General features: G+C 50.4%; 11 protein-coding genes, 1 long non-coding RNA gene and 1 pseudogene across 62 annotated transcripts; 6 read left to right on the forward strand and 7 right to left on the reverse strand.

Annotated features, from left to right (window-relative positions):
- Positions 1 to 3374: 3374 nt before the first annotated feature.
- Positions 3375 to 23429, reverse strand: Sec22c (SEC22 homolog C, vesicle trafficking protein). Of its 7 annotated transcripts, none has more exons than XM_005006821.4 (8): positions 22610 to 22764; positions 22302 to 22419; positions 15036 to 15244; positions 12692 to 12855; positions 11076 to 11255; positions 9320 to 9438; positions 8473 to 8538; positions 3375 to 7456 (listed from the first exon to the last, which is right to left on the reverse strand). In XM_005006821.4, exons 3-8 carry the CDS (start codon positions 15215 to 15217, stop codon positions 7256 to 7258), a joined length of 912 nt encoding a protein of 303 aa, XP_005006878.1. In that variant the 5' UTR covers positions 15218 to 15244; positions 22302 to 22419; positions 22610 to 22764; the 3' UTR covers positions 3375 to 7255. The 7 variants fall into 7 exon arrangements, with proteins under 7 accessions (XP_005006878.1, XP_005006879.1, XP_023416063.1 ...); XM_005006822.4 differs by having other exon boundaries at positions 22297 to 22419; XM_023560295.2 differs by having other exon boundaries at positions 21885 to 22419.
- A 5873-nt stretch (positions 23430 to 29302) lies between these two features.
- On the forward strand, positions 29303 to 31646 carry Ss18l2 (SS18 like 2). The gene is made up of 3 exons (XM_003476865.5): positions 29303 to 29461; positions 29654 to 29730; positions 31358 to 31646. The coding sequence occupies exons 1-3, from the start codon at positions 29393 to 29395 to the stop codon at positions 31443 to 31445; spliced, it is 234 nt and encodes a 77-aa protein (XP_003476913.1). The 5' UTR covers positions 29303 to 29392; the 3' UTR covers positions 31446 to 31646.
- An 11748-nt stretch (positions 31647 to 43394) lies between these two features.
- Positions 43395 to 79533, forward strand: Nktr (natural killer cell triggering receptor). Of its 6 annotated transcripts, none has more exons than XM_013160189.3 (17): positions 43395 to 43523; positions 43627 to 43707; positions 53859 to 53933; positions 54462 to 54569; positions 55046 to 55090; positions 56781 to 56868; positions 65671 to 65700; positions 66147 to 66292; positions 67148 to 67370; positions 67854 to 68009; positions 69548 to 69635; positions 70147 to 70292; positions 71551 to 74433; positions 76469 to 76558; positions 77037 to 77093; positions 77503 to 77607; positions 79375 to 79533. In XM_013160189.3, exons 2-17 carry the CDS (start codon positions 43650 to 43652, stop codon positions 79460 to 79462), a joined length of 4386 nt encoding a protein of 1461 aa, XP_013015643.1. In that variant the 5' UTR covers positions 43395 to 43523; positions 43627 to 43649; the 3' UTR covers positions 79463 to 79533. The 6 variants fall into 6 exon arrangements, with proteins under 6 accessions (XP_013015643.1, XP_003477052.1, XP_013015644.1 ...); XM_003477004.5 differs by having other exon boundaries at positions 77506 to 77607; XM_013160190.3 differs by having other exon boundaries at positions 43465 to 43544.
- A 5573-nt stretch (positions 79534 to 85106) lies between these two features.
- Zbtb47 (zinc finger and BTB domain containing 47) lies at positions 85107 to 104732 on the forward strand. Of its 3 annotated transcripts, none has more exons than XM_013160257.3 (8): positions 85107 to 85256; positions 87827 to 89362; positions 90309 to 90456; positions 91140 to 91255; positions 91721 to 91865; positions 91956 to 92125; positions 96920 to 97033; positions 103617 to 104732. In XM_013160257.3, the coding sequence occupies exons 1-8, from the start codon at positions 85254 to 85256 to the stop codon at positions 103692 to 103694; spliced, it is 2310 nt and encodes a 769-aa protein (XP_013015711.1). In that variant the 5' UTR covers positions 85107 to 85253; the 3' UTR covers positions 103695 to 104732. The 3 variants fall into 3 exon arrangements, with proteins under 3 accessions (XP_013015711.1, XP_003476914.3, XP_063117046.1); XM_063260976.1 differs by having other exon boundaries at positions 85116 to 85256; positions 88052 to 89362; XM_003476866.5 differs by lacking the exon at positions 103617 to 104732 and having other exon boundaries at positions 85108 to 85256; positions 96805 to 96990.
- A 1849-nt stretch (positions 104733 to 106581) lies between these two features.
- On the forward strand, positions 106582 to 113262 carry Klhl40 (kelch like family member 40). Its single transcript, XM_003477005.5, has 6 exons — positions 106582 to 107860; positions 108587 to 108747; positions 108866 to 108973; positions 109042 to 109227; positions 110129 to 110275; positions 110922 to 113262. The coding sequence occupies exons 1-6, from the start codon at positions 106700 to 106702 to the stop codon at positions 111031 to 111033; spliced, it is 1875 nt and encodes a 624-aa protein (XP_003477053.1). The 5' UTR covers positions 106582 to 106699; the 3' UTR covers positions 111034 to 113262.
- On the reverse strand, positions 111439 to 118047 carry Hhatl (hedgehog acyltransferase like). 4 transcript variants are annotated; one of them, XM_003477006.5, is made up of 12 exons: positions 117851 to 118044; positions 116525 to 116643; positions 116278 to 116345; positions 115861 to 115974; positions 115579 to 115773; positions 115168 to 115377; positions 114746 to 114917; positions 114306 to 114450; positions 114194 to 114229; positions 112209 to 112410; positions 111693 to 111834; positions 111439 to 111587 (listed from the first exon to the last, which is right to left on the reverse strand). In XM_003477006.5, exons 2-12 carry the CDS (start codon positions 116628 to 116630, stop codon positions 111463 to 111465), a joined length of 1515 nt encoding a protein of 504 aa, XP_003477054.1. In that variant the 5' UTR covers positions 116631 to 116643; positions 117851 to 118044; the 3' UTR covers positions 111439 to 111462. The 4 variants fall into 4 exon arrangements, with proteins under 4 accessions (XP_003477054.1, XP_013015698.1, XP_023416154.1 ...); XM_013160244.3 differs by having other exon boundaries at positions 111439 to 111834; positions 117851 to 118045; XM_023560386.2 differs by lacking the exon at positions 117851 to 118044 and adding an exon at positions 117177 to 117313 and having other exon boundaries at positions 111439 to 111834.
- A 42-nt stretch (positions 118048 to 118089) lies between these two features.
- On the forward strand, positions 118090 to 144820 carry LOC106029206 (uncharacterized). 10 transcript variants are annotated; one of them, XR_010051564.1, is made up of 15 exons: positions 118090 to 118357; positions 121755 to 121857; positions 122329 to 125518; positions 125635 to 125711; positions 126506 to 128068; positions 130598 to 130864; positions 131228 to 132154; positions 132273 to 132397; positions 132849 to 132914; positions 133845 to 133965; positions 135558 to 138571; positions 139759 to 139803; positions 140165 to 140375; positions 140536 to 140612; positions 141766 to 142521. It is a non-coding gene; the product is annotated as an uncharacterized LOC106029206 (long non-coding RNA). The 10 variants fall into 10 exon arrangements; XR_010051566.1 differs by having other exon boundaries at positions 118091 to 118357; positions 131992 to 132154; XR_002788383.2 differs by having other exon boundaries at positions 118092 to 118357; positions 130598 to 132154; positions 135558 to 137909; positions 138397 to 138571.
- On the reverse strand, positions 120793 to 163702 carry Ccdc13 (coiled-coil domain containing 13). Of its 5 annotated transcripts, XM_063260979.1 has the most exons (17): positions 155627 to 156632; positions 154707 to 154856; positions 148511 to 148740; positions 146157 to 146305; positions 142518 to 142660; positions 141265 to 141354; positions 138506 to 138622; positions 137527 to 137631; positions 135528 to 135689; positions 133797 to 133973; positions 132684 to 132890; positions 132018 to 132157; positions 131649 to 131732; positions 130174 to 130296; positions 122348 to 122484; positions 121553 to 121658; positions 120793 to 121212 (listed from the first exon to the last, which is right to left on the reverse strand). In XM_063260979.1, exons 3-17 carry the CDS (start codon positions 148729 to 148731, stop codon positions 121053 to 121055), a joined length of 2121 nt encoding a protein of 706 aa, XP_063117049.1. In that variant the 5' UTR covers positions 148732 to 148740; positions 154707 to 154856; positions 155627 to 156632; the 3' UTR covers positions 120793 to 121052. The 5 variants fall into 5 exon arrangements, with proteins under 5 accessions (XP_063117049.1, XP_013015697.1, XP_063117047.1 ...); XM_013160243.3 differs by lacking the exons at positions 154707 to 154856; positions 155627 to 156632 and adding an exon at positions 163594 to 163702; XM_063260977.1 differs by having other exon boundaries at positions 154707 to 156632.
- A 6906-nt stretch (positions 163703 to 170608) lies between these two features.
- Positions 170609 to 180992, reverse strand: Higd1a (HIG1 hypoxia inducible domain family member 1A). 2 transcript variants are annotated; one of them, XM_003476868.5, is made up of 4 exons: positions 180857 to 180992; positions 175190 to 175308; positions 172330 to 172464; positions 170609 to 171645 (listed from the first exon to the last, which is right to left on the reverse strand). In XM_003476868.5, exons 2-4 carry the CDS (start codon positions 175284 to 175286, stop codon positions 171596 to 171598), a joined length of 282 nt encoding a protein of 93 aa, XP_003476916.2. In that variant the 5' UTR covers positions 175287 to 175308; positions 180857 to 180992; the 3' UTR covers positions 170609 to 171595. The 2 variants fall into 2 exon arrangements, with proteins under 2 accessions (XP_003476916.2, XP_005006882.1); XM_005006825.4 differs by having other exon boundaries at positions 180720 to 180886.
- A 46-nt stretch (positions 180993 to 181038) lies between these two features.
- Positions 181039 to 261132, forward strand: Ackr2 (atypical chemokine receptor 2). Of its 21 annotated transcripts, none has more exons than XR_010051553.1 (5): positions 181166 to 181485; positions 196024 to 196127; positions 207067 to 207143; positions 207564 to 207929; positions 209107 to 214575. XR_010051553.1 is itself a non-coding variant. In XM_063260983.1 (3 exons), the coding sequence occupies exons 2-3, from the start codon at positions 196054 to 196056 to the stop codon at positions 253000 to 253002; spliced, it is 1254 nt and encodes a 417-aa protein (XP_063117053.1). In that variant the 5' UTR covers positions 181039 to 181137; positions 196024 to 196053; the 3' UTR covers positions 253003 to 261132. The 21 variants fall into 21 exon arrangements, 5 of the variants coding, with proteins under 5 accessions (XP_063117053.1, XP_063117054.1, XP_063117052.1 ...); XR_010051557.1 differs by having other exon boundaries at positions 207678 to 207929; XR_010051550.1 differs by lacking the exon at positions 181166 to 181485 and adding an exon at positions 181098 to 181137 and having other exon boundaries at positions 207067 to 207929.
- LOC134470364 (heterogeneous nuclear ribonucleoprotein A1-like) lies at positions 245233 to 246276 on the reverse strand (annotated as a pseudogene).
- On the reverse strand, positions 257156 to 259358 carry LOC100734566 (7-alpha-hydroxycholest-4-en-3-one 12-alpha-hydroxylase-like). Its single transcript, XM_003477008.5, has one exon. It carries the CDS (start codon positions 259356 to 259358, stop codon positions 257682 to 257684), a length of 1677 nt encoding a protein of 558 aa, XP_003477056.2. The 3' UTR covers positions 257156 to 257681.
- Positions 261133 to 264073: 2941 nt separating the features above from the next.
- LOC100734845 (7-alpha-hydroxycholest-4-en-3-one 12-alpha-hydroxylase-like) lies at positions 264074 to 269894 on the reverse strand. Its single transcript, XM_005006826.4, has one exon. The coding sequence runs from the start codon at positions 266993 to 266995 to the stop codon at positions 265490 to 265492; it is 1506 nt and encodes a 501-aa protein (XP_005006883.1). The 5' UTR covers positions 266996 to 269894; the 3' UTR covers positions 264074 to 265489.
- Between the last annotated feature and the right edge of the window lie 8912 nt (positions 269895 to 278806).

Raw genomic sequence — 278806 nt, forward strand, 5'->3', positions numbered from 1 at the left:
GTGGCTGGCAGGAAAGAGGGTTTCTGTGTGGGGAAAGATAACCTCTCCAGGCAGGCCCTGCCCTCTGCACGTGCCTGGGGCAGATTAGGCTATTTACCTACACCTCAGGCTCCAGGGAGGAGGCCGATCTGCAGAGGAGGAAGGAAGCCCTCAGGCTCACAGGCTGCAATCTTTGGGTTCCCTCTCCAGAGGCTGCCAGTGTGCCCTGGCCAGTGTGGGGATAGTGTCGGCCTGGGCAAGCATGGAGGGCCCACCGCAACCATCGCAGAAAGTGGCAACCAATGTCCCAGGTGCAGGTCCATTAAGCTAGTGACATGAACGTGGGGACAGTGTCCACCCGCTGCCCACTCAGGAAGAATTGCCTCCCTGTCCCCAAGCCTCCTGACCCCTGCTGTGCCTCCCCCGGCTCTGCCAGGTCGAGGGCTACCGGGAGTGGCCAGTGCAGGGGGGCATCAGGGCCAGAGCCCCAGCACAGTGACAGGCCTAGTGTCACACAGGAGCTGAGTCCTTTTGACTCTGGGAGTTGAGGGGTGGGGGGACCTCCCCCAAGCCTTGTCATTAAGTCTGGGGCTCCCCTACTGTCACCCAGAAGGGACAACTCTGTCACACAGGCCTTACCTTCCTCCCCTCCTGCATCTGCTCCAGCCTTGGCAGTTGGTCCTGGGCCTTCCCCCAGCAGACAAAGGGGCTGAAGGGGCTAGGACCAGGGTTGTGGGGTGAGGGTTACAGTGCGCCAGTGTTTCCAGTGTCACCCCACACATGCGCCCTGCAAATCATTCCTGAGCCCCTAGGAGAGGCGAGAGCACGTGAGTGGAGATGGCAGGATGAGGGAAGTCATCGAGGAGCTACTCAAGGCAGGGGCGGCCCTGTCAGAGGGCTGGAACTGGCCATGCTGGGGACCAGAGGGCCTGAGGCCTGACATCAGTACTGCATCCAGGCCAAAGCACCCTGTGCCCTTCCTCTGTGGACCCAGCCTGGACAGTTCTGGTGACAGCACAGGGGACAACAGGGTGGTACAGGGTCAGCACAGTATGAGCCCCTGGGCGGGGCAAGGCCAAGCAAGGCCCAGCATGCAGGGCCCGTTCCTCCAACAACCTAGCCACAGGCTCTGTTTGGGCGTGGGGACCCAAGGGCCCTCCCAGCTCAGTATCCTCTGTGCCAAGTGACAGAGAACAGGCAGCTCCCAAAGAGACTAATATTTACTCTTCCAACGGGAGCTGGCACGGGCTGCTTCCTGTGGCTGGCGCTGGCCGGCCCGGGATGGAGATAGGGAAACATCCCCTCAGACGCCAGCGTCAAGATGCGATGGGGCCTGCAGGACGGGGACAGCATGTTCCAAGACCCCTCTGGCTGGCCAGCCAGGCTCTGACACCTCTGTGGGGAGGGCGCACTGCCTCCCAGGCCCCTCTGGACAGCTCCGTGAGAAAGTGTACCCTGGCAATGACCCTGCATCCGCTGCCCTCCGCCCTTGCTTGCCTCCCTGGGGGCCACAACAGTCCCCAGGGCAGCAGTGGTCCCGGCCACCTCTCCTGGGGTCAGCACAGGCTATTTCTGGGCTAGGACTTGTATGAGGGGTACCCCTGCCTCCTGCAGCTGTGTCTTTTGTCCCCAAAGAGCCCTTCCTTGGAGGCCTCCTGTGGGAAAGTCTAAGGCAGGAACTCTTGGCAGACAGCGAGTCTGGAGAGGACAGTCTCCTGCCCACAGCCACCCCTCTCCATCCCGTCCCCCACAGTGGAGATGCAAACCCTCTGGCAGTGAGGGGAGGAGCCCCAGAGCTTGTCCACTGGGGCTGGGCACAGCAGGACAGGACTGCCCAGTGGCACAGGCCACCGAGCTCCACCAGGGCATTCAGACTGGTGCTTGGTCACCCACATCCAATTCCCACGCTCCTGCCCCACCCGGGGCAACATTCATGTGGCTCTCACACGTCCTCCCTTTGTCCATTCCAACAAAGCCTTCCACCATTGTGGCGCATGTACGGGCACTTTCCACTCAGTTACTTTCCACTCAGCCATGGTATATCTAAGTCAGGGTATTCCAGGGTAGCTCCGTGACAGGTGACACGCACTGTTCACTATCACAGATCACGTCCTGCTCCCACATTTGTCTTTACCTCAGGTGCCTAAGGGTCTGTGTTTTCCTGGACAGAGAACCCAGACTCAGATTTCCATATGGCAAGGTGTGGGCGCATTCAACCTGGCTATGGTGGTGAGCAAGGAACGCTGCACGGCTCAGGTATCAGCTTAGGTATTGGCGTGAGATCCTGCCGCGGTGCATCTTCCCATCCATCTGGCCTTTCCCATGTCCGAATCTCTCCTACTTCTCTTTCACTTTTTGTTTTGTTTCTGTTTTTTTGTCTTTTTCCTTTTTATCGGTACTGGGGATCGAACTCACGACTGCCTGCTTGCAGGGCAGGCGCATATGCCGCTGAGCTAAATCTCCAGCCCATCACTTTTTGTTTTTTGAGTCAGGGTCTTGGTATGTAGCCCACCCAGGCTGGGCTCAAATTCATTATGTAGTCCAGGCTGCCTTCAGACCCACAGTGGTCCTCCTGTCACAGCCTCCCACGTGCTGGCATTACAGGCATGCAGCACCATGCCCGGCTCTAGTCATAAAATCCAGATCATAAAAGGACTCATGGTCATGTCCTCATTTTACCTTAACTTCCATCTGTTCCCACATGCCTGTCTGCCAGTTTCAGGGTGACATCGAGCAGTACAGCTCTGTGTGCGTGCATGTGTGTCTCTCCCACTGTGGGTGGTGCAGTGGGGTCCCCTACCCTTTGTGGCCTCTGGTCCAGGACTCGACTGCTACTCGAGTCCTGAACTCACTGATTTGTATGAATTCCTTTACACCACTCTTGATGGGTTCTGAGCATTGTAAGGGTATTCTGTTCTTTTAACTTTGACCATGACACTTTATTTGTAATCAAATTTATCAATTTGCTTTTGAGGTTTTGTCAGTAACACTGGTAAGAAGTACCTTTCTCTCCCTTTGTACTGTTTTTTACTTTTTGCTTTTTCTACCTGGGCGTGGAGCCGTCCAGCCCGCACAGGCCTCCCTGGGGTATGGAGGACACCCACACCCCCACTCCCCATTGGCCTCCTCTGGGAATTCTGTCAGCTGCGACAGGAGCAGAGCCTGAGGCTGGGAATGGGAGGCTGTGGCAGGCAGCTGCGCCCCCTGGTGGTCATCGGAAACAGCCTGGTCCTGAGAGATGCTGCAAACAACATGGCCTTGGCTACTGTACGACTCCCTGGGGCACCTATCTAGATATCACTGGAACCAGACAAGAGCCACAGTGTCACCACTCTCCACGCCACCCACAAGAAAGGACACACAAGTCAGAACTGCTCGCAAAAACAGACACACAGTAGAGAACAACTCAGCTTTATTCTACTCTGGGCCTGCGGCCATCTGCTTGGCTCTGCACAGCACATAAACACCACACAACCTGTGTCCATCCGCCCAGCGACACAGCGTAGGCTTCACGGTGAGGTGGTGACGATGCTCTATCTCATACTCAAGATGGACCTCGGTGCATGTGTGAAAACAGAAAGCAGCTGTAGCACACCGGAACGCGGGCCGTGAGCGAAGACGTTTTCCTTGGCCCAGGTCAGCCCAAGCATGCTACACTGCGCGGGTAGAGATGTCCATTACACAGCCCAAGCCCAAAGCCACAGCCTGTGAATGGCCTGTGCAAGGGTCTGTCAGGAGCACAGCCAGGGAGGTAGAGGGCCAGAGTTCAAGGGTGTCAAGTGCAGATTAGGGATAAGCTTATAGCTTTTGGGTTAGGGTTAGGGTTAGGGTTAGGGTTAGGGTTAGGGTTAGCTCCAGCCCTGCCCTCAGCACCTGGGGCAAATTCTGCTTCTCTAGCTGGTCCAGGTTTAATGACAAGCCTGTCCCATGGTCCATGAGTGAGGTTTCCCCGGCAGCAGATGTCTGCCCTCCCGGGCTCTGTGCCTCAGAGCAGGGCACAGGAACAGAACTGCATATGCCCTTGGTGAGGGCAGGCAGATGCAGCCAAGCTGGTACCTAGCAGGCACGGAGCTGTGGGGCCAAGTGAACTTGAAGCCCCAGGTCCACCCTGGTACCCTCCATTATCACAGAGCACACCAGGATGGCAGGGGATGTTAGCACCATTTCCAGGGCAGGAGACTGAGGCCACATGCAGCCCTTTGCACTGCAACTCCCAACTGGCTGGAAGTTGTCTCCCAGCCCCTGGGGAGCTGCCCGGAATGCCCACCTCCCCATCTCACCAGGACACATCCTGCTAACCCCCACCTACTGCACCCACAGTGCACAGGCAGGGCCTCCCTGACATGGACAGGGCTTAGGGCAGGACCACACCCATACAACAGCCACCCCTGCCTATCCACACCTGCACTGCCCTGTGCACACAGGAAGTGGGTTCTCTGAGAGCCCGAAAGAACAGGCCCGGTGGACCTGGACAAAGGCTAAGCCCCAAGCCCAAGGGCGGCTGCTCCCTGCCTCAGTCCTTGTCCCTGGGCCTCAATAGCAGCCCCGTGGCTATCGTTTGTGGGCAGTGCTGGGCACCCTTTCCACCATGAAGAAAGCGCCTCCCTCAGATGCCAGGCTCCCCATATCCCCAGGGCTGAGGGCACAGAGTGGGAAAGAGGCGGCATGGGAGTGGGAAAAGTGGTGCACAGGAAACAGGAGGGGACAGTCAGCCGCACCTCTGCAGTGCCCTCCAGCACCCTTTCCTAGCCCTAGAGGACTTCAGCTGCGGGCTCACAATGTACATCACAGGCTTCTCATAAGGGGGCAGGAGCCCAAGAAGCAAGCCCAGGAGCCATGCCGCAGGCCTCTGGTCCCAAAAGGGACTATCATCCCAATGGGCCCTGCTGGCCTGGTCCTCATCACATATAGCTGGGCCCTGGGAGAGTGCACTGTCCTGGCCAGGAAGGGGACTGCACGCTGGGGGGTGTGAGAGACCCCTAAAGGCACCTGTGAGGTTCTGTTGTCAACCGTTTCCTGGGCCAGATCCAGCCCTAAGGGGATGGGAGGCAGCATCTGATCTCAGGAGAACAAAGGCCTGGTCAGTGGCGAGCCTAGGGCAGGTAGAGCCAGCTGAGGGTGCAGAGCCGGCTTCTGGCATCGGATCACATAGGGCATTGCAACCTCCACGCCTGAACCAAGTCCACCAAGCCTGGGACTCCCTGGGAGAGAATCGCAGAACTGCCTGCCTGTCACCAGCCTCCTCGGTAAGTGGGCCTCCTTCAGCCAGGCTCCAGCTATGCAGAGCTGCTGCACCTATGGTACTGTTTGCATTTGCAACAGTGAATCTCACACCATTGAGATGCTGGCCAACTGCACGTGGCTAAGGGCAGGATGCCTCCACCAGTGTCTCCATGGGCCAGCAAGGGCTACCTTCGGGGGCCATTTCTAACCTGCCGGCTGTGCAAGGGTCACAGCTCAGATAGCACAGCACACAGGGGACTGGGCCATATGACAATACCATGTCATGCGAGCTTCCAAATATGTACATTTCTGGGCTGCTTTTACCAAGCTTTTTTGTGCTGCTCATTTAAAAAGCCTTTTCTCCCCTTTGTGGCCTCATGTCCTACTGAAGACCCTTTAAGTTACCTCCCAGGAAGACTGAACATTCACCTGCTAAGTGTAGGGAGAAAACAACCTCAGTGGTTACACCTGACCATACTCTCTAGCTAGTCCTCACATCCAGGTCTGTGTTAGCGTAAAATAGAAAATTCTAGTACGAGAGAATAAAGCTGCTGTGGCAACATTTTCGCAATCCAGTTCTAAGCCACAGAAATCTGTTTTTCCTAAAATGACCCGAAGGTAACTCGATGATGGTAAATGCCAGCGACAACCAAACATAGCTGGATTCTCCCAAGCCACAAGTTCCCCTTCTCTGCCCTCCTAACAAGCCCTGCAGCTGGTCAGGCCACACGACCAACCCCAGGTGCTCCAGGCAGCCGTGGTGGACTCCTCCAATTCCAGGCTTCTCAGACAATCCAAAGGGGGTCTCCCAAAGAGGCTGCAGCAGTGACACTGCTGGAGATCTAAGGGGCCTTGCTTAGAGCTGTATTTTGGGAAATGATAATCAATTTTTAAATAATGTGTGAGTTATTCCTTTATAAAGCTTTGGAAAGTTAACATCTACTTTTGTTGTTTATTTTGTGGTACTGGGTCCAGAATTCGGAGCTGTCACACTGAGCTACATCCCCAGCCTTATTTTAATTTGTTTATTTATTTTTTTGAGATAGGGTGTTGCTAAATTGCCCGGGCAGAACTCAAATTTGCAATCCTCCTGCCTCAGGCTCTCAGGCTGCTGGGACTACAGGTGTGCCCACCACACCCAGCTACATCCTGGCTTTTGTTCATTAAAAATGAGGCCTGGATCTAATCAAGATTCTTGGAAAAGGTACTGAGGAGTAATTAATTTGAGCGGTCCTCAGGGAAGAGGTGCACAGGGCCATGTATTCATACAGCGAAATGACATGCAAGTGACAGGGTGACAAAACCTTTCCTGACTGACGGGGTCCCCTTCCCTGGTCTCCACCGTGCGGCCCGCGTCAGGCACCCTGAGTCTTGCTCCTGCTCAGACGTCCAAGCTGCCGATCCACTAGTGCCAGTCAACCAGTTTAAAAAATACTCAGATGTGGCCTGCAGGTAAATACAAAACATTTCTCCACCCTCGGTCTCTCCCTCTTAAAATTAAATAAACTCAAAATTTCTTCACCACTTTCTCAGTTTACATTTGTTCTCGCCCTACTGAAATTCAATTTATATCCAAAATATAAATATTCCAAAGGTACAGCAAATCTAAATTTTCCAAACTGTAAACAAAATTTACCTAGCTTGTACTTATGAACCACACTTAAGTTTTCAATTCACCGTGTTCTGACCCTCTTTTCAAAAGTAAAAAAAAAGTCTCGTTTAAACTGCAGAGCATTCAGATTTTGGAGCAAGCGGTTCCTTGGAGACCACCATGCGGACAGATGGATGGATGGACAGACGGAGTGCTGGGTGCCTGCCTCGATAAAAACTCCCACGCTCCCTCCCTGAGCAAGCCTGCAGCTGCCCGCCACGCAGGCGCCTTGTCCTCAGCATGAGGGGGAGAGGACTGGACCCCACCTGGCTGCCCGGTCCTGCCGGGACCTTCACTCCGGCTCTGAACCTGCACTGCCGGAAGGAGCATCACAGACGCGGGTGGTGGAGTCCGAGCAGGAGGGAGGCAGGGACCCACGGGGAAAGCCCACCTCCAGTGGCCTCATACTCCGCAGCCCGACTGCCGCTCCCGCAGCTGCCGCGTGAGGGTCTGGTGGGAGGACAGGGAGGCCACCCCGACGTGGAAGAGGATCTGCCACAGGCTGCGCAGCCCATGCAGTTTGGCATTGCTCAGGCAGATGAAGAGCAGCAGCAGCAGCACCTTTGCCGTGCGGCCTGGGCTGTAGAACAGGTACAGGTAGCACTGCGAGAGACCACAGGGGCGACCAGCCGTTAGGGCCTTGGGTCCTGTGGCTGCCACCAGGCCTGGCACCCGCCTGCCTGTGCGGGCTTGGGGACTGAATGAAGCCACCACCGTGCGCTCAGGTGGCTATGCCCACCCTGCTGACTCTGCTGCAAGCAGCCACGCAGGAGAGGACAGAGAGGCAGGTGTGACAGACCAGCCAGGGCTGCACGTCTGCAGACCCAGGAAGGTACGGGCAGGCAGGAGCCAGGCCTGGAGACCCCAGCGCGCCTCCCCCCAAGGAGCACAGGCAGAGGAGGCCGTGCTCTCACTGGCCCAGTGCCCTGCCTCTCTCTTCCTGCTGCCCTGCATCTTCAGGGCATCTCGGGGTCAGGGATGCTTTGCCAGCAGGCAGTGTGGCTGCGATCTCCTGCCAGGCCACCCCGCAGAAGGGGCTGTGGCCACTCTGCAGATGCTGGGAACAGCACTCTAGTTCACTAGTTCTTAAAAAGAGCACATTCTCAGAACACAAAGCAATTCCATGCTTGGTCCGGCTATGGAGGGAGGCAGTGACCATGGAACATGAATTTCAAGTGTGCACAGCTGCACGTGGCCAAAGCCCTTGGTTAGTGATCTGATTTTCGTTTCACTCCCTAAAGGACAGATTTATAGACGGTATCACTATTTAAAACAATTTTGGCCTCGTCACAGGTTTATAAACCACATCTTTACTGCCACCTCCCTGCAAGCCACTTAGGCGCTGGACTGTCAGGGGCACTACTAGATCTGCAGCTCTCAGTGGCCCTGTGGCCGTGGGCAAGCGGCTTTTCCTTCCTGTGCCCGAAGTTCTTCCACCACAAAACAAAGGGTTCAGCAGCACGGGGCAAGGTTCCTCCACGAAGGGTTGAGGGGTCCCAGATTTGAACCAGGACAGTGGTGGAACAAAACCGGGATGGGAAACTTGCTGATGGTTGTCACAAAAGGACAAAAAAAGCACAAGTTTAACCCACTCCCCCAAACACTAGCGCTTCACCCACCTGGAAAATGCAGGCTACAAAAGGAATGAGAAAAGCCAAGATGTTCCCAATTTCCTCCTGGGCCACCTAAAAATCAGAAGAACACGGAGAGGGTATGGAGGTGAAAAGAGGCAACCGACTCCCGCACTGCCCTCACAGTCCTGTGCCTCACCAGTACCCCAGCCCTGTCACCTTCCCCTCCCTCTGACAGCCACGGCCCCAGTACCACCCAACAACCCCTGGCTGCCCACATTCTGCTCTGTGCCTGAGGCCTGCAAGGCAGGGACCACGCCCCAGCATATCGATGGCCAGGGCCACTTCTAGAGCTTCCAGACCATTAGCAATGAGAAAGAAAGCCTCATCCACTGGGATGAGGGGAGGTGGTGAGAGGTGCCTGCCACTCCAGATGGCCTGTCTTCCTCAGCCTGCCGAGATCCAGCACCCACTGCACCCCAGGCGCTGGCCATGAGAGGCGAGCATTACAGTTCTGCTCTGAAGATTCCTATGCTAACTATGGTTCCATTCCTTTTCCAAGTATTTGAAATACTTCAAAATTTACAACTATTATCAAACAGGGTTGAGCCAGGCATGATGGTGCATATCTACAAACCCAGCACTCATGAAGCTGAGGCAAGAGGATCACTATGAGTTCAAGGCCAGCCTGGGCTACACAGTAAGTTCAAGGCCAGCCTGAACTAAGTAGGGAGACCCTGTCTCACAGCTGAAAAGAGGGCTGGGGGTGTTGCTCAGTGTGAAGGGCCTGGCATCAAGCCCCAGGTCCACACAAAACAGGAACAGTGAACGTAGTACAAAGAAGCTTTGCAGATGTCCCCCCACCCCCATAGCAGGCGTGGAAAGCCCGGGCCACCTGTAGGGAGTGCTCTGCGAGGTGGACTCCGCGGACTAGGTTCAGAGCGGCACACATGATGTTGAGGACGAGGGACAGGACACCCAGGGTGGTCACAGGCTCCATGCGGAAAGTGGGTGCTGACAAGGAGAAACACAGGTGCCAGATGAGAACCGAGGCTGCTGAGGGCAGGGCCACAGGCACCGCTGCCCCTGCGTGAGGACCGATCCTGGGACAGACGCACTGACTCCAAAGCAGGGACAGGTAGTCTGCTCCAGAAACAGCCCTGCACAGGCACACACAGCTCTGCCAGGCCTTCACTTCCTTCCCGCTCACAGCAGGGGCTGGCGCCTGGGTGGGCTGCACCCAGGGCACGCATGGCAAGGCTTGCTGAGCTCCAACAGCTTCCTGTGCTGCCAGGGCAGCTGCAGCTCCACTGCTAAACTGGTTGTCAGACTCACGGCACTCCAATGACACACACAGCACTCACCCTGCAAAACGCTCCACTCTTTTACTGATAAAGATAATGTTCAAGAGCAACTCATGGCGACTCCTAACTCTATAACAGCTGGGAAGAGGAGGCAAACGCTGCTGACCTATGCTAAAGCTGCTCTGAGACAATTGTGAGAACAAGCGTCCCTTCTCTCCTTAGAAACAACTGCTGGACCGGACTCTGGTTCACACAGTCAGATGCTGCCCACCCACCCACTCTCTTGCTGTGGTCTTCTTTGTTTTTTTTTTTTTTTTTTTTTTTTTTGGTCTTTTTGAGACAAGGTCTCGCTGTGCAGTTCAGATTGGCTTTGAGCTCACTTTGTAGCCTAGGCTGGTCTCGAACTCTCAAGGATACTCCTGTCTCAGCCTCCCGAGTCCTGGGATTATAGGCATGAGCCCGGTTCATCTTGCTGTGATCTTTTTTTTTTTTTAAATTTTTTTTTTTTTATCGGTACCGGGGATTGAACTCACGACCACCTGCTTTCAAGGCAGGTGCTTATGCCTCTGAGCTAAATCCGCAGCCCCTGCTGTGATCTTTTAAATTTAAATCAGCTGTTCTCATCTTGCACTTCTGATGCACACACACCCAGCCCGTGCCTGTTCCTGCCAGGCGCCACTGAGCAGTCACACTGCTGTTAGGACACAGAGCACTTCGCTCCCCGTGAAGAGTGGCACCTTGGGACAGACAAAGACCAGCAAAATGTCCCACGCTGGCAGACAAGCTCATGCTTCTGGGTTTGCTCCTCTTGTCTGAGAGTTTAAAAAACAAAACAACACTACAAACTACTCTGTTCAGGAAGGGCCTGGGGTTCCGCTACCCACTCTTCTTCCTATAAAAGTGAGTGCTCTCCCAATGTACATTAGAACAGTTTACTGACTGGCATGACAGCCTATCCAGGAACTTATCCTTTAAAACAGACTATACCAGAACACAGTGAAGCCAAAACCATGAACATTTTAATACATCACTTTCAAAATCCAAGCAGTGAGTTTAGTATTAAAAGTTAAAATAATCAGACTGCTATAGAATGGAGAGCTCTATCAGATAACGATCCACTCAGACACTAAGACAGGATTCTGAGGCTGTAAATATCCACTTTAGTTAATGATTAGTTTAATTTTATGTAATTGTAATAAAATAAATGCAAATTAATTGCTTTATTGAGTGCCGAACACCCAGCATTAACCACCTGGCAGTGGGTCAGTCAGAATTACCCCAGCCCCAAATACACACTAGAAGCAAAGAGAAATCAATGCCCATCTGCAGACAGAGAAGGCCACTCACCAGACTCCAAGAGTGTGGGCACATGCCCATTTGCCAGCCCACTGGCCACATCCATGTCCTCCAGGGACAGGACCACCGGCGGTCGGAAGTCCAGCTCCTCCTGCACTTTCTCCAGGCTGCTCCGCATCTGAGAGATGCTCAAGTGGTTAAAATGCCACTTCATTTTCTGAATAGTGCTGTCTGCAGAGAGAGCAGCCCATGTCAGGCATGTGCCCCAGGTGATGCACAGGAGAGACAGGGAGCCCAAAATCAAGTTCACATCCCCAGGAAAGCATGGGAGTCCACGGGTCTGGTGGCGAATTACACATCCAGGTCACGACTGTCTGGGGGGGCCCTGTGACTGGCAGTGAAGATGTCACAGACAAAGCCCAGGACCTCAGTGACTAGACGCTGACTCGCCACACTGATGGGGTGGCCCCAGGCACAGCTCGCACAGCTCTGAGCTGGAAAGCAGCAGTTATCCTGACTCAATTATCTCAATAAAAGGCTTCTTTGGAAAAATTATGAATAGGAATGTGTTCTGCAAACTAGCTTTTATGTTGGAAAGACTGGTTTGAATTCTTCCACTTATGTTAATATTAATCCACTACGAAACCCTAAAGAGTTTAAAATGAAGTGTCACATACACTGGCACTGTGGACTGTGCCCCTCGCTGCTCTGGCTTCCGGAGGGGCTTTCGCCATCCTGTCCCTGCGCATCGCCTGGAGGAAGGCAGCGCAGAGGTGGGAGAAGTGCGGGGGTGTGAGGCGCTGCACTGCGGCCCATCTGGGACCTACAGGAAGAGGGGCTAAGGGCAGCAGTGAGACTGGAGGTTTGTGAAGACCCCAAGGCAGGGCTCTCAGTCTACTGAGGGGTCTGCAGCACCTTAAGGGGATAGCAACAGAGGGTGCTGGTGCCACTGTCGAAGGGCCAGCCAGGGGCCACATGAGACTGGGCGGGCGATGGCACAGGAGCAGAACACACAGGTGGCAACATTTCCAGGTGCTGCTCCTGCACTGGCCTAGACCAAGGCCGGTCAGCTGCTTGTTCAAGGACATCACAGAGACACAGAACCCACACAGCGTCCCCAACTCCTGCCTCTACTCTCATCCGCCACCAACTCAAAGGAGACCCAGGCTGACATCAATCAGCACAGAGCATGTTAGTGTTAGTGCATGGTTCCCAAGCACCAGGCCTCTCTGCCGAGCCAGGAAGAGGAGCCCCATACAGCAGCGCTTCTTAGGCTCCGCAGCAAGGACCAGGTTTTTCCGACCCACTGTGCACTGATTCTGTGCGATCTGTGATTTGAAGCTCCCAGGGAATTACCAGCCAGCCAGCCCACACAGCTCCCCCCTCTCCCTACACATTACAGAAACAAGCAGCCACGGCACCCTGGGCAGCGTTGGAAGCCTGTCACAAGACTCCCAGGCCTCTCCCTCCCTCCCTTACTCAGCTCTGCGTCTGAAACGCCAGACGCCGGACTTGCAGGCTCCCTGGTCCTGGCCCACTGATGCTGCTTCCCATCACGTGGTTGTGCCACCCCCGTGTTTCCCCGAGGGTCAGAGCACCCCCATGATGAGCTCTGCACATGCCATGCTACAGGACAGGTGCGGAAATTCGAAAGCCAAGGTACGAACCGAACTCAAGGAAGGCGTAGGGCCTAGAGGCGAGGCCTATGCGGGTGGTGTCAAAGGACGATGTGAACTCCCACCACAAGGTCTCCAGGAAGCAGAAGGCCATGGCTGCTGGGCACTGGCGGGAGCAGATGGCCATGCAGGCCACATCCCCTGCAGAAGAGAAGCTGAAACAGAGGGAAAGCCTGTGTCACCAGAGCCGGGGCCGGGACCCGCATGCGCCCAGTGGGACCCCCCTAAGTCTGTGCCCATCGGCCTGCGACAGCCTGCTGCTGCTTGCCTCGAACATCAACCTTCACCTGGTTGGTTTCCACACCAGCCCAGCTGTGTAACCTACTTCACTTCTCCGCTTTAACCTCCACCAGTTCACGTCCCAAAGTCAAGCGTCTTGGCCATGTGGCTGCAGGCCACTTACAGTGGCAGCTCCATCCACCCTTTCCCATCCAGGGGAAACCAGACTGGCCTGCAACCTTCCTTTGGTGCTGTCCCTGTCTACTGTGGCTCTGAGTCATTTTGCTTTCTCAGAGCAATTGCAGGCCTTTCTGGCTTTTCAGCTCCTCTGCAGGCTGCCTCCTGCCTTGTCATCAGGGGTCTGCCGGCCTGGGTGAAAAACTCGGGTGATACCTGTACCTGCTCCTGTCCCACCACCTCCCACTGAAGCTCCCCACCAGGGCATCTCCTCCCCAGAACCCCAGCACAAGCCACAGCACAGGCTGTTCCCCAGGGTGTCAAGGGTCCAGACCAACACTGATGGAGGGACCCCAGGGGACAGAACTCCTCCTCCAACCCCCAGGGGTCCAGGCACAGAGGTCCCAACTGCCAAGTGCAACTGTGTTTACACCACATCCAAGGCCCAGGAGAGACGAGCATCCCCTTGCCCAGCATCCCGTTAGTGTGACTGCTGCCCTGCCACTGCGTTTTCCATGCAGGGGTCTCATCCTGACCCCGGCCCACAAGAGCCCCATGGCCTCATCCCTGTGCAGTCCTGAAGGCAAAGCCCCAAGCTTCCTGGACTGGTCAGCGGAGCCTCCTTCACCACACACACACACACACACACACACACACACACTCACCCAAGCATCTGCACACCAACGTACCACCAGGATCCTGGCCCCCTTCACTACAGGAAACCTGGGGCTTCTTTGACACACATCAGGTGATTTTTTTACATCCATCGGCCCACATCGCTGGCCATTTCCAGCAGGACGCTTTGGGCTTTCATGTTCTACATCTTGTTAACAGTTAGAACTCCCCGCAAAAACCCTTTCTCGTGGAGCCAGGGACATAGCCCAGCAGCATAGTGCCTGCCTAGCAAGCTCAATGTTGTGAGTTTGATTCCTGTTACTAAAAAAAAATCCTTTCTCAGGTTGAAGGACAGGATGGCTCCCAGGACAGGAGTCTTTTGGAGGGCCTCGCCCCTTCAGGACAAATGTGTCCCCAAAAGACAGCTGCAGCCCCTCCTCCTAGGACTCTGGAGGGGGTTTCATCTGTAAGCTGAGTTAGCAAGATGAAATGAGGTCATCTGGATTAGGCAGGGCCCTCTTCTAATGACCACTACTTTTCCAAAATAGAGAAATCCAGACACATGAGACAAGAACAGCCAAAGGACCGCCAGTTCAGGCTACCAGGCAAGGAAGCATGGCTGCCACCAGGGGGCAGTGCAGGCACCAACAATTCCTCACAGCCCACAGAGGGCGCAACTGCCACACCTGGAGCTCAGACTTAAGGCCCTCAGGACAGAGAAAGCATGCCTGCAAGGGCACCCCTGGGAGACAACCCCGGCACAGTGAAGCGCGGTGGTACTGCGCATCCATAAGAAAAGAAAGGCCCAGCTTCCTCTTTGGGAAGAATAGTGAGAGTCAGGTGTGATGGCACACACCTGTAATTCCAGCACTCAGGAGGCTGAGACAGGAAGATCACCACAAGTTTGAGGCCAGCTTGAAATACACAGTGAGACCCTGTCTCTATTACTACCACCAATAATAATAATACTGAACATTTAATTCGCAACGTAACTAAGGCAGGTATTGTCCCAGGGGCTCAGGAGGCTGAGGAAGGAGGATCACAAGTTTGAAGCCAGCCTGGGCAACTTAGTAAGACTCTCAAAATAAAAGTCTGGGGATATAGCTCAGTGCAAAGGTCCTGGATTCAAACCCCTGTATCCCACACCAAATAAAGTAAAACGTGTTACATTCTATATCCCCTTCTCAGAAAACTAGGTGCCCCAGATTTCACTGGGTGGTCATAGACTCCTTTCCCTCTGAGCAGACTGGCCTCATAAGACAGGCATCAAATCACGGCGGCAATGGGGCCCACTGAGGAGGGGTCTCAGCCACACGGCACTTACTGTATCTGGAAGTCCTGGCTCTCCGCGGAGCCCCGGCCTGGGTGCTGGGCCAGCTGCATGGCCAAGGCCTTGAGGTGCCGCCTGCTCTCCAGGAAGCCCGGGGCGTGGTAGAAGTCAGTGGAGGCCGACAGGGGCAGTCCGTCCCTCACCCGTACCACGCTAGTGAAGACGATCAAGGACATGGTCCGCGGGAGGAGGCATGGGGACACCTATGGGCCAAGTGGACACCAGGGAACCTGGTTAGTGAGGTGCTAGAGCACCCACCCCACTGCAGACAGCATCCTCTCTCTGTGCCACCCAGCTTTTCCCTGTGGGAACCTCTGTGCTTCTCGTGACTCCTCCCTTCCAGGTTCAGCCCATGAGAATGAGGAGAGTAGGAGCCACTGGACACCCTGGGGGACAGGAAGAGCCCCACACGAGCAGCGGGCATGGGAGCACCCCTCGAGGAGAAGGTTTTAGGCAGCTCAGGGCCACATCCCACCAGTGCAGAGTCGGAGGAAGGTGAGGAGACAGTGCCTGACCTAACCTAACACTGCTGAACCCCTGCAGACGTCTGACACCAACCTTGTCTTCAGAAGAATGCACAGCAAAAGGAAGTCACCAAGCAAACTGCACTATGGCAAGGTGCTAAATGTTTAGCCAGGACACATAAGTGCACCAAGAAACAAAAGGTGACAGATCTGAGCCCTCACGGTGCCTCTAGCAAATTCCAAAAGGCATCTCCGGGGTCAGAAAACAGCCCTGCCCGGGTCAAGGGTAGAGCTGGGCTTGCACTGGGCTACCTGTAGGGTCTCAGAGGCGGCAAGGACAGCTCTCATGGGTCCTCCACCTGTCCACCCTCCAAGTCACAGATCTGTAGGCCAGGGCCTCTACTCGACAGGGACTGAGAGGTAACATAGGAGACCTGCCTTCGGGGACACTCTCCAGGTGCCAATTTCCCCACCTACAGCCTTCATCCCTCCAAAGTAGCAGCCCCACAAGGCACTGCTCCGTCCAGTCACTGCCCGCTCACCCAAACCTGCAGATCATGCCTCTAGTATCCCATTGCTTCTGGGATGCCTCCCCAGGCTGGCCCAGCTGGATAAACTCTCTCCCTCTATTAGGTACCTGGAGAGCCTGCTGCTCTGTTCTTTACCTGACTGATTCAACATTTCCACTACCAAAGAGTGCAGCTCTCTGCAATGCTTGAATGAACAATCACTCCCATTGTTCCCATGCGGAAACAGCAGAGACACACACCTCCACCTGTCCATCTCCCCACACCTCCCCATGGAAGCTGAAAAGCTCCAGGAAATGTATAACCCCACTCCAGCTACCATGTTCCCAGAAGTGCTGGCAAGGCCAGGCCCCCTGCCAGGGACACCATGGGATGGACACCTGCCTCAAGGGCAACACTGAGTCCTCTCAAACCAGAAATCAGGGGAGGGAAGTGGTAGGGGACAGGAGATCCTGTCTGCGACATGCTCGGAAATGCTGGAATATTAATTCTAAAAAAGAGACATAGGGCACGGAGTCTTGACAGTGATAGGAAAATACAAGATCAATTTTAGACTGGGGCTTAGGGTCTAAATATCTCCACAAACACTCTTTGTAGAATTACTTAGACCCTAAGTTACATAAAGACATTGGAAGAAAGAAAAGACAATGTGCCAAAGAACCACCAAGGATGGGGACAGGATCCAAAATGTCAAAGCGAAACAAGACAGGTATCCTGCGTCTGCACCTCTACAGGAAAGCAGGTGTCACCCCCAGACCCCTCTCCAGTGTGATCTGCTTAGCGGAGTGTCTTCTACAAGCCAGGTAACGTGTTTAACTGTAAGCAGGGACAGGGTGGCCCCGGCTTTCCTGCTCTCTAAAGTGCACTCCCGGCTCTTCTCCTCTCTGGTGACCAAGCCTGCTTTGCTTCAATCCCTACCACTGCAGAGATACAAAAACTTTGTCAGTTCTACCAAGTTACTAGGACTGCAAACCAGTGAGGCCCTCATCTGCTAAGTCTTTGTGACATTTCAGTAAAGGTGACACTGTGGTGAGCCACAGTGAGCAGTGATGGCACACAGCAGCTGCTGTAGGGTGGAAATATGGAAGAAGGGGGTGAAAACCTCAGCCCTCTCTCCCTTTATGAAAATACACTCTGCACTCCAAAAGGTGGAAACTGTCTTAATGCAGAGGTGGAGGGGCTCGCGTGCTGGGGATATGATGTTTATGAATTCAGGTTAGGAGCTCTGACAGACAGCTGAGGAGGTGGATAAGAGATCCGATTACACTCATTTAGAAAGGAATCAGAGATGAGAGGAGCGCTCCTTGCCCTCCTCCTCCTCCTGATAAACACAACTGGAAACCGGGTCAGCAGGACTCCAGGAGCACAAGTTTGCCGCCTCACCCTTTGCGTCATAAATCCTGGACTTGGAGCTGGAGAAACCAGCAACACAGACACACTGATGAGCAGAGATCCCCAAAAGCTGCCACCACCTCAACTCTGTAGTCAAGGAACTGGAAAAGGCACAGTTTAGCAAAGCAGGAGCTCATCGGTAAAACCACTCTACCCTCTATGAACACACCAGAAAAAAGTCTGCAGCCACCCCACCCTACCCCACCTATGCAGGTGGAGAGCTCTGCCCGAGGGGTGGGGCACAGGCAGCAAGGAGCTGCCCTCCCTGTGACAGCAGGCAATGAACCACCATCCATCCCAGGAAAACTGAGCAGCTCACGGCCCCAGGGCCGGCACGAAGGCAGGTGGGAAGCTAGACTCTTACTCCCTCAGGCAGAAAGGAATCGCAGCCCAGGTCCCTGCAGGAGCGGGGTCAACAAAGCCCAGTGGAAGCAGATGGTTTCTTGATGAGTATCTTAACTACTGACACTCGAACTGTGCACACAGTAGTTCGCTGTGGCATTTATCAGCATGTGTGCACTATGTGCACTGACCACCACCATCCACCTGCCCACTCTCTCCCCTCCTCACTCCATACCAGACCCTAGCAGTGACTCTGCTATTGTCAGGTCATCTTGCTTCTCTTAAGTTTCCGCGTGTGAAGGGAAGGGTGCAATGCTGGTCCTCCCATGTCTGACTTACGAAATCCTCCACTAGATTCAATTTTGTGTGAATGACAGGATCTTGCTCTTTTCCGATCGGGCATACACACCACATTTTCCTTGTTCTGTCATCTGCTGACAGTGCCCAGGTTGATCCCGTGCCTCGGCAGTTGTGAGCAGTGCCACAAAATGTGGCCATGCAGGGACCTCCCTGGGATGCTGTGTTGGTTTCCTTTGGATGGATAATCAGGAAGGGGTTAGACAGCTGGAACACACGGTGCTCCTGAGCTCACTTTTTTCTATATTGTTATCCACAGAGGCTGGCTCACTTCCATGCCCAACACCGGTGTATAAGGATTTCTTTCTCTGCACATCCTCCTGGACTTTGTTTTGTGGCTTGAGGATAGCCATTAGCACGGGGTTTCAGTCTGTAGTCCCAAGGGCCCCAAACTCCAAACACCTTTTCATGTATTTACTGGCCAATTGCATTTCTTCTTTTGAGAACATCCATTCACGACTTGCCCATACTTTTTCACTAACTACTTACTTTTTGTTGCCCTTTATATAGTCCAGCTATAATTCACAGTCCGATGACCAGCTGTTCAAGGTTTCCTCTGCTCTGCAGGCTCCCTGCACTTTGGGGATATCTCCTCCATTGTGCAAAACCTTTTCTGCTTTTATATGACCCTGTCTTTCAATTCTTGCTTTTGTTTCTGGTGCTTTTGAAGTCCTACCAGGAAAATCACTGCTCGTGTCAATATACTCCAATGTCTCTCCTGGGTTTTTTCAGTAACTGCAAAGCCTTTGATCCAATGTGAGTTGATTCTTATACGGGGAGAGGGGTGGGGTCTGATTTCTGTCCTCTACCTGTGCAGATCCAGTCTCCCCAGACCATCTGTTGAAAAGGCTGCCTTCCTCCAATGTGTATTTTTGGCACTTTTGCTCAAAATCAGTTGGCCAAGGACACAAGGATTTACTTCTGGGTCCTCGCTTTGGTCCTAGTGGTCTGTGAGTCTGCTTTTATGCCAAAACTACAGCAGAAACACTATGTCACCATGGCTCTATGGGACATCTTGAAATCAGGTTCTGTCAGGCCACCAGCTTGTTTCCTTTTTTCTCAGGATTGTTTTGCCTTTGGGGGGAGGGGTCTTTCATGCTTTCACATGAATTAGAGGATTTCTTTCCAGTTCTGTGAAGAACATAATTTGTATTTCGATGGGGATTTCACGGGATGGTCCACCATCTGGGGGAGTATGGCCATGCTAATAACATGAATTCTCCAAATCCATGAACATGGAGGTCTTCCTGCCTTTGTGTGTTACAATAAGATCCACATGTTATAACACAGTACCTGAAAACATCTAAGTTTCATCAAAAAAATCACTGGCTATCCTAAGAACCAGGGAAATGGCTCAGCAGCACAAGCACCTGCCAGGCAAGCATGAGGTTGTGAGTTCCATTCCCAGTACCACACACACATACACAAAAGGCTTTTAAGCATAAGATGAAAAGGTACAATTTAAGTGATACATAAGTACTGTTAACTCTCTATTTAAAGTTTAATTATTAAAATAAGTATTCCCATGGCTTGAGCCTGAATGGTTCCCCTACCCCACCCAAATACGGTTGTGAGGGGTGGGTTCTTCAGAAGTGGCTGAATCTAGTTTGTGATTGGTTCATTGTCTAGTGCTGGCACTGGCAGTGTGACTGCTGGATCTGCCCTGGGGATGGTGGCCTGCATTCCGTATTATAAGGGAGGGAAAGAGGCTTGCTTCTCCGTTTTGCCCCTTTTGCTCTTGTTGCTTTTGCTTTGCTGTCTTCTGCTGCCATGAACTGTTGCCCCTCTGCCATGCCACCCTGGCCTCAGAGCCAGCTTATTACAGATTGAAACCTCCACAAACTGTAAGCTAAATAAACCTTTTCTCCTTTACCTGTGGGTGTTAGGTATTTTGTCTCAGCAAGGAGAGAAAAGTAAGACAAGCAGAGTCACAGAAACTTACAAGGACAGGACAGGGAGGTCCCATGTGTCCTTTACTAGTTTCCCCCAAGGATATCATGTAACTTAGTGCAATACCAACTCCAAGAAATTGACATTGGTTTAAAGTGTGTGTATCCCAGTATGCCTTTTAGCATGTGCTCATTCCCACAGCTACCACCTCGACCCACAAACAAAATCACTCCTTCATAAACAGGGGCACACACCAGATTCCCAGCACTCTGGGAGGCTGAGGCAGAAACACAGCCACAGGACATTTTCAAACAGAAAGATGCTGTAACCTCAGGATTCACTAAAATAAAGCCACTCAGAGATAACTAGTATTCTGCTTACAATAGGAAAGCTGTGGTATGAATCTGGATAATGATGCTATAGCCACAGACAAAATATCAATTCCATGAAGAGAAATTCAGCTTCAGAGTCCTGACACAGAGACACTGGCTCTCATTCAGGTCCTACCAAACCTCCTATGGGACACTGGCCCTGGCTAGAATCAGGAAACGCTCAACCAAAACTGCTAAGCAAGCAAATGAATGAACAAATAGCTGTCATATTTTGGTTCACTGAAACAAGAAATGCAGGTCTGCATACTCTTTGCTTTACTTCTGAACCATGTTTTGAATACTCACAATTAATCTCTACTTGAAAGAAAATAAGGAAGATTTAGTCTATATAGAAGGAATTTTAAGTAGACACACAAGGCAATAATAAACACACCACATCCACATTCCTAGGTTTTAAAAGTATTTTAATGTGCCTCCGTCACTTGCTAAATCCTGACTCAACCTCCTGTGTACAAACTGCAGGCTGTAGATTGGCCCTACTTCCCCCAAAGGCTGTGCACTACTCCAGAAGTTGCTTTTGCTCCTGTCTTTGTCCCTTTTCCCCGTGGCCTCAAATCTCTACCACATACAGATGATCAGGTCTTGTAAAACAGGAGTTTTAAGAAGCTAATGAGGATTAATGCCCACTACTCCACTACTAGATTCACCATTGGCCACAGGACCAGAGAAAGTCACCTAATCTGTAGATCTTGGACACTCCAAGTGGCTTGGGGTGTGTGTGTGTATGTGTGTGTGAGAGATAAAGGTCAATGTAAGTCTTCTGTGAAGAGCTGAAAAGAGCAGACAACTGAACACAACAGAACTAACATTACCTTCCTCCCTTCGTATCCATGGGTTCCACACCAGTGGAGCCAACCAACTTCAATGCACAATATTTGAAAAAACTCTTGTCACTACTGCCCTGGGTACCCAAGCAATCTCAAGATGACTGAAAGTATACAGGGAGATGTACATGGGTTATATGCAAATACTATGCCATTTATATGAGACTTGAGACATGACAGCCCAAGGACATGGAGGGGTGACTGTCTATGCCAGACCCGTGCTAGAAGCTTTCCCATTGATGACAATGCTAAATGCTCATGTCTATGATGTAAGCATGATCTTCCATGGACAGGTGTGAACCCTGCAGCTCTACAGCTTAAGGGGATTAGGTAGAATTCAAACCTGGCACTGTGGCATGTGTCCATAATCCCAGCACTCAAGCGGCTGAGGCAGGACAATCTCATAAGTTTGAGACAATGACATCCTGTCTAAAAAAACCGAACAAGAAAAAGGTGTAACAGATTCAAACTCAAATTTGCTTGAAATATTGAAACTCCTATAACCTTTCTACCACATCCCACTTCTCTAAATCCAACTTTTGGAATTATAGCTACTCTATTTCTCTAATTCCTTCTCCTATAGTACTAATGCCAAAACTAATCACAGATTAGTGGGTAGGGAAGGAGCTTAGTGCTACTACTGCTCCTCACTCACTGAATTGCTTTGAAGACCATCGTCCTCTCTGATCATCATCTTTTGGGTACAAGTGATATCCAAATTCCTCTAAGAATAAAACACAGTGACCGAAGGTGTTCTCTATGTTGCAAATGCAAACATTTAAATCAGAGCCATAGAGCTAGTCCTGATGGTGCATGCCTGTAATCCAGAGACTCCATAGGCCAAGACTTTAGGAGGATCACAAGTTCAAAGACAGCCTGGGCAGTTTGGGGAGCCACTGTCTCAAAAACTAAATAGGAGCCATAACATCGTTGTAAGTATCCTTCAGAGGAAATTCTAGCATGCCAATTCATGTTTCTTTCCATTTCCATTTCATTAAAATTGTCCTTCCGGGATTCACCCTCCTCATCGGTCGGGACGTCATTCTTTTCCTGCTCTCCTCACAAACCTCACCACTGCTCTCAGCCCCGGACTGCTCCTCCGCCGACGCTGGTGTTCGAGCGCCTAGTTCCCGGGCGCTTCCTTCTCCGCTTCCCGAACCCCTGGCCCTTGGCTCAGTCCCCGCAGGAGTCTGGGGAGCAGGGAGATTTGTGTCACAGCGGCGCAAACCCCTTGGGTGAGGGTCCCGCGCGTCCCCGTCCTGGCGGGAAGCGACACCGGCCCCCGACGCCGGTAGGTGGGCCGCGTCGAGTGCACCCTGGCCAGCCCCGCCCCGCACGCGGCCCGGTCCGGCCCCCGACCAACGCGCCCGCCGCTCTCACCTCGCCCCGACGGCGGCTTCCGCGAGTCCCCGCCCGCAGCCGTAGCCGCCTCCTCCGCGACGTCAGCCCACCCGCGGCCCAAAGCAGCTCGACCGCAGCCGGTATCAGATGGGCGGTAGTGCGCCTGCGCCTCCTCGAGCCCTCCTATTCGCTGCTACTAAGCAACGCCTGCACCCAAACTGACCAATGCCGGCCCTCCTGCCCCTCTGTCCCACCGAGTCGCCAGTCAAATCCTTCTTACATGGCGGCGCCACTACTTAACGGGGCGCGGCAGAGGCGACGCTTCCCTCACCTCTACCCCGCCCCGGCAGGCCCAAAGTCCAGACTGCAGGGTGCATAGCTGGAGTGCGGTATGTGTGCTGGGTTCCTTCCCGGGCTAAGGACAGAGCTGTCGTCCTGAGGCTGGGAGGCCCTAGGACTGCAGTTTGCTCCGGGCGTGGGATCCGCGGCCGCTGCCAGCGTGGACGCAAGTAAAGTTCACGAAAGCGACACGCCCGCAAGAACGCTGCGTCACGAGAGCAGGGCAGGGTGACAGCTCCACACCACTAACAGGTGTATAAATGCACACTACCCGTCCGGGTGGGGCAGGGACGGCTAGCTTTGTGATCTGCAGGACTAGAGATTGAACCCTGGGAGCACTGAGCCACATCCCAGTCCTTATGTATTTACTTACTCAGAGTCTCACTAAGTTGTCCAGGCTGGCCTCAATCTTGCGATCCTTCTGCCTCAGCCTCTAGAGTAGCCGCCAAGTTCTGCAGGAGCAGGTGTTTCAGAGAGTTTACAACTTGGGACGTGGGCGTCAGAGGAGGCTTCACTGAATAGCCGCTGAATGGGCAGAGGAAAGAGAAGCATGTCTCAGACCGACAAATCTGCGAGTATAAAGAACTCTTGTGTGCAAGGATGCAAGGCTCCTCTGAGGGATGAAAGGAAAACCCCAGAGAGGCGGGATGTTTTAAAGGGCACAGAATTTTAGTTGGGGAGGATTTAAAAACCCTGAGAAGGGGTGCTGGTGACAGCTGCACAACAGTGTAAGTATACTAAGTGCTGCAGAACTATACCCTTAAAATGGTTAACATAATACAGTTTGTTGTATACGTTTTACCACCTGAAAAGAAGAAAGTTTAGAGAATAAAAGAGTGGGGTAGGAAGCCTTAGAGAGAAAAGAGGCCATTGTGGAAGGCTTAGGACAGCAGGAAATGGGTCAAGCATTTTGTAAAAATCACTTCGGCTGCTAAAGCTAAGATCAAAGTGGAGCTGTCTCAGGGAAGCTGACATGGAACTGCCCAAGAGGCCACTGCGAGAGAAGATGAAGCTAGAGTGTGGATGGGGTGATCAGGAAGGGAAGACTGCCAGCGCATCTGACTTGGAAGAGAAGAGATCCCAGCTTCTCTCTCTGTCTCCCTCTCTCTCTACCTCCCTCCCTCCCTGTAATTTTTATTTTAAAGAGAATAAATCAAAACAAAACAGATATCTTTTTCAAAAAAAGATATAGGGAATCAAAATGGCTATCACAATTCCTCTTGTCATCAGAATAGCTCTCCATACCTTCAGACACAGTAAAATCAAACAAAACAGAACACAATAGAACTAATAAAAACAAGACAATGAACACAATGCAGGACTTCAAATGAGATAATAGTAAATCCAAAATGGCTACCATAATATACCTTGCTATTCTCAAAACAGCTGCCTCTGCCCTCAGACATAATAACATCAAACAAGACAAAACAGAAAATAATCCAACCTACCAAAACAATGAAAATGATACAGGACCCCAAAACAAGATAATAGGAAATCAACAATGTCCAATGGCCACCACCTGCAGAAGGAGATCCCCCATAGATACTATATTGCATATCTTTATCCTCTAAATAGATGATCAGACTACCAGCTTTAGGTCTGAAAAGTCAAATGAAACCCTAAACACTACAAGCTTAAGGTATACTTTACTTCAATAGCTTTTATCTCAACCTGTGTTCCAGCTGGTTGCTTATAGGGGTTGGGAGTACCTTAGCTCTTCTTGTCTCCCAGCCTAAGTGTCAGAAGGGGCAGATATCTGGCTCTCCTCCCCGTGACCCACACATGGTGCCCACTCATGAAAAGGGCTTAGATTCTTGTTGGCTTCTTATTCTCCCCGTGGCCCGCAAATGACATCTATTCACAGGAAGGGGCAAGCATCTGGTTCTCCTCCTTGCAGCCTGTGCCCACAGTTCTTAAACAAGTCAAACTTGAGGCACCTTTGAGACTTCTGTTCAGGATGCTGTGATGGTTGGTTTTAGGTGTCACCTTGACTGGCTTAAGGGACACCCTGATAGGTGCTAAAGCATCATTTATGAGTGTGTCTGCGAGAAGGTTTCCACAAGAGCTGGATATGTGAACCCGTGGGCTGAGGAGGGACAATGTGCCCTCACTCCAAAGGATGAGCACCATCTAGCCAGCAGAGGGCCTGCATAGAACGCAAAGGCAAGGGCAGAGGCACCCGCTCTTCTTTAGAGCGAGGACACTATTCTCCTACGCTTGGCAGCATTTTGACTCTCAGCCTTGCCCCAGAACCTCCTGCCCCCGGGTTCTTAGGACTCAGCCATGGGCTAAGAGCTGCATCACCCATTTCTTTGGTTCTGCAGCTAGGTTCCATTGGGATGGGCTTGTACCAAACCACACTGCTAGCTCCCATCATTATCCAGCTTGTAGGTGACCTACCATGGATGTCTCAGCCTCCATAATTGTGTGAGCCAATTCCTCTAAGTCCCCCTCATACAGACATAGAGCTCCTATTCATTCTGTCTCTGTAGAGTCCAGGTTAATCCAGATGTCACCATAACAGTGGAAATATACAGGTTTTGGTTCAGTTTAGAGGCCTCAGCTGGGCTTGTGAAGGTCATCGCCACACGGGCAGACACATAGCTCACAAAACCTGATAGAAATTACAAAATGAAAGCAGGAGAGTTGTGATGAAGTCCAAGAGACCCCACTATCTCTTGGTGTTCAGGTCCTTACACATGGTCCCCTCCCACACTGGGCCAGGGCTGGCCTGGTGACAGGTGATAAGGAGGCTAAGCCAGAACAGACACGAAGGAGAAAACCCAGCAGGTTCTGGGCTAGTAGAGGAGGTTGAACTCCAGGCAGTTTATGTGTTAGGATGAGAAATGGGAAGAAAATTTGGTACTTTCAAATGTGGAGCCCAGGGCTTTCAGAACCTGTGGTGGGGGGCTTTAGGAAAGGGCCTTACTTCTGACAGGCTCAGCTGAGTGGCGCTGGAACCAGAGTAGACTGGTGGAAGGGGTGGTAGGATGTAGTGCGTGTAGTCCTAGCCCTTGTCCTCAGTCAAGGTCACTTTCTCTCAGTGCCACTGCCATCTCCCAAGAGTTTCAGATCTCACTTGCAGGACCTCTGCACCACTGCAGAAAAGCTCCACCTAATTATTTATAACCTCAGACACCTGTTCTCTGACCTGCCCTTTGGCTGTTCTCTAAGCCCCTCCCACTGTTCTCTGGTCTGCAGAAACTTCCCTGCAGTCAGCTGTTTCTTTACTTTTCTCTATTAAGGAACTTCTTTCAGTTTTCACCTCCTTCCCAACAGCTGAAAGTCTGGCCCATCACTCCTATGAAATGGTTCCCTAAATACTGACATCCCTGCTACAGTTACTTCTGTCACACCTGCCTGGAAACCCTGGGAGAATCCAACCTTCTGTCTTCCTTAAACTTGTTTCTGGGCCATAAGTCCAGCTGGACAAAATCTCTCAGCCATGTCCATTATTGCTGCATGCAACGCTAATCCCTCCACGCCACGTCCTACATGCAGTACCAGTCCCAACCAGCTCATTAATGCCGTCCAGCAGCCCTAAGTTGGCCAAGCCAGTTCTCTCTCCGGTTTTACCAACACTGAATTTTGAATCTTTTGTGAGCCTCTCAGACATTCCACTCTTCAACCCTCTCTGCTCTTCCAGGTGCACCCTTCACCCAAGAAAGAGAAACCATCAAAGGAATGTCTGTAAGCTCCTGACGGCTCCTCCTTCCTCCAGACATGGCCTTTTGTCTGTGTCTTTTTACAGCCAAATCTCTAGAGCAAGTGGTCCATTTGAATGCTCCACTGCTTCCCTTTCCGCAGCTTTTAAATCCTCTCAAACTGACTTCTGCCTCATGGCTGCCCCTACCTTCATCGAGGACCTCAAAGATCTAGTCTTTCTGTTACTTGGTCTTTCAATATATCACTGCTGTCTTAGCTTTCCTTTTCAGTTGCTATCTTTCATTTAATTCTCAGACCCCGCACACCTCTGGTTTTGGTCTCTTTCCCCCCTCAGTCTCTTTTGCAGCCTCTTTTCCTCTACCATGAAGGAAACCAGCACATTCTCTAGCTGTCTCACCTGCTGTGTGGTTCAAATCAGCATCCACAAGTGATGTTGCCCAGAGCTGTATCTTCAGCCCCACCTTCACTTCTGAGTTTCAGCCACAAGTAGCCAGCCATGACTTCAACATCTCAGTGAGACATCACATCCAAGGGTACATTTCCATTGCAGCATAAGTGTCACTCTCCATTCTAGTCCCTCTTCTACCTCCATGGGTAGCATGGCTGCTCTTTCAGTTGCCCAAGACAGAACCCCAGAAAGATCCCTGACTCCCGTTTCTCCTCCCCCATCAATCAGCGAGGTCCAACAAGTCTCCTCTTGTGTGATTTAAATGCACACCTTAGTCGCTGTGCTCACTCTGAACAGCAGACTAGTAGCAGCCTTCTCACTGCTCTTTGTGTTTCTCATTACAATGCCCCACCTACCTTTCTCCATCCTACAGCCAGGAAAACTCTGAGAGACACTGCTGTCTTCACTCTTCCACCTAAAACCATTCATGGCCCACCTAGGCGAGGGCCCAGGCGCTGGAGCCCTGCACAAACTCTGCTTCTTCCTGTTGCAACATCTCTTTCCTGTGTGCAGGACCAGCTTCCCACCTGCACCTGCACCCCCAACATCATCTTATGTTGTCATCACCCCTTGCTCATCTAAACAGCAATGGGGCTGTGGAAGGCTGGATGGGAACTTGCCCTGCTCCTGTGGTTCCTCTCTGTCCACTCCATTTTCTGTAGGAACAAGTTGTCTGGGGAAGGAACCTGATGTGGGGCTAACAGTGCAGGTTTGGAACAAGAAAGTCCTTAGTGCTTCCCCAGCTCAGGCATGTTTCCCGACTTCTCTCACTGGTTTCACTATAGGCATGGTAGAGGAGCAGAAAAATTGACAAGCCTGCTCTGGATGCCAGCACTCAGGATAGGGCAGCACTAGGACTTGCCCCTTTGAGGAGTACAGACTTCCAAGATCTGCCTTCTGAATGAGGTGGTCTCTGCACACTCAGTGCTTTAGGGAAAACCAGCCCCGTTAACACATCCACCAGGTCGGACTACCAAACCACAACCACTTCTTCAGCGTTTCCGTGGTCCCTAGGAGCAGCTGTGGCCTAGGAGGGTGAGCACTATTTCCTCCTTGTGTCTTGCAGCAATACACCTTTGCAGAACCGAGACCGCGAGGCTACCTTGAAGGGGCAAATGAACACACCAAGAAATTGGGAAGTTAAAAACAAGGACTGGTCTTCAAGGCTGTGACACCGAGGGGGCACAGCTGAGACAGCAGGATGTCAGCACTACCGTCAAAGACTATGTAGGTGGCAGATACCAGGAAGCAAGAAAACCAAAATCATTTAAATCAAACCCACAGAGGTAGGGGTGGGCTTTCACATGGTAAGAGACACGTGTATTATTGCCACAATAAACCATGCCTTTATTTTATTAGTGTAGTAATAAATCACACCCAGTGGTAAAGATTGAAGATGGTGATGAGACATGTCATATGGTGTGGTATAACAAACAGTGCTGGCACAAATAAACTCCACCTCTATGCATGGTGGCATCAAGAGACTGGGTCCCTCCTTACCCCATAGATGCCATAAAAGCAGTACTGTACTCCTTTGTCTTTTGTCTAAGTCAGCCTGGGGTTCCTATCCACCCATCACTTTCCCCCTTGTAAAAGTGAGTAAAAGCCTGCTCTAGGTTAAGGTTCTTCTGACAGCACAAAAACCAGCCAGAGGCACGTTTGTAAACCCAGTACTATGGGAGGGTGAACAAGGAGGGTCGAAAATTGCAGCTCAACTGGAGCAATTTAGCAAGAATCTGTTTTAAAGAAAACAAACAAAGCCGGGGGGGGGGGGTGTAGTTCAATGCGGAGGCCCTGGACTCAATCCTCAGCGCTACCAAAGGAACTCAGAGGAGTCAGTAGCAGGACCTTCGCCACCAGTCAGGGCAGTGGGCAGGGCTTCCAATCCGACTTGACCCTTAGCAGCCACGGGACAACGGGCAGGTCTGCTCAGCCGCAAACATTACAAGCATCTTTATCGTCCAGAGGAAGCCCACAGCCGACACCTGTGTGGTCTAGACCTGCAGAGCTCAGGAGTCATTAAGGCCAAAAGGTCAATGAGGTTGGAGCCATAGCTGTGATATCCAACCATCAGTCCACAGCACAGCACGTCCGGCGCGCAGTTCCACAGACCACGCCCGGCCCATGCGCAGCCTAAAATTCAACAGAATTAGTTTTACATATTGCGCAAGCGTACACCGCCCCGGTGCCCTCGGGGAGGGGCTCCAGGAATCATCTCTTCGCGCGCCCAATCACGAGTAACTTCCTTGTTGCCGTCCTTAGGCGGGAGGACCAATCAGCTTCGAGAGCGTACCGGCGCACATCGTGCTGCGTCATTCGTAGACGCGGTGGCGAGGCTCCGCTAGTGGGCTTCAGGGCAGCTCCTCGAGATGTCTGTGGCTTTCGTACCTTACTGGATGAGAGGCAAGGCAGTGGTTGATCAAGAGACGATCCAGCGAGTGAGTCGTCATGGGCAGACGGAGGCCGAGGGCCCTGGGGGGCGCGGGGAGTTAGCGGAGCGACTGTTTCCAGTGGAGATTTCGGGCCTGGGAAGTGTGCGGCCCTGCGGGTGTGGAGCGGACGAGGGCGGAGGCTGCAGAAAAGCGGCTATCCTCGCGTCGCTCGCGCTGAGCCTTTCTCTGGTCCTGCAGCTCCTGGAAGAGAATGACCAGCTGATCCGCTGTATTGTGGAGTATCAGAACAAGGGCTGCGCTAACGAGTGCGTTCAGTAAGTGCCCCTTCCAGCCCAGGTCCTCTATTGGAGCCAGCAGGAGGATGCAGCAGCTGTCCCGAACTAGGGGTGTTAGTGACGGATCGCAGATGAGTCTCGCTTTACAGGCAAGGAAAGGGAAGTCCAAACCACACAGCCAGTTCTTTGGAACCTGGATTTAGATGTGGCTTCCTCTTTAGAAATGGATTATTCTCACTGCAACGCCACCTGCATGTACAGCTTTGCTAGCGGATGACAGCAGGGATGGAGAGGGGCGCACACAGAAGCTAAATTCCGGAAAATGGAACGGTGGCCCCTCTGAATCTCAGCTTCATCCCCTGTTAAGAGAGACCATCTGGCGGCCAAGCTCGCAGGCTTTTCTAACTCATATTTAATCTGTGAGCGACACACAAATATCAACAAAGGATTTCCAAGCTAACCCGAAGGTAAATTCTGCATAACTTATTGCGCTTTTCTAGCCAGGTATCAAAATGAGAGGAAATAGAATTTGAATATTTTTTCCAAATGTGGGCCATGAATTATGCCCCATTTCTTACACAGAATAACTATTTTATTCCTTCTGAAGAAATGTTTAAGAACGTCATGCTTTACCTTTCCCCTAAAGTCACCCATAGTGGTACAGTAAGTCTTGATGTATGACTCAGTAATTTTAACTTTTATAGTTACAATCAATATTTTTCTTGGTTGCAGAACATTTGGCTTTGTGCTGTGATTTTTAATGCAGGGTAGGAAAGTTACTGGAGTCCTTCCACAGTGCTTTTCTGCATTACACAGGCTATGCTTCTGAGCCCTAGTCTGACGGGCCTTGTGAATGGAGAGCTCTACTCCTTGACTGAACATCAAGTTAGTAAGCTCACATTGGTAATGGAAATGTCTCATTCCTTTTTGAAGTTTGTTCAAGAGTACTAAAGTGTACTGGCCAGTGTCAGTACTAAGAAATATACTAGCTCTACTTTCATAGAGCTGATATTCTAGACTCCAGGATCTAAAAGAAGGAAATCTGTAACTAGGTACATAGTAGTAACTATTTTAGGTGACAATAGAACAGGGAAGTAGAGCACTAGTACTTAGGAAAAGTGCTGGCATGCATGAGGCCTTTGGTTTAATCCCTAACACTGTACAATATATAAAGTAGGGCAAGTGGGGACGAGAGTGCTATTTTATACAGTCCTCTAATAAGGTGACATTAAAGTAGAGATGAGAGAGTGAGCTATGCAACTGGAAGTCTTCATCGTATAGAGCTTTGTAGGATACAAGAAAAACTCAGCTTACCTCTGAATGAGATGGGTGCCTTTGAAGGATTTTAAACAGTCATGCCGTGATCTTGACTTAAATGATCACTGAGACTACTGTTTGAGAATAAAACAGCTGCAAATGTAGATCTAGGAGACCACTACCATGGTTCAGGCAACAGGTAAGAATGGCTTGGTCTAGAGAAGTAGCTCAGAAACCAGTGAGAATAGCTGAGATTCTGGATGTATTTTTCTTATGTTCAACAAGAAGGTCAGTAACACTGAATCAAGACAGTAGGTGAGCCATTCCACTGGATTCAGTAAATTTTCCAGGATTTGTTCACAGTCAGTAAAAGCAAGCTTTTACTAATTTTTGCTGTTTTTACCCATAGGTATCAGCAAGTGTTACACAGAAATCTCATTTACTTAGCTACCATTGCAGATGCCAGCCCAGCCAGTACGTCAGAAGCAGCGGAGTAATTTTCTAGTTGAGTGTTGTAAGGAGTGAGGGAATATAATCCAGCTCCTATGAAATGGAGACAGACCATTTCAATTGCCTAGAATGTGAATGAAACTTCTGTGCTGCTTTTTCAAATGTGAAAATGTGAACAAGCCTACTAATTTAACTGTATTCTCAATGTAAATATGTATTTTAATAATAAATCAGATCCCCTCTTTGAATTGACTCCAGGCATCTTTCCTTGAGTGTAATGTGTTTTTGGGCATCTTTAAGGTTACATCTTAGTTTCAACCTAAGGAGGAAAGTGAGTAGGTCCTGGGCAACAAGGAAGAATTGGAGGGGCTTGGGATGTAGGTCAGCAATAGAGCACTTGGCTAGTGTGCTTGAGGTTCTGGGTTCAACTCCAAGTACCCCCAAAAAGGTACATTATGTACATGTCCCCACTCTCCATGATGAGTGTACTAATAACAATTTAAAAATGAACTTCAGAAAAAGAAGTTGTTGAGGCTCCAAATAAATATCTGTCTGCTTCTCACCAGCAAGTGTGTTCCCCCAGCTGTCTTCTCGGGTTCTTTTAAAATACACTTTGAGGACTGGCAGCCTGTACCTGGGTAGGGGTTGCAGTGGTACTGCTTGCTGACCTGGCCTTGCACTGTGTCTGGACAGCAGCTGTACATGTTCTTGGCTGCAGGCTGCCCTATTCCTGGGAGCCGTGCTTGTGCTGTGGTGCACCTCTGCTCCCCTGAACTTTGCTACATCTACAGGAGTTGAGCATGGCAACCACTGGGTCCCAGTCAGCATTTCTTAGAGCTCCTTGGCATCATCTATGTCACCTTACATTTGTTTCTGAGTTGGAAATCTTCCCATTTGAGAGAATCTCAGGAAATGCAAGAAAAATTCTTACTGCTTTTAAATTAAACTGGAAAAATGTGAGAATCTAGGGCTGGTTGAAGAAAGCAGTTATAGAATGGTGAAGAAGTATAGGAATAAAGGAGAATTGGAGCCATGAAGTTTTTTAGAATGTTACAAAATGGTTAAAAAATTTCTACATGAGAAAGCACATAAGAATTTGGTGACTGTTGGAAGTAACATAAAAACCAAAAAAGATGGCACCTGGTTTTTGAATGTGTTGATTGTATACCATGACGAAGTGAGAGTCATCCCAGGAAGGCAGGAATGGTTCAATATATACAGATAATAAACATAATACACCATATCAATAGAGCCAAAGACAAGAGTCACATGATCATTTTAATAGCTGCAGAAAAAGCTTTTGATGAAGTCTAGCACTCATGATAACCTTACAGAAAATCGGAACAAATGGTCTTTACCTCAAACTGATAAAAGCCATCTATGATAAACCAACAGCCAGCATCATATTAAATGGTCAAAAACTAAAAGCTTTCACTCTAAAATCAGAAACAGGACAAGGGTGTCCATTATCACCACTCTTATTCAGTATAGTGCTGCAAACAACAATCAGAAGAGAAAAAGGAATAAGGATAGGAAAAGAAGTTAAATTATTGTTTGCAGATGACATGATACTCTGCATAGAAATAAGAGAAGCCACACCCTTCACAATCGCATCCCCCAAAAATGAAATACTTAGGAATCAATCTAACAAAGGAAGTAAAAGATCTAGCCAATGAAAATTACAGTACTGTGAAAAAAGACACAAAAGGATCTCAGAAAATGGAAAGACATTACTTGTTCATGAATAGGAAGAACAAACATTGTGAAGATGGCCATTCTCCCAAAATTGTTATACAGATTAATGCAATTGATCAAAATGCCATTAACATACCTCACAGAAGTCATTCCTAAAATTCATCTGGAGCCAGAAAAGACCTAGAATAGCAAAGGCAATTCTGGGCAACAGATTCGAGGCAAGAGGCATCACAATCCCTGACTTGAGTTTATACTACAAAGCTACTGTGGTAAAATCAGCATGGTACTAGAACGAAAACAGACCTGAAAATCAATGGAATAGATTAGAAGATGGGACCCCAATGTATTCATACTCAGGCACCTTATCTTTGACCAAGGGGCCAAACATGTTCACTGGAAGAAAGATAGCCTCTTTAATAAGTGGTGCTGGAAAAACTGGCTGTCCATATACTGAAAATTAAAACTAGACCTATGCCTATCACCATGCACTAAACTAAAGTCAAAGTGGATCCAAGAGCTAAATATTAAAATAGAAACACTAAAATGTGCTGGCAAGACAAATTAGGTAGAAATCTTGAAAACATAGGAGTAGATGATTCATGAACAAAAATCAAACTGCATGGGAAATCTTTGCCAGAATCAACAACTGGGATCTTATCTTACTAAAAAGTTTTTGCGTGTTAAAAAAATCTCCGACAGAGTGAAGAGAAAACCTGCAAATTGAGAAAAAACCTTAACTGTCCCTCAGACAAGGGATTTCTATATAAAATGGCTGAACAGAAGGAAAAAAAGGGACTTCTATGTAGAACATATAAACAATTTTTAAAAATCAGAGGTGGGGATTTAACTCAGTGGAATAAGCACCAGTCTGGCAAACACAAGGTCGTGAGTTTGATACCCAGTACCTCCCACCAAAAAAAAAAAAAAAAAAAAGAATTTAAAAAAAACCAGACCCCTGCAATTCAAAGACTCAGTCCAAAATGGACTGAAGAACCTCAGCTGAAGAAATACAAATGACAAATACATGAAAAAATGTTCACCATCGTTGGTCATTAGAGAAATGCAAACTAAAACAATACTGAAATTCCATCTCACTCCAGAAAGAATGGCCAGGATCAAGAAAACCAACAACAAATGCTAGAGAGGCTGTGGGAAAAAAGGAACTCCTCTGCACTGTTGGTAGAAGTGTAGACTGGTGCAATCACTGTGGAAATTAGTCTGGAGATCCCTCAGAAATCTGGGATTGGAAGTCCCCTTTGACCCAACTATTTCACTTCCGGGCATATTCCCAGAAGCTTTGAAAATATCGTACCACAGTGATATGTGTGCACCCATGTTTGTAGCAGCACAATTTGTAATAACCAGATCTTGGAAACAACCCAAATGCCCATCAACTGAGGAGTGGGTTAAAAAGATGTGGTACTTTTATACAATGGAGTACTACTCAGCTATAAAGAATGATCACATTGAGGCTTTTATAGGTAAATGGATGCGACTTGAGAGCGTACTCAAGTGAAATAAACTCACATGTGTAAATACCACATTGTCTCCCTAGTGTAAGAAACCAAAAGAGTAAATAAGATACAAAATCTTCAACAAATATTGTGAAAGGGTAAGAAACTGCTCAAAGGGGAAAAATAACTCAAGAAAAAGGAGAAAAAAAGGAAGGGAAAAGAAAAAGGATGTAAATTTGTATATATACCCTTAAGATGATTGTACTGCTAATTTTATTAGTTCATGGGACAAAACAGCTAACATTTATAGAATTAGATCAATTTTGCAAGTTATATCTGGTAATCTGAGTAACTCTTCTGTAGATAACTATGCAAAATAACAACCCTGATTATGTTTCTACCACCTTGTTTTGAAAGCCTATTTTGCTATTGTTTGGGGTTCTTCTTTACTGTTATTTGTTTCGTTTCTTGTTTTTCTTTTGTTTTGTTTTTTCCTCTAATACAGAAAGAATAGATGTGCATACACAGACTTATGTATGCCTGGAACTTGTCCTACAGAGTTTGCAAGAATTGATTTTATTATGTGAGATAGTATGAGCAGCTACTTTGAAGAAAACAAGGCATTATGGTAGCCATTGCTGATTTTCTATCATCTTGTTTTGAAGCCTAATAATGCTTTTGTTCTTTGTTTTGATTGGTTTTACTTTGGTTTGTATTATTTAATTTCAATACATGGGAAGATATGGACAGCTGTTTTGAAAAGAACAAGAGATCTTGTTAACCATTGTTGATTTTCCTATTGTCTAGTTTTGGAGGCCTGTAATGCTTTTGCTCTTTGTTTTTTTTTTTTTTTGTTTTGTTTTTTTTTGTTTGTTTGTTTTTTTGTCTTTTTGAGACAGGGTCTCTATGCAGTTCGGGCAGGCCTTGAGCTCACTTTGTAGCCGAGGCTGGTCTCAAACTAGCAAAGATCCTCCTGCCTCAGCCTCCCGAGTGCTGGGATTACAGGTGTGAGCCACCACACCCGGCTTTGTTCTTTGGTTTTGATTAGTTTTATACTATTCTGTTTGATATACATTCATTATGTGTGAAGATATGGACAACTATTTTGAAGAAAACAAGAGACATGTGGTAGCCAGTGATGATCTCCTGTTGTCTTGTTTTGAAATCCTGTGTTTCTTGCATTGTTTTGTTCTGATCTGCTTTGTTCTGTTTTGTTTTGTCTTGTTTTATTCTCTTTAAAATAAAAAAAAGAATAGCTGTATGGTTTTTGTTACCTGAATGCATGTGCTGTTTGTAGGTTGTGCATTTAGTGTAGCCAAGATTAAAAGTGAGTAAAAGGGGAATGAAATGCTGTAAAGTCATGTTAATTCATGCATTGAACATAATAATAATAAAGCTTTGCTTTTCCATGAAAGGATGTTGTGGAGAGAAGTTTCTGTGTGGTAAATGTTCCATTAAATTTGCTCAGGAACTGTATGGACTAATAACCATAAGGTATTTTTAGTAATCATAAGATGTGTGATAATTATAACATTATTGTTGCCAGCCATTAAATAGGGATTCTTAATTAGTATCTAATAGCATCTGATAATAATTGTGCCATATTCTTCAGTTAAAATGTTTTCCTCTAAGTTACAATCTAAACAATACCAACACATTGCATTTTGTTGATGTTACTTTAGAAGGATTTGACAGTTCCACCTCTTTTTTTCTTTGTCATGTTGAAAAAACTAGGTCACCTGCCTTTGAATTGCTCAGGCCTTGGTGAGTGGAGTGCTTAAATGTGTTCCTGTAAACTGCTAGGTCCTGAGGCTCATAGAAACCAAGGCTGGAACTCAGGTTGGGTTGCTATTTTAGGCAAGAACACAGCACAGGAGGTGGTAAAGGCTTGCTGAGCATCACGTTAGGAAGTGGCCAGCACTCAGATGCAATCCTCCCTGTTTTGTTCTTTAATTCATTAGTGATTGTGTAATGATGATTTTCTAATTTTGACATTCTTTCTGCCTTTGTTAGCTATGTTCTATAAAAAAAAATCTTCCTTTTATAGACTCACCTCTAAGAGGAGCTGAAGAGATTTCTGTTCATTGAATCTAAAATTAGCCTGGCTCCCTGTTCCTTTTGTTGGAGGCTAGGGTTGTAACTGTGGGTGGCTATCATATGTAAATAATGGAGAGAACTCATTTTGAATTCTAGCTTTGTCTTGTAACCTTTGAGACCTCTGTTTCTTCACTTCTAAAAGATAAATCTCAGGTGTGGTGCTGTGTATTTATAATCCCAGCACTCAGAAGGCTGAGGCAGGAGGAGTGCTGCAAGTTTGAGGCCAGCCTGGGCTACAGAGTGAGATGGCCAGCCTGGACTATATAGGAAAATTTTGATTCCCAGTACCAATAAGTAAATAGATAAATAAATAAAATGACAGCAGTGTCTGCCTCCTGGGCTTGAGAGACTGAGATGACGTAGTAGTTATTCCCATGCTCTGGTGGGTTAGGAGAGGGCGCTGGCCCGTCCCAGGTGTGTCTGGGGGCAAGCCTGTTCCTCTGCTCTGCTTTGTCTTCCTGGTGCCTACTCTGTACCAGCTGGCACACGTGGGCCCCTCTTGCTCCTGATTCAGTCAGCAGATGTGGTGGGTCTGCTTTTAGTTTCAAATCAGTCACTAACATGTGCAAATAAGATTTGCTACAGAGGTCTGGCTGGATTCCCAGCAGTGCTGCGCTTCAGACCCACAGGGCAACTGCCAGCTGGTGTGGGATGGCAGCTTGACTCGCACATACAACCTGGCCCCAGAGACTCGGGTGGGGCTGTCAGAGCAGCTCCAGTGGGAGTGGCAGCAGCCAGTGTTGGCACCTGAGCCTCCCTTGACCTTGAATCCAGGCCTTGGATGAGACCTTTGGAGCTGGGTGATCTGGGAGGTGATCTCGGGAAGCAGGGGTAGAGTGGAAGGAAAGTGAGGTGGAAGGAGGAAAACCATTAACAGGGCCGGGAACTAGGTCACTGCTGCAGACATCAGGGGTCCACACCGAATGTCCCGCAGCTGACCATCTTGAGAGGCACCTGGGGGCTGTCCCCAGTGACAAGCAGCCTTAAAGGGGTCCCTAAGCCTCAAAAGAGAAAAGCGAGAAGCCACAGGAAGCCCCTGACTTCCAACACGGGTGAGGCTGCTGCATGATCAGGTGCATGGGGTCTGTGACAGCACCTGAGGCTCCTCCTGCAGGGACCATGGCTCTGAGCAGCCTCAGAGCCTCAGCAGCAAGTACAGCGTCAGTTTTGGGCAGCGGTGGGGCCTGCAGACAAAGTCCAGGCACTGGGGAAAGCAGGTTGTGACAGCTGTGTTCTCCTCCCTGGTCTCTTGGCAGGATGTTCTGTTCACAGGCAGAGAGCAAACTGGCAAATCGGAAGGCGAGGAGCACAGCTGGAGCTGCTGTCATCACAGGTTGCCCCCTGGACAGCCCTTTCCCGAGAGACCTGGAGGGCCTGGTGCAGGCCCAGGCCTCTGTCATCCAGCCACTGGGCCACACTGATGCAAGCCTCTGCCTTTCTCCAGCCCAGCTGATCTCCAATCCCTTGGGCCTGGATTTCCACATTTTCACACCTATTACAGTTAACTCTGATAACAGGCTGCTCCTACTGTTCTTTTGCTTGTTTTTTTCACCTGCCAATACATAGTAGACATACTCAGTAACGCTGAGCGTTTGGGCATTACCACAGGCACAACTTACTTTTTAAATTAAACTACTTGTAGATATTTAAGTTTTTTCTGATCCTTTTTTTTTTTTTTTTTAATTTTTATTTGGCCACTTTTGATATACATAAAGATCACATTCATCATAGGGAAATTGTACCTGTACATAATATATTTTGTTTCTTCTTGTTTTTCCTCATCCCCCCCTTCAACCCTTCTTCTCCTCTTATTTACAAAAGCTTTGTTTTCATTTTTCATCTATTTGTCTCTCTTTTTCTGTCTCTCTCTCTCTCTCTCTGTGTATGTGTGTGTGTGTGTGTGTGTGTGTGTGTGTGTGTGTCTCTTCCTGTCCTCCTTACATTCCTGGGATAAGGATGTGGCAGCTTGGGCAAACAAGACAGATAATGTGAGGTCAGGTATTCTACAAAATATTCCCTTTTCCCACCATGGAGTCACCTCTGGGAACTCCCAATAATGACAGGACTTGCAAGATGATATTTGGTACCACCTGCTGTGCCCCAGAGCCCAACTTGCAGTACTGAAGACTGTCTGAGTCTATTTCTTAAACTGGCTACGTAATATCTTAATTCTAGTGCGACTCTACCTCAATGTTTTTAAGTTATTCCAATAAAAGCAATTTTCTGAGGTTAATCTAGGGGCGGCAGTCAGGCCTGGAGTGTGGTGGCAGAGAGCAAGGCTCGGTGTCCCTAAGACTCCTGCCCCTTGGCTCACCCGACCAACTGTCCCCAGGGGTGTGAGCCAGAGTGCCAAGGGTCCCCTGGGTGACGTGATTGCTAGGGAGGTGGCAGGCACTTCCTCTGTGAAGGCCATCAGACAGAAGAATGGCCATGTGAAAAGCAACAGAGACTTGTCCCCAGGTGACCTGAAGAGATGAGGCAACTGGGACCCCTGGCGCTGAGGCCAAAGGGGAGTCCCCCAAGGAGAGCTCCAAGAAGAAGAAATTCTTTCAAGAAGCCTCTCAAATTCAGTGGCCTTCAAAGTGGGAAGGAAGGTGGGAGCGATTCCTCGGCCTCCTCACCCAGAGGAAGAAAAAAAGGAGGGGAGATGGGTGCCTGCAGTGAGGCAGGCCCTGCCCAGGAAGGGAAGGCTGCCGCCGCCCCGAAAGCCAGGCACCTCAGGCCACAGGAGCAGATCCTAGTGCTGCGGCCAGGGGAGAGACTGAAGGGGAGACGGGGCTCAGGCCACAAAGACATCTCCCTCGGGGCAGATGCCTCGGCCTATGCTGAGCAGAATGAGATGCTGGGTGGGGGCAGATGGGTGACCTCTGAGCTGCAAAAACTGTGCTGTCCTTGTGAGGTCACTGCTGGACCTGGTGCCCTGGCTGCCTTCCTGTGCCCAGGAAGCAAGAGGCTTGCTGCCCCTCCCAGCCACATCCCTCTTCCCCTCCCCCTCCCAGGGATCCTCCCATCAGCCATCTGGTCCCCCTCTAGGCTGGTTGCAGACAGCCCCTTGCAGTTTCCCAGGTTAGGTTGGTGATGAGAGACTGCTGTCCTCTGCCCTCCCTCCTTCCCTGTCCATCCCCTACAATTACTGCTTTCTCCCTCAGTTCTTTTCCAGTTAGGTTTGTTTACCTGACTCCCCAGATTCCTAAACCAGCAGTGAGGTGCTTAGACTCCCAAGCCCTGGGAGTCCAGCTTTTTCCTTGCTGAGTTTTCAGTCTGTGGTGCTGTGCTGAGTGACACTTGGGCTGGATTTTTACAAATGTCTTAAGTTCAACTGCCAGGGTGTGAATCAACTGTGTTTCTTTTTTGAGTTGATAAGCAAGGATTGGGCTGTGGGTGGGAGGGAGGTCTGTAATGTGAAACAACTTGACTTTTTTTCTCACTTTGTTGTAAATAACTGTTAACCGCCAAACCCCAGATTGATACTGTTTTATTCTAATTACTCTTCCATCCGGTTTTACTGTAACATTTGGAAAAGGAATAAATGTCATCCCTTAAAAAAACAAAGTAATCTATTACCTATGTTCTGAAGGTCCCCCCAGAATCTAGGGGTTCTCTGGAGTTGCTAGAACCTCCTTCCTAAATACATTCAAGGGGAGGTTGTTTTCGCTATTATACTTAATCAATTAAAAATGTTTATTGATCAAGCAGTAGCTGCTGAGTAGACTAGTGAGGAAGCCAATATTCTTGCTCATCAAACCTTGGGAGTGAGAGACAGTGAGGGCAGCATCACGTGGTAACCACACTCTTCAGAGGATTGCAGCAGGGTGATGTGCTGAGGCATGTCTGGGTAGCTACTTTAAGGGTAGAGTCAGAGACGACCTGCAGAGATAACATTGCAGCTGAGCCATGACACTAGGGACCTGACACATGACCATCAAGGAAACTAGCTGCGAGGGTAGAGGCCAGAGTTAAAGATCCCGCGCCGCGCCCCAATGATATTTTTCCTCTCAAGTCATTGATTCAGTCACAGTGTGAGCCCTTATTTGGCCAGACTTGTGCTAAGGAACACAGAAGTGGAGGGGAATGGGTCCTGTCTTAAGGGAGCCCTAGAGTCTGGTGAGATGGATGAGACCCACACCCTGGTATGGACCAGGGACCATGCTGGCTCAGAGATACCTGAGAAACCGCCTACAGGTTGAGTTGCAAGGACTCTGAAAATTACTGGGTACTTTCATATGTCATAGAAAAAGTCTAAGCTTTTCAACTCCTAAGGACTCCTTAATCAGCAAACAAAAAACTGACTTGTCACTTGTAGCTGAGGCAGTCAACATCTGTCTTAGTCACCTTCTTATTGCTGAGACATAATTCCCAATACCCAGCCCTTAAAGGAGGAGAGGTTTATCTGGTTCAGGATTTCAGACCAAGGTTGGCAGCTCCAAGGTAGGGTGGGAGGGACTGGTGGGCAGGCAAGCATAGAGAGAAGGGAGGAGCCTGGGAGGAAGAGGGACCCTTTCAGCGGAGGAACCTGCCTCTAAGGAGGCTCCTACAGAAGGTCAGCTTATAGCCCCCTCCTACCGGAGGAACCTGCCTCTAAGGAGGCTCCTTCAGAAGGTCGGTTATGGCTCCCATAATCCAGTCACCTTCCAGATTCCAAACTCTGAACCCATGAGGCTCTGGGGGACATATAGCAGCAAAACCTAATAGCACCCCACTCTTATTTTTTTTTTTTCCCACTCTTATTCTTGAGCTTTCCTCCAATGTCACTGGACACTATTCCTTCTCCTGGGCTCCAGCTGGCTCCCAACCATCTATGCCTCTGTTTCTAAGACTGTGTCCTAAGCCTGAAGTCTGCCTTTGCCTTTGCCTTTGCCCAAGCACGGGAGCTAAAACCTGGAGATCACCACTAGGAGCAGCTCTCAGCCAAGGACCCTCAGGAGAGGGCACAGGAGGATCCAGCCCCTCCCTACTTCTCAGGGACTACTTTCAGGTGCTCCTTCTGTGCAGCTTCCTGGCAGGATGAAGCTCCAGGCACATACCATGCACTTCATTAGTCAGTTCTTGTTTGACTTCCTTGTTCCCTGAATGCAGTTTCTTAGGATAGTCCTTTAGTCCCTTAGAGTTCTCGTAACAAAATGCCATAACCATACAGTGAATATGTAACAGAAATTTATTTCTCTAGCTGGATATGGTGGTGCATGTTTGTAATCCCAGCACTTGGGAGGCTGAGCCAGGAGGATCACCATCTTTCTCTCAAAAAAAAAAAATTATTTCTCATGGTCTTGGAGACTAAAAACTTCAAGTTCAAGGACTTACCCTAGGCATAGGGATGCACTTGTAATCTCTGCTACTTGGAGGCTAAGGCAACGAAGATCATGAGTTTGAGGCTAACGTGGGCAAAAGACCTCATTGAAAAAAAAATAGATAAGTAAAAGATCAAGGCCCCAATGAATTGGATACTGGTGAAAGCCCATGTTCTGGCCCACAGATATGCCTTTTCCACCATAACCTCACATGGACAAAGGGTCTCATTTGGGCCTGTTTTATTTTTTGTACTAGGGATTGTTGTACTGACCTCCATCCTTATCCTCCTCCCCTCTCAGTTTTTACTTTGAGACACTCCTGGTAAGTCACCCAGGGTGGGTTTGTACATGCAGTCCTCCTGCTTCCGCCTCCCAGAGTGGTGGGATTACACGCCTGCACCATTGTGCCCAACTTCAGACCTCTCTTATAGGGACTTATAGGGGTCAGTTCTCATAATCTAATCCCCTCCTAAAGACCCACCTCTTAATACCAGCGCTACAAGGGACAGGGTTTCAATACACACTTTTGGTGGACCCAAATATTCAGACCATAGCACTTTCTAAATAAACAACTTCTACTCAAATCAGCTTCTTCGAGTCTGCTTCTAAAGAGAAAAAGAAATGAAGACAGCAACTGTCTTATGCTTGATTCCTTGCAGGTTGGGTACAGTTTACAACAGTGCTAAAGTACTCGAAAAGTTTGCACCCAAATCTAATCTACTTGCAAAGGCTAGTGTCCAGAAAAAGGGTCAGAGCTGAGGACTCCAAGAGACACTGAGAGCAAGGAACCAGTAAACAGTTACAGTCCGCGTGCAGTGAGGACCCGATCTGACCTGCAGAGTTGGTCGCAGAGGGCTATCCCTTTAATTTGATGGGATTCAGGATCCTTCCTGTAGCGGATGTGCCAGCAGATTTCTGTGACAATAAAGCTATGCTTTATGGCACATTAGTGGCACACGGGCTAAAGGGTGGGTGTAATATTAATAATTGAGGCGCTTCTCAGATCCAGCCATTGCCTTGGCCGCCAAATTCCCTGCCTGGATCCTGGTCCCCGCTTCACCCTAAGCTAATCCATCACAGCAGCCCCTGGGCACCAGGACTGGCCGAAAGGTGGGTGTGGGGACCTCATCGGACCAGCCGAATCTTTCCCAAAGTACTCTGGCAGGAAAAGTCCTTTCCCCTGCGACTGCCAGACTAGAAAGATCCATGCAAGAAGCCACTGGCTCCAGTCCCTACTCTCCACGGAGAAAGCCCATCTTAAAATAAATAACGTTTCTCCCCCTTTGGGGCTCCAACGCAGGGGGGAAGCCCCAGGGAATTGGGAAGGCGAAAGCCGCTTCGCGGCAGGTAAGGCGACAGAGGCGGGGCCGAGAAGAACCACGCAGGGCAGGAGCGCCCGCCACGTCCTCCGCCCCGCCTTGCAGGGTTGTGTTATCGTGATATTTGCTCTCAGTCTCGCGGAGTTTGGCGTGGCACTGCGCGCCCGCCCGCGGGAGGAGGCGGTGTTCCGTTGGTGGCGTTGGCCTGTGGCGCCAGTGGCGGCGCTTTCTCCTTAGCCGACGGGGAGCCGGTCCGCCCGGAGGCTAGCCAGGTGCGTGCGCACCGGGGGCAGGTGAGCGGGAGGGGCGTCCCCGCGTCGGTGCGCGGCGCCAGCGCGGACTCTGCCCGCTTGACCGCGTCCCTCTCTCCCGCAGCTCTCCCCGCCGCCGCGGCCGCGATGGGGGCGCAGGACCGGCCACAGTGTCACTTCGACATCGAGATCAACCGGGAGCCGGGTGAGGAGCGGACGGCAAGGCAGGGCGGGCCGGTGCGGCTGCAGCGTCCCCGGGCGGGGCGCGGCCGGGCCGGACGGGCCTCCTCCCTTCTCCACGACCCCGGGCCCGCACCTCCCGGCCGTGCGCTGCGGACGCGGGCCACTGGGCTCCGAGGTTGTCCCTCGCGATGGCCCCTGTCTGATTCAGGGTGGTCTACTTGGTACTGGCCAGCTCGGACTCGTGTGTTCCAGTCGCCGTATACGTTAGCCCGGGTTCTGTCTCCCCCCTCCCCCCCAAGAATCTTTAGCTGGATTTCTTGTTTCCTGGGAAAATGCCTTAGGGGAACATGTTGGGTGATGGGGTAAAGCAGAACTTTCTGTTCTCGCAGAGTGCAACATGTGTCCATCTGACACTGTTTCTCTTTTGAGGAATCCAGCCCTTCATTAGTATGTGTGTGTTTGGGAGAATAAGATGCTATCTGTCAAGGGTAGTGGTTCCACTCTCAGCAGGAGAGTGGGCACCCTTTCAGATCTCTTTCTTAGCTCTTTGATACAGCTGACCCATTTTAATCGCAGGCATACATGTTCCGCATCTGCGTGCAGCATCCCGCCCTGCACCTTCTTAGGGGAGCCTTTCACTGTTCTGGGCCCTGGAGCTAATGAATAAAGCAAGGCCTTGTTCACCGTTTATAACATGTGGGGAGAGGATAGGTTAAATAGGAAAACAGAGCGATGTGTGGCAGGAGCGCTTGGAGTAAGTTGGCGAGACAAGGCCACATTGAAGCAGTGGGCGCGTGTGTAATGTAGGAAGAGTATTCAGAGTATTGTTAGTAGAGAAAAATAGCACAGCCTGAGCCACAGAGAATTTGTATTTTTGTTTTTGTTTTTGGAGTGGCCAGCAGCCAGATGTGGCTGGAGTTAGAGAAGGGAAGAGAATTGGTAGCAAAAGGCCTGTAGGACTTGGGCTAAGTGGGATGGGACACTATTTAAAGGTTTTGAGCGAGTGAGCGTGGAAAGTTTGCTGCCTCTTTCTTTTTTCCCATATGTTGAAAATTGAAACCAGGACCTCGCTGCAGACTAGGCAAGCATTCTACCCCTGAGCCACACCCCCCAGGCCCACCTTCTTTTCTTTTTAATATTTTGAATCTTGCTGGATTCTAATCCTTATTCATTTTCTTAAAGAAATAGTCAAATGCCAGAGGCTTCTGAAACACAGAGGTAAAACAAAGATTTATAGCAGTGTTAAGTATTCCATTTATAGTATATATTCACATCCTAGATTTGCAAATAACCTGTGAAAAATCTCCAAAATGTGTTTGGTAAATGTGGAGTGAGCTTCAGCCCTCAACATCTGGAATAATTTTTGTAGACGTATCTAGCACTTTTGACTGCTGAATCATGTATGAAGCAGAATGCTGCCATTGTTTAGGTTGGGTCAGGTGATAATTGTCCAATTCATATTTAATCTTATTTAGCACTTCTCAGTATATTTCAACCAGTACTCAATTTTTACCAACTTTAAGGATCTCTGCAATTGTAAGAAGTGAAATGTTCTGCTTTGTAGGATTTAACCATTTTTCAAGTAATATTCTTGATTTCTTGGATACTTAATGTAAATTCGAGTAATATCTTTGTTTTACTTTGATAAGCAAAGGTCATTTGAGTGGTTGTATTGCTGACATTAATGAGAGCTGAAGTACTGATAAACGTAGAGTTGAGCACAGTGTATATGTAGTCTCTCCCATTAGCAGCAACTTGAGCATGTACATCTTATGACCTACAGGTTAGCTTTGGAATTATAAAGCCACTGAATGAATGCAAGTCCTTACTAACAGAGGAGAAAGTCTTTACATTGTGTGTTATTTTTGAATCTGGTAAGATGTTTCTCTTTTAAATAATTCCAGGGCTGTTCATTTATGAACTTCTTGGTTTTTAGATTTTTATTTCTTTTTTTTTTTTTCATTTTTATCGGTACCAGGGATCGAACTCACGACTGCCTGCTTGCAAGGCAGGTGCTTATGCCGCTGAGCTAAATCCCCAGCCCCAGATTTTTATTTCTTTAATAGATAAAGGGGTATTGAACAGTAAAGCAGTATTGAAGTCTCTGGCCCTAATTATAAATTTATCTTTCAGTTCCACAAGTTTTTGCTTCATTTGTTTTGAAGCTGTTTGTTGAGCATATACATGATTAGGATTGTTGTCTTAGTAAACTGGTCCTTTATCATTATATAATAACCCTTGTATTCCTGCTAATTTTCTTGGAGTTTAGTTTGATGTGAATGTAGGTAGTCCAGCTTCCTTTCATCCTGGTACTAAGCCTGTTCGGCATGGTTTCCGAGATCACATGAGCGCAGCCTCACTCTACCTGTCAGCATTGCCATGTCTTGTAATTTTTAGTCCGTTCACTTTCAACCTGCTTACGTCGTTTGAAGGAGTTTCTTATACATGGCAGGTGTAGATGGGTTTTATTTTTCTCTCTTGTGACGATCTCTTTTAGTTGGTGTCTTTTTAAAAATTATTTACATTTAATAAAATTTTTGTTGTGTTTGGATTAGCCTACTTTGTTATTTTGGGGTTTTTTGTTTATTTTGTTTTGTCTTTTGAGATGAGATCCCACTATATTGCCCAGGCTGGCTGACCAATCTCTTCTGCACACATAATTTTTGAAACATTTGAGGATAAGTTACTTGCATTGTGATGCTCTGACTCAGAATACTTCATTCAGTGTGTAGTTTTTATGAATGTGGGTATTGTCTTACATAACTACAATGCAGTTACCAGTTTTGTGAATTTACATTGATACAGTATGATTTATATTTTTGGCAGTTTACCTAAAAAGTCATTTAAAACATTCTTTCCCCTTGGATACAAAAGCCAGTGTAGCCTCAGGTGTTGTGTTTAGCTGTCATGACCTCTGTTTCTTTAGTGCTTTCTTCAGTGTGTTTGGTCTTGATGATGTTGACATTTAAAACTTTTTTTCACCTTTTTATTGGTTATTCACATTAATGGGTTTCGCGTTAGCACATTGTAGTTGCGATTTTTTTACACCACTGCTACCCTCACTACCTTGCTCCACCTTCATCCCTAGTTTTACTCTTTTGGAGGAGAGATTTCTTTTTTTTGCATGGGTTGAACTCACAACCTCACACTTGCCAGGCAGGCGCTTATGCCACTTAAATCCCTGGCCCCTGGAGGAGAAATTTCAATGTGCTTATATCCACCTCCCCGTTACATACCCTATTCTCCCCCTTGTACTCCCATCTTGTCTAATCACAGTCTCCCCTCTGCTTAGTCATCCTTTTTAGATTGCACATACTAGGGAGAACATGCAATATTTGTCTGTCTTTCTTTCTTTCTTTCTTTCTTTCTTTCTATCTGTCTTTCTTTCTTTCTCTCTTTCTCTCTCTCTCTGTCTCTGTCTCTCTTTCTCTCTTTCTCTTTCTCTCTTTCTCTCTTTCTCTCTTTCTCTCTTTCTCTCTTTCTCTCTTTCTTTCTTTCTTTCTTTCTTTCTTTCTTTCTTTCTTTCTTTCTTTCTTTCTTTCTTTCTTTCTTGTACTGAGGATTGGACTCACAGCCTTGTGCTTCCCAGGCAAGTAATTGTGTCACTGAGCTAAAGCCCCGGCCCAATATTTGTCTTTCTGAGTTTGGTTTATTTCATTCAGCATGATAATCTCCAGATCCGTCTATTGTCTTGCAAATTACCATCTCCTCCTTCCCCACTCGTGGCAGGGTATTGCTCCACTGTGTCTGCACACATGCCTAGTTAATCACCTGCCTCTTGATGAGGCCAAGGCTGGTTCTATATCTGGCTCTTGTGAACGGTACTGCATAAACACAGGGATGCAGGTGACCCTGTAGCATGGTCTCTCTCTGCTTCAGGTATGTGCTTAGGGGCGCATGGGTGGGTCATGTGATTTACATTCCCCCCAGTAGTCTTCCTCGCACCCCCTGCATCCTTGCCAGCATTTGTTTTTTTGTGTTCTTGGTGACAGATATTTTGCCTGGGGCCTGGAGTAAGATGGAATTTCAGTGTAGTCTTGTGATTTGTTTTGAGACAGGATTTTGCTGTGTAGCTCAGCCTGGCCTTGAACTCAAGCAATCCTCTTGCCTCAGCCTCCTGAGTGCTAGCATTACAGGCATGTGCCACCACGTCCTGCCCAGTGTAGTTTTGACTTGCATTTCTCTATTGGCTAAAGATGTTGAACATTTTTTACATATTTATGGGTCACTTGTATTTCCTTTGAAAAGTGCCTATTCAGTTTATTTGCCCATTTATTGATTGAGCTGTTTGATTTTTAAGTGCTTTATATAGTCTACATATAGTGGCAAGGATTTCTCCCCATTCTGTAAGATGTTTCTTTACTCTGTTACCTGTTTCCCTTGCTGTGTAGAGGATCTGTTTGAGCTAGGTGTTGGAGGTGCACACTGGGAGCACCACCAGCACTGGGGAGGCTGAGCCCGCAAAGTCTCTGTGAGTTCAGAGCCAGCCTGAGATGCATAGTGAGCTTAGGGCCAGCCTGGAATAATAGTGAGACCCCGTTTCAAATAAAGAAAGAGAGAAAGAAAGAGTAAAGAAGAAAAGAACAGAATCTTTTTAGTTGATGCAATTCCATTTATTGATTTTTTTTTTTTTTCTGTTATTCCTAATGTTATTGGAAACCTGTTCAGGAAATCTTTACCTGTGCCTGTGCTGCCAAGTATTTTCTCTATGGGTTTTTTTTTAAAGCAGTTTTAAGCATCAGAGGGGTGTGTGTGTGTGTGTGTGTGCGTGTGTCTGATTATTGTTCTTTTTGTTTTTTGAGACAAGGTCTCCCTGTGTAGTCCAGGCTGGCCTTGAACTCACTGTGTAGACCAGTCTTCCCTTGAACTCAAGGTAGTCCTCCTGCCCCAGCCTTGTGGGTGCTAGATGTGTGCCACCATACCTGCCCAGAGTTTCAGGTCTTCCAGCTAGGTCTTTGATCTGTGTTAAATTGATTTTTGTAAAAAGAGTGAGAAGGATCTAGTTTTAACCTTCTACAAATGGATCTCCAGTTTTCCAGCACATTTGTTGCAGACTCTTCATCATGTGTCTTGACTTCATTGTCTGGAGTCAGATAGTTGTGGTTGTCTCTTGTCTTCTGTTCCATTTGTCTGTGTGTCTTATTTCTGTACTGGCACAGTACCATGTTTTGTTTTTGTGGTTTGTAGTACAATTTAAAGTCAGGTATGATGATGCCTCTAGTCTTGTTCTTGTGGTTTAGGGTGGCTTTGGTAATGCTGGGTCTTGTGTTTCTATAATGAATTTTAGGATTGTTTCTGTAGTTCTGAGAAGAATGTTACTGCTATGTCAGTGGGGATTCCATTGTAGTGGTGTTTGGTAATATGACCATTTTAACAATGTTCTGCTAATATGTGAATCGGAGAGGTCTGTCTTGTATTTTCTTCAATTTCTGTCTTCAGTGTTACGGAGTGTTCATTGTAGAAGTCTCATCTCCTTGGTTAGATTATCTCTAGTGTTTTATTTTATTTGAAGCTATTGTGAATGAGTTGTTTTCCTGATTTCTCTCTCAGCTAGTTCATTATTGGTGTATGGTAAAGCTGTTGATTTTTTTTTTTTAACTTTTTTTTTTTTTTTTTTTTTTTTGTCTTTTTCCTTTTTATTGGTACCAGGGATCGAACTCACGACTGCCTGCTTGCAAGTCAGGCGCTTATGCCGCTGAGCTAAATCCCCAGCCCCAAGCTGTTGATTTTTAATGGTGATTTTGTATCCTGCTACAGTTCTGAATTCATTTATTAGCTTTAAAAGTCTTACAGTAGTGTCTTCAGGATTTTTGATATTCATATTTGGAGTATATTTTCCTTTTAAATTGAAAATTATGCAGTTTGTAATTGTACTTAACCTTGGTTTTTAAAAGTGAGCAGAGTGGTTTCTTTAGAGGATTTTATTGACTTAATATACATGGTATGTTAAAGGATGAATGTTGGATTTTATCAAATGCTCTTGTGCTTTCTATTACGGAGTTTAATCTGGCTTTTCTTTCATTTCAATTATCTTAATAGATTTCCTAATATTGAGTGGTATCTCTTAAAATGAAGTTGATATATTGAGCTTTTAAGTTTTGTTTTATATTGTCTTTCTGACAATCTTTTTATATTGTCTGTCTTTCTGGGTTTCAGCTTTATTATTGCTCTGTAAGACGTGTTAACCTTTTCAGTTTGCTGTGCTCTGAAACAGTGATCCGTCAGTGTCTCGTGAAGATGAGAGATGGTTCTCTGATGGCTGAAGTGTTAGCAGCATCCTTTTGGTAGTTACTAAGTGGCATTTTAGTCTGTACCACACAGAATTATCATCTCTGCTGTCTTACAAGTCTTTCCTCAAGTGTTGGCATTCCTTTTTTATTCCCTTGAGTTGAGTGATTGATTTCTCCATGTCTTAGTCACTATGGGAAATACTTAGAGTTTTGTGCACTGACTGGGGCAAAGATATGAGGATCAGCGTTCACCTGAGACTTGGTCCCTCTGATGTCTGCTCGCATTCTGGACTTCTTGTGTCTTTGATCCTCTTAACTGTTCCCATACCCGTGAATGCTAACTATAGAAGCCAATACTTTTGTACTATCTGTAGACACTTTTAAGTGGCTACTGATTGACATCATAAAAACACTATGCGACTAACTGTACAGCTGTTTTGGTCTTGTCTTTATTTTTATTTTTATTTATTTTTTGGCTTTTTTTGGCAGGCTCTCCCCAGGCAATCCAGGCTGACCTCGAATTTGGCGATTCTCCTGCGTCAGCCTTCTAAGCTTCTCAGCTGGGATTATAGGCATGTGCCACTACACCCAGCCCTGGTCTTCTCTTGCCTATCCAGTCTCATTTAGGTTTTCTTGTTATTTCATTTGTTGTCTGTATTTTACCATAGGTTGCTTCCCCTGCTACCACAGAAACTGGAAACGTATATAATTTAGTTCTGTGGGTAATTACACGTTTTAAGTGTCCCTATGCCCTACCACCCGTATCTACTTCAGCAAAGGCTTCAATTTGATTGTCACTGGGAAGTGGGGAGATAAGTAGTGTCTGTCACCAAAGTAGCCTCCTCTGTTTTTACTGATCCTGTAATTCCTCACTCCCATCTTCCCATTTACATTACTGCATTGAAGGCATGACAGGCTCTTCGTGATGGATTAGTAAGTAAATGACAGGGCTCAGTGCAGAATGCTGTCTTTAAAACGGGGTGGAGGGCAGCAGTGTGAGAAGAAACTGGAGAAACAGGGGAAATTAGTGAAACTGAGTATCTGTCCTTTGGAACTGGAATAGGATCTTCATCCTGTACCCTCTCCCCTGTTTGATTTTTTCAATCATTAGAGTAGTTTAGGCATGTAAACATAGCAGAGAATTTTTACTATTATATAAATTTGTTTCCTAGTACTTACATTTACTTTTTATTTACAGCCATAGTTACCATAGTTATCTAGGTTTAATCTGGTGTTGTAATGGATTCAGTCTCCAGTGTTTCCTATAGTTCCTTTAGGGTAAAAGCTAATTAGTGTGTTTCCTTTGCTAGGCATAAAATTTGTGGTTCATAGCATATTATAGACAGTGTTCTGTTGTCTTGAGTTTCTAATATAAGGTCTCTGATACTGGTCTTTGTAGGGATCTGCATGTTCATATTTTGGGGTTAGATAGAAACCAGTTCCACATGGTATCATTTTTATCTTTAGTTACATATTTTTTTTTTCCACTAAAAGCACAGTGATAATGCTTGCAGGAATTAGTTTCAGATTTACCATTATCGAACCATATATTTATTAGAGCAGCAAGTAATCCTGAGGAAGAAATAGAATATTATCAATAGTGTTAACTGATTCTAAGGAATTACTGAATGTCACCAAATTATAAGTAATGTTTATTTAGTAACAAATTTTCCTTAGATCTTATTCATTCTTCTTCTTTTTTTTTTTTTGGTACTGGGGATTGAATGCATGACCTCATGCTTGCCAGGCAGGCACTTGTGCCGCTGAGCTAAATCCCAAACCCCTTAGATTTTATTCATTGAAAAAAGCTACTAAAGCCAGATAGATGTACTGGTGCATGCCTGTAATTCCAGCATTTGGGAGGCTGAGGCAGGAGGATTGCTGCAAGTTTGAGGCCATCCTGGGCTTGAACCTCAGTGAGTTTAAGGCCATCCTGAATTACAGAGCAAGACTCTGTTTCAAAAAAACAAGCCAGCAAACTAACCAATCAGCCATTAGTTTGCAAAGAGACATTAGCAGGAGTTTTTAGCTCCTTCTGGGGAATGGAAATCTCTAATATTTACTATTGAGGGTCAAGTTACTGTCCCCCTAGCTTTGTCGCTAGCTTCTCTTCTGCGCATTCAGTCAAGTCTTTGCCTTATTGTAACTACCTACAGGTTTTCTCTTTTCAATATGTTCCATAACCAGAATTTATGTCTCATATCACTGAAATTAACTAGACTACTACTGACTGATTTTTCTCTTCAAGGAATACCTTCAGTATATCTTCTATTTTGAGTTTCAAAAGTAGAAATATCAAAATTAGTCTTCTTTCTGTCCTCCTTTCTTTCTTCTAAGTCTTCCTCTGTAGCTCAGGCGGGCCATGAGCTGGAGGCTGTCCTCCTGCCTCGGCCTTGTGAATGCTGGGATTACAGGCATGTGCCACCGTATCCTACACAAGAGGACCAGGCTCTGTTTTCTTTAAAATAATGCAATTTATTTAAAATGTTGAAAATCTACTGTGTGCTTTACTTTTGAATTGTTTTAAGCCTATATTTGATGATAAATATCCTGTAGTATTCAGTTTCAGTGTTGGATTTACTTTGGGAGAATTAACATGAGGCTATCATTTCATAAATAGAAGTTATAATATTTCTGTTTCTTTTCGGATAAACTTTGACCTTTTTGTTTTTATTTTCATTTATTAATTATTGTAGACATCCCTCATTTAATGGCCATGTTGCAATGTGCAAGCAGTCATTAGCTGAATTGGTCCCTAAATGAGGGGTTGTGCTTAGTGTGTACATAACAATGTTCAGAACAAAGAAGTGGGCAAAGGAACCCCGCTTGGTGACTTAGCTTGTGTTCGCATACCTCTTACGTGCTGTAATGTGTTGTGTAACAACATTGAGACAGTCCTGGAGCCATGCAGTTGGAGTGCCGGACTACAGGTGTGCACCACAGATCCTGCCTTTTGTTTTTAAATATTTGTGTATTTAAAAAGAAGGGCTGAGGATGTATCAGTAACAGAGGACGTGCTCGCATGAGGTTCTGGTTCAATTCCTAGCGTTGCCAGAACAAACAGACAAATTAAGAAGGCAGTCTTTTTGTGAGACAGAGTCTTACTGTGTATTCCAGGCTGGGTGTGAATACACTGTGTAGCCCAGGATGACCTCAAACTCAACAGTAATCATCCTGCGTCAGCCTTCCAAATGCTGGCATTGCAAGGGTGCCCCACCGTGTCCAGACAGAAAGCATTCTGAACCAGTGCCTGAATATTTGTAGATTAGCCTTTGGGCCTCACAGGGTTCATCTGTCCTCTCCAAGGTTGTATTATTTTTTTTTTTTTGTTGCTGGTTGTGGCAGTGTTTTTTACCTTGCATCCTGGAATTGAGGACAAACAAATTTAGCTTTATTTTTATGTGTTTTTTTGTTTTGATCTTAATTCAGTGTCACAGAAGAGAGAAAACCTCTGCCATAAGCCTTACCTCATCAGAGAAATATCGCCCCCAAATTAGAGGTGTGTTACTGAGCCACATCCCCCGTCCCAGAGATAGGGACTTACTAAGCGCTGACTTTGTTCTCAACCCTAGGCCTGGGGCCACAGCCACTGGAGGCGTTGGGGTGGAGGTTGCGATGAGCCGGCCAGACTGTTGCCTTCTTTCTGCCCTCTGAGGGCGCAGCAGAGTGTTAAGTGTGGGCTGTGACTTAGAAAGTGGCGCCAGACCCCTCGGGGTGGTGTGGTATGCAGGGGAAGAAGGCTGTGGGGGGAGCACCGCAGAGCGTGTGTCTTTTTCCTAGGACTGTGCGGAGCAAACTGGCTTAGGGTGTGGTGTACAGGTGTTTCTGGGGGAGGTGAAGCGTCCCACGTCTTCCAGTTCATTCTCCTGGTGTCTTTCTCATGCAGGACGCGTGCTGTATTACCTCACCTTGCTCACACTTCCCCCCATGTGTTTTATTTCAGTTGGTCGCATTATGTTTCAGCTCTTCTCAGACATATGTCCAAAAACATGTAAAAACTTCCTTTGCCTATGCTCAGGTAAGTGAATTTTAAAATTACTTCCAACAAAAAGTTATGGCTTACAGTTTTACCTTGTTTTAACAGAGAAGCTATTTTCCTTATTTTTTAAAAAAAAAAAAGGTTGGTGAACTGTTTTGTATCAAGAAATATTTTTTTACCCTACTATTTGAAATTAAGTAATCATCTCTAGGAGGGAAAAAATGGTCTTAAAAATGAAAAAAAGTAAGACTGCTTCATGTAATTGTCTCTACATCATATATAAAATAATAATTTCATTCAAAATTGGTCTTGGTAGAATTTTACCAGATATGGCATCTGCATATGGCACAGGAAGTTCAGGCTTAGAAGGTGGAGAGGCAAAACAAAACGAGGTTGTTCGTTATGTGTTACTGGTTTTATGTTCTAAATAAGCAGAAAATGTGGAGATAGGTTTAGTTTAAAATCAGAAATAGCAGACTAATAGTTAAAGGCCAACACTTGAACATTCTTCTATAAAAGGATGAGTTTGTAGCCATATTTGTCTTTGTTTTTGTTTTCTTTCCCCAGGGGAGAAAGGCCTTGGGAAAACAACTGGAAAGAAGTTGTGCTATAAAGGTTCTACGTTCCATCGTGTGGTTAAAAACTTTATGATTCAGGGTGGGGACTTCAGTGAAGGTAGAGCTGAAAGTTTATGTTCCTAGTAATGCTCTGACAGTGTCTTCTTACTGTTAACTGTAAATGTTACATCACAGTGATATAAATATGTGGTCAATGCATAGTTTTTTGATGAACAAATGTTTTATATCCAGAATACATGAAAAAATAAAATACTGTGACATTTTATTTTGCTTTTATGTAATTTAGTATCGGATTATTGTATAATTCCTCGATGAATTTCCTAACAGTGAATGCAGTTTATTCTAGAATTTTGTTGATGTGGTATTGCTTCGAATAAGTGGGCTAGGGAGATAATTTTTTGTATTTATTATAGTATTTTAAAAATGGAGTTAATTGGGGACTCAGATTATGATCCTCCGTTGTAGTTGGAAGGTTCAAGGTTTCCTTTAGCAAATTAAAATATCAAAATAATTTGTATGTGTTAATTACTATATTTTTCATTTTCACTATGACTTAATGTAACTCACTTTCAGGTAATGGAAAAGGTGGAGAATCCATTTATGGTGGATATTTTAAAGGTAAGGCCTAGTATTTTATGGTTTTTTCTTTCAGTTCTCTTATTAAAGCAAGTTTGGTCATATACTTTTAATGACAAGAAGATTACTTATAGTTCACTTTTTGCATGAAACTAATGCTTGCATGAAAATACTTTATTTGCATGAATTTGGGAATAAATTATATGTTATGTGTAACTTTAAATTGACAAGATTAATTAAGGCTAACTTTATGGTTAAACATGACTTTCAGCATGGAGGTTAGGCAACTTTATACATGAAAACTCCTATCTTCCTGCCTAAAACTGTCAACATATTCTTTTGTTTATAGAGAATGTGGTCTTTTGCAAAATGAAAAGGTAAGAGAACAAAGCTCAGTAACACGAACTCCAATTCTGTTTCCTTGCACCCTTCCTAATGAATTTATGGACAGTCTGAGTCAGGTTATGTCTGGATTTTTAGATTGCTTGAAGACTTGGAAATTCTTTGTTATTTCATACATGCATCTGTATCTTTTTTCTTTTCCCAATGGGTTGTTAGTTCTACATGAGGGAAAAGAATCTAGTTGTGTTTTTCCCCCTAAACCACACAATTTCTTTGAATAAAAGTTGGTATTTTCTCCTTTCTCAAAGGTTTGTATGTTTTCTTTTGTGAACTGGAACTATATGATTGTGTTTTATTCCTACAGTAGTAGCATTTGCATAAATCTAACTATTGCACTTGCCCCAAAAAGCCTTAGAAAAGTCAGTTGTAGAAATTTATACTGGGATCCAATAATACTAGGTTCTAATACTTACAAAGCTTCAGTGTTATAATAGTCTTTTATATTTCCTTTGGGAGAAAATGGATTACTACTGTTTTTCAGAAGGCTGTTCCCAAGGTAAACATTTTTTTAAAGTTTTCTATATTTCTGTTCATTTTAAAGGAAGATTTGCTCATGTGAAAATTAACAGGAAATTTAAGTTAATTTTAATGATACTTCTGCTGGAATTAAAATCTAAGTGATCTTTATGAGAGTTTTTCCTTAAACTAATAGGAAGCAGCTGTTTAGCTGTTTATATTAGTGTGTAGCAGTTTGAACTTAATGTTACAGCCCACCTTAATGAGTTGTTCCCTGTGATACTTTTGTACCTTAAAATTGTATTTTGTTCTTTAAATTTTATTTTTATAAAATTTTCTTCCTTGTTATCCCCCATATACTTAATTTAGACATATCTCTAAAACCTGATATGTTTCTGCTTTTATAGTCTAGTTTCAATTCAGTTGAGTAATAAACTTACCAAATAAGAAAGAAGCACACAGATGAGTATCGAAGTCCGCACATGTGTAGTGCATTCATCAGACTGACTGAAAAATTTGGAGGAAATAAGCTTTACTCTAGGGATTTTTCTAAAAATTCTTTCTAGTTTTCCCTAAAAATTGGTAGTTTATGTATATTTAACCAAAGAATGTTAATACTAAAAGTGACTATTCTAAGGCTGTTTGTATAAAGTATCAAATGAATATATGTTCTTCAAAGCTTTAATTAGTTAGTATCTTTTGGTCTTTTTATGCTCTTATTATTTGATTAGTTAAAATTTTTTTCTAAATATTGTCAAGTATCTGTACTCACCAGAAGAGAAATTTCATCCTTTGCTTTCTATTTACTACTTAAACGTTACTTTAGAAATGGCTTATAATTGGAAACTGACAAATTTGCGTTTTCTTCAAACAGACGAAAACTTTATTCTCAAACATGACAGAGCGTTCCTTTTGTCAATGGCAAATCGAGGGAAACATACCAATGGTTCCCAGTTTTTCATGTGAGTAGGCATAATTCAGAGTTAAGTTTTTCCTAAACAGAGAAGCGCTGTTCATGAGAAAGATGGTATAGTTAAACCAACTTTAATGCTAAAATTGTGTCAACTTGGGTTTTATTCTTCTAATGTTACAGGGTAACTAGTAATCTCCAACATTAACATTGAACATATATCCTGGATTCAAAGAATGGACTAAAAAAGAACTTGAAGATACACTTTATTTTCAAAATATGCTTTCATTGTGAAAAGAGAAATTGGCTTCAGCCCCTGCTGAATTTGGGGGATCAGTCTGTGTAAACCTAGATTAACCATAAACTATTGAAGAACACTTAAAAATTGTTCATAGTGTAGAACCAGATGTACCCTTGGCATGAAAGCAGTTGGTTTGAGTAAACCACTGTGTGCTTTTAACCCCATTTTTCTCTTTTTATAAATGTTGCTCTTTGAGCCAATTTTGAGAAAGGTGTTATTTTGTGCTGTTGTGTTGAAATAGGTGGTATTGAGCTAGCACTTCAAAAAACTCAAAATTTTGTGAAGTTTTTCTACATAATTGAATTAACCTAACATTCCTGTCATTTCTGCTAAAATTTGTAATGAGATTATCACTTAGGGAATTAAATTTGCTAAGTTTGCTTTGAAAAATACAAATACTTACGTGGTTGTACCTGCAGGCACAACTAAAAACTTCTCATGTGAAAATTCTAAAGAAGACCTTTGACATACTTTTAGTTATATTTTTATCTTTTGGGTTTTGTTTGTTTGTTTTGGTTTTTGAGACAGGGTCTTGCTGTGCAGTTCAGAATGACCTTGAACTCACTCTGAAGCCCAGGGTGGCCTCAATCTCAGGGTCCTGCCGCACCTGCCCCTGGGATTGCAACACCACCACAGCTGGCTATCTATGTTTATGCCAAATACATTTGTGTTACGATCCCATTGTATGAAATAAGAAATGTGATTGTCTAGCAGCAAGCGTAATGCTTTTGATCAGAAGTAAATCTCGGTTATACTGCATATGTTGGAGAAACATTTTATTCATGATATGCCAGAAAAAGTTTGCTTTGACATCTTTCTAAATGAGTAATCATGAATGGCGCTTCCCTGTCTTTAAAAGAGTAAATTATCCATGTTTTATATTTGTTTTAAAAACTCCCATTTTAAATTTATCTGAAAAGTAGATTTCCAACATGATAAAGTTCAGATAAGGGACGTTCTGTTTGTTAGAACGTCCTAAAAATGGAAAGTTGTAAGGGATGATTGTGTTGGAGCTACACAGAAAAAAGCCCAAGACAGTGGTTCTTGTCCCTTGATTTCATACATTATTAGTTATCAGACCTTTTGGCTAAAGTAGTTTTTTACTCCTAACCTTAAAGGGCCGGTAAAAAGTAGAGAGAAATATTTCCAAAACTTTTCATGGTGACTTTATGTAGTAACCGTTTACTCTGAGGTTTCCCATTTCCATTTTTAAGCTTATCTGAACTCTGAAACTAATGATCAGGAAGCTACTATGAGGGCTCTAAAGTTTCTTTTTGATTTCCTTTTTTATGTCATTACATTTAAATTTGATGTATCAGGTAGCAACAACTTCTTACCATTATTATATCCAGATTAGTTTGTTTGTAAAATGCTAGAGTTAAAACTGGACATTTACATACATTAATTAGAGTCTAGTGTGGAGGTGCATCAAGAAATGGATGTCTTCTTGTTTTTATGCTACTTGGTATTGAAATCTCTTCTAGGAATGTTTAGTAAAGGCCATCATCGTTTAGTGCACGGCCTCATTTTACATTAGACTATTTGTTTTCTTTTGGTTTTTAGTTTTTTTGAGTTAAAATCTGAGTTGCCCAGTCTGGCCTCAAACTGGTGCTCTTCCTGCCTTAGCCTGAGTGCCTGCATGTGCCATTGGTTTACTGAAGAAGAAGGTTAAATGAAAGTCTACAATCAATAAGTTAGGGTTTAAAATGTGAAACTTATGTTAATAATTAACTAGATAGCACTATATTAGTTTGTGATTAAAAATTTCTTTCTACTTTCAGTTTGGTCAAAAGTTAGTTTGAAATTTACTGCTAGAAACAAATTTGCAGTTAAAAAAGCAGTCTTGGTTAAATGTAGGTAATTGGTTTTACACACACACACACACATATACATACACAGACGCTTCTCATCTTACTCTTTTTTCAAAGAAATTTGCGTGTCTATGTTTGTGCTGTCTGAAAATACCAATTTTCATGCATTGAATGATAAAATCAAACTAATACATTTACTGAACAAAACATATCCTTCCTTTCATTGAAAGAATGGTTTTAAGTATGGCGATGTGGCCCATACTAGGAGACTCTCTCGAAGTCCCTTGTAAGCCCAAACACTTTTGGAGCTGAAACAATGCACTGTCCTTAGGTGGGGCCTCTGTTGACGATAGTAGTTGTAACTGTCACAGAGCTTCCTGGTCTCCCCAGGGTTAACGCTGGCCTTTATCCTGGTCCCTCAGGTGCACTGTGAGCACCAGTTCTGAAAAAGATAGGGCTAAGAACAGATGGTAAGATAAAAAGAACTGGTTCTGCAGTTCCTGTTTGATAGATATATTAGGACTTCTGATATATTTTTTTGGCAATATTGCACTTGTAGTTTATGTTATAAATCTGTTACTGTACAGTTCTCAAGGACCAAAATTTGGTGATGTAGTGTGGGCTTTCTGATGAAGGGTTCATGTGCTTTGTGTATTGTTTCATTACTTGTTCATTTGACAGCTGCCTTCGTAAGGTGTCTGTCATTTATATTAAGTATAGTTTTTTGCATTGTTAGTCTGGTTGGTTGGAACAGCTGTATGCATGATGGAAATCAAATTTTCTTTTATAAAGCTGTTTGTGATTTTTACAGTAACTACTTACATCTACCACTGCATTCGTCACAATGATTTTGTTTTGGGGGCTTCTGTTGAAGAAAATTGATGTGTTTTTGGAATGGTACCTGCCCAAGAAATGTAAAAGAGGGCCAAGGATTTAGCTCAGCAGCATAAGTGCCTGCCTGGCAAGCACGAGGTCATGAGTTCCATCTCTGGTACCAAAAAAAAAAAGAGTTGTAAAAGAATTGAGAGATGGTGCTGTCCTCATGAGTCACTGAGGAAATACTTGTTTATACTGAAGCATTTTTGAAGGCATTCTATGTTTTGAGACCAAAGTTACCAAGTTAACTCAGTGTTTACTCATTCAGTTCTTTTTAGTATCACTTATTTTTTTAGGTTAAAGATTGAGAAAAAACCATAATAAAAGCTATAGGGAAGGAGATATACCTCAGTGGTATGGTGCTTGCCTAGTGTGCACAAGGTCCTGGATTTGATCCCCACCACGGCAAAAATAAAAACACTATAGAAGAGTATTTTTATTAGAGTGGAGAGAGATTTAGCGATCACATCAGACATGCTTTTAGTTCTATAGATGATATTAAAAAAGAAAAACAGTGTGAAGACCAAGCTGTAGAAACTTTGCTGATAATCTGGGAGAAAGTACTGGCTAGGAAGAGAACACCATACACTGAAATGAATAATTAACCACTGCACTCACTGACTTTGTTATGTATTAGAAGTAGCAAGCATTTTGTTAGAAATTATCATTTGGGAAAACCTTTTTTGTCTTTATGCCATTAGTAGCAATAATTTTAGTTCTAATTTTCATTGTTTATATATTCATTAAAAAGGTAAAGCTACTATGTAAAATAGTAATTAGGAAGATTAGGTAGTTGATTTTGTAATTAATAGCTCTTCTGGAGTAGTACACTGAATTAACTTTCAAGAACCCATGATTTTAATTTTATTTCCTTGGTACCTTGGGTTACTTCTGTCTTTCCTTGTTTATAGAGTCTCTTTGCTTTCTTGTAAAGATAAACTAAATGGTTTGCTGTGGAACTGTGGCCACAAAGGAAGGAGTGATTCCTATGTGGATATTGTCTTGCCTGATTGTTACCATGTGAGAGCTTGTGGTGGAGGGCAGCTGGTCTAAGAATGGGCTGAGCAACCTCAGGCACAGCTGTGGAGCTTTGGAGGCCTCCTCGGGCTGGCTGCCTGCGTGCTCACAGTAACACGTGTGCCTAGCTGTAGGTCCGCACTCAGGAGACTGAAGCAGGAGGACCACAGGTCCTTGGCCAGCCTAGGTTATATAGAAGGGCCCTGTCACAGAGAGACATGTTTTGATGGGGCGTGGTGCTGAGGAGTAAGCCCAGGGCTTAGTGCAGGCTGAGCCTGTGCTGGTGCCGTGCTGCACCCTAGGCCCGTCAGGTTCTGGCTGTCCTAACCGGGGCAGAGGCGGCTGCAGAGTAGGACGGTACAGGACTGTCTCACCTCACAGAGGGATTGGACTTGCAAGTGGCTGGCAGATGCATTCTCACTGGGGCTGCTGTGAAGAGATCCGTGCAGCTGCCTTGATGGCTGAGACAGTGATAGTAGCTGTCTGCTCCACCCACATGCATACATCTGTGTGAGCAGGATTTCTCAGCCCTCCCATTTTTGGAAGGCGTGGTAAAAACTTTCATCGGTTAATTTCAGAGTTTTTTATGAGCAGACATGTTTGTGACCCTTAGCCATTAGCAGCCTCTCGCAGTGTCCTGTCCTCTGTAACACCGCGCTCCATGTCACATAGTGCTTATGTGACAGGGCACGTGTGAGCTTGTGGAAGGGCATTTGCCTCCCGTGGCAGTTGGCTCTTCTGTGTTGGTGGATTCGCAAGCAGGGCACGTGCCTGCCGGCGAGTTTCCAGCTGCCCTAACATGAGCTGTGTGGTGTGGGGAGTGCGGAGCCCTTTCCTTGACAGTATGAGATTTTACAGTTCAGCAAAAGAACTGCGTATCAAAGACTGAGGTACACACAAGTAGGTTATCTTTGGTTCTTTGTTCTGTGCTGTTTTATACTCAAGTACTTTTTTACATTTATTGAAAACTGTACATTTTTTCAAACATACTTCTCTTTTGCCATGTATCATTGCCTTTACAAGAAGTTAATGCTTATTTTTTACTTTTTTTTTTTGTCTTTTTCATTTTTATCAGTACTGAGGATCGAACTCACCACCGCCTGCTTGCAAGGCAGGTACTTATGCCTCTGAGCTAAATCCCCAGCCCCTATTTTTTACTATTTTAAGATTTAGTATGTCTTAACACCTCTATCAAGCATTTTGTCCGTGCTGTAGTAGGGCTTCTTCTAAGTAATATTATATCTGTTTCAGATTTAATCAGTTAAAACCGATCAGACAAAATTTTATGGTGGGGAAAATCAGACAGGAAAAGAAAATACGGTGGTCAATTTTGATAACACTCCTATTTTCATTTCTTTTGCCTTTTTATCGTCTGAGAAAATCCTTAAAATTCCAGCTGTGCTACTTTATTATTCCTTTATTATTACATTTATTGGCTTGCAAACTTCAAAGTGTATATTACAGGTATGAACAGTAACTATAGTGCCAACATTTACTCATTAACTCCTGAAAAAGGTCTGTTTTGATGTGTGCCTAGAGAAAAGGTTTCAAATGTAGAAGTGTGGAAGGTTCTTTAACTGTGTGAAGGGAATTAGTGAAAAGCTCCCTGAAATTGTGTTTTGAATTATTTTAACTCAGTTTTTTTCCACTGAAGGTTTTACTTTTGACTAGTAGAACTGTAACTGCTTTTGGATGTTGAGATATTCATGTTAGTCTTCCTAGCGAGCTTCTGGGATTTGTGAAAGGCAGTCTACTGTTTCATTACACACTGTTACTGGCGTCCTGTGTTAGGGTATTAAACATCTGAGCAGATTCCTACTTCAGCTGCAACAAGGCTTTGCTTCAGCATGTTTCATCTCTACATAAGTATCTTTTGTGAAAGAAAATTTAGAGCCCTCCATTTTAAAAAGCTTTCTTGCTTTGCATAAAACTCTAAAATATTTAATTTCAGTTATGTTGATATTAAAACATAGATTCAGTCTTGTCTTAAAAGTGTATTACAATTTATTTCTTGCCATTTTTGTGTAAAATTTACAGAAAGAGTGTTACATCGTGCGCTCCAAAGGTAATGTCTCATTACTCTAAGGCTCTTTTTTTCTTTACCTTTATCTTGTTAATTCTGTCGTTATTATGCATTGAAGCGTTTTAAGAAAAACAGCTTTCTGCTTGTTTTGTATAGCAGCAATACGTGTGCAGCAAGTGTGTTTTATTGTTGTGGTTAATCCTGCAAAGTGTACCTTAATTTCAGTGACTTGTTTGTACTAAATTTCTTTTTATAATCTTCTGTTGGGAGAGTGGGTTTAATATTTTATATTATGGTTTTAGATCTTATTACAGTGTGATCTAGTAATTTTTGCATAAAGCCAAGAATGTTTCTACTAATGATACAGAAAACTTAGATTGTTTTTAGAATAACACAAACACTTTTAGTTTCTAGGATTTAGAAGATTTAAGTGAACCCTTGCTCATATATTTTTAAAGTAGATTCAGGGGTGGGGAAAAGTAGGGAATCAGTATCTCTCAGTGACAGGAGAAGATAGAAGTGTGTAACTATTGAAAGAGCATAAAACGTTCTTTCGTTGCTGCTCCCTTAGGTGTTTGTAAATAACCGTGTAGCAGTGCACACATTTTTGGTAGTTGCTGGCCTTCCAGAAGCCTTGTTTCCCAAGTGTCTGTCCCTGCTGCATGTGTGTTAAAGAGCTGCATGGTTCTGAAAGGTGAATGCACCCAGGAGTACTGTGGGCTGTCTTTGCCCATTTTAGTCATGAGGCTGACCACATTCTTGCCTCTGCCCTTGGGTTACCCTCGTTTTGTAATTTTGCTAATCTTCGTTTGTCCATGTAGATGTCAGCCCAGTACTAGTAAGCCTGCTTTTCCTTGGGATTTCTACTCCCACGGGGCTTCTCAAATGTTTTCAGTATTCTTAATATGTACTCTAACTCAGTGGAAACACTAATTTATATTTCTGCATCCTAAATTGCAGGTACAAGTGAGTTGTAAACATCCATTTAATTAGTCTGGGCAGGTGAAAAGAAAGAGTTGATTCTTCCTTCATTTTCTTTATTCCTACAGTAAAGGATCAAGTCTATTTTCCTCAAGTTTTCATTTGAATTTAAACTAAACTTGCAGCTGGAGTGTAGCCCCATGGGGTTAGTGTTAGGGTTCCTGGTGCCAGGCCCCATGGAGTTGAGCGAGGAGGCTGAGAGCCGAGTGGCCTGGGAGGCACCACTCCCTGTGTCCATGCTCATGTATAACCCTGAGCCTGTGCACAGTGGGAAGCTCCTGCCTTTTCAGATGTGCTCTTTCCCTGCTTGGTGCACTGGAATCTGTCTAGCTCATGTGTTGGTTTCTTGCTGTTTTCACCGTGCTTTGGTAAAGTTTTAGGACTATGGGAAGCACATTTCTGTTTTGAGGTTATTGTTCATGGTGATTTCTGGATGCTAGTGTAATGGTTCAGTGTTGGTGGTTACAAATTTGCTAGATTTTATTTTTTCTTTTTCTTTCTTTTTGCTGTCTGTTTTACTTCTCAAGCTTCCAAGGAATATGTAAGACTTACAGTTTTAAAACTCAAAATTTTCTTTACATTTCTGAATTACTTGACATTTTAAAATTTTAAATTAAATACTATAGTTGTTTTACAGAACTGAATATTCTTGATGTAAGTATAAGCATTATAATTTTTGTATAGTAAAGATTTTTAGCATTTTTATGAAGGTTAAAATTATGCTTTGTTGATGTGCATATCTTAGAATTCCCTTTCAGTGAACTTAGAGATGTGTATGGGGGCCTCTGGTACAGTTTACTGCCCGAACTTGCCCTAATATCTGGTGACTTTTTCTCTCTCTCAAAGTTACTTTTCATTCATTTTTTTTTTTTTTTGGTACCAGGGATCGAACTCATGACTGCATGCTTGCAAGGCAGGGGCTTATGCCACTGAGCTAAATCCCCAGCCCCACTTTTCATTCTTATAAACTGAGATGTTTGTGTTGTACAGTTCTAATTGTCTGCTTTTGGATTTTTATACTCCCATTCACATAGTGTGAAGATCTGTGAAAGTGCTCTGGGAGAACCAGCTAGGGTTGAAAGGCTGTTAATCAGATGTGCCTCCATAGACTTCCCAAGAATGGCTCTCTGACCCCAGGGATTGTAGAAGAAACTAGCTGAGCGTTTTCTGCGTCATGGGATGCCTGTGACATTATCCACATCCCTTTGCTGTCAGGAGGACTGGCAGAGGGGTTGCAGGGAAGCCCTCATCCTATTTTCAGAGTTGGAGTTAGTGGCAGAATGTCACTTCGGGTGTAGGGAGTGGTGGGAAAGTGTGGAACAGGCTTGCCGAGGCCTCGCTTCATCCGCTTGCCTGAGAGCTGCAGGTGGACTGGTGTGCAAAGTGGCCGTTAGGAGAGCTCACTCAGTGTGTGGGCAGGTACCCAGCGTGTTCCCTTCCCGAAGGGCAAGTAACAGGTGGCTTTCCCTGTTATGCTGTTAAGTTCTAAGTTCTTCTATATGTGGTTTTTGTTGTTACTTTAGATTTGAAAGTAACGTTTAGTGCGTATTTAATGCGTATTTGTTACATAGCTATAGTTATAACTGAGATAAAACCTATTTTATATATTCTTTATGTATATTGTCTAATAGAAATGATTTTATAATTCATTATTGACTTTTTAATCAGTAAAATGGTTGCTATTGCTGTTGGGGTCTTTTATGTTAGATGCATATTGTGTTTAACTTTTTCTCCTTTTTTCTTTACTTCTTTGTCCTCCACATTCCGTGTATAAACAAACCCTTGCACTCTTTACCTGCACACGACGTGTTTGACCTTATCTTCATACTGATGTTTATCACACAGTACCACAAAACCTGCTCCACACCTGGATGGGTAAGAGATCTGTTCTTCTCAACTAAGGGAGTTGCCTTAGCCTTGCACTTTCTGCAAGACTTTGAGTGCGGTGACTTTGAGATCCCGGGGCTCTGATGTTGCTGAAAGGGTCTCTGTCTGTGGCCATGGATGGCTTCCCAGCTGCATGGTCCTGATTGTAGCTATAAAGGCAGTTTCTCGCTTCCAAGTACAGCCTGTGTTGAGACTCCTAACTATGGAACAGTTGAACATTTCTAGAAAGACAAAAACAGCTGAAGCTTGGTTTGCTGGGGGCCCAAATGTATGTTTGTGTGAAGCAGATTTCAGTTTTTGTTTCCTTCTGATTGCTTCATACATCAGATACTTTGGCTTTATTTTTAGGGCTGTGGACATGTCATTTATAATGGTTGTCTTGGACACTGTTTACAGCTCAGTGGCCAATTCTCCCTGAATTTATGTTGTGACAGGGTGCACGTTGTCTTTGGACTGGTTATCTCTGGTTTTGAAGTGATTGAGCAAATAGAAAATCTGAAAACTGATGCTGCAAGCAGACCTTATGCAGACGTGCGAGTCATTGATTGTGGGGTGCTTGCCACGAAGTCAACGAAAGATGGTAAGACCCTGTCCAGGGAGCGACTGGGGTGCAGGGAAAGCACTGTTGGAGATGTGGAGTTACCTCCTGGGTTGCCGGGGTAGAGTGCAGGTCTGTGGGATATAAAGATAGCCAATCAGTCTGTGACCTCTGCAGCCTTTCCTCTTACTACTTCCCTACCTGCCAGCCTGAGCTGCCTCCCCAGTGTCCTGGGCCTGGATTGTGCAGTAACCTCATGACTGCTCACCCTGCCTCAGGCTCCCTGCTCTTCTCTCATTGTTCTTAGGAGCATTGTTTCCCCTGATCTCCTTGCTTATCTGGGGACCCCTGTGGTTGTGCTGCTACAGTAACCAGGTGATCCTGGTTGGTGCCCTTCTTACACAGAAGAAAACTCCCTTCTTAGCCAGGGCTGAAGTTTTTATGGTGGTCTGGAAGGCCCTGGATAGTCTAGCTCTCCAACCTCTTCTCGTCCTCCTCTGCTTCCCAGCATGGTGACCTTGGGGCACTCTTCTGTTCCTCTAGAACCCTTGTTATTAAACCTCTGCACAAACCCTTCCTCCTGCAGGGCTCCAGCAGATGTGCTGCTAAATGACCGCACTCTCCCTACTCGCGCTGCATGGCTCTTAGGACTTACTTTTCTCTCCGAGCACATGTCATCTCAGTCATTTAATACTTAGTTATTTTCCTGTATCTGACCAAGTTAGAATACAGGCTGCTGCTCAGTCTTGCAAGCACTAGTTTTTTCAACTTCCAAAAAGAGTTTATTTAAGCTTCATATTTAGTTTGCCTGTTTTATGATACTGTCATCACATTGTTTAGTGAGAAGTGCAAGCACTGGAATCTAGTACTAATATTTTTGTTAATGTTTATTAAAAGTTCTTGAGAAAAAAAGGAAGAAACCAATACATTCAGAAGACTCGGATTCCTCTTCCAGTTCCTCTTCCTCTTCAGAATCATCTTCAGAAAGTGAAATTGAACATGAGAGAAGCAAGAGAAGGAAACATAAGAGGAGACCAAAAGCTAAACATTCTAAAAGGAGACGAAAGGAAGTAAGCAGTTCAGAAGAACCAAGGAATAAACGTGTCATGAGCCCGAAAGTGTAAGTGCAGAGCCCTGAGGCCGTCTGCCCTAACACAACATGAACACACACACTCACGCACGCATGCATGCATGTTCGCACGCACACATCCTCAGATGGGAGAAGTGTGTATGACTACAGAGACTCTGTTTTATTGTCTATGGGGACAAAGCTAGCATTTTTGGTCCTTATCCTAACTCAAATTTGGCAAATCTGGAGTAGCATAGATATTTTATATCAAAGATTTGTGTGTTTTTAGGTGAAAAGAATCTCTGCAATTTTAAGAGAAGAAGTTAAGATCATTTGACAGTTTTCGTAACAACATTTTAGTACTCTGGGCTGATTGTTGCGTTCTCTATGAGAAATTATGAAATTCTTTTGAGTGAGACTTGTAAGATACCAGTTGTTTTGCTGTTATTTATTGTCAAGTTTTATATGCTTTTTATTAGTGTGAAACACAGCAGCAGCATGCATCTTAGTTACTGCCTTGGTTCCTGCTTTCAGTCACTCTGAGAGAAGTGATACCAATGCAGAAAGACCCGTGGACTCCAGTGCTAAAAGGGAAAAGCCTGTCGTCCGCCCAGAAGAGATCCCTCCAGTGCCTGAGAACCGTTTTTTACTGAGAAGAGATACGCCTGCAGTCCCGGTGGAGCCCGAGCCGTAAGTGGAGGACAAGTCCCGTGCTTTCATTCTCTTAATAGAAACTCCTGTCGGTTCATTCTAGTTTCATACTCATGTATTCGACAGGGCCCATGTCCAGAGCACTCTGGAAGGCTCCGTAGGAGATGCCAGATTAATGCCTAGCGGGTTCATTGCCCTTTAAAATGTGAATTTGACTACAGCAGTAAGGAAAGGAGGTTGAGCAAAGTGGTCAGGAGCGAGAGTCTTCTGAAGATCTGGAGGAGGTTTCTTTATTGACCTTCCTACACAGGCCTTTTGCTGAAGCACTGAGCTTTTGGTTATGAGAATAGAAGGCTAGTTAGAACATTTGAAGGGCTGGGGATTTAGCTCAGTGGTGTAAGCGCCTACCTGGCAAGTGGGAGGTCATGAGTTGGATCTCCAGACCCCTCCCCGCCAAATTAGCACACACTAGAACATTGGAGGGAGACCCCTCCCCGCCAAATTAGCACACACTAGAACATTGGAGGGATAAAACAGTAGCAACACCTATAACACTAAATACCTCCTATCAACATGCAATTCATTATGTACTATCAAAACTAGAATATCTGTTTTATCCCTCAAATTGATTCCACAAGTGCAGTAGCCTTCTATTCTGAGATGCTGTTTTAAAAAAATTTAAACAGGGCGGGGGGATATACAAAGGCTCCCCCCCCCACCCCCCGCCATTATCTTGAGAGAGGGTGTTGCTGAATAGTTGCCCAGCTTGGCACTGAAGCACTAAAGTTATGATCCTCTTGCCCCAGGCTTTGGTAGCTGGGATTACAGGCATGCACCACTCTAACCAGCCAAATACTACTTTTTGAGACCAAATCTAAAGCCAGACACTAGCTTTTACAAAGCAGAGGAGTTTCACTGAGCAGGAAGTTAACAATGGCAACATTTACAGTACTAAATACCTCCAATTACCATGCAGTTAATTGTCTACTATCCAAACTGGAATCTCTGAGTTGTTCTCGACCTGGGTTTGAACTGAAATACACCCCAGTCCTCCACAAGTTTTTATCAACCAGATGTGAAGTATAGTAAAAATTGTCATCATCTTAATGTAGATCTACTAGTAAGAATGGAATTGCATTTAATTTTGTCTAAGAGTTAAGAGTGTGTGTTCTCTCCTAAAATACCACGTTGATGCTCTCCATCTGATAATGCTGCCCCCCATGTGATTCCACATATTTCACATCTGAAGGTTTACTCCTGTGTAGATGAGTGAGACGATTGGGCTGGATGCCGGCAGGTGGTGACCACACTGCTGTGATTCCTGGTGCTCCAGCAATGGGAGGGAGGCAGGGGATTGCCATGTGCAGACAGCCCAAGACGTGCGTGCGCAGATGGAGGTGGCTGTGTGTCTATAGAATTGGACGTGCAGCAGTCAAAACGTGAACTGCAAGTAGTCTTCATGTCGCGAAATATTTTGAAGCTGGTTTTGCATAGTAGAAACTTAAATTTTGCATTTAAACATTGGGAAAATTACCTGATACTTGCTGATTTTTAATTTTCACCCCAACTTTTTCTAGGAAGATTCCAGAAGTCGCACCCACTATAAGCGATCAGAAACCATCTGTGTCAAAGTCCGGACGGAAGATTAAAGGAAGGGGTACCATTGTATGTGTGTTAAGACCTTCCCTTTTGTAAATTACTTAAGAGTGACTTTTTAAGAAAACCTACTAGTAAAATCTTAGATTTGATTTTAGGTAATACAGAAAATCTTTGCAAGAAATTAGTTGTGCATTTTTTCATAGTTATGGGAAAGTATTGCTATTGGGTCAGAGTTTACAGCTGTGTTTAAATGGGTTTAATTAAGTATGAAATGGACATACTGTAAAATAATGACATTGAGAATTTACAGTATGTTGAATAATTGAGTATAATGAAGGTAGCTGTCAAGATTTTGAAGAGGAAAATTTTGTAAGGGATTATAGGGGTAGGAGCTTTTCCCAGTAGCAGCCACTCAGCCTCTCTGAATGCTCTGTGTTTGAAGTAACTTTGTTCCTTCCTTTTGGTACTTAACTCCTGCCTCTGGAAGTAAAGGAGCTCGGGTCTTGCGCTTGACCTTGTCCAATAGCAGCCTGTGATTGAGAGGTTTTCAAAGTAACTGTTTCCTTTGTGTGTACAGCGTTATCACACACCTCCACGGTCCCGATCCTGCTCAGAGTCTGAGAACGACGACAGCAGTGAAACCCCTCCTCACTGGAAGGAGGAGATGCAGAGGCTGAGAGCGTACCGGCCGCCAAGTGGGGAGAAGTGGAGCAAAGGAGACAAGTGAGCGCCAGAGAGAGGCCTGGGCTTTGGGGACTATAGCCTCACCGTGCGCTCTTCACTCAGGGTTTGCAGTCGGAACTAGATTTGTGACCAGAGGAATACACTGGGGCTACTTGGTGGAAGTGGTGGTTGTAAGCAGGGAAGACAAATGGCTTTGGGGACTTGCAGAATTGTTTTCCCTCTACTGAATGTTTTAAAGAACTTGTATTCAGTTTTAAAAGTAATCAAGACTTTAAAATCGTTCATTGCAGTGGATTCGCTCCTATTCAGGGGTCATCACTGATAGATGAATAGGCAGATAGGAAACCTGTCCTCGCTGTGTGTCCACAGATTGTTGCTTCTCCAGAAGGGCACCTGTCTCTAGCCTCCATGATAGCTGACAGTGTCTATTCTAGAATGGGGTTGTCCATAGGGTAGCCAGTGGGAAATATGCCCGAGGGGCCATGTGCCATGCTTCATAGAAGAATTGTCATTTGCTCTGTAGGCATCTCACAGAGTGACTGGTTGTGGGGAGAGAGGGAAGAAAGCTGTGTCTGCTGGGGGAGGCAGCTGGGGCATAGCAGTGCTAAAGAGTCGTGATTTGAGTCCTGGCATTGCCACTAAGATTAGAAACCCTAGGGCTGGAGATTTAGCTCAGCTTGGCAAGCACTGGGTTGTGAGATTGATCCCCAGTTCGAAAAAAAAAAAAAAAGGATTGGAAATTCTCCATCAGTTTTCATGTCATTTTCCCTCAATTTCTGTTTTAAGTAGTTTAGAGACAAGTCTTGATTACCTCTGTAAGGAGGATGGAAAACAAGTCATGATAGCTTCTTCAGAACAAGAGGTTGATGTTCACAGCTCAGGGAATAGTTGAATACACATTGGCTTAGCATTTGTGGGGCTCTCAGTGTGATCTCTAACAACATGAAAGATACAACAGAACTGTTGGGGAACTTGCTTTGATTCTACCTCAGAAGAAAAGGGTCATGTGCAGATTCCAGCCCAGAACCCAGCATGTGAGCAGTGCTCTTGTGATGAGTTGATTTGGTTTTCATGCTTTCCTATCAAATTGGAAATTCCTTTCTTAGCTTAAAAAACAAAAACTGAATCTGCTAGTAGTTGTTTTTGTTTGTCTCTGAAAGCATAAGGTCAAGACCAGGTCCGTGGCTCTTTTAATTCATGCTTAGCTGTGCTTCAGCTATTGTGTTTTCAGCAGAAACTATTTCAAGGCATAGAAAGCATGCTTCCCAGTGACTTCATATTATGTCCTTGTCTGTAGGTTAAGTGACCCCTCTTCAAGCCGATGGGATGAGAGAAGCTTGTCACAGAGATCTAGGTCGTGGTCCTACAGTGGGTATTACTCAGACATCAGTACAGCAAGACACTCTGATGGTCACCGTAAAAAACACAGAAAAGAAAAAAAGGTTAAGCATAAAAAGAAAGCCAAAAAGCAGAAACACTACAGAAGACACAAACAGCCTAAGAAGAGAAGAGTCATTGTACCGTCTGACATGGAATCTTCAAAATCTTCCACTCGACAGATGAAGTCCTCTTGTGATAGAGAGAGGAGGTCCCACTCCTCCTCCTTATCATCCCACCACTCATCAAAGAGGGACTGGTCCAAATCTGACAAGGATGAGCAGAGCTCTTCGACACATTCCAGCAGGGACTCCTACAGATCCAAGTCTCCCTCTCGGTCCTATTCTAGAGGGAGCTCTAGATCAAGGGCTGCATCAAAATCCTCATCACATTCTCAGAGTAGATCCAAGTCCAGATCTAGTTCTAAGTCAGGGCACCGAAGAGCAGCATCAAAATCACCAAGAGGAACAGCTTCTCAGTTAAGTGAAAATAAACCAATTAAAACAGAGTCTTTAAGAACAGCAGTGCCACAAAATGAAACTGTAGTAGTACAGGCAGTGGTAACAGAAAGTATTCCGGTAATACCACTGAGTGATAGTCCCCCACCTTCAAGGTGGAAGCCTGGACAGAAACCTTGGAAGCCCTCCTATGAGCGAATTCAGGAGATGAAAGCTAGAACAACTCATCTGCTGCCCATGCAAAGTACTTACAGTTTAGCAAATATCAAAGAGACTGGTAGTTCATCATCCTACCACAAAAGAGGGAAACACTCAGAGAGTGATCGCAGTGCATACTCAAAGTGCAGTGGCAGGAGCTCTGAAAGCTCCCCGGGGTCAGGGAGCAGGTCTTCCAGGAGCAGGTCATACTCTCGGTCCTACACCAGGTCACGCAGTCGAGCTAGTTCACGGTCAAGATCCGGGTCTCTATCCTCTCGGTCACGTTCCCGAGGGAAGTGCAGCCGTCGCTCTCGGGGCAGTAGGTCATCTTCGTACACTTCTGTGAGCAGTGCCGAGGAAAGATGGTCCAGAAGAACCCTCCGAGCCCGGGGGCGAAGAGGCAACGCTTCTCATAAAAGACACAGCAGCAGCTCTGAAAAGACACCGCGCAGCACACACACCAAAGGCAGAGGCCGCTCCACACGTCAGATACGGCGGCACAGCCAGAGCAGGTCCTCTGTGGGTTCTTCTTCAGAGGACGAGCCGGCGGGTGCCCAGGCCACACGTTCAGCCCAGGACAGAGGGAAGCAGAGCAGAGCAGAAACAGGGAGTACTGATCAGGAGAAAGGCAGAGCTGTGGAGAAGTCTAAGCCTGAACAGGAATGCTCCCATTCAAACAAGAGCCGTTCCAGAGAGAGCCTTGCTGACCATGTCAGGACCAGCAGTAAGCCCAAAAGGAGGAATTATGCTGGGAGCAAGTGGGACTCCGGGTCAAATTCAGAACGAGACGGAGCTAAAGCCAGTAAAAAGGGCTCCCGGAGGTCTTCTGATAAGGAGGAAGGGGAGGCCACGTCAGATTCTGAATCTGAGGTCAGTGCAGTTCATGTCAAAGCCAAACCCAAGACAAAATCGGCGAATGCCTTGCTGCCCGATGGTGGGACCTGGAAGCCCTGCAGACAGCGGCCCTCTACTTCCGGTTCAGAGGGGTTGGACTCAAACTCTGAAAATGATAGAGGGAAGCCCCGTAAGCACAAACATTCAACAAAGGAGAGTCTTAAAAGGGACCACACCAAGAAAGTGAAGGAGAAAGGGAAAGGGAAAAAAGACAAAAAGCACAAGCCTCCGAAACGAAAGCAGGCATTCCACTGGCAGCCTCCGCTAGAGTTTGGGGAGGAGGAGGAAGAAGAGGAGGAGCTTCATGAAAAGCAAATCACTCAAGAGTCAAAAGAAAAAAAAGAACTTTCTGAGAACAGTGAAACCACAAAAATTGATTCTCCCCACCCTGAGAAAGCCTGTGGCGAGGGCAGGCTCTTAGGTCAGCATGACACAGTGACTGCGTCGTCAGCCCCAGGTCAGCTTCCTGGAGGTGACAGCAAGCCCAGTGCTTGTCCCTCAGCATTAGATCCTGAGGCCGAGGGTGCCAGTATGCCCCAAAACACCCAGGATGAGGAAGGCACCCCAAGCGAAGTGCAGGATGTGCTTCAGACAGATGACAACATGGAGATCTGCACCCCTGAGAGGAGCTCCCCAGCCAAGGGAGAGGGCACGTCCTCCCCAGCCAGTGCGAGGCTAAGCGCCCCACAGGTGAGTGTGGCTCCGCAGCAGGATCTGCACATGGAAGCTCCTGAAGTCGATGCAGTACAACAGGAAAGCAGCATGTCTGAAAACAAGACCGTGGGAGAAGAGACGCCGGCCAGCAGCACGGCCAGCACCAACGAGGGTGCCGGGAAGAAGGTGGCAGCTGGGAAGAGCCAGGGCAGCCTCTCCAGCAACAAGTGGAAGCCCTTGCAGGGTGTGGGGAACCTGTGGGCCCCAGCTGGTTCCACATCCAGTGCTACGGAGGCAAAGGCCCTGACTGCTGTACCTGAGATGAAGCCTCAAGGCTTGAGGATAGAAATCAAAAGCAAAAACAGAGTTCGGCCCGGCTCGCTCTTTGATGAAGTAAGGAAGACAGCACGCCTGAACCGGAGACCAAGAAATCAGGAGAGTTCAAGTGACGAGCAGACACCCAGTCGGGATGGCGACAGTCAGTCCAGGAGTCCAAGTAGGTCTCGCAGTAAGTCTGAGACCACATCCCGACACAGAACCAGATCTGTCTCCTATAGCCGCTCCAGAAGTCGTTCAAGGACTTCCACATCGTCATACAGGTGAGCAGTCTTCTCTTTCCTTTTGTTTCCCCATGGAGCATCCGTTCCTCTTCAGCTTGGGAGAGTGACAGAGTTAGGGACAAGAGTGGCACCTTCAGATACCTACGGTGGGACAGGGCGTAGGCAGTGGGGTTTCAGGAGAGATTGGGGCTTGATTTAAGAAATTCCTGCTGTCAATAGGAAGTGCTGCCTCGTAGCTGGTAAGCTCTGTACCTGTGACGGTATAAAGCTGCCTTCTTGTCCTGGCCGAGGCGTTTGGCAGGAATTCTGAACAGGCAGAATTTGTAGGCCGTGGCGATGGGTCACTTGCCTGGCACACATCCGAAAGGTCAGTGTCAGTGAGGTGGTTACCTGACAGGATGGTGCTGAAGACCTTTACCTGGAGGAAGGTGGAAATCATCTTTAGACTTTTCTGCTGTTCAGGTCGCATCTAATTTTCACGGTGATGTGTGGGTAGAGACTGGATAGTGCAGAGTATAACAGCTAGATACTAAAAAGAAAAATGGTCACAGAGATAGTTTGTAAGTAGCTGTGTTGTTTTTTTTTTTTTTTTTTTTTCCTTATGAAATGCTTCATGGTTTTACCTCTGTGTTCATTACTCAAACCTCCTATTTGATTGGGCTTACTTTTCATCATTTGAACTTAAACTACAGACTCCCCTTGACCATTCTTCCCTTTCTTCCTCTCACCCATCTCTCTTCCTGTACTTCTTCAACTAGACTTGGAGAGGAGCTGCCCTGGCATCCCCAGCAGCGGTCTCTCCCTGCCCCCCATCTGCAAGCTTGCCAGCTTCCTTGAACCGACAGGTTTCAGGCAATCCTGCAAGGCCACGCCCAGGCCTTTTCAGCCCCTCCTCCCAGAAGTCCTCTGCTTCCTCTTCCCATCATTCCTTGCTCCCACCCTGTCCCCAGTGGGCTCAAGAGAGCTGGGAGCCTGGGTTTTTCTCCCAGGGTTCCTTGTTCACCTAGCACAGGTAGCAGTTGAGCTCCTCTGGCTTCCTGGCTGCTCCCTGCAGCTCTCCCCTCACCTGTTCCCTTTCACTGCCTCTGGAGAAGGTGATGTTTCATTCTAGGAAAGGAGTGATGGGACAGGAAGTTGCTCTAGGAAGTTGCCATGCATCCCAAGGACAGTAGCCTGAGATAGCCATGTCTGGGCACTGCCCTCTCTGCCTTCTGGGGTCTTGGCTCAGCCTGACTCCCCCCCCCCCCCACACACACAGTGTGCACCTCATCCCCGGTCACTGTGTCACAGGATCTGGCTATAGCATTGGCCAGTGAATACCTAGAGTCTCCTCAGAACATACCCTGTTTGTACTCCTGCAGGTACACTGAGCAGGGACCCTTGCATGGGAGCTGCTGCTGCTTTTTATTTTTTGGTACCGGGGATCCCATCCCTGGCCCTGCATGGGAGCTTCTGCACAGAGGTGCCTGCCACTCCTGAGCCCCAGGCCAGGCCAGGCCAACCTGAGGGTTGTGTTGATTAAATATGAAACTAACAACTGATAAATGATTTAAATAAAAAGTAATGCAGTGGATCTTTTGTATTTATCATCTGGCTTAAAAAGTAGAACTCGGATGTAGTAGTATCACCCTACTTTCTTGCTGCCCCTAGAATTAACCATTATTGGAAACACATGTTATAATTTTGCTGTCTTTCCATTTAGAAGCCTCCCTTGTCTGTAGGTGGTCTTAGTTTTGCACTTCTGTGACCTTTTATAAATGAAAGCCTGTGTGCACGAAGATGCTGTCTGCTGCCTTGCTTGCTCAGGATTGTGCCTGGACCTGGGCTTCACTGCTATAGTTGGATCTTTCCTCTTTCTGGAGCTGGGGCTATGGGGCCACTGCTGTGCCAGTGTGGGTGGCTTTTCTTTATCCTGTCCTGTGAACTTTGAACTGCCCTTGCTTCTGGATTGCCGAGTTTACAGCGCCAGTGCCACAGCCGCTGGGAGTGGCTGAGAGTCTTTCCCTTGACTGTGTCCTTTCTGGACAGTGTGCAAGGTGAATGACCTGCTGGTGCTTTCATGTGCTCTTTGCAGATCGAGAAGCTACTCCAGAAGCCGGAGCCGAGGATGGCAGAGCCGAGGCCGCAGCCGCAGCCGCTCCTATCGAAGCTATGACAGTCACAGGTGGGTTTGCAAGGCTCTGGTGACTCCACTCCTTGGTGGCATCTCTCAGAGTGGGCGGAGACACCAGGCACCTTTAATCAGGGCCCACTGGTCACCCTGGCCTGGAGTAGAAAGCAGCAGCAGGAAGACCACAGGAAACCAGGGGAAGGGGCGCTTGTACTCTGTTCCCTGCTTTTCCTGCCCAGGACTCAGAGTGTCCCCGAGGCTGTGGCTTCACTGTACTTGCTGCTGTCCTGTGTATGGGCCCAGACCCCACTGGCCTGGGTCAGAGCCTCCCCAGGGACTGTCTTCTCCCTGGCTTGTGAAGGTGGCACAGGCTTTCTTCTTTCTTGTGAGATCGGTGGAGTTTTAAGGCATCAGGTGGACTTTTGATAGGAAAATAGAGTTCAAGGTGCCACTGGATGGCTGCGAGCTAGTCTAGACTCTGATGAGTCTGGTCACCTGTGCCCAGGCTGATGTCCTCCTTGTGGTCCCACAGGACGTCCAGCAGGAGCAGGTCCAGGAGCAGCTCCTACGACCCCCACAGCCGCTCCAGGTAAGACAGTGTGAGTCCCACCCGCCCGTCTGGAGCAGCATGCGGAGCCCCTTCCTGGGGTGGCTCGGGGCCACTAGCCCTGTCTGAGTTTTCATCTTTCGAGTCATTTCATTCTGGTGGGAAATGACAGTGGCAGATTGTGCCAGCACATGTTTGTTAAATACAATTGCCTACTACGATCACTCAGAGTCTGTCAGACTTAGTATTAATTGTGTTACTTTTCCACATAGAAAAAAATGATTTTTCTCTTCAGCATGGTAAGTCTGATTCAGGGCACGGTGTTCTTGGTACTCGTTATGTACCTGAGTCCTCAGGTACATAAGTTGCTAGCTGCCCGTGTGGCAAGCTAAGAAGTTGTGGGAATCGTAGTTTTTGAATGGGAAAATTGAATGTGTTCTTGCTGTGAAAGCAGGTCCTACACTTACGACAGCTACTACAGCAGGAGTCGGAGCCGGAGTCGGAGCCAAAGGAGTGACAGTTACCACCGAGGCAGAAGTTACAACCGGTGGTCCAGGTAGACCCTTCTGTCATTCCCATTTTATGGGGTGAGGAGCCTGGTTTTTGTGTTGGGGTCTTGCTGTGTATTCCTGGCTGGCCTCCTCGTGATGGTCCCCCCATCTCCTGGGGTTACTGATGTGTCTGTCATGCCCTGCTGAGGATGCCTTACTTTGCATCATCCTAGTTACTCTGGGCTGTAGTGCACCAGGCACTGGCTGCTAGTGGGGAGAAAGCTTAGTCTTCCAAGGGCAGGAATCCTCTCTTCCTGTACTTTAGTGACTACAGGCAGCTGCTGGAAATGGCATTGGTATAGTATGAGTTGCCAGGTAATCTTTACTGGATTTTACGTTAAATCTCAGATGCGTTTGAGTCACGGAACATAGGCTTCTTTAGGAAAGATGAAAGAGAGAAGGCCACTACTTCTCAGTTTCTCGCTAGCAATAGCCAAGTTGCCAGCTTTTAAATAAGAAAAATGTTATTCAAGACATGTCACAGCCACTGGCTTCATGGCAAGATTAAGGTTTCTCTTTTGTCAATTTAGTAAAATAATTTTTTTGTATTCTGTGTACTGTTTTGGGTAGTAATTTGACTACTGCAGCTTTCTTAAGTTTTCAGCTACCTCTTTCGGGTGGCTCCTGGCCTTCCTTCGTGCCCCAATCCCTGTGTCTGCAGTGTTCCTCTGCAGTGCTGGTGTGACCATGGCAGGTCCAGGTCCTTGGTGTTGCCTGCAGGGGCCATCTCTCATCCCCTCTAGCTCCAGTTCAGACCCTTTCCTCCTGCCTAGAGACACAGCTGCCCTTTCCCTGTCTCCTGTTTGCTTCCTGAAATGACCAGTTACACTGACCCTGAGGTCTCTGCTGCAGCCCACTGCCCTGGAAACCTCCCTGCCTGCCAGTCCTGAAATGGTCTCCCTCTCAAGTGCTGTGGAGGCAGCTTCTATGTCCTTGCGGTCCTTGTTGCCCCAGCTTCCTTTCTTTCCAGTTGTCCCATATACAGTGACCCTTACAGTCTATGTGTTTGGTTGCTACCACAGCTGGCTGTTTTGTTTCCTTTTTTGAGATAGGGTCTCACTATGCAGTTCAAGCTGGTCTTGAACACTCCATGGAACCCAGGCTGGCCTCAAACTCTTGGTGATTTTCCTGCCTCAGCCTCCTGAGTGCTGGGATTATAGACATGCACCACCACGCCTGCCCGGCCTGTGGCTTGCTCTTGAGTTTTTTCTAAGCTAACTGAAAAGCAGTAATAACCAGGTCCTCTTGGCTCAGCGTTCCAGCAGTCTCTTCTGTGTGCAGACATACTTCTGTGTGCTGGGCTCCATCTGAGTTCTTACATCAGGAAGACTGTGTGTACATCTCCCTTGTACTTCCTCAGGCAGTCTGATCAAATGGAGGGCCTCATTTTGGGTACCAGGGAAAATTATTCTGCTCATATGCATGGATGGATGTCAAGTAAAATTTCCCAAGATGTGAGATTTCTTTATTGTATGACTGATAACTGTCACCAGCTGTCCTTTACCCTTGCAAAGTGAATGGATCCCCAGGTGTGGCATTGAGGCCTGTGATCCCAGCACCTGGGAAGCTGAGGCCAGCCTAGGCTACATAGCAAGACTTTGTCTCAGAAACAAACCGGGGAGTGGCATTGCCATGAGCAGAGCCCAGCACCTGCTCTGTGCTGTGTGGTCAGGGGTGTTCGGAAGCCACTCTGGTCAGAAGGACACCCGGGGAGGCACGCAGAGGGGGTGAGGTAAGAGGGTCTCTGCATTTTGTTTTGTTTTGTTACACAGGAGTTGTAGATCTTACGGCTCTGACAGTGAAAGTGACCGAAGTTACTCTCATCACCGGAGTCCCAGTGAAAGCAGCAGATACAGTTGAAAACGACCTCTTTTGATATAAATTATGTCTTGTTTGTAAATATCTGGTAACTTAAAAGTTTCAGAAACTGAGTGATAGTCTGTTGTTCTGTTTTGATAGTAGAGGTGGATTTCGGAGGCAGACGCTCCTCACTATCCCTCTGTGGATGTGCGTAGGGGAGTTTAAATGCAGAATGTCTCCTAGAAATATTTTTATGCCACATTTTACAGTAGCCAACTATGGAATTCTCATTTTCTTGAATCAAGAAATTGTGAAATTTATGTAAGTATAATTCACAATATTATTTTGGGTAGACTATTTCTCTTCATCTCATATACTAGAGTACAGGTTCTTTTTGCTCGTTTTTCAGGTTTTAGCATACCTTGCTGCAAGCACAGAGCTGCCCAAGGTGGAAATATGTCTCCCAGTCTCGTGGTCTTGCTGAAACAGACCCCAGGCGCACGCTGGCAGCAGCAGGTGTGCAAGGCAGGGGCTTGGGAAAGTGGTCAGCACGGTGCCCGTGGCCGCACTGCTTCAGGCTGGCGGTCGCCTTACCTGTTAATTCCTGTCCTGCGTGTTGTGTGTGCTTTTTTTTTTTTAGCACAGCAGTTTAGATTGCAGAAAGCGTTCCACTCTAGTTTATGCCTTGGTGCTTCCTTGGTGCCTTCTGGTGCCTTTTTAGGCATTATTCTCAGTGCTACACAGAAGAGAATTTTTTGTTTTGTTTTGTTTTTTAATTTCATTGGCACCGAAAATGGTTTCTTCCAAGCTGTCTTCACTTTGAATGTAAGAGGGGCTTCTTTCAAGCATATGCGTGGTTGGGGTCCCCTGGAGCAGGTAAGCCTGGTGCTGGGGGCTTCGTGTGCTGCATGTGTGCTGTAGAACAGAAGAACGTCTAAGAAGCAGCACCAGCATTGTCATGGCCACCATCTCAGAGATGTTTTGCAGGGCACTGGGTTTAAATCCCTCAGTGATGGGAAGGCGTATGAAGCAGGGGCAGGCTGTTCCCTGGGTTCATTTGCCTGTTTCTGCTGGGTTCCACGCCAGCAGAGTGAAGCCACATATGACCTGGGAAACCCAGGGCAGAGCCACAGAGATCCTGGTGTATGGCTTTGGAAGGTTCTTCCAAAAATAACCTGACCTCTGAAAACTGCTGATTTTTAAAAAAAATCTTTTAAGGTTTTTCCCCAAGTGTACTTACTCACCTTAGTGCCAATTTAACCCAGTTACACGGGAGAAATTCCTGTCAGATGTCCAGTGTCAAAGTCTGTGCCCTCTGGCCCTAAGCCTTAGCCTGGTGTGTCTGGGAAGCAGCAGAAGCCTCTCGCTGGGGCCATCTGATAACCCGATGGCTGCAGGAGTGACAGTGGATGTGTTACAACTGTCATCCAGGGGCTGAGTTCAGCGCTTAGCACCAAAGCCAGACTGAAGCCGCCCCTGTAGGAGGCACTGTTAGTGAGCAGGGGTGGTGGGCTGTTGTCTGCCGTGGCAGTAGGCAGCAGTGCATTAGAAAACAGTCTGATAGCGAATATAAAACAATGTGTGACTCATGAGGGTCTTCAGAAGTCGCCTGCAAAGGAGGTACTGTTTTAATACAGCACTTGGTGAGAAAAAAGGCATTCAGAACCTGAATGGAAACTGCTGGACCCAGGGAGGTGAAGCAAAGGAACTTGTGGCACTGCAGTAGCTCTTTGTCACCACCTTGGCGGGCACCTGTGTGTTAGCTGGGTTCTCTGCTCAGAGTCCAGGGCTGGCAGCATCAGCCTTAAGGACGGCTTGGGAAGGCTTTGCTTCCTGGATCAGCAGGTCCTGGGTGGTTAGCATCTGGCTACCACCAGCCAGGGGCCTTTCCCAAAACTCCTTTATGGCGGCAGCTGCACCCTGTCTGTGTGGTCCCCTGGAAGGCTCTCACGCTTCACCTCTGCCTCCTCTAGGCTGCAGGGTCTGCTTCATGTGATCACATCAGGCCACAGAGATGACCCGTTTTAAGGCCAGTTGTGCCATAGAGCCGCAGGGACGCCTCATCTCAGTCACAGGCTCCGGGGACTGCTCGTGGCGCGGAGGGTCTTTAGGGTTGTGCCCGCTCAGGCCATGCCTCTGCCTGGCACAGTGCACGTAGGTGGGATTTTATCCCAAAACTGAGTTCTTGGACCCTGGACACCTGATTTTTCCACAGGAAATACTGGCCCTGCTGCAGTGCTGGGCTCGTGGAAGTGAACCACAAAAATAGCTTTTCTTCCCACAGGGGATTGGTCTGTATTTGAAGTTATTTTTTTATAGATAGTCACTAGTGGTTTTTTTTTTTTTTTTTTTTTTTTTTTTGTACTGGGGATTGAACTCACGACCTTGTACTTGACAGGCAGGCACTTAAGCCGATGAGCTAAATCCCTGGCCCCTTGAAGTTATTTTCTAATAAAATTGAATTGTATGTAATGTGCTTCTTAATAGAAAATGCATTATTGACTGTTTTTGTAACATTTTCTGTATTGCAAATAAAATAGCTGGTATTATAGAAAAAGGCAGAAAATACTTTTGTACTTACTACCAACATCTAATTTGTATACAGTTGCAGTTTCACTGAAATGTGCCGGGCCTTGTGGGAATTAAAGTGGCCCTTGGTCTGCATGTTCCACCTGTCCAGAGCTCGCCTTTCGGAAGTGGGGATGGTAGCGCTGGAGACATGTTGCCCACAGGGTGGTCGTGCTGCCTGGTGTTGGACATGGTCACCCTGGGAACTCTTGGTCCCCTCCAGGCTCTGTTGCCTGCATGCAGAGTTCTCCACCGTGGGAGGAGGACTGTGCCCTCTGGAGTCAGGTGCCATTTGCCAAGCCAGTGCACTTAACCTTCGAGCACAAGGCAGCATGTGTGCTGGTTGAGGCAGCTGTTTCTCACTTCACACAATGGGTTTTCCATGCTGCCTGTGGGGTGGCTCCCAAGTTGGGTGGCTATAAGCTGTCAAATCTGAAAATCTTGGTTGAAAATTGTAGCGGAGGAGCTGAGGAGTGTCCTCACCCTGGGTGCCATGTGACAGGTGCCGGGATGGGAAGAAGGGGCTTTCCCAGGGGTTTGGCACAAGGTTACAGCAGTGCTGGCTCATGGCGGCCCACAGCAGCTGTGCCAAGTTGGGAGCAGGAGTGAGCACTGCTGCCCCCTGAAAACCCCATTCCTGTCTACATCGTGCCAGCTCTGCAGCTGGCGGGAAGAGCACACCCATGTTGGCCTGGGTGGGGGCCCTTCCACTGGGCAGGTCTCAGGACACAGGGTGACCAAAGGAGTGATCTGAGCTCTGAGGACAAACTCCTGCATGCTGCGTTTGGAGCCCACCTACCTCATCCCTGGCAGGGTGTGGGGCCACATGCGAGTACTGATGGAGACAGCTCTGAGCAGCCCGTCCCAGAAAGGGTTCTGCCTGCAGCAGTCTCCAAAAGCTGTAGTCTGCCTCCCAGACTTTAGAGAAAGCCAGGAAAGACCCACAGCAGCCTGGCTGCTCCTGGCCTGTGGCTTGTGTTCTGAAGAGAATGGGGAACCTTAGAGAGCAGCTGCTCTGGGGCACAGCCCTGAGCACAAACCCTCTGCAGTTTCCCCTTCCAGGAGCTAGAGCTGAGCTCCTGTGCGGACGGGATGTAGGATGTGAGGGGTTCGTCCTCCTATAGCCAAGGGCCCCTGCCTTGCCTCCAGAAAGAAGAACAACCCTGGGGCCAGTGGGGCAGGTGGGGGCACCGGGCCATGGTACCAGAGCTGCGGTGTTTGGGCCATGGAGGAAGCTGTGGGTTGACAGGCCCTGCCCCAACTGCAGCGCCAGGAAAGGTCCCTGCCACCCCACCAGGCAGTGCAGTTTTGAGTGTCCTTGTGTGCTGGCACTTCCCTCCCTCCTCCCCAGCCAAGCCTGGGGACACCCCAAGCACAGCCAGGGCTATGTCCCCTCCCTGTCGGAGAGGAACTTAGATGCTACAAGAACTTGTAGCCCCAAATGTGGGAAGGCCCACTGCCCTGTAGCCTTGCTAGGTGTGTGTGGGAGACAGCAAGCATCTCTAGACTCAGGATGCGCCCCACTGTCCCCCTCTCAGAAGTGAGGCCCCAGATGTCCCACAGCACCCCAGAGCTAGTCTGCCTGCCTGCAGTAGGTGCTACACTACAGGAGCCCCCAGTTCCCTGCTGGTTTTTGTGGGCACCCCACCTCCAGCATGTGCAAGGCCCCCTTCAGGGGACTAGTTGGGGTCAACAGACTACAAGGATCAACAGACTACAAGAGCTCAGACTCAAGCCAGGATGCAGAGTGGGGTGTGGCTGGGGCCTTTAGGGAAACCAGCCCCTCCTGTGCTACACTGGTAGTTGAGGCCATCCACTGGCCGGCTGGAGTGGGCCTAAGACAGCCCCCAGCCCTCAGGGCTCCTTCCAGGCATCACCCCCACCCTCACTCAGCACCCCGGTCCCCTGGCTCCTTATCTGGGGCTATCACTCCAGGCCTTGGTGTCTTTGTCCAGCCAGGGTATCCGCGGTCCTTGCTATCTCCCAGGGCAGTGCCAGGCTTCACCTTGAGTCAAGTGAGGTGCTGGAGGAAGAGCTGGTCGGCACATTTTGTCCCCACACTGTCTTCCACGAATGTCTGTCCTCACTCTCCATCTAGCTGTGTCTCCTGCTCCCCTGCCCTGTCCAGGAGGCCCTGTGTGTTACAGGAGGCCATGGGGCAGTGCCATGGCCTACCCAGGGCCCCTGTCTGCTCCAATCCCTCCCCACTGCAGGTCACACGCCTTGCCACCCAAGCTAAGGTGTGTGTGGGGGGCTCCTGTGACTGGCTGGGGTGGGCAACATGGCAACTGGCTGAGATGCACAGCAGTCAGTCACAGGCCTCTTGGCGTAACAGGGTCACTGGGGATCCCACACCACCCCAGTAGTGGCACCCAGCTGTCCTCTGAGCCCCGCAGGCCCCTCAATCCCCACCCTGCGCCTGCTGGGCTTGGCACTGGTCTCCAGCAGCCTCCTGCCAACACAGCTGGTCCCCCAACCCCATGGGCGTCCACGCCAGAGCAGCATTCCGCCAGCCTGGCTGCTGCTTCTGCAGAGGCCCCGCAGGGAGGCCACGGCACCGGCCGAGGCCAGGCTCGGTCGCGGTGGGGCCTGGACCCCCAGCCACTTCCCTGTTCCCCAGTCTGAGGCCTTCAAGGACTTGAGCCCCGCAGCCTTGGGTTGGATCCCATGGAATCTGAGCAGCTGCCGAGGTTGCCAGGTAAGACGAATACGAATACAAGCGGCAGGCCGGCGTCCGCGGGGACTCCAGACTCACCCCGGAGTCGGAGCCGCCAGGGCCCCTGGGTGGGGTACACGCGGTGCGGGGGTGGGGTGCGGCAGCCTGGGAGCAGGTGGAGGTCGGCTGTACCGCGAGTTGAGTCCGGGTGCAGCTGCAGGCGCCGAGGTTACATGGGGTGATCTTTCCGCAGCACAGGATCCGCTCAGGGCGGCGCGTGCGCTCGGGTGTCCGCAGGGCCCGGCGGGCGGGGGCACCGGGCAGCGCGCCACGCGCGTCCGCGCCCCCCACGGTACCGGGCGGCCTGGCCCTTTAAGCGTCCAGACGAAGGCCCCAGCTGACGCGCGGGCTCCAATCGGCGCCCCGCGCCCCCCACCGCCGCCGCCGCCCGCCGCGCCCGAGGCTGGGCGCAGCTGCACCGGATCGCGGGCCTCGCTCCCGCCGGCCATGGCGGCCCGGCCCTGCGCGGGGGCCCCCAGCGCGGCGCTTCATGGAGCGGCCCCGGCCCAGCCGCCGGGCGCAGCGCGATCCCACGGGGCCCTGTGAGCCCCCCCGCGCCGTGGCACCATGGTACGCGGGCCCCGCGTCCCCCGGCCTCCTCGGTCACCACGGCCCCCCTCTGCCGCGCGCGCGGCCCGGGGGACCTAGCTCGCCCTCCGCGACCTGACACCTGGTCCCGGCCCCGGGTCCTGCGGGTTAAATTCCTAGGGTGGGGGCGCCGGCACCAGGCCGCAGTCCTGCTCTCCCGAGCCGGGGCGGCGGGGAGGGGTCGGCTTCCCGCCGGCCTCAGCCACGTGGGCGCCACACGCCCGGCCCTGGATCTGGGATGGGGCCTCGCTGGCCGGGCGAAAGCCGCAGCGGCGTGACCTTGGGCGGACCCCGGCCTCTCTGGGCTGTCCCTGGGAGGGAGCAGAGGCGGGGGCAGGAGCTGGCACCGACCCTTTCCAGAAAGGAGGCGCCTTGAGACCAGAAGCTGGTGCCGGTGTCCGGGCTGGCTTCGTGTACAACTGCGCATCCAGGCTGGAGGCTGGCACGGGAGGAGCAGGCGCGGGTGGCTGCCAGGGTTCATCACGGGGCCTCCTGGGCGAGGCAGGTGTTTCAGGTATAGGACGTTCCTGCCTCTGCAGGTACCGTCCCTACTTGGCCAGAGAGCTTGATAGAGTCCTTGATAGGAGTACCAGCCCGGCTCCCTGTGTTGCATCTTAGCCAGGGTATGAAGCTAGGCCTGGGAGGGTGTGTGGCTGCATGGCCAGATGGGGAAGGGCATCCCCAGCTGCAGGCAGTGGCACATCTGGCTGGGACACAGCACAGCTGGTGGCATTGTGCAGAGGAAGCCACCATGCCCTGCAAAGGGGCTGCCAGTTGGGTACTGAGCAGCATCCTGTTTCAGGATGGTGCTCACGTGGCCAGGCATCTGACGCTGACTGCCTGGGCTGGGGAGCCCTTATCCAGGCCACTCCTAACCCTAATCCCCCACCCGGTCTGGCCCCGAGACTGTAAGAGGGTCATGGTGAGAACCCAGATTGTACCCTGACTCCTCAGTGACTTGCAGGTGCAGCAACGCAGGGGGCAGGTGGTCGTTGGAGGGATGGTAGGGATCTGGGACAGCTGTCTCTGGCTGGGAGGGCTCCCAGAAGCTCCTTCCTGCTTTGTAAGTCATTCCAAGCTCAGAGATCCAGCCATGTGGAGCTACGCACAGCCCAACAGGAAGGGGCAGCCCTAGCAGAGCTGGGTGGCAGCACTCTGGACGGGTGGCAGCACTCTGAACCTTGATTTCCCTGTCTTGCACTGAGTGTCGGGCCCAGTGGATGAAAAAGTGTGAGTCAGAAGGGGGGAATGGGAGGGGCTTGGTGCCACGTCCCAGTTAGATTAGCCAGGCCTGGGTGGCCAGCCGCTCGGTGGCTAGGATGGGAGCAGATGGCAGCTTCAGGTTTGGAGGACGGATATAGAGGCTCTCCGGGAAGAGGGCACCTATGGTCAGGGCCCAACCAGCCTGGAGTCTTTTTTTTTTTTTTTGTCGTTTTCGTTTTTATGGATACCAGGGATCGAACTCACGACTGCACACTTGCAAGGCAGGCGCTTATGCCACTGAGCTAAATCCCCAGCCCCAGCTAAATCCCCAGCCCTAGCCTGGAGTCTTGAGAGCACACAGGACAGTGGCCTTGCCCCTGGCTGTGAAGGGGAGGTGGCTCTCAGGTTTCCCCTGAGGTGGGTTCTCATGCAGGGACCTAGGACTTTAGCTTAGATGTCATCACCTGAGGCTGCTCACTTCAAGGAAAGAATGGCATGGGAGGGTGAGTTTAGGGATGGAGCTTGGCTATCCCAGAGCTCAGGTCACCTGGGCTTGTGGCCATGGTGGATCCGTCTACTAGGCCAGTGGTCAGGAGGGTGTGCGGACGTGTCCGCAGCCAGGCAGGCTTCCTGTCTGCTGCCTACCTGGAGAGCCTACTGCATGGAGCCAGGGCTGTGTGTGGCCCTCGTTCTATAAATTTTTAAGAGCCAAGAGTTGGGGCTCCTTAGGAGGAGACCCCGAGAATGGGACCATGCTGGGCCTGGACTATGCCTTACCAGGGCCCCTGCCTGCAAACAAGTGATGCAGACAGCATGTCCTGACCCACCTGTGCCTTTGTGTAGAAATCTGCTGAGCCAGGCTGTAGCCAGGATCTGGCCGAGTGACTACAGGGAAACTTGGCCTAGGCCTGGCCTCCTCACAGAGGCCTCCCCTTCTGTAGCCCTGGCTGCTGGGAGGTGAGAAGCCCCTTTGGTGCTGCCTGGTAGGTGGGGCGTGAGGTAGGGAACCAGACTCGTGTCCTGTGGGCGAAGATTTATGGGGCCTAGGACCTGCTGGGGAATGAGGTGGAGGAGGAAGTGAGGGGCCCATGAGCAAGATCCTCCTGGCGCCCTGTCCTGGCTCCCCTAGGACCCCCTGGTACTTGCTGCTTGGGTGGCCACAGCCCTGGCCCCGCCAGTGGTCTTCCTGTCTACTTCCCCTCCCAGGGTGACCTTGCTACTGACTTACAGAGGGTGAGCTGAGGCTCAGGAAAGTGGGCTAACTGAGGCTCCCGAGGGGCACGGTCCTGGGATGGAACCCCTGCTGGGAGGGCCCCTGAGACTCTGAGCCCTTCTGTGCCCCTCAACAGTTGCTGGTTGAAAAGACAACCGACTCCCCGGCGGCTGAGTTCTCGCTGGTGGAGGATGTGGCCCTGCACTTCGCCTGCTTGATGGGCCGCCTGAACGAGCAGCGCCTCTTTCAGCCCGACCTGTGCGACGTGGACCTGGTGCTGGTGCCCCAGCGCAGCGTCTTCCCGGCCCACAAGGGCGTGCTGGCTGCCTACAGCCAGTTCTTCCACTCGCTCTTCACGCAGAACAAGCAGCTGCAACGTGTCGAGCTTTCCCTGGAGGCCCTGGCACCCGGTGGCCTGCAGCAGATCCTCAACTTCATCTACACATCCAAGCTGCTGGTCAACGCCGCTAACGTGCACGAGGTGCTCAGCGCTGCCTCGCTGCTGCAGATGGCCGACATCGCTGCGTCCTGCCAGGAGCTGTTGGACGCCCGCTCCCTGGGCCCACCAGGTCCCAGCACCGCAGTGGCACTGGCCCCACCAGCTGCCAGTTGCACCCCGGCCACGCCACCCTACTACTGTGACATCAAGCAGGAGGCTGATGCCCCTGGCCTGCCTAAGATCTATGCCCGTGAGGGCCCTGACCCCTACTCAGTGCGTGTGGAAGATGGGGCGGGTACTGCTGGGGACGCAGTGCCAGCCACCATGGGGCCTGCACAGGCCTTCTTCAAGGAGGAGAAGGAAGCCAGCTTGGAAGAGGCTGGCGGCGTGTGCAAGCTGGAGGGGGCCGAGGAGATGGAGGGCACGCTGGGGGCCCCAGGTACCTATGGCCGCCAGGAGCAGTCCCAGATCATTGTGGAGGTCAACCTCAACAACCAGACACTGCACGTGTCCACGGGGCCCGAGGGCAAGCCGGGTGCAGGGTCGGGCGCAGCCACTGTGGTGCTAGGCCGGGAGGATGGGTTGCAGCAACGCTCGGAGGATGAGGAGGACGAGGGGGAAGAGGGGGAAGAGGAGAGAGAGGAGGGGGGGAGGAGTGGAGGTCGGGAGGAGGAGGAGGAGGGAGGCAGTCAGGGAGAAGAGGAGGAGGAGGAGGAGGAGGAAGGGCACAGCCAGCAAGAGGAGGAGGGGCACAGTGAGCAGGACCCTGAGAGCTCTGAGGAGGAAGAGGAGGAAGAGGTGGGGGAGGAGGAAGGGGAGGCCACAGGCAGGCAGGGCTCAGCAGGGCCTGGGGGGTGTCAGCCCGGCCAGGCGGACGCCACTCCCCAAGGCCGCATGGCCACACGGTCCTGGGAGAACCCACGGCGCCAGGCTGCGGCTGAGCCTGAAGAGGCCAGGCGGCGTGGGAAGCGGCCGAAGCCCCCCGGGGTTGTGGGCACCCCGGCCCACGCACCATCGGCCACAGACGGGCTGGGGGCCAAGGTGAAGCTGGAGGAGAAGCAGCACCACCCGTGCCAGAAATGTCCCCGGGTCTTCAACAACCGCTGGTACCTGGAGAAGCACATGAATGTGACACACAGCCGCATGCAGATCTGCGACCAGTGTGGCAAGCGCTTCCTGCTGGAGAGTGAGCTGGTGCTGCACCGGCAGACGGACTGTGAGCGCAACATCCAGGTGGGTGCTTATGGTGCGGGTGCAGGGCAACATTACAGGCCGGGCCGGAGCCAGAGCTGGAGCCAGAGGGCTCTGTCGATGACATCACGGCAGGCTTCCCAGGGCGGTGAAGATGTGCAGAGAGGCCTGAGGGGCGAGGGACTAGGCCTGCAGGAAGGCTGGCGTCGCCTTGTACAGCTTCACAGATTGTGTACTGCATCAGGAGGGGAAGAGCCTTGCCCGGGTGTATATGTGGGGTGGCGCTTTTTATTCCCAGCAAAGGTGTCAGGCAGGGGCAGCTCAGCAGGGGGAAACCCAGTGTTCAGCTCCGTGGGAGCCTGGGCCCAGCAGAAGAGGCTGGATGACACACTCAGGAAGCATTCTGGCTCCCTGCTGTGGGCCGATAGCATATGTGTGCCAACCTGGTTCCTGGGGTGCGGGTGGCATAGGGCCAGCAGGGGCCCTTGGGGCCTTCACCCTTCTCTGGCCCAGGTGCAGGTGGGTGGGTGCTAATTGGCTAAGCTAATTGCTCACCAGGGCACCCCGTATTCCCTGGGGATTCCCAGTCACCCAGCCCATCCTGCTCCTGTTCCTTCCGTCCATCTGCTTCCCCCTGACGTGTACTTGAAGTGGGAGAACATGCCCACTCCACCTGGGCTGTCCCAACCCAGTCTCTGCCAGCCGGCCTGACTCTGGCCCCCTGAGGGTATCCCGAAGGGCCTGGCAGGACAGAGGGACATGGAGGAGCAGTTCCTCCACAAGCTCACTGTCGCCCCAGCCAGCGCCCTGGAGCTGTCCACACTGTCAGGCACAAGTTCTGACAGTGCCCATAGGCTGTGCAAATGCTGGGCTGCTGTGTGCGCTGTGTGGAGAAGGTGGCCAGGCCAGGGAAGGAGGGGAAACAGGCCTGACGGGGGGGGGGGGGGGAGCGGCCTGTTTGAAGTCACACAGTCATCTCATCCTGCAGTGTGTGACGTGTGGGAAAGCCTTCAAGAAACTGTGGTCCCTTCACGAGCACAACAAGATCGTGCACGGCTATGCGGAGAAGAAGTTCTCCTGTGAGATCTGTGAGAAGAAGTTCTACACCATGGCGCACGTGCGCAAGCACATGGTGGGTGAGTGGGGCCAGGGGGCAGCGGCTGGTCGTGCGGGCAGGACATCCTTGCAGAGAGACGGTGGGATGCTGCATGTCCAGGGCAGCAGGAGGGGATGGGAAGGCCCCTATGGGCTGACCGGGCCCTGGGGCCAGAGTGGCCCTGGGACAGCACCTTCTCTGTGCCCCCTGAGTCTCCCCTTCCAAGGCAGCAGGCTCATTCCAGGACATGGAGGTGCTGGGCAGGTTCCCATGCTGCAGCTGGCCTGTTGGGTGTATGGGGTTCAAAGCTTCCCCTTCCTTGCCTAGTTTGGGCTTGGGCTTGACAGGGGGTGGCCAAGGCATATGTTAGTGGTCCGCTGAGGCCCCATCCTCATGGGGTGCACAGCGCTCCCCTCCTATGTGAACTAGCCAGGTGATTCTGGATAAACCAGGACCGTGGTCTGCTCCAGGGTGGGTGGTTTTCTGTGTCTCTCAGATCTCCAAGCCTCTCCTGAGTACCCAGTCCATGGGTTGGGGTGCAGCTGCCGTGGCACAGCTGTATGGGACCCTGGGGTCTCTGCTGTGATGACCCTAGCTGTGAAAATGCTGGCCTTGGACCTAGTACCATCATCATTCTCTAGAATAGGATGATGTCCCTGGGCTTGGGGTGTGTGTGGGGGGGTGCTGACCAGCAGCTGAGATGACTGTGGTGCCCACCTGCAGCCCACACCAAGGACATGCCCTTCACTTGTGAGACCTGCGGGAAGTCCTTCAAGCGCAGCATGTCTCTCAAGGTGCATTCCCTGCAGCATTCCGGGGAGAAGCCCTTCCGCTGTGAGGTGAGCCCCAACCATTGGCCGCAGAGAGGGCCAGCCCTCCTGGCCAGGCCCTCACCAGTGCCGGCATCTGTGAGTGCTGTGCCTGGACAGGGCTGGGCAAGTGCCCAGCAGGGTGGGGGCAGCCATGGAGACAGAAAGGTGGGGAGTAGAAAGATGGCCTCTGCTGTAGCCCGGGCCCACCATGCACCTACCCCTCACCCTAGCCCTTATCCCCTAACCCTAGCTGACTAACCCTGACCCTAACCCTGACTCCCTAACTTTAACTTCTTCACCCTAGCTGTAACCCCTAACCCTAACCCTAACCCTAGCCTGACCCCCACTCCTGGCCCTAACTGTGTTTCTGACCCCCTCACCATAACCCTAGTCCTGCAGTCCTAACCTGGAACCCTAACCCCGCCCCCCAGCTCTCCAGCCCCAACCCTGACTGCCCCTCCCCCACGCCCTGACCGTAACCCCGCCCCCCAGAACTGCAGCGAGCGCTTCCAGTACAAGTACCAGCTGCGCTCGCACATGAGCATCCACATCGGCCACAAGCAGTTCATGTGTCAGTGGTGCGGCAAGGACTTCAACATGAAGCAGTACTTCGACGAGCACATGAAGACGCACACGGGTGAGCGCTCGGCGCCTTCTTCTTTGGGGTCAGGGTCGCCCGGGTAGGAGGCGGCAAGGACCCCGCTGTGACCCTGCACCCTGCCCACAGGGGAGAAGCCGTACATCTGCGAGATCTGCGGCAAGAGCTTCACCAGCCGGCCCAACATGAAGCGGCACCGGCGCACGCACACCGGGGAGAAGCCCTACCCGTGCGACGTGTGTGGCCAGCGTTTTCGCTTCTCCAACATGCTCAAGGCGCACAAGGAAAAGTGCTTCCGCGTGAGCCTGCCTGCTGCTGCCTCTGCGCAGCCCCCCGGGCTCGACCCGCAGCCCTTCCCCATGGGGCCAGGCACACACCACTGAGACCACGCCCCTAGGCCCGTGGGGACCAGCGTGGGGTACACTGTGCCCCTATGCCCTCTCCGCCACTCCTGGAAGCCTTGACTCCTTTGTTTAATTTTTATTTTTGAAAGTGAAGGTAGAGGAAGGTTTGCAGCAGCCCTCCGGGTGAGGGGTGCTGTTGGCTGCAGGGTGGGGGAGATGGGGCCTGGGGCAGCCTTGGTGGCTCAGCCTTGCTCTCTTCTCTTGTGGGGTTTGGGGAAGTCAGAGTTCCAGCCCCGCTGGAGGAGATGCAGGCCAATTTGAGGTCCTTGGACACAGAGGCAAGACTCACGCTGGACCCTGGGGCTGTGGAGTCCTGGGTGTCTGGGCCCAGGACGGCAGACCCAGCTCTGTGGGAGCAGGGTAGATAGGGGCTGGCCCCCAAGGGTTTGCCCTGCTCCTTGACACCGATGCCAGCTGGCAGAGGGGTTCCCAGCCTGTACTGGCTGCCACAAGGGTTTGGAAGCGCTGGGCCTCTGTTCTGCGGCCATGCCAGGGCTGCAACTGGTGCGACCTCAGGGCCAGGGCCCAGGAGGCTTGGGCCAGCCTTGACGGCTCCAAGGTGCTATGGTGGGGCAGGGCCGGGCGGCTGTTCACAGAGCAGCTGGCCTTCCCCAGCGGCCAGGGCTACACCAGAGCCCAGAGACGCTGTGCTCTGCTCCCTGACCCTACCCACCTGCCCCGTCCCTCCAGGGCCCTCATCAGAGGGACGGGGCAGTGGCCGTAGCCCTGTGTGTGAGGGAGCTGCATGTCAGGCCCCAGGGTGGGTGGAGTCCGGCCTGCGGGCAGGGCTGAACCCTGGAGGCCAGCGCTACTAATAGGATAGCCTTTTCTGTTGTCATTTACGTCTTCATTCCTGCCTGAGAAGGGCGAGAAGGTTCCATAAGCTACATCTCCTAGTTAAGCTCTTCCTATCGTGTTCCTACGGTTTCGTTTGTTATACTCTTTGCACCTTACACCCCGCCCTCCCCCACACCACCACCTTCCGGGCATGGCAGGTGTGGAAAGAGGCCTGGGCCTCGGACTCTGAATGCCTGGGGCCCCGCAGCGCTGGGGCAGAGGGCTGGGGACATTTTAATCATCAATAAACAAAGCACTTTATTCTCTACAGAGGTGGGTAGGCCCCAGGTCCCTGAGTGATTTGAAGATGCATCCCAAGCTCTGTGGTGCCAGTGGTCATCCAGGCCCGGGGCGGGAGAGGGGGCCAGTGACCTGGCTGGGGCAGGTCTGAGGCTGCAGACATCCGTGACACCCATATCCTCCAGTCCCCCGAGGAAGGAAGGTATCCCCGTGGCCCTACAGCCCCCCGGGTTCCAAAGCTGGTGTTCCGGCATCCTGCAGGCTCCCCTTGTGTTGAGACTTTTGTCCTCTGCGCCCGTTGATCTCTGGGCCTCTGGCATCCCTGGGGTCCCCTCCTTGCCCACTTGCTGGTTGAAACCTCTGGGCTCAGTGCCTGGAGCTTTGCAACTCTTTCTAACAGTTTGATCTTTATGGACTGTAGGTGGGAACCCCAAGGCTTCCTCAGCCCATGCCTGGCACCAGGCTACCTTGAGGGGCTGGACTGCCTTGTGGGACACCAGCCATGAAGGTCACAGTTCAGCAAGCAGAGGTCAGGGTGGGTGCGGGAGCTGGGTGACCCCTTCTGAGAGCTGGGTTCCCTGTTCCCATTCATAGCCCTGATTGGGCAGGGAGAAGGGTCCGGATCGCTGGCCAGCCAAGGTGGTCACTGTGACAGGAGGCAGGTGCTGCTCGCCCCAGAGGGCCTCCAGCTCCTCTCCAGCCAGGGCACTGCTGGAAGCGACTGTGGAAACTTGTTCTGTGTGGCCATGGGTCTAGTGTTCACGGCTCCTTTTAAAACACAAATGAGCTGGGCTGGTGGCTCATGCCTGTAATCCCAGCACTCAGGCGGCTGAGGCATGGGGCTCGTTGCGAGTTCGAGACCAGCCTAGGCTACAAAGTGAGCTTAAGGCCAGCCTGAACTGCATAGCAAGACCCTGTCTCAAAAAGACAAAAAACAAACAAACAAAAAAACCTCACAAATTGAGCATCCAGTTGTTGGAGAAAGGGGACTAAGGCGTCATTCCACTTTCCAGAGCTGGGAGTGGGACTTGTCATCCCTTTCACAGAATCCTGCTGGCGCCCTCTGCAGCCAGATGTCCCAGCCTCGGGTCTAGTGTGGGCCTGCTCTTAGAGACCCTGGCGAGCCTAGGGGGGACCCTGGCTCTCGCCACATGGGCTCCACACAGCCTGAGGTGTGGGGACAGTGGCATGTGAATGAGAAGGGAGAGGGAATAAAATCAGCACAGGTCCTGTCCCTGGGCCCGGCCTCCTCTTTATCTCCTGTTTCCATGAGCATGGGCAGCAGGAAACCCAGCGTCTGGTGTTGGAAGGACATAGACCTTACAGAGCATCAATCAAATCTCAGCCCCTTCTGTCAGGGGAGGCCGGGCTTTGGGGAGATCCAGAACCTGGCGTGGAGGTTCAGGGGGAGGGAGCTCCTAGGCTGCCAAGCTGACAGCCCCAAGGTGGTGCCCACAGGAAGCCAAGCCCTGTGTAGGGACTGCCATGAGCACCAGAGCCTGGGACAGGGACTGGCCTCTTGCATGCACACACTCAACACTTTGGGCCCCCTGCCCTGGTACCTGGCTTTCCAGAGCTGTGGCTGGTGTGAAAGGCAGGTGGGGCTGTCACCCTGGCTCGGGCTGAGGCTCCAGGGTAGCTGTGCTAGATATAGGGGCTTAGAATTCCAGATGGCTTTGCCTGGTTGCACTGGGGCACTGCTGGTGGCCTTGGAGGAACAAGAGCCAGGGGAAGGAAGGATGCAGTGACTGACACTCTGCTGCGTCCATCCCTGGAAGCTCCACAGCAGGCTTCACTTCAGGAGAGTGGAGATGCAGTCCCTCTGTGGCTGAAAGAGTTGTCCTAGGGACTCCGGTGGGTGCTGACATCCTGTTCAGTGTTCAGCCCCAGTCCCTCGTGGCCTAGCCTCCAGCATGCAGGCTGGGACACTGCCTGCTAAAGTCACAGCAGGGCATCAGTGAGGAGCAGGGGTGCTGTGCTGGACGGGGTGTGCTGGGGCTGCTTGGTGTTCACAGACCCCAGCCTCAGGCCCCGGGCAGTGGGGCAGGATGGGTCCCCCCACCTTGGTGTCACAGCTTCCGGCCCCAGCTCTGTCCTGCTGGAGGGGGCTCCAGAGAACCCTGCAGTCCTGTCTGTCCCCATGCTCCGTAGCTTTCACGTGGGGCCCTGACAGCCACTCCTCAGCCCCCTGCCCTGAGGACGTGGAGGTCAGAGCAGGAAAGCCATTGCATGTGGCAGGAGGTAGTGGAGCCAGGACTCACACCCAGGCCTGCCAGACCCCAATGTCGGGCTGCCTAGCACTGAACAATGTCCCTCTTACCCCCTGCAGCTCAGAGCTGGGCCGACAGTGGCGCTCAGGCCCAGGCCTCCCCAAGCAGAAAGCAACTTTAATGAGGCACTGCTGAAAGCTTCAGAGGAGTTCCAGAAAGGTCCGAGACTCAGGGTCTATAGCCAGGAATAACCTAACCCTAACCGACTGCAGAACTTGACCCAGGGGTGTGGCTGCCAGGCAGCGTGAACTCGGGGCACACAGGCTGCACGCAGGAAGCCACCTGCTGGACCCAAACTAACACCCCAGCATCCCTGAAGGGCACCGTGTCTGGGTGACAGCAGCTCCTCTGACTTAGGTGCATCTGACTAGCAAGTCCAGTCTGTGTAGACCCTCGAGCCACACTGGGCACTGTGAGTTGGCAGAGTGCACACTACCGTTCACTCCAGCACTGGGTGTCACACACTGTCCCAGCCCCTTGACCCCAGCCCTGTGCAGGCCTGTGCAGCACACAGCAGGCGTGGTGCCACGCCTTGATGGACAGCCTTTCACCCAGGTTCGAGGACATGCGTGTCCTTCCCCAAAGCCTTCTCTGAGCCAAGGCCTCCAGCTCCACACCCCGGTCCCCTGTCGAGCAGGGCTCCTCTAGCTCAGCTGGGATCCCATCCTGTCCTGCTGTCTGGAAGTGGCCCGTGGACTCTGAGTGTCACATTGCACCTGCCCTTTATTAGAAGGGGAGTGGGAGGAGGACAGAATGAATTAAAACGTACACACATCGCAGTTGGTGTGATGGTTCATCATGGATACCGACCTGACCACTGTAGGAATGCTGGACAGTGGGGACAGCAGGGCTCAGGATGGGTCTGCGAGGGTGTTCCAGGGGAGATTAACATTTGATCTGGAGGACTGAATAAAAGTGATTCACCTTCATGGATGTGGCCGGCATCACGCAGCGAGCTGGGTGGAACAGAGGGAACAGAAAGGCGGAGAAGGTGTGAATTCACTCTGAGACTCCTGCCCTTGGACATCAGAGTTCCTGGGTCTCTGGCCTCTGAGCTCCCTGGCTCCTCTGGTTCTCTGGCTTTGGACTCAGGCTAGAACACACCACTGGCTTCCCTGGGGCCGAGGTGTGGATGGCAGGACATGGATTCTCCGCCTTTGTCATTGCAGGGCCCAGCCCCAGCAAAGCCCCTCTCTGATTTATGCCCTGTGTGTTCTGTTTCTCCAGGGAACTGGTACCCCCAGCAAAGCGGAGCAGTAAGATGCGTCCGACCTCATTCTGCCCCTGGTCATGAGGTCAAGACTGCCAGCGGCTTTCCCTTGTCACCCTCTTCTGCCCTTAGCCAGGACCCAGATGTGGCTGTCACGACAGGAACTCACCTGGCTTAAAGGACAGGAATCCTGGGATTGTTCTCATCACCAACCGACCTTTTTTTCTTTCCGTTTTTCTCCCTGAGGTAAAATACCCACTCTACTGCATTAACTGTTTAAAGTGAGTAGTTCAGTGACATGAAGTTCGTTCACGATGTGTGGCTGCCCCCTGGTCTGGTCCCCACCCCCAAAAGGAGACCTTGTATGTGCTCCCCACTTGTCCTCCCCAGCCCTGCAGTGTGTGGCCTGATCTCCCGGCTGCTGTCTCTCAGCGCAGGGCACAGAGTCTCTGTCCCCTGTGGCCGATGAGTCTGTCGTCATGGACCTCTTGACATGGGGCCAAACCCCTCTTCTGCCTGTTCTTCCAAGGGCGTGGGGGCCCCGAGATTGGTTCTGAGCCAGGCTGCGCTCCCGGCTGATGGAAATGTGACTAAGTCCCTGTGAATGCAGTCCCGTGTGTGTGTGTGTATGCACACGCCAAGTCACGTGTGCATGGTGTGTCCGCGAGGAGACTCCCAACCTTGCAGGCTGCAGTCCCTGGACAGGAACCATAGCTGATTCTCCCGGAGACAGAGGGACAGGTGGCAGGAGTCATTGTCACCACCAACACCCTGCCAGGACCAGGGGCTTTGTGTGACCACTGACTTTCATTTCTCTGGGATAAATGCTCCACAAAGCAGCTGCTGCGCTGTGACATGGCCACACTTTGGTTTCCTAAGAAATTTCCAGCGTAGTCTCTGAAGTGCCTGCATCATTCACAGTCACTAGCAATATGTATGCGTGCCTCAGTTTCTCTGCATGCTCACTGGCACTGGGTGTTACCATTATTTTTCATTTTAGCTACTCAGGTATTAAGTAGTATCTCACTGTGGTTTAAATTTACATTTCTTTGATACTAATAATATGGTACATCTTTTCAAGAGATTGTCATGTATATGCTCACTGGTAAGATTACTGATTTGAAAGTTTTTATTTTATTTTATTTTTTGGTCTTTTTGAGACAGGCTTTTATTGTGCAGTTCAGGCTGGCCTTGAGCTCACTTTGCAGCCCAGGCTGGTATTGAACTTGTAGTGATCCTCCTGCCTCAGCCTCCTGAATGCTGGGATTACAGCAGTGTACCACCACACCCAGCTTCTTTTTTGTTGTCTATTTTCTCACTGAGTTGTGTAGATTTTTCACAGCAAGTTGAGTTTTGAGTATTCTTTGTGTGTCTAGATCTTTTATCCCACTCTGTAGCTCATCTTAATTTCTTCACATGGGCTTTTGCAAGGGAATTGTTAATTTTAATGTTTAGTTAATCAAACTTCCTTTTTATGTGCCATGTTTTTGGTGTTGCATCCAGGAATTTGTTCCTAGCCCTAAATGCCAGAAATACTCAGGATTTCCCTAAAAGTTGTATAGTTTTATATGTTGCATTTTAAAAGAAATACACTCCTTTACCTTATTCTGTAGGCGTCAAATCCAGGCGCAGGGCTGCCACCGCTCTCTCCGTGGATCTATGTGAAACACGTGAGATGCAGCACTTTGACCACCAAGTGTGCAGTCGGCGCCCTGAGTCTTTCCCCCCTCACCACACAATCCCAGGACCTTTTGTCTTTCCAAACTAAAACCCCTCACCCACTGCACTCCAAGTCCACGCTCCTCCCGCCATGCAGGTCCTGACCACCACAGCTCTGCTCCCCGTCTGCATGAATCGACTGCTCCAGGGGCCTCCTACAAACGAATCATGCTGTGTCCATCGCCTTATTATTAGCTTTACGTAGCACAGGGTGCCCAAGGTCCGCGCATGGTGGGGCGGATCTCCTTTCGGTTGGAAGTTGAGTCTCGTCCCATCGTATGCCTCTGTACTACATGCTACCCATCCGTCCAGTGATGGCCACTGGGATGGTCTTGGCCCCCTTGCTGACTGACAAAAGAAGGCTTATTTCTGGGCTCTGCGTTCTATCCTCTTGGTCTCAATGTCTGTCTTTATGTCGGCACCATCCTGTCTTAATTACTATAGGTTTGTCTTCTAGAGTTTTGACATCAGCAACTGTCAGGACTTCAAAGACTGTTCTTCTCAAAGTTATTTCTATGTATTTTACATTTTAAGCTTAAAACCCACTTTTGGGTAATTTTTGTATAAAGTGTGAGGTTCAGTGTTGACCTTTTTGGCCTGTGTTTGTTCAGCAGCATGTGTTGGAAAGGCTGTTTTTCCTTCATTGAATTCTTTTGGCATCTTGGTCAGAGATCACTTGAGAGTATCTGCACCTATCGGTGTATTGGGAGCCACAGTCTCCCCAAGCCCTGGACAAGCGAATGGTGAAGGATAAAATAAGAGACAGTGCATGAGATCTGCAGGTCCAGGAGGTCAGAGCTCTTGTGGCTCAGATGAAGACTTTGTTGGACTGACCAGTATTTCTTGTGTCCTCAGTGTATCAGGAGAGTGCAGGAAGGAGCTAGGTATGAAAATGAACAAGGCCTTGAGAAAGCTTTCCAAGCAGCAGATCTTTGGTTATTGAGAGAACTGTTTGATCTCTAAGGTTGACAGTACTGTCCCTAAAAATCTGAGGGAGAGTCAACACCCACAGCTGAGTTGTCTCGCCTTGAGAGATGTTGGTCACAGGCCACCACAGGTCTCTACTGTGACGACTGGCATGCAGAGTTCTGTTTTTGCATAGCAGCCACTGGCTCTCCAGCAAGTCATTTAGGCCTGGTTTGGACCCACAAGTTAATACAGAAAATCCCACTGATTGATTCTGAAGCTGCCCAGTGCTTCTTCATGTAGAACTTCACCATTTGTGGGTCCCCCTGACCCGTCGGCCACACAATGCACAGACACACGGGCAGCCTTAACGTCAGGTAGAGCCATTCCTCCCACTTATTCATCGTTAAGATCATTGTAGCTCTTCCAGGGCCTGTGCTTTCCATGTAAACTGCATGATAAGCTTGTCTATGTTGACATCTATTAACCTCTTACCAGTGCAATTATTTAAATACAGGTTGACCAAAATTGCGTACTTTCATTAATCTTTATAAGCCAATAGAAAAGGAAATTTTATCAATTTTACACAGTACAGGGACTGACTGATTGACATGACACCTACTGGAGTGAGGCTTGGGGTATCTGGCATGGAAACAAACCCACTGCCCAAGTGACACCCAGGGTTAGCTGTCAACTGGTCAAAACCTCACTGGAAATTCTATAGGCACTGAATTCCGTCTGTACTTCAGTTTGGAAGAATTGACATCTTTACTCTGTGGACTCTCCCAATCAATGAATGGATGCCTCTCCATTTATTTAGACCTATGATTTTTTTTGTCAGCATTTTATAATTTTCAGCATATGGACCTTGTGTGTGTTTTGTTAAATGTGTGGCTAAGTGTTTTTTTAACATCTTTGGAGTGATTCTAAATGATATTGTTTGACTTTATGTTTGTAATATTAACATTAAAATTATTCGTATCAATTTGCACTTTACTTAATATTAAGTAAACAATATTCATTGTTAATGGAAAAAATTAGTAAATGGAAATTTTTGTACATCAACTTTATTAGCTTATACACACTGACTTGTGGACTCACTTATTAATTTCTGGCATTTAAAAAATGTCTGGGGGGCCGGGGATTTAGCTCAGTGGCATAAGCACCTGTCTGGCAAGTCTGAGGTTGTGAGTTTGATCCCTGGTACCAGAAAAAAAAAGAAAAAGGAAAAAATGTCTGGGATTATTTTGTCTTTGTTCCTGACAGTTTCACTGGGTATAGAATCCAGTCGACACTTCTTTCAGCCTTTGAAAACTGTGGTGCCACTTCCTTCCAACTTTCATAGTTTGGAGGAGAAATCTGCTGACTTGAACTGGAAGCTCCCCACACCCATCCACCCCACCCCACAGGTGATGTGGAGTTTCCCTGTTTGCTTTCAGTAATTTTTAAAATTTGCCTGTACTTTTTAGAAGTTTAATTACATTATTTTTGGCATGGATTTCTTTGATTTTATCCTGTCTGGAGTTTGCTCAGCTTCTTCAATCTGCTGGCTTTCGTCTTGACCAAGTTTTGCAAGGTTTCTATCATTCTTTACTGTTTTAGCTGCAGTCTCTGCTCTCCTTCTGAGGCAACATACAGTGATACCAACATTGGGCATGGACCCTTGAAACTCTACTCAGATGTACATATTGTCAATGTGCTATTCTTCTGATGTTCGAATGGAGACATTACACCGCTCTCTCCTGTAATGCATGGGTGCTATCCTCTGCCATCTTCCCTTCCTTATCTACGCCATCTGGGAAGTTTCCATGTCTGTTGTATTTTGTCAGTTCTGTAATTTTCATTTGGTTCTTCTGGATAATTTCTGTTTCTTTGCTGGGGTCTCGTATTTTTAAATTTTGTTTTAAGAAAATTTTAAACTTATTGCCAAAGCATTTTATGACAGATAACTGCCTTAGAATCCTTTCCAAATAATTCCAACATCTGACTCAACTGGTGCTGGCATCAGTTGATTCTTTCCACGCTCCTAGTTCCTGGTATGACGAATGATTTTTTATTGTATCCTAGACATTTTGGCTCTTAGGCTAGGAGGTTCTGGGTCTTCTGTTGCAATAGGGAGTCATTCTGTTCAGGTGCAGCAGGCAAGTCCTGCCTTCTCTTGTGGGCTAAAGTTCAGATAACAACTGTCATAATGTTTGTGGTGGTGTTTTTTTTTTTTTTTTTTTTTTGTCTTTTTCCTTTTCATTGGTACCAGGGATTGAACTCATGACTGCCTGCTTCCAAGGCAGGCGCTTATGCCGCTGAGCTAAATCCCCAGTCCCTGTGGTGGTGTTTTTGTCTGCTTGCTGTATCTGTGTTTTGGGGCTCCTTCTGGTACTGCTGGGGGACAGAGGTTCCCTAGACTGGCTCACTCAGGGTTTCACAACAGGAAAGTGAGTTTCAGGCCCAGTGTGGAAGGCAGCATGGCAGTACTGGCTATGGATGTTACTGCAGCTCCTAACTGGTTTCCCCTGCAGCTGGTACCTATCTGCATTGTCAGAGGTGCCCCTGCCCATTTGTGAGGCAGATTTGTCTTCGTGGGCTGCTTGCTGCTGCTTGGCTTAGGGGCCAGGAGCCACATGGTCTCAATCACCCTTTTGGGGAGCATGCAAGACACCCTGCTCCAAAACCAACTCACCATTCTCTTGCCACCTTTTAAGAGTTACACTTTGGTTTTGTTACTTTCACAGTTGTACACTATCTTGTTCAAGACATGAACTGTCTCTCCAAGCACTTTAATGAGTGAAACCCCAAGACACTGGACACCCACATATGTGAAGATAACTATTAACAGGAGAGCTTCACTTAGGGCAATCTGGCCAGGCTGCTTTCTGGGGCCTCTCGGTTGTTGATACTTTGCTTTGCTCTTGGATTGGAAGATCCCCCAGCTTCAGTTCCTTGTTTGGAGGGTATGGCTAGGCCCTGGCACTCTGGTGCCGAGTGGCAGTAGAGCTCGCTCAGCAGAGTTGCTCGTACTCACTGGGATTTTACGGGGGACCCCAACTCTGCTGGGTGTCCTCAGTCACAGGCTCTCTGATTTCCTGTCTTCAGACATGAAACCTTTGGTTTCTCCCCGGGTGGGTTCTTTGTGTCTCACTGCTTAATGAATCTTACGGCCAATGGGCCCGCCTTCAGCCTTCTGCATATTCAAATGTATCTGGACTGCCAGCTCCAGATCTTTTCTGGCAGTGTTCTGGACTAGATCTGCAGTGTCTGCCAGGTCCTCCTGTGTTTGCAGGTGACAGATCCTGGGGCTCTAGATTCATCAGCGGATTATGAGGTGGAGCCTGGCTGGAGACGGGTACAAGGGGCGTGCCCTGCATGTGTGTCCTTCTTAGGTTCCTGCCTTCTTGCTGTGCTTCCTGGGTGCCAGCAAAGGAGCAGTCTTCCTCAGAGCCGGGCCCTTGCACCATGGCCTTTCTGTGTGAGCCTGCTGACCGTGGACTGAAACTCCTAACACCCGTTTTCCAGAGCCCACCGTGTTACTGCTCTATCTATGTAGAGTATGTTATATGCTTTGTCTTGCTAGTTATACAGATTTTTAAAATTCTTAGACTTTCATAAAAGCTTCAGGAGACAGCAAGGGAAGTGCATGTATTTCACCTGCTATCACCAGCTGTAGGCTTGCCTGTGTTTTGTCGTTGGATGAGACACTGGATCAAAAGCATTGTTGAGTGGGTTCTAGACAAAGAACCAAAGCATCAAGTCCATGGAAGGCAGGTTTAGCAGAACTGCGGCAGCAAAGGACAGCAAACCCAGATCCGGCAGTTGAACCCATGGGACTCTGCTAGGGCACCTGTGTGCTTCTGCTCCTAAGAAATCCATGACCCATTAATGGCCCTCCAAAACCCCAAGGCTAGGGCTCGTTACCACCCATGGCAGCTCTGCTGCTGGCTGCAGGAACATTTCCCACCTTGCCTTTGGCACTTACAAGTCTCTGCTGCCTCTAAGAGCTGCTCATGCTCCCTGAAATCAGGGCAGCACCTCAAAGGCAGAGGGTCTCCCACATCCTTGGCCATCACAGCAAGTGTCAAAGTGGCCAACAGTCCTCAGTTCCCAGTGATGTGTCCCCTGAGCCTCAGTAAACATGTGTGATGCAAGGGACTCACATGGCAGATCCGGTCTGACAGGCTTGCTTCCCTCAATCTCCGGAATTCTTCGGCAGGTCACTCAAGAGCCCTTCTGGCATCTGGACTTCTTGCAGCATGGTCATCTTTGGTCAGCTGAGAAGAGGCGGACATAAGGAAGGCACTCAGTGCCTGAGCTCACCCTCTATGCCTGCTGCCTGGAAGACTTGATGTGAGCCTCCACACCCTGCAGCCTTCTTAGCAGCAAACCATGCATGCTGGTTGCCTTGGGGTTAGAGATCTTCGGGGGACGGGGGGGGGGGGTGGTTCCCAGCGTCAGGGTCTCAGACCACACAGCCTGATGGCCAGGGGCCAGAGCCCATGGATGGTCCAGTGGACCTGGAAGAGTGGCCACCAGCAGATTCCACCCTGCAGTCCCTCTGCTTTCTCTGCCAAAACACGAGCCCTGCCCCTTCCTGCTTTCTTTTCTGCGGAAGTCTAGGAAGCAGGGGTCACGTGGAGAAAGCAGCCCAGCAGGAGGCTGTGTGCCCAGGGAAGGTGGAAATACAAGGTTGGGCTCCTACCTCAGGGCAGCAGTAGGAGGTGGGAACTGTCCAAGAAGCAGCAAGCCTGTGTAGGGAATGCAAGCGGCCACCAAATGTGACAAGTATCTGCCACATATGACAGCAAGGCTACTCCATAGCAGCTAACCAGCTACAGTGAAACACCTGAGGCAGGCCCCTCAGGAGGAGGAGGTTGGGTTAGCACCCCGCTCTGGGGCTCAGGGGCATGTTCCCACAGTGGCTCAGTTCTGCCAAGGTCCCCCCATTGGGTCCCTTTGAGGTGGGAGCCCATGGCAAGTACAGGTGTGGAGTCAGGAAATCGCATCTCAGCCCAGGAAGCCAGAGCCGCGGTGGGGGCTGGCTCAGGCCTGGCTGCCAACCTTCTCCTGAGACCCACGGGGGGCCTCAGGGGAACCCACTTAATCTATTCCTGGGGCAGAGCCCAGTGACCTAAGGACCCCCACCCGGCCACCACCTCCTCCACCACTCCTGCGCCATCGGGTGGGTGACATTTAACCCACAGCGTAGCCTGAGAGCTATTGCAGTGGGTGGTGGGTGCAGGAGAGGTGGCGGGATACTCTTCTACTCTTGCACTGTATCTTTCACATTTCTCATCATTATAATTAAAAATAAACAGTAGCTCTGAGTGGATGCCCCACTCGTCTCCTCCTCACTGCTCCTGTGTCCTCCAGCCGTGTGCGCCAGGTGCCTGTGCTCTCCTGCCTCAGGGCCTTTGCTCAGGCTGCCCCCTGCCTGCAACACTCTGGGGTCCTCTTGGTGAGTCCATCCTGAGTGGAAATCTCTGTGGCCACGCCAGTCACTTCCCACCAGTCCAGAACAGTCACTGTCATCTGATTTGTACAGCTACTCATCTGTTGCCTGCCCCCAGCACCCTGAAGGCAGAAATTCCTGCCAAATTTGTTCATGCGGAAGACTCAGTACTCTGAACAGAACGCTTGGGTTTTCGGCAGGTGACTGAGTCATGTACACACATTCTTGGGGGATGCACGTGGGGTGCAAGCTCTGCAGGATCCAGTATCAACTAAAAATACCTCACTTGGTCACCTAGTGGATATAAATGAACCTTTCGTCAGCTCCTCTCGAGGCCTTGGTTGCTGGGCATTTCTGGTGTTCCCGGGAAGGAGCAGAATGGGCTTTCAGTCCTGGGGGTCTGGACGGGAGCTTCGTGACAGATGTGTCTGAGCTGTGGCACCTCCACCTTGCAGAGTGGAGTCTCACCCTGCACTTAGGGTGTGGCTGTGAGCCCCACATTGGGCTCCTTTGAAGGGCAAAGTCAACAGGACCTATGCTGGGCCTGCCCAGGGTGCAGCCTATTGGAGAGGAGCTTCGGTGAAGACAGTCAGGTGTGCTATTCCAGACAGGCAGTGACAGTGCTGGAACCACAAAAGGGGAGGAGACACAGTGCTGGCCCAGCCTGAGGTCCTCTCTCCTGTCCCAGAGACACATCAGGGCTACAAACAAGTGACTCAGAGGACTGACTGAGGAGCACCCCATAATAGCTCACACCCGTGTTCCGGGGGCTAAATTTAACCCACAGCTGTGGCTGCTGGCACTTTGGGAACAAGTTAATTTTGGTGGCCAAGGCTGATGCGTGTGTGCGAGTATATGTGTGTGCTGGGGCAAGAGTCCAGAACAGGGTGGGTACCAGGACAGACTGTCCTGGGCCTCCACTCTGATCCCTGAGATCACGGACAGGCCGGGTAGTCACACACCAATGCCACTGGGGACCACGAGCCCAGCCGGAGTCCTGAAACCTTAGGGGGTCGAGTTTTGGACATCAGAGTTGGCAATGTCACTGCCCTGGGATGTTAAAACCTGGAAGTCTGAACACCTCTGACAGTAGGGTTCTAGGACAGTAAACTTCTAGTGGGACTGGCCCATCAGGGCATCACCACCCTCTAACTGTGTGCTCTGGGGAACAATACCTCAGGGTCCCCGAATCTCAGCAGAGCCTGACTGGGGCCCTTGGAGTCCAGCTCTTCCACCTCCTCCTGGTATTCAAGGGTAAACTGAGGCTCAGAAGAGTGACCCTCCTGCTCCAGGCCCATAGGACAGTGATGGCCTTGGTTATCTAAGGGCTTCCTTTCAAGGGGAGCCTCAGGACTGGGCTGCAAAGAGAGGAAAAGGGTTTCCCTTTGAGGGTGGGCAACAGAGGGCTCGAGAGTGACCGCCATGGTGCAGGCCACTGAATAGGAAAGCCAGGCTCCATGCAGGAGCCTTGTAGGCTGAAAACAGAAGGAGGGAGACTCGGGGGAGGGCTTAGACTCCCTCTACCTGGGGTCTCCCCACCAGGGAATTCAGGAGGTCTTACTGTCCCTCTGGGGAAAGGAGGCAGGGAGGGTCTTCAGTTCGCCCTCCAGTCTACAGGCTGAGTCAAGGCTTCTCTGGGAGGGGCCTCGCTCAGCTGTTGGCAGTGTCGTGCGCAGGAGGCCTGGTGGCTCATCTTACAGCTCCCTCTATATATAGCGCAGGGGGCACAGCTGCGCAGTTTGAGCGCAGCAGCCCGCAGGGAAGCAGGGGCACGGAGAGGAGCCTTGGCACCATTGCCACACTCTAGGGCACCCTTGGCGCTGACACCATACACCGGGGCACCCACCATGGCGCTGGGCTTGGAGCAGGCGGAGGAGCAGCGGCTGTACCAGCAGACGCTGCTGCAGGACGGGCTCAAGGACATGCTGGACCACGGCAAGTTTCTGGACTGTGTGGTGCGCGCGGGCGAGCGTGAGTTCCCATGCCACCGCTTGGTGCTGGCTGCCTGCAGCCCCTACTTCCGCTCACGCTTCCTGGCCGAGCCCGAGAGCGCTGGCGAGGTGCGCCTGGAGGAGGTGTCACCTGACGTGGTGGCCCAGGTGCTGCACTACCTGTATACGTCGGAGATCGCGCTGGACGAGGCGAGCGTGCAGGACCTGTTCGCAGCGGCACACCGCTTCCAGATCCCGTCCATCTTCACCATCTGTGTGTCCTTCCTGCAGAAGCGCCTGTGCCTCGCCAACTGCCTGGCCGTGTTCCGCCTTGGCCTCCTGCTGGACTGCGCGCGCCTGGCTGTGGCCGCGCGCGACTTCATCTGTGCGCGCTTCCCGCTGGTGGCACGGGACGCCGACTTTTTGGGACTCTCGGCTGACGAGCTCATCGCCATCATCTCCAGCGACGGCCTCAACGTAGAGAAGGAGGAGGCGGTGTTTGAGGCCGTGATGCGCTGGGCTGAGAGTGGTGATGCCGAGGCCCGCGCCGAGCGCCAGCGCGCGCTGCCCACGGTGTTCGAGAGCGTGCGCTGCCGTCTGCTGCCGCGCGCCTTTCTGGAGACCCGCGTGGCGCGCCATCCGCTCGTGCGCGCCCAGCCCGAGCTGCTACGCAAGGTGCAGATGGTCAAGGACGCCCACGAGGGCCGCGTGACCACGCTACGCCGCCGGAAGAGGAAGGACAAGGGCAAGGAGGAGGGGAAGGAGCAGAGTCCTGCCACGGAAGAGGCCCAGGACCAGGAGGAGGAGGAAGAGGGTGCCGAGCGCGTGCTGCCTGGGGTCCTGAATGACACACTGCGCTTTGGCATGTTCTTGCAGGACCTCATCCTCATGATCAGCGAGGAGGGTGCCGTGGCCTACGACCCCGCCGCCAACGAGTGCTACTGTGCCACCCTTTCCACACAGGTCCCCAAGAACCACGTGAGCCTGGTCACCAAGGAGAACCAAGTCTTCGTGGCTGGGGGCCTTTTCTACAACGAGGACAACAAGGAGGACCCTATGAGTGCTTACTTCCTGCAGGTGTGGGCCAGCCCTGGGGGACCCTTGGGGGACCTCCCTCAAGATAGTCCAGGAGGGATGTTGGCTGACAGCTGCGTGCAGGCAGGGCCAGCTGGGTACAGGCAGCTGCTAGAGAGCCAGTGACACTGGTGCTTGTGTTCCAGGGGACAATAGGTCAGAGGATGCAGGATGGGGATGCCCTACATGGGCGTCAGGTCAGCACAGTGAGGAGGACATGCAGGGTCAGAGCCAGGCTTTGGTCTATGGAGTCTGAGTGTCCTGAGGCTTCCATTAGAAGAACAAGCTGAGGCTCTTGAAAGCCCAGGCGAGTGGGTGCCCAGACCTAGTAGGGGGGCAGCTGTGGGGCCTCTGAGGGCAGAGAGGGCTTTCAAGTGGGCACAGATCTGAGCCCTGCCAGCCACACAGCCCTCCCAGCAGTGGAGATAGGGTGGCTGTGCACCCAGCCGCAGGGGGAACTGTTGGGCTGGGGTGAGCCAGCCTGGGGCCTGGGGCCTGGGGCCTGGGGCTGTCCCAGCTGTGCTCAGGTCTGCAACAGGAGGGTGAAGCAAGGCCTCTGGCTCAGCGAGAAGCCCCAGGAGCCCATGGGGCCCACTGCAGACTGCAGGTTTTGGGGTGAATGGCGATGTGAAGTGTCCAGGTCAGTGGGCAAGGCCAACAGGCCATCCAAGCGGTGGTGGTAGCCAGGGTGGTGGCCAGCAGGGTGGTGACTGGACCCTTGGCCCGCAGTTCGACCACCTGGACTCGGAGTGGCTGGGCATGCCGCCGCTGCCCTCTCCGCGCTGCCTCTTTGGCCTGGGAGAGGCGCTCAACGCCATCTACGTGGTTGGCGGCCGCGAGCTCAAGGACGGCGAGCGCAGCCTGGACTCTGTGCTGTGCTACGACCGGCTGTGAGCAGGGCCACGGGTAGGGGTGGGCACAAGGGTCCCAGGAGACCTGGGGTCCTGGGAAGGAGTGGGGTGCATCTGGGGAGCCCCCGCCTGAGCCAGAGCCCCTCCCGCTTTCCAGATCATTCAAATGGGGTGAGTCGGACCCCCTGCCCTATGCTGTGTACGGCCATGCGGTGCTGTCCCACCTGGACCTCGTCTATGTCATTGGGGGCAAGGGCAGCGACAGGTGAGGCCGGGCTGCAGCTTTGGGGACACAGCCTGCTTCGGCCTCCCACTCACTGCCTTGCCCTGCAGGAAGTGCCTCAGCAAGACCTGTGTATACGACCCCAAGAAGTTTGAGTGGAAGGAGCTGGCGCCCATGCAGACGGCGCGCTCTCTCTTTGCGGCCACTGTGCATGACGGCCGCATCTTCGTGGCGGCGGGAGTCACGGACACAGGGCTGACCAGCAGCGCTGAGGTGTACAGCATCGCAGAGGACAGGTGAGCGCTGCCTTGGCCTCCCATGGGCTTTGATTCCAGCTGTGGGCATTTCGGTCTCAGTCCTGGCTGAAGGGGGTGGGTGAGCCTGCTTCTGCAGGAGGGGCACCTGCTGGGCAGCAGCTGGTTCGGGTTAGAGAAGGTTGCCTGGGCCAGCATGGTCTGCCATGGGGTTAGGGGGACAGGGGAGCAGGGCAGGTCCAGGAGGAGAAACCAGGCAGGGGTGGACAGGACTGGCAGCGGGGACGGGGGACAGGTGACTGTCCTGAGGGTGGGGCAGGGGTCTCCTGGGTTTCACAGCGATGTGCTCAGTGCGATGGGGATGCGGGTGAGGGGTATCCAGGAGCCTGGGGTAGGGGTAGGACAGAGGGAGGCCCAGAGCTGTGCGCAGCAGGCTGGGCTTCCCACTGACCTGTACCCCTGAGAAGCTGACACAATGGCCCCAGCCTCGCCTGGAGAAGCAGGAGCCCAGCGACAGCTCAGATGTCAGGGCGAGGAGAGGCTGAGGGATGCTCTTGTGAAGGGGCACTGTTGGGGAGCCAGTGGAGCTTGATAGCAAAAGTATGGGTCCAGGTGGGACACGTGGGTCAGAGATGCGTAGTTGAGGGCAGTTTGGGGTGGGGACAGTGGCCCCACTGCAGGAACCACAGGCTTCCAAGGAGAAAGGTGCAACCATCACGGAGCTGACCATTGAGTCCCAGTGCACTGGGACCTGCTGGGGCCCAGTGGCAGGTGGCATTCAGGAGAGGCGGGGTGCTGGGGTGGCCAGGGCTAACTTCCCTGGGCAGCTGGGATGGGGGGACCAGGGGATGGGGGCTGGGGCACCCAGAGGCTATGGACCCTGCGGTGGAGGAACAGCCCTGGTGACAATCCGCTGGCCTTGGCTCACGCGCCCTGCCCCCAGGTGGACACCCTTCGAGGCCTTCCCGCAGGAGCGCAGCTCCCTCAGCCTGGTCAGTCTGGCAGGCACCCTCTATGCCATCGGGGGTTTTGCCACGCTGGAGACCGAGTCAGGAGAGCTGGTCCCCACGGAGCTCAACGACATCTGGAGGTGAGTCCTGCCTGGGGTGGAGGGTCCTAGCCCTTGAGGCTCAAGGCCAGCACAGGATGGGGCCAGGCGAGCTCTCTTCCATGGAGTTCAGGGGAGGATGGCAGCTGGGCTTGCAGTCCACAGACCCCCAACCCCAGCTCAGGCCTGGACCCCTCGAAATGGCCTGGGTGCTGCCCAGCCTTCCACATGCTGGGTCTAAAGGGAAACTGAGGCAGGCTTGGGAAGCAGGTGCTCTGCACAGCTGAGCTCTCAAGGGGGCGAAGAGGATTCTGCCGCCAGGGTTGTTCCTGAGCCCCAAGTCATTCCCACTGTCTTGGGGGGGCACTTCCTGAGTGCGAAGCACAGGAATTCTCAGGCTGGGGGGCGGGCAGGGTAGAGGAACCTTCCAAAAGGAGCTGCGGGCACCTGAATGCAAAGGTCTTCGAGAGGGGCCTTTCCTGGGGAGGGTGGCTCCTGTGGAGTCCAGGATGCTTCTTCGAAGTACGCTTTCTCAGGGGTTTTCTAGGACTTGAGGTGAGCGGGAGCTGGGCTGGGGCCGGGGGGCTAGGTGTACCTCCTGGAGCCAGGAGCAGTTCCCCACTGAGGTGCCTGCACTCAGCTGACCCGCGCCTCTCCTTGTCCCTCCCTCCCTCCCTCCCCACCCCAGATTCAATGAGGAAGAGAGGAAGTGGGAGGGCGTCCTGCGGGAGATCAGCTATGCTGCTGGTGCCACCTTCCTGCCTGTGCGGCTCAACGTGCTGCGCCTGACCAAGATGTGACCCCACCACCCTGACGGGCCCAGGGAGGAGGCCAGAAGGGGCCGAGCTGCCACATGGTGCGATGGGACTGCAGGACTACTTCACCTGGACCGGGTTGCCACGGTGGACCTAGGCCCTGAGGTGGGGATGCTGGCCCCTCCAGGGTAGCCAGGCCTCCCATGCCCCGTCGGGTGTCCAGAGCCTCAGGGAGGGATCTGGGCAGCACCCCAGCCTGGCCCTGTGCCTGCCAGATGGGGTGTCCCCAGCACTTGAAGTGCACAGTCAGCCGTGTCTTACAGGGGAGTAGGCCGTGTGGGCGCCATCTGCCGTACCCCCCAATCTCCTCTGCTCCCTGTGTGGCCTCAGTGTCCTCGCCCAGCAGGGACAGGCACTAGAAGAGGCCAGGAAGAGGCTGGGGACCAGGCATGGTAGAAAAAGCTTTATTCTTTGTCACTCGGGCTTCTCTTTGTCCTGCCCTGGCTCCTCCTCCAGGGCCAGGCTGCGCTCGCGCTCCTTTACCAGCTGGACGCCACAGTAGGTGACAAACAGGATGGCCAGCGTGGTCTGCGGGAAGCCTGTGAAGCAGAGCCATGGGTCTTGTGCCTCCTGGGCCAGGCCCAGGCTGTGACCCTCCCTATGCAGCCCTTGCCCCCCCAGTGGTGTGGACACCTTTCCCTCACCTGCAAGCAGCAGGCGCCGGGCCACCAGCTCCGTGAACTCGAGGCTGTTAAGGCTCACGAGGTTGTACATGACGATGGCCCAGAAGTTCATGGCCCCAAACAGGGCGCGCACACGGCGGCTCATCTGCTCCGACAGGGAGGCCTGGCAGCCACACAGGCATCAGAACAGGGCCCCAGGGGAGCACGGGGCACTCCGTGGCCTGGCCCAGCTGCTGGAGCCTGGGCTGTGTGAGGGTATCTGGGGTCCCAGCCAGCTCACCCTCAGTGATTGTGGGGACCGAGGCCCGAGAGCCGAGGCCCAAGCAACAAGCCAGGCCCAGGTGTGTCAGGCCCAGCCCTTTGGTGGCGGCGGTACCCACGTGCCAAGCTGGTGCCAACATCTGAGGTCAACCCGAGGACGCTCGGGGCTGGGGAAAGTGCGACCACCAGACCAGAGAGCAGCAGGGCCCCCTGCCCTCCCACACCTCCCTGTGCCCTGCCCAAGTCCTCCTGTCCCCGATGCCCCACCCTGCTCACCTCAATCTGTGCCAGCGGCCTTCGCTCGGCCAGCTTCTGCACCCAGAGCTCGAAGTTGAGGCCAAAGCAGTTGAGGGCCGACCACAGGTAAACGATGTCACAGGGCCCGAGCCACAGTGTGGTGATGGCGAAGGTGGCCACAGAGGCCACCAGCTCGGGGATCACGGCTGAGTGCTCCCCACCGATGTGGTCATACACGTACCTGGGGGTGCCAGTGGGCCGTGGGGAGTGGGGTGGGGCAGGTGCAGAGGTGTGCCCGTCAGGCTATAGCTGTCTTTGACTGAGGCACCCACACTGTGCCCACCCGCACATCACCGCCTCAGGCCTCGTGTGCTTGTCCCACCCAAGCCCCTGCTGGCTTCCTGTGGGGCGCACTCCCACCCCCACTGTTGGCCCATACTCGGGTTGCAAGCCCTGCTTACTCTGGGCTTCTGACCCCCAGCTGTATCCAAGACATCATTGCTGGGCCCCCACCAGTGCTCCTGTTCCATCCCCCGCCCATCCTGGCAGCTCCTGTAGTGGAGCCTCTGTGATCTTCCCCTTCCCCTCCTCATGCTGGACCCAGGGGCTCTACGAGCAACCTTGCCTGCCACTTCCATGGCTGCCGTGGTTTCTGACGCAGCCATCTTCCTGCCTCAGCCTCCAGAATGCAGGATCACAGGCACGAACCACTGTGCCTGGCTGAACTTTGAACCTTGTCAGCTCGGCAGGGCAGCCTCACTCCCCTGTGCACCCTGGGTCCTCCGATACTTCGGCTCCTCTTCTTGGGACCCTGATCTCCTTTCACTCAAGGCCCTGTTCAGGTCTCAGCATGGACCCCGTGGCTGGCTGCTGCCCCCTGCACTGTTGGACTCCTGAACCCCCTTGCCAAGGTGACCCCACTGGGGCTCAGCCACCTGAGTACGGCCATTGCCCCTTACCCAACCCATGACCCCTGGGAGTGGGGTCTGCCCGTTCAAGGCTGTTTTTCTGATGTCTGGGGTGGCACGGGCATCCAGCAGGCTCTTGGAAGACGTGTGTGAAATAAACTCTGAGGGAGATGGCTGAGGAACTAGCCTCGCTGTCCTGTGGCTGCCTTCTCCACCCGCACTCTGGCCGCACCCCCCACTGTGCTGGAAACCTCCCTCATTCCTGACTCCCACTCTGCCCATCCCATCCTGTCTTTATGGTTCCCCAGCTTGGTTCTTCAGTCCCCTCTGTCATGGGTTCCTCCAGTCCTTTCCTGACTGCAGCAACCCACCCATCTCAGCCTCCTAAATCATGGAGTAGTTATTTTAGAGCACTGAAAACACTGCCCCCCACTTCTCCTTTTCTCTGTGTGGGGAGCAGGGTCACTCACTCCCTGACAGGAAAACACACAGACAGGGCCCTAAAGCAGGACCTCTGCCTGCCTGGGTCCCCAGGCCAGGGCCTCCTGCACTCTGCGCCGGCCTTGTACCCCAGCTCTGCCGCAGACGTGGTCTCTTAGTGGGGTTCCTGCCACCCGCATGAAGCAGGATGCCCCTCTGCACTGACCCGCCACCCCTCCCCCTGCTCCTCAACTGTCATGCTTGCCACTTCTGCCCCCCGCCCCGGGTCACCCACTCTGTCCTCGCCTGTGCTTCCTGGCCCCAGACCTCTGCCCCGGGTGTCCCTCCCTGAGCCTACCTGGGAGTCATGGGGCCTCCGTTCCTCCCCTGCTGCCCTGGCTACCCCTTCCCCCTCCATGGCTGTGCGTCTCCCTCTGTCCTCGGATGGCTGAGCCCCTCTCCTCCCTAACCTTAGCCTCACCCTCCAGCCCTCCCCAGGGCTGCCCCTCCCAGCAGACCTTCCCCAGGGAAGCTGCACCTGACACACCTGGCCCCTCCTGGGGATACAGCCCGGCCCAGGTCCTGCAGGCTGGGTCTCTACCTCGCCTCCCCAGGGCCACTCCTGGAGGTCCTGTGTGCCCTGCCCTGTGGCCAAGGCCTCCTCCCCAGGTGCCCAGCATCCAGCCCTGCACTCACTTGCACAGCCAGTCGTTGATGCCCCGGTCGAAGTGCCTGTGAGGGTGGGGGGCAGCTGAGCAGGGAGAGGCCCCATGGGGGCCCCTGCCCCACCCCTCCACTGAACACTCACGTTTCCCCAAAGACATAGAGTGCTGTGATGCACTTGGGCGCTTGTGGTGGGTCCAGGTGGTCCAGGCGAGCCACGGTGTTAACCACGCCGAAGAGGACAGCCGCCTTCACCCAGTCATACACCAGGTTAGAGTAGGCCAGGCCAGCTGGGGATAGGACTGTCACCACACTGGCCCCTGTGGAGCCCTCCCTGAGGCCCCTGCTCCTGGCTCCCCTTCCCCTAAGTGGCCCTGTGGACCCCGTGGACACCCTATTTTCTGTGAACCTCACAGCCCTGTGAAGTGGGTGAGCTCCTGGCCATGCAGCCCCAGCTGCCAGGACAGAGTGTCACACTCCACGTGTGGCAAGGCAAGCTCCCCTTGCACCCTTAGGTGCTGAGTGCCACCCTGAGAGGGTCTGGGCAGCTCCTGCCCCTGCCCCTGTCCCTGCGGTGGGACCCACCAAGGGCGCTGTCTGGGAGGCGGTTGGCGAACTTGAGGTCACTGGGGATGGTAAGGATGTAGAAGAAGTGGAAGAAGATGTCGACGGCCACAATGGTGACCACACTGAGCCCTGCCTGCACCTGGATCCGCCACAGCTCCCCCTCGGGCCGCACCGGCTCTGCCTGGTTCACCTGGGGACAAGGGACATGTCGGGTGGAGGTGGGCAGAACAGCATCCCCAGCCCGAGCACCCCACTGCAGCCCGGCTATCAGGAGGCCCAAATGACAGGTGGGGTGTCATGGCCCAGACACAAATGCTAGGCAGGAAACGCTGTCCCCGCCCTGTGGTCTCCACCTGGGGTCTGACTGGGGGATGTGGGTCCTCGGGTGTGTGGTCCTGGAGACTTGGGGACCCTGCCGCACCCTTGGAGCCACGTCCCACCTGCTCGTGGAAGCGGTCGAAGGTCATGACGGGCCCAAAGAAGAAGAAGGGCAGGTAGAAGTTGTACTTGAGCAGATCGGCCAATGAGTAGCGGCGGCCGGGCTGCGCGCAGCTCTCCAGTGCGAAGCTGGTACAGCGGAGCACGGTGAAGCCACTGCCCCCCTGGAACAGCACCTCTTGAAGATCGAAAGTGCCCGTCACAAACCCACTCTGGAGAGAGAACAGGCGCTGGCTTGCAGGGGTCCTGCTAAGAGCCCCCTCCGCCTCCAGGGCCCGGCTCTGGTCAGATAGGAACAGGGTCCTGATGCTGGACATACCTTGGGGCCAGCAGGTGCCGCCTGATGGGGGTTTGGAGGCAGTGAGAGGGTGGGGTACCCTCCCGGGTCCCCACTTGGCCTGCCTGGTACACACCTGCCAGGAGATGAGAGGGTCCATCTTGAAGGAGGCCAGGCTGGCCAGGCCAAGGCCGAGGCAGAGCCAGGGCTGGCCCAGGAGGGACACCATGTAGAGGCCCACGCAGTGGCCAAGCAGCAGCAGCAGGTACCAGGGGCCCATGATGCCCAGCACGGCCAGGACACCGTACACCGCATACATCCAGGAGCGCAGCTGTGGACAGGACAGGGAGGAGGCTCTGTCGGGGGCCCCAGCTCCCCTTCCTCCTGTGGCCAGGGTAGGGACTTGGCCTGAGCTCACCTGGGGGGCGGCCATGGTGCACAGCTTGGCGAAGAGCACGTGACCACAAAGGGTGAAGAGGATGACGTTGCGGAAGGAGGTGAACCACATCACCCACTCGAAGTCAGCCACATCCTGGGGTGGCCGGGTGGGTGGGAGGGGGACAGGTCAAGGGGAGAGCTGGCACTGCCCAGCTAGGGGCTCTCCCTGCCACTGGACAGAGGCCCCCTGCCTTCCCATGTAGGGGTCCCTGGGCAGGAGGGGTCCCCAGGTGATCAGCGCTGTGTGGATATCAGCCTTTCCTGCCATAATCTGGACTGAGGGACCCAGGTGCTTAACTCTTGGGGCCCTGGGGAGGGGATGTGGGGAGCTGGAGACCCCCAGCACCAACACTGGAAGCACAGGATTCGGGATGGGCACTGTGGGGCAGGGACCTACCATCTTCCGGCCAATGTACTCCCAGCCCGGTCGCACAGACTCCCGGAAAGCTTTCCTGTGGGCCCCATCTGAGGACAGAGCATGGTCTCAGGGCAGGGTCCCCATGTGCTGCGCCTAGGCCAGGTCCAGCCCTGTCAGGGTCTCTGCACTTCTGTGTCCCTGGGCTGCACCCCTGGGCTCACACAGCTTGCCAACCCTGTGGACCATGGAATAGGGTCCCAGCCCTGCCCCTGGGCCCCGCTGTCACCTTGGGATGCCTCCAGGAGGCCTCGGGCGGCGAAAGCGAGGGCCCCGCTCAGCACCAGGGAGTAGATACCCAGCTCAGCCGCAGGCAGTGCTGTCCTGATGCCCATGGTCTGGACGGGGCTGGGGAGACAACCAGGGTGAGGTGTGGCAACTGCAGCCCTGTCAGCATGGGAACCCCCCGCACCAGAGGGCCATCCCACCCCACTCCAGCCTGGCCAAGGCCCCCCAGTGACCCTGCCTGTGCCTGACAGAGCCCCGCTGCCCTCAGGCCCCTCCTCTGGGCTCCACACCTTCCTGAACCCCTCCTCTTGCCCCCAGCCTGAATGGTCTCCCATGCAGGGACCCCCGACCAGCCTGCCTGGCCTTGGCCCCACCAGTGTCCACACTGTGCCCACGAGGTGCCCCTGGTGCTCAGGGCAATGCTGGCCAAAGCTGTGCCATTTGAGGAGGAGCCCGGAAGAGGAAGCTCGTAGTCAGGGCCAGGCAGGCACCTGAGGGTGCTGGCTGCTGTCCAAGGTGCTGACCGGCTTCATGCCAGAGCTGTGTGTCCCCCATGCATCCTGCTGGGACATCCCTGTGACCTCAGTTTACACCTCTGCCCTCCAGCATGCCCCATGTGGGCAGGGTCATCCTGCTACTCCACAAGTACCAACCCGGGGCTTTGAGCAGAAGGAGCTGGTCCAGGCGTCCACTGTGGCTGGCGTGGCAGTGTCCCACTCTGAGCTCCCCAGCAATGACCATGCCTGTGCTGGTGTCCCTGCCAGCTCTCCTGGGTTCACCCCTGACCCCATCCCATGACGGAGGGGTCATGGGCTAGAGATGACGGGTACAGACAGGGCCCCACATCTGGCTGCCTCCTTCAGGACAAGGTGGCCTTGGGGAGCCCCTCTGGAGTCCAGAAGAGGCCACCACCCCCGCCCCCCATCCCATCTGACTTCCCCAAGGCTGGGCTGGGCACCTCTCCTGTCTTCACCCTGGCGGCCGGGTGGAGGCCCAGGATCAGGTTAATGGAGCAGGAGCCTGAAACCCGAGCGCCACAGAGCAGCTCCGTCAGCTGCCTCCCACTTGCCGCGTTCCAATTTTAGCTCCCACAGCCGGCGCCGAGTGTCCCTGGTGAGGCTCACCAGGAGCGGCCCCCAGCCTGGCCTCTCTCATTGGACCCCTGACCTGGCTGGCCACTGGACCCCAGGGGGCTCTGCCCTTCCCAGCCATCTCTGATGTACTAGGGTCCAGCCTGCCTTGGCACATGGGGATGGCACCAGGGGTGTGGTGTGGGGCCCCCAGGTCTAGGTGCCCCGGGATGGCTGTGTCCCTGGCTGACACTGACCTTGAGGGGCCACGAGGGGCCCTGGCACGCTGCCCACCTCAGGCTCCGGGGCCCTGCGACCGACTGAATATCTGTCCCGCTGGTCGAGGTCTGGGGCCACAGTGGGGAGTGTCCAAGCTGGGGTCCCCACCCCCTGAGGCGATGCGGTGAGTGGTGACACGGCGGGGGAGGGAAGGAGGAGGTGGCCTTCTGAGTGGCACTGAGCCGAGCACTGCAGAGCTTCTGGCCGCGGAGTCTCGGGAGGGTGGGGGAGGGGGAGAGGAGAAGCTCAGGCAGGGACAGTGGGGGGGGCAGCCTGTACCCCACAGCCCAGCATCCCACCTCCCTCTTGCTGCCAGTTGGGACCTCTCCTCCAGGAAGCCTTCCAGGTGGCCATGCATGCAGTGTCCTGACTCAGCACCGTGGCTTTCTGCTCTGCCTCCTTCCGAGCCCCTGGCATGGTCAGGGTAGACCCACACGGCCCCTGCTCTGTTGCTTTTTGTCATGCTGAGAGTCCTGGTGGCACAGGTATGGTACCCGGGGATGATGGGGGACCTGCTCGTCTCCTGGGAACTGTCTCTGAGCCCAGGTGCTCGAAGGGGCACCTGGAAAGCTGATGGGCATTTGGAGTATCCAGCATCTGCTCAGTGGCGGACAGGAAGATGAGACTGTCCCTAGCCAGCCATGGGCCTTGGGGGGGCTGGGCGGGTCTCCCAATGTCTGGTGTTTGGTGAGGCAGAGTCTTCCAACTGCTCCCCTGGGGTGCAGTTCGTGTCTGGGAGCATCATGTGACCGTCATCAGCTAGGGACAGTGCCTGGAGCCCCTCTGACCCCAGCCCCTGCCGTGGCTCCACTGAGAGTGGCCAAGCAGGCCTGGGAAGGGGACAGAGGTGGCACTTGGGCATGTGGATGAGCTGGCCCGGGGCAAGTGGCTGGGGAGCCCTGCAGGCAGAGTGTCGCAGCCCGTCCCTGGGTCTTGACCCCAGTAGTGCCAGCAGAGATTTGTGTTGGTGTGGGGGTTGGGTCATAATGGCAGCCAGGACTGTGTCTGTCCCCACTACTATCCCCCCATCCCCAGGTGGCAGAAGAGGAAACTGAGGCACAAGGCAGTTGGTGGCTTCTGGGACTGACTGCCCTGCGGGGCAAGGATGAACCATGGCTGCCCTGGGTGACAAGTGCAGGTGCTGCTGCCACTCCAGGCTAGCGCTGCCACCAGCTGGGGTGACCACTTGGCTCTGTGTGTGTGTGTGTATATGTGTGTGCACGCGCAGGCCTGGGCGTGGTGGGGATCTGGCTCAGCCACAGCTAGGCTTCAACCTGGCCAGCACAGCCATGTCCTGGCCCCAGGCCACATTACTGTTCCCAGGTCTCCCTGTTGGACCCCAAACTGAGCACCAGGTCCCGTGCTGGCTGGGGGGCTCATACCACCCCCTGCCTTTTGCCTTTGTGGTTCTGGGGTCTGAACCCAGGGCCTTCTCACTAAGTTGCATCCCCAACCCTTTATATTTTTTGTTTTGGGAGTGTCTCACTAAATTACCCAGGCTGGGCTGTGCTCGAGTTTGTAACTCTCCTGCCTCAGCCTCCCAGAGTGCTCACCACACCTGCTTCCGCCTGGCTCTTTACCTCCCCTCCCACCCTGGCTGCAGGGGTGGGCCCTGCAGCTGCCCACCTGAGGGCGGGGCCAGGACACCCACCTGGGCAGCAGGCCACCTTGCTCTCTTGGGCCCCTGGCTCAGTCCCCTGGCCCAGCCCTCTTGGGGCTCTGCTCTCCTCTAACCACAGCTGGGGTGAGAAGTGGTGGGGCACAGGGGACTGCTGGTGTCTGGCCAGCCCCACGGTGGTGACCATGGGGACTGTCAGGAGCCTGGGCTCATCTCGGCGCTCTGTGCCAGCGTTTATCAGGTGCCTGCTCGGCGCCTTGGGTCCAGCCAGGCTCTGGGAGACAGGGCCTGGGCAGAGGTGCCAGTGGGGTGCCAGTAGGTGTACCAGGTCATACTGGCGCCACAGATTTCTGTCCACAGTTAGCCCAGGGAGGGACTGGAAACCCCACAGCCTGCAGGTGCCCACGGAGCTTCTGCTGAGGGCAGGCAGAGGGGTTGCAGTGTTCCCCTAATGTTAGGGCTGGGAGTGGCTTGCCTCCTGGTGCAGAGGTAAACAGCAAGGCTGGCAAGTGTGTGTGTGGGGGGGGGGGGCTGGCTGGTCACTGGCAGCGTCCAGGGTGAGGGGACTGTGTGTCTGTCCCCGTTTTAGACAGGACAGGGAGCCTTGGGGAGTAGTGGCCACTTGGCAGAGGCTGGTAGCGGTGGCGCCTGCACCCCATTCCTCCCCAGGCCACTTGGGGGGCCTGGCCCACCGCCTGCCTCTGGCTCCTGGGACACCAGGCCATGGATTCCTCTCCCGGCACAGGCCAGGGACCCAGCAGCATTGCCATGTCCCCATGGCCTGCATCTGCCCTGAGGTGGACTTACTGAGGGCCGGGGCCTGCTCAACGGTGTCTGGGGGCCCAGGAGTCCCCAGGAGGGCACTGGTGCTGTGGGCCAGCCTGTGCCCATGGGGCTGGGTCTCCAGGCGAGGCTTGTGCCCATACCACACTGCTCACCGGTGCTGTGGCCTCCGTGGGTGCCCTTTGTGTACCTGTGCTCTGGGTGGCCTGGTGACCCTCCCTGGGGAAGCTGAGATGACACTGTGATGGTTGCAGAGAGGACTGGGGCTCCAGGCCTGGCCAGAGTCACTGATGTGAAACCCTTCTGTGCACACCTGGGGTTGTGGCACCCGACCCTGCCCTGTGGCCCTCCGGAGGCAGCAGGAGGAGCCTGGGCTGAGCAGTATGCTCAACTGGGGGCCTGGCCCTGGACACCTCAGCCCAGGGTGACCTGCAGCCCAGTGTCCTCGAGCCCCGGCCTCATCTAGGACGTGAGGGCACCCCTGACTCCTGGTGGCAGGTGGGAGATGCTCACAGACTGTGGGTTACGGAGGTGGTGATTATTATTCCAAGTCTTGGCCACAGAGCATGGGGAACCAGTGCCCCAGGTCAGGGGGGTCATGAGCCCCAGCTCGGGGGACCACATCTGTCCCTTTGCAGCTGACTTGCTGTTCTCCAGTTGTGGTTGATGGTGCCCAAGGTCCCCACAGGCTCCTCTATGCCCACCAGGCTAGGCTGGACTTGGTCGCTCTGAGGGCCTCCGGCCATCTGCTAGGAGCCCGCACACGCTGGGCCACCTTCCTAGTGGCTGTCAGCCTGCTGCTGCCGCAGGGCCTGCAGGAAGACCCCCTTCACCTGGGCCAGGGTCTCATGGTACACGCGGAAGTCCTCCTCCTTGCCCCGCAGGGCGCTGCCCAGAGCAGCTCGCAGCAGCTCATTTTCCTCCACCTGCACGGCCAGCCTGGCACAGGACAGAGGGTTGAGTGCCCAGCGTCATGGTGTCCCCCAGCCCTGCCCAGCACCTGCAGTCCTAGCCAGGCACCCAGGGGCTCCAGGAGGGGTGCCGAGGTGTGGACAAGGATCTGTCGGATGGGGATAGGGGTTCAGTGTCCCATGCCTGACTCAGGACTCAGGTCAGGAGGGCACAGGGGCCATGGTGAACCTGTAGCCTGGCCCCTGAGCTTCCAGCCTAGAGGCCCAACACAGCAGGAACCCCCTGATGGCAGGCAGGAGTCACATGCCCTGAAGCACCTGCACCCAGACAGAACACCCCCCCCCCCAGGAAGACTGGGCGGGGGCACCTTGCAGTCAGCTCCTCCACACGGGACTCCATAGGTAGCTTCGAAGAGGATGGGGTCTTCTTCTCATTCCCTGTTGGGTTGTTCCTGGTGCTGGGGGCAGGCGGACCTGTGGGGGCAGCAGCAGCCACTTCGTGTGATGAGGCTGAAACCTGTGCTGACACCATTTCCTCACTTGGTGAAACATTCCTTATTCCTCCTTCAGGTGAGGACAAGACCATTTTCCTCTAGGAACCTTCTCCGATTCCTCTCCCACCCTGCCTGGCTTTGGCCTCTGCTACAGCTGATTCTGCTCTTATCCTGCCAAGGTGGCTTCTCCCCTCAGCACCCCAACCTCCTATTTCCTGTGTGCAAAAGGGAAAGCTGGCAGGGCCTGTGGTCTGGCCCACTGGGCCCTGGGGATGGTTTGCTTCTGGTGTCCCTACGTGGCCAGTGGCCTGGAGGAGCAGGACTGGCTGGGACAGTGAGGTGTAGCCAAGTCCACCCCGGTCTCCTCCACGGCTCTGGCACGGGTTCCCGGGCCCCCTGGGCCTCCAGCTGCTGTGTGGCAGTGGGGTGAAGGGCACGTCGGCGGGCAGCAATGGGGTGCAGGAGGGGCAGTGCCCAGACCCAGGGCTACTGAGCCCACCCCACCCCCACTTGGCCACTGTGACCCAAAGCATACAGGACACAGGGCCAGAGCTGAGCTGGGCACCAGGGTGGTGGTCAGGGGCACCCAGATGACAGCTTGTGGGGGCCCAGGGCCCTGCCTCCTAGTCCTGCCTGTCCCACCTGCACAGGACCAGCTGTAGTCCCTACCTGCTCTGCCCCTGGCCACGGCCCGGCCAGGCTCCAGCTGTGCTTTCTCCAGCTGCTGCTCCAGCACCACCGAGCGCTGCCTCGCTGCCCGCAGCTCCCTCTCGGCCTCCAGGAGCCTGGTGCTGCTGTCCTCCACCCTGGGCACAGAGAGACAGAGAGACCTGCCCCACCGGCTCAGAGCCCTGGGACCTGGGCTATACCGAAGCTGGGCATCACGGGAAGGTTTGTGCGCTTGAATGCACAGAGCTCCTGTCAGGCTGGAGAGGCCCAACCCCTCTGCTCCCAATTCCTGACCCCCAGACCAGCTGCTCCTGGTGTTTTTAGCTGATTCTCTGGACGTTTGCGGCCACATTTCTACCAGTTAGGTTTCAATATAATCATTTAACTTCCTGTTGTGCAGAATGAGAATTCAGTCTTCTCCCCGTGCCACCTTCCCTCAGCAACAGAAACCCCTTCCACACCATGGCTAAGCTGGCAGCAGCCGGTGGGTTCGTTTTCTGTTGTTGTTTTAATAGATTAGCACAAGATTTGCAGCTTAAAACAACACACATGCCAGTCACCTCGATGCACACCTGTAATCCCAGCTACTTGGAAGGCTGAGGCAGGAGGTTTGCAAATTCAAGGCCAACCAACTTCGAGACCCTGGCTCAAAATAAAAAGGGCAGAGCCATAGCTCCTGGGTAGCGCAGTTCCCTTGCATGCATGAAGCCCAGTGTCCAGTCCTCGGTACTGCGAAGCAAAGCAGAAATGCATCTCCTTGCAGGGATGTGAGTAGCAGGCCACTGGGCTCGGCTGGCCCCTGCTCCGGCTGCGGATGGCCAGATTCAGGGTCCCACTGCAAGGCTGTGTCTGGATGTGTGTCCGCCTGCTTCTGCAGGGCTCACTGCCCCTGGACTCCACGCAGCCCAGCCTCTCTGACCGGTCTGATGCATCGTCTCTGGGTGAGGCCAGATGGGAAACAGCTTTGCTTCCCCGGATTAGGTGATTAGACTGGGCCCTTACAATCCAGGACGGCCCCCCTACTTTAGGGTCCATCACTATGATGACATGCACCGAGTCCTTTGCCATGTGACATACAGTGCTTATGGACGTCATGGTGGGGAGCAGAAGCCCGGGGCACCAGAGTCCTGGGTACCGAGGATGCACATGGGGCTGGTTTAGCCAGCACCCAGCCCTATGGCACACGGACCATGACCTGTCTTGCTATGTGTTTGCCTTCCTGGAGTTGGAAGTCATCTTACACATGCATCTGAGTCCCTATGTGCTTATCACCCATCATGGCTATGATGACCTTGTCATATGGTCACCTCACATGGCAGACGTGCCGACCTCACCAGCGTGTGGGCTGAGGTGTGGCCACCAATTGCCCTGAAGGCTCTGGCCAGAACTCCCAGGTCTTGCTCAAACCAAGGCTCACACATGCACCATGCATTGGTGGTGCACTGTGGAAGGTGCATGCTGGGGAAGGGTCCTTCCCAGTGGGGCAGGGCAAGGGGACCAGCTGCCAGCGACTCTGCACAGGACGAGCTGCTAGCCTGAGCTGGGGACTGCATGGAATGCAGCCCAGCATGGGTAAGCATGTTTCTTGAGGTTTTGTGTGCAAAGGCAGGAGCGCAGGTGGACCTGAAGGGCCAGCAACAGACCAGGATGAGGAAATGGTGACTCCAGGGTATGGCAGAGTCATGCTGCCCAGCATGTTGGCCACCAGCTTCACATCCACAGGTAGTAATAAGTGAATGCCAAATAAAATGTAAAATTCAGTCTCTTAGTTGCACTAGGCACTGTGACTGGTGGCTACTGCCTGGGCCAGAGCAGATCCAGGGCATCTCTGTCGGCTCAGAAGTTTCCAATAGGCTGTGACGCTCCAGCCTCAGAGGAGGAGGGAAGGCTTCATGAGCAGCCCTGTTGGTCACCAGATCGCAGAGCGGGTAGGGAAAGTGAGGACCACAGGGTGGGGGAATGTTGCTAAGAGGTCACGTGAAGGGGTCACTGCTGGTGACATTTCTGCAATGCACAAGCACAGAGCGGGTGCTGCCAGCGTCCTGGGTCTGAGGGGCCAGGTGTGGGGCTGAGTGGACCCGCAGGCTGAATCTGCATCAGCAGGCACACTGGAGGGCCAGGCACTGTCCCCCTCCTAATCCTCAGTGCTCCTGCTCAGAACAGACTCTGCAGCCACCTCGAGTGACCTTTCCAGAGCCCATGTGAAGCTGCCTCAGGGGCCCAGCCCTGGGGAGGCTGCCCCCGCCCCTGTCACCCCTTCAGCTCTTCATCCATTTACTAGGGAATCCTGTGCTGGCTGTGCCCAACCCTAACCACCTGGCAGAGGAGGACCTTGGGGGACACCCCAAGATCCTCCCAGTAGAAGCCAGAAGAGCACTGATAAAACCTTTGGCTGCTCCTCAAGTTTAAAACTCAAAAGTCAAAAGGGAATGGGGAGACATCTAACACGATAAAGTCCTTTCTGCCAACCGAGGCTGGGAGGTGAGTGGACAGTGTCTCCCAGTGAAATTCCCTGTAACCACCGTGAGCGCTGGTGGGGCAGGAAGAGGAGGCCCGTAGTGTCTATGCAGCAGAAGACGGTGCATAACACGTGATGGACTTTAAAGATTCCTAAGGAATTAACCATTCAGAAACAAACACAAGGCTGGTGATTGTGTGGTGGGACTGGGTGTGGATGGGAGCTCGCGGGGTGCCGTGGTCAGGCCCGGTCCCCCCTGGCCTCCCTGTGCACACGCAGGAAGGAGGACAGCTTGGACTGTGCAAAATGTGTTGTACATGGTGAGTTTGCATGGAGTTTAGGGGCAAACAAAATCTGTCCCTTCTCCAGGTGGTGGCTCTCGCACCAGTAGTCACATCCCTTAGGCGGCTGCTCTGTTGCAGGCCAGGGTCTCCCTCGCCTCCCTCCTTGCCTGCCCCACAGGCCGGCAGCTTTCCACGGTCCCCAGTCCCCCGAACCCCACCTCAGGTTTGTCTCTGCACTGCAGGGGATGTGAAGCGTGCTCACCAGCAGCGGAGCAGTGCAAACTCTGATGCAAGGATGTTGCTTTTGGGGGATGGAGCTGTGACTCACAGAGGAGACCCTCCCTCCCGGCTTGACAGTTAAATATAAATGATACGGGATCGGCGTGAGGATGGCACAGAAATGTGTGCCCGCTCCCACACATGTGAAATGTAAGAAACTCCTTATAAACCAGGGAAAAACAGGCCATGGCAGAAACAGGCACCAGAAGGGAAGGACACATGAAAGGTGTGTGAAATACATGCAGCTTTACTCTCGGCCCCCACAGAGCGCCACGACTGCGAGAGGACAGTGCTCTTTCACTGGCTTGGCGAAAATGCTGCAGGTTGGTGACTCTTGGTACAGGTGAGTGACGGGGCTTCACATTCTCGGCAGGAACTCCACTCACTGTAAAACGGCAACTTGCCGTTATCTGTAAACTTTTTTTTCCTTTCAGCCCTAGATTTTGCACTGAGCTCCAGCCCCCCTTTTTCATTTTTTGAGACAGGGTCTTGATAAGCCATTAAATTGCCCAGGTTGGGTTCGAACTTGCGATCCTCCTGTCTCAGCCTCCTCCATGCTGGGATCACAAGTGTGCACCACCATGCCCAGCCTGTTTGTGAATGTATTAGGCGTGCATATTTTCTGAGTTAGCCATTCTGCTTTTATGAGTCTGCTACAGACAAACCCTCACGAAAGTGTGAAGATGTGTTTATTGTTGGGTTTGACTTTTGATCGCACATGTGTCACATGGATATATACACACGTACATACAGATGTGGATCATTAGATGTACAAAGAAACAGTTTGCAGTTCAGCTGTGGAGAAGTGAGTTTCCTCCGTGAGGAAAGGGACAATGGTGGAGAAGCAGGCTGTGCAGGAAGTACACATTTATGACAGAAAACCAGGAAAACCGTCAGCTGTGTGGCCGGGGCCTCTTCACTGGTGCAGGTGGCTGGAGGCGCACACCTGCGCTTCCTTAAGGCAGCGAGTGGCTGACCAGCTCCTGGCCAGCTCCTGGGGTCACTCTGGAGCCTCCAGGGTGTCTTGCTGTGCTAGGACTGAGACACTTCTGCCGAGGGGTTGGGGGTGGGGTGGACAGGGAGACAGTGGATGACCGAGCATAGTATCTGGACACCACTGTCTTCTGTGTGTTCCAGAAACACCGGCATTGCACAAACCCCCAGAAACCCACTCCATAGGCAGCTTCCTGACTTAAGGCAGCCTGAGAAAAACCCGCTGAAGGTAAATTTGCAAAACACAGAAATAAACCAGGGAGGGTGGCTCACGCCTGTCATCCCAGTACTCGGGAGGCTGAGGCAGGAGGATCAGAGCAAGTTCAAGGCCAATATGGGCACAGAGTGAGTTCAAAACCATCCTGGATTACACAGGGAGACCCTGCCTCACTCCCCCGCCCCACTCCCCATTGTCAAAAGCAGAAATACAGATGACACAGGGAGGTCCTTCACCAGAGGAGACAGTCCACTGACAGACCCCAATCTGGACCTGGGGAAGTCTAAGGACCGGGGAGTCTAAGGCTATTGTGAAGAGAAAGGTGAGGGCTTTCCCCCATTTTTGGTGGTGGGGTGCTGGACGGGCGCTCTACCATGGAATCCTGCCCCAGCCTGAGAAGCCCCGAGGCCCCAGAGGAGGAGGAGCCCTAGAGGCAGAAGGGACACCAGGCAGAGTTCTGAGTGCAAAACTGGATTTCACAGCAGAGGTGTGGCCCAACAGACAAGGTGGACTGAGACAGATTCGAAGGACGTTCTCAGAGTTCAGCCCCAGGGCTAAGTAGAGGCAGGAAGAAAGTGTAACGTGCAGGGGCCAGAAATTCCAGAGGGAGGGGAGAGCCGGGCGAAGCCAAACACAGAAGGAGTCCCGGACAATACAGAGAGGGGAAAGGGACTCGGGGTCCTGAGTGGGAAACTGGTGCGTGTGTGCGTGCGTGTATGTGCATGTATGTGTGTGTATGCACGTGTGTACCTGGACACACTGCAGTGAACAGTCACAATATCAAAGACAGAGAATATCCAAAAAATGTCTAGAGAGAGAGGACAAAGCTACAAAGGAATAACAAACCGACGACAGCAGATTTCTTCTTAGCAGCAGTGCTTGCTCAGAGACCAAATGGTGGCCTCCAAGTGCTCAGAAAAAAGACCCATTTAGAATTCTATCCAAATTCCTCTTAAATTTTCACCCAAGTTCAGCACTCAGGAGGCTGAAGCAGGAGGATGGTTGCTAATTCAAGGCCAGCCTGGGCTGCAAAGGGAGCTCAAGGCCAGCCTGAACTGTATAGTAAGACCCTAGCTCAAAGAGACAAAAAAAAAAAGTCATAGAGAAAAGCATAGTAAAGACAAAAATAAACGAAGACTTAGCAGGTTTACACGGTTGCCGTCAACCCACAGATGCACCCTGGCAAGAAGGAAATGGGCCCGGGACCATGGCACACACCCATAATCCCAACCCTATTGGGAGGTTGAGGCAGGAGAATTTCGAGTTTGAGCCTAGTCTGAGGGAACTTAGCTACTTAGCAAGAGCCTGTTGCAAAAAAGAAAGGTGGGGAGATTGGAGGTGTAGCTCAGTTTGAAAGGCTTGGTTTCCATCTCCAGTGCAAAAAAAGAAGAAGATGAGGAAGAGGAGGAGGAGGAGGAGGAGGAGGAGGAGGAGGAGGAGGAAGATAAAGACCTTGGCAAAATGAAATGAATGCTGACTTCACCCCCAAGGTGAGTTTGGAGGGTTTACTTTCAGGGGGGTTGAAGAAAGCACACGAGAGGAAAATACCGGAAAACAGCACCAGGAGAGATCAGTCAAACGTTCCACCTATTCCAGCGCTCATGGTGACAGTGAGGAAAGGCAGTGGCCATAGCCTCGCTGAGCCGAGCTTTCCGGGAACGTTAAGGGTAACACTAAGGACACAGAAGGGCTGTCAACTCTCAGCTTCCATGGATGAGAGGGAAATGGAACTGACCCATCCAGCACCCAGGAGAAGAAAGGAGAAAGGGGAGCAGGGAAGATCGTGGCAAATTGAGAATATGAAGGCCAGCAAACAGGACAAAGAGAATGGGGTCAAATCGGGCATTCGGACATGGAAATTCTCATCCTGGAACTGAAAACAAAGCCAACCACATGACATGCGTTTTCTGAAGCCATGTTCCGGACTCCGGCCGGCAGCCTTCCCACGCTCCCACCATGGCTGGAGAAGTGGGTAAAATCTACGAGCAGCTTGCACTGGGCGAGGGGAGCACGGGCGCTGGACAGGAGATGGAGAGAGGAGGACACACGATGACGAGGTTTCTGCTCCCTTCGCCTCAGCTCCACAGGATGGAGCTGGGGGTTGGGACGTGGGGCACAGGGCAGGGACACAGGAAATGGCACAGAGAGAGACCAAGGCCAGGTCAGGCCAAGGACAGCCGGGCTCTCATAGGGGATGCCCTGCACTGAGCCGGCTTGGGGATCTGAGTGCAGGTGGTGCCTGGGCCCTGCTCTTGAGACAGCCTGGGAGACAGCAGGGAGCTCAGGAGACTCAGGGGAGACACAGCTGTGTGTCTGGCGGATGGCCTGGGAAGCCAACTGGCCCTAGCACAGTGCAGATGATGGGTGCCGTGCACGCTCCGAGAGTGGCAGGGCCCTCAGATCCTGCCTGTACCAGGTGCCTCACCCCAGCCCCCACCCCAGACAGAGAGGACACAGGAGGGGACCCAGGCATCCACTCACTGACCTTCTGGCCCAGGGAGGCTGCCTGGGTGACCCCAGGTGACACAGTGACCAGTGAGCCCACAGAACCGAGAGAAAGAATGCACAGCTGTGTGTGAAATCACTGAGCTGGAGATATTTGTTACACAGCAAGAGACAGCTGAGTCACGTCCCAGTGGCAGGCATGACAAGGAATAGGAGAGAAAGTTGGAATTGAGTCGGTATCTCCGTTTGATAGACCAGAGACCTGCACTGTCCACTAAACCTCAACCACAGGAAAAGAATACTGTTTCTTCTTAGGAACCCGACTATCTGAAATTCACATCTTCCCCATAAGAAGAGCAAAATGAAAAAAATCACTGCTTTGAGGGCCCTCTGCCCCAGAACCCTGACTTCTTGGTAATGACAATTCTTTGTGCTGTGTCCTGTTAACACCCCTCATGGATGGACAGGGGCCTATGCCTGTCCACACACCACAGTGTAAGCGTGGGAAGCTGCTGACCCAGGTCACTGTGGCCTGGGTGCTCACAGGTAGCCTTGGGGCTCTTCCACTTGTTTTCTGGGGCTCCCCTCTGCTGTGCACCTCAGAGTTTTCCAGCACCTCCTGAAAGTCTTCCTCCCACCCCATGTGGCCAGAACTTGGCTTGCAGCTGTCAGGGGAGGCATGGTGGATGCACAGCAGGGCCAGGGGATGGAGCACAGCTGTACATCAGCATGGGGGGTCATGTGGCAGAGCAGGCACTGGCCCGGCCACGTTCGGTCCTTGCCAGGGGTCACTGGGACAAGCACTGATTTAGCCATGTGAAGTCTGCCAAAAGCCTTTGGAGGACCCGGGGTCTCTGGTCCATGGTATCCCCAGAGAAGTCGCCATCCTCACAGCTAAGAGTCCAGCCTGGACCCAGCCCAGCCCGGTCTCTTCCCACCAAACCTCCCAGGACGCTCCGAAGTGTCTCTTCCTGAGACTCCAGGGTGCAGGGTGGCCCCACAGACACACGGACCACAGCATGCCAGCCGGACCCAAGGCCATGGGATCCATGGGTGGGTCCTGCCCTGGATCAACTTGGGAGCTGGGTTTCGGGGAGGGAGCCCTGCCCTATGCTGCCCAGCCCCAGACAGCACCCCTTGGCCCTGTTACCTTTTCTGCAGCACAGTAACGAACTCAGCAAGCCGGTCCCGCTCCACCTCAGCGGCCTGCCACAGAGCCTTGGTCTCTGCTACCTGAGCCTGCCAGCCTTTCTGCTCTGTGGTGTCTGGGAACCTGCCAGGGGGGAAGGCAGAGGGAAGAGGTCATTGAGACCCAAAAATTCACATACATGCCTGGGACAGTGGCAGGGACAGCCATAGAGGAGGTGGCACAGCCAGGCCCTGGCCCTGCTGCAGTTCCCAGGCCTTGTCAGCTGTCATGGTCACAGGGGTGCTGTGGCCTATGTGATCCCCGTTCCAGCTGGCTGCTATGGAACCCGGCTCCTGGGTACTGGGCACCACGGTGCCTACGTGGCTGTCCTCCGATGTCCAGTGGCCTTGGCTTTTGTGCCCAGCCTGTCTTCCCCTCCTCACAGGTGGCTGGGACCAGGAAGAAGGGGACCCCACCCCAAAGTCCTGGAGCCCACATGTGACTCAGATGCTGCACAGCGATGCTGGGCATGGGCCAGGGGGCCTCTTCAAGTGCAGCCCTGGGTCCGACTGAGCACTGAAGTGATGCGGGTCTACGGTCTCCAGGGCCCCAAGCTGGTTCCTGACTCCACTCCTCATGCTCAGTGGCCCTGTGGGAGTGGCCGTGGTGCTGCCTGGGTGCTGCTGGAAATGTAGGACCCATCTGCATCCTGGTACAGTGAGCCGGGGCCTGCACCAAGCCGGGCCCCCTGGCTGTGGTGTGGACAGCTGCTCCCTGACAAGGCCAGGGTGGGGAGAAGAGCAAGAGGGAGGGGCTGTCCCTTCGCTTTGTCCACCCAGGCACCTGGAGGAGCTGGGCAGGGACCCCCAGCCTGGATGCTGTCATGTCCCTGGGGGGCTGGGCTCCATCAGCATCTGTGGTCTGTCCTGTGGAAGGGAGGGCGCAGTGCCCCATGGGCAGCTGAGCTTGGCTCCTCAGAGACAGGACTGCCCTTCCTTGGGAGGACGGTGCTGGTGGCCTTGGTGCTATTCCCATGCTGCCCAGTGCCAAGCTGCAACTATTGTGGGGTCCTCAGGAGGCAGCAGCCCAGACAGGGGACTGCACATCAAGACAGGAGGGAGACAGGGCCCCTCGTGGCCTCACTGGAGCCAGGTGACCTGCCTGAGGGACCAGAGTCTGCTGACACAGGAGTGGAGCTCCAGGGGGCTGAGGCAGGACAAAGTTGCCCTTGTCTGTGAGCTGGCTGTCAGAACAAAGGCCTCCTTCAGGCCCCAGCTGATTCTACCATCAAAGAGGTGGAGACCGAGGGTATCGGTAACAGTGACTTAGGGTGGGGACTGACTCCCCCTAGAGACTGAGGCCCGTGTCACTGGCACAGGGAAGGTGCTGGTCTGGGTTCCGGGTCCAAGGCCACTGGCCAAGGCCTTGGAGGTGATCTGGGGCTTTTGGCCCCTCTGTCCCCACTCCTCATGGCAGCTGGGTTTGGGGGTTCCTACCTGGGTGTGGTCCCATGGTGGGCGGACAGGGAAGGCCTCGTAGGTACTGACTCCACCAGCGTGTGGCCCAGGCTGCTCACGGCGCTGTGTAGGGGGCAGGGGGCATCAGCAGCCAAGGCTAGTGTGACCTCCTCCCAGAATGCACCTGCCCAGCTTATGTCGGGACCAGCAGTCCCTTAGTGAGTCTGCATGGGGCCAGGCAGATGCCTCCCGAGGGGTGTCAGCTCAAAGGGGGTGTCACAATGAGACCTGGCCCCGCTGCTGTAACTGGGCCATGTGCTGGAACACACGGGGTCTCCCAGGGAGAGGACTTTGCTTCTGAATATCAATGAACCGCTCTCAGGCCCCTGCGGCAACAGAGGAGCTCACCGAGAGGATCTCAGCTGGCTGCTGTGGCCACCTGCAGAGCCCGGAGACCTGGCCAGGCCCTGGTCCCCTGGGTGTCCGGGGTGAATGGGGCTGACCTCAGGCCCACAGGGCCCCTCGCCGGCTCCTTTGTCCCGGAGGTACTGTGGAGGACAGACGTGGCTCCATTTCAGGCTTTGGCGCAGAGGCCCAGAGGAGGGGGGGCTTGGCTGGGTTTCGGGGCCCTGTGGGGACCTGAAAGAGTCTTCTCTTCCACAGGACAGCGAGGCCTGTGTGGGCAGGCGCTGCTCGCATGACAATGACACTGGATAATGCCTCTCTTCAGAAAGCCAGGAGCTGCTCCACATCCAGCTGGCTGGGAGAGGTGCTGTGGACTCGGCAGGGTCAGCTTCTGACATCTGCGCAGGGGTTCCTGCCCCGGGCTGCCACTGTGACTCAGGCTGGTCACGTCGGTCAGCCTCTTGCCCCTTTCTCTCCCAGACATGGGGGGTGGGCACTGGCTGGGCAGGGACCTTAGAGGACCCTCAGAGCAGGTCAGGGGACCCCAATGTCCTTGCTGTCAAGGAGGGCACAGCTGGTCGGGACTGGCAGCCTGGCACAAGCCCCTCCCCAGCTGCTCTGAGGAAACAAATGCTGCCAGCTGGTCTGGCAGGTGCCCGCCCCTCTCACCTGCATGCCCAGCTGCCTGATCTCCAGTTCCAGCTGCTGCACCTTGGCCTCCCGCTCGGCCACCATGGCCTGCAGCTGGGCCACCAGGCTGCTGCTCCGCTGGGCCTCACTCTGGGCCTTCTGGTCCTGGTGGCGCTGGGACACACGTGTCTTTTCCTCCTGCAGGCTCAGGTTGCTCAGGGTCTCCTGTAGCTGCTTCAGCTGCTCCTGAGGGCCAGGCCAGCCAGCAAGGTCAGTACTGGGTGCTCAGGTGACCCCTGTCTCTTTCCTGGGCCTCAAGAACCTGATTGCAGCACAACGCAACATAGCCCCCTGGGGACTCAAACCCGGCAGGTGGCTCGGGGCAGGTGTGGGGGTAAGGAGCAAGAGGCCACCCATGGAGGCAGCACCCTGACTCTCTGCCCAGGACTGTTGGCATCTGCCTGATGCCCCGTGCCCTAGAAATGCCCCAAGGAGACTCAGAGCAGCAGCTTTCTGCAGCAGGACAGTAAGGGTAATGCCAGTAGCTCAGAGGGATGGAAGAAGCAGAGGCCAGAGAATCCTGGGCACGGGGCTGGTCTACAGGGCCAGTGGCATGTGGGGATGGTAGAGGAAGCCCAGGCTGTACCTGGTCACTAAAACAGGCTGCTGAAGCTTAGAGAGGGGCAGTTCCTGGGCTGGGATCAGCCAGCAAGGGGGGCAGAGGTGTGCTGGCCCCGTGGGGCAGCATCGAGGTGGGGCAGCCTGGAAGTCAGGAGCTCCAGGACTGAGCTGTTATGTAGCCAAGCTGTGTCCTGGGTTCTAGCCAGCTGCAGAGGGACCCTGACCTATGATCTGGGTGCTGTCTTGGGGGAAGAGCCTCCTCCAGGGCCTGGGGAGGGACAGACACAAATGCGGCCCCTGCAGCCCCTGGGGTCTTGCTCAGGAGGAGCCCAGACCTTGGCCCATCTCGCCCCTTCCTTCTATCTTTCCTTCTGCCCTGAGGTCCTCAGGCCCAGGGTTTGTGCTCCTGAAGCCCAGTTGCCCTGTCCCGGGGTGAAGGCTCTGAGCACCCAGATTACACAGGGCCCTTGGGGACCACACGGTCTCTGGTTGGGCCCACCCTGGATTCAGGACGGCAGAGGGGCTGCCTACCATGAGGGCATCGATGAGCTCATCATCGTGCCTGCCCTTCTCCACCAGGGTCCCCATCTGGCCCCGAAGGGTCTTCACCTCGCTGGACAGGACCTTGTTGCGGGAGCGTACGCCCTCAAACTTCCTCTTCAGCTCCTCCAGCTCACCCTGCAGGGCATCTCGCTCGCCTGTAAGCTTCTGCATTGGGAAGCGGGGCCTGGTCAGACCCAGCTCCTACCAGCCAGGGGCCCTGGTCTGGCACAAGAAGACCCAGCAGTGCAAGGTGTCAAGTGAAGTCGGCCTGGAGTAGGACCTTCATTAGGCCAAACATGACAGCAGGATGCCTGGCTTTCAGCTCCTGCACCTCTATGCTTCTGAGGGCCTGCCATGTGCTGCGGGCCCAGCAGAGATGGCCCGAGTGCTTGTTCCCAGGGAGTGGACCTCCAAGCAAGGGGTACAGGTGACACCCAAAAGTCGCAAGGGCAGATTGAGAAGTGGGGTGGGGACAGGGGGTGGGGAGGGGTGTGTGCAGAGTGCGCAGAAGAGGGAGAGGCACATGCCAGGGTGGAGTGTGGGTGGCGAGACCTGGGACGCCAGGACCAAGGTACAGACAGCCTGGGAGCGGGAGACGGTTTGATTGCTGGAAATCAGGAGTGATGGCAGAGGACAGGCTGGCCTCTGCTCTGCTCAGCCCGAACAGTGCTCAGAGGGGGACAGACCTGTAGGACATAGCACCTGCCCCTGCTACAGGGCTCGGCAGCCAGGGCCACAGATTCCCTGGCATAAGCGGGTCCCCTGCTCTGCCTTCGCCCCACCCCTCCGCCCTGGCACCCCCCAGTCCTTCACTACTTTTTATCAGCTCCTTTCCATCTCCCGTCAGCCTCGGGGCCATTTGGGGTCCACTCTGGGCCCCACTTTGGTCCCCATCTCCTGCAGGTCCTTGTATCTGTCCATGTGGGTCATTACTGCCTCCTCCATCTCCCCTCCCCTGGTCACATGACCTTTCCAACCCACACCGATGACCACATCCAGTCAACTCAAAACCCTCAGGATCCTCCGCTGCCTTTGAGGTGAAAGCCAGAGCCCAGGCCTGCAGCCCTGGCCCTGTCCCCACCTATGCTTGGTGGCCTGGAACACTGGGAGGTAGAGTGCAGGATGGTCACTGTGTCCCTGGCCCAGGGTCTGCCTGGAGCTCACAGAACACTGAGAAGGCAAAGTCTCCCGGCAAGGAAGCCCTGCCTGGCCGAGGAGGGCCCTCTGCATGGCTGGCTGTCACTGCCTCCCACCTCTCTGCACTCTCATCCACCCAGGCTTCGTAGGCTGCTATACAGCTCAGGCAATGGAGCTGGGTGCTCCCTGGGCCTCCAGGGCCAGCTCAGAGGGCAAAGACTCTGGCCTGGCCAAAGACAGTGAGTTCCAGGACTTGGTCAGAAGCACAGTGGGACTGGCAAGGAGGGTGGGGTCCCTCGGGAGAGAGTATGGCCAACCCAGACCTGAGAGAGACCTCAAGTCCCCAGCCTACCTGCACCTGGAGCGAGGGCGCCAAAGCACTGTTCCCGTCAGGGCCGGGAGTTCTGTCTGTTGGTTAAACTCAGCTCTTGTGGTCCCCAGCCCTTCACCCTGGGTGCCAACTGCCTGCCTTCTCTCCCTTCCCAGCACAAACACAGTACCTCGAACATGGCCCTGCAAGGTCCCAGCCAGGCAGCTCCCACTGGGCCCAGGGCTTCAGGCATCTCCTGACCTGGTCCTTACCTCCCAGCCTTCCTGTCGTTCCCTCTCCAGGCTGCGGATCCTCTGCAGGTTCCTCTCCTGTGGCGACAGCTTCCTGGGGTCTGGGTGGACAGACAGCTCGTCACCGGCTATCCCTGCAGACCTGCTCCGGGACTGTCCCAACTGCTTCTCAAGCTCCCGGACCTGAGGGCAGCAAAACTCCTCATTCCACCCTGAGTCGGTGTCACAGACACCACCTTTTGGGGAGACAGGAGACCCTGCTGGGACTGAAAGTGGGGCACTGCCCAGAGGGCTGCAGGAGACCCAGTGAGGCCCATGGTGTCCGAACAGGGAGGAGCTCTGGGGCTGGACCACTGAGGACCATGGCTCCTCAGAGAGGGGCCCCTGCAGGAGACTCTGCAGAGGGGGCGTCCAGAACCTTGCTGGTTATGTGACTGTACGGGTCACTTAACTTCTCTGAATCTCAGTTCTCTCAGCCATAAAATAAACCTTGGGGTGAACGCTGCATAAAGTGGTTGAGAGGATGCAGGGTCCCGGACACATCCAAACATGAAATCCACCAAGATTCTTCTTGCAGGGATAAATTATGGGGTCCACTCCAGATCAACAAGGGGAGGGCCTGGGGGATTTTTAAGATTAGGCAACTTTGAGAAACCCTAAGAGAGTCCAGGTGAAGCCCTCAATGCAGAGCCTGGCACACAGGCCCTCGGCAAGTGGCAAGAGCAATGTGTTTGTCACACGGGTTAGCGGAGAGTTCCCAGGGTCCTTCCTATCCTGCTTCACCTGGGGACACAACCAGGTGATGGAACAGAGCTGCAACTAGAACAAAGTACCACCCGGAAACAAAACTGCAACTAGAGCAAAGGTCCCTCTGGAGAAAGGTTGGGACTAGAACAAATTCTATGGAGACAAAGTTTCTGAGAAAGGAGGCAGGACTCAGTAGCATCTCTGGCACAGGGCAGGAGCAAGCACCAGGGCCCTGAGGCGGCGCTTCCTGGTAATTCTAGTAATTTAAAACGTTTAATACACAGCGTGATGGCCATAATTACTAATGAGGCCAGTGCTGAGTATCATCTCATTTAACCCTAACAACCCTGTAGGGAAGGCATTGATACTGTTTCTACTTGACAGGCGAGGAGACTTAGGCACAGGGAGAAAGCCACTGGCCAACGTCACAGGGCGGTCAGAGCAGTGACGAGTCCAGGCGCAGAGCCAATCTGATCACCAGTGCAGTAAGCTGGAGCCTCTCTTTGTGTTGGCCTCAGTGGTCCCACAGGTGACCCTGAGAATGAAAGGCGCTGGGGAGCCACAGGCCTGAAGTCCTGGGGATGCGGTGATGTGCTGGGCCAGTCTGGGAATTGTACCCCTTCTGGTACAGGCAGGGGACAGGCCCGTGCAGTGGCCTCTGTAGGATGCTTTCTCCTCACTGGTCACTTTATCCAAGCTGAGCGCTCTGTATAGCCACTTGCTCTGTTCTCCCAGCAGCCTGTATTATCCCCATACCACAGGAGAGGAAACCGAGGCAAGGACCAGAAGTAACTTGCTCGAGGTCACACAGCAAGTGTGTGCTGTGGGTAGGGAAGAAGTGGGGCTCGTATTCCAGCGGCTGGAAGGGAGCCCCAGCGCTGAGCTTTGCTGGGCGAGCTCCACAATACTTAGAAAACAAAGGCCAAGCAAGGCTAGGCTTTCCCTGGGTAATGAAAACATTCAAAGCATCTGGATGGAACTGGAAAAAGCCCACAGTTACAACAGTCACGCACATTTAGATGAACTGGGGAAAAACGTGCCCGGAGAACAAGGACTTGGGCCAAAGGCCGTGGTGTCTGTTAGTACCAGCACTGGAATGTGGTGTTGTATAAGCGCTTTCTGGTCACTGACAAATTAAAATCAGGTGGCGGGGGAGGGCTCGGAGAGCCACCCTGTAGTGCTCCCCGGGACCTGTAGGCCTCTCTGGGTGCCCTGGTCCAGGTCCCTGGTGTGGGCCGGGCCTGGCGGGCGGAGCCTGGTGGGTGACACTCACCTTGCTCTGCAGGACCAGGATCTGCTGAGCGCGGCCCCTCCAGGTCCCCGGCGAGGACAGGAGCTGCTGCACGTTCACATCCTCCCCAACCTCACTGGCCAAAACCTGGATGCACAAAGGGGTTCATCTCTGCAGCCTCCCCAGGCTCCTCAGAAGCAGGGCTGGGCACGTGGAGCCCCTGAGAATCCCGCTTTCACCCACACCCGTCCTCAGCCTTTGATCCTGGATTGAAGGCCAAGTCTCCCCAGGAAGATGGTAACCCACAGCCCTCAGCACCTCCTAGTAACACAGAGCAGCTGGGTTCCCAGCACCCGACGCATTCTGTGGTGCGTGGAGCTGAACTTTTGGGGGCCTCTGCATCTGGTGATTTATGAGGAGCCAGGGTGAGTGGTCATCAGAGTGCAAGGGACCCAGCCCTAGGGCTGGGGTATGTGGAGCTTGGGCTCCATGTCCAGGCCTGGAGGTAGCACCAGCCTGGGCCCTGAGCCCCGCTATAGCCCCCCACCAAGCCCTGCCCAGCTGCCAAGTCTCTGGTGCTCGTTTCTACAATGCAGCATTGTTTTGGAAATAGTGGCCAGGCTGAGTGGTTCCAGAGGGAAAGCAAAATGCCAGAGAATCTGCCGTGTAAACAGAAATAAATAACCAAGCCCTGGGCCGGGGCCTGGGCCCCAAGCCCAAGCGCTTTCTCTGAAGGGGCCTAGAGCACAGGGCCGCCTGTTCATGTGGGGACACCATGGAGGGTGGGGGTGGAGGCCAGTTCTGGCCGGCTTCCTGGTCCAAGTGCAGACCCGGAGCCCACTGGGGTGCATGGATGGGCAGGAGCCTCGCACAACCCTCCCTGGGCAGACAGATTCCCCCTTCTCCTCCCAGAGTGTGGGCACCACGTGGTGCCTATGTGGCTCCTATGCAGCACACCCACTGGACCAGACCCAAGATGACCTGTCCCATGGCCACCACATCCAGCCCAGCTCTGAAGGACCTTCTGGGCCACTCGGAGCTCCTGCTTCACAGCCTGGACCTGGTTGCGGAGGTCGCTCATCTTTAGGTTTGTGGCCGCCAGGCGGTCCTGCAGGGCCTTCACCTCAGGGGTCTCCAGCTGGTAGGAGGGAGAGGAGACCTATTGGTTGCTTGTTACCTGAGGCAGGGAGAGCAGCAGCCCCCACTTCCCCAATCAGATGCCCAGCGCCCCATGCCATCCTCATGACCCCCGGGGGGTAGGTCCTGGGAGGGAAGCCCCTAGCCTAGCCACCTGGCTGGTAAAGGCAGGGCGCTGTGGGAGACTGCAGGCTGGCACAGGGGGCCCCTGGGTCTGGCCTCTGCCAGCCGCACTCACAGAGGAACCGGTTCACTTGCACGAGGACTGTGACCTCCCTGCTGGGGCCTCCCTCCCCTGGAATCAGTCCTGGGCCTGGGTCTTGTTGCAGACGGCTGCAAACAGGGCCTTGCTTTTGGGGCACTGCACAGGAATAAGGCCCAAGTGTGAGCCCCACATCCCCAGTCTCTGTAGTCTGAAAAACTATGGCAACCTTCAAGACTGCCTGTGGGGTCTTCGATTTATTTTTTTAAAAATAACATTTGAGGGGGAGAAAAAATAAATAAAATAAAATAGCACTGGATGCAGATTTACAGTGTTTGATGACATGACCTTCTGCACTGTTCTTGTGCCCCCCCCCCCAGCTCCTCCCAGGCTTCAAGGAAACAGAGAGGAAGTGCCTGCCCTCTGGCATGCAGCGGGGTAGAGATGACATCAGGGGACAGAAGCTTAATCTTTCTGACCTCGCCGACTCTCCCAGTATAAGCAGCTGCTGCGCTGGGCTTCCCGGCCGGCCGCAGAGACTTTGCTCCTCCCGGCAGAGGGGCTGAGGTCCCACACCCACACCCACACACAGGGGGAAGCACCCCAGGAGGCAGGCGGCTGCTGCAGAGGTTTCCTCTCCTATCCATGAATGCCCCTGGAAGGTGGCCCAGGGATACCATGTTGGGCGTTCCATGGACCCCAGAGGCTCCAGGCAGCTCCACTGCAAACCAGTGGCCAAAGAACCTAGCCCTGGACACTTGGCCCAGAAGCCCTGAGCGCAGTGAGCTTCCTGTATAAAATGCTCCCCATACTTCCTCGAGGCCCCATGCCCAACTAACAGGAATAAACAACTGAGCAAAGTTTGCAAGCTGCAACCTTACAGGAAATACAAGTAAATTTTTATAAAAATATGCGTGCGTCTTTTTGCCTGTCAGGTGCCTGCCACCCTCTCCCTATACGGACGCCCATCTTCCTTCCAGGTAGGTAGGAGGCTTCAAGCAGTCTGGGTGGGCCCTGGGAGGGCTCTTCCCCTGGTGCTGTCCTGGCAGTGCCTTTGTGGTGGGCCAGCAGCTGGCAAGGGGCACAGAAGTCCAGAGTGGAATTCTGTTCATGTGGGGGATCCAGGAAACCTCCCATCCCGCACCTGGCTGCGGCCTCTAAGGGAATCATGTGAGCAATGCCCATGCCAACCGCGTGAATATCCCCAGAGCCCCGCTCTGGGGTGTGTCCTGGGTGGGGCAGAACCAGAGCCCAGATGCAGCCACAGTGCCTGTCTCAGCCCCAGCAGCCTCCTGAGCTCAGCCTCCTGAGCAGACATCGTTTTTGTCTCACTCTGATCAGAAGTAGGAAGACGCAAGGCACATGACAGGCGCTCCATTGTCAGAGCCTGCCCACCACGGCCACCCCAGACCTGCTGCTCCAGCTCAAGTCCCTTTCTGCTGCCCCAGCAAGATCGAGCTCCCATCCTGTGTGGCTCCTTGAGGAGGCCCTGTCTAGTCTCCCTTTCCAGGAAGGCATAGGTGACAGATGCCCTCCTCTGTCCCCACTCTTGGTAAGCCCTAGCCCTCTCAGGGATGCCACCCCCTTCTTCCTTATGCCCACCCTCTTCCTCCTGCACACCCATGGACGGGGTCCCTGCTCAATGCCCTTGGTTACTGGGCTCAGAAAACCCCAGCACCTTCCTGTGGCTGATGCATTTTCCATCCCTCCAGGCCACCACGGTGGGGTAACCTGAGGCAGCGTGGCCAAGGAGGGGCTCTGATGACCTCAGCCCAGCACCTCTAGAGAGGTGAGCCCTCTGCTGCTCCTGGATAAGAAAAGCTGCTGCCCCAGCCAAGGGGCAGGCCTCGCAGACTTGGGCCTGAATTCTCAGGTGGCCTGAGCCTCAGATGGGCTGGAATCAGAACCTCCTTGGTCCCCCACTGGCCTGGTCTCCTGGGACCTTCCTGACATCCAGACTCTGTGGGTCCAGCTTGAGGTCAGACACCAGCCTTTCTCTTTCACATGGCTGCAAGTCCCCTCCCTGGCTTAGTCCAGGGCCGGGGAAGCATGCCCCCTCAACAGGGCCTTTCTGCTGCAGTGTGAGCCACCCTTGAGGGGCATCCTGGGGTGGAGCACTGGGTCCGGGATAGGCAGTGGGGCCATGCAGGAAGTGATCAGGTGTAAGCAGGAGGCGAGGGTCGTTCTAGATTCTTGAGGGCTGGGCCCCTTGCACCCACTCTCCCTTGGGACTGAATCAGAACCGACCTTCCTGGGCTCTGCTAGGGCCATGGCCTGGGTACCATTCCCTGGGGACTGCTCCACAGGCACCGGATTGGCCAGAGTCAGGGGGACCCCGGCAGAGGCATCTGCCTTTCCATGGAGGAGGGGGAGTGAGGGAGGAGAAAGAAGAGGAACAAGAGGAGAGGAAGAGGAAGAGGGGGCACAGGTGGGGTCCGTACCAAGGTGCTGTCTCCCATTGGGGCCTTCGGTGGCTTGTCTCCTGTGTCTGTGGCCCCCTTGGCTGGTAGCCTGGCCAGGGCCGTCTGCAGCTGAAAAAGCAAACCTTACCCTTAATATTTAATTGTGCTCCATGCTGTATGGCCAGAGCAAGGTGCCCTTGTGCGTGGGGTGTGTGGTTACAAACCTGTGGGGTGTTGGTCCTTTCGGCTGACCTAGCGGGCATGAGTGGGAGATTCTTCCTCACAGACTGCTGGCCCCTCTCCCCATGCACCAGGAGAGCAGCCCAGGGCTTTGCCAGCTGCTCATCAGATCACAGTGCCGAGCCCTGACCCAGCTTGGGAGGTGAGGACGGAGGAACTATGGACTTGGGGCATGGTGAGATGGGTTAGGAACATGGGGTGCCAGACACACGAGCCTTTAACAGCCTCCCAATGCTCCTCGAGCCAAGGCCCTGGCTCTGTCTGATGAGGCAGAATGAGACCCATGCTCTATGTTTCCAGCCTCAGCTCCTGCTGCTCTGGACCACATGGCCACTTTCAGACCTGAACCTGCTCAAGACTATGGCACCTGCTGGGCTCTCAGAATCTGCACCTGCTATGCACCCTGCCCTGGGCTCCCCTCTGGCCTGGCCACTATCTATCTGCTGCTCTCTTCTCCATCTCTGGTGACAACCATACCGCAAGCCCCTATTGCTCTGTCCCCAGGGTGCTAGAAGCCACCCATGGCTATGTTGACCCCTGCATCTCCCTGAGGGCCTGGCTCAGAACCTCAGACCAGTCTCAGAAAACTGCTGAATAAGGTGGGGCATGCCTGCAATCTCACCATCTGGAGGCTGAGGCAGGAGAAATGCCTCAAGTTTAAGGCTAGCTGGAACTACATACAAGCCAAGTTCAAGGCCAGCCTGGACTACACAGAGAGACCCTGTCTCCAAAAAACAAAACAAAACCACACACACACAAACTGCCACAGAGGAGAGGAGTTTGCACTTGGTGCTGAGTGTGGTGACTCGTTCACAGCTGCAGAGCCACCAGCATGGGAGTGGAGTCACATGAGGCCTCCACACCCTGTGCGGAGCCACAGCCCCTGTACCGTCAGTGGCTAGACCTGGTGCAGGCTGCCATGCTGGGCCCTGGAAGGCAACAGACAGCAGTGCATCCTGATGCTGTCCTTTGAGCCCTTGGGAGACCTTGCAGCATCTACCGTGGTGGCCCTGGGTGCTCCAGGTCCCTGGTCTCCCAAGCAAGGTCCTCACCTCCCGCTCCAGCTCCTGGACACGACTGCTCAGCTGCTTCACCCTGGCTCGGGCACCCTCTGACTCCGCTGCCAGCACTCGGTTCCTCTTGGACAACTCCACGACTCTGGCGGCAACCATGTCTCCCGCGAGGCCAGCTGTCCCTGAAACGAGGGGATGGCAAGGTCCAGAGAAAGGACACATGTGTACTCTCTCACATCATGCAGCTGCAGCGTCACACTATAAAGGGCAAAGTGCTGGGCAGGTGCTTGCGCAGGGCAGGGGCTCAGAGAGGCCCCGCACACCCCAGGAAGAGCTCCGTAGGAGACAAGCTACGCTCTAGGTCTTCCCTGGAGCCCTCAGTGAGGGGGTGTAGCCCCCTACACCTCTCTGCCTGCTAGGCTCTAGACTCCGGCCAACTCCAGGGCAGGAAGGGGTGTGAGGCGCACTGGGGACGCTGCTTTCATCACTCACACCACCTGCGGGTGAGCAGATCCAGGCCCGCTGGCCAGTCCATAGAAGAAGAGGGACCGGGGACAGGCTGAGCCACCCCAGCCCACCCTGCCAGGCGAATGTCCGAGGTATGTGATACTCCTGCTGGGAGCAGCTGTGTCTTCCGGAGACATCTGTGGCAGCACTTCACCCCTGCAGCTGCTCAGGAAGCGTCCAATGAGTTTCTGCCAAGCGGGGGCCCTCTGAGCATTTGGGATTGGTGGCGAACAAAAGGGATCTGAGCAGGGAAGACGGGACATGGAGACCAAGCGATGAGGCTGTGGGGATTATGGGGGCATCAAGACTGTGTCGAGAAGAGAGGCCTCCAGGGCTGAGAGGGACAGGTCCCCTTGCTGGTCCCCTTTGGGGCCTGAGTGGTCTTTCTGAGGAGGGGGTTTGCACATGGAGCTCAGAACTGGGCTGGCAGCAGGGAGGAGGCCTCCATACAGAGGGAGAGTATGAGGATTGAAAGGGAGGCCAGGGGAGCTGGACGCACATAGCAAACAGTGGACAGCGAGGGGTGGCGGACAGTGGGGCTCAGGACAAGACAGGGAGGTGGCTCTCGGTTGGTCCGCTGGTCTGCAAGTTCCCCAGATGCTCCCAGCACTCCAGCCCCAGGCACTTGACAGGCGCCTTCTCATCCCGCCTTTTAGGGAGGCCAGGCCATGCCTCAGAGCAGGACAGGGGACAGCGGCAGAGAGCACAGGGCAGCACCAGGAGCTTCCAAACCTCCATCCAGGCTGCTGGCCATGTGGGCTGGGCCATGGGTGGGGCGGGTGGGAGGAGAACCTCACAGGTGCTGAAGAGGACAAGGGCACCTCAAGGGTGAGGGCTCGGAACAGGCCAGGCTTCCTAGAGGGCTAGAGGGACAGGCACCACTAGCCCCAGGTGGCACCTGGCTCCCTGGTCCTGTGACATGCATGCCATGGACAGGGAGGGATGCTGAAAGGTCGCTGGGAACATCTCCAGTTCAGCAGCTGAAGAGACGCTCTCAGCAGAAGCTCTGGCTCTGCTAGGGAGGAGGACGCAGGGGTCACCCTATTATTCCCACTCAGTACCCCATGCCCCAGGACAGAACCTGTGAAGAAGCGAGGTGAGGGTTCTGGAAGCAGACAGGCTTCCATCTAGCACGTCCCTCAGAGTTTATGGGAAGCGACTGGGGCAGGGAGCACAGTGCTCCCCGTGGGTGGATCTGCTGCTCGGTGTACCCACTTGGGATGGTCACTGTGGGCACTTTGGGGGAGTGCATTGCCCTCTTTCATTCTCTCTTTGCTTCCCAGTCACTGTGAGGGAGCCACATTCCTCCATCATGCCCTGCTACCATGATGTTCCCGCCACAGAGTCAACCGACCATGGACCGAATCTCCCGAACCCAGAGCTGGATTAAACTTCTCCTCCTTTAAAATTTGAGTATTGGGTACTGTGCCTCAGACCCAGAAGCTAAGACAGACAGCAAGCATGTCTGGGTGGAAAGCAGCCCTTGAAGCACAAATGGCCCAGGGCTGAGTCTACTAGGGCACTGTCTCTTCCCTGGACTTGGCAGTGGTTCAGGTCCCGGAACTGCTCTCTTCAGTGTGGACAGCAGGGGAGCCCGAGACCAGGGGTCCTCTCCTTTCCTCCTGTCTCCAGTGCCGTCTGGCTGCCGGCCAGCGTGGTCCTGAAGCTGGACCTCCTTGATAAGTGGGACAGCATGGGGAAAGCACAGAAGCGCCAAAGCCAGGAGATGGACCATGTTTACCTCCTTAAGCTCTCTAAAGTGTGTATCATGTTGTCTGTAAAACCTATAACGTCAATAAGATTTTCAATAAACCCCATATAATGCATCTAAAAGCTGCACCACATCAGTGTAGAGAATGTAGGGCCGGCCCACTGTGTTGGCCAGGTTTCTACCTTCCACCTGACATGGTAAGACACTAATTCTAATAGACTGCAAAAAGTGAAGTGCTTTGTAATCACTAAAGCACTGACTAAAAATCCAGCCAAAGGACCATCAGTGGTCAGCAGCCTGTCAGCTGTGGCCTGGCTTAGAACACAAATGGGACCAGTCGGCCTTCTCTCTCTGAAAGGTAAGGTTGGCTGGGCATGGTGCAAATCTGTAATCCTGGCACTCTGGGAGGCTGAGGCAGGAGGATCACGAGTTTTAGCCCAGCCTGGATAAATTAGTGAATTAGTGAGACCCAGTCTCAAAATATGAATAACAAACAAATGCGCTGGGGACATAGCTCAGGGTGAAGATCCCGGGTATTCCTAGTACAGGGCATGGATCAGTCAAACAAACAAACTCCAAAAACAAACAAATGAACAAACTAGCAAATAAGAACCCCATGAGGTTAGAAACCAGCAGCCATGACCTCGGGACACAGATCTCCAGGAGGACTCAGGGCTGCCATCCAGTGAGGCCACTGCCAGGGGCCAAGGGAGCGGGTCTTCTGGGTCAGCTGCATGGGTGGGGCTGGACCCCAGCTCCTCCTGGAGCTGCCAGCTCCCCTGAAGTCTGGCAAAGTGCAACTGCCCCTAGGCCATGGGGTCCTCGAGTCAGAAGAGAGCAGGGAGATGGGGAGGCTGCCAGGGCTGTGCAACACCAAGCCCTCATGTGCTCTGGCTGGGCTCTGACCTGTCCGGCCTTGAATCTGGTGCAGGGACGATGCGCTGGTGGATGTGGGGTCAGCCCTGTGGCCCTGGGGTTGGTGACCACTGCCTGCTGGCTTAGCGGCCCTTGGGAAATGCTCCATGGTGTTACAGGAAACAGAACACAGTCAGGCCAGGGTCCTCACCAGACTCCTGGGCCCGAGGTCCCCACCATAGCCCCTGGCGGGCAGTGGGAGCTGCAGGACTCATGCCTCACACCACTCTGCCTGTGATGTCCAAGACAAGGCGTCAGAGTCAGGAATGGACCCTTCCTTCTGGCTGTTGACCACACTGCGAGCACAATAGGAAACCCTATTCCGAGTCCAGCTGTGTTGCCAGTGCTATGGGCCACCTACCCATGGCCTACACTGTCCCCTGTGCCCATGTTTCCTGCTCTCATCACTTCCAGGAAGCATCTGGACCCATGTGACCACAGTGGACCCTTGGTGCTGCCTCTTGGGCACCTGGCCTCTGGTGCCCACATGGCAACTGGGCTGACCCTGAGCTCCAGGGCAGACGGTGGCTGGGTGGTGCTACTACCTGTGAAGGCGAGCCTGTCCTCTTCTATTTTCTTTCTGAGGTGCTTGATTTCAAAGTCCCTCTCCTTCAGCAGTTTGTACACCCGCCCGTTCTCGTCTGCAGTCTCCCTGAGCTCCTGCCGCAGCTGCTGGATCTCGTCCTCCAGCACCCTGCAAGGGAAAGGCTGGTGCCAGGGCTCAGGCTCCCCGCCAGGCACGGGGCACCAGGTGGTGGGGTCAGGGATGGTTTATACAGAAAGGGAAGCAATTAAGGGATGAACTAAGCTGCCGAGGACTAAGCAAGTCAGCACTGCACAAGCCGCAGGAGAAAGGAAGGTTTGGGCAGCAGGGCTCACCAGCTGGCCCCAAAGAGTCCACTGTATGACCCTGCTCGGAGAATATATGCTCACACACCCACAAGATGTGCATAAAAACGGCCTGTCAGCTACCAAGCCAGGCTTAGCACATCCCCGATAGAAATATTTTATTAAATCAGACCACTTTTTTGATAGTAGTTGTTAAAAACTAGAAATCAACACTAAAAATAGCAAAAAATCCAGGCATGGAGGCAGGGAGGACACCTATAATCCCAGCACTAGGGAGGAGGCAGGAGGATTGTTGCAAGTTCAAGACCAACCTGGGTACAAAGTTAGCTCAAGGCCAGCCTGAACTGCATAGTGAGACCCTGTTTCAAAATAACAACAACAAAAGTAAAAAATAAACTGGGCGTGGTGGCACACACCTGTCATCCCAGCACTTTGGAGGCTGAGGCAGGAGGGTTGGGAGTTTCAGGCTAGCCTGGGTTTCACAGTGAGGTCACGGCCAGCCTGGACTGTGTAATGACAGCTTATCTCAGAACACACCAAGAAAAATAAATCAAAAAGTAAAAGAAAATTACAAAGCCCAAAGATCATCATATGTTTGGAACTTAAGAAGCAAGTGCCTAAATTATCTGCTGGTTAAAAAAAAGTCACAATTGGGGCTGGGGATTTAGCTCAGCGGCATAAGCGTCTGCCTTGCAAGCAGGCAGTCGTGAGTTCGATCCCCAGTACTGATAAAAAGGAAAAAGAAAAAAAAAAAAAAGTCACAATGAACGTGAGGAAGCCCTTGGAGAGGACTGGCCGTGGAAGCTCTGTCAGGCCCGAGAAGCGTATGCCATCAGCCCTGAAGTAGCTTCAGCGGTCCTCATACGCGTACACACACATGCAGGGCAACTTGTGATTTTTGTAAGCCCTAGGGCTCTCAGGTGCAGGTGAACATGAGTCTGGAAGAGGTGGCCGCTCCTCGAGAAGCACTCAGGCTGGAGTGATCATGAGCTGTGGTCCCGGCCATGCCAGTGAGGAGGAGGAGGGGCTGCGAGGAAGCAAGGAGCTGTGGGCATTATGGTTGTCACTGTTCCAGCTCAGGCTCAGGGCCCTGCCAGCCCCGGTCTCCTGCTCTGGGAGAGCTCCATTGGACACAGCCCTGGGGCTGACCGAGAGCTGACATTCAGGGGCCTGTGATTTTTTTTTAAAACGTCACTTATTGGAAATATTTTTTTTCCAGTTGGCATTTTAAAGTCAGTCATTTTGAAAACTGAGAATCTATAAAAAGGCAGAATTTGGAGGTGGTAAAATAAATCGAATGTGAAGATGGAAGAAATACTCCAGACAACAGCGGAAGCAGACAGCTCAGCGTTGCCCCTGCTCCTGTGCAGAGTGGGGGCCGGCAGACCTGCCTTGGGGCAGGGTAGACCTCCCGCCTCTGCGGTATCAGGGTCTGAGCTCACTGAGAAGGTCCTGGACACTTTCCTCTTGTCCCCCAGCATCGAGGAGGCAGAGGCCAGCTGGGGCACCCTTGGGAAGGCAAGGGGCACTTGGACCAGCTCCTCAGAGACACAGACACAATTCTCATGACAGAGAGATGTGGAGGTGCCCGCTTGTAAGCCCAGCACTCTGGGAGGCTGAGGCAGGAAGTTCATGAGATTGAGCCCCGCCTGGGCAACCTAGCAATTTAGTCATCTGTATTTTGATCCAGCATCATGGGTCAAAATACAGATGAGTGAATGAATAGGGATGTCCATGCAAGGGGACTGGGTTCGACTCTCAGTACTGTATCAATCAATAACTGATCAATCAATCAGATAGGAAATGAAACCAGGGAGTACACTGTACCATGAGGAGCTCTTAAATGTTTGAGTTGACGCAGAATGGTTTTCAGGTAGGTTTCATACCAAATCTCGCCTGCAGACACAGGGCTCTTGCAGACCCAAGGGTCTTTAACAACAGCCTCTGAGTGGAAACTCTGTCCTTGATGAGCCCATGCCCGCCGACACCTGCCTGCCGTCACTCCTGCCCTCCACTCCACCGGCCCGAGCCCCAGCTCAGGCCTCCTTACCTCTGCTGGAAAGCACCCTGCAGGTCCTGCTCCTCTGAGAGGAAGAGGCCAAGGCTGGTGGTGACCCCCGGGGGCGCTTCCTGCTCCTCTGCATGGCTCTGGAGGCTCAGGCTCCTCTCCCTCTTTGCCTTTAGCTGCTGCTGCAGCCTGCGGTGTTGCAGCTCCTGCATTGCCCTGAACTGCAGCCGCACGGTGTCCTGCGAGGCCTCGTCCGCGGCCATCTGGTTGACCTGGCAGCCAGAACAGGGGCTGGAGAGTGTGGCCAGGCTCTGCCCACCTCAGCCCTCACTGCAGTGACCTGTGACCTCTGCCAATGCTCTCCCTGCCACCATGCCTGAGGTCAGTGCTCTATTCCAGGGGACAGCAGGGTCCCCCAGGAGCCCCGGAGACAGCCTTGCCCACGCCCAGCCCTAGACCAACTATACCCAGTTTCTAGGCATGGGCTTGAACATCATTACCTCTTTCTTTCTTTCTTTTTGGTATTAGAGATTGAACACAGGGCCTTTCTACTGAGCTCCATCTCCAGCCATGTTTTAAACTTTTTATTTGGAGACAAGGTCTCGCTAAGTTGTTGAGTTACCCAGGCTGAGCTTAAACTTTTGATCCTCCTGCCTCAGCCTCCCAGTGTGTGCCACCATGCCCCCAGGCACCATTACATCTGTTTCTTTTAGAACTGAGGTGTCAACTGGACATTGTAGCACATATCTGAAATCCCAGCACTTGGAAGGCTGAGGCAGGAGGAACACTGAAAACTTGTATCCAACCTAAACTATGTACAGAGACTCCATCTCAAAAAATTGAGGTGTGATTTTTTAAAGTGAGGTGTAATTTACAGAAATGTATAAACCCCTGAGCATGCAGCTCCACAGACAGACACACCCTTCTGTGGTGACCCATGGCTAGGTTTAGAAAATGATACCCACAGAGCATGTTATTTCAGCTTGCTGAGCTGGGGAAACTTAGAATCCAGGTCTTGTGACCTAGTCCATCCCCTGGCCTCCCTCACAGGCAGAAGAGAGACCTCACCTTCAGACCTGGCCTCCTGCAGGCACCGGACTGCCCTCCACGGTGCTGCCCTGAGATCTCCTTACCTTGTCCTTGCAGGATGCTGTCTGCATCTGGCTCCTTCTGATTCTGAGGGTAACCCACAGGACAAGCTCTGCTTCCCCAGAGTCCTCCTAGAACCCCGCCCCCAAGTCTCTGCCCCAGGGAGACAGCTTGGTGCACACCAGAGATGGGGGCAGTGGCCTCCCCTGTTGTGATGCCCATGTCTGTGCTGGGTGAGGGACTCAGGGTCTAACCCTCCTTGTCCTTCTGGTCATTCATCAGCTGGGGACCATGAGTCTCACCTCTGCCCCTAAAGATGAATTCTGCTCTGTTTTCAGTCAGCTCATATAATTTTTGCACAATAAAAATGGCCAGTTTTTATTGTGTACAAATGTATTTTGACAAATGTATAAGCCTGTGTGAACCATTAGCACTATCATGAAAGAACATCCCCATAAATGTGGGAAATTTCTGCTTAACTTTGTGAGAAACAGTATGTTAGGGTTTATTTCTCATAGGACACACTTTTCGGGCTTTGGGAGGTGAATGGATCACAGAGGCATGGTACTGTAAGTGTGGGTTAGTCCACTGGTAAGTGCGATGTTGGAAGGAGGTGGCTCCCAGGGGAGAGGACCACAGGTTTTGCTTCCTCCTCTTCCCTTGGTTTCTCTCTGCCTCTGTCTGCCCTGCCCTGGACGGTTTCTCCTCTGCGATGCCCCTCAGCTATGCCACGCTGCCTTGGAGCCAGCCGACTATGGACTGAACCCTCTACAAACTGAGGCAAATAAACCTTTTCTCCTTTAACCTGTGGCTGTTGAGTATTGTATTCCAGCAAGGAGAAAATAGCTAAGATACTGCCAACCCATCCTCTGGAGAGGCTGTGTCCTCTCAGTCCCGGGCAGCTGTGCATGCCTAGCTGTTCATGTCCGGGTCAGCACTGCCTGTGGCCAGCCTGGCTCTCACCTTTCTCACTGGTAAATAACAGGACCTCGAAGAGCTTTTAATGTCTACCATCTCCTGACCAGCTGCATCAAGCCTCCTTCCCTGTGAGTTCACTTCTTTCTTGATGTGTCCGCACACTTTTGGGGCCATTTCTAAATCATTTTGTTACTGTGTGGTCCGAGCCCCTCACACATTCTTGACATTGCGTCTGTTTCAGCATCACATGCATGGCACACACCCGTGATCTTCCAAGTGCTGCTGGGCAATTTTGGCACACAGCTCGTGTTGGGCCCCTGTCCAGAGCCAACCTCCAGCTACGCCGTCCACCCCTGAAGTCACACACAAATGCCATCTTTAGTTTGTGCTTTGTTTTAATGCAAGAGACTAAACTGAGGGCCCTCACACTAGGCGCTACACTCCTTTCTTCATCTTTGATTTTGAGATGGGGGCTTGCTACGTGCTGAGTTGCCCAGACTGGATTGAAATTGCAATGCCTCTCCCTCCCCAAGTGCTGAGGTCACTGGCCTGCATCACCACACCCAGCCTGAAGCAGGTTGTATGGTAAGGTCCTTAGACGGTGGATGCTTAAGGTGACCATGGTGTTTAGAGACAGGAGCTTTGGGATAGATAAGGTCATTACAAAGCCCCGTGACAGAACCCTGGCAGCTTTATGAGAGAGACCCAAAGCAACAGGGCGTGTACACATGCTACCTGTCTCTAGCCATGGTGCCTTGCACCACTGTGACCCTGCCACCAAGAAGGCCACCACTAGAGGGCCCTGGCCGGGGACTCTTCTTTGTAACATGCCCAGTCTGTGGTATCATGTTACCACAGAGGGGCCTCACATAGATGTCTGTGATCCTGTAAATGCCCTCCAGCCGTTCCTCAAGCCCCCACCCGACACCCCTCTCATCACTGAGCCAAGGGCCCCCACCTGTCCTTCTCAGTGTCTGTTCCAAAGTCGCCTGGCTCAAGCCCTCCATTGGGCCCTACCTTCTGCTGCACCCCCTCCTCTGTGGTACTGCCTGCCCCACATGGTATACAGCGTTTATGTGGTGCTGTGAGCTGGCCATGGCTGGATTATCCATGCCTGCACCGGGCCCTAGCACACAAGAGGCCAAGAACGAATGCTTGGGGAGAAAACCTGACAGTTCTGTCCTGGGCCCATCAGAGGGCTCCTCCTCCCCCCAGTCTCCACCACCTCCTCTGCAACCCTGTAGTCCAACCCACAGCAGCCAAGGGCCTGGATTCTCCTCAGCACAGCTCCAGCAGGGCAGGCCCCACACAAAACCTCCCCAGAGCCTTGTTCCTGCTGATGAGGCCCAGTGCACTAAGCTGCAGGTTTGACCTCCAACCTCTCCGGCCTGCTTCCCCCACAGTGCAGAGCAGGTGGACAGCCCACTCCTGCCCTGAGGTCCGGCCAGGCCTTGCACTTGTGCCAGGTCCCATCCTGATGCCCAGGCTTCCCTTCCAGGGTGTGACCCTGTCCTGCCCACAAGGCTGCTCAGAGCCTGTGCCCCAGTCCCTTACCCTTGTCTCAGCATTGGCCTACAGGAGGGTGGAGTACATAGATGCCCAGGCCTGCCCTGGAGTGGGCACTAGGAAGAGAGTGCAGAGTGTGCAAGGCTGTCCAGGTGGTATGGACTGAGCCCACGGCTGGGCCAAGGTTAGGCCAACGCAGGAAGTCGAGTTAAGCTGCAAACCCTGGCCAGGGTGCCCTGCTCAGTAGGGAAAGCTCAGTAAAGAATTAACTCAGCTGGACAGCCCACGCTCTGCCTGTCCCAAAGGAAGAGCTGGCCGTGCTCTGCCCCTCAGGGATGCCCTCTAGGCCCTTGGGATGTTAGCTGGCAGTGACTGCAGCAGCTTTGGACCACAGTGGGGCCCACACTCCACATGGTTTCAGTGGGACTCTGTGGGGTGGGACGGAGTTCCCAGGGCTGACCACGCCTGTGTGAGCCCCACCCCCGGCCCAGCGAGCGCCCTGGCCAGCAGCACTCAGGATGCAGTCATGCACTGCTGGGAGAGGCCAGTGCTGCCCTGGACTCCCCAGGACAGGGTGCCTGAGAGCTGGTGCCTCTGTGCCCTCCCCCCATCCTGGCCTGTGTGCCCTCAGCACAGTGGACCAAGAGCGTCTCGCTTTTCGCCATTCTTCCACAAACTACTAAACCTGAGGGTGGCTGTGGAGACCCTGGAACTGCAGGGACCCTGACACTCTCCTCAGTGTGTGCCAGCCACAGCTACCAGGGTACCCCCCAAAACAGGATACCCTAGATTATAACAGTTGGACTCCAAGTTTTAAATTTAAGGTAAATCCTTGCAAGTGCTAGGTTGTGAGTTGGATCCCTGGTACAAAAAAAAAAAAAAAGCTTTTAATTGAGGCGGGCTCCCCAATATTTTCCAGAAAGAGAACAGACCATGTATCCAGCTTCATGAGCCCTGGGATCTGTGTCAGGACTGCTTGGCTCTGCCACTGTGGCCTGAAGCAACCAGAGGTGGTATGCAGGAGACAGGCAGTGAGCGGAGGTTGTGGGCCCTTGGTTTGTCAGCTCGAGACAGAGCAGTTTCACCTGCAAAGTTTTCATGGTGCCTATGATGTGAAATCAGACCATGGAGATTCCCAACTGTGTGTGTTACCGGAAGGAATGACCACGAGCTCCTTTCCACTTGGGCCACCCGGATATTGAGGAAGGAAGGGCTCCGAGGACAAGGAGGACATTGTGTAGGCTGCAGGGAGGGCACAGAGCAGGGTCCTGTGCCTACTGCACATGGGACAACCTGGGCATCAGAAGGTGTGGTGCCCAGTTGCACCCAGGGAGCTGGGCACCCTCGGTCAGGTGCAGCTCAGGCAGCAGCTAGTGCTCAAGGTGGTTCCCAAGGGGCTGGGAGAGTCTGGGGTGCTCCAGATCTCAGCAAAAGGATATGATGGTACAGGAGGGGTAAAGCAGAGGGCCACATGTGGGTGAGGGGGTCTCTTCCTCCCTATGGGGCCCTCCGAGGACCCCTCCTCCTCTGCACTGGCCTGCATCCTGACTTCTTCATGGGGATGCTTGAGGTCCACCTGCAGCATCTTCCCTGGCTGCCCGCTGTACAGCACCCTCAGGCCTTGCAGGCACAGTTCACAGCTCAGGTCCCCTTCAACACCCCACCTTCTGTCTGGGACAGGTATCCTCCTGGGCTCCCATCCTGCAACCCACCCTGCCCCCATGCCTGAGTCATGCCTCGGTTGCTCTGCTCCATCCTGTGCACCAAACTCTATGACCTTCTGAACTGAATCTCTCTCAGTTGCCCTTCCCTCTGTGAGACCGTGTTTGGCTCACCGAGCACTTTAGGGTTTAAATCTGTTGCCAACACTCAAAGCCTTACCAATGTCAATTAAACCTATGTTTGTGACTTCTACTATACACACTCACAGACTTAGCTGCGCAGACTACAATCCACATGGACAGCGACTGCTGGACACAGGTATCCTCTCTGGATGGAGCCTCTCCTCTCCACTGAGCCACTGCCCTGCTCCAGCTGCCCACTGTCACTGCACAGAAACAAGCTTTCTCCCAGCCACAGGACCAGCACCATCCACTCCCGCCAGCCCTATAGGTGCTCGGGTTGGTGGCGTTTGCTGGGGACTGAGGGGTCTGCTGGTGATCAGGATGGAGTGAGGACAAAGCCAGAGAGTAGCGGAGGTGGGACCGAAGAGAGGGGAAGATGCTGAAGGAGTTGAGAAGCTGTCGCCAAGGAGAAATGCAGGATGCAAGAGTGGGGGGCTGGGCGGGGAGGTGGAGGCCAGAGCTCTTATGAGCAGGGACCAGGGTGCATGCTTCCTGCCCGCTTCCACAGCTCAACTGCAAGACGCAGACGCCTTATGCAAGGGTGGCAGGCTCTGTGTGGGGGCTGTGGATGCCCGGAGACAGAAAGGGAAACGCTCACTCCTTAAATCTAAAATCCTAGTGCTAAAGCTCGGTTTCCCCAAATGCACCCTCCCCAAAAGCCAGGAGTGGTTGCATGTGTTCCTGTGGGATGCACCAGTGTGGTGCGCACTAGGTGGGAACTTGACGCTCCCAGGTGAGTGGATAAAGAAACTCAGCCGCAGTCCTTGGCCTGGAGTGGGCAGCACTGAAGGACTCAATGTGGAATTCGTGTGGTCATGTAGAAAGGGGGCCAGAGAGTCGCTCAGCAAGCACTACCCATTCTGGATAAATATGGAGCTTACAGTCTGGCAGGGAGACAGACACTGCCCAGCAGAGAGGGGTGTGGTGCTGAGCCTCTGCAGGGGTCTCTGTGGGCTGGCTGTCCGGGCTGGGTGTCCTGGCTGCAGCCCCAGGAAACGAAGTGTAGCTTGCGCACAAGCAGGAGCTGATGGCTGCAAGAACATTCAGGGGAGAAAGCAGGTTCTGTAAAGTCCTGTGGACCAGACAGCCGAGGTCCCTAATTATTCACACCCACACCTTGTGCCCTCGCACTCCATGAGCAAATCCTCTTGGCCACACCTGTGATGTCCTTCTTACCTCCTCCCTCAGCCGCCAGACTAACTGGTCACAGCAGACTGGATTGAGACCCCCAGTTCCTGGCTCTCATTTCTGTGTCCCGCAGGCCCCGCCCCACCTCAGTCTCTTGCCAACCCATCAGCCTGGTGCTCAGGCCAGCACGGAGCTGGGCCAGCCCCCTCTGGGACAAGCAACCGTTGTGTCTCCAGAAATAAGCAACACCAGCTGGCTGGGCCACATGGCTCTGGGTGAGGCCCAGGGCAGCCCTGAAGATGGAAGCCCCGCCTCGTGTGTGAGTGACAGCAGTGGTGGGCTTGTCGCTTGCATGGAGTATAGGGAGACAGGGAGGAAGGCGAGCTTCTGTTTCCTCAGAGAGCTCTGGCCTTTGCCTTGGATGGCGTCTCCTGGCTTCTGGTGCAGACCCTTGGGCCTCCTGACATGAACTTGCCCGGGACACCACAGTGAGTGCCAGGTGTCCGCCTGGACTCTTCGGCTCTCATTGTACTGAGGGCCCTTTTGTATGCTTCCACACCAGCCTCTGCAGGCAGCCATTATGAACCAATTTTGTAAATCCTTATGTATTTGTATATCTTGCATTAAACCTGTTTCTCTAGTGAGCAATGACTGATACACCCTCCAAATGTACCTTATTATCAAGAATGCATGGTGGTGCATGCCTGTGATCCCAGCGCTCAGGAGGCTGAGACAGGAGGATTGCTGTGAGTCTGAGGCCAGTCTGGGCTACACAGCGAGACCCTGCCTCAACAAACAAACAACAAAGAACAAGTCAGGCAGACAGTGCTGCATGGTTGCCCCTCCTAACGCTTCTCCAGGTGGTCACCCAACTCTTCCCTTGACCTCAGGCCCCCAGAGGGTGTCTTCTCACACCACCTCCCCTAGCCCCTGTGAGTGCTGGTCTCCTCCCTTCCTGCAGCCTCAGACTTTCTCCCCGGCCCACGTCCATGTTTCTATCTTGTGTGTCTCTGCCGGACCTGCAGCAAGGTTCAGCCGCTGACTGTGTTTTCTCCTGTGTGTGAGAGGGACTACGAGCCCACGTTTCTCTCTGCTTTACTCCTGGTCATGTTTCTCACGCACTTGGCACACAACAGATGACCGACAGCTAATTCCATAACAGATGTGTGGATCTGGCCTTCTTAGCCACGGCCCCCAGGAAGCAATCCCCGGGTCTGTGCGCAGGCTGCCCACAGCAGCTGGGATGGAGGCCTTGAGAAGTGCGGCCCCTCGACACCATCCTCACTGTGTCTGCCCTGAGCACGGCCTGGTCTGGTTCCTGGCTCTGGACTTCAGAAGAAAGTGAAGTGCAAAGTTAAGGCTGATCAGAATGTTCCAGTCTTTTGTCTGATAGGCAGTGAGTTAAAAGTTGTCACCCTCTCCTCACAAGCAGGAAAACAGAATCAAAATCAATGGTAGCTACAGTCATCAGAGAATCAAGGTCCAGCCAAACTGCAGCCTGGAACCTAGAGGGACAGCGAGGACAGGGACTGAGGGTTCCTTGAGCACTGACACCCACACTAGTGCCAGTCTCAGGGCCAGTGTTCTGGGAGTGACGGGTGAATTTTCAAAGCTCAAGGCGGCCCTCACGCCATCACGGATCTCACTTAAGTCCCACCAGGCTCTCACTACGGAGCTCAGAGGAAACCCTGCTGCGCTTTGGGTGGGGGGTGGGGGGGTGGGAGGGATGGAGGGGGGAGGAACAGTAACTGTTCTGAAATATCTAGAGCTCCTCTTCTCAATAAGGCCTCGGCCTTCAAAGGAACTGGGTTACCAGAGCCCAGCTCCTGGGGAAATGCCCAGCAGAGGTGCACTGACACACAGGGGTCACCCACTCAGGACCAGGACAGCTGCCCACCCTCCACATCTGACCACCTTGACAGTGGGCGTCCTCTGCCAGACAGGGCTGCAGTTTAAGAACAAAAACTGTGGCCACACTTAGGGAGTCTCCGGCCCTGTGTAGCACTGCATGCCTCTAATCCCAGCTCCCCGGGGAGCTGAGGAAGGAGGGTCACAAGTTCAAGGCCAAGGCCAGGCGTGGCAACTTGGTGAGACTGGAAGTCAAAAAAAATAAGAGAAACAAGACACCAGGACAAATTTTTGCCTCTGATTCCTAAAGCTATAGAAAGTGATAGATACAGCCCAACTCTAAGCCAGATCAACATAAGACCAAGTGTCTACCTAAGTTCCTAAATTCCTCACATATCACATCTGGATTGCAGCAAAAAGATTTACAGCACATGCTAACAGACAAATCAAACAAAGAGCGGTAAGACACATTGCAAGCAGCGGAACCAGAATCAGGTAGGAAAGGCATTTTGGAGTTGTCAGTCCAGGAATTTAAAATAACTGATCAATATGCTAAAGGTGAACAATGTGGAAAACCAGATGGGTAACAAAGAGAAATATGCAAAGTAAAACAAAGAATGTGAAACGCTCAACATTAAAAACACTTTCACAGAAATGAAGAATGCCATTGACAGGCCCCCAGCAGATGGGCATAGGGAGGAGAGACCGCGAGGGGAAAGATGGGTGGAAGAGAACTTATTCAACTGCAATGCAATGAGAGAAAGAAGAAAAGCAAGAGCCAAGCAGCTAGAACAGACTACCCAAGCTCTGTGGAACGGCATCACAGTGTACATGTACAGGAAGTCAGGGAGCTGGAGTTGAAGTGAACCGCACTGTTAACCCCTGGAACTGACATCTGTAAAACACTTCGTCCAATAACAGCAGAACACACATTCTCCTCAGGCTCATGCGGAACAGGCAACAGGAGAGACAAGTTCTGTGACACCAAACAAACATTAACAAAGTCAAACACAGCTGTCATGCAAAGTATGCTCAGAGACCAGAATGGAACTGAATTAGAAATTAATAACAGAAAAATGCCTGGAAAACCCCAAGTATTTGAGGATTAGACAACGTGCTTTTAAATGACACACAAGTCTCAAGAGAATTTTTTAAGTATTTTGAATTAAGTGAAAATAACAACCAATCAAGATTTGTGGAACCAGGGATATGGCTCAGTGGCATAGTGCCTGCCTGCAAGTGCAAGGTCCTGAGTTCAATTCCCAATACAAAAAAAAAAAAAAAAAAAAAAAAAGATTTGTAGAATACTATAAAATACTGGTCAGAAGGAAATTTATAGCATTAAATGTGCATACTAGAAATGAAAGGTCTAAATCAACAACCTAACATTTCACTATTAGAAACTAGAAAAAGAAGACCAAATTAAATCCAAAATAAGCAAATGAAAAGAAATAATAAAAATCAAATTGATTGCTATCCAGGCTACTCAAGAAAAAAACAGAGAAAACTCAAAATAGTAATTAGAAATGAAAGATGGCCCATGACTACTGGTTTCATGGACATTAGAAAAATACTAATAACAAAACACAACTTAATGCCCACAAATCTGAAAACCTAAATGAAATGGATCAATTTCTTGAAAGACACAACCTACCAAAATGCATGCCAGGAGACACAGATTAACTCAATAGGCTCACATCCATGAGGTCAATGGAATTAATAGTCATTAACCTTCAAAACAGCAAGCAACTGGCCTCATGTTTTCACACGCTGGCAAATTCTACCAGACACTTCGGGAACTAATGGTAGCAATTCTCTACAACGTGTCCCAGAAATAGAAGCAGAGAGAATACTTTCCATTTCACTCTGTGGGGTCACACTGATTTAACACCATAAACAAACACTTTATAAGGAAAAAACTATGGGCCAAGGGCTGTCGTGAGCACAGATGCAAAAGTCCTTCACAAAGTATTAGCAAACTTGGTCCAATAACATACAGAGAAAGAACTGCGCTATGACCAAGGAAGAGCTATTCCAAATATGTGTGCAGGGTTAAAATTGAAGGTAGAGGGCTGGGGATTTAGCTCAGTGACATAAGTGCCTGCCTGGCAAGCATGAGGTCATGAGTTCAATCCCCAGTACCGCAAAAAACAAAAAAACCCAAACAAACAAAAAAAAAAATTGAAGGTAGAAAGATCTTCCTTATTCAAGGAGTAGGTATTGGGGCACCTGGAGGAGCACCTTGAACAGAATCCACTGTGGGCCTGGCCCACTCTCAAGGGCGGTCTCTCTCTCATCTGTCTAGGTCACGGGAATGTTGGTTCCCGGCACGTGGCCAGTCCTTGGGGGCCACAAACTCTCTGCCCCAGTCACACACGCAGTTGGGACACCGCCACTTCTGTCCCAGGTGATATTTAAGGGGCCTCACTAGTGAGGGGCACCTTGGAGTCTCATTTGTGGAGAAGACACTGCCTGGGCTCTGCCTTAAAGGCCGCATAACGAGAGTCCCCGGCATTAAAACTGAAATCCCAGTGTAGAAGCTCCTCTTCCCATCCGGTGATGCCACGTCCTTCTGTACTTTCCCTTCTTCCGTGTAAGTGCACCAACCTCTGTCTTACTGCTTTTATCTTGATGCTGAAGGTCTTTGCCGTTTCTGGATCCGAACCTCTAAATCAAGCAGCTGTGGCTGTAATCTCTTCAAGATTACAGTGCAAGGCTAGCTAACATTACAACACAGGTTAATGTGGCTGTCACATCCACAGCCTAAGGTGTTGAGCTCATGTGACCACATTAATAGGTGCAGAAAAACCACTGAGCAAGTTCTAGCATCCGACTTTTTCTTAGGCAAATATTTCTATGTTTGTTTTCAAGAGAGGAACAGCATGATGCAGAGACCAACTTTACCATGGGGCGCCCTCCGGTGCATTTACCCACATTACTGTGCTCCAGTCTATAACTTACATTCATGGGATTTCATGGAATGATAGATTGCCACTGGTCTTTGAAAGCATCTGTCGTAACTGCCAACTTAAATTTTTGACATTCAGAGGATTTTATCCATTGCTAATTCTTTCATGTGGGCCAACTGAAGTCTTTTGAACAACTGTTATATTTAAGGGATTTCTCTACACTCTATTCATTTAAATCTTTCACTATTTGAAGGGTGTGTTAGGGCTGATACATTGTGTCAACCCAAGAAGCTCAGATGTTTAACTAAGAGAGAATGAATAAAACCAAGATGCATAGATTTCCCATACTCTACAATGATGCCAGTCTCCTCCACCGTGTATAATAAAGCGTTCTCAGACAGGTGACGTGATAACAAAGGCTCAGCCATTCTCTATTTAGTGATTTTTTTTTTTTTTGTCTTTTTCCTTTTTATCGGTACCAGGGATCGAACTCACGACTGCCTGCTTGCAAAGCAGGCGCTTATGCCGCTGAACTAAATCTCCAGCCCCTATTTAGTGATTTTTATGTACTGAATACAAGTGGAAGGGATTCAAAGAAAAGCAGAATGAGTTTTCTTTACGTAAAGCTCCCCTTTCTGTTTGTTGAAGGCAACTGGAACATTTGAAGGTTTTTCCTTTATATACAAAGGCTTTCGCAGTAGTGTGAATTTCTGTTTTCAATACCTGGAGGAACAAATGAAAGATTTTTTTCTGCATTACTCAAATATGTAAGGTTTGTACCTAGTGTGAATACTTTCCTTTATTTGAAGAGTAATATAAAAGTTGCACACTAGCACATTGCTTATAAATAAGATCCCTCCAACGCGTACATGAAGGGAAATGGAACACATGAATAGTTTCCCCACACTGCTTAGCTTTATGTGCTTCTCTCTAGTGTGAATTCCTTCATGTATTTGAAGGTATGTTATGGTTGATATACTGTGTCAACCTGAGGAATTTAGAAGTTGAACTGGACTCAGCAGGGAGCCAGGATCCTCACTAAATATCCTCATCCTGTGCAAGGGGAGGGCAAAGAGATTTTGTGAGTGCTACACTGTCCTGGGGGGTGGGGGTAGGGTGGCCTGCATACAATATAAGGGAGGAAAAGAAGCTTGCTCATCCCTGCCTTTTGCTCTGGCTGCCGCCTTGAAGTATTACCCAGGGAGTCATGCCACCCTATCTTGAACCCAGCTGATTATGGACTGAAACCTCCACAAACTGTGAACTAAATAAACCTTTCCTACCTTCTTTTTAGGTGTGAGGTATTTTGTCCCAGCAAGGAGAGAAAAGTAACCAAGACAGCATGGGAATGATGCTCTTGCCTCTTTGCTTATTACATGGTATTTCTCTCTAGTGAGTTATTTGATGTCTGTGAAGTTAACTGAAACCTCTGAAGGCTTTCCCACATTGCTTGTAGTTATAAGGCTTGTCTTCAGTGTGAATTCATCTGCACACTACACATGAACAAAAATGAATAAATGTTTTCCCACAGTAGTGACATACATAAGGTTTTTCTCCAATATGAATTAGTTCATGTATTTTAAGGCACACAGGACATCAGAAAGCTTTTCCATGTTGTTTACATTCATAAGGTTTCTCTCTTCACTACGATCCTTTTATATTTCTGAAAGATACTGAAAAGTTCTGAAGGCTTTTTTACATTCCTTATATTCATAAGTTTCTCTCCACTCTGAATTCTTATGTGCAGCAGGGAAGTGCAATATGAAAACATTTTCCCACATTTTGTGCACACATAGGGTTTTCACCAGTGTGAGTTCTGTGTTAGACATGAAGAACTCGGGTGACTGAAGGCTTTCCCAGGTTGCTTACATGCACAGGTCTCTCTTTGGTGTGGATTTTTTCATGTTTTTTTTAGGTGACTAGAATGTCTGAAGACTTTCCCAAATTGCTTACATTCATGTGGTTTCTCTCCAGTGTCCTTTCAAGCTTCTCAAAGCACTGGAGAAGGGCAAAGGGTTCCTTATTTGCATACATATACATGGCTTCTCTACATGCTCTGGATTCTCATATGATTTGTGTCCACTCTGAGATCTGAAGGGCGTATATTGGGATGAATGCCCAACAAGGACTTCTTTACACACATGACTTCTGTATAGAGGTACCCCAGTGGAGACTAAAGATCTGCAGATTGAAGTTTTTCCACACTGACTACCTTCCTCTTTATATTCACTCTCCTCAATCTGACTTCTACAGAGACTACATTCCTGAAGGCTTCTTGCATCCCAGCTCTGCAGAGATTCTTCTGAGAAGAATCCAGCGAAGTCCAGTCTTCCTGGGTGACGTTCATAGCCACATCCTCAAAGGTCACTGATTGCATTTCTGGTGCAGGGTCTCTGGGGCCTATGTATGCAGGGGACACAATGAGCAGGGACCTGCAGTCTCCCTGTGGAGCTAAGACCACAACAAGCAACATCCATTTATGATTAAAAACTGAAAACTCTAAGAAACTAGGAAAAAGGGCTGGGAGTTTAGCTCAGTGGCTTAAGTGCCTGCCTGGCAAGCTCGAGGTCATTGAGTTTGATCCCTGGTACCAAAAAAAAAAAAAAAAAAAAAAAGAAAGAAAAGAAAAGAAACTAGGAAAAAGAGGAGCTTCTTCAACCTGGTAAAGTACATGGGCAAGAAGCCCACAGCTAACATCATATTAATAATAATGAGAAGCCAAATGTCTCCCCCTATGACCAGAAACAGAAAAGTATCCCTTATTGGCTGTTAGCCCACATCACCCAGGAAGTTCTAGCTAATGAAAGAGGACAAGAAAAGGGCATAAATAACATAAGAAGAAATAAAACTGCCTCGTTTGCAAATGACACATTATTTATGTAGGAAATCCTAAAGAATGAATAAACAAACCCATGAAATTCAGTGATTACAGTAAAGCCACAAGACATGAGGTTCACACTTGAAAGTCACATGGTTCCCTGAATGCTAGCAACCAGCAATTGGAAATTGAAATGAAAAAACAACACCATTTATATCAACCTAAAAAACTAAAATAGACATAAATCTAAGAAAATATGTATCATCAGATCAACAATAGGAAAACTATGAAACTCTGGTGAAAAATCAAAGAATGAAACAGATATCTCATATTCATGAATATATACATATGTGCATATATATGTATATATATGAAGTCTGTATTTTCTGTTCAATTTTTTTGTAAATTTAAAACTGATTTAAGAAAAGTCAGTCAACTGTTTTTTCAAGTAGGAGCTAAGGCTAAATGGAAAGAACTGCGTGCTCGGGCAGGACCTAGAGCCATGCGTCAGGGCGCGTGGCACCCACTCTGGGGTCCCGTTGGGAAGCCGCCGCACGCACAGGGGCCAGGGGCCAGTGCAAGACTGACCAGGTCGCCCTCCCACGTGCACGCTTTCCTTGCCCCTCACTTTGCTTCTCCCGCTCAGTTCTCTTTCGGATTGCTAGAAACAGCCTGAAATCCCAGGGTGGCCGTAGACGCCTCGAGGTGCTCAGCTGACACCCTGCTGGCCCCTACTGGTCGCTGCTGGCAAAGCTCGCCACCTGCACGACCGGGGACCTGCGCGGGCCAGAGGAGCTCCCTTGACCTACTGATGCCCGCCCGTGACCGGGAACAAGCGGACGCCGCCGGGTCGCCCAGTCCCGCTCCGCCCGTGGAAGCAAAGTCGGTGCGCCGATTTCGAGTGCAATCTGGAACCTACGGTATGACTTTGGGCCCTGGACCGTACATCTGTCTGCGGAGGGCACCCCGTTGTGTGGAGCCACAGGACGCTAAGCAGCGTGTGCGGGCCCCGGGACTGCGAGCGCTCCGCCTCTAGCCCGGCCCTGCCGCCCTCCCTGCACTTACAGCGGTCTTGCTGCTTCTCACTTCTAGGACCTAGGACCGCAGTGGCTGATACGGTCTTCGGACGCTTGCACCTGCTGCCTTGGCAACCGTCACCACGGAAACCAGCAACGTCGCGAGCAACAACGTCATCACGCTTCTATGGATACCGACAGAGTCCAAAGAGTTTTGAAAGAGACCTGAGCTGCTGGCCAGGTTGAGGTGGTGTGGAAATAGGCGTGGTGGGCTGGACAAGGAGGATCAGGGCCTGAAAGTTTCTAAAGTGTAATTTTTCAAAGTCTTATGGAACAGACGTTCTGCGCAGAAGCCCATATTCTGGTGCCCAGCAAGGGAGTTGGAAAGTGGACGATTTCACCATAAAATGTAACCATAGCATCTTTAAAAAGTTGTAATAAGGTGAGATTTCCGATGGTGAAAAGGGGTGGGAGGAGGAGACAAGATAGAATCACTAAGCGAACCAAGTTGTGTGTCTTCAAATTTGGCATCAAAATGAGACTATAATATTAAAAGTGGTTACACTTGAGGGTTGGAATTGCTGTTCGTATTTTAGCCCCTTAAAATAACGGATGTGGTTTATTTTCCTAAAGTAAAACACCTGGATGTTTTTTGAAAACATAATCCCAGTTTAAGACATCAGCTGTGTCTCGGTCACGGAGGAGTGGGAGGCAGTTTTAGGAAAAAAAAAAAACAAAAAACAAAAAAACAAAAAAAACAGGGAGATTTCCAGATGGTCACCAGGCTTTTACAAATTAAAAATGTTACCAGGTTCTAGGTTTCCCGAGCTTGTTTCTGGGTTCTTCTTGTTTTGAGCAATAATTAGACAAATCAAACACAAACGGCAGAGAGGTCTTACGTTTATTAAAGGTAGAGAAACGTGCTCTGCAGAGCGAGCTTGGGCCAATACAAAGCAAGAAGTTCCCATTCTACTGACTTGCCTTCTTATTCCACTCCCCATACAAAACTGACCGCGCAGAAGAGTGAGCTCATGCGCGCTCAGCACTAGGAGCAATGGCTATCTTTTTGCATCCCGCGCCTCTTAGGGCGGGGTCGGTCTAGGCTACCCTATCAAAAACCTGTGGGCTTCTCGCGAGAACTGAAGATTGCACACTGATTGGTTCCGCAGTGCACGGCTTTGTGGTCCTGGGAGTTTGTAATTTTAAAAGGTGACGCCCATTTCCCCCCCAACGAGCTTGTCATGCCTTAACCCACTTTGTTCCTGAAGTTAATTTTTGCCCTAAAGTAATTCCCCAATGCTCAAGGACAGTGTCAGCCGCCTCCTGTAGTCATAGGTGGGGCTTTTTCCGAGGTGGTTGGCTTTAGGGTATGTGATGCTGGAACTGATTCATGGTGCAATTCTAGCTCAAGGGTACTAAGGTTAAGGGCGTGAGTGCTACCCACCCTCAGTAGCCTGAATAAGATAAGGGATAGAAGGAGCTGTGGTTGTCCTTTACTACTTTGTCCCTTACTACTTACTACTTCAGACCTCCCTGAACTGTTTCTCCTCTGCAATGCTTGTCTACCTTTCCACCTTGCCCTGATTTATGGGCTGAAACCTCTATACACTGTGAGCTAAATAAACCTTCCCTATTTTGTTAGTTGTTTTGGTATTTTGTCTCAGCAATGAGAAAAGTAACTAAGACAGCTGGTAGGTAGTATTCTATGGTATGGATATGCCACTATCTTTTAACCACGTCCTCACTGAGGGGCATCCAGGCTATTGTCAGTTCATGGCCATTATGAGTATGTGGCTGTAAACATTCATATACAGGTTTTTGTGTATGTGAACATAAATTTTCACTTCTGTGCAATAAATGCCCAAGAGTGCAGTTGCTATCTATAAGGCCATTCTATATTTAGTTTCATTAAGAAATCACTGAGCAGTTTCTAGAGTGAGTGTATTATTTTACATTCCTACAGAAGTATATTTCTCAGCACCCTGGCCAGCATTTAGTGTTTTTATTTTGGCCATTTTATTGGGTGTGCAGTGACAGCTCACTGTGGCCTGTCATGCATGATGATAGTGATGTTGAACATGTTCCATGGGCTGATTTACCACCTGTGCAGTCGCCCTTCATGTGATGGTGGGATGCACTGAGAACTGCGTGGTGAGGTGATTGGGGCACCGTGGGAACATTATAGAGTGTACAAACACGCACCTGCATGGAGCACCTGACTATGCACCTTGGCTGGGGGAGTAGCCTATTGGTCCTGTTTTGTTTTTCAAATCCATTTTATTTCAAATAGAAAAATAACTAAAAATTTCAAAACACATCAGTCAGGGAGCACCAATAGTACATACATTGTACATTGTCATCCCCGAAGCATTCTTGTTTTTTGAGGAAAGGTTTCAGCAATCCTCCTGCTTCAGCCACCCAAGTACTAGGATTACAGGAATGCCTGGTACAAAACCCCTTAATAGTCTATATTTTCTGTAGCTTGGTTTTAGTCCTCTTCACATGGGCTTTTACAGGTTTTTATGGGGTCTGACTTACCAATTTCTTTCTCTTTTGGATTATACTTTTGATGTCAAGTCTAAGAGCTCTTTGTCTCACACTGGATCTCAAAATGCCCCCCGTTTTTAAAGTGGATGAATTTTACTTATGCTAAGTGAAATAAACCAGACTCAAATGGTCAAATGTTTCACAAGTCCACTGGCATTAATTAGGTATCTGGAACAGACAAATTCAAAGATACCAAGTAGAAAGAGGCTGCTAGGAGTGGAGAAAGGGAGCCAAAACTACTGCAAAGCACACACAATTCCTGTTTGGGATGTGAAAAGCCTCAAGGACTGGACGATGGTGATTACTGGATGGTGTTACTAATGTACTCAGTTCCAATTCATCAGGGCTGGGGACACAGCTCAGCAGCACAGCATGTGCCTGGTAGACGTGAGGTTGTGAGTTTGATTCCTGGTATAAAACAAAAACAAAAAACCTTCCAGAAAAGTTCCGATGAATTCCATGCTTAAAATGGCTAAAGTAGTACATTTTATGTTAAGTACATTTACCATAATGAAAATTTGTTAAATAGTTGAATATATTTGGAGTATAATTTTTTTCTAACTTCTAAAATACACCCTACCCACAGTTCCACACAGTTCCAACTTTAAGGTGGGACTTTTATCCATGCTTATTTTTCTTCTTAAAGATATTAGGGTCAAAAAATACATTCTTCTCCATTCAAATTGTATTCTTTCTCCTACAGTAATATAAGCAGTGATTCTACTTGCTGTGTGCAGCAAGCCTGAACAAAATCAGAAGTGAGAATACCTGGGTTCCAATTCTGGATTATTTCAGTCATAAACATCACCTTTCTTCGTAAAATAGCATAGTAAATTCATGGTTGAAGATGAGGTGAGAGGAGGTAAGGCCTGGAACTGATAGGGTGGTAGCAAGTTCTAGTTGCTCTCTAATCCTTCAGTTATACTGGGGATCCAAGACAGATCTAATGCCAATGTCCTAAGAAGCACATGGGTCTGCTTCCTGGAGCTGTTCCACACCCACTTGGCACTATGTGGGAGCTGGCCAGGCTGCGCTCTCTTGACAAATGAAGCCCCTTGCCTCCATCTTGCCCTGACCTTTACTTCAACCTTGTTCACTGAGACATGCAGAGCAAGCTACACAGAAGCAGATGTTCCCTTAATTTGCTGAAAGAACGTGATAAAGTCCAGATGAGATGCCATCATGTCTCAATGCAGCACCCAGGTGAGAGTTTCGTCTCCTGCTCATGGCTGGAATGGGAGCTTGAAGCAGGGCCAAGACAGGAGATAACATCTCAGCTGAGGCCATGGGACTCAGAAAGAATTCTACCTTCCTGGCAGTAAAGGTGCCAGCCTTGTATACATCAAACCATTTGTCGCATTGCTAATGGGACAGCCCTTGTGCCTGGTAAAAAATTGCTTTTTTTCTCCTGAGAGCCAATGCCTATAGTTTCCCTCCCCTAGCACTCTGCTTCAACCCCCACCTACCTCCCTGATAGATACCAGTAAGAGCCATGAACTTTTGGACTCATGGCCTTAGTTTCCACGAGAACACTGATCATCCCAGAGCTCACTGAGGGATAGCCTCTGTCTTATGCAAGAGAAAGACATATGTGTGCCATATTGTCAGTTGGGAGACCTGAACCCTCCGAAGGGTTTTCAGTAGCACTGCTTGGTTCAGGGAAACTGGCCTTACCTTGGGGCTAAGGGGAAGCAGGCTTCTTATCTGGTATGAAACCAGATTGTGAGTGGCTCTGGGTCTTTCATAAACGGAGATCAGGGCGCGAACTTGCTGGAAGTGGTATTGCAGTCCAACCTGGTACAGGTTTCCTCTCAGGTCTGCAGAGCTCCACACAGGAGCACATATATACAGAATTACAGGCAGCTTCATCCTGGACAGGCAACTCTAAAACACTACGCTCTTTGAGGTTTGGTGTGGCCTACTAGCTATGATGTGACAGGCTGGAGGCTTACATGGCAGAGTCTAAATTTCAAGTCCTTGAAATTCTTTGGGCAGCAGTTTATCTGTGAGACGAGGCCTGGACTTCTCCAAGATTGACTCTGAAACAAACTAGTGAGATTAGGAAAGTGGGGGGGGGGGGGGGGGCGGCAGGGGTCACATTCCAACTCTCACCGCTAGAGGTCACTATTACTCAGGAACTAGAAATAGAACTCATCCCTGGTTAACTGCCACAGGTAGGTTCTGGACACAAATCCAGAGTCTTGAGTCCTTTACATAAAATGGCACAGTATTCATATGTAGCCTATGATAGCCTCCCATAGACAGTGTACAGATCACAATGTAAATGCTATGTAAATCATTTTATGTTTAGGGTTGTGGTAAGAAAATCTGTTTCTGTTGAGACAATTAAAAACATGCATTTCATGCCTGGCTCTGAAAACTGCAGATGTGGAGGGTCAGCTATAACTTTCTTCTAGAACAATAGGCTCCTGAACGTAAAAACATAAAAACACTAAGTCTTTTCTAACTCGTTCAGCAAGCACTGAACACTTACATAACCCCGGCACTAATGCAAGGTGCCGGGATGAAAAAGACCATCTTGCCTTCAGACATGCAGCTGGCATGGGGACATGGACAGTCACACACTATGCCCCCAAAACCACCAATGCTAAGCCAACGAAACGAACTCTCTGTGAACAATCAACACACTGCATCCTTGGGAGACTGCTTCCCGCCCCTACCCTAGGCCAGATGTCCTGCTGCCCTGTACCTAGCAGTCCCTCTTCATATGGCGCCTGTTTGACGCCAGCCTCCCTGCCCAGACTTTAGATCCTGAGAGGACTGCTGTGTTCCTGGACTGAGCACAGCCATCACCTGCTGAGCTCATGCACGCTCTTCAATTGCTGGACCAACCCTTTACAATCTGACTACTGCAGTTAATCTACAACCCATGGCTCTGATGCCAGTCCCATTTTACAGGAGACACAGCAGTGACAGCAGCTACAGGGGTACGAGTGGCACAACTGTGAACCCAGTCTCATGCGATAAAAGCACAGCATCCTGTCCCCTTGAGCTGCTTCAGGACTTCTGTAATCAGACGCCACCCTGTGCATACAACCTAATCCACCATGCTCTTCAGGCGGCAAACCTGCTCCTTTCCTCTGCTGAGCAGCTCCCCTCCGCCTCAGCACTCCGCCCCTTCTCTCACCGGCTCCAGAGGGATGAGCCCCAAGTGAGCACTTATCTACACAAAATCAACCGTGTGCCCACCCATTAGAACAACGTTCTGAACTGTGAAGAACATCAATCCAAAAAGGTTATCAAGACTAATATTATTGGGGCTGGGGATTTAGCTCAGTGGCTTAAGCGCCTGCCTGGCAAGCGCAAGGTCATGAGTTTGATCCCCAGCACACACACACAAAAAAGACTAATATTATTGAAGGTACTGGACATTTCATTTCTCAACCACCCAAGTAAAAACAAAAATCAAATTACTAACCTACAGAAAATGTCATGTGATTTAGGTTTTTCACGGCAATATTTGTAATGTTTTCAGTGAAACCATATACTAAGAACTTTATGTCTAAATTGTTTTTACTGTGTAACGGCTAGAGAAACATATCTGAATCTGCAAAAATGTAGAGCACTAGTCCATGTTTTTTATTTCTTTTCATTTGTACTGTATGTTTTTCTTGAGGACACCATTCAATCATTGAATTGTCAATCAAGAGATTACTAGGAATCTAAAGAGAAAGCGGAACATAATTAACGGAAGAACCTCCAAATGGAGCATATTTCTGAAACTTGTCCCTCTAAGGCTTCTTGTTTCTGAGATAGCAGGATGGTCCACACACCCTCAATGTCTACGCCAAGAAAACAGGTGTCAGGAATAGTACCTTGCACTTCTGCAGAGCTCTAGTGATCTCAGTTAGGACCACAGAAATTAGCCCAGGCTCTTGTTTTAGACAGGAAAAGAACAAGAAACCCCTGGCATGATCTAGGTGACAAGAATGGGGAGATAAGACCAGGTTGCCAAGTCCTGCACATTTTCTTCACGATGATGACCACTGCCACACCAGCAAGTTTCACATGGGCCGGCACTTAACTCCCTAATGCTGGCTAGCATCTACTGCATTACTTAGCATACCTGGGAGTTTCTTTCAAAAATAAAAGTGCTTTAAAACCTTCTTGAGGAACAATCTGATCTGATCCAAATGAGGGTGGAAAAAGTACAAGCACTGGCAGGGCTCTACGACATGACAGACACAGGCTGTCAATCTGACTGCCAGGCCCCAAGGCAGCCCCGCACTTCCAGGGCTGGGTGGCTGGATGGCTGCCGCCACTGCTCCTGCCTTGCCTGCTCCAGGCTCTCTAGGTTGTCAGGAAGCTCTGCAGACATCTAGAGCTGCGTGTGGCGCACAGCAAAGGCTCAGTCCACTGTGCCCGCTGTCTCTGTTCCATGGCCATCTTTAACTGTACTGCTGCTAAGAGAAAGAGGCATTCCTGTCTTGTGATCTAATTTTTGTGCCCCTCTGCACAATAATTATTTTTGCAATTTGAAATAAATACAAGACATCTGATAGTTCACCTACTTTAATAACATAACACATATACCACGTTGTCGCCGTGGAATGTAAGTTCAAGTTAGATAAGGGGATTTTACAAATATTTACAACCATCCTACATTGTATTCAAGTTGTGTATAATGTGTGACCAAATCAGCTTGCCCATAACCCAACTCAGCACTGCCGTTTTGGGTAAAGGGTCTAATGTTTACAGTTCTCACAGAGGAAATGAACATTCTGCATACATTTAAAAAGTGTTCCTTTATCTGTGCATTAGCCTTAAATACTTCTATTTCCAGATGACAATTAGAAATTATTCTAATACAACAGCAGCAAAAATATAATTCTACAATTATAAAAGAGCTAAACTGAAAATCATGGTTAAGCTGTTTACAGAATGTGATTTACAAATGTGATTCTGAAATAACTACTACTTCTATGCAGCTCTGATGTAAGTTTTCTAGGTTTGAACACACACACACACACACACACACACAGGTCCGGTGGGGGAGGGTTTGTAAGTAATATCTCATGCGTATTTTGAAAGAGTTCGTCAAGAGTCAGCCAATCCTAAGAACTGAAGTCCTCTCAGCAGTCCGCAAGGCAGACAAACGACAGCTGAAATAACAGCCAGCAGAATCCCTACACACTGTGCAGGGCGTGTGATACCTGGCAGCAGACCGGGAGCACTTCAGGGCTGGCCTGCTGAAGACTGATTTTGTCATGAGGGCTTAGGGACAGTGGACCTTTGAACACTTTCAAATGCACATGGGTGACCTGTTTCTTTCATGGTGACACCGCGAGTGACGCAGTTAGTGAACTAGTCACCACTAACTTTGGGCATTAAGTATGCGAGGGAAAAAAACATTATTCAAAACATTGTAATCTAGTCTGAACCAACTCAAGTGATTTATTTTCGATACAAATTCGTAACCTAGACGTGAGATGTCTAACTAAGCAAGCGCCTTCAAAAAGACCAAGCAGGCATTTCTTCTTCTTCTAAGGTTTAGGCTTTGCCCAGAACTCCCGATACAGGGAATAGCCCATACCTGAAAGAAAAGAACACTGGTTAAGCATTGCGACATTTCCTTAACATTAAAAAAAAAAAAAAATGAAACACTTGGCAGAATAGTGAACAGCATCACCTAAAACTATCAGTATAGACTGTAAACGGGGGAACAAGACCCAAGGAGTATTACTTTTTTGTATTCTTGAACAACTTAAATTTTGGAAAAATTTTTAAATATAATTCATTCACAACACTGTAGTTGTTTTAAAGAACAACGAATACCTAGCATCTTTAAAATGAGGCAATTTTGTTATATAATTCCAGATAAATAAATCAAACAAAGGATGTTACTATTCACACTTTTAAAAAACACTCTCTTCTACCTTCAAAGACTCAGTAAAACAGCAATCACACGCCCTCCTCAGAACACGGATGTCACCACCAGCCCTGTCTGCATGGATCCCTTCTCAATGAAGTTAAGTCAATGGTGGAAGGAATTTTTCCTTTCTTTAAAGTCTTAGAATATATCACAGAATCTCTCTTCCTCTCGCTGTCTATATGTATCAATGGATATCATGGTAAACAATGTTAGTTATTTTTATTTTTTTTGCATGAAAACAAGTGATACTTGAAGACTGCTTCAGTGTTAACTAAAACCCACCGCACTGTCCCATCTTAAAGAACGGCACTGACCGCAGATTTGAAAACCTCCCTAGGAACCTACCCAGGGTCATCGCTCCCACGACAAAGCCCTGAGCCGCCACGCGCATGTGGATCAGGTGCACGGACATCTTTGTGTCTCCCCGGCTCTTCAGCCGGTATAACCCGTATGCCACGATTGCTGCGAAGCCCGCCATGCCTGCAAAACCAATGGTCATGGGGCTGTTAACGTGCTGCGGGAGAAAACCAGCCAATTCTGTCATCAAATCGATTTACTTTCTATTATTTTTCTGAGGGCTTACAGTATCCTTAACTAACTGATCTGAGGAGCTTATAATTTTTTTCCTCTCAGAAACAAAATCTGTAACTCATAGCAAATAGTAGCAAACCCAGAAAGTCAGGATTACCTTTTAAATGTGGGTTTGTATGCCTGTAACCCCAGCACTCTGGGAGACTGAGACAGGAGGATGGCAAGTTCCAGGCCTACCTGTGAGACTCACTGACCAGCCAAACCTTGTCTCAAAACAAAACAAAACAAAACAAGTCTATGTGTTTGTGGACCTAACAGATACATTCCCTTAAAAGAGCATAGGGGAATTAAGCTAATTAATGATGATTACAACAAAACGAGTGTGGTATCTTCAGTTATGGGTGAACTTACAGCTCTTGCTCTCTGCTCTGCCTCCCTCCCTGCAGGTAATCAGGTAATGTAAAAACCCTGCACACTGCATCACTGACACAGAATTATAGATTCCATGCAGAGCCAAGGTCCATTCATTTTTTTTTTAATCGGTACCGGGGATCGAACTCACGACTGCCTGCTTCCAAGGCAGGCGCTTATGCCGCTGAGCTAAATCCCCAGCCCCGGTCCATTCATTTTGATGGCAAAACATTCACAACAAGACTGTGTGTTTTCAAAGTACACCACTCATGACCTCCTTCCTGGAGGAATCATCCAGTCAAATAGGAAGAGTGAGTCAGAGCAGTGCAAGAAATAAAGTACCAGCTGGGCACAGGGGCACAAGCCTGGAATTCTAGCTTTTGGGAGGCAGAGGCAGGAGGATCACAGGTCCTCCTGGGTTCGTCACAGCCCAGCCTTGGAACCCTCTCTAAAAAGAAAGAAAGAAAGACAGACAGACAGACAGACAAAAAAGGAAGGAAGAAAAAGAAATGAAAACAAAAGAATGGAAAATGGAAGGTATAATGTGTGAGATACAGTGGTGAGCAACAGAGCCAGTAAAACACACTGGTTCCTTCAAAATGAGTGCAATACAGAAAAATTCGTGATAATCTGGAATTAAGGTTATGACTGCTACAACAAAAATATGAGTGCTGAAAGTCTTGAGTTAGGAAATAAATTTATGTTCATCTTAATAAGTAAAAAAATCATATTCTCTAAAAAATGTAAAAATATTCATTGGCAGTATTCGAAGAGAACTTCCAAATCATTACAAGAAAAAAAAAAAAAGAAAAGAAACATCAAGTAGACATACAGAAAACATGAAGTAGATAGCAGAAATAAAACTAAAGAACTTATTAGGATAAATATGAATATAGGTTCACTTCCTTTACAGGATTCAAAAAAAACCCTGGACACACACTTTACATAGGAGATAAAAGTATGCCATTAAAGAGTTAAAACATCTTAAGCTATTAAATAATCAAGTCAATAGAACAATAGCATACATGAAGCAAAAATGGTTAGCAACACAGGAACACTAAAGATCAAATAAAAAGTTAACTTGTCTCTTTTAGAAAACTAGAGTTGAATGATACCATTCAATAAACTTAAATTTAATAAAATTAAAATTTAAATTTAATGACACAAAATTTGAATTCTGAAAAAAACTATAGTCTTGAGTCCATAAAACCCAAAGCAAACAATCAGAATATAAACAGTCACACAGCCCCACTGCTAAGCACTGAGAAGTCACATACCTCCCAGGGGGTCTGGAGGCCAAAGCAGAGCCCTGCAATTAGGGAGCTTGCACAGTTCACTAGCACCCCGAGAGACAAGAGCAGTGGTTCTTGGAATAAGCAACTGTCAAACCCCTGGTCAGGTCAGAGACAGAGAAAATGCGTACAGCACAAACCACAGAAGCGAGACTGCACTGGAAGAGGCGGGAAATCAGCCTGGGGGCACCCATCAGCTTCCCTCCCTGTGTATCTTCTAGGCTTAACTTCCCTAGGTCTTGGGCATTCCCAGATGCTTTCCCTATCATGACAATAACCTTTTCTCTTGATTGGTTCCAGTCGTTTTTCTGTATTTTTTCATGTCTAATGCAAATGTTTAGGGCTCCAAACTACAACAGCAATGTTCACAGGCATCGCTGGCTTATTCCTGACTTTAAAAAGAATGTTTCTAGAGTTCCCACACTAAGTGTAGTTGGTATTTGCTTCTGGTTTCCAGAATCAACTCTACTCTAATATGCTGATTTTTCATTCTCTAGAGATCATGTCATTTTACTTTGTTAATCTGTCTCACAAGGCCTTCATGGGCACTGCATGCCTATGTGACTGTCCCTAATACAACCTGAACACAGGTGTGGTGGACAATGGGTGGCAGTGCTTGCGTCAGACACTGTGTGACTCCACTGGGCGTGAGCACATGGAAGCTGGACTTCACATCCTGCCGACTTTAACCTGTACCTTTCTGTTCTAATCAACTGTAAGTGTGACTGTAACAGAGTCTGAGGGTGGTCTTGGAATCCCCCAAAGCATTATCCACCGAAAACAACAGAATGAAATATCTGAATATACAAAGAACTCTTATGATGGGATTTATATCATGCCAATCAGAGCATATTTCAACCATAAACATGTGCAAATAAATTCTGTCAGATTATGCTCCATGACCAAGTGCACCTTGCGTTCACTGTTTTACACTGATGGTACACTTACTAGAATGCCTAGGACAAACGTACCAATAGGGACAAATGGCGCCTCTTTAGCTTTCCGGATAAGTTTAGATCCCTGATCTTCATCATATGAAGAAAGAGAAACATCTGTGTTGCTTGACATCGTGACTGCTTGAAGAATCTTCCTGAAAGAGAACTTCTATGAGGTTCAGTAATTAGAGGCACCTACAACGTTAATAATAAATACCTGAATGAACTCAGAACATCCTGTTTCCATGAAAAACCTGCTATTATCCATGAACTTCAAAAAATATTTCTTGAAATTAAGTGTTTTCATGTATAGCCACTTTTAGAGTTATATACAATATCTTTTTTTTTTTTTTTGGTCTTTTTCATTTTTATTGGTACCAGGGACTGAACTCACGCTGCCTGCTTGCAAGGCAGGCGCTTATGCCGCTGAGCTAAATCCCCAGCCCCTATAATATCTTTTTAACTGATTATTAAAGAGGGCAATTTTTTAAAAAAGTTAAACTTTCATCAAGTACAATACCAGTTATTAATTACCTGGCTATCTTCATCTCTAATCAACTTCAACTTGACAACGTCTAGGTACTCAAGCCACAGCTGTAACCCCTACTGCCACTCCAGTACCATGTGGGGAACCCACTAACTAGTGTTAAGTGTGGCTAAGCGCAGGCTTTGTTGCTTTCAGCTGCTGACTTAGTAACTCCGACAGCCGCCTGGTTCCAATCCGGCTCTCATCGCTGCCTAGCTTCCAATAATCTCCAGTTTGGTAAGAGTACAAAAATGTTTGTCTTATTATTTATTCCTTTTAGAAATAAAGACTTATTTTAAATAATGTTGCTAGACAAGGCTCCTTTTAAAGGTTACATTTAACTGAATAAACCACATAGCCTTGGGGTTATCATACATCACCTCAGCAAAAAACGGAACTTCTTACTAAACAAAGTGTCTTTCCAGCCCAGATCTGCCTTCTCCTACATAGCTTCCTCACATTCCTCAGGTATCTTCCAAGAAAGGCAAGATACTAGTCTGACAATTACATGAACAAGAGGGCACGTAGAAATTTTTATCTCCATGGTCAGGAGGAGCAAAACTGCTCGTCCCTTTCAGCATCTCTTGTGCAGGGACGTGGGCATTCACCACCACAGGACAGTAACAAACTCAATTCACCTTGGTCACAGAGCTGTGTCTTCGCTTCCCCCTCACACAGCTGTGAACTACCAGTGCACTTGACTGATAGGTAAGATAAGGGAGTCAAACACAGTATGCCAGGTTCGAGTCTCTGGTTAGTCTCAGTTACGACAGACTCCAGTCAACTGCGGGCCCACCACCTACAGAAACCTTCACTTCACATTTTCCATGTGCATCATCACACTTGCCCTTCGAAAGGGAGTCCCTCATGCAGCAGCCTGCTTCTGGGGGCAGGGAGAGCACCTTTAAAGAAAATGCAGCTCTAGGGCCTGATGGTAGCATGTTTAGTTTGAAATTTTTCGGCCCACATCTCAATGCCACTGAAGAGTCAATCTTGGCATCCAACAGAGAAAAAAACCCTTAGCTAGATAAGAGAAAACGGAGAGTGGGACTAGATCTTTTCGTTTTTGTATTCCCTTATCTCCTAACTGACTTAAATCTTCTCAACTTTTATTATGTACAAAGTTCAATAGGCTCAAGGAGCAGGATGCTCACTGTATTGAAAAACTAGCAAATAAATACGAAAACAATGGTTCAAAACTAGACACTGTTGAAAAAGAGAGACGACAGAGTGTGGTTATCAGTATAAGAGAGAATGAGAACTGAATTTAGACCGATGATATCTTTAGCTGAAGGTCTAAGGTCTTTGACTAAAGAAACCACCTACACAGACTAGAAGGAGCGCCTAGACCCGATTCTTAGGCAGACACATTTATTAGCTGCCTTCCAGTGCACGCACGAAGTCCTCGGTACAAGCTGTGCTCACTGCACATCCTTCATCTCCCCTCCCTGCTACACTGAACTCCTCTGCGATACGCTCTCTGCTTCAAGCCTTTGCTTCCTACCTCAGTTTTCCTCTTTCCCCATCTTCTAACTCCAGAAACCTTCCTGGCTAACTCCTTTTTTTCAGGTGTGCACCTTACTCAGGCCTCTGCAAGTCTTCTCTGATTCCCTATGTTTATGATGAGTGTTTTGGTGATGAGGTCCTACAGAAGCCAGTACTATCTTTCAGCACCATCTCCCCTCAGTTACTTGTTTAACTGCTTTTGTTGCTGGAATCCTGGAAGTTAGAGCCTATACTTGCTCTGTTTATCTCTCTCCATGACCTGTTGCAAGGTCCTGTGTATAGCAAGTACCCCAAAATGTTTGAGTACATTTAAAGTTATGTTTCTCAACCATTAAGATTATTTTCAATCTTTTCATAGTAGCTGTCCTTATCTTTACATATGCTGAAATTGAACTTAAGAGACTAGACTAATATCACTCTGTGATGGTAGTTATTATTGTCTTCCCCAATGTCAGATCTTGCAGACCTAAAAAGCCTTCATCATCCTGTAATGATTTGATTAGTTCTATAATATGCAGTATGTATTTAATGTGTGTGAAGATGGGGACAACTACTTGGAAGAAATTAGAGACAATTAGATAGACAGTGAAGATCTCCAGTGGACTTGCTTTGAAATCTGTATTTTTTTAAATTGGTTTTTTTTTTTAAACTGTTTTGTTCTGTTTTGATATGTTTAATCTTACCCTCTTTAAGATATAAAACAAGTGTGTAGGACTGATAACCATATTACTAAGTTTTTGTTGGATCATTGAGCAGAACTGTTGGCAGTGTCACTATTTGAATGTCATTTTACATACTTTATTTTTGTAACCTGAACAGCTATTTCTAAGATGACAATATGTAACTTATCAACTGGCGATTTCTTACCATTTATTTTTCTGTAATTCTGTATTATTCCTACCCTTTTTTAATCTCCATGCATTTTTTCTTTCTCTTTAAATAAAAAGATTATTCTCAAGTTATGTATTTACAGTAAGAAAGTTACACATCTGTAGTTTAATCAGTTAAAAAGGCAGACTCCACATAACTCAGTGCTTTTCTCATCCAGTTTTTCATTTTGTCTATGAAAAAAGAAATGATGGCAACCACAAAACAAAATGGTCACAGGCCACAATGCTTTTTATTTTTTTTGAATATATTTATTATAGAAAGAAAGCTTCTGTCTGAAATAGAAGGGGTCCCAGTGGGCCCCACAATGCTTTTAAAACTAAACACTTGTGCAGTGTTTTCCTGCTTTGCCTAAATCATTCCTAACCTCAAAGAATCACTTGATGAGTCTTTGAAAGAAGAGAATTGATAGTTTTCCCTCTAATTATTTCAAGTGTGCATGAATGTCCAGCAGGTCTTACTTTCAGGAGGACTGAAGACGACTGCAGTATCTCTTAACTCTGCACAGAAGAATAGAAGAAAATCTGCTCTTCGCTCCTCACCTGTGACACAGACACTGGAGTTTTGTGGGTAGAATGTTTGACCTGGTTTCCTGTGGCTAACAATCAGGGCGTGGGGAACTTGTGATCATTGTTTGCTTTAAAGGACCCAGAACACATCATGTGCACATTTCTGGATAAAACTAGTAAAGAAGAATATTTAAAAATCCAACATATATCATAGTTGTCAGAAATTCTAAGTTCTGGTCCAGGGATAAAGCTCAGTGGCATAGGCACCTGCCTGGCAAGCACAAGGTTCCAAATCAATTCCTGGTACCAAAAACAAAACAACAACAAAAAATCCTATTTCAAATTATAGCTTTATAGCTGTGCGTGGTGGCACACTCCTGTAATCCCAGTGGTCAGGAGGTTGAGCCAGGAGGATCGTAGAAAGTTCCAGACCAGCCTGGGTTACAAAGTGAACTCAAGGCCAGCCTGAACTGCATAGTGTGATCCTGTCTCAAAAAGATCAAAAAACAAAAACAAATTATAGCTTTATAATCTTATAAATTATGTAACTCTAATGTATATGTCTGAAACATGTTTTAAACATAAAATTTTGATTATCATCTCAATTACCACCTAAAAGTTTCCCAAGTATTCAGGATTTACAGCCATTTAAATTCAAGGTGTTACTCTTTTAAAGGTTCAAGGTCAATAACCTCAAACGATGTAACTTGAGAGTTATACATGAACCAAATGATTACTGATGTCTTCATTTTATAGGCAGGGAGAAGGTTCTAAAGGGTTGTATGAATTGCTCAACACCAGGAATACATCTCTGGCAGAGGAGGATTAAAATCCAGCTCTTCTGATACACAACCCAGGGTCTTTTTAATTGACATATTAGTAAATAATCAATCTGACAATGCTGGTACAAATTTAATCTGAAAATATAAAAGTCCATTCCTCAATAAGAGCCCACAATGCTGTTTTGATTTGTAAAGAATGTGTAAGTCATGCCTAAAGTTAAATGGAATCTTCTTCCCCTAACTCATCTAGCAATTTCAACTATCATCTGAAGTCTTTTCACTAGATTTTGCTTTATTATTTCGTCACCCTGATTGATCCATATCTGTCAGAAAGCCAGTCAGCTGCAAAACACAGCACAGACAACCAGACATTGAAAGCCAATGTGTAGAATTCTAATTATTCTTTGTTAAGACACCACTGAAGCTGGGTGAGGTGTACTAACAAGATCACGAGGAGTTGGAGACCAGCCTGGGCAAAACAGTGAGTTCAAGTTCGGCCTGAGCTACATAGCGAGACCCAGTCTCAAAAATTAAAAAAAATTAAAAGAACCAAAACCAAAACAAATACACACACACACACACACACACACACACACACACACACACGCTGAAGACCTTTCTGAACCAAAACAAATCTCTCTCTCTCACACACACACACACACACACACTAAAACCAGCATCCGGTGAGGTCACAGGCTGAAGGATCTTCATGGCCTGACATTTTGGCCACAAGGAGCTGCTGTCTACTGTAAGACTCGGTTTCAAACGGAGTTTGCATCCGTCACCTGTCGGCTTGCTGAGGACGGCTACCGAGCTTAGTCCGGTAGAGTCAGCTTCGAATCTGGGCGGGACCCAGGAATGTACTGCGAGGAGCCCCTCCGACGTGACAGCAGAGCACAGAGAAGCCAGGAGACCCTGAGTTCACAGGATGCACTCGCGGCCCATCTGAAGCAAGGAACCCAGGACCCGCTTGGATCCAGACACCTGTCCTAAATCAGAGCGCCCCGGCACTTCCGGAAGCAGGCTTTCTGGGGACCGCCCCGCGGAGAGACCGAGCAGCTACCCCGGAGGAGACAAGCGCCGGCGAACACCACGCTGAATCGCATCCCTGGGCTTTCCTTCCCGCCGGCCGCCGGCAAGTGCGCTGGGCAGGAAAAACTTTTCCCGCTCCATGGACACACCGGCCGAGCAGAGCGACCCGTCTCCGCCTTTCCGATGACCTTGTCGGGCTCCGCACCCCATCTCTGTCCCCGCCCGCTCTCCGGAGGCTCCGAGCCCCAGAGGTCCGCCTGCCACCACGCGTCCTCCCCTCACCGCGGCCCGGCTTCACCCCGCCGACCCCGGCTTCCGCTGACCTTCGCCTCCGCGGGACTGGAGCCCTGGTCCCGCCACCGAAGCGACGCCCTCTTGTTCCAGGCACCGCCCTTCCACTCAGGACCCTTCCACGCTTCCCCCCGCGCCCAGGTCACAGGGACCCTCGCGCCTCACTCACCGAGAGACACCTAACACCTCGAGCTCCGCCGGTTCCTGGCCTCAGCCGGTTCACGTCCACCTACTCCCTGTCCCGCCCACAGCCTTCGCTAGCCAATCAGAAGCCGGAGGCCGACACGACGGCAAGAGCGCGTAGTGCGTGCGTGTGCGCGCTGGGTGGGGCGGCCCGGAACGGGTCTCAGATTGGCTGGGCACCGCGGATGGGCGGGGCTCTGCGTCCCGGCTGTGCTACGTGCGCGACGTGGGAACCGGGCGTGTAGGACCTGGGTCAGGTCTCTTGAGGTTGGCCGGTGTCCCCAGGGTACCTCGAGTTTGCCCCGCCCTTTCCTCGCCCTTTTCTTCTCACAGCCTGCGGGCATGGAGGGTCTAGGGGCGAGGGGTCCTGGGAGGCTGGGTCGCGGTGGGCGCACGCGCTGACGCCTGCGTTCTGTGGCGTCCGCGTTAGGTGGCGGGGGCGCCCTGCACCGCGGGCAGGGTTTCGGGGAGGTGGGGGCGGCTCTTGCCTGCACTTGGCCTCTGGAGACGGGCTTCTGATGGTCACGGAGCAGATTCCTGAGTGGGGCTATCTGTGCCTGACTTAGCTCGCAGTATAGCAGAACTAGGCAGACTGCCAAGTGCTGTGGCCAGCAGGTGGGTACTAAGTGCTGTGATCCACGATTTTAAAAATCGTCTGCGCTAACACACGCACGGGACGCGTTTTCATGCTACAGTGATAAATGCGAAACTCCGTGTCTTGATTGTGTGGGAGCTTTCATTCCTTGAAGGCACACATCTTGCCTCCGTGGATACTTAATTTTGTGCTCAGTGGGAACTCATAACGGTGGGTGAAGAAACGACTTGCAGGGCCTGAGAGATAGATAAGCATAATCAGGGACTCTTTCAGGATGATTAAAATTCAGGAGCCCAGCTGGGCAACATGAAGGTGAAGCAGAAATCATACGTTCTTTATTGCTGGGAATACAAAGTCTACCAACAGCAGTGACCAAGGCGTGTTCCTTGCTGAAGGAGTATATACACCTCACAGTAGTGTTCACTAACTTGCTGGCTTCCAGGCAATGGGGTAATGGGGCCAGGCGGAGCCAGGTGGAGGTCACTTTGGGCTTCACCTCTTAAAGTGTGACATTTTTCACTTTTGCACCGATTAAGCCAATTGTTTTAGACTTGATGCTGATGGGAAAGATGTTAGGCATGCTGGTGTGTGTGCCCTCGTCATCCCAGCTCTCAGGAGTCTGAGACAGGACACAAGTTCAGGCCAGCCTGGGCCAAATAAAGTCATGTAGATGTTAAGTAGCAGAGACCTAGGATTGTAAAGTAGGAGTTTTGTTGCTCCTCCATAATTGGGAGGCATGTTGTAACAGCAGGTAATTTGTAGGACATAGAAAAGAATTGCATTTTTATACATGCTGAACTCAGACTCAATATTACACAAACACACAGTATGCAGCTATGACTGCAGGAAGATACACCCTTGTCCCCCAAACTCTTTCTCTTGAGGGCACTGTTACATACTAAACAGACTTACTGTTGGTCTGATCCAATTTGAAGTGACTTGAATTTTGGAGAAGGAAGACTTTATCTTTTGACAAAAATGTAACCACCCTGTTGGTTGGGTTAAGAGAGAAAGGTTAAGAAAGGCAGAGAAGAATGTCACAGGAGATTAGACAACAGTACTGACATATTTCTCCAATTCTAAAATAATGTATTGTTTAAAAAGTAATATTTTATACTGAGATTGGTTACAAAGTCGGTGTAGCTTTCAGTCAAGTCTTAATGTCTGAAGTAATGAGATATAAATCAGGTTGAAACAAAGCTACTTTATGAAATTATTTAAAAAGACTTGTTTTGTGGTCGCATATGCCTGTAATCCCAGCACTCAGGAGGCTGAGGCAGGAGGATCACCAAGAGTTCAGGGCCATCCTAAACTATATAGCAACACTGTGTCTCAAAAAAAAAAAAAAAAAAAGGCTTGGTAAGCCAGCTTCACTTTCTCATTGTTTTGAATTAAGACTGACACATCATTTGCCTTTTCTTTCCCTGGGGGTTGTACAGTACACAACAGCCCTTGTCTGGCTAGGAGTGGCACAGTGGGACTGAGTTGTGTGGCAGGATCTTGATGAAACTAGGGATGGGTACAGTTTTCCCCCCAGTTTTTCAGATCTTCCAAACATTGCTGTGTGAGTGAGCCAAGATGTAAATGTTTAGAAATGGTTTAAAACAGCACATTCTAAACTTTGTCTAAAGATTTAGAGTGTGTTAGTTATTAGAGGGACTTTAGGGATCTCCTGGGCTATTTTTTTTTTCCTGAGGCTTCAGATTTTGAAAATTGGGATAGTTTATCTGGCATCCTTCCTGGCAGACTCTGAATAACAAGTCTGAGAATCCGTTCCAGGTTATGGAATCAGATCTCTCAGTATTGTGCTGTCGTTTAAAACTAGAACTTTTAACAAAAGTGGTAGGTGCTTTTCAGCCTTCCTTTGATTCAAATCCTAGTTGTGGTGAGGTGACTGATGGTTACATAATGTGAACTGTAGTGTTTTGTTGGGTTTGATTGCAGTAAGGCTCTGTAATTTATTTTACTTAGCATCAGGGACATTGGAACAGCATGTGAACAATAAAAGTGAGACCTTTTGCAAGGAAAAACTTGTTCAAGAGCCATAGTTCAGCCTTGGTTTTAGTTTTTTTATGATCTGTTTTAAACACGTCTGGTAAATGGATAATAATGTCAAATGATTTGCTGTGCCTCATCTATTTAGAAATAAAAAGTAAAGAAATTTTAACTTTAATATATTGTTATTCTTTTCTGCGTCTTTGAAATACTTCACTGTTTCAAGAGTATAAAAACTCACAACCTCCGTATTGTTAGAAAGTTTTATTTTCTTTTTCTTTCATGCCCCAACAAGGAATAGAACATGGAATTTATTCCATAGTGAGATGTTTTTAGTTTTCATGGCATAATTAATGACTTTAGCCTCATTCTGGCAAACTTGAATTCTTTTTTTAAGTTAGAACAGGTTCCTATTTTACCCAAATTGAATGTGATAACTAAGGAAAAACTTATGTTCCGGTCAGATAGAAGTTTTGTTTTCTGTTTGTATGAGAAATTTTCTTTCTCATTAGTAGAAACTAAAATCTTGGTAAATGCTACTAAGTACTGCGTCTGAAACATAATCAGATGACACAGGACTTTTTTAAGATGGAGATTATTCTGCATATTTTATTTACTGTGCTAAGGAAACAACAGTGAGATTGTGTCTTTCATAACAGTTACAGTTAGTAACAAATACGAGATGTATTGTTTTGTCTTTTGAAACTACTAATGTAGAGACTTAAAATGATTGGCCTCTCGGGTGTTAGATGATCTCAGCTTGGTTTTACAGAAGGACAGCGTGAGGTGTCTGCAGACATGGCCCTGGTGGGGGCACCTCCCTGGCTCTGCTTCACGGAGCTGTCAGGCATAGTTGTGTCTACCACAAAGGAAAGAGACTTCTAAACTCAGAGTCTGTTTAGGCCAAGGCCCACCTTAAAGCTGCATTGGCCTTTCTTGACATCCTTTCAAAATTCTGTATCATGCTGGGCGTGGTGATGCACGCCTGTAATCTCAGCACTTGGGAGGCTGAGGCAGGAGGATCCTTTTGTAGCTACAAAATGAGCTCAAGGCCAGCTTGAACTGCAAAGTGAAACCTTGTCTCAGAAAGACAAAAAAAAAATAAATAGAATTTTGTATTTTTGTTTTAAATGATTGTTAAACCTTTTGAGATGATTGGTTATATCCACAGTCGCCTGAGTGGTCATTGAACATGTGTCTTGTGCCAGCTACCTGAACTGGACGCAAGGTAAGGACTCTGTCCCTGCCCAGAAGTAATGTGTAGTCTGAGTAGGAGACAGAAAGGGACAGACTGTCGGGCCTAGATGGGGCTTGCAGGTAGGGGTCTTAGTGGGAAGAGCAGCTTCAAAGCTTTCTTGGAATTACAGCGTGAGGACAAATACCTGGGAGGATGTCTGGGAAAGAGGACACGGGGTTGCAGCTCAGTCGTGGAGGACAGCGAGAAGGAAAAGAGGAAGCTGTGACTAAAGCAGCCTTAGAGTCGTGGGAAACAGGCCTGGGTCGTGTCCGTGAGGACCTCACTACTAATTAAAGAACTTGAGTGGCTTCCTGTTAGATGTCAGGAAGGGTTGGAGTGGGAGGTTGATGGGGAGCCAAGTGCCTCTGAGGCCTCGGGGTGGGGTGGGGTGGGGCTGTCAGCCTGGCTAGGCCAGTCTTCTGCATGGGGGACTCAGACTACGGTTTGCTCTGCTGCTTGGAGTTCTGTGATGTTGAGCAAGTTACCAAGACACTGGAGCTCGGCTTCTTCAGTTGTCCAGTATCAGACCCACTCGACAGCATTCACGGGAGTGTTAACCTGCGTAAAACATCCTGCAGGCAGCAGGTGCTGCATGAGCTCTTCGAGGTACTTTTGTGCTTTGCCTGAGGTCCTACTTAGCTAATGTATGGACACAACTGATAATTGCATCGGTGTGTGTTTGTGTTTTCAAATATATTTGTTAGGTGGTTTTTCTTTTTTTTGTTACTGGCAGTTGAACTCAGGACCTTGTGCTTCCAGGCAGGCACTTATGCAGCTCAGCTATGTCCCCAGCCCCTCAAAGGTGTTTGTTTACTGAGGATTTGCATAAAAATCCTAAGTATCGCATGCCCACAAATGGCATGGTGTACTTTAGCAGAGAAAAAGCAGAGTTCGCCTTTGTGTGTGTGAGCACACACAGTACTGTGGTGCTAGAGATTGGACCCAGGAGTGTGTACACGCTCAGCACAAGCTTCCCCCCGACCTGTACCGTGGGCCCTAGAGTTTGTACATTTAGTTTACATGGTCTCACACTTTTATGTCACTGCTTTAATCAAGCACATAAAATGTTTCTCCATCACTAATCAAAGTGACAGCAGGATCTATGTGTTTATGCAGCAGGGAGCTAAAACCCCTTTAACATGTTATCGATCTGATTGTTCCACTAATGAACTTAGCATGATTTGTTATTGTTGTTCTGGGCAGTGGAAGACTTACAAGTAGTAGTGAGAAAAGGGTGGCATGGACGGGGGCTGGTATGGGCACCAGGATTGCACTGTGCTTGTGTCTGGCAGATGCGGCTTTGCATAACAGCTTCCTGAGCATTGTGGCTTTGCAGTTACTAAGCTTTTCAGAACCCCCAACTTTCTGTCAACAAAATGGGGATATTAATGCTAAGGAGCAAGTAATTAAATGAGCGTATGTCAGACTCCAGGAACAGCGGTGGGATGTGATGGATGCGCAGGACTTGCTGGTTCCCCTCTCCAAATCAGTCCCTTGCCCTTGCTGCTCTGTTTCCAAGGCGTAACCAGCAGCGCAGCCTCAAGAAAACCATTGCCTTTCTTCCTTAGGCCTTCAGGTTTCTCCACCCTGCTCTTTCCTTCAGTCCTATCTTCCATTCCTAGCATCAGTGCTGACCCTTCTGTGCTGAGGGCACGGAGGAATTCTGCCCGCTTGTTCCCGCCCCGCTCCTGTGCACTGACCTGCAGCAGGCAGCTGCAGTGGGCATTTCTTCTGGCCCTGAGCGCCAGTCAGACAATGCCCTGGGGGTTCCATCTTTTCTCACCACCTGAACTACCAGCTTTTTGCTCTCATTTATAATTTTTGCCTTTCTCATCTCGGTATAGGCTTCCCACACTGTTCTTCTGGGGAAGATTTTGTTCCCCAGCTTTTGTGCTGTTTTCCTTTCCCCCAGGTGTGGGGGCAAAAATGTGCACATCTCATCTGCACTCCCGCTGCACTCAGCCGACCCGCTACTTCTACTCCGGTCACTGCACTGAGCCGACAGTAGTGTGGGACAGTGTTCCGCGAACCCGTCCCTGTCTCAACCCCTGCCTCCGTCTGCATCCCGTCTTCTCTTCCTCCTCCTCTCCTGGGCTGCTATCCTCCTGTCTCTGAATTCTCTCCCTGCAGCCCCTAGGTATCCACGGTGTTCTGAGGCCCTGTGCTCAGTCTCCTTCCTGCTTGCCTTCTGCTCCTCTTGGAGTGGCTGCCTGCACCTCTGTGATGCTGTACTCTCATCTGCCTGTTCTCTTCCTACTGCTCTTCTGGCCTGTGTTCCAGACCTCCATTCAGCCCTTGGGACGTCTCCATCTTGGTGTCCCACTGGCCCTGAGTCCATGAGTCCATGGCATCAGTCACCACTGTCCTCCCCATCCTTACTTGGCATACCCCTCTGCCCAAAGCCTGCGCTCTTGCTGGGGTTCCCTGGCTTGGCTGGAGAGTCAGCTCTGCATCCCATCACAGATACGAAGCCTGGGTGCCCTTGAACCACCGCCTTGCTTTGCTGCATCTGAGCAGAGATCCGAAAGGGAACAGCCATCCTGCAAAGAGACGGCCTGTGAGCTCAGCACTGCGAGTGCTGGCAGAGAGGTCCTCTGTCCGAGGACCCGGGCCTGAAAAGGAGGGATGTCTGCCTCGCCTCAGTCTTGACGCTGATGTTTTGAGTGTAAAGCTGTGAGGCTGTTACTGAGAAATGTCCTGGGGCGTTGTAGCTTCCCAGACTCCTTTGCTCCTTCTTAGTCCTTTGCGGGGTGGCAGGGAGCTGGCCGGGGATGCTGAGCACTGGCTTTTCTTTCCCGTGTGTGTCTTGGGGACCTCCAGGAGTGGGGTTACAGCACAGCCATATCTTTTTGAAATATATGTGTGATTTTATTTCACATACTTTGCCACTAAATCATGTTTTTCAGTAGATTATGAGTAGGCAGAACTTGGTCTTTTGAACACTTAGGTGTAAAAATTTAAAACCTATAATTTTACATAATCTCACAGAAAAGATTCAGTTTTCTAATCTACTCGTATGAGACCAGATTACACAAAACAGCGTTACTCACTGGCAGCAGAGCATCCTGTGACCACAGGCAAAGCCCACGTTCCAGTTCCCATGGAAGGGATTGCTGAGGGCTCTGGGCCCCCTCGCTGCTCCTGGCTCAGGTGTTGAGGGCTACTGCTGTGTGTGGACGCTGGCAGCAGAATCCCAGGGTATCTGGGCTGGCAGCTATTGGCCAGGCTTGCCGGCTGGGGTTAGCATGTGGAAGGGCTCCAGGCCACCTCTGCGCAGGGTGAGCAGCTGTGCATTGAGGTGCTGGCCATCACCGCTTGGCCTCCCTTCTGCCTCTTGTGCTGGTGGTGCCCACACCAGCTTTCCCAGTAGTGATGCAGAGTGACTTTTATGGCCCGTTAATTCTGTTGCCGTTAATTCTGTTGAGCCGCCTCTTCCTCTTCGAGGAGCTCCTGCCACACTTATAGCACTACAAACAGGCTTTTATTGAGTGGCTCTGCCCTCCTGCTGATTAGGAGGCACCGTTTGTTTGTCTTGACAGCTTAATGAATTGAGGGCTCATAAATGTGGCCAGTGTCTGAATTAGAGTCAGATCACCAGAAGGTCAGGCTAATGGGCTCTTTTGCCAGCCATGAACTAGCAATAATGTTTATAGCTCTAGAGAAAAGTAGATTATGCAAACAGTTCATACTGGTGGCTTTAGCAGGACTCTGTGTGTTGATGTTTTGCTCAGGGACAGGTTCCTATTTCAGGGAAAATCAGAAAAGAGGTTATCTGCCTGGCTCAAGCAAATTGATGTTTAAATACAAGCCACCAACATGCTTCTGCTTTTTGATGCCTAGAAGAGTTCTTTAAGGATTAGAGATTCTACAATAACAGCAGAATGGAATGAGCTAGTGCATGTGGTCTGTGGCCTGTGGCCTGGTGCAGTGTGACCGGCCAGGGAAGACCACACGTGGACGGTACAGTGTGAGCTGCCTGCAGAGAGTGTGGGAGCTGGTGCTTCGGTGCGGCCCCAGCAGCTTTCAGAGGTGGGGAACCATTCTGGCTGCCGCACACTTGTGGTTAACCCAGGTCTAGAGTCCTATGACCCATGAGTGAGTTGTCCCTGGCCACCTTCTCCCTCTCTAAGGAATAACTATATCCAGTATTTCCCATCAGAGCAGCAGGGCTGCACACAGCTGTGCAGAGAGGTGCCGTGCTCCGGGCACACTGTTACACACTTGACACACGCCCTTCATAGAAGGCCTCACCCCCCACAGGCACAGGTTCAGCAGGAAGTGATCTGCTGGGTTTCCAGAGTGGCAGCTGTAGGATGTGAACACACTCCCAGGAAGCTCGTGCTTTTTCTGGAACAGTCTCCTCTATCTGCTTAGTCACCTAGGCTGGGCTCAAACTTGAGATCCTCCTACCTCAGCCTCCCAAAGTGCTGAGATGATAGGCGTGCACCACCCCACCTGGCTACCACGTGTTTATTCATCTTCCATTGCCAGAAAACTGTTCACACACCTTGGGAAAAGAAAAATAGTATGGTTTTTCAGCAACTAGTGTCACCCTCGTGTGGGGGGCCCGAGAGGATGTCATGTGTCACAGAAAACCCACTGCACTGCTGCCCTTAAAGAAAATCCATATGCAGCAACCTCAGTGACCAAGGTCACCCCGGCCATAGTCCGCAGCCCTAACAAATGTCTGCAAGCTCAAGCTTTTGGCCACCATACTGGGCACCATTTCCTGTTTTGTCTTTCCGATGCTAGGATTACAGGCCCACCATTTGTAGAGGCCAAAGGTCATCTGTATTAATCTCACCATATCTTCCTACATTTAGTATTAAAATGTTTGTAGCACTTTTTCTTTCCCGGAGGTGTGTATGCCCTTTTGGCAGACTCTGCATGCGTGTGTATATTCACACATGCATGCATTTTCGTATGGGTCCGTATTATAGGCAGGCTTAGTATTACAGATGCAGTGCATATTGCTTGGTTCACCGCGCTCTCACTGACACGTGTGATGACCCCTCCTTTTGGACTCCAGCCACCCCGCGTGTGTGAAGCAGTGTCTCACTGTGCTTTTGACATAGGCTCAGCTGTTCAGTTGTTACTGAGACTCGCTCTGCAGCCTACGCCCGGCCTGGCTTGGAGAGGGTGCCCTGCGCACTTGCGGACTTGCATTCTGCTATGGCTGGAAGTTCCACTCCTTGGACCTTTCATAGTTCACCCTGTCCAGACAGTGTCTTCTGTCAGATCTTTCTTACTCTGTCCCCACAGCCAAATCGGTGCAGGGAATTTGGTAGAACTCTGTCTCTAGGTCCCAAAGCCCTTCTGTTGTTACTTTAAAGCCTGGGACTGCAAGGATGGACGGATCCAGTGGTCTCAGCCCCTCCTGGACTTCACGCTGCAGGCTCTGTGTTCTGGCACCTAGAGCACCTGTACCTCTGTGGACCCAACAGGGATGGGGTGTTCACACAGAAAGGACTGGGGAAGAGCCGTGGTGGAGCGCTAGGAGTTTGGACTCAGTCACTGTACCTTTCCCCAGCATAGGCAGGAGACTCAGAGTGTGAGGGTGGATCCTGATTTCCAGTGGACTGCGTCCCCATAGGGAGTGGCCCCAGCCCTCCAGTAAAAGTCTTAATCATGGTCAGGCAGTGGGGGAAAGGGAAGCCGCCTTTGGCCTCCTGTAATCTGCCCCATAGAAATTGGAGGCCCGAGGGACAGGAGAGCCTCTGCCATAAACTCTAATCCTGCTGAGATAAGCAGAGGGTGCTTACATAGCATCGTGCTTTCTGAAAATGTGGCAGGTTCTCCCCAGGGTTGCTTCTGGGGGAGTCAAAGGAAGTGTTCTGAGCCGGGACCACCTGTGTGTGTTCTGGAAGGCCCAAAGCCATGAGTTGGGAGAGGTGACTTCACCCCCAGGCCAGTTACACTTGGGCTAATTCAGGACAAAGACTGATGATTATGGATAATCGGGTTTCTTGGTTTCTAGGTTTCTTAGATGATGAAGGTTAGCAGGGCAGAGTGTAAAGTGGTCTCCAGTGACCTCTGACTGTGGAATCAGAGGGACACAGCACCTGCCCTCTCTGCAGTGCACATGGGATAAAGCAGAGACAGTGCAGTGGCCCACAGTTGTGTCTAATAGAGGACTAACCCCAACACTGTCACTATAGCCACTGTGACCAGGTTTACTGACAGCTGGTTCAGGGAAGAACAGGAGACCATCAAGCTGCCCTAACAGGGAGGAGGCAAAGGCCCCAAGCTGCTCTGGTGGGAATGGATTTGGTGAGCGATGGTGGCAGTAAAGGTGAGCTCTCGATGGAGAGGGGGTAGGCACCAAGGGTGGCACGAAGGCCTTTTGGGTTTCAGGGTACAAGGGGCACCTTCCGTGGCAGCAGAATCCCCGGAAGGTGACACCTGTGGTCTCTGCAGGAGGTGGGCACAGGAAATCACTGTCCATGGCTCCACACAGGCACTCAGACAGATTTGCTTCCGGGTGCAAAGAAATCGCACACGTAGTTCTGTGTCCAGGTGGTGGCCTCAGTGAAGTGAAGGCTAAGGCACTGGCTGTGACTTCCCAGCAGGAGGGGCAGGGGAGGGTGGGGAGCAAGTGAGTCACAGTGCCTAGTGCTGATAGCAGGGAGCCAAGCCGGAGCCACCTCTGCTTCTGTTTCCTCCACCTCCCCAGGCCCAGCTGTTAGCTCCCTCTCTCAGGCTTCGACTTTGCAAACAGAACAGCGCAGGACCCACTCTGGTTTTGTGGGTGGGGACCCTCAACCCAAGGAGCCTGGCTTTGCCACAGCTGCTCCTGGCAACGCCAGGTCTTCCCGTGGCTGGGACCGGGCCCCTGCCTGGAGCTCCCACGCCTGGAGCTTCCCTGTGCCACGTGGCTTTGCTCTTTGAGACTCCTCATCGCGCCGGGTGGGCGGCCACAGGGACATGGCCTCTGCAACCCTCTTCTCGTGCCTACCCCCACCATCTAGATTGAGGTCACACATTGTCAGACCTGAGCACTGGGCCACCAGACACGCAGACTACTCTACACACCTCTAATGGTCTACTAAGCCCAGGGGGGGACCTCTTCAGACTTCTGTTTTCAGTATCTGCTCACAAAGCCGCCCCTGTCCCGTCCCCTGCTGAAGGTGCTGAGGGCTCACCCTTCCTCCTCCCATGACCGAACAGGAACCCAGAGAGGGGGGCAGAAGTCGTCTTTGGCTGTGTCCAGGTGTCTAAGTGTGGGGTTTTAATGCATCGAGAACCTGCAGGTGCCCGTCTCTGGCCTCTGATGGGCGAAGAGGGATTCCTTCCTTCCTTCTACCATGCAGCCTGTAAAAGGGACAGAATCTTGCATTTAAATTGTGTCAGTGCCCCTAGCTCACCCCCCCATTCGGCATAGTCAGCAAGATGCAGGGCAGCAGCCCCCCCAAGGGGAGGTATCCCCAAGAGGAGTGGAGCTGTAATGTGTGACCCAGCAGTGCACACCAGGCGGGATCTGCAGTGGCCCTGTTGCCTCTGCCTCATGCAGTGAGGCCCTGGCTGGCTTCTTTCCCTCTGGCTCAGGTAGCTCCAACCACTGAGTTGCTGGTCTGAAGGCCTGGACCCCTGGGACCCAAGCCCTCTCCTCTCCTACTCCTGCATTCAGGTGCCTTCTTGCTTGAGGCCAGACATACTCTGGGGGCTTCCTGTCAGAGACAACGGGGCACCAATCTTTCTCAAGCCAGCCAGTGTGAAATGTTTTGGTTCCCATATTCGCTATGATTTAGGTTTGGAGTACCCCTGGCTCAATAGCTGTGGTTTTCTGCCATTTCCTGAGATGTTTAAGGCAAACAAAAACAAAACAAGCAACCCAACATGAAACCACCTGGGTGGCCAGAGTCTGAAATCTGTGAGAAGAAAGGCTTTGCTAGGCATGGTAGGGCCCGCCTGAAATCCCAGGACAGGAGGCCGAGACAAGAGGATTGCCCAGACCTCGAGGCTAGCCTAGGCTACATAGTGATTCTCAAAAAACAGGAAGATGCGACTTCAGAGAAAAGGTGAAAGCTTGACTGCTACCCACACCCAGGAGAAGTTGTAAAACCTCCCTGAAGATGTTGGGAAATGCTTTTCAGTGAGAAGCCCTTTATGGACTCTAGCAATCCCCAACAGCAAAGGGTGCAGCCTCAGATGGAGAGGAAGTGAGCCTGCTGCCGCCACTCCTGTGTTTCACCTGTCTACCTGTCTGCTGGCAGTCTTTGTAAGAGTTATCACACCTGTAATCACAGCATTCAGGGAGGCTGAGGCAGGAGGGTTGCACACTGCAGCCCAGCCTGAGCAATTTAGTGACGTAGCAAAAAGCTGTCTCAGTAATGAAAAAAGTCTGGGGACATGGCTCCATGCCCAGGTCCTGAGCTCAGTCCCCAGCCTTGAAGAAATCTTATCAGCATCGGGCACCAAAGGGTACATTTCATCCCTGCTGCTGGGCATTGGGTCTCTGATTTCTGCCTAGCGCACTCCAGTTGTGGGCAGTCCCTGCCTGGCAGCCAACCCCTGTGAGCTGCAGTCACATCACGGCTGCAGTCACACCGGCTTTCAGGCTGTGTCCCGTCATGAGTGTCCTCTCTGCCCAGCATGTTTGTTTACAGGGCTGTCTTACTCTGTGTAGGAGCAACTTCTCTTTATGTAGTTAACACATCTTCAGAGTAAATCCACCCCTCCACATTTCTGTGGGTACCTTCTTCCTCCTTACCTTTCTTGGGCCATGAAGCCCAAATTGTGATGATTATTGTTTAAAAAATCAATCAGGTTTTGGCAAGTTAAAAAACACCTGAATGTATGGGAACACAGGTGTCCTATTGTTACAAGAAATTACCAGTCAGAAACTGTATCTATGACATGGCATTTAGAATGGTTCAAAGGCTCTGTATTGGATGGTAAGGAAATTATCACTGAACACTGGGCACTGCGGTTCCTGGAAAGCCAGAGCCAGCTCTTCCTTCCACAGCATCTGTACCCACATTGGCTGAGGAGCAGGAGGCTCCACCTTGGGAGGCATTAGGACCGTGTGGGTTAAAAATCAGGTGCCAGGAAATTCAGAGACAAGGGAAAAGGCAGCACCGAACCAGCCATTGGCTTAAGGAATTTAAACACGTAGGCTGAGGCAGGAGGATCTCAACTTCAAGTCTTACCTGGGCAGCTGAGGCTCTGTCTCCAAAAGGGAGGGTGCTGGGAGGTACAGTGCTCTGGGGTTAGATCCTCCAGCCCTGGAGAGGAGGAGATATTATTTGGGCTCACAGTTATTACTATTTTTGGTACTGGGGATTGAACTCTCCACCTTGCACTTAGCAGGTAGGTACATGAGCTGCTGAACTATATCCGCAGCCCCTGGCTCATGGTTCTTAAGATCGGGCGGCCACATTGGTCTGAGCCTCTGGTGGTGGTAGCACAGCATCGCAGGTGTGCAGCGTGGTGTGGGCCAGGGAGGGAAGGAGGAAGAGCGGGGCACCCTACAGCCCCCTCTGAAACCCCAGAGCCCAGGGACATCTCCTGAGCCCTTCCAGGCCCACGGCCCCTCCTGTTCTGCTGTCTGAGTTCCAGCCATGCAGCACTGCTCACACTTGAGCACTGCTGGAGTCAGACCTGGCCCCTTGGGCTCAGTGGCCACACAGGGCTGGGGGCTTTGTCTAGAGCTGTGTGTGGTGGTGGTGGTGGGGCAGTGCTGGGGATTGACCCCAGAGCCTCTGTACTGAGCGCATCCTGGGCCCCTTAAAAATTTGTATTCTAGGGGCTGGAAATTTAGCTCAGAGGCATAAGCACCTGTCTGGCAAGTGCAAGGTCATGAGTTCAATCCCTGGTACCAAAAAAAAAAAAAATTTGTATTCTATTTTATGTAAGATATTGAATATTTAGCTCAAGGCCTTCCCACTGAGCTACCTCCCTGACCCTTTTTATTTTGAGATAAGATCTTGCTAAAACACTAAGTTGCCCAGGCTTAGTTCAAATTTGCAGTGCTCCTGCCTCAGCCTCCCAGAGTGCTGAGATTACTGGCATGCACGATCATGCCCAGCAGGGTTGTGGGCAGCTCTAGCCTGGCAAGGCCAGAGCTCTGCAGCTCTAGTTTGCAAAATCTGAGGAAAGTCCAAGCTCCTTGCTTGTGGGGGAATGGCAATGGGTTATTCTCACCTTTACTTGGGGCTGAAGATTTTGGTTCTGGCCCTGAATTCAATTCAGGCAGAGGGAGCTCGGGCTGGGGCAGTGGATACCATCCCCCTCAGGCCCCTTTGAGGGCCACCCCAGGGCATCGTACCTGGCTGAAGAGAGAAGGGTGGGACTGCTTGTGCGCTGGACTCACGGAGGGAGGATGGGGGAGGGAAAAGGAGGAAAAGGGGGAGGGGGAGGAGGAGAGAGGAGATGGGACAGCGCCACCTGCTGGCAGGACGGGCACGATGCGGCCCGCTGTGCCTCATGGAGCGCTGTTGTTGCAGGGTCAGCCCTGCTGTCCCAGAGAAGACACACTGGGCCCTACAGGGAGAGCTGGCTCCCAGCAGGGCAGCGGCCCAGGGACGGCACGGAGGAACCTTTCCTTCCCAGGAGAGGGCCTGCCCTCCTGGTCACTGTCTGGTGCCTACCCACCCACGACACACTTTGTCCTCCTGGGCCTGGGTCCTCTGCACCAGCCACCCCAGGCTCAAGCCATCCTAGCATAGCGCTGGGGCTTGGTGAGGCACCCAGGGGTCGGGTGCCTGCCGAGCACCCGAGGGGAATGAGGCACACCTGGCACCGCCCCGAGGCTGCCAAGAGGGACAAGGGGGGACTACGTGGATGCCAATGCCCAGAGAGTGACCTGGGGTTCCTGCGTCCCCACACTCCCTGCCAGGCCTTCCTGACTAGCTTCTCTGAGCTGACCAGAGTTGTGCATAGCAGGCTTCCCCTCCAGGCTCTCTGCAGCCTGTCCTGCCCTGGAGATGGAGCCTGGTCCCCTTCCTAAGCCACGAGAGGCTTGCTGACCTAGAAGTAGAGCGCATTGTCACTCGGATATTTGGCTTCGTGGTGCTGTTCAGCTCTGAGCTCTGTAGCTGGAGAGGCTCATGATAAAGGGTGGGGGCTGTAGAGTAGGGTCGCTGCACCCAAAGGTACCCTGAGGGCCCCAAACCAGTGGGACCCTCTGTCTGTAAAGCAAGAATAAAGTGGCATGCACTCTGTGGCTCTAGGTGAGCAGAAAAGGGCCCTCATACAGTTAAAATCACCCAGTCCTTGGCTCCCTAAGAGAGGGTCTGCCTTCGGGGTGGGGGCTCGGCGGGTGCTGGGAGAGGGAGACACTGGTTAGAAGCTATTGTGCCACTCAGGGTTTCTTGTGACATTGCAGGAAGCAACACTCCTTCCGCCTCTGAGCTCCATGAGACAGACGAATGCGCCTTTGCGGAGCAGAGCGGCAGAGCCGGGGCCACGCGGGATCGCTGGCATCCCAGGGTATGTTTCTAGCCTGTGCATGTCCACTGTGGGGGGGCAGAGCCTGTGACGGGGAAGAAGGCTGCCATGCACCTCACTTATTCTGAAAGCAAAAGTCAGAATTAATAGCAGTTTCTGCTCCAAGTACTGTGGATTGAGCCCAGGAGTTACCTCCCCAGCCCTTTTTAATTTTTTTTTTTTTTAATTCTGAGGCAGTCTCACTAAATTGCTGAAGTGCCTAGGCAGAGTGGTGTGATTATAGGGCTGTGTAACAGAAATCCTTAGTGTTTGGTTTTATGATCTTCCTTTTAAATCCTTCATGATTTGCTGGACATAAACTATGACTTCAAATTGATAACATCAGAATCTTGTTTCCAATGGCATGCTGAAGTTTTCCAATATAGGTTCATGAATCTTAGGCCTAAACATAGAAACAGAAATTGTAACATTTCTAGCAGGAAATATAGGAGGAAATGTTAACAACCTGAGGGTAGGCAAAGATTTCTTACATGAGACACCAAAAGCATAATCCTTAAAATAAAAATTAATTATTTGGGCTTCACCTAAATCAAAAGCTTATAATCTTCCAAAGACACTGTTAAACCAGTCGTGGTGGTACACGTGTAATCCCAGTACTCAGGAGGCTGAGGCGGGAGGGTTACTGGGAGTTCGCGGCTAGCCTGAATTGCATAGTGAGACTCTGTCTCAAAGCAAAGCAAAGCAAAACAAAACAAAACAAAAGCCCTGCTAAGACAGAGCACAAATCATAGTAGGAAAAACTATTTGCAAATCATATATAGTAAAACCTTGGATTGTGAGTAACTTGGTCTGGGAGTGATCCGTGAGGCAAGTGAACATTTCTAGTAAGTTTTAGCTCCATAAATGAGTGATACCTCGTAATGTGAGTAGAATGTGGTGCTGGGAATCACATGATCACGACTGAGCTAGGGCTCCCTCTCTCCCTCTCTCTGTCTCTCTATGGGACAGCCACAAAATTTTCAAATGTAAATGCAGATCCATTTGCTTATTTTTCTTTACATTTGTTTTTTTATTTTGTACTGTATTACAGTATTTTTTTTGTCTTTTTCTTTTTTTATTGGTACCGGGGATCGAACTCGTGACTGCCTGCTTGCAAGGCAGGCACTTATGCCGCTGAGCTAAATCCCCCGCCCCTGTATTACAGTATTGTAATCATTTTTACATGCATATTTTTGTGGAATGAATCATCCAACTTTCCATTATTTCTGATTGGGACATTTGCTCTGATACATGCTTTGAATTACAAGCATGTTGTAACAAATGGAACAAATTTGGCTCACAAATCAAGGTCTGACTGTATTGATAAAGGATTTAATTCAGGATATGGAAAGAACCCTCTGGACTTAATAGCTACATCTGTACAAGAAAATGGGCAAAACATTTGAAAAGATTCCTCCTTCAAAGCAGATGTGTGGATGAGTGCAAGCGTAGTAAACGCTTCTCACCCTTAGCTGGCGAGGAAATGCAAAGTAACAGACCCCGTGATGTCACTGTGCACCCAGTAGCAAGGCTGTGGGGAGAACCTGGCCAGCAAGTGCACAGCGCATGGACCAGTCGAGCCGGTGCCGAGGTCAGGAGGCTGTGACTCCCCTCTGCAGAGCACGGGCCGACCCTCAGCTGGAAACTGAGGCCAGGTCTGGAGGGCGGTGATGTTTGTCTGCCCACAGAGTGGGATCTGTGAAGCAGTGGGGACGAATGAGCCTCACGGACATAGCGCTGACGGGAGGACAGCGAGCACAGGAACGCACAGGTCCTGCTCGGCCCGTGTGTGTTATTCCTCAGTAAGGCCATCATAAGCCAAATACTGTGTGCCCAAAGTGACCCGATTACACCTGCCCTCCCCACAGCAGGGTGTGGCCCAGTCTGCCTCCAGCCCAGCTTTTTCATTTTTTTCTTTAATTTTGAAACAAGGACTCATTATCGCTAAGCTGCCCAGGTAGGGCTTGACTGGCAATCCTCCTGCCTCAGCCTCCCTGGGAGTGCTTAGATTACCAGCCTGGGCCTCCCACCTAGCTCCCTAGCCAGGCTTCACCGTGCTTGTTAGCCGGCGGGGGTGGGACAGAATAACTGGACCCAGAGCTTTGTTCCAGTGAAGTGTGGGCCACCCCACCAAACCGGCGGAGCACTACACAGAAGTGGGGAACAGGGGCTTGGGGTCCCCTTGCTGAGGAAGCTGTGCTGCAGCTGGCTGCGGTGCTCCACGCTGCGTTCTTAGCAGTGAGCCTGTGAGAGTGGGGTCAGCCTGCGGCCCTTGCTGGGTGCCTGGGCTGCTGCAGGCTGGGAAGGGCTCAGGCCAGCCAGCCCCATGAGGTGGGAGGCAAAGAAGCCTGGGCTCCCGCAGGCCCCGGGCAGGGCAGATCCTGACTGCACCAGCCCCCACCAGCGGCCGGAGGTGGAAGGGCTCCCTTGGGCCGCTGGTGGGCCACTAGCTGTGGGCGTGGGGTGCAGGCTCAGCTCTGGAACCGGGTGGAGAATTCCAGAAGAGGAGGCGGTCAGCCCTTGGGTCCCGGCTCCACCGCCCTGAGCTGGCCCTTTACCCTTCTGTGGTGAGGAAGGAAAGAAGATGGCCCAGCCCTCGGGCTCCCTCTGGTGGCAGAGCCCAGGCACTGTTTACCCGCTGCAGAGCTGCAGGTAGCTCAGCTGCTTCTGGCTGTGCAACCGGCTCTAAACCCTGACCCCTACAGGAAGGAATCAGCTGTTTTCCTACCGTGACTGCCCCTGGCAGTCAGGTGAGACCCATCTCAGAATCATGTTCTTAAATGCATAAAATAAATAAAAAATAAATGCATAAAATAAAATACTTGCGGTTACCTTTTCTATCAAAATTGGCAAGAGCGCTGGTCCTGTTGAAATGTACTTTCCACCATTTAAAACAAATCGTGGTATGGTGTGTGCTGTGTGTGTGTCTTTATTAATGCTTACATTCAAGATCTGGCAGTGGTTCTGAGCAAGAGAGCAAGAAGGTGATAGGGTTTTCAGTGCGATGAAAGAGAGAATATAAAATAAAAGTAGCCTTTATTCTAAGGATGTGGAGAAAACTCCGTGACCACCGGGGCCTGGCTCTCTTCATGCTGGAAATGTGGGGCGTGGGACATATATATAATTTCTGATTGGGGTGGTTTCTTAGGGCAGCATTGCTGAGGTGCGAACAGCTGATTGGGACCTTTTCATGCCACTGGTAATTTGTCATAGGGGAGGAGAAAGTGACCTCAAGGTAAAGATCCCCTGGTCCTGCCTCCCATGCCGTAATATCGTATCTAGGGCAAAATCCTTTCATTCTCGTCTTTTTATTGTTAGGAAAAGGGTGCAATCTCTCTCTCTTACTACTTCCTGCTGAAAAGGGGGCGCCTATTAGGGTTTAGGAGGGTTGGTGGGATGATAGTTGATGCTGATGCAGAAGCTGGTGCCAGGTGTTTCAGCCAGGACAACTTTATCATTGGTGAATGCCCGCATGTTAGACTGGAAGACAAAGAGACAAGGTGCTATGAGAAGGCAGGCCACTATCATATTTAAGGACCCAGGAAAGGTAGAAGGAAAGGTGCCTTTGATTTAAATATGCTGTTCCATCAGGACCATGGTGAGGTAGAATTCTGAAAGATAAGTGTGGGGTTAGGAGAAGTGAAGTTATGAGAGGTGATTATTCCCCCATCTGAAAGGGTAAAAGTTAAGAGTGTAGGTAGGACTTGTCTCTGGTCCAGGAGTTGAGCTGGAAAGGGTAAGAGGGATGGGGAGGGCCATGGCTGTGTCACTATAAGGAAGGTAAGAGCCTAGGCCTTCAGGGATGTCACATTTGACTAAACAGCTGAGGGTAGAGAAAACTAAGACAGTTGTCACATAGAACAACATGAAGATGATCTTATGCATGATGTGGGAGTCTTTAGAAAAGACTGTTTTAAGAGTCCTGCTGTAAAAAAAAGATAATTAATAGAATGTAAGGAATTAGGAACCAAATCTAATTTAATAACAAAACATGACTTAGCCTGAGAGTTGTGGCTGTGAGGCCTTGGTGAGATGGAGATGAGTAGGCAATGGAGTGGGTAGATTTAGGGCTGGAGGGCGCCACTTGAGTGATGTGGAACCAGGATGGGAGTCCAGCAACTGTGACCGCTGTTGGGGTTGCCAAGAAGACCAGGTATGGGCCACTCCACCTTGGTTGTAGTCCTTGGGATGATTTCCTGTAATAGGACTTTAGTAACTACATAGTGGTCTCCCTGGTTGTGGGAAAGGCTTTTATCTATCCTGAAAAGTACAAACAAAGGTGGGAAGATATTTGAGAGTTTTTTGGCAGGGCATGTGTGTAAAATCTATCTGCCAGTCCTGACCAGGGGTGTGTCCATGAAATTGATGAGTAGGAAAGGAAGGGGGTGTTGTATGTGTCCCTGAGGAGAGGTCCTAGCACAGAGATGACAGGTGTGAGTAATCTGAAGAATGATAGCCTTTAGAGAAGGGTGTGTAACTATACTAGGGTTGAGAGTCTGTATAAGGCCTGTGGTCCTATATGGAAACAGTCATGTAAGTCAGGGATGATGTCTAAGGCCTGTTGATGTGGGAGAACAAGTTTAGATCCTTGAAAAATCCCATCCCTGGGTGTTTTGTGTGTAACCTGGTTTATGAAGTAGCTGTAGCTGCTCTGGTGCTGAGGTGCTGAGGTGCTGAGGTAGACTGTTTGGGACTAACAGAGAAGATGAGAAGGACAGGGCCTTTGTGCAGCTAACTTGGCTTGTGAATCTGCAAAGGCATTGCCGTGAGCAATGGGATCTGCAGAATTCTGGTGTCCCCTACAGTGAATAACTGTTGGCTGATTTGGGAGTTGTGCTGCTTCTAGGAGTTTAGGGATAAGAGGTGCATTAATGATGGGGTTCCCTGGGAGTTAATAAAGCCCATTCTTGCCAGATAGAGGCATGAGAGTGTAAAGTGCTAAATGTATACCTTGAATCAGTATACATATTTATGACTTTGTCCTTTGCTAGTGTAAGAGCCCATGTAAGGGCAATAAGTTCTGCCCTCTGGGAACAGGTCCAAGGTGGCAGTGGATTTGCCTCTATAACTTTTGACTGGTTAACTATTGCATATCTTGCCTTTTTTTTGGCTGTCTGTGTTGAACTACCGTCTATGAACCATGTGTCAAAGGCTAGAGAGAGATGTGCTATTAATGTGATGGAATGGGGTAGAAGTCATCTGTTAAGACTTCAATACAGTCATGGTGAGAGTGGCCCTCTGAGGTGGGAAGTAAAGATACCACATTAAGAGGACCACTAGTTTCTGAGTGTTAGGTCTGAGAAGAAGAGGGGGGAAGAAGAGGGGAAGAGGGGAAAGAGGTCCGTGGAAGGAATGGAGTGGACAGCCGTGAAAGTAGTGGGCAGTGGTGGCTGCAAAGATAAGAAATATAAAATATAAGTAACCTTTATTTCGGGAATGTGGGGAGAGACCCCCCCGGCCCCGGGGCGCAGCATCTCCACCCCGGGACCGATGGTCTCTCTCTGGAACACACTCTCCCTTTCTCCTTCTCCTTCTTCTTCTTCTTCTCCACGTGGAGTGAGGCCCATAAGTAGCCTCTGTCTGGGACGGACCCCAAGGGGCATTAGGGATGCACAGTATTTCATTGGCACACGTTTGGCACCAGGGTTACAGGGATGGGGGTATAGGATTACAGGCAAATCTATAGGGGCGGGGGAGGCAGGAGCCCCCTAACTTGGCTGAGGCTTTTCCTGGTTAAAGTGTCCGGTCTGGGCCAGCAACTCTTTCACTGAGAGAGGGCTAGATGTACCTGTTGAAGGCGAGAAGGGGTCATCAGGGCAGGGAATGCCTTGTGTGAGATGAGCTCATTTAGGTGATGAGGTCAGTGTACTGTAATAGACTACCCTAATGTGAACTTCTTAGCTTCCTGTATAGGTAGGGCTGCAGCCACAAGGGCTCAAAGACAAGGTGTCCATCCTTTTACTGTGTTGTCTAACTGCTTTAACAAGTAGACTACCACTAGAAAAGAAGGTCCCTTCTTGTATCCTAGTATACCTACAGCATTGTGGCCCTGAAGGGTAGTGTACAGAGTGAAAGATTGGGTGGGATCAGGAAGGATGAGGGCTGGAGCCCTTAGGAAAACTCTTTTAATTTATGAAAGGAGTTATGTATGGGCTCAGTGGGGTCTAGGGGTTCTGATATGGGGCCTTTAGAAGCTTTGTAGAGGGCTTGAGCTAGAGTTGCAAGTTATGAATCCATAGATGAAAGAAATTAGCTAAACCTAGGAAAGATGTAACTTGTTGTTTAGTTGTGGGCACCTGGAAATCTCACAGAGTAGCCTTACAATCTGTAGTGATGGAATGAGTGGTGGAGGTGAGAGAGAGACCTAGGTATTTGACTTTTGGGGAAGCGATTTGGGCTTTAGCAGGAGAGACCCTGTACCCATGACTGGCAAGAAAATTAAGGAGAGTAGCTGAATGTTATGTGGCTAACATATGGGATGGAGAACATAAGAAAAGGTCATCTATGTGTTGAAGGAGAGTGCTAGGTTTGAGATCAAGTTCTGTAAGGTCAGCAGTGAGAGCTTAGCTAAAGAAGTGAGGATTATCACTGAACCCTTGGGGTGCACTGTCCAAGTAAGTTATTGAGACCTGGGAGTGTCTGGATCACTTCATGTAAACACAAAGAAATCCTGACAATCAGGGTGTAGGGGATGCTAAAAAACGCATCTTTAAGATCTACAACTGTAAACTGAGTGGTGGAGGGAGGGATATGAGAAAGCATGATATAAGGGTTTGGCACCACTGGGGTAACACACTACTGATCACCCTAAAGTCCTGTATTAGACGGTAAGACCTATCAGGCTTAAGTACTGGGAGAATGGTAGTATTATAGGATGAGTGGGTAGCTTTAAGAAAACCGTTGTCTAAAATGCACTTAATTATAGGTATAATTCCCTGTAAATGTTTGGGAGCTATGGGATATTAGGGAACACAAGGAAAAAATTGAAGGACTCCTGAGACAAATTAAAATGGACATGGCATGGGTAGTGCAGGTGGGATTAGAGGTATCTCAAACTATGGGATTGACCAGAGAAGAAGGAGTCTGGAGCCTGCATGGAACAAGCCTTGTCTGCAAAGGCTGCATAGGTTGGCTGTAAACACCCACTATAGAGACTGAGGACTTAATATAGCGGCCTGAAAATTCAGGAAGAACACTATACATGGCCTCCATTTCCACAAGTACAGAGAATGTCTTACCTGAGACCTCCAGTGGGACTTGGGGCTCTGGGAAGGACACCTTAATGGTGGGCCCCAAGCCCCATCAGTCTTCAGCAGTAAGTCTGAGAAGATCAGTCAGCGATGAATCTAGTGGTGATGAGATCTCCTCTGAGGGCAAGGAGTTAGTGGATGGCTTACCCACTCTCTGGCAGCTAGAACAGTTGCTCTTCCAGTGGCCCTTGAAATTCCTTGCAGTGGCAAGGTCCCAGAGGAACTCCAGGATTGGGGCATTATTTTGCCCAATGTTGTTTTTTTGCTGCATTTGAAGCATGGTCTGGGAGGGGTTCAGGCAGCTCCACCTTGTCTCAGTTTACCTATCTCAGAGCTCCAAGTGTCACTGCTAAAAGATCAGATTGTTATTTTTCCTTTTGATTTTTATCTCTGTTGTTGAAAACATGAAAAGCCATATTAATAAGGTCTCCCTATAGGGTTTGAGGGCCAAGATTGGCCTTTTGTCTTGGGATCTGGCCCACAGTGAAAGGTATCTGTCTCTTCCACAGTCACAAGACATCTGGCTTTATCTTGGGTAGGTGTACAGCTTTAAGTTTAAAGGAGACAAAGGCAAAGAATCAATTAAGTATGCAGGAGTCAAATAATACAATCAACAGAGTATTTATGATTATAACTTTAGCAATGACTTCCCATAAGGAGGATAAGGATAAGGTTCAGGGAATTTTAGAAACTGACATGTCATTCATTTGTCATACACACATTTAGGTTTTTACAATTGTATAAGTACCTCTTATGCTGTTAGAATGTCTAATGCCATCTGATTTTGGAGGATGGCCTGTTTTATTAATTTTACCTTTTTACTTAGGAGAGAAATCAGCTGCAGTGTCACCTAACACCAGTTGTGTATAGTTAATTATGGCCCCAATTTGCTGGTGGATACAAGCAAAAGGAATCCAAAAGGAATTTATAATTATCTCTTAATTTTAGTTGTTGAACATCCAGAAGATTGACAACAGTACAGTGTAGTAGAGGCAGTAAGCTTAACATAGAACATTAAATGGAACTATTATTTTGTATTAACCATGGGTGTTTTAACATTTGAGCACTGAAGAAATTTGTGACATTGTTTGGACTGTTCACTAAGCATCTCCAGTATAACATATACATTACACAAATTTTTGTTTAAAAATTATCATTTGACTGGTGACCCCGTGTTGTTCTGACCTGAATTTCCTGGCTGGAGCACAAGAAAAGGGCAGATGTGTGCATCTGAAAGAAAGCACTTGTCATCATAAACAACCCCAATTTTATATTTGAAGGTATGAATACACCATCAGATCAGCAACAATGAATTGTCTTACTCATATGAACTTTAGTTGAGGTGTCTCCCATAAGGCTATGAAGATTATTGGGGCCTCCAATTAATGAACAAGAGCTGGTTAAAGTTACCAAGTGGCCACTTTCCTGTTTATCAATTCGAGTCCTGTCCAATGTCTCCTCACCCCAAGGGATTTTGTTTAACCAAGTTTAGCATCATTTTGACCAGCTGGCAACCTAGGTGGAAGCATGTTTTTTAAATCTATAACCCAAATAAACCTTGATTAAATGATCTGAAAATGTAAAAGAGGAGGAAAAATTGTTGAGATCAAATAAAAAGGAACAGCTGTTTATAGGGCAGGCAAATGGACAAACAGACAGCAGATATATAAACTGACAATCATAAAATTATAGTGCACTCAAATATATTTGACCAATTTGGGTGAGCTGGCAGAGAAAATGTCGATGCAGGGGAATGGGACAAAGAACCCTCCAATGGAACAGATGGCTCGGGTAGTGGAGGGAGAGGATGGCAGTGCAGGGGGCAAAGAAACCTCTAGCTGAGAAGGCTGCGGGGTTTGGTATGAGAGATGCAGGGGAGGGGCCGTAAAGACAGGAGCCACATTATCTAAAGCAGTCCAGTGGGGAGGGAGGGAGAGAGAGATCCTTGTGGAGCAGAGTGAGCCAGAAATATTTGGGCCATCACAGAAGACAGAGTGAGAGAAGGACACATCTTAAAGTGAAAAGGCCTAAAGATGAAGAGTTTCTGCCAACTTGCTGCCATTGTGACAAAAGCATAAATAAAAGATCAGCTTTCTGGTTTTTATAGCCTTCTAGAGGCCAAGAGCACCAAGGTTATGAACGAGGCACCCCAAAAGTGTGTTTTGAGGGGACAGGAAGTGGTCCCCATGACCGAATTTTAAGTGAACTGAGAGAACACCTTTGCCTTGGAACATAAGAGCGTTAGCACGCCCCAGGAATGTGGAAGCTGTGCTGGGTCACACTTAACAAAAGTTAAAGTTATTTTGAAAGTGTGACACTGGAAAGTCCCTATACCCATTCTCCTTGGCCTCATCACTGAAAAGTGGAGGGCAGGGTCCCAGTGAACAAAAATGTCAGTCTTGCCTCAAGCCATGTGGCCTAAGGAATGTCAAAACTGGTGTCCCTGTTCAGGACGGCAGGATGGGTTTTCTGTTGCAAGCTTGCTAAAGTTATGGAAACAGAAAACTCTGGACGGTAGCTCACCTACATGGAGTGAGGAAGGTTGGCAGTTTACCTGTGTTCAGTGAGGAAGGTTGCTGTTGCATGCAGATTAGCGGTGGCAAGTAAACAGTCCTGGAGGAAGAAAAAGGTGGTTTCTGATGTGGCCTAGCTCTAACCAATGCACCTCCTTCCTGTTCTGTATGTGCTGTTTCAATAAAAATTAAAATTCCATTTCCAGTAAAGACTTAAGTTTCAGCTCCTTGTAAATCCCCCCCAACCCCCTTCTGCATGCTTCTGCAAGGTGTGCTGTTCTGAGAAAATGTTTAACCACAGAGAGCAATGGAATGTACCAAAAATGTTATCTGAAATAGGTTGATAGCTTTGTGGTTTTTAGCTTTAAAAACTCCACCCTTAGCCTGTGAGGCATGCAGTCTTCCACATTGGCTACCGGAGGCTGCGTCGACAGGCCTGGCCTAAAAATAAAGCCTTTGCTCCAAATTTCTTAATTTCTTGCTTCCTTGGATTTTAATCCGGGGTCTGAGCTATCACATTTGGGGGCTTGTCCGGGATGGAATCAAGACCCCTGACTCAATTCTGAACATCTAAAAGTAAGTACTCTGGAGGGTTTATTTAGACTGCAGTCAGTTCTTACTTCAGGAGGGGACACCCTCAATTTGGGGAGTGGAGACCTCCCGAGGACAGAGTCAATTGTTTTTTGGGACGAATCTCATCTGTTTGTGACTCTGCCCCGGGTGGGGAACTGCTCTGTTGGTTAATTTGTTAATCCCTCCAGATCCCAAAATTTGACCAATTTTTGAGCAAAGGCCATTTTTGCTGCAGTTTGTCTTGTCTTGTATGTCTGTCTGTGTGTCCATTTGGTCTAACTGTTCTCCTTTTGGTTACCCAAATCTAAAAGAACATTTTCTCCTAGGAATCCCTTCTATGAGCCCAAAATGGACAAAAGGCATTTTGACCATTATTTGAATCTCATTGTTGGTTCTGTCTCTTCCTCCTAATCTTATTTTTGTCTCTTAGACTCTCCCACAAAAGAAAAAAAGAAACTGACATCTTTGCTGGCCATGGGGCAACCTGAATCTAAATTCAGCACACCCCTTAGCCTTGTGCTTGATCAATTCAAGGAATTCAAGTGGTGGGCTGAGGGATATGGGGAAAGAGTTCATAAAGTCAGATTAACAACTTTTGTCACACAGGAATGGCCGTTAAGGACCTAGGGGGTCTGGCCCCACTCCGGGTCTTTTAACATGGAGACAGCACAAGCTGCTCGCCGGTATGTTTTTGGGCCCCCTGCTCACTCTGACCAAAGTGTCTATTTTCAGATATGGATAGACATAATTTATGATGCCCCTTCCTGGATTAAGCCCTCTCGTGACAGTCATTGTGACCCTCAAACCAAAAGTAAAACCCGAGAAGCCGCCTTCTGATCCTACCACGCCTCTGGTCCTGCCCTCCTAAGAAGACCCCCTTGACCCGCTGGAGGCACTCCTGCTGCCTCCCCTGTACCCCACCTCTGACCCTCAACCTGACTCCACTGCTCCATCCCCACCACATCCTGTTTGCACCCACCGACACCCACGGCCCAAGGCGTCTTCAGAGCAAAGCTCTGAGGTGGCTCCATTTTGTCCATTACGGGAGGTCCCTCGGCCGGACAGGAGCTCAATATTTGTGTACATCCTTTTCTCCTTTTCAGACCTTTATAATTGGAAATCCCAAAATCCTCCATTTTCAAAGGATCCTGAATCTGATTAACCTTTTAGAATCTGTATTCTCCACCCATTGCCCCACTTGGGACAATTACCAACAGATCCTGCGCATCCTCTTCACGGCCGAAGAGAGACTGTGCATTTGCACTCTTGGGCAAAGAGGAGTCTGAGAACTGGACGGATCTACATCTACTGATCAGCAGAGAACTGAATGCCTGTTCCCTTCCTCCTGACCTAACTGGGACCCCAATACAGATGGAGGGAAGAGGGCTCTCGATAATTATTGCCTGAGGCTTCTAGACGCGCTTTGTGCTGCCGCCAAGAAGCTCACCAATTTATCTCGAGTGACTGAGGTAAGACAATTAGCAGATGAATTTCCTGCTATGTTTTTAGAGCGCCTTCTAGAGGCATATAGATTACATATACCAATTAATCTGATGGCACCTGAAAACACACGAGCAATTAATACTGCTTTCGTGTCCCAGTCAGCCCCTGATGTTAGGAGAAAATTACAGAAGCTTGAGGGATTTGAGGGAATGCCCCTCAGCCAGTTAATAGAGATAGCACAAAAGGTCTTTGAAAACAGAGAGAATTTACAAGAAACTACCAACAAGAAGATGACCAAGGTGTTAAAATTGCTCTGTGAGAAAGAAACTAAGAAGCCAACCAATACCAACAAGAAGAAGCTCAGGGACAACGACCTCCACTAGATAAGGAACAATGTGTATATTGCAAGGAAAGGGGACATTGGTGAAGAGATTGTCCAAGGTTAAAGACTAAATTAGAGAGAGGAGCAAAAACCTTGTTGTCTCAACAATGAGGAGGTCAGGGCTCGCTGCTGCCCCCTGAGACCCAAATAGCCCTTCAAGTCGGGGGTGGGGGGGTGCATCTGGTGGACTTCCTGGTAGATACAGGAGCCACCTATTCTGTGCTGACCCAACCCTTGGGAAATTGACTAAAGACTCAGTTAATGTAATAGGAGCCACAGGGGGATGAAAATCATACCCAAAGGTGACTGATAGTTTGGCTCCACCAGGCCATAAGTTAGTCCAGCACGATTTCTTATGGGTACCAGAGTGTCCAGACCCCCTCCTAGGATGAGACTTTCTTCATAAGTTGCAAGTACAAATTGACTTATTAACAGATGAGCCAAAATTAAGATTGGGAACTGACTCAATCCAAACTCTTGAAAAGAGTATTAGAGTTTTGGCTTTGGTTCTGGAGGGAGAAAATTACCGACTGCTGAAAAATTTGACCGATCCTCCTAAGCTGTTGCTTGAACACTCAGAATTAAAATTATTAGAAAAGTGGAGGCAAGAAATGTCCAAGGTCTGGGCTGAAACCAAGGTCTAGTGGTCAACCAAGTGCCCCTTGTAGTAGATCTCCTACCTTAGGTGCACCCTATTTGTTTGTGTCAATATCCAATAAGTCTCCAAGCTCGAAAGGGAATTAAAATTCATATACAGAGACTAAGAGAAAATGGTATCCTCATCTCTTGTGTCTCCCCTTGGAACACGCCCCTGCTTCCAGTCCAGAAACCAAGGACAGCTGACTATCATCCTGTGCAAGATCTCTGAGAGGTCAACAGACGAGTATCAACTCTATATCCAACAGTGCCTAACCCCTACACTCTACTCAGCCTCCTCAACCTAGAGTGCACCTGGTACTCTGTATTGGACCTCAAGGATGCCTTCTTCACTCTACCTCTCGCTCCAGTGAGTCAACCCATTTTTGCCTTTGAATGGACTGACCCAGATTCCAGGGTCACAGAACAACTGACTTGGACTTGGTTACCACAGGGTTATAAAAACTCACCCACCCTTTTTGATGAGGCTTTGGCTAGAAATCTCTTGGGTTTTCATTAAGAACAGCCCAAGGTAGTGCTTCTACAATATGTGGATGACCTGCTGGTAGCCTCATCCACCTTAGAGTCCTGTCAAGAGGCAACAGGGGAGCTACTAAAAACTTTGGGATGATTAGGTTATAAGGTTTTGGCCAAGAAAGCCCAATTGTGTTGCCAAACCGTGACTTATTTGGGCTACCAGTTATAGGAAGGAAAAAGAACTCTAACCAAAGAAAGAATTCAAGCTATATTGCAGATTCCAACCCCAGAAACTAAAAAACAAGTATGGGAGTTTCTGGGGGTGGTTGGATACTGTAGGCTATGGATTCTAAATTTTACTGAGATAGCTTGCCCCCTGTATGACTTCCTTAAGGGAGAAACTCAAAATTCACTGAACTGGACTGATGAATGTGAACAGGCCTTCTAGCAGCTCAAACGGGCCCTGACAGAGGCTCCAGCCCTGGGACTGCCTGATGTTACCAAGCCTTTCACCTTGTTCATAGATGAACTCAGGGGTATTGCCAAAGGAGTCCTAACCCAGGACATTGGCCATTGGAAGAGGCCTATAGCCTACCTCTCCAAAAGACTTGATCTGGTGGCAGGAGGATGGCTCCCCTGCCTGAGAATGCTAGCTGCTGTGGCAATTGTACTTAAAGAGGCTAAGAAACTCACTTTTGGACAGAAGATTTCTGTGGTGACCTCCCACAGTTTAGAGACTCTTATAAAAACCCCTCCTGAAAAGTGGCTCTTGAATGCCAGAATTCTACACTATCAGGCCCTGCTCCTAGACCCAGTCAGTGGTTTTCAAGACCTCTTCAGCCTTAAACCCAGCCATCCTTATGCCTGACGATGACCCTGAAGTTCAGAGTGCGCCTCTCCATGAGTGTGCTGATCTCCTCGAAATGCAGCAGAATCTACGGGCTGATCTTACTGACCAGCCTTTGGGGGAATGTTGATAAATACTTCACTGATGGGAGCAGTTTCATCCAGGATGACAAAGGAGTGGCTGGATCGGCAGTGACTACCGAAAAAGAAGTACTCTGGGTTAAGTGGTTAAAGCCTGGCACCTCAGCCCAAAAAGCTGAGCTCATTGCTTTGGCCGAGACACTAAAGTTAGCCACTGGGAAAAAGGTAAATATCTATACTGACAGTAGATATGCTTTTGCTACTATATATGTGCATGGAGCCATCTATCAAGAGCAAGGTCTCTTAACCTCAGCCGGGACTAAGATAAAAATGCTCCACAGATTCTAGACTTGCTGGCAGCTGTATGGCTCAGCAGGTTGCTATTCAAGTCTCATCAGACAGGAGATGACCCTATCACCCTAGGAAACAATTTAGCAGACCAGGCTGCTCAACAAATAGCAACCACATCAGAGGGGCCAACCGAGGTAACTGCTCTGATGTTAATTCCTCCCACCTTATCTGAATGGATCTATATACAAAGAAAGACCTGCAGTTAGCATCTCAACTTGGAGCAAAGTCCCTCACCCCAGGAGGTTGGTACCAATTACCAGACAAACAAGTGCTATTACCAAAGACACTAGGACTAGTGAGCTGCTACACCAGGCTCATTAAACCACCCATTTAGAGGGGACTAAACTTGCTGAATTGTTCAGAACTCAGTTTTTCATTCTAAGACTCTCCAAACTGACCACTTCTTTGAGCTCCAGATGCCTGCAGTGTTTGTTAGTCAACCCGACCAAAAGCTCTCCACTGGAGACCACCTGGCATCGAGGAACTGCCCCAGGACAACACTGGGAAGTAGACTTTACAGACATGGTAAAGTCTGGTTTACAGGGACACCACTATCTCTTGGTATTAATAGACACCTTCACTGGCTGGATAGAGGCTTTCCCTACCAAGTCCAAGTCAGCCTTAGTGGTAGCCAGAAAGCTATTGCATGAGATCATACCTTGATTTGGCCTTCCATTATCAATGGGGTCTGATAATGGCCCAGCTTTCATAGCCCAAATCACCCAAAAGTTAGCCCAGGCATTAAAGATTAATTGGAAACTCTACTGTGCCCCAGCTCAGGGCAAGTAGAATGTATGAACCGAACTCTCAAGGACACTTTAGCTAAGCTGTCTTTAGAAACTGGCGATAATTGGGTGAGCCTTCTTCCCTTTGCGAGTTAGATGTACTCCTTATGTTTCTGGAATTTCCCCATTTGAAGCTATGTTTGGGAGACCCTCCACTGGTCCCAAGGCTCTCTGAGGACAAATTAATTGAAATAATGAACCAAGACCTCATTAAGTCCCTGCAGGCACTCCAGCCTGTGCTGACCTCCATCCACCAGCTGTTCAGACAAAAACACCATGATCTGCCTTCGGAGACACCGCTAAAGACACCTATCCAGCCGGGAACTTCAGTCTTGGTGCAATGCCATTATCAAGACTCCCTTGAACCCCGCTGGGAAGGACCTTTTATGGTGGTGCTTGATAGGTCTGTCAAGGGGAAGAGGGGGAAGGACTGGCTGGCGGTGGTGGCTGAAAAGATAAGAAGTATAAAATATAAGTAACCTTTATTTCGGGAATGCAGGGAGAGGCACCCCCGACCCCCCGAGGCGTGGCATCTCCACCCTGGGGCCAGCAATCTCTCCCCTGAACACGTGGAGTGAGGCACATAAGTAGCCTTGGCCTGGGGTAGAACCTAGGGGGTATTAGGGATGCACAGGTAGCCCATTGGTCTTAGTTTGGCGCCAGAGGTAGGTTTCTAAGGGTGGGGGTTTAGGGTTACAGATAAATCTCTAGGGGTGGGGGAGGCAGGAGCTCGCTAATTCCGGCTGAGGCTTTTTCTGGCTATAGTGTCCGGTCTGGGCCAGCAACCCTTTCAGTGCTCAGTACTCCCATTGCAGTCAAAGTTGCTGGAAAGACTCCATAGATTCACCATACTCACGTGAAGCCACTAGAAACTACGGACGATGAGGACCTCACCCAATGGAAAGTGCACCAAACTGGTAACCCACTAAAGTTGAAGTTTATTAAGGACTCTTGATTATGCTAAGCATGCCTTTATTATGGTCTATAGTTTGTTGCTTAATTATGGTTGTACTCCCCGGAAATGGGGATTGGGTTATTTCAGATGAGAAGACAAAAAAGGAGTTGGGAAGGTCTAACAATGACTTAAACCAAATTACTCTTGACCTATGTACACTCTTTAATGGTAATCTAGTTGAGAAAATTGGCTATTCAACCAAATTCAATTATTGTGCTGACCTCCAGCAGGCCCAAATTCTGTGAAACCATTTTAAAAATGGCATCGATGGTATATCCTTATATGTATGTCCTAAAAGCCAACCAGACCCTAGTTATAATGCTTATTGTGCCTCAGACCTGAATGAACAATACTGTTATGCGTGGTCGTGTGTTACCGGAGGCCTCGGTAGATATTACCGCTCTGAAAAATATTTTATTATCAAGTGGATAGGAAATGAAAACTGTCAGACTGCTCATACCTGTAATCCTGTTCTGTTAACTTTCCTAAATCCATTAGAGCCAAAGTGGCAAGGAGATGGACTCACTTATACCATTAAGGTTTATAAAGCTGGATACGATCCAGGAAACAACATTAACATCCTGTATAAACCCCCTAGGAAAGCCCCTACAGTCATGCTTCAAAGGTCAGATCAGACCCCTCCACCTCCACTTAAAGCTTTGACGGAGGCTAGGGTATTTACAACTGTCACCAGCCCCGCCTTGATACCCTCCCCCAATGTCTTCTATATCCTCTATGGCTGATGTATTTCAACCTTTGAAAATAGTGGCCAAACTACTCAACACCTCCCTCAAGAGTAGTCTGACAACCCTATGCTGGCTGTGTTTGTCCTATAACCGCCCCCCTTTTTGAAGGATTCATTAAGGTCACTAATGAGTCATCACCTAGTGTGGCTAGGTGGGATATGTCACTCGCTCAGACCTTATGGAGAAACACCAAATTAGAAGGAGTAAGTGATACTTGCATATATCATTCCAGCAACACAGCCCCTGAATACTGTGATCCTACAAATTCTCATGGCATCACTAGGCCTGGTAATCATACCTCATAGTAGCCCCAACAAGCCATTGGTGGGCTATACTTCAGGATGGTACCCCTGCGTCACCTCAAAAAAGTTCGTTATTGACCAAGATGAAGTTTGTGTATTGACCCAAATTTTACCTAGAATTTACTGGCATCCAGAGGAAAAATAAAATAGGATCCTTATTTCTACCAACCAATGGATAAGCAAGAGAAGCCCAGTCCTTCCTATTGTAGCTGGAATTAGTATATTTTTGGCCCTTGGGCTGGGGGCCACCTCCCTGGGAGTCGGTACATATCAGTACAACTTGCTATCCCAGCAGGTAGATGAGGGGATAAAACAAATTCATGATGCTATCGAAGCTTTAGAAAGCTCGATTGACTCACTAGCTGAAGTGGCCCTTCAAAACCGCTGAGGGTTAGACCTCCTATTAGCTGAAAAAGGAGAATTATGCTTAGCTTTGGGGGAAGAACGCTGCCTATATGCTAACAAGTCTGGAATAGTAAGACAAAACTTAGCCGAACTCCAGAGGGGCCTTGAAGAAAGGAAAAAGCTAAGACAGGGAACTTCAGAATGGATGAAACAAATGTCTCCTCCTCACCATGGGTAACTAGTTTAGTAGTGACCCTAGCTGCCCTTTGTCATGATCCTACTACTAGTCACCCTAGGCCCCTGTATAATCAATAAACTGACTGCTTATATTAGACAGCAAATGCAGAGCATGAAACTGATAATGATCCATCAACAAGCCTATGAGCTTGGCCTGGGTCAAAACATCAGAGGGGAATGTTGTGGCCTAGCTCTAACCAATGCGCCTCCTTCCTGTTCTGTATGCACTGTTTCAATAAAGGTTAAAATTCCATTTCCAGTAAAGACTTAAGTTTCAGCTCCTTGTAAATCTGCCCCCCCACCCCCTTCTGCATGCTTCTGCAAGGTGTGCTGATCTGAGAAAATGTTTAACCTCAGAGAGCAACGGAATGTACTAAGAATGTTATCTGAAATAGGTTGATAGCTTTGTGGTTTTTAGCTTTAAAAACTCCACCCTTAGCCCGTGAAGCGCACAGTCTTCCATATTGGCTACCGCAAACTGCGTTGCCAGGCCTGGCCTAAAATAAAGCCTTTGCTCCAAATTTCTTAATTTCTTGCTTCCTTGTATTTTATTCCGGGGTCCGAGCTATCACAGTTTCGGAGCGGTAAAAGAGAGTTCTTAGGCAAAGAGGCTCAAACTTGGAGGGATTTCCAGGAGCCACTCACTCTGCCTTCCGGTAAGGGAACCAAATGATAGGGTTTTCAGCGTGGTAAAAATGAGAGAGAATATAAAGTAAAAATGGCCTTTATTCTAAGGACACAGAGAGAATTCCGTGACCGCCGGGGCCTGGCTTTCTCTGCTGGAAACATGGAACATGGGACATGCATATAGTTTCTGACTGGGGTTTGCACTTAGGGTGGCATTACTGATGCGTGAGCAGCTGATTGGGATTTTTTCACGCCACTAGTAGAAGGAAAAGGAGGTTGTTATAGAGGAGGAGAAAGTGACCTCAAGGTAAACATCCCTTGGTCCCGCCTCCCACTGTCGTAATATCGTATCTAGGGCAAAATCCTTTCAGAAGAAGGAAAGAAAATAAGAAAGAAAGATGCAGTTTCCAGGAAGCCATAAGTAAATGTTTTTAGATGTCCATAGTGACAGTGATACACAATGAAATCATTGGCGACAAGCCCACAGGGCTGGTGCCAGTGGAGGGAAAGGCCAGCCTCCCCTGTTGCATGTGATGATGGGTCTTTGGCCCTGTCACATCTGAGCTCGGGGTCCTCTTGGTCCTAGGGGTCGCCAGGGCCCCGGGGGTGGGGTGAGGATGCCTCTCATTTGCTGCCTCTGCCTGAGCTAGGACAATGAATCTTACCTTCTCTCTACCCTTAGGCTCCATCTCCCTGAAAGCATTCTCCCCCGCCCTGTACCCCTCACTGCCCTTAGGGTGACCCTGGCATCCAGCTCTGGTGTCCTTGGTCACCTCTGTGGGTGCCTCTTCTTTGCTCTGGGTTCTGCTGGACCTTGCAGCCCTAGCAGGAGTCATGGCTTGGCTGACAGCCACCACACATCTCCCATACTCTGGGACACTCAGGGGCTGCTGTCACTTCTCTGAGGAACCACTGCTGTTACCTTGAGTTCATCAAACCCCCTGGGCAATGAGCAACACGGATGAGCTGAGCACCGTAGCTCTGAGGACACGGCCAGAAGCCACCACTCCACCACAGCTCTGTGGAGTTGTCATCAGGCCAGCTGAGGCTGACTTGCACACTAGTGGCCTCTCCAGAGATATTTGTCTTGACCGTAGCAAGCTTTAGACATGGTCCTGTTTCTGAGGAGTGTGCCCTGCAGCCTTTCCAGGTGACCCCCACTCCCCCATCCTCACCTCTAGTTCAACCCAAATTAGGTTCAGGAGGTGCAGGAGGCTGCAGATTCCTGGCTGCTCCTTCTTTATCTGAGCAGTGCTCCCTCTGTCCTTCCCCTCCCTTTCTCTATCCCTGCTGAGGTCAGTCCAGCAGTGAGTGCTCCCTCTCCCCTTGCCCCTTCTTTCCCCTCCCTTTCCCTCCCCTCCCCTTCCCTCCCCCTCGTGCTCCCTTTCCTTGCTGAGGTCAGTTCATTCGTGCTCCTCCCAGGCTGTACTCCCTGGTGCAGCACTCAAGAAAGCCTCCTGAAGAGATACTCCTGCCCACTCAGGATTGTTCTCAGCTACAGTGTTCTGGGGAGGTGGTACTAAGAAAGAGCCGGTAACACTAGAGGGTATTAGCCCTGGGCATGATTGGCATGGGCTGCTGAAGAGCTTCATGGTCCTGCTGAGACCATGAAGACCTGTGGGGACCTGCAGAAGAGCCCCAGAGAGGTTCCCAGAGCTGCTGAAGAGCCCTAGAAAGCCACCTGAGGGGCCGCAAACTCTGCTTCATATGGGTCAGCTGAGAGCTTCCAGGAGCTGCTAACAAGGCTTGGAGCTGTGGCACTAAAAACTGTAACACTAAGAGTTAAGAGGTGCTGGCACTCACAGCCTGGAGCTGTACCCGCAAGACAGAAATTCGCTGGCACTCAGAGCCCCTGCCTTGGAGCCAACCAGTTATGGATTGACACCTCCATAAACTGGGAGCCAACACAAACCTTTCCCCTTGTAATCTGTGGGTGTCAGGTATTGTGTCTCAGTGACAAGAAAGTGACAAGATGCTCCTTTTAAAGTGTCCTGAACAAGAGGGCAGACAATGGCAATGGTGGCAGCAGTTCCAAGTGCCAGCCCATGTCTGATTTCCACCTTCCATGTGGATAAGGACGCATGTGAGCCAAGGACATGATCTGTCTCCTTTTGACTTTGACTGTTCTCAGGCTTCACCAGAAATCTTACAAGCTGATAAGGACTACTTTTTGGGTGCTGCTAAACAAGGGAAGTACTTGCTGGGGGTACTTTCTGTGGGTTTCGGTGCCTTAATGGCCCAGGGTCACACAGAGGAATTAGAAGCAGCCTCTCCTTGAAGTACCCAGACAGATGGAGGCCATGTCTTGGTGGTTTCTGGTGATGTTCTAGGTGAGCAAACAGGCAGGAACCCAGTGCCTTGGGGGCTGAGTGCAATCCCACAGTCCGGGAAACCAGGAAGGATTCTCTGAGAGAAGGCAGGTAGCCAAACCCAGAGGTGGTCAACTTCAAGGGGCAGTGAAGCCTAGCAGTTAGGCAGGTGACTGGCAGGTCTGATTGCTTCCTAACGGTAGGCTCTGGAGCACATCTTCTTGATCTCTCTGCCTCAGTTTCTCATCTGTACAATGGGGGTAACTGTGTGAAGTTTAACCACATCATCGTGCTATTAGTCACAGTGATACGACTGAATGTTCCTGGGTGGGCAGAAGGGAGAGGTCTTCCTTGGGGTCAGGAGCTACTTGAGCTAGGCAGATTCGAGGTCCTTTTCTTGTGACAGGACTAAGTCAGGGAACAGGGCTGCTGGCTCAAAGACTTCAGATGGAGCAAACCTGTTTTGCTTTCCTAGCCATGTTTTTATTTTATTTTGCACGGGGAAATAACATGCAGTTTGTGACCCATAAGGCAGGCTCAGCTGAGTGAGCGCTGAGTGACACTGAACTAGAGAGGGCATTTGTATGTTATCTGTGCCACCAGAGGATGGGGACGTGGTGAAAGGTGACAGTCATGCCAAGGCTGCCTGGGCTGCTGCTGTGGGAGGTGCAAATGCTCCACCTTGTAGAATCTCCAGGTCTTCCAGGCTCAGCCCAGCCGTAGTCCCCAAACCTCCAGGGGGATCCAGGCATGGACTGCAACACATCATGTTTAGAGGAAGCCCAGAAGTCACCACACCCCTTAATTTTTGGAGACACTCAGGGCAATATTTCAAACCCCAGGTCACCACCCAGGAACCAGTTATGAAATTAGTGAGTCATAGCATTTAAAAATATGAAACAGATCAGCACAAAAATATCAGAGCGCATTCGGTAGTCGAGGTAATTGTGATTCTGTGCCCTTCCTGTGTGTGCACGGTAGACCACAGCTCCTCCCGTGAGCCGCCCCACAGCTGTCCACGCAGATGGAACCAGAGCCCGCCTCTCCTCCCTGTCCCCTCCTCTGCCAACCAGCTGGGTGCTCTCCAGCCCTTCTAGCCGTGGGGGAGGATGAGCCTCGTTGGGTGGCTACGCAGGAAGAGAAAGTGCCATGATGTTTGACCCAGTGTTGCCCAGTGCTCCCGAGCCTGTGTGTGTGTCTGAAGTCCTCAGTCTCCTGGGGACCAAGGTCTCTGGAATGGGAGACAGGATCAGGCCAAACGGACCCTGGGGTTTCACAGCATCTCACGTTCTCTCTGCCAGGCTTGGAGCCCACGCCCAGGGTCTCTGCTGCCAAACATTCTGTCCCCTCCTTGGTTCTCCTGCTTCCTCATTTTAGGTTGCACAGGGTTGCTGGCTCTTAGAGCGGTCCCTGGGGGACACCCCCTCCCACGCCACACAGCAGGAGGGGCAGGGATGGGAGCTCCCAGCTCCCTGTGGCTCAGCAGTTTCCTCCCACAGATTGGCCCACAAGCTCTGGATGGAGTGCGTGTGTGGCTGACCTGGGGAGTCTCCCTGTAGCAGACTCCGAGACAGAGACCTGAGCGTGGACTTTAGGTCGAGCTATGCGACATTGGTCACATTACTGGTGATGTCACAGGAGTCCACTAATACTTTATTTGGGAGATGAAGGAGACATGGGCAGGAGATTGGGGAGGCGAGAGAGGGGAGCCAGCAGCCAGGAGAGGATTCAGCTCCAGCCACTCACCCCTGTGGGTGACATCTACACCGAGTGCCCTGGAGAAACTCGGGGAGTTGGTACCAAGCACACACCACAGGGTGGTTCCACCGCAGGGGCAAAGGAGGTGGGTGTTATACCTGATTGAATGGTATGGGAAACAGAATCCTCTGAAACTTCCAGCTTGTTGCGTGGGGGCAGGCGCCCAGCAGGATTGTCGTCCAGGCAGGGTGACCATCACAGCACTGAGGGTGGGACAGCGGGAAGTGAGCTTGTGGAGGTGAGGGCCGCTTGGCCTATGCTGCAGAAACTGGGCCAGCGGGTTCTTTAGGTTGCAGGCTCCAGTGTCCAAAAAAACATGACCACACTTCTCTGGAACAAGTTGCTTTCTCTTTCCAAGTCCTGTTCTACAGGATGTTGGAAACTAAATTGTAGGCAAAGTGAAGCCACCCTTTCCCAGAATTACATGGGTTCTGAGAAATGGACTGATGCTCAGGCCCAGAGGCAGAGGAGCCACCTGATTCCTGATAGTGATATTCTCCTGGGCCTCCTGGGGTCACCAGCCACACACACCACATTCCATGGTCCCCCAGCAACTTCCGGCCTGATGCTTCCTGGACGATGTGACTGGATTGCTTTTGTGCCAGGCCGGGGCATAGGTATGGAAGAAAGTTGTCACCTTAAACAAAGTAGGGGTTCTTAACTTGGGGTTCATGATGTAATTCAGGGGAATCTCTGAATTGGGATGGGAAACAATTTATATTTTTATTTCACTAACTGCTATTAAAGTTAATTTCTTCTACTCGGACTGTGGGCAACAAAACACAGTAATGTTAATAGGACCTTGCCCCAGGAATCCTGAAGTGTTCTTACCCAGCACTGCCCTGGATTGACTGTGACCTTCCATCCTGCATACGCTGGACCCTCTTCCTAGATCTGGTAGCATTTGGAGGTGGAACCGGATGGAGATGATTAGGGCTTGAGGATGAGGTCCATAGAAATGGAATCAGCGCCTCAATGAAAGTGACTCCAGGAAGAACCCTTGAGCCTTCAGTCATAGGTGTCCACAAGCTTGCATCTGTGACCAGGAAGTGGGCCTTCCTTCTGCAGACCTTTGACCTTGCAGCCGCAGAACTGTGAGAAATGAATTCTATTGCTCATGGTGATGGCCCAGTTTATGGTGTTCTGTTACAGCGCCTGGCAGAGACTGAGACCAGCACTGTCTGTGCCACTGAAAGATCCACTGGCAGGGTGGTCTTCAAGAATAGGTTAGCAGTGAAATGTGTGTAGTAACTGTATCATAAATGTTTAGGCATATATTAGTAACCATTCCAGAATAAATTTTTAGATTTTTATTTCAAGATATTGTCCATGTATGTTTGTAAGGAATAACAGAGAGACTGTGGGTACTTTTCTCCCCAACTCCTCAGTGGTAATATCTCGCCTAGCTGTAGTACAATGTCACAACTAGGACACTGACCCTGATACAGACCATGGTGTTACACCTTTTGGTTTCCTATGTTGTTATGGTTGATACACTGTGTCAACTTGAGAGGTTTAGAAGTTTAACAGAGACTCAGCGAGGAACCAAGATCCATCTTTTGTAAATGTCCTCAGCCTGTGCAAGAGGAGGGCAAGGAGATTTTGTGAGTGCTGCATCTGCCCTGGAAGGTGGGGTGGTCTGCATACACTATGAGGGAGGAAAAAGGGCTTGCTCATCCCCCTTTTTGCTTATGCTGCTTTTGCTGTCTTCTGTCACCTTGAAGTGTTGCCCTGGTGCCATGCCACCCTGACCTGGAGCCAGCTGATTCTGGACCAAAACCTCCACAGACAGGTAAATAAACCTTTCCTGCCTGTTCATTCTGTGCGATTCTGCCACCCATGCAGCATGCCAGGCCAAACCTCTTGGTGAAAACACAGCCCAGTTCTGTCACCCACTGATGCTGCCCGTGCCCTACCCCATTACAGGGCATTGAACCTGGCCCCTCTGCACTGAGCTGTAGCCCCATTTTAAAAATTTATTTATTTTGAGACAGGGTCTCACTAGGTGTCTCCGTCACCCAGGTTGAGTTGGGACTTGAAATCCTTCTGTCTCTGCCTCCCAGAGTGCTGGGATCACAGGTGTATGTGACATGCAATCCTTTTATGTCAGATGTTGCCTCTCTCCCTTCCCTAGACCCTGCCAGCCACTAATCTGTTTCCTATCTCCATAATTTTGTCATTTCAAGTGTCATTTAATGGAGTCTTTAGACTTTTGCAGTTTACATACTTTCAAAAATATCTAACCTTCTTGGAATCCTCTTGGAATCTACCCAAGCCACTGGATGGATTGACAATGTGTCCCTTTATCCAGTCGTGTGGTCCTCCGTGGCGGGTCCTCCCCCAGTCTGCCACCATTTGCTTTTTGAGTGACATTTGTGTTCTTCTCACTTTGAGCTTGTTTGGTTTATAATATTTTACTTGATATTTCTCAGCATCCTATTGGGCTAAGCCTGTCCATGGGGTCCACCCGTATGAAATGTGCATCTGTAGGCAGGGGTGTCTCTGTGTACCAGTGGAGACTGGGGGTGGAGTGGGGCATGGGAACAGGGGAGGACCTGCCTGCTGCTAAGGGAGACCTGGGACAACCATCCTGTCACTGGGGGCAACTGAGTTGCATAGAATGAGGGGACAGAGGGAGTCAGAGGATGACGGTGCCCAGGCTCACAGTGACTGAACCCTAAGCGCTGCCATGAACCCAAGGAAATCCTACGATGCTCGCGCAAAGTGGCTGTGGCTGGTATCCAGTGTCCCCCCAGAACCTCATGGGCAGGATGTTTTGGAAGTGGCTGGATCTAGGGTGTGATCACTGGGTTAGCCCACCTACTGGTTCAACTTTTTTCTGAGTGTGGGGCACCAGTCAGTAGGCTTGTGCCCTGAATGGGATCTAAAGGGACAGAGAGAAGGCAGGTTGCCGCTTTCTGCCTGCCCTGCATGGACTGTGCCTCCTCTGACCCGCCGCCCTGCCTTGGAGCCAGCCGACTATGGTCTGAAACCTCCACAAACTATGAACCAAAATAAACATCTCCTCCTTTAACTTTGGGTGCTAAGTATTTTGTCTCAGCAGTGAGAAAAGTAACTAAGACAAAGGCCAAAAAATGGTTGAGTCCCACGCCTGGATCTGCAGAGGACACAGCCCAGGTGTGGCAGGTGAGCTGGGAGTGTGATGGAGCAGTCAGGTGACAGTGAGGATGTTAGCTTCTGGGAATTTGGCAGGGTGTTCCCTGCAGGCCAAGCCCATTTTGCTCAGATGATGACATCCAGCTGTGCTTGGCTTTCCCCTCTGCTGAGAGCTTTCCTGTGGTTGGAGGAGTCAGAGCTCACATGTGAGGGCCTCTCCTGTCCACTGCCAGAGCACAGCTCCACCTGGGAGTTTGACTCCCTCCCCTGTTTGCTGTGCTCAGCCCAGCGTGGGACCGCGGTGCACCTGCAGCTACTGAGGAGGGAACAGCAGGACACAGGGGCAGAGAGTCTGCAGAAGGGGCTGCACCCCACAGTACAGCTGCCCACGCAGGATGGAGCCGGCCCAAGCAGCACACAACCTCCAGTGCCATCTGGAAGTGGTCACCAATCTGCCCGAGCCTTAGACTTTTGACTTGCAGGACATGTGGAGGACAGAGAGGCTACAGGGAAAGTCCAGACCTGGGAGACGCCACACACGGTGTGGACGAGCAGTCTCTAGGCCAGGCCATGAGTTATGAGGAAAAGCAGAAGATGGAAGAGAGGGAACTTAGAGATGAAGATCATGCATACATGCATGTGCACACACACACACACACACACATGCATGCATACAGGTGGGATCAACCACTCACAGCATGTGGACCTTACTCGGACCCTAATTGAAACAAAATGTAAGAGGACAGTGTGTGCGGGCTCCTGCCTGGGTCCCTGGTGATAGGAAGGAGTTGGTGCTTCCTGCTATAGCACAGTGGCAGCTCCTCTCTTTTGATTTTGCAATGTGTTTGTCTTGTGTGCTGGGGATCAAGTCCAAGGCCTCACGCTCTAGTGTCCTCTGCCCAAAGCTCTTGTGTTTTAAAAGTGATTACTCAAATATTTACAGGTTCAGTGACATGAGGCCTGGTATTTTCTTCAAAATCCTACAAGAGGTGTGTTGGGGTCACCAGAAGATCAGCCACCCCCAAGTCACAGGTGACACCGATTGGTGGCTGGTGAGGTCATATCCTCTTCCGACACGTTGGAGGATGAGTCTGAAAAGCACCATAATAAACAACTTATTTCATAAACCATAGAGTTGTTTGGTGCAGAGGGAGATCATTTGGATTCGGAAGGGGCTGTGCTCTGAGTGAGTGGGCAGAGTCCCGAGTCCTGGGCTGTGGCTCAGAATTACTGACTTCTCTGCCCTGGATTTTCCTTGTCACAGAGCAGGGTGGGTGGAGGCTTGGACAGCTGAACGGGATCCCATCCCTGAAAGCAGCATCCAGCCCGGACTCTGGGTGGCTGGGCATTAGCCAGGTCCCAGGATGGGGCCTGGTGTCCTGGAAGGTGGGGTGAAAGCTTAAGAGCGGTCAGGCAAGCCTCGCTGGCTGGCCCCAGGCAGGCCTGGGGACACTGATGGTGTTTAAAATGCCAGGCGTGGTGGCACACACTGTCATCCCAGCACTTGGGGGAGGCTGAGGCAGGAGCATTGCCGAGAGTTTGAGGCCAGTGTGAGTTACCCAGGGAGGCCCCATCTCAACTCACTTACCCCCAGAATGAAGAGAAAGTAGTTCCAGGAAAATGAAACTGGCTCGTGGAAGATGCCTGACACCCACCCACGCCCAGTGGCTGCTCTTTGCTACCCCTGACCTCAAACTGGCTGGTGTCCATCTCCAGTCACCAGCTTGCAGAAACCCAGACAGCTGTCCCTAGAGGCAAATTCCCAGCATCCCAACAGGATATTGTGGCTAATGAGAGAGAAAGGGCATCCTTGGGTCCAGCTCTGTGAGACTGGCCACAGAGAAGCCCCTGGTGGGGTAGACTTTGTGGGCCAAAAGCATCAGGACCTGTCTTTAGTAGGGTCTCAAACTTGTGGCTATCCTGCCTTAGCCTCCCAAGTGCCAGGATTATAGGTGGGCACCGCCAAACCCGGTTTATTTGGTAAACCTTGAAGTGTGTGCCCAGCTCTGCCCTGGGGTCTTCAGAGGGGCAAGGAATGATTTCTGTGCTGGAAGAGCAAAGCAGATCTCAGCTGAAGGGCTGGAAGCAGAAAGGAGCAGAGATCTAAACACAAAACACATGCAGTGGGAGTGCGCTGGGCGGGAGTCCCCTGGGCCACGGAGCCGATCCACTGTGCTCTTGGGCAGGCGGGCGGCTCTCTTTTCTTTCTCTGGGTCTTGGTAACCCTTGCATGTGGATGGGGGAGGCAGCCTTGCCTGGCCCAACAGGGGCTGAGAGCCACTCCCCAGCTGGCTGGGTGTGCTGATGTGGAAGGGGGGCAGGAGGCCGGCACCCGGGACAGGGTTACGCTTTGCCTGCAGAAGCGGCCCCTCTCTGTCCCCGATGAACCTCAGGGGCCACAGTGCAGGCTCAGGGGGGCCAGGGAGGGCAGCTGGGGTGGGAGTGGGTGCAGAAAGAGGAAATGGAAGAGGTGAGATGAGCAGTTTCCTTCCTCTTGTGCCATTGATGGGACGACAGGAAGAGGCCTGTCTGACACGCTGGCCCCCACCTCACGGTGAGTAAACTCATACACTGGCCCGGCTCCAAGGGGAGGGCAGGTTCCTGGGTCAGGAATTCAGCTTCCAGACCCCACAGAGGAGGCAGCCATGCAGCTGGAAGAGAGAGAACATTGCCCCGGAAGGCAGAGAAATGGAGAGAGAGAGAAAGGATGAGAGAGAGAGCCAAGGCCAAGTCAGGCTCCCGTGGCAAAGGGGCATGGCCACAGCGGTCACACTGAGCACCCACAGGGCCTTTGTCTCTCGGATCCCTGCTGGGTGTGGGCACAGTGCCTGGTTCTCTGCAGAGGAACATGGCCCTGACAGTGAGGAGTCTGTAGGCTGAAGGGAACAAATTCACCCCTGAAATATCATCGTCTGCAGACTCGGGGGGCCAGGGAACCTGGAGAGGTATGAGACTGCAGCTGGATGGTGGGGGACGGGCAGAGCCTGTGGGGACAAAGGTGTGTGGTACACACTTGGCTGCCTGTGGAGGACAGGAGATGGTGCCACTTTTCACTGAGACGGCAGGGGCGTCTGCTGTGTTAAGGTGGAATCCTGTGCAGAAGGGCACAGGACAGTAAAGATACCGGTCTACCTGAAGCCCATGGGAGGGCCCTCTGCTGCAGGGGCCCCACCTCAAGGCTGGGCCCACCCAACCTGGGGCAGTGGCATCCCAGTCTTCAGAGCCAGAGTCGTACCCCAGCCTCCTTGGGCCGCCTGCCACCCCTGGCAAGTGCACCCTTTGCAGTTGAAGTTGCTCTGTCTGCTGCCATCATCACTCTGGCGGCCCCACTAGTGGCCCTGGTGGCCCCAAGGTTTGAGGAGACAGATGGGAACCACCCCCTGGGGAAGGGGCTTCCTCTCCACACTTCGAAGGAATTTGGGCAGCTGCTACCAGTGGGCCGCCTCCTGGTGCAGGTGGAAGAGGGCCCAGGGCGTGGTGCAAAGCCAGCACTGCAGAGGAAGAGTGGGCGACCTGCAGCAGGAGAGGACCTCAGGCCCCTTGGTCGCTCTGTGCTTGCTGGAACTCCCTGCCTTGAGGCAATGACGTACTTCCAGCTGCAACCTGCTGTTCCAGGAAAACCCAGATCTGGCCAGGAAGATGCCTCAGTGGGTCACAGGGAGACCTGGTTGCCCAGCAAGGCCTCTCAGTCCCCACCCAGGGAGCAGTGTTTGACTGCCGTGGCCAGGTTGTGACATGGAGGGCAGGTGACAGCCTTGGCCACCTCTCGTTAGGGAAGCCAGCTCAACAGGAAGCAGATGGGTTGAGATATTTGAGGAGAGGATGAGACTTTGCCAGCAAGATAAATGAAGGTATAATGGAATACAGAAAATACTTACAAGTCCCCGGGACAGAAGGGAGGAAAGGGAAAGGGAGGGAGGGAGAGGAAGACCAACTCTTTCCCATAGTAAAATTCCAGCTAATAACATTGAAAGAAGGATGGAAAGAGGACAATCAGCACTTGGCAAACACCACAGCAATCACTGTTGGAAAATATCAATAGACACTAAAACTAGGAAGCAAAAGTACGAGAAGCAGGAGGCTGGCTGTCTCCAGGCTCTGTCCTTGAGATTCTTATTAATTACAGAGAGATGGATAGTCATTTCACAGCAGAAACCTGGGCGACACCACCAGACAAAGTCAGTGTACCCAGCAGAGGGACACCTTGGGGTCGCAAAACTCAGATAGGATGCACAGAAGGGACGTGGGGTATCCCGCCCTGACCCATCACCTCAACCCCAGTTTGAAGAAGCTGGGAGCTGGGGACATTCTACAAATTCTTCGAAACCATCAAGGCCATGAAAGATCAAGCAAGGCTGGGAAGCTGTCCAGGAATGGAGGGCTGAGGAGACTCCGCCAAATGCTATGTGGGGTTCTGGTTTAGATCCTGGGCAGGAAACAGCATTAGCAGGATGATGGTGAAAGTGGAATAAGATCTGTTTATAGTACATTTTACCCTGCTGTAACAAAATGTCCAAGGCTAGGAACCTTATAGAGAGAGGAGGTTTATTTGGCTGTCAGTTCTGATGCTCAAAAGCATGATGCCCAAACCCGCTCAGCTCTGGGGAGAGGCCCCAAGGTGGGGGGCGTCACAATGGTGGGAGAGGTCACAGGTGAGACAGGCAGCTCATCTCTGGAGGGTGGGGCCCCATGGTCCAGCACCTCCCGGTGCCATCTTGGAGGCCCCATCTCTGGAGGCCACCTCGGGGGCTAAGCTCCTAGAGTGCTACCAGCACTGCCACTCCCAGCCTGAATCTGCCACCATGACTATGCCAGATGCCAGTGCTGAGGACCCTGGGAGATGGTACACAGGGTCCTGGCATTATTTTTCCAAGTCTAAAAGTAATTTTAAAATAAAGAAGCAAAAGGCAGGGGAGGAAGATGAGCTCTGCTCCTGGCATTTAACTGCTTCTGGGCAGGAAGCAGGGTCTGGGCTCCTTCTCTGCAGGGGTCCCCAGGGGCACCTGGTCTGGAGGCTTGGACGCTCACTTGTGGGCCTCGCCTGCCCTGCCCACTCCCCAAGAGGACCTGTCACAGCCTGGGCTCTGCTCTGTAGGCCCAGAGAAGGGCAAACAGCTCAGTCCACATCTACCTCTTGGGGACATTTGGATCCCCCATGCCTGTCCAGAGGACTGTCCCTAACACAGATGCTGAAACTGAACCCAGAGAGGTAAAGCCAGGGTCTCTAAGTCACACAGCAGTCAATGCAGAGCCAGACTCAGGCTAGGTCTGTGTGACCCCAAACTGGGGTCCTCGCCCCTTGGCAGGAATGCCTAGTGTTTGCTGGAGTCAGGTGGAAGCCACAGGTCTGGGGTGGGTGGGAGTGGTGGGCTGGAAAGAGGGCAGCAGAGACCCTGATCCTGGACCCCGGGGGTGGGACCGCACACTGGAGCATGCAGTGGGCCATGTGTCCCATACACGTGCATTCATTCAGGCTCTAATCTGGCCCAGCTGGGTGGGGCTGGGGTTACTGATGGCCAGTGAGGGAGGGGACAGCAGGACAGGACGCTGTGATGGGCGAGGAGGGAGGGCGGGAGCTGGCTGTGGGCAGGAGTTGGAGGAGCCCAGTGAGCAGGCTGAGTAACTGCTGGGGTGCAGGGAAGGGGCGCTGCCCCAAGTCCCCAGCAGGACATCTGGCTGTTTTCAGAGTGAAGGTCACACTCCACCTGCAGGTCCCGGGAAGACACTCCGGTAGGTCACAGCACCTGGGGCTGGGGAGTGGGCCCAGGGTGGGCTGGAGGAGGTGCCAGGGCCGGAGAGCTCCCTCTGGGGTGAGCCTTAGGACAAAGGAAAAGCAGCAGCAGAGGAGCTGGCAGGGTGAGTTTATTAGTTACTACAGAGCAGCCCTGAGAAGCACCATGCTGAGACCAGACCAGCTCTGCAGCGGTGCAGGGGCCTCCTGCAGGGTCGTGGGGGCGTGGTTGAGTGCGAGGCTCCCGGCTCCCTGCGGTGAGAGACACCGGCACAGGCAGCAGGAGGACAGGCGGGAGGCTCTGTGCACAAGTGTTAGGGCTGGGCATCCTGAGTTCCAGGAGCAGCTCACAGACGGGCGGTGTGCAGGGGTCTCTGGTCAGGATGTGGCCGTCACATGAATGATTCCTCCAGTGACTGCCTGAGTGACCTGACTGTGGTGCCTGGAGCAGCGGGAACTCCCAGGAGACGGCAGGGGTTTCCCTTTCCTTGGCATCCCCCAGAGGACTCCCTCCTTCCCTCCCTCCCTGCTGAGGTCCCCCCTGATGTGCAGGTTCCCCAGACCCCACTGCCTGTCCTCCTTACTCCCTTGATGTTCCTCCCACACACCCCAGCCTTCCCATCACTTAGTCAGTTTATTCATGTCAAGGTGAGGGAGGGAACTGACAGGCAGCCTTGTGCCAGATGCTTCAGTGATTATCATAAAAATCCATAGGGAGGTATCTTCCAGATGAGGAAATTGTGGCCTCAGAGGCATTAAGTAATTAGCCCAGGGTTACTCAGCTGTGAAGAGGTGGATTCAGCCAGGTGTGGGGTGCATACCTGTGATTACAGCCTGCTGAAAGGCAGGAGGATTGCAAGTTCAAGCCTAGCCTGGGGAATTTAGCAAGACTGTTTCTCAAAATAAAAAAAATTTTTTTTTTTATTTTGGGGTTGGGGATGTAGCTCAGTGTGAAGGTTGCAGGTTCAATTCCTAGTAGTGCAAGCAAAGAAAAAAAGTGGATGGCTCTTATTCTGCCCGTGTTCCTGTGCCCCTGGGTGGCGAGGCTTGTCATTCTGAACTTGGTGTTCTGCTGGAATACAAGCCCAGGGGTCCCAGGGGTGACACTGCAGAGACAGCAGAAGGCTGGAAAGAAAAGAACACAGAAATGAGGGGGGAAGACGTGAACTGCTCCTGGCCACTCCAGGAAACGGCTTTGGGAGGAGGCACCAGCAAGGTCGAAAACATCCTGGTCCCTGATAAGAGCCAGGAAGCAGGGCAGCATGGGGGGGTCCCCGGAGCAGGGGAGCAGACTTCACAGGGACTTCGGTGACCTGTGGGTCGCTGGGAGGGGACAGGGCACCAAAACCACGAGGACCAGGGCTGCAGACTGGTGGGCTCTGGGCAGGAAGGCAGCACGGTGGTGCTGGACCGTGCAGGCTCGCTGAGTACATTTGGCCTCTTTTCTGTTTTCCGCACATTTCCAGGTTTTGCACTCAAGGTGTTTTGTTTGTAATCAGGAAAAATATTTAAGTAAATGATCGATCCCTGCTGCAGCTCAGAGGCAGAGGCCTGCTGAGGTGGTGGGCCTGATGGGCCCCCGGGTGGGCCGGGTTGCCCTGGCTCCCTACATCCCTCCTGATGGAACTGCACCCCAGGAAGCTGAAAGCCCATGGCCAGATGGCAGCAGATGACACAGGCGGTGACAGATCATCAGCACTAAGACATAGAGGGGAAGGCAGTGTCTTCAGACTGGAGCCCACAGTCTGGAGGGACAGGGTGGGTTCCCCAGACAGGCATCACAGTCAGGGTGAGAGATGGGGTCCACCAGGGCAGGGCCATGGAGAGAATGAGCCCAGGTTGCAGGGGCTTAGCTTCCTCCCGAACCTTGCAGAAGCTGCAGGCTGGTGCCTGGCTTGGGCCTCACAGGAGGCCGGTCCATCAGGCCCAGCTGGGAGGCTCGGTGGTGGCCCGCACCTCTTAGGGAAGGCTGGGGTGTGGGCTGAGGCGGGGCAGGGTGGTTGGTAATTACTGGTGTCCTGTGCCCCTTTTGCTATCAGGACTGCCCGTTGGTCGTGTGGGGTCCGTGTGGGGTCCGACTGTGGCTGGGACGTTTCATGTTGAGAATTTTCTTTTGGTGCATTTTAAAATTTTAATTTGTGTCAGTTTGCAGTGCAACATTCCTTGTGAAGTGTTGGCCCATGGGTATAAAACATCTTAATTCTCTTCTCCTCCCCTCCTTCCATCTCTTGGTTCCCTTCCCCTTCACAAAAGACCCATCTCCCTATTTCCTATTTCCTATTTCCTGTCTTTTATTTTGCTCTTTAATTTATTTATACTTTGGGTTACTCATATCAGAGAAACCACAAGATATTTCAGCTTGTGTGTCTGATTCATTTCACTTAGCATCACGGTCTCCATCTATTTTTTCATGACTTGAGCATATCCTTGTTAATGGCAGAGTAATACACACACACACACACATACACACATTTATTTTATTTTGTTTCTTTTTGGTACCATGAATTGAACTCAGGACCTTGTACTCAACAGGCAGGCACTGTGCCACCGAGCTATTCCTCAGCCCTTCCACTGTGCACAGACAACACGTATTCTTTGTTCATGGATCTGTTGATGCCACCTAGGCTGCTTCCCCAATGTAGCCATTATGAGCTATGCTGCTATAAACCTGTGTGTGCATGGAGCCCTGTCACGTGATGTCTCTAACTCTTTCTGGAAGATGTCTAGAAGGGGGATGGCTGGATCGAATGGGATTTCTAGGTTTAGGTTTATTTCTAAATTTCCAGCGTTTGGACCACTTCACATTGCTGCCCATGGTGCAGTGCCACCCACGGTGCAGTGCCACCATCGCTCAGGAACACGATGTGCTGGAAATTTTGGTCCTTTGTCACTGCAGGAAGCTCAGGACCCTGCGGGAATATGTCAGGATGGGAAAGGGGTTTGTTCCATCCCGGGGGTCTCAGGATGAGGAGGGGCTGATTGGGGTCCTCTTGGGCAGCTGGCCACAGGGACTGGATGTGAGCGGGCAAAAGAGGTGGCTTCCAAGACCCTCAACTCTGCGATTTCCCATTATTGTCAGATGCGCCAGCCCTGTCGCATACAATGACAGTAGTGACACCTGGCCCTCACCCTAGCAGAGACTAAATCTAGTCCAGATCACATGTAAACTTAATGCAGCGAACGCTGGGTGATGAGCTGTCACGCTGTGTAGTCAGAGGAAGGGTGGCCCTCGGAAAAGTCTGTGACCGGTCAGCATGGACAGAGCTTTTCTGCCTGAGTCCCTTTGATCTGAGCTGGCTCGAGTCTGCGGATGTGAAAACTATGACTGTCTGCTGTGTGTCTGGGGAGGATTTCTCTCCCTCTCTGAGTTTCAGCTCCTCATCGGCGAAGCTCAGGGGCATTGTGAACGTCCGGGTTAGTGTTGTGGGTAGAGCGGAGAGAGGAACGGCGCATCTATGGTGATTTGCGCCGGATGGTGTGGATGTCGTGTTTAGGGGCATGAATTTTTGACGGAACGGAGCTGATAGCAGCGTGGACATCTGGGGGCTGAATTAGAAGGCTGAAAGGGTTAATCCATCATTCGCTGCCTCCCTTCCTGCCACGCGTGAATCAGTCCCTATCGAGGCAGACTGAGACTGACAGCCCTGGCCGTGGGTGGCCACTCTGTGGCCAGGAAGCCGGGCCCAGGAGGGCCGAGGCTCCAATGGCAGCCTTTTGCATGTTGGGGTTCCATGCAGGAAGGTGCTAGCTCGAAGGCACCCCAAGGGCAGATGAGGGGTGCTGGCAGTGCCACCTGGGTAGGTCATTTGGGAGCCCTAGGGTGACACTTTGTGTCCTCAGCCTGTGACCTCCTGTCTCAATCCCAAGCTACCAAGACCTCCCACCGCTCCTCCATCTCTGGTCCCATCCCTTGCTTTCTCAGGAGCTAGCGGGGACTCTTGGCTCAGGTTCCAATCCCTGCTCAGCTGTTACTCGCCGTGCGACTCTGGGCCAGTTCCTTGGCCTCCTGTGTCTGTGAGCTTGTGTGTGAAGAGGACATAGCAGCCCTGCTGCTCAGTGCAGGTAGCGTTCTGGGGACAGAGCCCACCTGCCCACACTAAGTGCAGCCGAACCGTGGGCATTGCTGCTGCTGTGCGGAGAGCTCAGCCTTGAGGACTGCTGTCCTGCTGAGCCCTGAGGTGGCCCCGTGCTGCTACCCGAGCAGGAGGGATTTGGCTGCCTGTGTCCAGGTGTTTGGGAAGATTGAGTCAACAGTAGCCAGGAGCTTAGGAGAAGGCAGGAAGCTTTATTTCACAACAGAGGAGCCCAGAGGAGAGTCTCCGATATAAAGTTTGTCCTTGTAGCTGCAGATACAGTGATGTCTTGTGGTGGGCACAGCCGTCAGTAGCAAAGTTGTTTGTGAATGTAGCAAGCATTCACAGGAGTTCCAGTTTAATGACAAATCATGTAATTTGGCTGAGTTCAGGGGCAGAGCCCAGAATAGCTGCAGAGAAGTCAGGATTTCTGCTTTAGAAGCCTCCAGGCCAGATGTTATGGTCAGAATGAGATTCCAAACTGCCTCAGTGTTTCCAACCACAGTGGGCTGGGCAGGGGACCAGCAGGGCCAGCTCCAATGACCCTCCCCACTCCAGACTCCAGAGAGCAACTGGAGAGCCTTCTGGGTGGGGGTGGTCACGGCCCTACCTCCTGTGACATAGGGCAGTAACCACGGCTCACATGGAAACAGGGCAGAGGGCTCCTGGGTGGGTCATGTTGCCTGGGCACAGGCTCCGAGCTGCCGGGGTTGAGCTGTCCCAGCTGGGGAAAGGAATGGCTGGGTAGGGGAGGAAAAAAATGAGGCAAGAGAGAAGGGAGGAGAGAGGAAGCCACATCTAACCCTCGGTTAGATGGCTCTCAGAGGTCAGCCCTGTCCTGGGGACTCAGTGGCCACCAGGGGAGGCAGGTGTCCTCTGTGTTCAGGAGGTGGCAGAGGAGAGACCGCTGTGAGTGCTGGGCTAGGGATGGGGTGGCTTCCAGATTCTACACCGACAGCCAAGGTCCTGTGTGCTGGCCATGACCTTGAACCATTCTCCCAGTGTTCTCGTCCAAACACTGGGGTGGCGATGAGGTTACCCATTTGATCAACACCTCGTATGGGGTGCAGTAAACAGCATGGGAACCTGGTCAGAACCTAAAAGGGACTCACATGCGGCCCTGTCCTTCAGAGCTCTGGCTGGGCCAGATGTGGAAGGTGAAGAGGAGGAGTTGGGAGACCAGAAAGGACTGGGCCAGGGCCCAGCATCCTGATCGGGGCGGTGCTGGGGAAGGTCAAACAGCTCCAGGTGCACTGGGAGGGCAGGTGGCACTGGAGCCCGGGAGCCTGGTGGTCAGCATTCGTCCTGGTGTCCATGTTCCTGGTGTCCCCCTTGCAGAGCTGGCCAGTTCACAAGCACTTGGCGAGTGGGTCCCCAGTACCACACAGCCTGGGCCTAGCCCTTCCCTGCCCTGGTGCCAGTGGCCCAGTAACCCTCAGAGCTTCATCCTTCAAATGCAAGTTTTGGTGTCCTGCAGGGGACCCTGGGAGAGGGCCATCCTGTCCTGGGCCCTCTGACGCCAATTTGGACTGTAGGTTATTGGGCATCACCTTGTTAATTTTTTTTTTTATTTAAGAGAGGAAAAAAAAGAAAGGAAATAAAATTTAAAAAAACCAAAGCAGTAAAAGGGTACAAATAATACAGAATTTCAAGGAAAAAAATACAGTAAGATATCACTAGTTAACTGTCATCTTTGAAATAGTTGTTCAAATTATAAAAGCATGTAAAGTGAACATTCATACAATGAGATTGCAGACAGTGCCCATCAATGATGCAAAAAAAGTTCAGTAATACGGATTTCCATCCTACACCCTCAAACATACATGCAGTTATATCCCTTAGACCACCTTCCTTTCCTTTCTTTTTAATAACAATTATACTTTTTGGGTTTTTTTACTCCCACAATTCTTATTATTTTTTGGAGAGAATAAAACTTAATGTGGCTAAACAAAACAGAGTCGGTTAGAACAAAAGGATGGGCATAGTACATGATGTAAAAATAGAATATCAGGTGATCTAAAATGGTTACCATTATGCCTCTTGCTATTTTTTTAAAAAGTTGCCTATGGCATCTGTCGTGAGTGTCTAGGGCACTCTGAACTCCGGGCAAGGTAAACACACACGCACGCCTTGTCGGGACACGGGGGGTACAGCGCTTGGAAAAGAAAGACAGGAGAGACACCTTTGCTGTCTGCACCGCGTTATACTGCACTGCACTGCACTGTACGCACAATCTTTATTTTAGGATTCATATATAGTAAACCCGATCAATTCACAGAGCCCAGATAATTAAGTAGTGAAAAGGCATTCTTTGTGGCAAGCTACAACGTGACAGACTACAATGTTTATTCTAAAACTATCTAAGTGAAGTAAATAATCACAACCAGTTCTCACAACTTCTCTAGCCCAGGAAGAAATTCATTAGCTCAAGAATGTTGTTAATTTGTCTGCTGTTAGTGTCACAAAGGATGGCCAGCCACTTCCTCAAGACTTCTGCAAAACAAAGCCAGCTCACAGTATGGATTCCAGAGGGTGAGGGCTCACTGAGAACGGGCATTCCCGTTCTACCTCCTTCTCGCATACCAGGGCGGCTATTGTAAATTGCAGGTTAGAGGGGGTTGGGCCTACAAAGTGACACCTCATCCCCCACACTTCCTTCCTTTTTATTTTTTAACAACAATTTTTATAAGATCAGGTTATTAATAGCATTTCGTCTTATGTAGTAAAAATACACAAGAACTATGGCAATGAGAACTATAATTAAACTAAGTCCCATGCCACTAAAAGTGTGGGTAATGCTCTGCCAGATTCTTTTGGAATCTAATCCTTTTAAAGATTGAGCAAGCAATTGCGCGAATTGTGCTAGAGATTTATCATCATTTTGCTTTGCAAAATCCTTGTCAATTTGATTATGTAAAGATTTTATTTCCTCCTGGGCAGAGGTGTTTTCATTTAAATATATTTTAATTATTTCTCATTCATGTTCTGTCTGATTATAAGGTCGTTGGGTTATATAGAAAGTAGTTGAATTTTAATCACATTTTAAAAACACTTGATGCTGAAGAGCCAATATTTTTCTACCCATCCATTTAACTGTTTGTTTAAGGAGGTCTATTTGTTGTTGTAGTCTGGCGTTTATCTGCCACTGAGTTAACCAAAGTTTATGAGAATTCTCATGCCATAATTTGACAACATGTTTTTCTTGCAAAGAGGTTTGTAAAGCTATTTCTGAGACTGCTGCTAGAGAGGCTACAGTTATCAGACTTAACAGTACAGCAACCACTATTCTAATAAATCTTTTTGTACGTTTTAACAGATGTTTAAAAAATTCAGTAGTAACAGAAATTACCGGGTCTTGAGACCAAGGTCGAGTTAAATTTACAGGCAACCAAATATGAGTTTTTTGTTGTAACAGCATAACTGTATAAGGCTTAGTGAAATTTAGTGTGTTATTTAAGCATGTAAACAATTGACAATTTAAACAAGTACAAGAAAAATGTGTAAAATTAAAAGTTCCCACTAAAAAGACATAAGGTAGAGGTGCACAAACAGTAATATTATACATTTTAAACCTAGTAAAATTATAAGTAGTAGATACAGATCGACTAGTCCCTGAATATGAAACATTGTACAAGGTTATAGGTTGTATAGCGGCTGGGATCTTCCAAATATGATTTTGAAGGTGATGAGGGTATTCTTCGGCTGCAACAGCAGGGTTAGCGATTCTACCATCTCCCCACCACAAGAGAGCCGTCTTTTGTTGAAATATAGGAGCTCCGTCAGTTATTTTCTTTGGATCTGGAAGACTATACACAACAGAGAGATTACATCTTGTCTCATTCCATTCAGCACATCCATTAACGAATTTTCCAAATGGTCCCCAAATAATATACCCATCAATATTTTTAGCAAATTTTCCCATACATAGTTGCCAAATTATGGGATTATAAGAAATATTTTTATAAGTGAATTTAGGGCATACAGGAAATGTATTTGTATCAGGTGCTGTTAAATTTTTCCAGGTAACATTAAAGGTTTGAGCAGCCAAGGCTTGAAGCCTTGTCCTTTTGTTGCCTGCTTTTATTTCATGTTGAATCCAATACTGCCATCTCAGAGGGATGCAAGGCGGTTCCCCAATGCAAATAGGCCTTTGATTACCATAATAAGTAAAACTGAATAGTGTCCCATCATCTTGATTGTGGGGGGTTAAATCAGCCCACGGTGCTGACAAAATTTCTCTAGGTGTGGTAAAAAGTAAAATATCACTAGTTTCCCATTTTACAGGTTCTAATAAAGGGGGGTTTGGAATATATGCCCAGTACGAATGCGGAGGTACCTCAGTCCCCGATGCAACGGTGAGCAAGGCACATAAAGCTAAAAACAAGTTTTTGGGGTTTAAAGGCTTTCCTGCTTGAAGGACAAGCCGTTGCCCTTCTATGGTCAATTTCTTTAATTGTCCCCATGTAGGGAGGGGATTTAAATTTGGTCGCTGTGAGCGGCGGGATTTTCTTAGCTGTAATCTGGCCATGGCTGCGATAGGAACAAACTTAGCATCCTCAGCTTCTAGCTGGTTTCGCGCTCGCTTCTGAAGGCACGGTTCCGGTTCCTTGGGGAGTTGTCTCCGGGGCTGGTGAACAGGATCTGGAGACGCGGGTCCTGATCCATCGTCCAGGGACCCACTGCTGAATTCCATTTTCTGTGGAGATATAACCAAAACCTTTCCCCCTATAGAGCAATGTGCCCCTCTCCCATTCAGCCTCTGGAGCTGTTTTAGTCCAAATAGGTTCATTAATCACAAAAGGCTGTTGTTGCTGTTCAAAATGTTTTTCAGCTCTTGTTAATATTTCACCTTGTGGTAAATTGAGAAAATTTAAAATAAACAATGCTTGATGCAGTAATGTTTTTGGACTGTTTTGCAATTTAAACAGTATTGGTATCTGAATATCCTCCTGACTCCTCCTTTTTAATTTTTTAATTTGCAACTTAAGAGTGTCATGTGTTCTTTTAACAATAGCTTGACCCTGGGGGTTATATTTAATCTCTGTAATATGAATAATATTATGGAGATCACAAAATTGTTTAAATGTTTTGCTAGTATAAGCAGGTCTATTATCTGTTTTGATTTTAGAAGGAATTTTTATAACTGTAAAAGTCTCTAATAAATGTATAATAACATTTTTAGTGGATTTTCCCTGTTGAGCAGTAGCCCATAGAAATGAAGAATAGGTATTAATAACTATATGTACATAAGAAAGCCGACCAAAAGAAGGTACATGTGTAATATCTATTTGCCATAATTTATTAGGTTGAGTTTTTTGAGGGTTGACACCTGTGGGAATAATTTTTAAATGTAATGGTCTATAAATAGGGCAAGCTTTTATAATCTGTTTAGCTTTTGTAAAAGGTATCTTATATTTAAGATGCAAATGTCCTGCATTTGCATGATTAAATTGATGTTTTTTAACGGGTGTGGTGAACATAACTAAGGAATCTACTGTATTGTTACCTGATATTAATGGTCTGGGTAACTGAGAATGAGAACGTAAATGAGTAATAAAATAAGAATGATTTTTTTTTTGAACATGTATTTGTAAATTTTGAAATAAAGACAATAAAGCAGGCTTATTAGAATATAACACAGCTGAATAGATATTTGTTACTACTCCAACAGAATAGGCCGAATCGGCTATAATATTAATAGGTTGGTTATGAAAATCTAAAAACACTTGTAATATAGCAAAAAGTTTATTTTGTTGTATAGAGTTAAAATTTGTCTGACGTACCCAGTAAGATTTTTGAGTCTAATATGTAGCTTTATTTTTAGATCCATCTGTAAATATAGTCAAAGCTTGTGGAATTGGCTGTATAGCTAATAAGGTATTAACCACAAATTGTTGACGTCTAAAAAAATCTCATAATTTATTTTTAGGAAAATGATATGAAAAAGTTTCTATGAAATCTGCTAAAGCAATTTGTAAGGTTTTAGTAATTGACAACAAATATTTTCATTGTTTTTTAGTTAAAGGGATAACTATATTGTTTATATCTTTTCCTATCAAAGTTATAGAACGAGCTCTACCATTTATAATTAAAGCTGCAACCATGTCAATATAAGGCATAACATTTTTAGATTGCTTAGTTTTAGTGAATACCCATTCTACTGGCATAGCATTTTGACCTAAAACTGCAGAGGGATATTGAAAAGTATTAATAATATATAAAGTTAGAGGCAATTTAGGATCAATCCTAATTAAAAATGTATCCTTAATTTGTTGTTTTACAAACTGTAATTTTTGCTCGGCTTTTGTTGTTAAAGAACGAGGGCTGGATGGATCTGAAGAGCCCTGTAGAGTAGCAAACAAATGTTGTAATGTATGGGTAGGAATACCTAGTGTGGGACGAAGCCAATTAATATCCCCTAATAATTTTTGAAAATCATTTAAAGTGGATAACTTATCTCTCCTAATAGACATTTTTTGTGGAATCACCTTTTGTCTAGTAAGAATATATCCCAAATAATGACTAACTTCTTTCTTTTGAATTTTATCCTGTGCTATTACAAGTCCAAACGGAGAAAAATATTGAGGTAAAGTTTTTAAAATATCTTTTAAAACATTTTTATCACTATATCAGCATTTTTGTCTTGCCTTTTCCGCACAACCTTTCATAAACCACATGTGCCACTGTAAATATTTTGGCTCCTTTAAAAGAATTTTGGCCAAGGCTTTTCAATCATAAGGAGCAAGATTATCATAGTGATCTGCTATCGATGTTATTAATTCTCTAGTGTAATGAGCCTGAGGGCCATAAAGGGTTACAGCCTTTTTTAATTTTGCTAAATCATCCATATTAAATGCTTTCCATCTAGGGGGAACTGCCTCTCCATCTATTGGCTGAGGCCTGATTACAGGGAAAGCAAAGGCAGGCTTTTCCTCATCAGAATCCCCTAATTTTGGTAGATCAGCCAAAGCTAGCTTGGCTTTACTCTAATTAGGGTTAGATGGAGGAGGTGTAGAGGGAACTATAGGCGGGTTTTGTTTAACGGAGAGTTGTTTCACCTCTTGTGTTAAATGTTGTATAGCCTGTAAAATTGGGCGATTGTCATAATTTGATATTGCTGCGGCAGCTAAAGCTGAGTCGGCTGTAGTGGATTTTATTTTTAGTTTGGACGCCTTTTTACTACTTAAAGCGATAGCGTCATTTTGAACTACATTTTGCTCCTCCTCTGTGAGGGGCAATTTCTGAATAACTGGCTTAATTTCTAGTTGAAGATTTTTTACAATATGTTTATCTTTCATAGCTTTTAATAAAGAGTACACAACCGACCAAATAGCCCAAAAACGTAAAGGAATCTTTTCCTCCTGTTGCATAGCCCTTTCTATACTAACCCTTGCCTTCCTCCATACTTCTACATCTAAAGTTTTTTTATCTGGAAACCAAGGATTATATTCTTTAATTGTATCAATACACATATCCAAGTCAGCTGACCTGAGCGATATGCCATATATAGATAATAAATGTTTAAGAATTTTTAAGAAAGGAGAGGAAGCAGATTGTCCCATTTCCCCGTAATAAAATTATACTTACCTTCTTAAGCGACCTTCGGGGTCCCTGTTCGGGCGCCACTTGTCGTGAGTGTCTAGGGCACTCTGAACTCCGGGCAAGGTAAACACACACGCACGCCTTGTCGGGACACGGGGGGTACAGCGCTTGGAAAAGAAAGACAGGAGAGACACCTTTGCTGTCTGCACCGCGTTATACTGCACTGCACTGCACTGTACGCACAATCTTTATTTTAGGATTCATATATAGTAAACCCGATCAATTCACAGAGCCCAGATAATTAAGTAGTGAAAAGGCATTCTTTGTGGCAAGCTACAACGTGACAGACTACAATGTTTATTCTAAAACTATCTAAGTGAAGTAAATAATCACAACCAGTTCTCACAACTTCTCTAGCCCAGGAAGAAATTCATTAGCTCAAGAATGTTGTTAATTTGTCTGCTGTTAGTGTCACAAAGGATGGCCAGCCACTTCCTCAAGACTTCTGCAAAACAAAGCCAGCTCACAGTATGGATTCCAGAGGGTGAGGGCTCACTGAGAACGGGCATTCCCGTTCTACCTCCTTCTCGCATACCAGGGCGGCTATTGTAAATTGCAGGTTAGAGGGGGTTGGGCCTACAAAGTGACACCTCATCCCCCACAGGCATCACCTTGTAAAGCCTCAGATAGTCCTGACAGTATGTGCCCAGCTGTGGTGAGGACAGAGTGAGCACATACTCAGGTATCAGCGCCACAGCTGCCTTCTTGTCCTGGTGCCTGTGGCCCTGTCTTCCCTCTGCTGCCCCAGCTGCATCCTCTGGGAGAGCGGCATGGAAGGTGAGGCCGAGAAGACCCCTTCATCTGAGGGTCCACAAAGTCAAAGCGGTAGTCAGCTGAGGCCAGCATCCCCAGGGAGCCACCAAAAGGTCCCTGTTCACATCCAGAGCTAAGTGATGGTCCTTCTTTGCCCAATTTCACTGCAGGCAAAGCTCAGTGGGCCCCACCTGACCCCCCTCTTCCTCCAAGTCTCCTCTCCAGCCCCCGTGGACGTCTCTGAGCTCCCAAGAGCTTTCCCTGCAGGGCTTCTCCCAGAGTCACCTTCCTTACTGCTCGTTTTGGCTAGGGTGGGAATGACTGCTGGCTGCTGGAGAAGCCAGGTGAATTGAGACAGTGAGGAATGGATAGAAAAAATGGAAAACAGAAAGGTGCAAACAGAGGGCAGTGAGGGCCAGGGACAGACAGCGCCCCGAAGTGCGGACAGGACCAGGCTCTCCTGGGCTCACCGTGTGGTGCATGACCTGCTTGCTCCCTGTCAGGTGTGCTCTCTGTGCGTGAGGAGGGAGATGCTGCCAGTGTCACTCCTGCCAAGTGGGACTCTGAGAACAGGGAGGCCCCGGCAGTGCGTGAGCTCCCCGACGCTGAGAAACAGGCATCGAGTGGCCTCGAGCAGTGCGTGTGTGCTGTCCTGTGCCGAGGCAGCAGAAGGGCCACATTCCCTCTGTGTCACTGGGTCATGCTCACCCCCTGCTCCGCCATCTGCTCTCCTACACCCCTGCTGCCTTCTCTCTCTCACGAGGAGCCTCAGGATGGCCGTGGGCCCATGTGGATACTCTGGGACACTCCTGGGTCGCCCCAGCCCGAGGCCCTAACTGATTCACATTGGCAAGGTCTCTCCTATGTCGGGTGTCACAGTCCCAGGGTTGGTGGTGGGCATGGGGTGGGCAGGGGCTGTGTTGCACCAGAGAGCTCAGCAAAGCACTGCCAGAGCATGACGTTGACCACTGGCCAAGACCTACATCCCAGCACCCCCAGAGTCCCTTTTGGTACCTGCTGGGTGGGGCAGGACAGAGGCCAAGGCCAAGGTGGGGCAGGCGCAAGGTGCAGGGCCTGGAAGTTTGAAGACTCACATTTGGCAACTTGGCCAATGACTTCCTGTGCCCATAGGTCAGAGGAGGCTCCCACCTCCTTGCTCGGGTGTGTGGCCTCATAGTGGACATGAGGATGCTGTTATCGCTGACAGTGCTGATGGAGAGGGATGGTCATCCTAGAGGCAGAGGACTTGGATGGATGCCAAGTGGCCAGTTAGCAGGTTGGGATCTGTGTGGGAAAGGGACACAGTTGCAGGTTGGGGAGACCTTCGATAGTGCTGGGCCAGCTGTCTCCGGCTGACCCTGACCTCTAGTGGTTTGATTTAAGCATTCATCAACCTCAGTTTGCTAAAGCAAAAGTCAGGGATTCTGAGATATAAGGTCAAGATCAAGGCCAGGCCAGCAGTTCAGAAAGGCTACTGTGGAATTGCTGATATCTAACATGAGAAACCTATCAGACTCAAGTGCACAAGGGTGCCCTGAACTGGGTTCCAGCAGCTTCCAGACCTCCCAGCACCTGCCATGCGGGGGGGTGTTATTGCTGCCAGAAGGGAAAGGGGCCCAGGGCTGGGAGACCCCCAGCCTTAGGAGGGGAGTGGAGCAAAGGAGCAGTGGAGATCCAGGCCATGTTCCAGAGCTGGGTCCTGGATAGAGTGGCACCAACAGAGCTCTGGAGACCAGATGGGGCATGCATATGAGCTCTCCCACATGTGTCCCAGTGCCATTCTGTAGAAGCCTGGGGTGGGTGGGGCAGAGCTTACATAGTGGAAGGACCCAGGTTTGGTTCTGCCTCGGCTGCACTGGGAATTTCCACCACTGTGAGCTCACAGCCCTGCGGGCACTAACAGGGCCAGCTGAAGCCCCTTAAGCTACAGTTCTTCCAAAATTCTACTGCTAACATTCCTTTAAAAAAGGCAAAACCAACCAAACAAACAAGAGGCAAAACTCCTATTAGGAAGGACTATATTCTACAAGAAAAAAGACAAAATCCATGCCATATAAGACTTCTTATAAAGCAAGACCCCACCCATGAAAACAAGAAATAATTCACAAAAGAAATACAGACTGGCTCTGAACATGTCAAAAAGTTCAGTCTCACCTAAATCAAAGAGTGTGAAATGAAACTTACATGCTTGGGGTGGGGCTGATTCTGCACTTCTCAGTCTGCGATCCCTTCTCATTACCCACCTGCAAGCCCTTGTTAGTACCCCTGCCTCCTTGCCTGGTTGGACCTGGTCTTTCCCCATGTTCCCCTCTGCTCCCAAAAACTGCTCCCTGTGAGGGAGCAATGTCCTGTGCTACACATGAAGTCAGTCTCTGCTCCTTCCGAAACACAGCACAGGTCCCAGCACAATTCTTGGTCCATGGTGGACTCATATCACTGAGCCACATGAGGCTTCCTTTCAGAAACTCTTTTTCTGGGCTTCAGACATAGCTCAGTGGTAGTGCTGTGGAAAAAAGACTGGAGTGGATGGGAAACATGTAGGCACGGAGGAGTTGGAAGGCAGCTCTCTATTATGCCAGCAGGCTGGGGAAACTGAGTTCCAAACCACCAGCCTCATCTTGGGCTTAAACACACATCTGTGTATGTTTGAAGAGGAAGTACAGAAGGCTGGGAACAGGTTATCTTATAAGTGGTTACGTAGCCTGGACCATGTGTTGTCAGGCAGACTTGTTCTGGGCTGAAGGGGGTTTCTTAAGGTCAGGGGCTTGGGGAGCAGGAAGAATCAGTCACTGTCTTTAACTGAGCCTTGAAGCTAATTACTGCAACAAGATGCTCTTCTGGCTGAGGGATGTGTGTCTTATAGTTGCAGCTGGCATTGGAATCTCAGGGCCAACTGAGTCTGAATGGGCTTGGCCTGCTTTTCCTGCTCTTAGGATTCTGTCGGGTTATAAGTTTTAACCTGCTGTAAGTTTTCCACCCTGCTTTTTATAGGGAAGATTATTCTTTCCCAATTTTAAGAAGTTGGTGGGAGAAGGTGGTCTTCAATAGAAGGTAATGTATGGCCTCGGATTTTTGACAGAAATCGGGTCAGAATTTGAATCACACGGAGCCTGTGAGAAGAACTGACAGGAGGCCATTATTGGTCCATGCAAGGCTCCTGTCCATGAAGGAAGAAAATCCAGGGATCCCCACTGGGAAGAAACTCCTATGCCATTTCTGGCAGGATCCGGGTAAACCAGAGGGTCCCAGTTATCATCAACCAGAGGGTAGACGTTCAGATCCGGGACCAGGAGAGCAATGTCATAGACACACAGTAACCCCACCATGGCATACAAAAAACATCCAACATTTGCCTGGAGTGAGGCACAGGGGCAGATTATGGAGATGTGGTTAGCTGACACATTCTGGGCGTTTCTGGAGCCCAGAAAGCACGTGGTGTTTCCATTATTTGGGTTGGAGAAGTTTTGAGCTGGACCACGAAGGGCTGAGTAACACTGAACCTGGGTGTATCTGGAGTCAGTCTCTGAGCCCAGCATGATGGGCTGCAAGCAGCACACGGGCAGGCAATCTTTGTCTAAGCCGGGGTCCACTTGCTGGAGGGCAGATGAGCCCCATTAGCCAATTGTAACAAGTCCGGGCAGCTGAGACAGGGCTCCTGGTGTGTGAGAGCCTGCAGTTGCTGGGAAACCTTGGAAGTGGAGACCCAAAAAGTGGGGTAAAAATCTTTGGAATATGCCACAGCACTGCAGGATCCTTGCCTGTGCCGCCCATTTGTGACCAGCAGGTGTCACTGGGATTTTATACATGACATTGAACAGGACTGCAGGCGCCTTTTGTGTAATTTGAGAAAGAGAGACTGGGTGGGGGGAGGGGCCCACTGTGGGAAGAAGTTTTCCAGACTTTCATATACCATAGGTTTTTTTCAGGCCAATATATATTGACTTATACTGACTTACTGTTGGTCTGATAAGCTCCTTCCTAACCCAGGCCACCACGGCCTGGGTAACTTTAACTCATTATTGGAGCAGGCATCGAAGTGCAAAGTCACGTGGGTAGGTGCCCCAGCTAGTGTGGCTGAGGAGATCCTGTGTGTTCCCCCACCCCGGTGGACTTGGAACTCCCAGTATCCTCCCCTTTGGGCAAAGGTGAAATGGAGTAACCCCAGTAGCATACCCAAGGGTGAGGGACGGAACCCACAGTTTGTAACAGTTTGACAGACAGTTTAGCATACTCAGCCCTCAATCACAACAAGGTAGAAACGAGCAAAGGTGACCTTCTCTGGAACTGCCCCGGCTTCTGGGGAACAAGTTCCAAGTCCAACAGCAAATACCAAGGCTAATGAGAAGAACAAGACAAGGAATGCAACAGAATAACTGAAGATCAGGGCTGCGGGTATTCCAGGGTACAATGTCCCTTCAATCTTCAGCTGTGTACTGACCCATCAGCTTCCACAGGTGACAGGAGCAGGGCTTTGGGCACGCTGTCCCTTCAGGGCAGTCCTCAACTATCACTGGGATGGGCTGTCTTGCTCCTGCAGCCACGAATTCAGGGGTGGATTTCTGCCATTTGTATTGCAGTGGTAGTGGTCAAGATAATTAGACAAGGACCCTTTTTAATGTTAAATTCAGACCGTGTCACTTGGGCTATGGGTATAGCAAGTGTGTCAGTGGGTATGGGTGATCTCTCTGCTGTGTGTTTATGAATCTGAAAGAAAGTTTTCACTAATTGAATAAGCTGCCCCTGCCAGGTAATATTTCCCTCAACTGGTGCAGGTTTCCCTGGAGACCTTTGATTAAAAGTAGAGTCCCAACAGGACTTCAAGAGGGATGTGCCCAGTGGGTCCGGATGATGTTTTGACCCTCAACGGGGCCTTGGGTAGCAGATCTATCCATGGTGCCTGAGCGTCCTGGTAGTATTTAGTACTGTCTTTAGGGTTTGGTTCATCCATTCCACTGTGTCAGGACTTTGGAGCCTATAGGCAATGTGGACATTCCACTTGATTTTAGTTCTTTGGCCAGCTTCTGGGACATCTCTGTTACAAATGATAGTCCATTGTTATTGCCGATAGTTGGGGCAACCCATATCTAGGAATAATTTTTTTAAAAAGGCATTTATTCAAAAGACATCATGATCAGACTATTACATTTAGCAATCAACAGCGTGGGTACAAAAAAAAGTCCACATTATAACCCTTTGTGGGATGCTTCACACTTTCCACAGAACAGAAACCAAAATAACCTGTTCCACGATTAGTCACGAATATAGTCCTCCAGGTTTTTGCCCATGCACACGAGTACTGTCTGAAACACTTCTTCTTTGTAGCAGCGAGGCGCTGCCACCACCGTGCTTGGCTGGACTCACAGATCTGTTGAAATCTGTAGCTTCCCTGTTACTTCTCTGTCTGTCCTCTCCTGCTGAGCTGTGTGTTCTGGAAGTATTTAAAACCTTTTGGCCACTGCCATAGCCACTGCTGCTGTTGGAACCACCATAGCCACTCCAATTTCATGTTTGGTAAAGTTATTGGCCTCCACCAACGTAGGGTCCAGCTTCTACCTCCAGTTTCCTTCCTTCATGGGTCCAAAATCTGAAGACTGATTATTGTAACTGACCATTCACTGTAGCTTCCACCCCTCTGTAATTGCTTCCATCACTACCAAATGCCCCCTGCAACCATACCTACCTCCGCCACGGATGCCACCAAAGCCACCTGGACCACTGAAGTTTCCTTCACAACCAAATCTGTTGTTGCCACCAAAACCACATCCACGACCACCACCAAAAGTTCCAGAACCATGTTGACCTCTTTGGCTAGATGAAGCACTGGCCACTGCCTGCTTTGACGGGGCTCTCCTCAATCCACAGTTGTGGTTGCTCATAGTATTTCTGCATGACAGTCTTAACCATAGAATCATGGTCATGGTCATCAAAGCTTACAAAAGCAAAGCCCCTCTTCTTCCCACTGCTTCAGTCAGTCATGATTTCAGTCACTTCAGTTTTTCTATCCTGTTCAAAATAATCTCATAGTATCTTCCTCAGTATCTTCTTTTTTTGTTGGAGGGGGGACTGGGGATCAAACTCATGACCTCACACTTGCTAGCCAGGCACTTATGCCACTGAGCTAAATCCCCAGTCCTTTCAATGTCTTCTTTAATGCCACCCACAAAGCTCTTCTTCACAGTTCCTTGGTCTTTATGAATCTTCTCTGGAGACAGCTCTCTTTGGGTCCACAGCTCTTCCACCCACTTTGTGCGGCCTTGCATTCCTGACAGCGTCCACCTCCTCCACAGGGGCATAAGTGACAACCCCAAAGCCCCTGAGCGCTGGTGTTTGGGTCTCTCATCAGCATACGGTCCATGGTGTGCCCCATGTCTCCGCATGGCAGAAGCACGCTGCCTTGCATGAGTGAGTGGGGTCACAGCTGGGATTCCTAGGGCCAGCGCAGAGGCTAACCTTTTCCGGTCTGTTTGAAGGCTGCGGTTTCTTTTGAAGTCCAGTGAATTACTTTTCTCTTTTGCGGTTTCTTAAAAACATATCATAGAGTGGCCTTGCCTTTTCAGTAAACCTATATCCATACTTTATAAAATCTGGCCATTCCAAAGAATTTTCTGGATTTTTTTGCAATTGGGTCATGGAATGGAAGAGATGACTTCTCTTTCTCTGGATCTAAGTTCCAGATCCTCTGTTTTAAGTCAGATCCTAAATCTGACTTTCTATTTACAGATCTGAACTTTAACTTCATCAAATCAATAGACAACTATATATACATACTTAAATCATTTTTGTAAGCTCTCCTGATGTACATAAGCTTTTTAGTCTTGTTTTTTTTTTTAAATCTCTTTAGTAGGACAAGACTTTCATCATACAGAATCCTATCATACCAGAAGAATATCTCATTTTTATACCTTTTAATAATACCATTTTTATTTACTATAAACCATTTGTGACAAACTTGGTTGTAGCCACTGGAATTTTAAAATATCCTGTTTTTCTTCATTTAGTAAACTTGGCTGACTGCGAGCAGACCTGAGTCACATTGAATTAGTGTTTTGACTTTAAAACAGCAGAGCAGAGAGCAAGTTAACCTTAAAACTGCCATTTAAGAGTTGGTAGTGCACGAGAAATATTTTAGGTACGCACTTCATCACGATTTGCAACTTGGTGAAACTTCTTTGGGCCTGGCAGAACTTTGGCCGTTTACCCCAGGCTGGAGGTGCCCCAGCCTGCAGCATCTGTAGGCAGCGCCAGGCTAACGAAGCAAAGAATTTGTTCTGGGGCTTTTGAAGTTGGAGGTAGACCCTGGGCCCTGTCTTGTTCAGTATCCTTTTTTTTTTTTTTTTTTTTATTTCTCAAGAATCTTTTAATCCTGTGGCAAAGGGTGGGTCAGTCCTCTCCCTCGCTTCCTCTTTTCCTACCTTCTTTTTTTTTTTTAAATTTATTTAAGGAGAAAAGAAAAAAAAAAAGTGAAAGGGTACAAGTTATACAGATTTACAGAAGAAAAAAATGAACAGTAGGAAATCACTAGTTAATGGATTACATATTGCCATCTTAGAAATAATTGTTCAAGTCACAAAAGTAAAACTTGTAGAGTGGACATTCCAACAATGATACTGCAAACAGTTCTGTTCAATGATCCAATAAAACTCTGTGATATCATTTTCTATCTTATACACTTAAATATACATGCAGTTATATAGTTTAGAGCACTTTCTTTTCCTCTCTTTTGTACAATGACTATTACTTTGGGTTTCATTGCTCCCATGGTTCTTATTGCTTTTTTGGAAGAGAGTAAAACCAAATGAGACATAACAGAACAGAATCGGTCAAGTCAAAAGGGTGGACATAATAGATAATATAAAAACATAATACAAGGTGATCAACAATGGTTACCATAATGCCTGCCGCTATCTCTAATAGAATTGCCTATATCATTAGTTATAATACAATTGAACAAAATAGTAAAGAACAAAACTGACAAAACCAAAACATTGGAGACATTGTAGGTCTTCAAAAGTAGATAAAAGTCAACGAGAATGGGCGTTATAATGAATCTCATCTTCTCAGCTGATGCCTAAACTTTCGAACCTGATACTATCCATTAAAACAGAATAGGGGAACATCAGTCAAAAACAAGGTGGTGAGAGTAATACAGGGCTTCAAATCGAGATAATAGAAAGTCAAAGTGGGTTATTATATTATATCCTGCTATTTTTTTCCCTTTAATTAAACGGATAAAAATAAAAAAGTAAATAATGGAGTGGAGATTGAGAAAAAAGAGGGCATAACAGCAAAACAGCGCAGATCAAAACATAACCATTTAAGCAGAATAGTGTTTCACCACCAGATAATTCTGACCTAAAAGTAGTTACCATATTGACTCTTTTCTTGAAGTCCTTGAGTACAACTTCGTATACTGTAGCATTAAGTATATCAAAACAATGTAAAACCATTTAAGAGAATGACAGCATTACAGAGTATTTAGAATCGACTAACAGAAAATGAACAATGGTTTCTGTATAATCTCCTTGTCTTTAAAAGGTTTTTGCTTATACTATCGTACATAATAAAATCCAATAAGATACAACCTGTTTAGACCATTGGAGACAGAAGAACAAAAGCTAGATGAGACTTCAAAACAAGATGATACTAAATCAGTATTACCTATTAAGATGTCATTTTCTCTAAAATAGCTGTTCCTATCATCCAATCTTCTCTGTCTCATTTCTGTTGAGCTCTTTTTCTGTCAGTAGCTGTCAGTTTGTCTTCTTCATTTTGTTCTCTGCTCCATTCGTTGTGGCCTCCCCGCCACTATTTCTGGGTTCTTTGTATTTTTCTTTTTTTAGAATATCCTGCAATACTTTCTGTAGGGTTGAATTGGTGGTTGCAAATTCCCCCAGTTCCTCTTTATCCTGAAAGCACCTTGTTTTTCCATCAATTTCCAGGGACAGTTGTGCAGGATATCTCAATCTTGTCTGGAGATTATTATCTTTCAAAGCTTGAATTATTTCCCCCCACGCTCTTCGTGATTTGATGGTTTGTGCAGAGAAATCTGCTGTAATTCTGATGGGTGTTCCCTTGTAAGTGATCTGTTTCTTGTTTCTTACAGCTTTTAATATTCTGTTCTTGTATTGAATTTCTGGAATTTTTATTATTATATGCCTGGGTGTTTCTCTGTTAGGGTTGTAGGTAGCTGGGGTCCTGTATGCCTCGTACATCTGAGTATCTTTACCTTTTGCTAAATTAGGAAAATTCTCCTGGATTATTTCTGTGAGTAGCTTTTGTAGTTCACTTGTTTGTGTCCCTACTTCTTCTTTTATGTTCTTAATCTTTAAGTTATGGCTCCTCTTATCATCTTCTTATCTTTGTATTATTGCTGTTTGTTTCTTTGTTATTTTTAAGAAGTTTTTCATTTCATTCTCCCATATTACAAGTCTGCCCTCCAGTTCAGATAGTCTGTCCTTAGTTTCTTTCAAGCTGTTATGCCAGTCTTGGATAGACTTCTTAATTTCTTGATAGTCCCTTTGAACCTGCTTCACGTACTCTATGCTTTCTCTGTTTTCTCCATCAAACAATTCTCCCCTCTTTTTCTGTTCTTCCATTCCACCATCTGTTTTTTCCTGGGTGGTGCTTAGCATTTCTCTAACTATTCTGCATACTTCTAGCTTCAGGTCATTGATAACTTCATTCCTGAATTGGTCTATGAGGCTCTCTATATGGCGCTTAATGTCTATTGGTGCGGTGTCCGCTATTGCCTGTTTCTCAGAATTGGGGGCCGAGGAGCCTTTCTTGTTGCTTCCCTTCCCCATATTCTCTGTTCCTTATAAAATGCAAGCTTACATAGGAGGCCCAGCTTCCCTGCCTGTCAGCCACAGCCTGATCAAATTGCACTGGCTAGGTGTTCCCGCCCACCGCTGCGCACCAGGGAGTTACGGACGAGGCAGCCTACTCGGGAGTCACCCCTCCGGGCCACTGTCAGGCTCTGGGATCTGGGTTAGGCCAGCCTACCAAGTCTGCCCGCAGCGTCACGCAGGCCAGGCACTTTTCACCAATCCCGTCCGAGAGGGGAATGTGTGGCTGGAGTCGCCACCGCGTCCTGCTCTTACAGGACTGCCCGAGCCCAGAAAGTCCTCCACTGGAGTCAAACTGTGGTAGAGTGTCAGTTGCTCTCACTCACCTCGCCACCAGTCAGTGTATGCCTCCTTGTCTGTCCTGTTTTCGACTCCGTTCGCAGACTCCCCTTCCCAGACCTTCTGCGCGTCTCTCCTTGCCGAGCCGCTGTGGAGGCAGCCAGCCGCCGAGCGGCGGGAAATCCAAACCTCGGTTTCCAATGGTGCGGGGTCCAGCCTCCACACCGAGTCTTTTCTGTTCCTATTTTAGCGCCAGGACTGCATTCCAAGTTGGTTTCTCTCATCCCAGTTCGTTCCTGAGTCAGCAGAGCATATCTCTACCGGCTCATGTCTCTTTAGTCTGCATCATTCCTGATTTCTGAGCCGAGCCTTTCAGAGAGCCTCTGGTAGTTGCTGTTATCTATCCGCCATGTTCTCCTGGAAGTCTCAGTATCCTTTTTGAAATGAAAAGAGATTCCCTGTTTAACTTCCAATCTCAGCAGGACCTAAGTCCCATGGCCTTGTAGTTTGGCCCCTGCATCAGCAGGCTGCTCAGGTGCCCTCCTGTGCATCCTGGGGCACCAAAGTTAAGCAGATTTTTATGTCTTTGTTCACACAGTGCTGGCCATTTTTTTTACTCAAGAGTAAATGGGTCTCTTGGGTGGGCATGGAGTGGCATCCACAGATGAGATGAACTGAGTCTAAACTGGCGGGATTGAGTTCTGTTGAGCTGACAGGTTGAGAGGTGGTGAATACTGTCTGACCAGGATAGGCGTGGAGGAGCTGGGAGGCAGCTCTCTATTATGCCAGCAGGCTGGGGAAACTGAGTTCCAAACCACCAGCCCCATCTTGGGCTTAAACACACATCTGTGTATGTTTGAAGAGGAAGTACAGAAGGCTGGGAACAGGTTATCTTATAAGTGGTTACGTAGCCTGGGCCATGTGTTGTCAGGCAGACTTGTTCTAGGCTGAAGGGGGTTTCTTAAGGTCAGGGGCTTGGGGAGCAGGAAGAATCAGTCACTGTCTTTAACTGAGCCTTGAAGCTAATTACTGCAACAAGATGCTCTTCTGGCTGAGGGATGTGTGTCTTATAGTTGCAGCTGGCATTGGAATCTCAGGGCCAACTGAGTCTAAATGGGCTTGGCCCACGTTTCCTGCTCTTCGAATCTGTCAGGCGATGAGTTTTAAATTTGCCTGCCAGTAGAGTGCTTGCCTAGCATGTATGATGAGCTGGACTCAGTCCTCAGTACTGTCAGCACATGCACACTTACACACACACACACACACACACACACACACACACACACACACATTAAAAACCCCTATGTTTCTTTAACAAACAGTCCCGGGAAATGTTGTTATTCACATGTGGAAAAGAGAAACTACACCTCTGTAGCCTACTATATACAAAATTTTTTTGGAGTCAGAGTCTTGCTATGTAGTTCAGGCTGGCCTCGAGCTTGTGACAATGCTCCTGTCTCAGCCACCTGAGCCCTGGGATAACAGGAGTACACCACAGTGCTGGGTAAATTTTTAAATCTTTTAATCAGACATAAATAACCTGAGGTGGCATGATGGTCCCTCCAAGTTTGCACCCTCTTCTGAAGCAACCATGGGACACCCATGGGATATCTCCTGCTGTGGTCCAGGAGAGAGGATGGGCATGCAGGGCTCCCTGAACTCTTGCTCTCACCCCACTGCAGAGCCCCAGCCCTAGGCGTGTCCTCCGCGATGGTCACCACTGCATCCCCTTCCAACCTCACCACTGAGGACGCTGCTCCAGAGAACGGCAGCTTCTACTACGACTATGAATACCTGGACTCCGTGCTGTTCCTGGTGTGCACGAAGGAGGAGGTCCTGTCCTTTGCCCGCATCTTCCTGCCAGTCTTCTACAGTCTGATCTTCGTGCTGGGCCTGGGAGGAAACTCGCTGCTGCTCGTGGTCCTGCTGCGCTACGTGCCCCGCCGGAGGATGGCCGAGGTCTACCTGCTGAACCTGGCTGTCTCCAACCTCCTCTTTGTGGTAACCCTGCCCTTCTGGGGCATCTCTGTGGCCTGGCACTGGGTCTTTGGCAGTTTCCTGTGTAAAATGGTGAGCACCCTCTACACCATCAACTTCTACAGTGGCATTTTCTTCATCAGCTGCATGAGCCTGGACAAATACCTGGAGATCGTCCATGCCCAGCCCCTGCACAGGCTGAGGACCCGGGCCAAGAGCCTGCTCCTTGCCGCCCTGGTGTGGGCTGTGGCGCTGGCCATCTCTGTCCCTGACATGGTCTTCGTGCAGGTACACGAGCACCCCAAAGGCGTGTGGAGCTGTTACCCAGATTTCGGGGGCCATGGAACCTCCTGGAAGCTCTTCCTTCGCTTCCAGCAGAACCTGCTAGGCTTCCTCCTTCCCCTCTTGGCCATGATCTTCTTCTACTCCCGCATCGGCTGTGTGCTGGTCAGGCTGCAGCCCCGGGGCCTGGGCCGGGCACTGAGGATGGCGGTGGCACTAGTGGTGGCCTTCTTCACCTTCTGGTTCCCATACAACCTCACCTTGTTCCTGCACTCGCTCCTGGACCTGCAGATTTTTGGGGACTGCCAGGTCAGCCGGGACCTGGATTATGCCATGCAGGTGACCGAGAGCTTGGCCTTCCTGCACTGCTGCTTCACCCCCGTGCTCTATGCCTTCTGCAGCCGCCGCTTCCGCCAGTACCTGAAGGCTCTGCTGGCCACTGTGCTCAGATGGCGCCTGGGCCCTGGCCCCACCCAGGCCTCACTGTCTAGGGGATCTGAGAGCAGCAGGCTCACTGCCCAAGAGGATGTGACCGGCCTGAATGAACTGGCACAGGGGTCAGCTGTGGGCTCCCTGAAACAGGAGGTTGTGGGGAGCCACTAGGACTGGGCCAGGCCATCTTGCTTGGGCTTCTACCCGAGTGGCCCCACACCTACTGCCAGGGCCTGGGACCCAGTTCTCTGCCCTCTTTCACTCCTTCCCTGCAGGCACAGCACAGGCCACAGTAGTTTCCCAGCTCACATCACCTCTGTGGTTCTGATCCACTTGCATACTAGTCCCTGATGAGTGCCCAGCAGCCAGGGCAAACTCAGCACCCTTGGTTCTCACACCCTCTCCCCGCCAAGTGACAGCCCAGGTTCCCAGGTAATGCTTCAAGGGCTCCCAGGGCACCTGCCCCCAGACGTGCTGCATCTCCAAGCTCTCCACACTGCTGGGACATCCTGGCTGTGTCTGGGGACCCCAGGCTGATTCCCTATAGCTTCTGGTGGTGCTGCCATCCTGGACTGATGTCGCCAGGAAGAACGTGGTCATTGCCTTTCCTCTTGACCTTGGCTTAGACTCCCTTCCTGCACCAGATTCTAGTGTGTGCCCTGTTGACGCACACCTCGCCACCCTGTCCTTCCTCCCCCTGCTCTGCTTCTGCACCCCACTTGTCTCCTTGTGGCTCCTATGTGCCTTTCTGGTCTGTCGCTGTCCAAGCCCCTATGACAGGTGAGTTCCAGGGCTGAGGGCTGCACCCGGGAGGCTCTGGGATGGCCCCACTAGGCTGCTCTGCCCTCCGAGCCCATGGGTAGAGGCTGGGTAGAACCTGGAACTGAGACCACGGATGTTCAGATTAGTGTCCCCACACACCCAGATAAGGGGCTGGTCCCCAGGGAGGGTTAGCACAGTAGAGCCTGGTGGGAGTCCTTCTCATGGGGGTCAAGAGTCCTTCTCATGAGAGCAGGTCATAGGTGGGCAGTGAGGTGACAGCATTTTGCTTTCTGGCCCATGAAGCTAGTGGTTTGCTCTGTCATACACTGCTTATTCTGGGACTAGAATATCCACACCCCCCAAAGAACCCTGTAGCCCCACATAAACCTCTTCTGATTAGAGTGAGACCATGTGAGATCCTTTGCTTTTGGGTCACTGAGCTCGTTACACAGCAACCATAGCCTCCAACTGCCATGCTCCAGAGATTGGGCAGCAAGGGATCTGCATGCCCACAGAGCAGAGGTGCAAGCCCAAAGCAGTGGAGCATGTGATCTGGGCAGCTCCTCCAGCCCCTGAGCCTCAGAGGGCCGGGGGATGGTATAGCACAGGAGAGGCGGGGACAGAGGCCAGCCCCAGAATCGGGCACGGCCACACTTGGCCTGCCCTTGCACTGAGGGTGGCCCAAACCCATACACGCATTTCCCGTGTGGGGTCAGGCTGCCCTCTTGACCCAAGGTGCTGGCTATGTGCTTCCTCTCCGTGGCTGCCACATTGCCATGTTTCTGTCCCCTGCCGGAGGGCAGGACCTGGGCCAAAGTGACAAGATTCTCCCCAGCTTTTACAGCACATAATGCTTCATGGCACCACGTAGTGCCCTGTCCCATCCTGACTTGTCTTGCATGACGGAAGGAGAGCCAGGTGCCAGGAGAGGAGGGGGCCTGTAGGGGGCATCAAGGATGCAGAGGAAGTGGGCATGGGATACTAGAGACGCTGCCAAAAGCAAAATCAGCATCCTCTGCATCTCCTTTTGTGCTCAGGATGTGGTAGGTGTTCGCTGAGTTCATTTTTCTTTACTCTTGTAAAAAAACTCTTTGTTCATTTTTGAATACATGATGGAAAATGAAGATCAAGTGTCACGTCTGGCTGAGGGCCAGTCTTCTGTGGTAGAAAGAAGACAGCAAATATGTTAATAAATGGGCACAAATAGGAGCTGAGGCTCTGTCTTGGGTCTTCTGACTTGCAATGCAACCTGCAGCTGCTCTGGGGCAGATTCAGGTGAAGCCAGTGGTAGAGCAGGGAGGAGCAGGCGGTGAAGTTCAGGCCCCCAAAGCCAGATCACCACGGCTGAGGCTAAGCCCTGCAGACTCCTTCTAGCTCATTCTCGGGAGGCAGCACACACCCAGGGAAACAGATGGCCACGATCCGCTCCTCTGTGCTTTTCCAAATCTCAGTGCACCTCAATTCTTGAACCTTCACCATGTCAGCAGCTCCCCCACCACTTCCCTCCCCCAGCCCACCAGGACCCCACACAGACCGTGCTATGAACCTCATGAAGCCAGACTCTGTGCCTGGTGTTCTAGCCCATTACTGGGCTTTGACCATCTCCATGCCCATTATAATTAAAATGTGTCTCTGGTCTGTGTTTTCTTCTGTTGTCATAGCCATGAACAGGAAGTCTGTGGTCCTGGGGGAGCACCCCAATAAGAGTGTCTGTAGTCGCTTGTGTTTTCCCGAGCTCTGTTTGGTGCCCCCATGGCATGGATTCCTGAGCCTGGCGTCCCCCAGGGGACCTGAACCAGCACTGCTCTCTCTGCTGCCCCCAGAACTCAGGCTCCCCTACATGGGACAAACTCCTCACTCCCTCGTTCCTGGGCGTGGAGCTCTGGCTCTGAAAGTGCTATGTGATTTGGGACAGGAAAGACACGTTCTCCTTAGAGTTCCTGAAGTGTTGCCCAAAGGGACCTGTGTCTTCCTCATAGGCCAGGGGGATGATAGCACAACTTACAAAGTACTGGCATGCCCTGGCACCCAGAGGACCTCGTGCATGGGATGTTGGTGGGTGAAAGAAGAAATGCCAGGGTCACCAACAGGGTTGTCACCAGCTTGGGTGGACATTTGTGTGTGCATAAGTGTGTGCATGCGTGTGCATGTGGCTGCCCCTGTGAGCTCTGTGTGCACAGTCCTTGTCACGGTGCAGACTTCAGCACCCATGGTTGGAGAGCGGCACTGTCCCATATCCACCCTGACCCTGGCATGAGGGGAGGAGTCAGGACACAGAGTCAGTCAGCATATCAGGGCAGCCATGGTGCTGTCATTTAATGTACACAAGGAACCTGGGGTCAGAAGAATGAAAATGGTTTCACAACATGGTGGGTTCCAGGCCAGGACGCAGGGTAGGAGGAGGAGACAAGGTACAGAAAGACACGGGACAGGTGCTGGGTTCCAGAGAGGGCAGGGGAACCCAGGGAACAGGAGGCCTGGGAGCATGGATAGGAGCCATCCCAAAAGGCTTCCAGGAGCAGCAGGCCCTGGGGCAGGCAGCTGGGCTGTGCCCCTGCTCGAGGGGTGTTCCTCTCAAATTACATTGGTGAGGAAATCTGGGGAACATTGTGGCACAATTCCAACCTCAGGGGTGACAGTCATAGGAGGCAGAAAGCAAAAGGGTGGCAACCAGAGGGCTGTGGAAGGGGCCTCTGCAAGCTGTGATCTCTCAGGGCAGCAGGCCCAGTGCAGAGATTGCTAGAGGGGCTACAGTGCCAGCTGGCTGGCAGCAGGGGTGGACCACAGGGGACACATTTCAAAGTCATGGTGCTGGGTGTTGGGGTCACAATGTCAACTACCCAGAGGGCCTCGAGAGTAAGTGAGGATGTCTGTGATGTCTCCTGTGAGTGATGGCTTGAGGGTGACCCAGGCCAGAGAAGCAGGGAAACCAGGAAGAGGAGAGGCCCTTGGCACAGCCTGGCTGGGATCCTGAGCTGTGCATGGGCCCAGCTGAGTCTGCAGTGTGCTGATGGGGCATGTGGAGTTGGGAAACCCCGCTGAGCCTTATGTGGTGGTGTACACGAGGGAGGCTGGACAGCGACCTGCAGGGCATGGGACCAATGACAGAAAAGGTCAGCACATGCAGACCCTCAGCACCTAGGACATCAGAAGCAACCACCAGCTGGCAGAGGCTGTGAGCCCTTGTGATGGGCTGGGTGGAGCTGGACACTGGTTCAGGGGTGAAGCACATCCCTGTTTCCAAGGCAGGGCAAAAGAAAGGCAATGTCAAAATATTTTGTTAATATTCTTAGATGGGTCCCATGTCAAAATACAATAATTTAGAAATTCCCAGTTGTATTTAAATTTATTGTGAAAGTCAGTTTTGTGCTTTTTGGTTCTTTAAAACCATGTCTACTTGTAATCCTGGCACTCAGGAGTCTGAGGCTTGAAGATCATTGCATATTTAAGACCAGCCTGGGCTACAAAGTGAGCCCAGCACTAGCCTAAGCTGCATAGGAAGATCCTGTGTCAAACACAGTGACACGAACACACACACACTCACACCCACAGGACAAAGAAACAAAGAAAGAAAAAACATGTTTACTAAAAATTTAAAATTGGACCTTTGCTTTCACTATAGTATAATATTTTCTGGACCATGAAGTGCATAGAATGTGGGACAGAACAGGGTGGGAGGGTAGAGTCTGAGGTTCGCAGGGTGCAGCATCACTCATGGAGCTTGGGAAGCAAGGATTCCCGCTCCATGCACCTGGCCCAGACACTCCCTTTCCACTGCATGTTCTGCCCCAGGATGGCTCTATAGAGGTCCTGTGCGATGACCAGGACACCCAGAGAATGAGGCAGGCAGAAGAGAAGGAGGAGGGGCACCCAATGCGGGGGGCATGGGGCTGGGGATTTAGCTCAGCAGCATAAGTTCCTGCCTTGCAAGCAGGCAGTCGTGAGTTCGATCCCTGGTACCAATAAAAAGGAAAAAGACAAAAAAAAAATTAATCCAATGCGGGGGCAGTTGGCCAGGGTAATGGAAGTGCAGAGGGGTGAGCAGAGGTGGGAGACCCTGGGTCCCTGCTAGCCAGGATTGGCTGAGCTCAGTCCATGGGCTTCAGGTGGTAGCGGAAGCGCACCTCATAGCTTGGCTGTGAGATGCCAAAGCCCCAGCGACTTGGCTCTAGAGGGGGCACTGGGGTATTGGGGTCCACCAGCTCTAGGTCAAAGTACGTAACCATGAGCAGAACAAATAGCTTCATCTCACTGAGGGCAAAGAATCTCCCTGGGCACATGGACACGCCTGAGCCCCAAGGCATGAGGTAGTGGTGAATCTTCTTGCCCGCCTTAAAGAAGTCCACTTTCCGGCTGCCATCGGGGTTGAGGAACCGATCGTACTTGAAGGTGCAGGGGTCGGGGTGGATGTCAGGGTCCATGTGCACAGACAGGTAGGGGAAGAGGGCCACTCTGTCTCCTCGGCGCAGCAGGTACTCACACCCACTGGCCATCTTCAGGGTGCAGTCTTCCTGCACTGCCCTGATGAGGGTGGGCACAGCTACCAGCCTCAGAGTCTCTTCCATCACACTGTTCAGGACGGGGGTATGCTGCAGGGCACTGACCTGGAAGGCAAAGGTCTGCTTGGCTTCCAGCTTGGTCCCCTGCAGGACCTGGGCGGCCTCTTTCTTCACAGCTTGCATGGCTTCTGGGTGCTTCAGGAGGAACAGGAGGACCCAGAATGAGCTGGGCCCTGTGTTCCCCTGTGAGGCCCAGAGCATCGTGAAGTTGAACTTCCCCAGCATCTCCGGGCTGGTCCCCCACTCGGTCAGATAGCAGAGCATGTAGCTCAGCCAGTTGCTTATACCGTCCTTCTGCGAGTTGTGACTCACGGAGAGCGTCTTGTGAAAGACACGCTGCAGCTGGCGCACTTCTAGCCATTCCCGAGGCCCCAGCAGGGAGTAGACAAACCTGGGGAAAAGAACGTCAAACCTGCGGAAGTTCCTGAATAGCTCCTCTGCCTGGAGCAGGTCCTGCTCCTTATCCTTGGTGCAGCCAAACAAGCTCAGGTAACCAGCCTTGAATAGGACATTGTAGCAGAAATGAAAGAGCCCATCCTCTCGCCAGCAGCTGGCATTCTGTCTCGGGCCTCCGGGTCCCAGCAGCACTAGGGACAGGCTTTCTAGCATGACCTTGTTCATGTCCTCCAGGCCTTCCCCCATGAGGAATTTGGTGCTAGCAAAGGGCACAAGACGACGGTCATCCTTCACATGCTGATATCCAAAACCCTTTTGTACCAGCTCTTGGGCGAACTGCCTGAAGTCTAGGTTCTTGTTTGTATTCTTGATGATGGGACCAAAGGAGAGGGGGTCCATGACAAAAGTGAAGAAATGGCTCCCAAGCTGCACGGTGAACACATCCCCATGCTTGGTCCGCATTGCCTTCAGGAATTCAAGCATGTTCTTTCGGATAGCTATGGCATGGCCAACACCAGGTATGGGGCCCTTGTCCAGAGGGGGTTCCTGGGGCCTGCGTTGTCTCAAGAGTGTGGGCAGATACAGGTAGCCCAAGGTGGCCACCAGCACGGCTGCCAGCACCAGGCCCCACATCACCATGGCTGTGCTGCTGCAGATGTGAACAGATGCTTCTGTCTGGCAGCAGGAGATCTTCACCAGGCCTTTAATAGTGGGGCATAGAGAATTCGGCCCCCCTGAACTTTGTTCTGTCAATGCCAGTTGTGATAAGTGAGCCTTCCCCTGACTTAGTACGTGGCCAAGTGTGGTCATGGGAGGTAGCTCACAGGAATCTGTGGGCACAGCCCCGCCAGTGATATACAGATGACTCCGCCTTTTGAGCCTCTGCCTTGGCACTGTCTCTGACTGCCTAACTTGAGCCCATTCCCCCACTTTGACAGACTTACCCTGTGTCTGTTTATTCCAATGTTCCCTCGTTTCTTACCTCACCCAGGAGAGGGCGCTGTGGGATCACACAGTTCCATCTCTGTGTCTTCCTGTTCTCTGAAAGGCTGGAGCTCCAGGTCTTCCCTGGCCTCCAGATCATGTGACCTACCCTCCCTGTGCCCTATTCCTTCACCTGTGATACGGAGAGGGCAGTGCCCCACAGATGCACTTCTGGTGGTGGAAACACAACCCTTGGGAAGTACTTACTTAGCTGTGCTCCACCTCTGTTCCTCCCAGGATCCACAGCAGCCCTGTGCCATCCCCAGCCTCACCCAAGTCCATTTTTGCTTTTGGTCTCCAGTGTGCTAGGGCCGGACCTTGCTGCAGTCCAGTCTGCTTCTGGTGCTGTGCAGTCAGACAGGAGAGCCAGTGCACAGTTGCTATGGACAGGCCAACCCAGAGCGCAGGAGTCTGGATGCTGGCTTTATGAAGAGGCTCAGCTGGATAGGCGCTGAGTTCACTGAGGATGTGGTGTGAATGAACCCCTTCCAGGGCCTCTGACCTTCTGGACTGAAGACTCTGCAAGTGGAGGCCCAAGGACTCTGCCTGACTCCTCCACCACAAGGCCGGAGCCTGGGTGTTGTAGAAGCCATAGGTATCAGGGAGCAGAAGGAGTCACCAAGGGGCCAGGAGCTCTGTGCTCAGGGTGAGTCAGCATGCAGGCAGAAAGCTGCAACGTGTGCACCACACTCATCATGGCTGCTGTGTGGGGTGCAGACCCAACTGAGGCAGCCCCGACACCCCTAAATCTTCTTAGCTTTGTCCCATGCAGACAGAGGAGATGGAGACCCCATTCCATAGCCATCCTGTTGAGTACTTCTTGCTTTTTTAAAATTTATTTTTATTTTTTATTTTAAATAGAATCAAACAAACAGAACAAAACAAATCAGAAAAAAAACAATGCAATCAAGGCAGGATTTCAAAACTTGGCAGTAGGAAATCAGCAGTGGTCATCACAAGATCTCTTGTTTCTGTTATAACCTAGTTCTAACCATTGCGCCTCATTTCTGTTCTGTATGCACCGCTCGGCCCCCTCCCTCCCTTCCTATCTTTCTAGGTTAAGTTTCTATTTTCTGAGAAAGCTGTAAAAGCCTTAGGTTTCAGTTTCCTGCAACCCCCTCCCCTACCCCTCATCCAGCTATCTGTAATAAAATGTGCTGTTCTTTAAGAAATGCCCTCCTCTGTAAAAATTGTAAAATCTTGCCTAATTGATATGTTAACCATTGTTGCCCTCTATAAATAACAGATGTGGTGCTAAAATAAGCTAACAGGGGTTGTTAATTACTGTTAGACTTCTCTATTCTCTGCTGAGAGAAAGAAGATGTTTGCCCAATCTAAACTTGCTTGTATGCAGGAAGACTTGCTTGTTAGCCCAACCCTTATCTGAACTTTGCTCTTCCCAATGTAATCGCCATGTTCCTGTTCTATAGTGTGCCATACCCCATCCCTCTCCTTGCATTGTGTGACCAGCAGCTGTTTGTGGTTTTACAAGATAAAAGCCCTGACTTTTAGCTGTCAGGCATGCAGTCTCCAAATTGGCTCCTGGGGATTGCGTCGCCAGGCCTGGCCTAAAATAAAGCCTTTGCTCCCCAAATTTTAATTTCTTGCTTCCTTGGGTTTTATTCCAGGGTCCGAGCTATCACAGTTTCCTTTGAAATAGTTGTCCATATCTTCACACACCATGAATTCCAATAAAACAAAATAGCTTCAAACTGATCAAAAGTAAAGAATGATAGCAGCACTGGCCTTCAAAACCAGACAATAGGAAAGACGACAATGATTACTTCTCTTGTTCTCTTCAAAATAGCTGTCCATAGCTTCAGGTGCATTGAAATTGAATAATACAAAACAGAATAAAATCAAAACAAAGAATAAAAACATAACTTCACTTTGCATCAAGATGATAGGCAATGAGCAATGGCTACCGTAATGTCTCATTTTCTTCAAAGCAGCTGCTCATAGCCTCACATGCAACAAAATTCGTTCTTGTGAACTCTGTAGGACAAGGTCTAGGCATCTGTGAGCCAGTACAAGCACATCTATCCTTTCTATGTCAGAGGAAAACAAAACAAAATAAAACTAAACAAAAGAAAACCAATTATGAGAAAAACAAGAAACCAAAGAGACAAATAATCTTTAAAGAGCCCAAAACAATGGCAATATAGGCTCTCGAGACAAAGTGGTAGGAACATACAAAGAATTAAAATTTGTATGTTCTAAGGTTGTTATGTGGCATAGTTATCTTCAAAAGAGTTACTCAGATTCCCAGGTGTAAACATGCAGTGGATCTAATCCCATGAATGTTAACTATTTCGTTTCAAGAACTAACAGAATCAGTAGCATAATCATCTTGGTTAACTTAAGTGTGCATATACAAATTTGTATCTCTTTTCTTTTCCCTTCCTTCTGTTCTCCTTTGCCCCGAGTTATTTTTTGATCTTTGCAGTTTTTTACCCTTTCACAATGTTTATTGAACATTTGGTATCTTATTTACTCTTTCATTTTCTTACCCCAGGAGACAATATGGTATTCACACATATGAGTTTGATTAATTTGACATCTGAGTATGGCCTGAAGTCACGTGTATTTATTTATAAAAATCTCAGTGCAATCTTTCTTCATAGCTGAGTAGTACTCCAGGCAGCTCCCATAGCCCCTGAACCTCAGAGGGCCAGGGGCTGGCACAGCACAGGAGAGGTGGGGACAGAGGCCAGCCCCAGAATCGGGCACGGTCACACTCGGCCTGCCCTTGCACTGAGAGTGGCCCAAACCCATACATGCCTTTCCCTCGTGGGGTCGGGCTGCCCTCTTAACCCACAGTGCTGGCTCTGTGCTTCTTCTCCGTGGCTGCCACATTGCCATCCTCCTGTCCCCTGCTAGAGAGCAGGACCTGGGCCAAAGTGACAAGATTCTCCCCAGGTTTCTACAGCATGCAATGCTTCATGGCACCATGTAGCGCCTTGTCCCATCCTGACTTGTCTTGCATGACAGAAGGACAGCCAGATGCAGGGGAGGAGGGATGAAGGGTGCTGGAGGGGGATCAAAGATGCAGGGGAGGTGGGCACGGGAGACTAGGGACCCTGCCAAAAGCAAAATCAGTGACCTTTGCACCTCCTTTAGTGCTCATGGTGTGGTAGGTGTTTGCTGAGGTCTTTTTTCTTTCCTCTTTTTAAAAAATCTCTTTTTGTTCATTTTTGAAAACATGACGGAAAATGAAGATCAAGGAGTGTCACATCTGGCTGAGGGCCAGCCTCGTGTGGTGGAAAGAAGACAGCAAATATGTTAATAAATGGGCACAAATATGAGCTGAGGCTCTGTCCTGGGCCTCCTGACAGGAGACCTGCAGGTGCTCTGGGGCAGATCCAGGTGAAGCCAGTGGTAGAGCAGGGAGGGGCAGGTGGTGAAGTTCAGGCCCCCAAAGCCAGATCACCACGGCTGAGGCTGAGCCCTGCAGACTCCTTCTAGCTCACTCTCGGCAGGCAGCACACACCCAGGGAAACAGATGGCCACGATCCCTCCTCTGTGCTATTCCAAAATCGCGGTGAGCCTGGATTCTTGAACCTTCACGGTGTCAGCAGCTCCCCCACCACTTCCCTCCCCCAGCCCATCAGGACCCCACCCAGCCCATGCTGTGCCCCTCTCAGAGCCCAGAGACACCGTGCCTGGCCGTCCTTCTTTGACTATCCTGGTGCCCTTGTAACTAAAATGTGGCTCTGTCTGTGTTTTCTTCTGTTGTCATAGCCCTGAGCAGGAGGTCTGTGATCCTAGGACCCTGATATTATCTCTCTTCCTTGTGTTTTCCTATGCTGAGTAGTTTTATAACTGTCACTGAATAGTTGTATGACTTGTTCTTTGTCCTTTGCATGTTTCTTTTTAAAATTTCCCTCTCTATAAATATATTTACTTGTTTTTGAATCAATGCCTAGTAAGTAGAGGATTCATTTGTGTCGTTTCTGTCCTCTCTTGTCTTTTCTCCCATCTTTTTTCCCAGTGTCCCATGGCATGGATGTCCGGAGCCTGGCGTCCTCCAGTGGCGTCCTCCATCTCTGCTCTCTGTGCTGTCTCCAAAACCCAGGCTCCCCATTTGGGATGGCCTCCTCACTCCCTTGTTCCCTGGCATGTTGCTCTGGCTCTGAAGGGTGCGATGTGTTGTGGGGCAGGGAACACGCCTTCTGCTTAGAGCTCCAGAAGTGCTTCCCCAAAGTGAGCTGTGCCTTGCTCACAGGTCAGAGGTCAGAGGGCATATGGCACAACCTGAGCAGTCCTGGCATGGCCTGGCACCAGAGGGACTCATGCCCAAAATGTTGGTGGGTGGGGCAAGAAATGCTAAGATCCCCAACTGGGTTGTCACCAGCTTGGGTGAACGTGTGTGTGTGTGTGTGTGTGTGTGTGTGTGTGTGCCTAAGTGTGAATGTGGCTGCCCCTGTGAGCTCTGTGTGCACAGTCCCTGCCACGGCACAGATTTTAGCACCCACAGATGGTCACACCAACCCTGGCATGAGGGGGGAAGGAGTTAGGACACAGAGCCAATCACACACCAGGACGGCCATGGTGCTGTCATTTAATGTACACAAGGGATGTGGGATCAGGAGAACAAAAATGGTATCACAACATGGTGGGTTCCAGGCCAGGGCAGGAGGAGAAGACATGGTACAGAGAGACACCGGACAGGTACTGGGTTCCAGAGAGGGGATGGGAACCCAGGGAGAATGAGGCTGTGGGCACCGGATGGGAGCCATCCCAGAAGGCTTCCAGGAGCAGCAGCCCCTGGGGCAGGCAGCCGGACTGTGCCCCCACTCGAGGGGTGTTCTCCCCAAGTCACACTGGTGGGGAAATCTGGGGACCACTGCGGCACAATTCCAACCTCAGGGGTGGCAGTCATAGGAGGCAGAAAGCAAAAGGGTGGCAACCAGAGGACTGGGGAAGGGGCCTCTGCAGGCTGTGCTATCTCAGGCCAGGAGGCCCCAGTGCAGAGAGAGCTGCAGGGCCTGCAGGGCCAGTTGGCTGGCAGCAGGGGTGGCCTGAGGGGCCTCAGGCAGATGGCAGACAAAGTCAGCACATGCAGACCCTCAACACCTGAGACATCACAGGCAGTCCCCAGCCAACAGACAGTATGAGTGCTTGTGATGTAGCTGGGGGTGGGGGCACTGGTGCAGGAATAAAGCACAGCCCGGTTTCCAAGGTGGGGCAAAAGAACAGCAAAGTTAATATTCTTACAAGGTCATGTGTCAAAATTCAGTAATTTGGAAGCACCCAGTTCTATTTAAATGTATGGTGAAAATGATGTTTATGCTTTTGGGGTTTTTTTGCGGAGGTATCCGGGATTGAACTCACCACAGAGTGCTTGCCAGGTAGGTGCTTATGCTGCTGAGCTAGATCCCTGGCCTTTTGTGGCTTTTTAAAGCCAAGTCTAATTGTAATAATACCCTTGAGAGGCCAAAGCATGAGGATCGTTGCAAATTCAAGAACAGCATGGGCCACAAAGTGAGCTTAAGGACAGCCTGAACTGCCTAACAAGGTTCTGTCTCAAAAAGACAAAAAACAAAAACAAAAACAAAAAACCCAAAGCATGTCTACTAAGAAATTTAAAATTGTTCCTGTGACTTGAGTATAGTATAATACTTTTAGGAACCTGAGGCCATAGAATGTGGGTTAGAATAGGGTGAGAGGATAGAGCCTGAGGTTCGCAGGGTGCAGCATCACTCATGGGGCTTGGGAAGCAGGGATTCTTGCTCCATGGACCAGACCCTGACACTCCCTTTCCACTGCACATTCTGCCCCAGGATGGCTCTGCAGAATCCCTGTGCAATGGACCAGGAGACCCAGAGAATGAGGCAGCCAGGACAAAGGGAGGGGCGCGCCCAACTTGGGGGAGGATTGGCCAGGGGAGGAGGGAGTGCAGAGGGCTGAGCAGAGGTGGGAGACGGCGGGTCCCTGCTAGCCAGGATTGGCCAAGCTCAGTCCATGGGCTTTAGGTGGTAGCGGAAGCGTACCTCATAGCTTGGCTGTGAGATGCCAAAGCCCCAGCGCCTTGGCTCTAGAGGGGGCACTGGGGTATTGGGGTCCACCAGCTCTAGGTCAAAGTACGTAACCATGAGCAGAACAAATAGCTTCATCTCACTGAGGGCAAAGAACCTCCCTGGGCACATGGACATGCCCGAGCCCCAAGGCATGAGGTAGTGGTGGATCTTCTTGCCCGCCTTAAAGAAGTCCACTTTCCGGCTGCCATCGGGGTTGAGGAACCGATCGTACTTGAAGGTGCAGGGGTCGGGGTGGATGTCAGGGTCCATGTGCACAGACAGGTAGGGGAAGAGGGCCACTCTGTCTCCTCGGCGCAGCAGGTACTCACACCCACTGGCCATCTTCAGGGTGCAGTCTTCCTGCACTGCCCTGATGAGGGTGGGCACAGCTACCAGCCTCAGAGTCTCTTCCATCACACTGTTCAGGATGGGGGTATGCTGCAGGGCACTGACCTGGAAGGCAAAGGGCTGCTTGGCTTCCAGCTTGGTCCCCTGCAGGACCTGGGTGGCCTCTTTCTTCACAGCTTGCATGGCTTCTGGGTGCTTCAGGAGGAAAAGGAGGACCCAGAATGAGCTGGGCCCTGTGTTCCCCTGTGAGGCCCAGAGCATCGTGAAGTTGAACTTCCCCAGCATCTCCGGGCTGGTCCCCCACTCGGTCAGATAGCAGAGCATGTAGCTCAGCCAGTTGCTTATACCGTCCTTCTGCGAGTTGTGACTCACGGAGAGCGTCTTGTGAAAGACACGCTGCAGCTGGCGCACTTCTAGCCATTCCCGAGGCCCCAGCAGGGAGTAGACAAACCTGGGGAAAAGAATGTCAAACCTGCGGAAGTTCCTGAATAGCTCCTCTGCCTGGAGCAGGTCCTGCTCCTTATCCTTGGTGCAGCCAAACAAGCTCAGGTAACCAGCCTTGAATAGGACATTGTAGCAGAAATGAAAGAGCCCATCCTCTCGCCAGCAGCTGGCATCCTGTTCTGGGCCTCTGGGCCCCAGCAGCATCAGGCACAGGTTGTCCAGCATGACCTTGTTCATGTCCTCCAGGCCATCCCCCATGAGGTACTTGGTGCTGGCAGAGTGTGCCAACTGGTGGCAGCTCTTCAATGGCTGATATCCAAACACCTTTCTCACCAGCTCTTTTGCGTGCTCCATGAAGTCAAGGTTCTTGTTTGTATTCTTGATGATGGGACCAAAGGAGAGGGGGTCCATGACAAAAGTGAAGAAATGGCTTCCAAGCTGCACGGTGAACACATCCCCATGCTTGGCTCGCATTGCCTTCAGGAATTCAAGCATGTTCTTTCGGATAGCTATGGCATGGCCAACACCAGGTATGAGGCCCTTGTCCAGAGCGGGTTCCTGGGGCCTGCGTTGTCTCAAAAGCCCTGGCAGACACAGGTAGCCCAAGGTGGCCACCAGCACGGCTGCCAGCACCAGGCCCCACATCACCATGGCTGTGCTGCTGCAGATGTGAACAGATGCTTCCTGTCTGGCAGCAGGAGATCTTCACCAGGCCTTTAATAGTGGGGCACAGAAAGGTCGGCCCCCCTGGACTTTGTTCTGTCAATGCCAGTTGTGACAAATGAGCCTTCTGCTAACTTAGTATGAGGCCAAGTGTACTAACGGGAAGTGACTTGCAGGAATCTGTGGGCACAGCCCCCTGAGCGGCACACATCTCAGTCTGCCTTTTCAGACTCTTCCCTTGCACTGTCTCTTGACACCAAACACTTGCCCATGTCCCCTACTTTGACAGACTTACCCTGTTTCTGTTTATTCCAACGTTCTCTCATCTCCTACCTCACCTACTATAGTATGTTTTGTGTGCACACAGTTCCACATCCCTGCCTAACTTCCCTAAACGGGTGACATAGCTCCTGTTCTTCATTGGTCTCCAGGTCATGTGACCCACCCTCCCTGTGCCCCATTCCTTCACCTGTGAAATGGAGAGGACAATGCCCCATAGATGCAATTCCAGAGGTGGAAACAACACATGGGAAGAACTTACTTGGCTGTGCTCCACGGGGGCGGTCACCTCAGCTCCTCCCAGGGCCCATGGCAGCCCTGTGCCAACCCCAGTCCTCTTCCAAGTTCATTTTCACTTTTGTTCTCCCATGTGCTGAGTAGTGGAGCTTGGTCTGTTACTGTGCAGTCAGACAGGAGAGCTGGTACACAGCTACTATGGACAGGCCAACGCAGGATTGTGGATGCTGGCCCTAGGAAGTGGTGCAGCTCGACAGGCACTGACTCCCCTGAGGGTGCGGTGTGAATGAACCCCCTCCAGGGGTTCTGGACTGACCTTCTGGACTGAGGACTCTGCAAGTGGAAGCACAAGGACTCTGCCTGACTCCTCCACCACAAGGTTGGGGGGTACAGCGGCCATAGGCAATAGTGACCAGAAACAGTCACCAAGGGGCCAGGAGAGCTGTGCTCAGGGTGAGTCAGCGTGCAGGCACAATGCTGCAACGTGTGCACCAAACTTTAGCTTTGTAGCCCCCCCATCATGGTTACTGTGTGGGTTCAGGCCCAGCTGAGGCAGCCCTGACACCCCTAAGTCTTCATAGCTTTGTCCCATGCAGACAGAGGTGGCAGAGACCCTGGCCTTGGGCCTCTATTGAGGTCTTTCTGTGCATAGCACAGGAAGCCCTTTTTCACTGCAAGCACAACAGTTCAGTACTGTCAGCTTTCCCTGGCTCTGGGATTCAGTCATAAACTGTCCAAATCCACCAAAGCAGTTTTTTCCCTAGTTATTAATGGTGGAGTGTCCTTTTATGTTTATTGGTATTGGGGATTGGACTTGGGGTCTTTGCAGAGCTATTTCTCCAGTGCGTTTCTTAATTTGTATTTTGAGGTCCATCCTTCAGCTTCAGGTGTGGGCCAGCACTCCAGGTTTATCTGTTTGTTTATTTTTGCTATGCAGTTCAGGCCGGTTTTCGCCCTTACTTTGTAGCCCAGGATGGTCTTGGACTTGTAAAGATCCTCTTGCCTCGCCCTCCGGATTGCTGGGATTACAGACAGGAGCTGCCAACCTAGGCTACATTCATTCTTCACCTTTCTTCATTCTTTCCCTCCTCATCCCCACTGCAGCATCCTCCAGCAGGGCCTTCCAGTTCACTGGGCTCCTACTGGCAGGTACTTCGTCCTATCCCAGAGAGAGGCGGCTACCTCTGGGGACCAAGGAAGGACAAGGGTGGATCCAAGGACCCAACTAGGGCTGAGCTTCCTGCGGCGCGGGCGGGAAGGGCAGGCTGCTCCTCGCTCCTTGGCAATTCAAGGACGTGTGACGCGGCTGCCAAGGCAGAGAACAGAGTTCCGCACTGTCTTCTGTGCGCGTTCCCTCATCCTGGTTTCTGCTCGGTGAGAGCCAAAGGCCAAGCTACTGGGGCGGCCAGAACCCACCAGAGACACCCAGGGCTATAGAGGGCGCGGCCTAGAGCGGCGGAGCCCTGGCACCGGAAGAGCGGCTGCGGTGCACTTCCGGCCTGCCGTGAAGGACGCTGGGAGGGCTTCCCAGGGGCGCAATGGAAGTGTCCTCACGGTCTGTGGTGGCTGGTCGCGCCTACTTGGCTTCCCCGTGAGCTGTGCGAGCCGATCCGTGGAGCCATCCTGAGGGAGTAGGCGGAGGGTTGTCCTTTCCCTCCTGCCGGCGTCCTTTGCGGTCGGTTCTCACGGCCCGGGCGGGGGCGGCCTCCTGCCGTGGCGCGGGGCCCTGTGCTCCTTGTGGTCCTGCATGTTCCACAGGCTGGGGTTGCTGCGCGTTATCTAGGCCGCGTCTCAGTGCGCTTTCTTCCTGACTTTGCTTTTAGTATCTGAGCAGAAATTCTGAGCACCTGGTGGGGAATGAGGCAAGCCCCCTTCCCCCCACCCAATCCCGGTTGTGCGCGGGCCTTGGTGCTCTCTGCTGGTGTGCAGTCTGGATGCAGCTCCCCCAGCCCAGTCTTTTCTGGCTCTTTCAGAGTTTGAAACGCTGTCACCCCAGCGGACACCACCTCCTCCCTACTGCAGCCCTTCAGTAAGTGGTGCCAGTGAACTGTCGGTGCAGGGGAGAGATTACTTCAGCCTTAGATAAGTTAATTGTCATCTCACTATGAGCCAGGGTCATTGATGGCTTCTCTTCCTTTCCACCTCCTCCAGATGGTTCTTTTTTCCAGGAGGGCTGCATGACATCTGGTTGTCAGCATAGCTGCAGGTTCACCGCGCTCACTGCTGGCCTGCTTCCTTCCCTTCACTTGTATGTAGCAGTGACATTGAAGCCACCATGGGACATAAAAGGCAAATATGTGTTTTGCTGTCAACTCTGTCCCTCAGTCCTGCCCTGATCGGGGCCATTAAATTTCATCTCGCTGGTTTTTCTTTTTCTTCCTTTTTTTTTTTTTTTTTTTTTTTTTTTTTTTTTTTTGATACTGGTGATTGAACCCAGGAGCTAAGTCCTCAGCCCCTCATTTCCCTGTTTGGATGTGTCACTACATAAGGCTGAACGTGAGTCCTTGCCTGTGGTGGAACAATCCTGCAGAGGCGATGTGCTGTGCATTTGCAGGGAGCCTGAGAGATGGACTCCTAGTGGGACGGGCGCAGTGATACAGTGCAAACTGAACAGATCGGCATTGAGCTCCTGTCCTGTGTTCTAGGCTGCTCATCTGCATTGCCGCCAAGGATAGCACTTTTCTTCCTTTTGTAAAAGAAGTTTGATCATTTTGCTTGTGAATAGGCAGGTGCCATGACAAAGGGCTTGAGACTAGGTGGGCAGCAGCATTGGAAAGAAGCAGTAGTGAAACCATCTTTGCCTGGGGAGTTCCTCACTCAACCCCCGCCACATTTAGGGCTGAGGAACTTAAAACATGCACAATACAGTTTTTCTTTTAAACTTTGTTTCTTTTAAACTTTGCACTGAGTAAGCGATTTAGAGAGCCTGAGTCCCAGTTGGTCATTTTAAATGACCTTTGGTCACATCAGGGTGCTGATGTGACGTGGCCATTTCAGTACGTGGCCATTACATAATGGAGCAAGTTCCAAGGCTCTGCTTGTCTCCAAGAAGTTCTGGACCTGAGGCCCAACCTGCTGCGGACCTCTCAACAGAGGACAGTTTCTCATCTTCTGATAAATACTTGCCTGACTTCCTCCTTTTTTCCTGGAATTCCATCCTTTGACTTGTAAGGCAATTGCTCAGGTTTACAAAGTTAGCCATTTCATTTTGGGAATTTAAGTGTGATCTGAGCGTTGTGGTAAATGCTTTTCATGTATTATAGCATTGTAATACTGTTACTCCTGTGTCTCAGCATCTCTAAGGGCATCATTGCCCCCAGAGATTCCCAGAATCATGGGAGTCAGAATTTTGTCATGGTCATGCCTAAGATTTATTCCCTCTGTGTAGTAAAAATACACATGGGATAATAGGGAAAAGACTCAGAAAAGTGGGAAGGAATCCACGGCCTGGCTTCCAAATGCATTTTTCCTCCATGATGGATCATCCAGAGCTCACAGAGCAGTATGTTTACCATGCTTAGGTCCAAGGAAGTGATTGAAGGGTCAGTGTAAAACTTTATTGGGCGACTGGTCATGATTGGTGACCTTAATCACTTTCTCATTGCTGGGACAAAATACCTGACACCCACAAGTCAAACGGGAAAAGGGTTTTTTTTAACCTCATTTTGGAGAGGTTTCAGTTCATAGCTGACTGGCTCCAAGGCATGGCAGGAGGAAAGCCACAGTGCTCAAGGCAAGGGGTATCTTGTCTATCTAGCCAGCCCTCCATCTATCCCCAGGCTATGCCTACAGTGCTCCAGTTCTTCTCAACCTTGTAGCATTATAGTCAGCTATAAACCCAGCAGTGCAATGAGGCCATACTGGGGACTCAGCAGTGCTTTGCGCTCTTTCCATGTTGGGCGCTTGAGTGGGTGTATTCCTCCTGCATCACTATGGCCACTTCATTCATGAGCCCACTGCGTAATGACGGGTGGCTGAAGAAAAAGGTTGGCAGCTGTCTGTAGAATGGGTCATCCCATCCACTGGATTGTTAAAGTCCTCTTCTGCTGAGGTCACCTTTTTGTGAGCATTTACATGGGGCACAAGTATCTGTATCTTTGTCCATATGGAGAGGTCTGTCCACATTCCCCTTCCTCAGATATCCTTGTCACCAGTTTTCCGGTGATCCCTTCAGGTTTTGGACTTCTGCAGGACCATTGGCTGCAGCCCAGGAACCAATATATAGTCGCAGGTCTGGCGATTTCTCCTTGCAGGCCAGATGTGGTCTGCTGGAGCTTACGGCCCCAGTGGCAGAGCAGCCTGGACCTTCTGCACAGTGTTCTACTCAATGCCAGCAGCTTTCAGCACTCGGTAAATGCGTTGGAGTAAAATACCTATTGGAGGAATTGTTGCTTTCATAATGCAGGCCTGCTAGGTGTTGTGCCTCTCTTGGCCTTAGGGAAAGCCAGAGGGTTTCCAACTTTCACATTAGAAATGAAATCCCTGGTTGCCAACACCACTGGACTCCTAGAAATTTGACTGAGGTGGAGGGACCTTGAATTTTCGTTGTATTGATTTCCTGTGCTTATTTTCACAAATGCTTTGCTAGCAAGTCCAAAGTGATTCCTACCTCCTCCTCACATGGTCCGTCAGTATAGTATCTTCAGTGTAATGGGCCAGTGTGATCCCCTATAGGACAGAAAAATGATCAGTATCCCTGTGAGCTAAGTTAAGGTGTCTTCCTGGCCTTGTGAGCTGAAAGTTTCTTGCACATGTTTTGGATGGATATGGAAAAGAAGACATTTGCCAGATCAAGAACTGTATCAGTACCCAGAGATGTGTTAATCTGCTTAAGCAGAGGAGCCACTTCTGTATAGCAGCTGTAGTGGGCATCACCACTTTGGTTTAGTGTGCAATTATCATCATTCTGCAAGCCCTATCCTTGTTCATAGGCCATAGAGCAGAATTAAATGGGGAGGTGGTAAGAAATATCACCCCTGCATCCTTCAAGTCCTTGACAGTGGTGCTAATCCCTGGGCTGCCTGTAGGAGAGGATATTATTTGTGATGTACGATTTTACCAGGTCAGGATGATGCTGATGGCTTTCCTTTGGTCTTTTCAGCCATAGCAGCCTTCACACTACAGGTTAGGGGACAATATGAGGATTCTGTGGAGCGCTGAGTGTATCTATGTCAGGTACGCCCTCTAGATGAGGGAAAATAACTACAGGAAGGGTTCAGGGAGCTACAGGACCCACTGTAAACCACCCTTGATCACCTGCCCTCTATGAGCCCTTACTCTTAGTGGGGGGCTACAGCGATGTTTTGGATCTTGTGAAATTAGCATTAGTTCCAAGCTAGTGTCCAGCAGTCCCCGAGTTGTCTGGTCATTTTTCTTCTCCCAGAGTACAGTGTCCTTGCTTTAGAGATGGGACATTGACCATGTAAGGTATTGGTGAGCACCAGTGGGATTCCTCAAGAGGACCTGGGCATCCCTTCATTCACAGTGGCCTGGGCCTATAGTCTGGCTCAAACCCGAAAACTGGCTGAGGAGACATGATTGCCAGTCACTGTAATTTGAGGTAGGTTTCTGTCCATTTGCCCTTAATTTCAGTCTCCTGAAATGTCTCTGCACGTTAGGAAACTGCAGACGGAGTTTGAGCCACAGCATAATAAAATGGTATGGATCCAACTGCCAGCAGAGTCCTTGGCACAGAGCCTCCTGAGCCTGGTCTTTACTGATGGGTACCTTGACCTTCTGGTCATCTGAGCTATGACAGGAATCTCCTGTTATGCTCATCTTAGCATTCTAGGGCTGCTTTTCCTTCTGGCGTCTCCAGAGCTGTCCAAATTCCTCTCACGAGCCATTTTCAAAGTCTTGTGAACCATTTGGTCGGGTACAGTCATGGCAATGACTTGACTTGTTTGGTATCAAAACCCTTGCTTGCTACTTTCTGCTTGCTGCGACAAAATACCCAAGACCCACAGTTCAAGGAGGAAAGGCTTGTTTGGCTTAAAGTTTGTGGTTGGCTGTCTCCAAGGCAGGGCACCATGGCAGAGGGTCATGGGGGACACACTGGAAGCCACAGTATTGAAGACCGGTGGGGTGTATATGTCCAGGCCCTGCCCACAGTGATCCACTTCCAACTAGCACCATGCCCATGATCCAGTACTGCAGACCCATGTGCCTGTATCACACACCCAATGACACATGGCCTTAATGTGACAATTGCCCTCCACTGGAACCTCCCCATTACATAACCTGCCTGGTGGAACAGCAGTAGGTCTTATTCTGTTCCTTTCTCTGAATAACTGGTTTGTCCTCACCATCCAGGCCTCCGTTAAAATTTTACATCGCCAACTGGGTAGGATGGAGCACTTGTGTAATCTCAGCACTCAGGAGGCTGAGACAGCATTGGCTCAAATTCAAGGCAGCCAGGGCTACATAGTAAGCTCAGGTCCAGCCTGAACTGCATAGAGAGAGCCTGTTCAAAAAAATGTTCTTAGAAAGGCCCTGTTGTACATAAAGAATCCTCTCCCGTAAATTACTTTGTAGCATTTGCCCCTATTTTAATTTTTCTGATGTGCAGTGATCTCATGTCTTTGTTCTGTGTGAAGCCTGTGCTGACAAGTTGGCACTCAGGAGAAAAACTCATTTGTAGGATTTGCCAATTGTGCTATTGTACATGGATCGCCCCTGTTTGATTTCTTGCTACCCACACCAGGTCGGGGGATGGTTATCTTGATTGTGAGCCTGATTGGCATGAGAGGTGGGGAGAGAGAAGCAGAGCACAGCTGTGGGTGTGTTTGGGTGGCTCATGGGGATACAATGTAGGGAACTATATCCAACCCCTGGCTCCTTCCTATCAGCGTCTTCTCCCGTACTCTGCTCCCTGGGTGTCATGAGTTGAGCGACTTTCCTCCTCATGCCCCTCTGCTGTGTTGTCTCTGCATTGGAGTCAGGTGACTATGGACTGAATCCTCCAAAACCAGGAGCCAAAGTAAGCATTTGCTTCTTTAGGTGGCAAATGTGAGGTGTGTTGTCCCTGCCATGGTGGGCTGCCCGGTACGGTCACTAAAGGAGGCGCGGGAAGAGATGTGCATAACCTCCCTTCCTGAGTGTGTGCTGGTGCCACAGGAAGCTTCTGAGAAGCAAGGCTGTTGTCACTGTCCCCCAAAGTCCTGGCACAGTGTCTGGAACAACAGTAAGTGATATATACACATTTCTTCACTGGCAGAGTGATTGTCCACCTGCATCTGTGCTCACCACTGCAGGTGTCCGTCTCCTGAGAGGAATTCTCCCTAGACACAGATGCATAAAGTGATAGAGCCACACACTGAATAAAGTGAGAAGCTTGTACATGAACTAGTGCTAAGCAGAGCAGAGGAACCTGCAATGCGAGATACAGCGGCTGCAGACACAAGACAGTGAACAGCTGTGAGTCCAAATTGGTGCATAACGGATCACAGGCTCACTGTATGCCAGGCAGTACCATGGGCCCTAGCATGGGGGAGGCCAGGGCTGACTTGAGGTAGCAGCCTCCAGAGTGTGTGTGATCTGCCAAGAAGATGAAAGAAGGGCTTGTTTGTCAGGCTGACACTGCAGCTTTTGCTGGCTGCTGGCCTGCAGCAGTCCCCCAGGGGACAGTGGCAGGACGATGCCATGAGACACAGGCAGTAGGCTCACATCCAGTCTTTCCATGGGGGTCAGTGTCCTGTGGCCTTCAGAGTTCTGGCAAAGGCAGCCTGAAAGCCGAGCACACTGTCCAAGGCAGCAGGGTCCAGCCAGCTCTGTTAGAAGGTGCTCCTTCTTCCACGGGTGCATGGGTGCGTGTGTGTGTGTGTGTGTGTGTGTGTGTGTGTGTGTGTGTGTGTGTGTGTATGGTGCAGCGGCACTGCTGTCAGGAGAGAGCACAAGGGATCGGACTTCTGACTCACCCAGCAGTGCAAGGACAGCTACGTGGTGCATGGGGCTGTCTGTACTTTGGATTCCCCTCTGGGGATAGGGGCCAGGTGTGAGCTCTGCCCCGCCCACATGCTTCTTCCTATGCATACAATGCAGAAGACGCTCACTCAGTAGATTTATAACTTGTTCTTTTCTCTTTTGCATTTTTCTGTTAAAAATTTCTCTCTCTGCAAATATATTTACTTATTTTTTAATAAACGCCTAGTAAATAGAGGATTGATCAGTGTTGTTTCTGTCCTCTTTTCCCATGCCCTAGCCTGTGTCCCCATGGCATGGATGTCCTGGCTCTGGCATCTGCCTGTGGGGCCAAGCCAGCTCTGCTCTCTCTGTGTCCCCCAGGCTCCCCCTCAGGGAAGGGACTCCTTACTGCCTTGTTCCTGGACTGTGGGAAGAGACTCTTCCCACTGGAGAGACAGCAAGACTGTGGCATTCACAGCCCCTGCAGGGGACTCTTGTGCAGGGCTGCCCAGGGAGCAGTGTGGGCAGGGGGCTGCCTCCCAATTCCAGCGGTGCCCTGGGAGTGTCCAGGATCTGGCCCGCCATGGAAAGCCCGTTGCCAGCAGAGTCCCAAGCCCCTGGCTCCTGCCTGTGTCTCCAAGGCTGAGCTGCTGGGTCCACCGTGGCCAGGTTGCAAAGCCCCGCTCCACACTTTCCCTGCCTCAGGCAGCATAGTCGCTAGCGAGGCTGTGGTGCTGGGCTAAGGCCACAGAGTGAGCACTGGACTTTGCCTTACAGCTCCATCTGGACACGCTGCCATGACACTGGACACCAGCTAGTGCCTAGGGTCCCCGCCCCCAGGCTGGGGCACAAGGACAGAGCCTCCAGGTCAGCCCAGCACTGGGCAGAAATGTGCTCAGTGTAGGAGGGGCTTGGCTCGCCTCCTGCTGTAGGGAGGCCTGCTGTGCAGGTCCCTGTGGCTGTGACTCAGGAGCCCACAGCTTAGAATCAGCCTAGGAGGCTAAGGGACTTCTTCAACCCACGGGTGTTGCCCCCCCCCCCCCACCGTTAGCACAGTGTGGAGCAAGGCGCCACCTAGCGGGGAACAGGGCCAGAAAGGGAGCACACACTCTGTCCTGGGACTCAGTATTGGGCCGGTGGAACCTAAAACTGTCTCCAGCCCACTGCGCAGGGGGCCCCGGGACCTGCTGCCCAGGTCACCCATTGTTGGAGACCACTACGAAGCGGCTCTGTGCAGGATTTCAATTTTACTAATTGGCTTTCTATGTTTATCTGTGAGTGTCCTAGGCCTAGGCCCCTTGCCTGTCGATGGGAGCTGATTCATAGTAAGTGAACCTCTATGAGGTCCTGGCTGAGGCCTGTAGTGGCCTGTGAAGCCAGAGATATCTCAAAGGGCAAGATAAGGCCGCAGCTGTGGACATTCTGGCTGCAACCCCAATTAACAAGGTAGAGACTGTAGCTGCAAAGGTTACTCCTACAGTCTCACTTCTACCATGTCTTCATGATAAGACGGTGCTACTAAATTGACTTGATTCATTACTTGGAGATGTAATGAATGGAGATGGAGACTCCCAAGGTCCTGCTCATTGCCTGTACTTTCCTCAGTTTCTCCACCCCTTGTCCTTGGTCCTAATATAGTGGACTGACCCAGAGAATCATTTGTCTTTACCCTTGAAGCCTCGAGCTTAAATGAAGGGTTTTGACCCTCCTGGAGTCCTAATAACCAAACGATGTCTTTTTTATTTAATGTCTGCCATACACTCGTTTGGGAGATCGGGGATCTAGGACAGGACCCGATAACCTGTGTCACCCGTGACGCTTTGTCTTCATGCCCTGTGGTGGCTGCAGCGGGATCAGGCTGCCATGGGAAGGCATGGCAGTGTGGGCTTTCTTCCTGCCCCTGTGCCATGCTGGCCTTGGTGGGCTGCGAGAGCCATACTGTGGTGGTAGAGGTCAGGAGACTTCTTGTCCCATTCGTCTCCCAGACCCTGGCAACCCAGCATGGGGGCAAATGAGGGAGGTCGGCACTGAGTTGCTGCATAGGAGTCCGAGGCCAGTCCCTCCACAGGGAAGCCCAGAACCTGGCAGATTCCCATGGTGCCTGACCACAGGGACCTCCCTGGTCATAGGTGGAGGCTTGTGGGGATGGAGTATTCTTTCCAGGTTCCTCCTTAGTTCACTCTAGACCAAGACCATTGTCTAATGCTAAAGAGAATATAACCAGCCTATCTGGCACTTCTGGAAAGACGATGCAAAGAAAACTAAAGTGAACACGTGATCCTTCCCTGCGCAGCTGAGGCTGTGTACCAGCTGCACCAGGAACCTTTAGGGAACTGTGACTTCACCCAGAAGGCAACACAGGGTGCCAGAAACTCACCATACAGCAGCTTGGAAAAGTGTGGCCTCAGTTGGAGGGCTCAAATAGTAGCTGTTTTAAGGAGAGCAGTGACTTGGGGACAACGAGGACACAACTCAGTGCCCTTTTAGAGGAACTTCACAGGGAGCCTGGCCAGCCTGTTTCCTATGTGAGTGGGGTTGCTGAGGTTTCCCATTGAGCCAGCATCTTCAGTGCTGAGATCTGAATTAAAACCCCAAAATACTTGAGCTGAAATTTACACTAAGTGAAATTAAAAGGCATCAAAATTAGAACAGCAAGCAGAAGAAGGAATTCATGAGCTGAAAGACAGGCTTCCTAAACATACACATTGGGAAAAGAGAAAGAAAAAAAACGAAGACTGGTAAAAGCTTACCAGAGCTTACCAGGACTAAAAGCCAAATATCAAGGGTACTGGGGACCCAAGAGGGCCCTGAGAATACCAAAAGGGGCAGAAGCTTCTTCACAGACATAATAATAGAATCCTCTGACATCTACAGTAGAATAAAAGTATCCAGGTACAGGAAGGGCAAAAGTCAGTACAATCTGCTCCGAGACATTCTGTAAGCAATCTCTCAAGGCCAAAGGCGGAGAGAGGGTTCTCAAAGCACAACAGAAAAGAAGCAACACATGCGTGCTGCGTTTACCCAACAGCAGGCTTCAGAGAAACTTGGAAGGCCAGGGTGGAGCAAAGGGATGTTTTCACCATGCTAAAGAAAGAATACAGCATTCTGCAGAGCTATTTTTAAGAAATGTAGGGATGCATATAAACAAAAGCTGAGAGAGTTTATCACCACTAGAGCTGCACTATAAGAAATGCTGAGCGCCATCCTTTGAATCAAAAGAGGTGCTAATTGGTAAGACAAAGCCAGAAGGCATAAAACTAAGTAAGAGTAACTATACAGACAAACTCAGAATACTTGAATGTGGTAAACGTGATAGATAAGCCATTCAGATTTTAATTTGAAGGCTGAAACAACAAAAAGTGATATGTAAAGGGTAGGCTA

The sequence above is a fragment of the Cavia porcellus genome, unplaced genomic scaffold, assembly GCF_034190915.1.
Source record: "Cavia porcellus strain 051 isolate PalLab524CR breed Dunkin Hartley unplaced genomic scaffold, mCavPor4.1 scaffold_14, whole genome shotgun sequence".
Classification (NCBI taxonomy): Eukaryota; Metazoa; Chordata; class Mammalia; order Rodentia; family Caviidae; genus Cavia; species Cavia porcellus.

Excerpts from the sequence above, each read along its gene's own strand:
- Klhl40 (XM_003477005.5), top strand. The coding sequence starts at position 106,700 with ATGGCGCTGGGCTTGGAGCAGGCGGAGGAGCAGCGGCTGTACCAGCAG. Across the intron at positions 107,861-108,586 it reads TGAGTGCTTACTTCCTGCAG|TTCGACCACCTGGACTCGGA; the intron begins GTGTGGGCCAGC and ends CTTGGCCCGCAG. Across the intron at positions 108,974-109,041 it reads GGGGGCAAGGGCAGCGACAG|GAAGTGCCTCAGCAAGACCT; the intron begins GTGAGGCCGGGC and ends CTTGCCCTGCAG.
- Nktr (XM_013160189.3), top strand. The coding sequence starts at position 43,650 with ATGGGGGCGCAGGACCGGCCACAGTGTCACTTCGACATCGAGATCAAC. Across the intron at positions 55,091-56,780 it reads TTATGGTGGATATTTTAAAG|ACGAAAACTTTATTCTCAAA; the intron begins GTAAGGCCTAGT and ends TTCTTCAAACAG. Across the intron at positions 67,371-67,853 it reads CGTGTCATGAGCCCGAAAGT|TCACTCTGAGAGAAGTGATA; the intron begins GTAAGTGCAGAG and ends TCCTGCTTTCAG.
- LOC100734566 (XM_003477008.5), bottom strand. The coding sequence starts at position 259,358 with ATGACCACACTTGGCCACGTACTAAGTCAGGGGAAGGCTCACTTATCA.
- Higd1a (XM_003476868.5), bottom strand. The coding sequence starts at position 175,286 with ATGTCAAGCAACACAGATGTTTCTCTTTCTTCATATGATGAAGATCAG. Across the intron at positions 172,465-175,189 it reads GGCGCCATTTGTCCCTATTG|GCATGGCGGGCTTCGCAGCA; the intron begins GTACGTTTGTCC and ends TTGGTTTTGCAG. Across the intron at positions 171,646-172,329 it reads CGTGGGAGCGATGACCCTGG|GTATGGGCTATTCCCTGTAT; the intron begins GTAGGTTCCTAG and ends CTTTTCTTTCAG.
- Zbtb47 (XM_013160257.3), top strand. Across the intron at positions 90,457-91,139 it reads CGTGCGCAAGCACATGGTGG|CCCACACCAAGGACATGCCC; the intron begins GTGAGTGGGGCC and ends GCCCACCTGCAG. Across the intron at positions 91,256-91,720 it reads AGAAGCCCTTCCGCTGTGAG|AACTGCAGCGAGCGCTTCCA; the intron begins GTGAGCCCCAAC and ends CCCGCCCCCCAG.
- Ss18l2 (XM_003476865.5), top strand. The coding sequence starts at position 29,393 with ATGTCTGTGGCTTTCGTACCTTACTGGATGAGAGGCAAGGCAGTGGTT. Across the intron at positions 29,462-29,653 it reads ATCAAGAGACGATCCAGCGA|CTCCTGGAAGAGAATGACCA; the intron begins GTGAGTCGTCAT and ends CTGGTCCTGCAG. Across the intron at positions 29,731-31,357 it reads TGCGCTAACGAGTGCGTTCA|GTATCAGCAAGTGTTACACA; the intron begins GTAAGTGCCCCT and ends TTTTACCCATAG.
- Ccdc13 (XM_063260977.1), bottom strand. The coding sequence starts at position 154,868 with ATGTTCTTGCAGCCATCAGCTCCTGCTTGTGCGCAAGCTACACTTCGT. Across the intron at positions 146,306-148,510 it reads CAGGGTGCTTTCCAGCAGAG|GGTGCTGGAGGACGAGATCC; the intron begins GTAAGGAGGCCT and ends TTTCCCTTGCAG. Across the intron at positions 135,690-137,526 it reads TCCTGGTCCTGCAGAGCAAG|GTCCGGGAGCTTGAGAAGCA; the intron begins GTGAGTGTCACC and ends TGCTGCCCTCAG.
- Ackr2 (XM_063260982.1), top strand. The coding sequence starts at position 185,121 with ATGGGGGACTCAGACTACGGTTTGCTCTGCTGCTTGGAGTTCTGTGAT. Across the intron at positions 185,304-196,023 it reads TGCTGCATGAGCTCTTCGAG|GAAGCAACACTCCTTCCGCC; the intron begins GTACTTTTGTGC and ends GTGACATTGCAG. Across the intron at positions 196,128-251,822 it reads GGGATCGCTGGCATCCCAGG|AGCCCCAGCCCTAGGCGTGT; the intron begins GTATGTTTCTAG and ends ACCCCACTGCAG.
- Hhatl (XM_013160244.3), bottom strand. The coding sequence starts at position 116,630 with ATGGGCATCAGGACAGCACTGCCTGCGGCTGAGCTGGGTATCTACTCC. Across the intron at positions 114,451-114,745 it reads CCTCCCAGACAGCGCCCTTG|CTGGCCTGGCCTACTCTAAC; the intron begins GTGGGTCCCACC and ends TCCTATCCCCAG. Across the intron at positions 114,230-114,305 it reads CTCTATGTCTTTGGGGAAAC|GCACTTCGACCGGGGCATCA; the intron begins GTGAGTGTTCAG and ends CCACCCTCACAG.
- LOC100734845 (XM_005006826.4), bottom strand. The coding sequence starts at position 266,995 with ATGGTGATGTGGGGCCTGGTGCTGGCAGCCGTGCTGGTGGCCACCTTG.
- Sec22c (XM_023560295.2), bottom strand. The coding sequence starts at position 21,923 with ATGATGATCAGAGAGGACGATGGTCTTCAAAGCAATTCA. Across the intron at positions 15,245-21,884 it reads ATGGTCTTCAAAGCAATTCA|GTGTCCCCATGCCTCCTCCC; the intron begins GTGAGTGAGGAG and ends CTTGGCCCATAG. Across the intron at positions 9,439-11,075 it reads GCCCACACTCTTGGAGTCTG|CACCCACTTTCCGCATGGAG; the intron begins GTGAGTGGCCTT and ends TCTCCTTGTCAG.